General features: G+C 44.6%; 4 protein-coding genes, 1 long non-coding RNA gene and 5 other non-coding genes across 15 annotated transcripts in view; 3 read left to right on the top strand and 7 right to left on the bottom strand.

Annotated features, from left to right (window-relative positions):
* CATIP (ciliogenesis associated TTC17 interacting protein) overlaps window positions 1–13,198 on the top strand; it is a 52,552-nt gene extending 39,354 nt beyond the window's left edge. Inside the window, exons 9-10 of the mRNA XM_073634992.1 lie at window positions 8,152–8,240; window positions 12,876–13,198. Coding sequence (XP_073491093.1) covers window positions 8,152–8,240; window positions 12,876–13,106 — 320 coding nt within the window. The 3' untranslated portion in view covers window positions 13,107–13,198. The remainder of the gene's footprint in view (window positions 1–8,151; window positions 8,241–12,875) is intronic.
* A 10,058-nt stretch (window positions 13,199–23,256) lies between these two features.
* On the bottom strand, window positions 23,257–38,458 carry LOC141147220 (uncharacterized). 3 transcript variants are annotated; one of them, XR_012245039.1, is made up of 10 exons: window positions 38,251–38,458; window positions 36,628–36,738; window positions 35,175–35,306; window positions 34,893–35,034; window positions 33,648–33,790; window positions 29,640–29,692; window positions 28,791–28,934; window positions 25,805–25,857; window positions 24,894–24,961; window positions 23,257–23,429 (listed from the first exon to the last, which is right to left on the bottom strand). It is a non-coding gene; the product is annotated as an uncharacterized lncRNA (long non-coding RNA). The 3 variants fall into 3 exon arrangements; XR_012245037.1 differs by lacking the exon at window positions 34,893–35,034; XR_012245038.1 differs by lacking the exons at window positions 24,894–24,961; window positions 34,893–35,034.
* LOC141101942 (small nucleolar RNA SNORD89) lies at window positions 23,518–23,632 on the bottom strand. The gene has a single exon (XR_012235070.1). It is a non-coding gene; the product is annotated as a small nucleolar RNA SNORD89 (small nucleolar RNA).
* Window positions 25,169–25,283, bottom strand: LOC141101940 (small nucleolar RNA SNORD89). Its single transcript, XR_012235068.1, has one exon. It is a non-coding gene; the product is annotated as a small nucleolar RNA SNORD89 (small nucleolar RNA).
* Window positions 29,011–29,125, bottom strand: LOC141101941 (small nucleolar RNA SNORD89). Its single transcript, XR_012235069.1, has one exon. It is a non-coding gene; the product is annotated as a small nucleolar RNA SNORD89 (small nucleolar RNA).
* On the bottom strand, window positions 33,867–33,981 carry LOC141101943 (small nucleolar RNA SNORD89). The gene has a single exon (XR_012235071.1). It is a non-coding gene; the product is annotated as a small nucleolar RNA SNORD89 (small nucleolar RNA).
* On the bottom strand, window positions 35,387–35,499 carry LOC141101939 (small nucleolar RNA SNORD89). The gene has a single exon (XR_012235067.1). It is a non-coding gene; the product is annotated as a small nucleolar RNA SNORD89 (small nucleolar RNA).
* Window positions 38,459–60,057: 21,599 nt separating the features above from the next.
* On the bottom strand, window positions 60,058–84,177 carry LOC141147218 (histone H2B type 3-B-like). Of its 4 annotated transcripts, none has more exons than XM_073634382.1 (3): window positions 66,772–66,806; window positions 61,537–61,677; window positions 60,058–60,308 (listed from the first exon to the last, which is right to left on the bottom strand). In XM_073634382.1, exons 2-3 carry the CDS (start codon window positions 61,657–61,659, stop codon window positions 60,123–60,125), a joined length of 309 nt encoding a protein of 102 aa, XP_073490483.1. In that variant the 5' UTR covers window positions 61,660–61,677; window positions 66,772–66,806; the 3' UTR covers window positions 60,058–60,122. The 4 variants fall into 4 exon arrangements, with proteins under 4 accessions (XP_073490483.1, XP_073490482.1, XP_073490481.1 ...); XM_073634381.1 differs by lacking the exon at window positions 66,772–66,806 and adding an exon at window positions 83,019–84,177 and having other exon boundaries at window positions 60,064–60,308; XM_073634380.1 differs by lacking the exon at window positions 66,772–66,806 and adding an exon at window positions 73,166–73,485 and having other exon boundaries at window positions 60,064–60,308.
* Window positions 82,571–170,918, top strand: SLC11A1 (solute carrier family 11 member 1). Its single transcript, XM_073634378.1, has 15 exons — window positions 82,571–82,856; window positions 102,438–102,538; window positions 120,133–120,255; window positions 121,124–121,243; window positions 135,080–135,186; window positions 137,049–137,119; window positions 142,614–142,681; window positions 145,104–145,259; window positions 148,441–148,599; window positions 153,070–153,156; window positions 156,822–156,941; window positions 160,806–160,955; window positions 163,951–164,024; window positions 166,727–166,880; window positions 169,899–170,918. Exons 1-15 carry the CDS (start codon window positions 82,835–82,837, stop codon window positions 170,010–170,012), a joined length of 1,626 nt encoding a protein of 541 aa, XP_073490479.1. The 5' UTR covers window positions 82,571–82,834; the 3' UTR covers window positions 170,013–170,918.
* A 39,242-nt stretch (window positions 170,919–210,160) lies between these two features.
* On the top strand, window positions 210,161–287,731 carry CTDSP1 (CTD small phosphatase 1). The gene is made up of 7 exons (XM_073634377.1): window positions 210,161–210,482; window positions 255,186–255,334; window positions 269,512–269,610; window positions 271,550–271,606; window positions 272,579–272,671; window positions 277,655–277,840; window positions 281,710–287,731. Exons 1-7 carry the CDS (start codon window positions 210,284–210,286, stop codon window positions 281,836–281,838), a joined length of 912 nt encoding a protein of 303 aa, XP_073490478.1. The 5' UTR covers window positions 210,161–210,283; the 3' UTR covers window positions 281,839–287,731.
* The last annotated feature ends 627 nt before the right edge of the window (window positions 287,732–288,358 follow it).

The raw sequence follows: 288,358 nt of genomic DNA, 5'->3' as shown, positions 1-288,358 counted from the left end.
ACCCAGAAGGTAGATACCTGATACTCATGGGTTATATAATGGATACAGCAATCACGGTGATTTCCTACTACGCTCCTAACAAACAACCTACACCATTCCTCTCACATATATTACAAGTGATTAATACACACAAAATAGGAACAGTGATAATGTGTGGGGATTCGAACCAGGTCCTCCTCCCATTTCTAGATAAATCACCTTTTACACCATCCAAAATAACCTCTAGATTACCTTTTTCTCAACTTCTTTCCAAATACAATCTAGTAGATTCATGGAGAGAAAGTAACCCAATGAAAAAGAAATTCACTTATTTCTCGCACCCTCATCAAACCTTCACCAGAATAGATCATATTTTTCTAACAATAGGAATGATACCAGAAATTTTTGCATCAGATATAATTCCGATTCCGTGGTCTGACCATAATGCAGTATACACTACTATAGCCTCAGCCATACCAAAAGCGCATGACCCAACGTGGTACTTACCGGACATAATGCTCAAACACCCACTACATCAGATGGCCATTGAACAAGCTTTAAAGGAATACATATCAATTAATAATACAACAGACATCTCCCCAATAACACTGTGGGAAGCTCATAAGCCTGTCTTGCGTGGTACAATACAAAGACAAATGGCACTATTTAAACGGGAACGCAAAAATCTAGCAAAAAAACTAGAACTCAATTTTAATGCAGCCTACATATCATTTCAAGATAATCCATCTCAGAGTACAAAATCTCATCTGGAAAAATCTAGATTGGAATACGATCTATTTCTCACTGAGTCAGTTGATAAATCCATAAAACGCTCCAAACACAATTTCTACATGAATACAAACAAACCAGGTACATATTTGGCTCGGGCATTAAATTCAACTAACAAATCTTTCAAACCAATACGTTTGAAATTATCAAAAAATGTTTACACTTGTAATCCAGTTAAAATAGTCCATAAATTTCACTCACATCTCGCAACTTTATACAAGACAAACAATGAATTTAATCCTACAGAAGCTGAATCCTTCTTCTCAAAAATAACCTTACCTGAGTTATCTCAGAATCAAAAAAGCAGTTTGGATGAGCCTATAACTATAGATGAAGTTGCTAACGCCATAAAAGACCTAAAACTTAACAAAAGACCAGGCCCAGACGGCTACTCGGCTTTATACTATAAAACATTCTCAGAAATACTCTCTCCCATTCTCACTGAAACTTTTAACAAACTTCTAGATGGACATTCTTTTCGGCAAGAAACACTAATGGCAATTGTTTGTATGATCCCAAAACCCCTTTCTGATGATACTTCCTGTGTGAATTATCGGCCTATCTCTCTGTTAAACCTCGATATTAAATTATTAGCAAAAATAATAGCAAAACGCCTCAATAGCATTATAGGAAAATTAATACATAGAGATCAAGTAGGCTTCATGCCAAATAGACAGGCAGGCGATAATATACGCAGGGCAGTGTTATTGGCACATATTGCTAAAAAACGGAAAATCCCTTTATGTTTTCTATCTCTCGATATTAAGAGGGCATTTGACACAGTATCCTGGCAATATATGCAATATTCATTACAAAAATGGGGTTTTGGACCCCACTTTTTAACATGGATCAAAGCATTATATAATAAACCCAAAGCCTATATAAAATATGCTGGATACAAATCTGAAGCCTTTAATATCGAAAGAGGTACCCGACAGGGTTGCCCATTATCTCCCTTATTATTTGCCCTTATACTCGAACCCATGGCCCAATATATCAGAACAAACCAAACTATAACTGGCATTGAAGTGGGAGGTATTACACACAAATTATGTATATTTGCAGACGATATATTACTTTTTCTATCATCACCACAGGTCTCTGGTCCTAACTTAATACCAGCTCTTGATGGATTTGCAGCCCTATCCGGCCTTATGATTAATCCTAAGAAATGCCTAGTGCTTAATATTTCACTCACAAACATGGAATTGATCCCGGCTAGGACTGCACTCCCATTCACATGGGCAGAAAAATCAATCCCATATCTTGGAATTCATTTAACAGCATCTCATTCTGACTTATTCTCAACCAATTATCCTCCTGTATTAAGACAGATCACAAATCTAATAAAACAATGGTCGCAACTTCCTTTATCCTGGATAGGGAAGATTAATGCAATCAAAATGACTATTCTACCCAAATTGCTTTATCTATTCAGAGTCCTCCCTATTCCAATTCCTTCCTATTTTTTGAGAATAGTACAAAAAAGAGCAACTTCGTTTATATGGGGCTCTTCTAAACCACGTATACCTATACACACACTACATCTTCCCAAAAATAAAGGAGGCCTGGGATACCCTAATTTTACTAACTACTACAGAGCAGCACATTTGGCCAGTCTGTCCAAATACCATGCAAAACAGGAAATCCCATTATGGGTATTTATAGAGGCTTCAGAAAATGACCCTCTATTAATATCAAATTTATTATGGCTTGATCCTAAAGACCGCTTTAAAATTCATAATCCCATAACTAAACACTTCTTATCTCTCTGGGATAAACTAAAAACCAAATATCAGTTACAATCTCCACACAATCCTCTCCTTTCTTTTATCAGAAATCCGGCCTTTTATCCGGCATGGATCTACCCAAATTCTTTTAAAGCTTGGACAACATCAGGCATTCAGACACTAAATGACTTCATAGCATCTAAATCATTCCTTTCATTCCCATCGCTTAGAGAAAAATATGATCTACCAAACTCTGAGATATTTAGATATCTCCAAATCAAAAATTTCTATACACCATTCCTAAAGGGGGATACACCATTATCCCAATTATCCATTTTTGAATCAATCTGTACAAAAGATCCATTTGCTAAAGGTACAATTTCATCACTTTATAATCAATTATATGGAGTAGCAAATCTTAATAGACCCTCTTACGTTCAGAGGTGGGAGGAGGACCTGGGACGAACTTTAGAAGACACGGACTGGTCTAATATATGGCTAACATCTAAGTCATCTTCACCCAACATCTTGGCACTAGAGACAAATTATAAAGTCCTAACTCGCTGGTACCTTGTACCCGCTAGAGTGGCAAAATATTCACCTAATACCTCAACTCTTTGTTTTCGAGGATGCCCAGAAATAGGCACATATTTACACATATGGTGGACGTGCCCAGTAATCCAAACCTTCTGGAAGGAAGTCTTCGTGATTGCATCTAAAATATTTAAAAAAATAATACAACCAGATCCATATTTAACTTTACTTAATCTAAAACCGGAATGGTTAACACTCTCTCAATTCAAACTTATGATCCAACTAATAACGGCTGCAAAACAAACAGTGGCCAAGGCATGGAAATCTCCTACATTGGTACTAGCAGAAACAATTCACAGAATGAATAATACAATGTCCCATGCTAAGATGGTAGCCATCGATCAAAATCAAATTCCAAAATTTGAAAAACTTTGGCATCCTTGGATAAAACAACAGTTCCTGTCAAATTTCAATGACTCTGTCCTGTTGCCATGGTAACAGATTAAATGACTTACAGAGACACCCATTCTAAGGCTTCAAAGAGAACTAAAAAGAATAATAAACTGACGAGCGGGACAACCTTGTGGACCATACCTCTACCTTTCAACCCTTTTTCTTCTTTCTCTTTCCTTTTCTCCACCTTACGATTAAAGCTCATTATCAGAACTTATTTGACCTATATACACTCTACTTGTAAACAATATGTATAGTAGGTATAAATCATTTAAATACCTACAAAAGTAACTAAGGAAATGATATATATCTTTAATTTAGGTTTACGTGAACCCAATGTTTAATATTTGAAATTTCATGATATTTACCTATATAAACCCTACTGTAAAACAATGAGCTTACTTTATAGATCCTTGTAAACTTACTTTATGTATATTTATGTATCTTTATAACATTGTATACTCAATAAACTTCTTTTGACAAGGAATTATCCGAAATAACGAATGCCGCATCTAAACAAATGGAATGGAACAAATTAATAATAAATAATAATAATAAAAAGGTTTTATTATTATTTATTATTATTAGATCTTTATGTTCTATTCGTTTAGATGCGGCATTCGTTATTTCAGATAATTCGTAACTTCGGATAAATTCGTACTCGTTACGTTCACTAACAGCCAAATTTGAAAGTAAATTCCAATACCTATCATTTAATATTCATTATTAGTTAGTTATTATTTCAGATTTTCGGGTTTTCAAATTTTCAAATTTTCATTCTTTCATTTGTTCAGATTTTCATTCTTATTTTTAGATTGTCGAATTTCCTAATTTCAAATTTTCCAATTTCCGAAATTTCCAATTTGTCAAAATTCGTTAAACGAATTCGGAACTAAGAGTGCTTTCACACTCAAAGCGCTCAGGCATCGGCGGTAAAGCGGCGTTATTTTTAGCGCCGCTTTACCGTCGCTATTCGGCCGCTAGCGGGGCGGTTTTAACCCCCACTAGCGGCTGAAAAAGGATTAAATCCGCCCACAAAACGCCGCTGCATCGACAATTTGCCGGCCGTATGGCAGCGCTGCCCCATTGATTTCAATGGGCAGGAGCAGCGGAGGAGCGGTGTATACACCGCTCCTCCACCGCTGCAAAGAAGCTGCTGGCAGGAGTCTTTGTGACACCCTGCCAGAGCAGCGCCCCAGTGTGAAGGCACTCGGGCTTTCACACTGGGTTTGCAGCTGAGGCTTTTTTCAGACGCTATGCAGGGGCTATTTTTAGCGCTGTAGTGCCTGAAAAACGCCTCCAGTGTGAAAGGGGTCTAAACAAATTGCACATGTCTAACACTTACCCACACCTGCACACCTGTCAAATTACTAAATTACAAATTATTACCTGTAGCTGTGTTCATACAGCTGCTGCACCCACATAGAGTAACAGGCGGCTTCAGTCACACAAACAGCTCACTCACTGTGTTCATTCAGAACACTCTCCATCCTGTAGATCTCCCAGGTGGGGCCCGGACAGCAGGGGGATCGAATCCTAGATAGAGAGGGTAATGGGTGCACTTGGGGGGGGTCAATTATAATAACCAATCCTGTTGTGTGTTTCTCCCTGCAACAGCTGACAGTTGGCAGGAGGGAGAGGAGGAGAAGCCAGCTTTCAGCTGCTGCAGTGAGAACACACAATGGGATTGGAACTTATAATTGACCCCCCCACCACAATGATCACCCCCTCTCTTGCCCACATCCGATTCTTATACTGCTCGGGCTCCGTAGAGTCAGTGGGGCAGTTTGCTTTATCAAGGCAAAGCCTCCAGCATGAACCACAGAGGTAGCAGAGGCAACAGTGTCTGAGATCTCGCACTGCAGAGATACTAAAATGAGGCTATAGGTAGAGGAGTGGATAGGAACCCTTTACATTCCAGGAAGTGCACTGCTATTTCTCAAGAGGAATTTCAGATAAAAGCTACATTTTCAGGGGACTGCTTAGGCAGAATTATTATTTTTGAATGTTCCCCATAACATTGTACATTTTCACTTTACTTTTGAATACGTTGGTGCATGTTTGCAGGTGCACGTGTAGTGATGTCAGAGGGCCTCCTAAAGGTAGAAGGTTTATACTCCTCTTTCCAGCAGGTGGTATATACAGTGCCTTGAAAAAGTATTCACACCCCTTGACATTTTCCACATTTTGTCATGTTACAACCAAAAACGTAAATGTATTTTATTGGGATTTTATGTGATAGACCAACACAAAGTGGCACATAATTGTGAAGTGGATGGAAAATTATAAATGGTTTTCAATTTTTTTTACAAATAAATATGTGAAAAGTGTGGGGGGGGCATTTGTATTAAGCCCCCATTTACTCTGATACCCCTAACTGAAATCGAATGGAATCAATTGCCTTCAGAAGTTACATAATTAGTAGAGTCCATCTGTGTGTAAATTAATCTCCGTATAAATACAGCTGTTCTGTGAAGTCCTCAGAGGTTTGTAATGCTGCGTACACACGACCGGACTCTACGGCATACTTGGTCCGTCGGACAATTCAATTGTGTGTGGGCTCCAGCGGACTTTTTTTCCCCAAGAGTTCAACAGACCTAGAAATGAAACATGTTTCAAATCTTTCCGACGGACTCGAGTCCGGTCGAAAAGTCTGCTCGTCTGTATGCTAGTCCGACGGACAAAAACTGACGCTAGGGCAGCTATTGGCTACTGGCTATCAACTTCCTTGTTTTAGTCCGGTGTACGTCATCACGTACGAATCTGTCGGACTTTGGTTGATCGTGTGTAGGCAAGTCAGTTCATTCGGAAAGTCCGTCGTACAAAGTCTGCCGTAAAGTCTGCTCGTGTGTACGCGGCATTAGAGAACCTTAATGAACAAACAGCATCATGAAGGAACACACCAGACAGGGATAAAGTTGTGCAGAAGTTTAAAGCAGGGTTAGGTTATAAAAAATATCCCAAGCTTTGAACATCTCACGGAGCTCTGTTCAATCCATCATCCGAAAATGGAAAGAGTATGGACAACTGCAAACCTACCAAGACATGGCCGTCCACCTAAACTGACAGGCCGGGCAAGAAGAGTATTATTTAGAGAATCAGCCAAGAGGCCCATGGTAACTCTGGAGGAGCTGCAGATATCCACAGCTCAGGTGGGAGAATCTGTCCACAGGACAACTATTAGTCGTGATCTCCACAAATCTGACCTTTATGGAAGAGTGACAAGAAGAAAGACATTGTTGAAAGAAAGTCATAAGAAGTCCTGTTTGCAAGAAGACATGTGGGGGACACAGCAAACATGTGGAAGAAGGTGCTCTGGTCAGATGAGACCAAAATTGAATTTTTGGCCTAAAAGCAAAATGCTATGTGTGGTGGAAAACTAACACTGCACATCACCCTGAACACACCATCCCCACCGTGAAACATGGTGGTGGCAGCATCATGTAGTGGGGGTGCTTTTCTTCAGCAGGGACAGGGAAGCTGGTCAGAGTTGATGGGAAGATGGATGGAGCCAAATACAGGGCAATCTTAGAAGAAAACCTGTTAGAATCTGCAAAAGACTTGAGACTGGGGCGGAGGTTTACCTTCCAGCAGGACAACGACCCTAAACATACAGCCAGAGCTACAATGGAATGGTTTAGATCAAAGCATATTCATGTGTTAGAATGGCCCAGTCAAAGTCCAGACCTAAATCGTCAAAATGGTCCCCAAAGTATTACTGCCCACCTATACCTTGTTTACCACCACTGCGCCTCGGAGTCTATGCACAATAAATTATTATTATGTGGTATGTGTTAATACAAAAAACTACGCTCTAGCTGCCACTTTAAATAAAATTTAACTATATAGTGTTTTCTTCTATAACGTGTCAACCAGTGTTAAACCACACACTGAATAAAACAGTGGCGTTCAATTCACACAATGTGCTATACTTTTATCCTATTGAGAATCTGTGGCAAGACTTGAAAATTGCTGTTCACAGACGCTCTCCATCCAATCTGACAGAGCTTGAGATATTCTGCAAAGAAGAATAGGCAAAAATGTCCCTCTCTAGATGTGCAAAGCTGGTAGAGACATCCCCAAAAAGACTTGCAGCTGTAATTAGAGAGAAAGGTGGTTACAAAGTATTGACTCCGGGGGGCGCCATACAAATGTACCCCCCCACACTTTTCACATATTTATTTGTAAAAAAAAAAAAAAAAAAACATTTATCATTTTCCTTCCACTTCACAGTTATGTGCCACTTTGTGTTGGTCAATCACATAAAATACCAATAACCACGTTTTTTGGTTGTAACATGTCAAAATGTGCAAAATTTCAAGGGGTGTGAATACTTTTTCAAGGCACTGTGATATCTTTGCTCCCTTGAAGAGCTCTGGGTTCTGCTGCTATTTGACATAGAGGGTGGAGGTTGGAACCACAGATCATAGCAGGGGCTCCAGGTACCCAACACACCTGGAAGTGTCGGATTTAAGGATTCTTCGGGTGGCTTCGGTTTGCTCTAAATGAAGATTCCATGAACAGGCGCTGGGACAATATATACATCCTCCTCTTTTACAGGAGCTTTTTTCTTTTTCTTTTTTTACTGCAGCAAGACTCACTTTAGTTATAGTGGTGATATGAATATGCTTCTGAAGCTTTTATTATTTCACAAATCTATTCACAGAGGAACAAGATCCTAAACCTGTGTTTGAGAAGCAGCCATTGAATTGGCAGGACGATGTACAGCTCCATTCTGAGTTCCTGGACAGAAAGGTACGTGTTAGGTGACATATAGACTGACCTTCAGGTTGAGGTCAGACTGGCATATTTTGCATTGCGTCTAAAACCTCTTCAATACCGGACACTTTCACCCCCTTCCTGCCCAAGCCAATATTCAGCTTCCAGCGCTGTCACACTTTGAATGACAATTACTCAGTCATGCAACACTGTACCCATATGACATATTTATCATTTCTTTCACACAAATAGAACTTTCTTTTGGTGGTATTTAATCACCATTACATTTTTTATTTTTTGCTAAATAAATGGGAAAAAAAGACTGAAAATTAAAAAAAAAAAAAATTTCTTTGTTTCTGTTATAACATTTATTGATATATTTAGGCCAAACTGTATTCTGCTCCATTTCTTTGGTGAAAATAACCCAAATCAGTGTATATTATTTAGACTGTAGGAAAGTTATAGAGTCCACAAACTATGGTATATATATCTATATCTCTATCTCTATATCTCTATGTATCTGAAAATCGATCAATCCTGGTGTACTGACGATCTCATTTCTATCTCATTTCTTGAGGCCCAAAAAATGCCAAGACAGTACAAACATCCCCCAAATGACGCCTTTTTGGAAAGTAGACAGTCCAAGGTGTTTAGGAAGAGGCATGGCGGGTTTTTCGAAGTTGCTCCCCTTGCCCGGCCTGTTAGTTTAGGTGGACGGCCATGTCTTGGTAGGTTTGCAGTTGTGCCCTATGCCCCGTACACACGATCAGAAATTCGGCCAGCAAAAGACAGACGTGAGCTTTTGGTCGTAAAATGCGACCGTGTGTATGCTCCATCGGACTTTTGCTGGCGTAATTCCAGCCAGCAGAAGATTGAGAGCAGGTTCTCTATTTTTTGGTCGGAAAAAAGTTCCTATCTGAAAATGCGATCGTCTGTACAAATTCCTACGCGCAAAATTCCTACGCATGCTCGGAAGCGTTGAACTTCATTTTCTCGGCTCGTCGTAGTGTTGCACATCACCGCGTTCTCGACGGTCGAATGTTCAGAGAACTTTTGTGTGACCGTGTGTATGCAAGGCAAGCTTGAGCGGAATTCCGTCGGAAAAATTTTGGATGGAAAATCCGCTCGTGTGTATGCGGCAATACTCTTTCCATTTTCGGATGATGGATTGAACAGAGCTCCGTGAGATGTCCAAAGCTTGGGATATTTTTTTTTTATAACCTAACCCTGCTTTAAACTTCTCCACAACTCTATCCCTGCTGTCTGTTCACTAAGACCCCTTTTACACTGGCGTTTTTCAGGCGCTTTAGCACTAAAAAAAAAAGCACCTGTAAAGCACTTGGAAAATGCCTCATCTGCAGTCCCAGTGTGAAAGCCTGAGTGCTTTCACACTGGGGCGGTGCGCTGGCAGGGCGTTCAAAAAGGTCCTGCAAGCAGCGTCTTTGGGGCGTTGGAGGAGCGGTGTATACATTGCTCCTGCCCAATGAAATGAATGGGCACCATTGCCCAAGCGCCTGCAAAGCACTTCGGCACTACACGGGCGCTATTAACCCTTTCCTCGGCCGAAAACTGCTGCTAAAACGACGGGAAAGTGCCAACGCAGCTGCGGCTGCAATGTGAAAGGGGTCTAAGGGTCTCTAACAAACCTCTGAGGGCTTCATAGAACAACTGTATTTATACTGAGACACACAGGTGGACCCTATTTACTAATTAGGTGACTTCTGAAGGCAATTGGTTCCACTAGATTTTAGTTAGGGGGGGTATCAGAGTAAAGGGGGCTGAATACAAATGTACCCCACACTTTTCACATTTATTTGTAAAAAAAATTTGAAAATCACTTATAATTTTTTTTCCATTTCACAATTCCGTGCCACTTTGTGTTGGTCTATCACATAAAATCCCAATAAAATACATTTACGTTTTTGGTTGTAATATGACAAAATGTGGCAGTAATAAGGAACACTAACTGGGGGTATATTATATACACCCAACTTGTCCTCTCCGCTCTTCTCAAGACCTCCTACTCTCAAGCTCTCTTGTCTCCTCCTCCCATGCTCGTCTCCAGGATTTCTCCAGAGCCTCTCCCATCCTCTGGAACTCGCTACCTCCACCGGTCCGGCTATCCCCTTCTCTTGCTACCTTCAGGTGATCCCTGAAAACTCATCTCTTCAGAAAAGCCTATCACGTCTCCAACTAATCTCCTACCACTTCCACCAGCTCATTCCCCACAGTTTCAACCTTTTGTACCACCTGCCCCTCCCTATTAGATTGTAAGCTCTTCTGAGCAGGGCCCTCTTAATCCTCTTGTATTGTAACTGTATTGTCTCCTTTTATATTGTAAAGCGCTGCGTAAACTGTTGGCGCTATATAAATCCTGTATAATAATATAATAATAATAATATACCCCATTATTTATTTATTTTTTAATAAATAAAAAAAAAAATATTTTTTTATTCTACAATTATTTTTTTAACACTGTGACCAGAGCAATACAGTGTCACATTAGTAACACTGTACTACTCCGGGGAAGTGATCAGGATTTTTTTTTTTTTTTAATACATTATGATTGCTTATAGCAATTCATTTAGCTACCATTTTTACTGAATGAAATGGAATCGTTCACTGTATACGTTGTTTGTGGTTAGCTGTGCTTGGCCACATGGTACAGATGGGCCTGAATTATGGGTGTAACATGCTCCTGAAGGGTGAACCTGTCCTTTAATTCATCTAAACTAAACTTGATGTAAACATTTTAATACACAGCTGACATACATATAAAAGGAGCTGTTTTATCTGTCAAATGATTTATATTTATTCCCATTTATAGAGTTGTTGTTGTCCCTCTGCGGCCCCCGTGTGGAGTGTTGCGGCCCCCCCCGTGCGGAGTGTTGCGGCCCCCCCGTGCGGAGTGTTGCGGCCCCCCCGTGCGGAGTGTTGCGGCCCCCCCGTGCGGAGTGTTGCGGCCCCCCCCCGTGCGGAGTGTTGCGGCCCCCCCCCCCCGTGCGGAGTGTTGCGGCCCCCGCGTGCGGAGTGTTGCGGCCCCCCCGTGCGGAGTGTTGCGGCCCCCCCCGTGCGGAGTGTTGCGGCCCCCCCCGTGCGGAGTGTTGCGGCCCCCCCGTGCGGAGTGTTGCGGCCCCCCCCCCGTGCGAAGTGTTGCGGCCCCCCCCCCCCCGTGCGAAGTGTTGCGGCCCCCCCCCGTGCGAAGTGTTGCGGCCCCCCCCCGTGCGAAGTGTTGCGGCCCCCCCCGTGCGAAGTGTTGCGGCCCCCCCCGTGCGGAGTGTTGCGCCCCCCCCCCCCCGTGTGGAGTGTTGCGGCCCCCCCGTGTGGAGTGTTGCGGCCACCCCCCGTGCGGAGTGTTGCGGCCCCCCCCCGTGCGGAGTGTTGCGGCCCCCCCGTGCGGAGTGTTGCGGCCCCCCCGTGCGGAGTGTTGCGGCCCCCCCGTGGTTGCGGCCCCCCCGTGTGGAGTGTTGCGCCCCCCCCGTGTGGAGTGTTGCGGCCCCCCCCGTGTGGAGTGTTGCGCGCCCCCCCGTGCGGAGTGTTGCGGCCCCCTCTCTGACTTGATATACATACATGGTGTGGTGCTTTTATTGAATATCTGCTTGCCGACCGCCTCGCGTAGGAGTACGGCGGCAAAACGGCTCTCCTGTGCCAGCTCACGTCTTTAGTACATGATCCATCACTTCCAGGTGGGGTGCCGGCTGTGAAGCGATTAGTCACAGCACAAGCCGATCAGCTGGATGACTGCTGGGACCCACCAATCGACGAGGAGGAAGACAGCACAGGGCTCTGCCTATGTAAACAATGCAGAGCTTTGTCCTGTCAGCAGGGATGTGCTGGTTTTTGTTTCTTTGCAAAGCAGGGAATAAAAACCAGCACCTCACAGTAGACATAAACACTGGCTAGGCACACAGTTAACCCTTTGATCGCCCCTGGTGTTAACCCCTTCCCGGCCAGTTCCATTAGTACAGTGACAGTGCGTATTTTTAGCATTGATCACTGGTTCCCACAAAGTGTCAAAAATGTCAGATTTCCGACCGCTATAGCGCAGGCCCACTATAAGTCGCTGATCGCCACCATTGCTAGTATAAATACATTTTATAATTTAAATTATACTATAAATATCTTTATTTATTACAAATTATATTTATTATTATAAATTCCAGTATGCATCACATGGTTTGTAGGTGCTATAACTTTCGTGCAAACCAATCGTAAGCTTATTGGGATTTTTTTTTACCAAAGACATGTAGCAGAATACATATTGGCCTAAATTTATGAAGAAATTAGATTTTTTTTTTTTTTGATTTTGATTTTTTTTTAACAAGAAAGATTTAAAAAAAAAATGTATTGGATATTTTATAGCAGAAAGTTGTAGGACACAAAAAAATAAAAGACACAGAGGTGATCAAAAGAAAAGAAAGAAAGCTCTGTTTGTGGGATAATAAGGACACACCTTTTATTTGGGTACAGCGTCGCACAATCGCAAAAATTGGCCTGGTCATGGAGGGGTAAAACTTCTGGAGGGCAAGTGGTTAAAGAATGCAATTGGAAGAATGATTTTTGTTTGGGTGAATCTTATTTTCAAATGCTGTTCTCACATATTCTGCATCTGAGAAATTCTCTTTCCACCAACCTCTCAGATTGCCATTTTCTCCATCTGTCTCCATTCAGGAAGAGCTGATCTTGGATCATGAAACGTACCTCAGGCGGCACCCAGACATGAAAATTCTCCTCAGCGACTTCATGCAGTTCCTTCTCCTTAGAAAACCAGATGACGTCTTTACTTTCGCTGCCGAGTTTTTCGGCCCTTTTTCTTCAACTGCCGAGAGGTCCGACGCGTTCCGATCCTCCAAGGTGTCCAACCCTTTCCGTGATGTCACCGATAAGACCCAAGATTCTTAAATATAATCTGCATGCGCATTGTTGGTTCTGTACAGGACTTTAAAGTTATTAAACACAATTGATTTAAAATAAATATATATCTTGTAGCCACATTTACTGTTATTTATTTCATAGTCGCACCCATCCAGCAAAAGAAGCCTTTAAAAAAAGATTCATGTAAGTGTTTTTTAACCCAGAAATGTTTATTATTTTGCAGCTTACCATTTTCATAGAGATGTGATGGCTGCATTTGTTTTCTTTTTCTTATTTGCCCTGGTGATCAGGCCAGTAAGTCTGTTATTTTTCAAAAGAACAAGCTTTCCTGAAGATGTAACAGGGGTTAAGACAAACCATTTACCACTGACAGGGGAAGCTTACAATCATCAGCTTTTATTTATGGAAAACCTTTGCTGCAACTGCTTAAAATGTGCTGGAGTTTGGCTTAAATTTGTAAGTGTATCTAAATCTGCTAGTACTTCTAACATTACTATTCCCCTGACAGTGCTGCTGTACAAAGATGTCTCTGTTGCTCCTTCATCCAGATTGGGGGCACTCAAATACAGAAGGTGTGTTACTGGTAAAGTGTAAGCTGTTTAACCACTTGCCGACCGCCGCATGTACATTTACGTCGGCAGAATGGCAAGGCTGGGCAAACGGGCGTACAGGTACGTCCCTTTGAATTTGCCGCTGTGTGAGCTCCGCGAGTAGGATCGCGGGTCCCATGGACTCGATCGCCGCGGGGGTACCCGCGATCGTCTCACGGTGAGGAAGAACGGGGAGATGCTGATGTAAACAAGCATCTCCCCGTTCTGCCTAGTGACATTGTTACTGATCATAGCTCCCTGTGATTGGGAGCGGTGATCAGTGATGTGTCACACGTAGCCACGCCCCCTAACAGTTAGAATCACTCCCTAGGACACACTTAACCCCATCCTAGCCAGCTAGTGGTTAGCCCCTTCACTGCCAGTGTCATTTTTACAGTAATCAGTGCAATTTTATAGCACTGATCGCTGTAAAAAATGACAATGGTCCCAAAAATGTGTCAGAATTGTCCAATGTGTCCGCCATAATGTCGCAGTCACAATAAAAATCGCAGATCGCCGCCATTACTAGTAAAAAAAAAAAATTATTAATAAAAATGCCATAAAACTAACCCCTATTTTGTAGAAGCTATAAGTTTTGCGCAAACCAATCAATAAACGCTTATTGCGTTTTTTTTTTTGTTTACCAAAAATATGTAGAAGAATACGTATCGGCCTAAACTGAGGAAAAAAATTGGTTTTTTTTATATATTTTTTGGGGATATTTATCATAGCAAAAAGTAAAAAATAATGCGTTTTTTTCAAAATTGTCGCTCTATTTTTGTTTATAGCGCAAAAAATAAAAACCGCAGAGGTGATCAAATACCACCAAAAGAAAGCTCTATTTGTGGGGAAAAAAGGACGTCAATTTTGTTTGGGAGGCACGTCGCACGACTGCGCAATTGTCAGTTAAAGTGACGCATTGCCGAATCGCAAAATGTGCTCTGGTCTTTGGCCAGCCAAATGGTCCGGGGCTTAAGTGGTTAACATAAAATCTAAATAAAGTAATGTACACACTGGATATAGGATCAGCATGTCATCAGTGGCAATTAGGTCATCTACGGACCAGCTTTATAATGCAGAGATCAGCAGGCAAGCGGCTGGTGGAGGCAACATTTGGCATACAAGCGGCTGGTGGAGGCAACGTTTGGCATGCAAGCGGCTGGTGGAGGCAACGTTTGGCATGCAAGCGGCTGGTGGAGGCAACGTTTGGCAGGCAAGCGGCTGGTGGAGGCAACGTTTGGCAGGCAAGCGGCTGGTGGAGGCAACGTTTGGCAGGCAAGCGGCTGGTGGAGGCAACGTTTGGCAGGCAAGCGGCTGGTGGAGGCAACGTTTGGCAGGCAAGCGGCTGGTGGAGGCAACGTTTGGCAGGCAAGCGGCTGGTGGAAGCAACGTTTGGCAGGCAAGCGGCTGGTGGAGGCAACGTTTGGCAGGCAAGCGGCTGGTGGAGGCAACGTTTGGCAGGCAAGCGGCTGGTGGAGGCAACGTTTGGCAGGCAAGCGGCTGGTGGAGGCAACGTTTGGCAGGCAAGCGGCTGGTGGAAGCAACGTTTGGTAGGCAAGCGGCTGGTGGATGCAGAGATTGGCAGACAAGCGGCTGGTGGATGCAGAGATCGGCAGACAAGCGGCTGGTGGAGGCAACGTTTGGCAGGCAAGCGGCTGGTGGAGTCAACGGTTGGCAGGCAAGCGGCTGGTGGATGCAAAGTTTGTCAGACAAGCGGCTGGTGGATGCAGAGTTCGGCAAGCAAGCGGCTGCAGAGTTTGGCAGGCAAGCCGCTGGTGGATGCAGAGTTCGGCAAGCAAACAGCTGCTCCATAGATGACTTTATATACACTGATGACATGCTGATGGTGGCACCCTCTCTCGTGCATTAGGTTTACTCAGGACCTCATTCTAAGAAGCAGCAACCATTTCCAGCTGTGTTAATTCCCTACTTCTTTTATCCTTATCCTCCCATTTTGGGGACCCAGCACCATAGTTTTGAACATTTCTTGTCATTCACAAAGCAAATTTCAACTGATAAGCTAATACGGAATTCAATCATTGGGTGGCCCTGTGTTGGGAGACCATTGGGTCACCCAACATCCCTCAACTGGAAAATCAAAGGAGTCAAGCGGAAAATTATTGGCCAAACAGAAAACTGCCTCTCCAAGCAGCTGCAACCGCTGTTTGGGCATTGAGACAGCCAGCACTGTCACAATAGCTGCAGCCTGAGATTTATCCATCCATATCCTATAGTGTGGATGGAGGAATATGTGAAAGTAGAGCTCCAGCCTAAGCCTAACTAGTCTTAAAAGGAAAAGTTCAGCTTCGGGAACATGTTACATGCTCCACCCATCTTTAGGGTGGAACATGTAACATGTTCCCGCTCCTGCAGCCGCTTAGCGTTCCGCTGCCTCTAGTGACAGCAAAACGGGGAGAAGTTCCCTGTACCAACTGTCACTTTTTGAGCATAGACGTGCTTGGCTCCGCCCACATGGATGCATCATTCATTCACAGAATTCTTTGAAGGAATATACTACAAGTACCAGCATCCTTTGGGGCTGTCGGCTTGTAGTTCTCATTAAACGACCATGGTGCTGTGGAGCCCTCTGGTAGTTCGATTCCTGTCAGTGTGAAACTGCCTGGCCGTAGCTTGTAAGGGCAGACAGCTTACACTGACAGTGTGCAGGAGATATGCCGATCGCTGGTGCAATGAGTTCCATCTCCTTAACTGTTTCCATACCAGGCCAATTCCAGCATTCCTCTCCTACATGTAAACATCATTTTTTTTTTTTTTTGTGCTAAAATATTACTCAGTACCCCATATCTTTTTTTAGCAGAGACCCTAGGGAATAAAATGGCGGTCATTGCAATTTTTTTATGTCACATTTAAAACACAATTTTTTTTTAATTAATTTTTTTTTTTTTGAAAAATAAAACACTTTCATGAATTAAAAAAAAACCAGTAAAAAGTTACCCCAATTTTTTTTTTTATAACGTGAAAGATGATGTTATGCAGAGTAAATAAATACCTAACATATCACGCTTTAAAATTGCGCACACTCGTAGAATGGCGCCAAGCTTCAGTACTTAAAAACCTCCATAGGTGACGCTTGAAATTTTTTTACAGGTTACCTGTTCAGAGTTACAGAGGAGGTCTTGCGCTAGAAGAATTGCTCTCGCTGTAACGCAGCGATACCTGACATGTGTGGTTTAAATATTGTTTACATATGCAGACGCGACCTACATATACGTTCGCTTCTGCGTGGGAGCACGGGGGGGCGGCACTTTAATTTTTTTTTTTTTTTTTTGTTTATTTTATTTTTAAAAAAATATTTTTTACACTTTCCCTTTACTTTTTATTTTTTTGATCTCTTTTATTCCTAATACTGTCGCTATGATTGTTTAAAAAAAAAAAAAAGATTTGAATGATACCTGCAGCTGCACCCATCATTCAGATATCTCCACTTAGGCTCCATTCACACTAGCGCGTTTTTTGATGCATTTTGCATTTTGCAGAAATGCATGGGAATTTTTTAACATGGGTTCCTATGGAACATGTTCACATCAATGCCTTTTTGTATCTCTGCATTTTTGAAAAGGGTCAGGGACTTTTTTTCATGCAAAATGCAGCGTTTTGCATGTAATAGAATTCAATGGACAAGCATCAAAAACGCAAGTGCACCGTTTTTGCAGCGTTTTTGCCATTTTTTTTTTTGTTTTTTATTTTTTTTAGACTGTTAAAAAAAAAAAACGCAAAACGCGGCAAAAACGCCGCAAAAACGCTACAAAAACGCTGCTCAAAAACGTGGCAAGCATGAAAAAAAAAACTCCAAAAACGCTCAAAAGCAACATGCATAGGTGTGAATCGAGCCTAAAAGCCCAGGACGTCATATGACATTCAGTGGTATGGAAGTGGTTACAAAATAAAATAAAAATAGATAGGAAATGTATATTTTCTTTTTTTTTTTTTTTTTTTATTTACCTGCAAAAAATTTAATAAGGTGAACTTTATTAACTTATTCTTAAAAAATGTGTAAAAAAAAAAAAAAAAAAGACCCATACACTTACCTGTTTTCAGCCTACTCCGGTGATCCAGCTCCTCTGTATCAGACAGTGGCAGCTGCAGGGAAGAGAAGGAAGCACCAAACAAATGGCTGGGACATGGAAGCCTATGGGTGACATTAGCGCTCTTGGAATTTGCAGCAATTGTTGAGCGCTCTCTCCTGTCCCCTGCGGCTGCTGCTCACTGACACAGGAGATCACGTGACTTTTTATTATCACTTTACTATGGCTGGTTTAATATAAAGTTAATTTCTTCACACAAAGCATATTTGCAGGACGGGCAAATAACGCTAAAGAATGCCTCAAATTATGGCAACATTTGTTACAAGGCTCCAAAATAAATATCCTTCATAATATTATTACTACTACATACTGGATCACTCACACGCTATGCAATCATCACATGGTATAATAACTTCCCTATGGCATGTGACCTCTTCTCCCAATTCACCAAAACCTCTTCCTCTCACACAAACATTGAGCAGTAAATAATGTGACCATCTCTGTCTTTCTATTGCTAAATAGATTACAGCAAAAGTCCCACGTCATGAAATATTCCCAGCATCAAAACATGTCAATATATACACTATATTGCCAAAAGTATTGGGACGCCTGCCTTTACACGCACATGAACTTTAATGGCATCCCAGTCTTAGTCCATAGGGTTCAATATTGAGTTGGCCCACCCTTTGCAGCTATAACAGCTTCAACTCTTCTGGGAAGGCCGCCCACAAGGTTTAGGAGGGTGTCTATGGGAATGTTTGACCATTCTTCCAGAAGCGCATTTGTGAGGTCAGGCACTGATGTTGGATGAGAAGGCCTGGCTCACAGTCTCCACTCTAATTCATCCCAAAGGTGTTCTATCGGGTTGAGGTCAGGACCCTGTGCAGGCCAGTCAAGTTTCTCCACCCCAAACTCGCTCATCCATGTCTTTACGGACTTTGCTTTGTGCACTGATCTAAATTATTTGGTGGAGGGGGGATTATGGTGTGGGGTTGTTTTTCAGGGGTTGGGCTTGGTCGTTTGTCAGACTAAATTTTACTTCCGATTTTCGTATTGTGTGTACGAGCCTTTTAAAGTGCTTCTAAAATCTAAAGGTGTTTTTCTGAAAGTGGATGTAAACCCTCACATACAGCATCTTCCAAAAGTGAGTACACCCCTCACATTTTCTTCTATCTTTTCATGTGACAACACTGAAGAAATGACACTTGTCTACAATGTAAAGTAGTGAGTGTACAGCTTGTATAACAGTGTAAATTTGCTGTCCCCTCAAAATAACTCAACACACGGCCATTTAATGTCTAAACCGCTGGCAACAAAAGTGAGTACACCCCTAAGGGAAAATGTCCAAATTGGGCCCAAAGTGTCAATATTTTGTGTGGCCACCATTATTTTCCAGCACTGCCTTAACCCTCTTGGGCATGGAGGTCACCAGAGCTTCACAGGTTGCCACTGGAGTCCTCTTCCCCTCCTCCATGACGACATCACGGAGCTGGTGGATGTTAGAGAATGTTATCATGTTGGAATACTGCCCTGCGGCCCAGTCTCTGAAGGGAGGGGATCATGCTCTGCTTCAGTATATCACAGTACATGTTGGCATTCATGGTTCCCTCAATGAACTGTAGCTCTCCAGTGCCGGCAGCACTCATGCACCCCCAGACCATGACACTCCCACCACCATGCTTGACTGTAGACAAGACACACTTGTCTTTGTACTCCTCACCTGGTTGGTTAAAATACTGCAAGCAGAACTTTTCAAAAAAAAAAAGCACCGCATGTGCAGTGATGTGAAGAGTCCCATAGGATTTAAAAGGAAACATTTTTCAGCAAGATAAAAAAAATACAGCAAAAACAGTGTGAAAAAGCCCTGAATCTTGGAAATATCAGTCTCAAATAAAAATCTTCACCCTTTGTTATTGGCCTTTTTTAATGTTTTAAATGAAGCAGAGGCAAATTTTTTTGTCGAGTCAGCAAGGGTGTTAATATACCACATTTTTTGGAAACCAAATTTTTGCAATGGCTTTTTTTTTTTAATGCAATGCAACTCTCATCTGCTATATAACAGTACTTGGTATAGCCAAATTGCATTTCAAGCATCAGTCTTCAACTTTGATTCTCCAGGTGTACTTGATGCATTTTAATATTTACATATATTTTCCATGTGTGCAGCACAGCGAACAGGCACTGAAGGGTAAACACGCTCATTGTTTAACAAGACAACCTGGAAGCTTAAAAAGGATTTTTTTTAAAAGTCTCTTTAAGAGCTATGGGTGGAAGTGACGTTTTGACGTCGCTTCTGCCCTGCAATGGTACGGAGACGCATCACCATACCAAGCCAGGGAGAGGACCTGATCACCGCTACCAGCTCCAGTAAGCAGCGGAAGGCACCGGGGGGGGGGCCCTCTCCGGCCGCCGATAAAAGCGATCTCACAACGAATCCGCCCCAGAGACCACTTACTGAAGAGGATACCGGGGTTATGGTAACTAGCTGCTGCCAAAACAATATCCCCCTTCAAAGTGCTGATGTATATCAGCGTGAGCCGGTCTGGAAGTGATAAAAAAAAAAAGGGATGGATGATCATAAAAACAAAAACTCATTGCAGTTTGAATACCTACAATTTCTGAATGAAATATATTTACACAGTATTCGAGGGGGATATTCTTTCTGCCCGCCCCCATTTTTCTTGCCATTTGGATACTAGTGGTACGCTGTTTTTTTTTTTGCAGATATGCTATGTGTCTGCTCCTGAATTGGAATCTACCCATAAAATGCACTATTGGATGCGAGCAGGTCTTTAACATAAAGGCACCATTGACTTGCATGTTAACCCGTTGCAGTAACTGGTAATGTAATATACACTTCCATGTTGTATATACAGAAAAAATGACCAATATTTTGTGGTTATGTATTAACTGCAATGAGTTATCACAAAACATGTAAACTTTTTTTTTTTTTTTTTTTTTTTTTTTTTTTTACAAACTACAGGACCTATGCCTCATTTCAACTCCCAAAACACTTTTCTTTACATGGTGGTCCCTGACAAGTGGCACTGATGCTGTACCGGTTTGTATTTATAGGCGTATAACACGCACTTTTCCCCCCCCTTAAAATCAGGGGAAAATCATGGGTGCGCGATATACGGCGATCCTCACTGAGCCAAAAAAGAGCGAGCGCCGCCGAGAAAGACCAAGCTGAGTGCTCGGCTCCGCTCGCAGTAACGCCTCCCTGCTGTTTCAGAGGATGAGAGGAGCGAGCGCTGCCGAAAAGGACCGGCTTGCAGTCCCACCCAGCTCCTATGATGGACATAACACAGGTCTAATGGCGGGACTGCGAGCGGAGGAGCCGAGTACACAGTACACTCGGCCTTTTTCGGCAGCGCTCGCTCCTCTCATCCTCTCTGAAACAGCAGGGAGGCACGACAACCCGAGTACACAGGCTCGGCGGCAAAGTTAAACAATTAAATGCAAACAGCACACGACACTGGGCAAGGCTGCAAATGGACGCTGTTCATTCTGCAATGATGGACACGGCTGCAGATGAACACTGAGAAGGCTGCATTGATGGGCATTTAAATGTAAGTTTTTTTTTCCTTAAACTTCACTTCTAAACTTGGGGTGCGTGTTATACACTGATAACTACGGTATATTTAAATTTGTTAAATACTTTTTTTTATATTAAAATGCTTTGCATTTATAAGGCTGTAACCTATCATACCATGTGTTATGTATGGCTTGCTGGTTGCATAATGAGGGGGTGTGATTTATGTTGAAGTGGGCGAGTTTACATTTACTGGCCTAGTGTACCTCCCCCATTCCCTCCCATCCCAAGGATTCATGGGAAATGTAGTCTGATTACAGTTAGAGAGAAGAGAAAAGATGCTGCATTTTTTTTTAATCAGAGCTGACTTTGTTGTGTGCAGGGGGGGGGGACTAATGGGGGTATTTTTTTTTTTTTTTTTTTTTTTTTTTAAATCCCAGAGTTCTGCTTTAATCCCTGCAATGTACATAGATCATCCAGGAGGGGAGGGTAATTCTCCCCCCCCCCCCCCCCCACACCACACAAAAACTTGAAGTTGTGAACAAACCCATGTCAATACCATTGTCCGTACCGCAAATTAAGTTGTCAACCTCTTCAAAGAGATTTGTGAGATCGACTTGGCAGCTTGGAAAAGAACTTATGCCTGATGACAGCAAACACCATCCTTGCAGTTGCAAACCCAGCAGTTCTGCTTTTGACAAGCCCAAATCCCTGATCCAGATGGTCATCGCTGGCCATCCATTGCAGAATCTGTTTCATCTAAACGCCACTCCTCCAATACTGGCAGACTGAAGTCATGTGGCACTGGTCTCATGGCGATGGCAGACCGGGGTAGTCAAATGTTTTCTTATTTTAGCAGGTAAACTAGCGACCGCAAGACAGAAGTAACAATCCGTCATGTGACCAGTCTATTCTCGCCCCATCATCGAACAGCAAACAGCACTGATTGCCAGGTTACTTTGAGCCAAGCTCTAAGAGCCGGTTCACACGGGGGCGACTTGTCAGGCGACCTAGCCGCCTGACAAGTCGCCTCCCGTTCTGTACAATGGAACCGTTCTAATAGGAGCGACGCAAGTCAGAAAGGTTCCTGTACTACTTTAGGGGCGACTTGCATAGACTTCTATACAGAAGTCGTCTTGCAAGTCGCCGCGGCAGTCGTGTGCAGGTCGCCTCGGTTTTAATGTGAACCGGCGCTAAGACAAAACGGCACACGTTGAACAAAAGGTGAGGAGCCCAGGCCTTGTCCTAATCACCAATCTTGCAGCCATAGTACAGTTCATACACTTTATTTAGAAAGTCTAGTTATGATGCACCTGAGGGTTAAGCCCCGGTTCACACGGGGCGGCACGACTTGCAGGTCGCCTCACTGAGGCGACCTGCACACGACTTCCACGGCGACTTGCAAAACGACTTCTGTATAGAAGTCTATGCAAGTCGCCCCCAAAGTAGTACAGGAACCTTTTTCTAATTTGGAACGGTTCCATTGTACAGAACGGGAGGCCACTTGTCAGGCGGCTAGGTCACCTGACAAGTCGCCCCTGTGTGAACCGGCACTCAGCATGTATTCGCCACAAATGTGGCAGAAATCACAGCTGTTCCGACATTGGACATTTCGGCCGTCACCAATTGTCTTACAGCAAATCTAACTGGCTTACTTGTTTTGTAAATTCTATGTACATAGACACTATGCCTTTGCACCAAAATGCATGAGACACAAAAGTAGCATCTGCACGCAAGTTGTCTTAGCGTTTCTAGGCAGCATCCAGCCTAGGCACACCCAAACTGTACCAGTTCAATGGTTATGTAATATGCCTAGGTGCATGCATGATCTACACCAATCTCATAATGCAAAAAAAGAAATAACGCTAAGGCTAAATTGAGGGGGGGGAAAAAAATAAATAGATAAAAAATAGATATTTCAGAAAACCAGAAGCTTTGAAACAGTATGTAATGGTCAAGTTACAAGTTTTGTTATGATTAGCAGCCAAAGATGCACCCAAAAAGTGTTCCAGAAGCAAAATCTTTATTGTCCAGTGAAGGAGTCCATATACACAAAATATTGAAGACATTCTCTGGTTAACTTTCAGCCACTTTAGAGAAGGGAGGGGAACAGAATATGATAATCCTCAATAGCTTAGATGGTTCAATAGCAACAGTCCCAGATCTGGTACTCTTCTACCTGGAGGGAGGAAAAAAAAAAAAAAAAATATATATATAGCACTTTAACTGTCAGTGGTTTCCAGAAATGAGCACTTTTTAGTTACTATGCAGAGGTCAGTTACGTTTTCGCTTCAGGGGTTTTTGTCATCATGCCACCCAATGAGAGAGCCAACTGCTTAGGGCAGCACTGTAATTCGGCCTTTTATGTCATCATTCCTCTGCAGATGAGAAAACAGATCACTGCTTCCCCCACACTTTGGTTTTTGATCCCGGCTGTGCACATTTCAGATACTCAACCACCCAGCAGATCCAGCGTTGTCCTGCCGATTCTATTTGCAGCAGTCCCCCGCTCCACAATCTACTTGTGCAACATAGCGATGGCTGCCAGCTCCTCTGTGGTTCAGCAGGCGGTCTGACATGCCACCCCCTTCCTTTGTCAGTGAGAAGCTGAAAATGAGTCTTGGTATATGTGAAGAGCACATCACATCACAGGGGGTCTGGCAAGCATAGAGCACATTATTTGTCTAGGCCAAGTAGTAAAATACATATTGGCTTAAACAGATGAAGAAATTTGTTTAACTTTTTGCTATAGTATCTAAAAATGTCAGTTTATAGCGCAAAAAATAAAAAGAGGTGATCAAATACCAAGGTATGTTGTTGCACGACCGTGCAAATGTCAGTTAAAGCAACACAGTGCCGGATTGGTCATTAAGGGGCAAAATATTCTGGTCCTTAAGTGGTTAAAATGAAGTATATTTTGTAAAATACTGGACCAAGATTAGTTTTTTTTTTTTTTTTTTTTTTTTTTTTAAATGAAGGTTATTCAATAAGGGCTACATCACTCTGCACTGGTTGGGTTATCTTGGTGGGGGGGTAGTCGCAGCAGGCATCTTTAGTCAATCACCATTGGCGGGATCTAAAGTGATACTAATGTCTCGTTTGTTAAATATAAACAAGTCACTTCCATGCTCTGTGCAGTGGTTTTGCACAGAGCAGCCCCAATCCTCCTCTCTGGTTAACTTCTCTTGCCGAGTGCCCCCACAAGCAAGCAGCTTGCTATGGGGGCACCTGAGCCAAGCCGCAGCTCCCTGTGTACAGACACGGATCCACCCCCTCTCCTCACTGACTTTGACAGCAGCAGGAGCCAACGGCGCTTCGCTGAGGTCTCAGCCAATGCGGAGGGAGAGTCCCAGACAGCAGAGTCCCTTGTGCAACATCGCTGGAATGAGATCGGGCTCATGTAAGTATTAGAGGGCCTGCTGCACACAGGCGGCTTTAATCTTAATGCATAAAATGCATCAAGAAGAGAAAAAAAAAAAAAAAAAAAAAAAAAAAAAAAAAAGAGCTTCTGCCTTTACAACCACTAAGTAAACACAACCAATCCAAGAACGACACCAGTATTGACCGATTCCAAAACTCAGCATTTCAAACCCCTATGAACCCGATTTTTTATAAATGCTGAAGCAATCCCTTGTGCACCCACCTCGTCATCCAGACCACATGGCTCACTTCTGGTTACATCAGAAATGGTGTGACCACATCCTATGGAGCCTGTAGACAAGCAGAATGTGTGACAAGTTAGACACTGCCCATTACATTACCCCAAACAGAGGAGAATCCAGGAACCCAAAATCCGTAAACTTATAAAAACTGAACTATACACAGTGAGGATGTTCCATTCTTCCCTACACTAAAGCTGGAATCCATGGGGGGGGGGGGACCCATTTTTTTGGAAAACATTGGCAGTTTAGTTACTATGCAGAGGTCAGTTAAAGTTTCGCTTCAGGGGTTTTTGTCATCATGCCACCCACTGAGAGAGCCAACTGCTTAGGGCAGCACTGTAATTCGGCCTTTTATGTCATCATTCCTCTGCAGACAACTTAAAGTGGACCACCACTTCTTTTGATCTCCACTTACCCGATGGGCTGTGCACATTTTTAGATACTCAACCACCCTGCATTGCCCTGCTGAGATTCTCTTTGCAGCAGCCCCTCCCCCCCCCTCGACAATCTTGTGCGACAGATGGCTGCCAGCTCCTCTGGGTTCAGCTGGCAGGCTTTGACGACACACTGCTAGGCCTGCCCCCTCTGTCAATGAATGGCTGTGCATTTTGGGAGAAGTGCATATCCCAGGAGGCATGGTGCTCATGGATCACATCATTCGCCTAGCCAAGCGACTCAAGTGTTGTAATAAAAGTATAAATATAAAAATATATAAATAAAAATATAATAAATTGTGTAGCGGAAGGGAGAAACCTTCATTTCAGGGTGAAGATCAATCCACTTTAAAAACACAATTCAAGAACTATACAGTAGTAATGTCAAAGCTCAGCATTTCAAAATCACTAATGAATCTGATTTTTGTAAGTTCTGAAGCAATCCCTTGTGCACCCACCTCGTCATCCAGACCACATGGCTCAGAAATGGTGTGACCGCATCCTATGGAGTCTGTAGAGAAGCAGAATGTGTGATAAGTTAGGCATTTACAGATTCAATGTAATATAAAATGGGCAACTTATAAAAATTTCCTTTCCACTTTTTCATAGAAGACATTCCCCAACCAAAATTGTAACCTACTGAAATTACAAAGCACCCAAAAAAGCCATGCATCTCAAATGCAGATACAAAATCAATTAAAATCCAAAGAAGCCAACACAAATATGCTGTACAGTTCATTTGGGAAAGGCTGAGCTGACCTGGGTCAGATAGTAACAAAATTAGTTATAACTGGCCATCCATAAAAAAAAAAAAAAAAAAAAAAGTCAGCTAGTTACTGTAGATCATGGATATGCAATTAGCAGACCTCCAGCTGTTGCAAAACTACAAGTCCCATCATGTCTCTGGGTGTCATGCTTGTGGTCGTCAGTCTTGCAGAACTACAAGTCCCATGAGGCAAAGCAACAGCTGGAGGTCTGCTAAATGCATATCCCTGCTGTAGATGCTTACTTTAAAAAAAGGGATCTAAAGCAGTTTCTACCCAGAACGAGTCACCACCTGTATTTGGGTCCCTGGTGCCGTTTAGGTTTACAGAAGAAAGCTGGCTGTAACTCGTGGCTTCACAGCCAGCTCCCCAATGTGCATGTACAAGACACACAGAACTTCCATTCCAGTGAGGTTCTGCATTGAAGTAGAATTCCAGCCCAACACCAACTAGTGCTTAATATTCTGATTGTGTTATAAGGAGGCTCAACAGACACACCCTGTCCACAATCCTGACCACCATCCTCCACCCCCCCCACCCCCCTCCGTGGTGCATTGCAGAATCTGTTCTATCTAAAACTTCACCGCTCAGGTACTGGCAGATTAAAGTCATGTGGCACTGGTCTCATAGCCGACAGCAGTCCCGGGGATATTCAATTTCTTGATAAACAAGCGACAATTAGTCACAGAACAATCCATCATGTGGGCCATCTGTTCTCACCATATCAATGAACAGCAAACGACACTGATTGCCGGGTTCCTGAGCCAAGCTCCAAGACAGACAGCACACGTATAACAAAGGTGAGGAGCCCAGGCCTTGTCCTGATCACCAATCTTGCAGCCATAGTGCAGTTCATATGCTTTCTTTACAAGTCTAGTCATGGTGCTCCTTTGAGTCTTAAGGCCCCATTCACATCTGAGCGTTTTGTAGCTTGAAGCCTGAAGCTCCAAAACGCTGGAGGGGAAAAAAAATAAATAAAAAATTATTCTCTATGGATATGGTTCACATCTCCGCTCCAAAACGCCTGAAGCTCAAACAAGTTCTGGAACTTTACTTTTTTGGCAGATTTGAGAGTTTCTGCTTTTTACATTGGTGCCCTTTTGACCTGCACAAAATAAAAAAAAAAAAGGCCGTAAAAAGGTGGTAAAATCGTGCGACTTTCTGCCTGAAAACGCTACGCTCAGGTGTGAATGGGGCCTTAGTGTGTACTCGACAAAATGTAGCAGAACACATCACAGATGTTCCGATATTGGAAAGACATTTCTGCAGTCACCAACTGTCATACAGCAAATATAACTGGCTTATGTCATCTCAATGTACATCAACACTATGGGGGTTATTTACTAAAGGAAAATCCACTTTGCACTGCAAGTGCACTTGAAAGTAAAGTCGCTGTAGATCCGAGGGGGACATGCAAGGTAAATAAAAAAAAAAAAAAAAAAAAAAAAAAAAAAACACACACACCACAGTATTTTAGCTTGCACATGATTGGATGATAAAATCAGCAGAGCTTCCCCTCTTAAGATCTACCCCTTAGATTTAGAGGGACTGCACTTCCAAGTGCACTTTCAGTGCAAAGTGGATTTGCCTTTTGTAAATAACCCCCTATGTTTGTGTCAAAATGCATGGAACTCAGCAAAATGAGTAGCATCTGTGAATGCAAGCCGTTTAGTCTTTCCAGGCAAACCCACCCAGCCTAGGCATAACCAAACTACCACTTCCACAACGGTTATGCAATATGCCTAGATGCATGGCATGAGCAACACAAATCTGCAAGTGAAAAAACACACCTACACAAGATTAAAATGTTACTAAACCCACAACAGTAAAATCAGTCTGCATATACAGTAAAGCATGCTTGCTGCTCACTGTGGAACCTAAGGGATTGTGCATGTAATTGGGCATGGTGTAAAAAGGCTGTTTGATCCTGTCTTCTCTAATCCTCTCTTCCTCCACTTTCCCCCTAAACCATCTGCTGATAGAACAGAGCTTTGGATTAGCACAGGGCCAATCAGCACTGTTCTGGCAGAGGGCCGGGAGGGAAGGAAAAAAAAAAAAAAAAAAATTATTAAGTCAGCAGCTACAAATACTGCAGCTGCTGACTTGTAATAATCGGACACTTACCTGTCCCAGGGTCCAGTGATGCGGGGGGGGGGATTTAAGCCCCACTCGTCTCCCCCTCCGTTCGACAGCGCCAGCATTGCAACTGTGGGCGCTCGGCTGTGGCTTCACAGCCGGGCACCCACTGCACAAGCGGCGCCATGATTGGCCACGCAATCATATGGGACCGGTCACATGTCCCATATGATTGACAAGAGGGAGGGGGAAGAGCTGAGCCCTTCCTGCGCCGAGGGGAAGTGATGTCACCAGCCCAGGCACTGAAGGAGGCAGTCTACAAGGGACCCCCTAGCAACAGCCATTAAGAGGCAAGTAAAAAAAAAAAAAAAAAAAAAAGAAAAGGTTTTCCAAAAATTTTTTAGGCACATTTATGCATTTTTTTTTTTTTTTTTTTGGGTGGACCACTTTAAAATATACATATAGGAAAAATTGGATTATCATTATCTCCTTTAAAAGAGCATGTAATTAGGTTACAAGATTGTTATTAGCAGCCAAAGATGCACAAAAAAAATAAAAATGCGTTTAGGAAGCAAAATGTTGTCCAATGAAGGAGTCAATATACCTGGCTGTGCACAAAATGATGAAGACATTCTCTGGTTAATTGTCAGTCACTTTACAGGAGTAGGGGGGGGGGGGGGGGGGGGATAATCCTTGATAGCCCAGAAGGTCCAATATCTACAACAGTCCCCGTCTGCTTCTCTTGTACCTGGAAGATTGAAAAAACACAAAAAGCACTTACAGCACTCATCTTTGGAAACCATTGGCAGTCATTTAGTTACTATGCAGAGGTCAGTTAAGTTTTCGCTTCAGGGGTTTTTGTCATCATGCCACCCAATGAGAGAGCCAACTGCTTAGGGCAGCACTGTAATTCGGCCTTTTATGTCATCATTCCTCTGCGGACAACTTAAAGTGGACCACCACCTTTTGATCCCCACTTACCCGATGGGCTGTGCACATTTTTAGATACTCAACCACCCTGCATTGCCCTGCTGAGATTCTCTTTGCAGCAGCCCCTCCCCCCCCCCTCGACAATCTTGTGCGACAGATGGCTGCCAGCTCCTCTGGGTTCAGCTGGAAAGGCTTTGACGACACACTGCTAGGCCTGCCCCCTGTCAATGAATGGCTGTGCATTTTGGGAGAAGTGCATATCCCAGGAGGCATGGTGCTCATGGATCACATCATTCGCCTAGCCAAGTGACTCAAGTGTTATAATAAAATTACAAAAAAAAAAAAAAAAAAAAAAACACATTTTTGTGTAGTGGAAAGGAGAAACCTTCATTTCAGGGTGAAGATCAATCCACTTTAAAACACAATTCAAGAACTATACAGTAGTAATGTCAAAGCTCAGCATTTCAAAATCACGAATGAATCTGATTTTTGTAAGTTCTGAAGCAATCCCTTGTGCACCCACCTCGTCATCCAGACCACATGGCTCAGAAATGGTGTGACCGCATCCTATGGAGTCTGTAGAGAAGCAGAATGTGTGATAAGTTAGGCATCTACAGATTCAATGCAATATAAAAATGGGCAACTTATAAAAACTTCCTTTCCACTTTTTCACAGAAGACATTCCCCAAAGACAAAGTCCTGCCCAACCAAAATTGTAACCTACTGAAATTACAAAGCACCCAAAAAAGCCATGCATCTCAAATGCAGATACAAAAATCAATTAAAATATAAAGAAGCCAACACAAGTATGCCACACAGTTGGTTTGGGAAAGGCTGAGCTGACCTGGGTCAGATAGTAACAAAATTAGTTACAAACTGGCCATCCATAAAAAAAAAAAAAAAAAAAAAAAAAAAAAATAAAGTCAGCTAGTTACTGTAGATCAGGGATATGCAATTAGCAGACCTCCAGCTGTTGCAAAACTACAAGTCCCATCATGCCTCTGGATGTCATGCTTGTGGTCGTCAGTCTTGCTTTGCCTCATGGGACTTGTAGTTCTGCAACAGCTGGAGGTCTGCTAAATGCATATCCCTGCTGTAGATGCTTACTTTAAAAAAGGGATCCAAAGCAGTTTCTACCTGGGACGAGTCACCGCCTGTATTCAGGTCCCTGGTGCCGTTTAGGTTTACAGAAGGAAGCTGGCTGTAACTCTTGGGTTCGCAGCCAGCTCCCCAATGTGCATGTATAAGACACACACACAGAGCTTCCATTCCAGTGAGGTTGTGCTTTAAAGTAGAATTCCAGCCCAACACCAACTAGTGCTTAATATTCTGATTGTGTTATAAGGAGGCTCAACAGACACACCCTGTCCACAATCCTGACCACCATCCTCCACCCCCCCCCCCCCCCCCCCCCTCCGTGGTGCATTGCAGAATCTGTTCCATCTAAAACTTCACTGCTCAGGTACTGGCAGATTGAAGTCATGTGGCACTGGTCTCATGGCCGACAGCAGTCCCGGGGTATTCAATTTCTTTTGAATCAGAGAAACAAACGACCATGTCAATGAACAGCAAACGACACAGATTGCCGAGTTCCAAGACAGACGGCACACTTATAACCAAGGTGAGGAGCCCAGGCCTTGTCCATGTCCTCTCTTTACAAGTAGTCACGGTGCACCTTTGAGGCTTAAGGTCCCATTCACATCTGAGCGTTTTGTAGCTTGAAGCCTGAAGCTCCAAAACGCTGGAGGGGAAAAAAATAAATAAAATAAAAAATAAAATGAATAAAAAAAAAAAAAAAAAACTATTCTCTATGGATATGGTTCAAATCTCCGCTCCAAAACGCCTGAAGCTCAAACAAGTTCTGGAACTTTTGGCAGATTTGGGCGTTTCTGCTTTTTACATTGGTGCCCTTTTGACCTGCACAAAATCGCCGTAAAAAACGTGGTAAAGTCGTGCAACTTTCTGCCTGAAAATGCTACGCTCAGGTGTGAATGGGGCCTTAGTGTGTACTCGACACAAATGTAGCAGAACGCATCACAGATGTTCCGATATTGGAAAGACATTTCTGCAGTCACCAATTGTCATACAGCAAATATAACTGGCTTATGTCAGTTCAATGTACATCAACACTATGGGGGTTATTTACTAAAAGGAAAATCCACTTTGCACTACAAGTGCACTTGAAAGTAAAGTAAAGTCACTGTAGATCCGAGGGGGACATGCAAGGAAAAAAAAAAAAAAAAAAAAAACCACACACACAGCATTTTAGCTTGCACGTGATTGGATGATAAAATCAGCAGAGCTTCCCCTCATTTAACCACTTCAGTACTGGCCCATAGTCATATGACGTCCACAGATGGGATCTCCCATCCTGGGTGGGCGTCATATGACGTCCTGGGATTCCCGGCTGCCTAGGGGGTGCGCGCGCCCGCCGCGTTGCTTGGGACCCGGTGCGTGTGCCCAGCGGCCGCGATGTCCGCCGGGCACCCGCGATTGCCCGTTAACCGGGCCGGCATGTGGATCTGTGTGTGTAAACACACAGATCCACAGCCTGTCAGCTCTGAGGAGAGCGATCTGTGTTCCCAGAACGGAGGAACACTGATCGGTCTCCTCCCCTTGAGCGTCCCCTCCCCCTTCAGTTAGTAATCACTCCCTAAGAAACATACTTAACCCCTCCCCGCCCCCTAGTGGTTAACCCCTTCACTGCCTGTCACATTTACACAGTAATCAAAGCAATTTTATAGCACTGATCGCTGTATAAATGTGAATGGTCCCAAAAATGTGTCAAAAGTGTCCGATGTGTCCGCCATAATGTCGCAGTCACGAAAAAAAAAAAAAAAAAAAAAAAAAACAAAAAAAACGCGATCGCCGCTAAAAAAAATAATTTTTTTTTTTTTTTTTTTTTTTTAAATGCCATAAATCTATCCCCTATTTTGTAGACGCTATAACTTTTGCGCAAACCAAGCAATATACGCTTATTGCGATTTTTTTTTACCAAAAATATGAAGAATACGTATCGGCCGAAACTGAGGAAAAAAAATTTGTTTTAAAAAAAAAAAAAAAAAAAATTGGGATATTTATTATAGCAAAAAGTAAAAAAATAGTGTTTTTTTCAAAATTGTCGCTCTTTTGTTTATAGCGCAAAAAATAAAAACCGCAGAGGTGATCAAATACCACCAAAAGAAAGCTCTATTTGTGGGGAAAAAAAAAGGATGTCAATTTTGTTTGGGTACAATGTCGCACGACCGTGCAATTGACGTTTAAAGTGCGACAGCGCTGAAAACTAAAAATTGGCCGGGAAGGAAGGGGGTGAAATTGCCCGGTATTGAACCGGTTAAGATCTACCCCTTAGATTTAGAGGAACTGCAGTGCAAAGTGGATTTGCCTTTTGTAAATAACCTCCTATGTTTGTGTCAAAATGCATGGAACTCAGCAAAATGAGTAGCATCTGTGAATGCAAGCCGTTTAGTCTTTCCAGGCAAACCCACCCACCCAGCCTAGGCATAACCAAACTACCATTTCCACAACGGTTATGCAATATGCCTAGATGCATGGCATGAGCAACACAAATCCACAAGTGAAAAACACCCACACAAGATTAAAATATTACTAAACCCACAACAGTAAAATCAGTCTGCATATACAGTAAAGCATGCTTGCTACTCACTGTGGAACCTAAGGGATTGTGCATTGTGTAAAAAGGCAGTTTGATCCCGTCTTCTCTAATCCTCTCTTCTTCCACTTCCCCCCTAAACCATCTGCTGATAGAACAGAGCTTTGGATCAGCACAGGGCCAATCAGCACTGTTCTGGCAGAGGGCCGGGAGAATGAAAAAACTCCTACAAGCTTTAACCAGGCACTGATAGAAGTCACAAGACTGCTATATATACTGCTAAGAAAATTTAGCAGTTTATTTACAAATGTAATTGCATTTCTGTGCACTGTGAAAGATCAGATAGTGACTGCAGGCTCCTGGGTTAAAGAGGAGTTCCCACAAAAAAAATACATTTTTATTTTTTTAAGTCAGCAGCTACAAATACTGCAGCTGCTGACTTGTAATAAATCGGACACTTACCTGTCCCAGGGTCCAGTGATGCCGGGGATTTAAGCCCCACTCGTCTCCACCTCCGTTCGGCAGCGCCAGCATTGCAACTGTGGGCGCTCGGCTGTGGCTTCACAGCCGGGCACCCACTGCACAAGCGGCGCCATGATTGGCCACGCAATCATATGGGACCGGTCACATGTCCCATATGATTGACAAGAGAGAGGGGGCAGAGCTGAGCCCTTCCTGCGCCGAGGGGAAGTGATGTCACCAGCCCAGGCACTGAAGGAGGCAGACTACAAGGGACCCCCTAGCAACAGCCATTTAGAGGCTACATATAAGAAAAATTGGATTATCATTATCTCCTTAAAACAGCATGTAATCAAGTTAGGTTAGAAGATTGTTATTAGCAGCCAAAGATGCACAAAAAAATAAAAATAAATTTGCGTTTAGGAAGCAAAATGTTGTCCAATGAAGGAGTCAATATACCTGGCTGTGCACAAAATGATGAAGACATTCTCTGGTTAATTTTCAGTCACTTTACAGGAGTAGGGGGGGGGGGGGGGGGGGATAATCCTTGATAGCCCAGAAGGTCCAATATCTACAACAGTCCCCGTCTGCTTCTCTTGTACCTGGAAGATTGAAAAAACACAAAAAGCACTTACAGCACTCATCTTTGGAAACCATTGGTAGTCATTTAGTTACTATGCAGAGGTCAGTTAAGTTTTCGCTTCAGGGGTTTTTGTCATCATGCCACCCAATGAGAGAGCCAACTGCTTAGGGCAGCACTGTAATTCGGCCTTTTATGTCATCATTTCTCTGCAGATAAAGCGGATCGTCACTCTTTCTTTGGGCAAGTTACATCACCATTATCCTGTAGTTCTTCATAACAAAAGACAACTATGTTGGTGTCCCTTGTCAACTTTGTCGTATTTTTTAAAATGTAACTGCCGACTCGCAAACTGTCATTTGAAGAAAACGCATAGCCAAGTATTATTCTACACAATTTTTTTTTATTGTGCAAAAAAAAAAAAAAAAAAAAAAGCAAAATAAAATTATACATGATATCTGCCAATAGAACTTAACCAAAAAGTGCATTCTATGCATCCAAAAATATAGAAAATATAACAAATCATAAAAAAAAAAAAAAAAAAAATTATATGTCAATGCAATAACTCCAAGGCCAATAATAAATAAAAAAAGACGTTATCTCCTCTGATTCCGCAACATGGCTGGTTGATGAACGACACGAAATGAAAAGCGGAAACTATGTAGCGAGTATGCAGCTCATTATGCCTTTGTCCTGCAGGGTTTATTTTTATCTGAGGTTTACATCCTCTTCAAGTGTTTACTCTCCACAAATGTAGAACACATCACAGCTGTGCGGACATTGGCGAGACATTTCTGCCATCACCTATTGTCCTACAGCAAGTCTTTAACTGGCTTACTTGTTTAGTAAATTCTATGAGCATAAACACTTTTGCATCAAAATGCATAACATGTGTATGCAAGCCGTTTAGTCTTTCCAGGCAGAATCCATCCAAGGCACACCCAAACTGTACCAGTTCAACTGTTAAGCAATATGTCCAGGTACATGAGCTACACAAATCTTAAAAGGCAAGCACAACTTAAATTGCTACTAAACCCAGGAGCCTGCACTCACTATATCTGGTCTCCCACAGTACACAGAACATGGAAATGCAATTATTTTAGTAAATATAAACTGCCAAATACCTTTTCTCATCAGCAGTATATATCAGTCTTGTGACTTCTATCAGTGTTTGGTTAAAGCTTGAAGGAGTTCATTCTCCTCTGACTGTCCTATGAAGCTGCAGGGCCCCTGACCCTCTGTCTGGACAGTGCCGATTGGCCTGTGCTGAAGAACACAAAAAAAGAAAAACCACACACACACACACACACACACACACACACACACACACACACACACACGTTATGAGTAACAGCAAAAGACACCCAAAAAGTGTTTATTGGAACACATTGAAGTAGTCAATATACCTGGTCCAACAATATTGAAGATGTTCACTGGTTAAATTTCAGCCACTTTACATGGAGTAGGTGGGGAGGGGACATAAAATCATCCTTGATAGTCCAATATCTACAACAGTCCCAGGTCTGCTACTCTTCTACCTAGGAAGAAGAAGAAAAGAAAAAAAAGTTCTAGCACCCATTTTTTTTTGGGAAACCATTGGCAGTCATTTAGTTACTATGCAGAGGTCAGTTAAAGTTTCGCTTCAGGGGTTTTTGTCATCATGCCACCCAATGAGTGTTAACTGCTTAGGGCAGCACTGCAATTCGGCCTTTTAGGTCATCATTCCTCCGCAGACCAGGACCTGCTCCACATCCACCCCACATATAGCCAGCTTTGTTTTTAGATCTGATAAAGCTGGCCATACATTATACAATTCTCTTGTTCAGTTTCCTTTAGGATTTACCTTCGACTATGTAATGCAAGGGCCTGACTGATTGCATACAAACTAAAAAAAAAAGTGTTTGACCTCATGGTTTTTGTAGCTCTAAAAATGGGGGGGGGTTAACCCCTTCCTGACCAGAACACTTTTTGCGATTCGGCACTGCGTCGCTTTAACTGACAATTGCGCGGCGTGGCTCCCAAACAAAATTGACGTCTTTTTTTTCCCCACAAATAGAGCTTTCTTTTGGTGGTATTTGATCACCCCTGCGCTTTTTATTTTTTACGCTAAAGAGCAACAATTTTGAAAAAAAAAAAAAAAAGCATTATTTTTCACTTTTTGCTAGAATAAAAATATCCCCCAAAAATATATAAACAAAACTATTTTTTTCCTCAGTTTAGGCCAATATGTATTCTACATATTTTTGGGAAAAAAAAAAAAAAAAAAAAAAAAAAACGCAATAATTGATTGGTTTGCGCAAAAGTTATAGCGTTTAAAAAATAGGGGATAGTTATGGCATTTTTATTATTTTTTTCTTTCTAAATGGCGGCGATCAGCGATTTTTATTGTGACTGCGACATTATGGCGGACACATCGGACATTTTTGGGACCATTGCCATTTATACAGCAATCAGTACTATACAAATGCACCGATTCCTGTGTAAATGACACTGGCAGTGAAGGGGTTAACCACTAGGCGGCAGTGTAGGGGTTAAGTGTGTCCCAGGGGCGTGTGGCTGTGTGTGTGACATGTGACTGATCTCTGCTCCGATGACAGGGAGCAGAGATCAGTGACACTTGTCACTAGGCAGAACGGGGAGATGCTGTTTACATCAGCATCTCCCCTTTCTTCCTCCCCGTGAGGCGATCGCGGGTATCTCCTCGGCGAACGAGTCCGCGGGACCCCACTCACGGAGCTTACCGCGGGCGCGCGCCCGCTGCCTCTTGAAGAGGAACGTACAGTACGTGGTTTTGCCTGTACGAGATCCTTCTGCCGCAGTATATCTGCGCGAGGCGGTCGGCAAGCGGTTAAAGCTTACCCCTTTACTCCTTGCAGCTGGCAGTTTCCTCTTCCCTCTGACCCTGGGTTGTGGGTGAGCCCTCAGCATCCTGCATTTACACGATATCAGCGTGTGACCAACCTGCGGAGCCTGCAAGAGTAAGGGAAAGAAAAAATTTAAAAAAAAAAAAAAAAAAAAAAAAAATGTAAAGCTTTGTTTTAAAAAATGAGCTAAAATTTTGGGGGGGGGGGGAGAGAACCCACACGTAAAGTTAACCCAATTTTTTTTTCATAATGTGAAAGATGAAGTTACGCCAAGTAAATAGATACCCAACATGTCACGCTTCAAAATTGTGCCAGACTCCGGTACTTAAAAATCCCCATAGGCGTCACTTTAAAATTTTTAACAGGTTGCACGTTTGGAGTTACAGAGGAGGTCTAGGGCTAGAATTATTGCTCTCGCGCCAACGTTCGCGGCGATACCTCACATGTGCGGTTTGAACACCGTTTTCATATGTGGGCGGGACTTACGTATGCGTTCACTTCTGCATGCGAGCAGTCTAAATAGAGATAAATAGAGATAAATAGAGATATATCTATCTATCTTTTTTTTTTATTGTTAAGTTTACTTTTAAAGTTTGACACTTAGCCCTCATGCACACAGGCTGTTAAAAAAACTTTATGAAAACGCCAGTATCTTTGCAGTAATTTTTTTTTAACTTTTTTCAGCTTTTTTCAGCGTTTTTGCAATAGCGTTTTTTTTAGCGTTTTTTGAGCGTTTTTCCGCGTTTTTTTTTTTTTCAAATTTTTTATTTTTTTTTCAATGGATCAAAAATGCTAAAAAACATTGGTGAACGACGTTTTTGAGCGTTTCAGCGTTAGAGCGTTTTTACAGCTGAAAAACGTCTTTCAGAACCCACTGGTCCTGGGTTTTTTTTTACAGCTTAAAAACGCCTAGGTGGGCATGAAGCCATAGACTAACATAGACAGGCCTTTTTAAGCTGCAAAAAAGCAGCTGTAAAAACGTCCGTGTGCATGAGGACTTAAAAAAAAAAAAAAAATCTTGCTTCCCAGCCGAGGCGGCGGCGTTTGTTTGAATGCAGAGGCCGGGTGTGACGTCACAACATCGCGCCCGCCCTCCGAACGATCATAGAGACTCCGGCGACTATCTGGTCCACCAGAAATCTCTATGGTAAATATCCGGGGGCCGGTGAATCGGTAGAAGCACCGGAAGGGGGACGTCCACTCTCGCCGCCCGTAAGAAGGATCAAGTGGCAGAACAGCCGCTACGATCGTTTTTTATGGTGTAGGGAATAGCCAGCTGAAAAAGCCGATATCTGAATGACGCCTGTAGCCGCACCCATCATTCAGCTATCCCCGCACAAAGTCAAGAACGTCATGAGACGTACGGCGGGAGAAGTACCAAAGTTTATCAGTATTCCGCGAGCGCGCACAATGTTAAAGTGCGACATGTTAGGTATCTATTTACTCGGCGCAACATCTTTCCCATGATTTTTTTCATAAAAAAAAAAAAAAGTAGTAAGCGTTTGAAAGACCGCTGCATAAATACCGTGATAAAATACTGCAACAACCGCCATTTTTGCTAAAAAAAAACAAATATTAAAATTTAAACTTGTAAAGAAAAAAAAAAAATCTCTCCCACCTGGAGGGTCTCAGCACTCGCCTCCAAAAAAACAAGCCGCCGTCTCAAATCCAGACAAATGGACAGATCCCCCCTTTAGGGCCGCCACCCTGCTACACACAGTTCCCCTCCTCACTGCCCCGGGAACGCTCACCCACGCCGCCCTCCTGTACGCCGCCATCTTCCTCCAAAGTCGTCACGTGACTAGTCAGAGCCCGGGTTTTCCCTTATACCCAGCAGATTGGAGAGGCGCAGGGAGCACAAAATGTCACGTGACGTGTCCGCGGCTGTGTACCTCGGCGGCCATTTTGTCGGAGCCCTCTGGATACTTTGGACTTTCAATTGCCACCCTTCGATGAATAGGAGCGCCTCTGAGCACTAAAATGTTACTGGGACGCTCTCATCCAACTTACATTGCAGGCAAAGACACAACAATGTAAACACATTTTAAATGCATACATGCAGCCCCCATCCTTCCTCAGCCATCTCCTCATTCATGGTTTATTTTCTGGTAAATCACTTGAGAGTTGAGTTGCACCTTGATATAGCGCGGTCTTACCCCGTAGGGTCCCGACGCGCCTACAAACACATACACAGATACTAGGGCCAATTTATAGACAGGATCTACCACTTGCTTACAGGGCACTTAAACCCCCCTCCTGCCCCGACCAATTTTCACCTTTCAGCGCTGATGCACTTTGAATGACAATTGCGCGGTCATGCAACACTGTACCCAAATGAAATTTTTATCATTTTTCTTCCCACAAATAGAGATTTCTTTTGGTGGTATTTAATCACAGCTGGGATTTTTATTTTTTGCTAAACAAACAAAAAAAAATTTTGAAAAAAAAAATCATGTTTCATAGTTTGTTATAAAATTTTGCAAACAGGTAATTTTTCTCCTTCATTGATATGCGCTGATGAGGTGGCACTGGTGGGCACTGATAGGCTGCACTGATGGGCACAGATAGGCACAGTTAAGGTGGCACTGATGGGCACAGATAAGGCGGCACTGATGGGCACAGATAAGGCGGCACTGATGGGGCAGATAAGGTGGTACTGATGGGCACAGATAAGACGACACTGATGGGCACTGATAGGTGGCACTGATGGGCACTGATAGGTACCACCGATAGGTGGGCATTGATGGGCGGCACTGATGGGCACTTATGGGCACTGGTAGGTGACACTGATGGGCACTGATAGGTGGCACTGATGTGCAGCACTGTTGTTGAGGCACTGATAGGTGGCACTGTGGGCACTGATGGGTGGCAATGTGGGCACTGATGGGTGTCGCTGGTGGGCACTGGTAGGCGGCACTGCTGCCTATTGCTACTTGGCACTGGCAGGGGGCACAGGTGGGCACTGAGGATCTTTAGTAGTTTGCCGTGATCGGGACTGATGTCCCTCTCACGGCCGCCGGTGAACGGCCTTTTTTTTCCTCCTCACACTGTCAGCGCAAGGAGAAAAAATAGCCAATTACCGGCTCTATTGACATCACATGATCAGCTGTCATTGGCTGACAGCTGATCATGTGGTAAGGGGTCAGGATCGACCCCTTACTCCGATCTGTGATCAGGCGAGTCTCATAGACTCATAGTCTCATAGTCTCATAGACCGCGCACACCCTACACCCTCCCGGCAAAGCAGGTCCGCGCTGTAGCTGTCATTCGGCTATAGCGCGGATCTCAGGTGATTAACCTCACAGCATGTCTTTGAAGTGTGGGAGGAAACCGGAGTACCCAGAGGAAACCCACACAGGCACAGGGAGAGCATGCAAACTCCAGGCAGACAAACACTTGCAGTGCATACCTCCCAACCTTTTGAGATGGGAGTGAGGGGCACCTATTAGAAAATGTATGTAGGCATAAGACACACCCCCTGTCATGCCCCCTCAAAGGAGCATTATGCAAAAAAATTATTAGTTAAACCCACAAGTGCTTTATTTTTACCACTACTATTCCTTTATATTGGCTTTTGAAGTTTACAAATGCAGCAATTTAGTAATTGTATGAATGGTTTAGCACCGGTAAACACTTTTTGAAAGATAAAAAGTGCATTTCATATACATCTGTATAGATCAGACCAAAATGAGGGACTAATGAGGAGGAATGAGGGACAGAGGGACATTGCTCCAAATCAGGGACAGTCCCCTCGAAATCGGGGACAGTCCCTCCAAATCAGGGACAGTTGGGGGGTATGGCAGTGTGCAATGAACTTGCTAGGAAGATGGACTAGTAAATCCCGTAGCACTGTCCTCTCACTCACATCACATTCCTCTCTTCTGGGAGTGTCCATTACTCTGTGCTGGCCCAGCTCATCTGCCCCGAGTCCTACATAACCTGGGGGGGATGGGGAGTGAAGGAAAAGGGAGTTTTGTAGGGATATCTTGAATGACAGCTCCAAGTCCACAGGTGCAACAAACATCACACCCAAAATGGTGGTGCTCACCAGCACCCTTGGGCTCCGTTTACAGGTGCGACAAGAGCACTTTAAATGTTTAGGGCGGCCCATTCATTTCAATTGGCTGCTCTACGGGGAGATTTACTAAAACTGGAGAGTGCAAAATCTGGTGCAGCTCTGCGTGGTAGCCATTTAGCTTCTAACTTCAGCTTGTTCAAGCAGATCCTGTAGCTGTGATCATAATAAAGGATTTGATCCATGGCAGGGTGGTGCCTCCCATCGCAGAGGAAGGCTGACACTTCTTGGCACATATATTGAGGAAACCCACCCCCCCAGTTATATAGAGTAGAGAAGAGACATTATACAAGAAAGGGTCCACCTCACCAAGGCTCCCAAGTTATATATGGAAGGGACACCCCCACCAATCCCCTACCCCAGTTCTGTAGGCAAGGGACATAAGCATCCCCCAGTTATATAGAGAAGAAATGCAACACCCTCTATCCCATTTCTATAGAGAAGGGAAACTCCACCAGGCCCGCTCATTCTATAGGGAAACAACACCTCCACTATGCCCCCCAATTATATACGGATGGGACACTCCCGCCACCCCCCCCTCATAATATAAAGAAGGGGACACCCCATCCTGGCTACCCAATTATATAAGGAAGGGACAACACCATGAAGCAACCCCCCCCCCCCCCCCCAATTATATAAGGAAGGGACACCAGGCCACTCCCCATTATACAATTGTTTTCAAAATGTTTTACAAATAAATATGTGAAGAGTGTGGGGTACATTTGTATTGTAGTCAATACTTTGTAGAACCCCCTTTCGCTGCAATTACAGCTGCAAATCTTTTTGGGGATGTCTCTACCAGCTTTGCACATCTAGAGAGGGACATTTTTGCCCATTCTTCTTTGCAAAATATCTCAAGTTCTGTCAGATTGGATGGAGAGCGTCTGTGACCAGCAATTTTCAAGTCTTGCCACAGATTCTCAATTGGATTTAGGTCTGGACTTTGACTGGGCCATTCTAACACATGAATATGCTTTGATTTAAACCATTCCATTGTAGCTCTGGCTGTATGTTTAGGGTCGTTGTCCTGCTGGAAGGTGAACCTCCGCCCCAGTCTCAAGTCTTTTGCAGACTAACAGGTTTTCTTCTAAGATTGTCCTGTATTTGGCTTAATCCACCTTCCCATCAACTCTGACCAGCTTCCCTGTCCCTGCTGAAGAAAAGCATCCCCACAACATGATGCTGCCACCACCATGTTTCACGGTGGGGATGGAGTGTTCAGGGTGATGTGCAGTGATAAATTATAATATTTGAAGTCCTTGGCTCCTCCCACGCGTTGCGTCACGGTCACGTGACTTTTACAAGGATCCTTGAAAAAGTCACGTGACCGTGACGCAATGCGTGGGAGGAGCCAAGGACGCTCTGTGCAGACAGGTAGTGTTACACAGTGTACTGCAGCGATTCTGCTCCTGTCTGAGGCGGCTGACTGCTATAGTGAAACCTGCATATGCCTTATCATTATAAGGCGCACGTGAGTGGACTGAAGTTTGCCTGTGTACCTTGGTATCTTTACTATTGTACAGTGATCGGTTTTTTCTCTTATCTGCTGTGTCAATGAGATCTGTTTGTGAGTATCACATCTGATGTGAACAAAAGCAAGAGAAACATTGTTGCCAAAAGTTTCAATGAGCACCTTAATTAAGCAAGTTTTTTTTCTAAACAGCTTTGCTAGTGGGACCTGATCAAAGCTCTATGTCAAATCGGTTTTTACATTTTATACATTTTATAGTTTGAACCTTTTTGAATATATTCCTATTTATTTTTTATGTGGACTTTTTACACATGTGGTGTCACTTATTTATCATAATTTCACACAATTTTATTGCTGGACTTTCTTTTAGGATTTTTCACCCACTGCTGGATTTATTTGAGCATTTATTTATCTTTTTTATCACATTGTGAAGCGCTTCAAATATTATAATTTATTCCTTTTTAAGTGATTCTGAAAACACTCTTTTTTGATAGCAGCCTCACTTGGTTTTTTATGTGTAATTATCAGTTATTTAGCATCACAGCGCTTTGTGTTTTATATATATATATATATATATATATACCTTTTCACTTGATGTGCAGTGATAGTTTTCCACCACACATAGCGTTTTGCTTTTAGGCCAAAAAGTTCAAATTTGGTCTCATCTGACCAGAGCACCTTCTTCCACATGTTTGTTGTGTCCCCCACATGGCTTCTCACAAACTGCAAACTGGACTTCTTATGGCTTTCTTTAAACAATGTCTTTCTTCTTGTCACTCTTCCATAAAGGCCAGATTTGTGGAGAACACGACTAATAGTTGTCCTGTGGACAGATTCTCCCACCTGAGCTGTGGATCTCTGCAGCTCCTCCAGAGTTACCATGGACCTCTTGGCTGCTTCTCCGATTAATACTCTCCTTGCCCAGCCTGTCAGTTTAGGTGGACGGCCATGTCTTGGTAGGTTTGCAGTTGTGCCATACTCTTTCCATTTTCAGATGATGGATTGAACAGAGCTCCGTGAGATGTTCAAAGCTTGGGACATTTTTTTATAACCTAACCCTGCTTTACACTTTTCCACAACTTCATCCCTGACCTGTCTGGTGTGTTCCTTGGCCTTCAAGATGCTGTTTGTTCACTAAGGATCTCTTAGAAACCTCTGAGGGCTTCACAGAAGAGCTGTATTTATACTGAGATTAAATTAAACACAGGTGGACTCTATTTACTAATTAGGTGACTACTAAAGGCAATTGGTTCCTCTAGATTTTAATTAGGGGATCTTAGTAAAGGGGGCTGAATACAAATGCCCCCCACACTTTTCACATATTTATTTGTAAAAAATTTGGAAAACCATTTATCATTTTTCTTCCACTTCACAATTAGGTGCCACTTTGTGTTGGTCTATCACATAAAATCCCAATAAAATACATTTACATTTTTGGTCATAACATGACAAAATGTGGAAAATTTCCAGGAGTATGAATACTTTTTCAAGGCACTGTATATAAGGAAAGGACATCAATGTTAGACCCCACCAGTTATATAGGGATGGTAAACCCCCACCAGGCCCCCCCTAGTTATGCAGAACGCAATATATGAACCCCTTTTGGCTTTTCCAACGCTTTCCCCTTTTATACCGCCTTTTATAACAGATGTACTGTAATAATTGGGAGGTCGGATAAAAGATGCATTTCTAGAAGTTCTCTTACATTTATAGAGGTCTATTCAGAAGACCAAAAAGAGTGACTTGGTTGTAGAAGAGGGACAGTTGGGGGCCTTGCTGTCTGTGACCCCCATTTCCTTCTCCTGTCCAAACGGTTGGCCTTCAGGAGGTGGTGTGTAAAGTTTATTGCTAAAATGTATCAATTTACTTTCCAAGTGTCGGTATAGAGGGAAATAGACAGCAATAAAGTATGAGATACACATTACTTATCAAGGATTTATTGAGGAACAATACGAGGTCATAGCAATAATGGCAAACAGATCAGTTAGAATTCATGTAGTTGGAACATTTTGAAGTGAACTTCAGAATGCGTATGAAAGCTGAATTCTGGGAAACCTGAACATTCCCCCTTGCAGTGGAGCTGCGCCTGCATTGCACAGATTAAATGCTTATTTACCATACGTTCATACCTATGTGCTCTTTTGTTCATTTCAGAGATGCACTACAGTCCATTTAACATGATTTACTATGGAACACGTTCGCATCAATGCGTTTTTCAGTCGGTGCATTTTTGGAATAGGTCAGGGACATTTTTTCCTGCAGCAGATTGTGATTTGCGTGTAAACTGTAAAAATTGTAGCCTTCAATGGAGTCGCACCAGAAATGCAAGTGTTGCGTTTCTAATGCATTTTTTAATGCGTTTTATGGTTTTTTTTTTCCCTTCAAAAAACACTGTATATAGCTGGTCGCAGGCCGGGAAGCTGGCCGACACGTCCTTAAAGTGTTACTAAACCCACAATAGTAAAATCAGTCTGTATATGCAATAAAGCATGCTTGTTATACTCACTGTGGAACCTAAGGGGTTAATCCTTTGCATTGTGTATAAAGGCTGTTTGATCCCGTCCCTCTGATCCCCCCCCTTCATCCACTGTCTCCAAAAAATAACCTGATATATACAGCGCCAGGGGATAGGCTGCACATGCTCAGTTTGGTGTGTATTGCTAGAAAGTTTTTCTTTTTTTCTTGGGAGGGTGCATGTGATCAGCACAGGGCCAATCAGCACTGTCCAGACAGAGGGTCAGGGGAGAATGAAAACTCCTCCTACAAGCTTTACTAGGAACGAATACAGGTCACAAGACTGCTATATACTGCTGATGAGAAAAGGTATTTATCAGTGTATATTTACTAAAATAATTGCATTTTCCACGTTCTGTGTACTGTGGGAGACCAGATAGAGTGAATGCAGGTTCCTGGGTTTAGTAACACTTTAACAACCGATGAGTAATCAGTTGTCAGCGGGGTTCCCCGCTGACAGCTGAATGTGAAAAAAAGCATTGCCAGCAACAAAAATAAAAATCATGGATAAAAACTGTGTTGGGCCCCCCAATCCATACCAGGCCCTTCGGGTCTAGTATAGATTTTGAGGGGAACCCCACACCAAAATTAAGGGAAAAAATGGTGTGGGCCCCCCCCCAAAATCCATACCTGACCCTTATCCGAGCATGCAGCCTGTCAGGTCAGGAAAGGGAGGGGACGGGCCCCCCCAAACCATACAAGGCTACATGCCCTCAACATGGGGGGTGCTTTGGGGTCTGCTCGTCCACCCCAAAGCATCTAGTCCCTATGTTGATGGCCTGGTGGGCCGGATTCGGTCTGCGGGCCTTGTGTTTGACACGTCACATTTCGCCTCCAAGCACAAATCCCCCCCCCCATCCAAATCCTTCCCTCCCAAGCTGAAATTACCCTCCTAGAACTAGCACAAATCCTCTCCAAACAATTTCCTGTCCTAGCACAAATTTCTCACCCCATCCACCATATCACCTTTTTTTTTAGCACAAACCCCCCTAATCCCCCCTCCTCTTCCTCTACCCCCTCCTAACACAAATCCCCCCTCCTAGCACACCTCCCCCAACCCCCAATCTCCTTATTGTGCCCCCCCACCTCACATGATTCCACAGTGCCCAGCCTTCCCAGTTGCTCACCCCTTGTCCCGGCCCTGGCCTCAAAGGATACAAATCCACTTTGGGTGCACAAAATGCCTTTGCAAATCCAGATATTACCTTGTGCGAGTAGTGGTGAAATCACGGTGCTGTACAGAGCCTGTACAGAGAGCAGAGAAGTGGGAGGGACCCAGCAGGCTCCACCCACCACAGGCTGCCTGAAGAAAACTACAGGAATGGGCGGAGACAAGACCAGTCCCCCTGCACAAGGAGAGAGAGCAGCAGTGAGCGGTCTTTGAAGTGGGGGCTGTTGGTGAGGGGAAGGTGGGGGGGAGGGGGGTTGTTCCTGCATCTATTCTGACAAAAAAGCCCAGAGAATGCACATGACTTGTATTTGAACAACATTTGCTTGTCCCAGAGTTTAACTTTAAGTATTCACATATTTTGGCACAATGAAGACACAAGTGTGCCAAATATCATGATTCACAATAGAGATTTGACTAATCATAATTCTGAGGACGACGAGCCTTGATGAAATAAAAGTTCACTGTGTGTTCACTTTTCAAGCACCATAAGTGCCGCCTTATCTTTTGAAATATTATACAGCCGGTAAAATAAGTATTTAACACATCAGCATTTTTCTAGGTAAATATCTTTCTAGTGCTGATATTGACATGAAATTGTCACCACATGTCGGTAACAAACCAAGCAAACCATACATATAAAGACACCAAAACAAATGCGTTCAGAAATTAATTAATGTGTAATAAAATGGAATGACACAGGGTAAAATTATGGAACACATGAAGAAAGGCATGTGCAAAAAGGCATGGAAAGCCAAGGCACCAGCTGAAATCTATCAGTAATTAGAAAGCTATGCTGCCCCTTGTCAGTGCAAATTAATGTCAGCTGGTTCAGTCTCAACTGATGGCCTATAAAAAGGTTTCTCATTACCAAGGTGTCACACAAGAAACATCTCGTGATGGGTAAAAGCAAAGCGCTCTCTTAAGACCTTCACAACCTTATTGTTGCAAAACATACTGATGGCATGGGTTACAGAAAGATTTCTAAATTTCTGAATGTGCCAGTGAGCACTGTTGGGGCCGTAATCCGGTAGTGGAAAGAACATCAATTCACCATAAACCGGCCATTCACATACCTGGTCAGTGAGCCTGACGTGTAGAGGAGAGCTTTAATACCACACCGGCTTGTGAGTTACCGATAGTGAGACAGCAACCACAGAAGCAAAGTGACGTATGAGTGCCTGGGATCAGTCAAGTAGTCTGCGTGGCAGGTCGTCAACAGATAGAAGTGCAGCAGGCAGGCTGGAGGTGGGTAGGCACGCCAGAGCCGTGGCAGACTGGGGTAACAGCTGGAGCAAGAACCAGATGAGGTTTGCAGAGCTGAAGCTGTAGCGGACTGGATGAGCAGGTGCAGGGTCAGACAAGCCAGGTCGGTAACGTTCAGGCAGATAAAGCAGAGGCAGCAGGCAGAAGAGAAGTCCAAAACAAGCTGAGGTCAGAGCATCAAGCAAACAAGCGTTAGAAGAAGCCGGATCAGGATCAGAGGTCAGCACAGGAAACTTGAACAAACACACAGAAGCTGCAGACCAAACAGCAATGAGTCCATGGTGCATTCAGTTAGCCCACTTGGCGCCAGCGTTAGCGACAGTAGCGCGCACGCCGTGCAATTCTTACTGCATGGACATGCCTTTCCTGACACGGCCACAACCAGGTGATCCTCGCAAGATTTCTGACAGAGGAGTGAAAAGAATTATCAGAAGAGTTGTCCAACAACCAAGGGCCACTTGTGGAGAGCTTCAGAAAGACCTGGAATTAACAGGTGCAATTGTTTCAAAGAAAGTAATGCACTCCCCCGCCATGGCCTGTATGCACACTCACAACGCAAGACTCCATTGCTGAAGAAAAAGCATGATGAAGCTCGTTTAAAGTTTGCTGCACAACATTTAGACAGGCCTGTGAAATACGGGGAGAATATAGTCTGGTCAGAGGAGACCAAAATGTAACTCTTTGGATGCCATAATACACACCATGTTTGGAGGTCAAATGGCACATCACCCCAAAAACACCCCCCATACCAATAGTGAGGTTTGGAGGTGGGAACATCATGGTGTGGGCGGGGCTGTTTTTCAGCATACGGTACTGGCAAACTTCATATCAGGATGAATGGAAAAATGTACCAAGACATTCTTGATAAAAATCTGCTGCCATCTACCAGGGTGATGAAGATGAAATGAGGGAGGACATTTCAGCAAGACAATGATCCCAACATACAAAACCAAGGAAACTCTCAATAGGTTTCAAAGAAATAAAATAAAGCTGCTAGAATGGCCCAGCCAATCACCTGACTTGAACCCAATAGAAAATCTACAGAAAGAAGAATTAAAGATCAGAGTTTATAGAAGACGCCCACGGAACCTTCAAGATTTGAAAACTGTGTGGAAGAATCGGCCAAAATCACACCTGAGTAACGCATGCGACTCGTTTCTCATACAGGAGGCATCTTGAAGCTGTCATTACCAACAAAGGATTTTGTACCTTTTGTTGATACCGTGTTTCCCCGAAAATAAGCCCGGGTCTTATATTAATTTTGGGTACAAAAAATACACTAGGGCTTATTTTCAGGGGATGTCTTAAAAATTTCCATGTCTTCTCCCCCCTGTCAAGTCAGGAGTCATTTTTTTGGGGAATTAAAATGTAAAAATACTATCTTAGTTAAAAAACCTTATACAGTTCTGTGGTCTGTTTTATAGGGGGATTGAGCTGGTGTAGGGTGCTGTGTGTCTCCATTTGTGGCAGTTTCATGAAAAAAAAAATACCTTTTTTTTTTTTACAGCTCTGCCTGGGGCTCACATGATCTTCCTCAGCTCTTCTCCGCTCCGAGATCCCCGCTGACGTCAACCCGCTCTGAGAACTGCAGATGGAGGGGCTGCAGACGTCAGCCGGGAGGAGCAGAGAAGGAAGAGCCGCGATCCCCGCTGATGTCAGCCCGCTCCAAGCACTAAAGGGAGGGGAGGGAGGGGCCGTCAGCCGGGTGGAGAAGGAGAGGAGAAGATCTCTGGCGGTTATAAATGGGGTATTTTACATGGTGCTGTTGCAGTGGGAGACATACTGCACATGGGATCTCTTTCCAAAACGGATTACAGCTTTTTGCATTAACTTTACTGGGGCTTATTTTCGGGGTAGGGCTTATATTGCAGCCCTCCCTGATAAACAAGATAGGTCTTATTTTCGGGGTAGGGCTTATTTTCGGGGGAAACGCGGTAGTGTTAAATACTGTATTTATTGGCGTATAACACTCACTTTTTCACCATGAAAATCGGGTGCAAATAGTGCGTGTGTGTTATACGCCAATTCTTAAATTTTAGCTGCCTCGGAGGGGACGGGGGGGGGGGCAGGATGAGCGCCATCAGATTACATAAAGTGAGAATCTCCTGTTTACTTGGCAGCCTCTGTAATAGGAAGTCCCATCTCCTGGGCCGCCATGGGACCACTGTTCTGTCTATCATAGGAGATTCTCACTGTATGTAATCTGTTGGCGCACATCCCGCCCCCCCTCCCTGTCCCCTCTGGACTGCAAATGGGCATCGATCAGGCTGCACTGATGGCAATGGTGAGGCTGCTGCATTGATGGCAATGGTGAGGCTACATTGATGTGGACTGATGAGGCTGCATTGATAGCACTTGTGAGGCTGCAGATGGGCATTGATCAGGCTGCATTAATGGCAATGGTGAGGCCGCAGATGGGCACTGACCCTTATTTTGCTTCAAAGTTCCTTATTTAAAATTTAAGGTTTTTTTCCTGAAACTTCCCTCCTAAAATGAATGTGCGTGTTATACGCCTGTGCGTGTTTTACGCCAATAAATACAGTACATTTCAGTTTGCGTGTTCAATACTTTTTCCCTGTGTCATTCCATTTTTATTACACATCACTTCATTGCTGAACTTATTTGTTTTGGTGTCTTAGTATGTATGGATTGCATGGGTTGTTACCGACATGGGGGGGAAAATTTTATGTCAATATCACCTTTAGAAATAGATTTAGCTAGAAAAATGGTGGTGTGTTTAATACTTATTTTACCCGTTGTGTCTATATATATATATAATGCAACATCTCTTCTGTGTAGGTAAATGGGCTGTCATTTAAGTGAACCTGGTCAGTAGTTATATTATTTCTAAAGGTGGCAGAGTTCCTGTCGTAGAATAGTGTGGAGTGGTAATAATGCAGCTCAGCTGTGTGTGGTCTTCAATGACATCAGCTATTTAGTACAAGGATGCTGTTAGCATGAAACCGTTACTGTCTGAGGTTAGCAGAGCCACATCTGAGAACAATTCTTTACATTGTTACGGCTCTACAGAACAATCATGTCACATTGTTTGCTTTGCTGGGAAGGCTGCATAGTCCATGTTCTAGGAGTGGAGGAGATTGTAATACAAACACAGCACATTCCACACTCCCCACAGACTACATGACTAATCCGGGACTGGAAAGGCCGCTATTGCAAAACATTGTCACTTATTACTAAAGATCAGATGGCCAGCCCAGTACTCCGCAACCCACCAGCTGCTTCCTCCAGCCTGGTCCTCCACCACTATGAGGGTTAGAAAGAGAACGCTCATTGATTTATCATGTGTCCCCTCAATCAGCGGGGAATTACCAGTTATGTTTTTCTAGCTAATCCACCTTCACTTGTGTTTGAACATATAAAGGGTAACTCCATTTTTATGGCAAAAAAATATAGCAAATAAAAAAAAATAATAATAATTTTAGTACAGGGCTCAACAAACCACAGGCGGCAGGTCACCATGACGTCCTGGCGCCTGGGCTGCCGCCCAAATGCTCCTCACACCTTGCACACGCTCCCCCCCCCCCCCCCCCCCCCGCTATGTATCTCAGGTTCTGTTTGCCCATCTGTGGGCACGGGACTGGAAAAGTGGGTGCCGCCATGTAGAGAGGAGGGAGGAAAGGGGAAACACACATCCGCTCTCCTCCCCTTCTTGTTGCTTACCCCGGAGGTGACGTGTGTGGCGTCACTTCCGGGTCCCCATTGACAGTTTCCCCCCGGCCGTCAAGGCCAGGAAAGAATGTAATGCAGGGCGATGTACATTGCATTACATTGAGTGTAGCACAGGGGAGACATGCATTTCAGACCCCAGACATCTCATTAACCGCTTCAGCCCCGGAAGATTTTACCCCCTTCCTGACTAGAGCGTTTTTTGCGATTTGGCACTGCGTCGCTTTAACTGACAATTGCGCGGTCGTGCAAAATTGACGTCCTTTTTTTCCCACAAATAGAGCTTTCTTTTGGTGGTATTTGATCGCCTCTGCGATTTTTATTTTTTGCGCTAAAAACAAAATAAGAGCGACAATTTTGAAAAAAAAAACGCATTATTTTTTACATTTTGCTATAATAAATATCCCCCAAAAATATATTAAAAAAACATTTTTTTTCCTCAGGTTAGGTCGATCGTATTCTTCTACATATTTTTGGTAAAAAAAAAATCGCAATAAGCGTTTATTGATTGGTTTGCGCAAAAGTTATAGCGTTTACTAAATAGGGAATAGTTTTATGGCATTTTTATTAATAATTTTTTTTTACTAGTAATGGCGGCGATCAGCGATTTTTATTGTGACATTTTTGACACATTTTTGGAACCATTGTCATTTATACAGCGATCAGTGTGATTAAAAATGCACTGATTACTGTGTAAATGACACTGGCAGTGAAGGGGTTAACCACTAGGGGGCGGGGAGGGGTTAGGTATGTCTAGGGGAGTGATTACTAACTGTAGGGGGGGATGGGCTGTGTGTGTCATTACTCTGATCACAGCTCCTGATGACAGGGAGCTGTGATCAGTGACACTTGTCACTAGGCAGATGTTGTTTACATCAGCATCTCCCGTTCGTTCTCTCTGTGAGGCGATCGCGGGTATCCCCGCGGCGATCGAGTCCGCGGGACCTGCGACCCGACTCACTGTGGCGCGCACACAATGGCACGGTGGGGAATTAAAATGGACGTACAGGTACGCTCATTTGCCCAGCCGCGCCATTCTGCCGACGTACATCGGCGTGCGCCGGTCGGGAACCGGTTAAAGAGAACCTGTCACCAAAATAATCATCAGATAGGGCCTCTTCCCGACAACCCTGGCCATTAACAAGGGGGCCCCTAGATCCCACCCCCCCCCCCCATGTGAATGGGTAGTGGGTACATTGTACCGCTACCCATTCACCAAAAAGTAAAAACCACAATAGACAATTTTTGATAATTCTTTTATTAAAAAAGAAAGAAAAAATGTGTCCTGCGATGTACATCCATCGTCAATCATGCCGCCCGACTGACCCGAAAAACAGAAAAAAAAAAGCTCCGCCTCAATGGGAGGCCTCCCGCCGACTGCTGTCTTTTGGCTTTGACAGCTGTTATATAGGCAAGGGTGTGGCCACCCGCTGAAATAACTGGATGAGCCCCACCCCCGTCTGATGTCACATGACGCCAGAAGGGGTCAGGGTCACTCAGTTACGTCACCGGGCTCCACCCTTGCCTATATAACAGCTGTCACAGCCAAGAGTCAGCAGGAGGCCTCCCATGGAGGCGGAGCTTTTTAAAAAAAATTCTAGTTTTCGGGTCTGTTGGGCGGTGTGACGGGCCGCCGTACTCAAGATGAGTCTGTCCGCCGTATCGCTCCTCTGTCCGGTACCACACAATCCAAGACCCCTTAGCTTTCCCATTCACTAGTCGTAGCTCAGTGTAAGGTAAAACATCAGACCATTTATTAGAACAAGAATACAAGTCTTATATACAGTTAAAGAGGAGGTTCCTACCTCCTGCTCATATTACTCTAACAATACACCTATAAGCAGAAACATAAATTAACATGAGCTAATTAACTAATCAATTAAAGCAGCCGATGTGACTCTCTAACTACAATACACATTATCATACATCTCAACACAGAACTTCATCATACAATTGCAGGGTTAATTAGCACAAACAACAATGGGTGAAAGACTCTTAGAAGCTGTGACAAGTCATACTAGACTAATTTAAATTATAGCAGACAACAGACAGACAGGTGGCTGGAGTTGACATCGGCATCTCCTAACAGTATTTGTCCCAGCATTATGAATCAGCCACTATTTCTAATATGGCATATACAGGGTTCCCAGAGTCTGTGTGTGTCCTGGGGGGACATGGACCTGAATCCGAAGTAACACCACCTCAGGGGTCCCCAGGCATACAGCTCACAAAGAGCACCGTTCCCCCAAATGCCAGGGCCCATAATCGCAAGGCAAGAGGCTAGCATTCAGTCCCCTCCAAAAGTCTCTATCCCGGCTAGGTCTGTCACAGGCGACGTGATTGAAGATGGATGGACATCGTGGGACATTTTTTTAAATTTATTTTTTACTTTTTTAATAAAGGAGTTGTCAAAAACTGTCTGTTGTGGTTTTTACTTTTTGACATTTTATTTGATGAATGGGTAGGGGTACAATGTACCCGATACCCATTCACATAGGGGGGGGGGGGCGGGATCTGGGGGCCCCCTTGTTAAATGCATGTGTTAAAAAAAATGTAAAAATTGCCCTGGTAGGCAAGTGGCTAAGGAGATAGGGAAAGGCTATGTGGGCACCCAGTATTTGCTGGACTGTATTCCAGGATGGTTTTCAAGGCAAGGTACAGTCTGTGCTCAGTGGTATTTGTTCTATCATACAGGCAGCACTTCTATAACCGTTATCTGAAAGTGTTCTAAATAACTTGGCAGTCAACACAATTTAAGTATTTGTTCTCCTCTTGTGATTTATCCCTCTGATCCAGGATTATTAAGTGTTTATTCTGTAGTGTGGGACACAACAAGCTGTTCCGGGCGGCTTCCATCGGCAAACATATTGAACATCTCCCGCTGACGGCGTGAACAACTTCCTTATAAGGACACATTGAGGAGCCGCCGCTGCACTCGCTATATGTGGATTTCCACAAGGATTAAACTGGACATATAAATATGTGAATGAATGTGCTTGTCAAGCCCAAACTACAGCGCTCAGGAGTGGTCTGATAAACCAGGCTTAAAATGGGTAAAAAAAAAACTAAACTAAACTAAAAATCACCAAATGAAAAGTAAGGGATGAAAATCGTGGAAAAAGATTGGTAAACTTTTCAAACGGATTGGGCAGATTGTGACCAGTGGGGGTAGAAAATATCCAGCGCCCAGCATCAGTGAGAACAAATATAGCTGTAGGGTTGGTGGTCAGCAGGAGGAATAGTGTCCCATCATTGGTGTCAGTGGGAGGAATAGTGTCCCATCATTGGTGTCAGTGGGAGGAATAGTGCCCCATCATTGGTGTCAGTGGGAGGAATAGTGCCCCATCATTGGTGTCAGTGGGAGGAATGGTGTCCCATCATTGGTGTCAGTGGGAGGAATAGTGCCCCATCATTGGTGTCAGTGGGAGGAATGGTGTCCCATCATTGGTGTCAGTGGGAGGAATAGTGTCCCATCATTGGTGTCAGTGGGAGGAATAGTGCCCCATCATTGGTGTCAGTGGGAGGAATAATTCCCCATCATTGGTGTCAGTGGGAGGAATAGTGCCCCATCATTGGTGTCAGTGGGAGGAATGGTGTCCCATCATTGGTGTCAGTGGGAGGAATAGTGTCCCATCATTGGTGTCAGTGGGAGGAATAGTGTCCCATCATTGGTGTCAGTGGGAGGAATAGTGTCTCATCATTGGTGTCAGTGGGAGGAATAGTGTCACATCATTGGTGTCAGTGGGAGGAATAGTGCCCCATCTTTGGTGTCAGTGGGAGGAATAGTGCCCTATCATTGGTATTAGGGGGAGGAATAGGACCACATCATTTGTTTTAGTGGGAGGAATAATGCCCCATCATTTGTGTCAGTGGGAGGAATAGAGCCCTGTCATTGGTATTAGGGGGAGGAATAGTGTCTTATTGTTGGTATTAGGGAAGGTATAGTGCCCCATCATTGGTGTCAGTGGGAGGAATAGTGCCCCATCATTGGTATTAGGGGGAGAAATAATGCCCCATCATTGGTATTAGGGGGAGGAATAGTGTCCCATCATTGGTATTAGCGGAAGGAATACTTTCCCATTATTGGTATCAATTGGAGGAATAGTGCCCAATAATTAGTGTCAGTGGGTGGAATAGTGCCCCATCATTGGTGTCTGTGGAGGAATAGTGCCCCATCATTGGTATCAGTGGGTGGAATAGTGCCCCATCATTGGTATCAGTGGGTGGAATAGTGCCCCATCTGGCTGCCCCCCCCCAGACTTTCTTGGCCCCCAAGTGACCTTTATGCCATGCCCTACACATGCATACCTATGTGAGCGCATTTCTATTTTTCAATAAATTGTCACACTTTTTATTTTGAAGCTACACTATGGTGTTGCGCAGTTGTTTCTTTAGTTTTAAACTGGAAGTATGACTAAACTTGTCTGAAAACATGGGAAGTGTGAAGAACTGAGGGGACGAAGCAGAACTCCACTTCCCAAAGTGTGCGCATATTGGCAGCTTCTCACAAGCTGCCTCCTTTATTGTGGGACATACCCATTTGCAAGATGTTGTACATACACGCAATCTGTAAGAGTGTCTGCCAGAGACCCATGGAATGTCTGCGCATGCATGTCTGGAACATGCAAACACACGCCAGGGGCATTGTCTGTGGGATTCATGGCATGTCTACACATGCGCCACATGTAGGTAGGTTGCCTACAGGAGTATGCATACCTCCCAACTTTTTGAGATGGGATAGAGGGACATCTATTAGCAAAAGTATGCAGGCATAGGACACACTAGGGGGTCGACAGATTATCGGAGTGGCCAATTATCGGGGGCCGATATTCCCATTTTTCAAATTATCGGTATTGGTCAGAAACTTACCGATACTGGTCAGACCTCCTCCCCGTCCCCGCACGGCGCTCGCTGCAGTCTCTGCCAATCTCTGTCAGCGGAGCGGCGTGCCATCTTCTCTCACTGCCCGCCTCACATCAATGCTTTTCTGCCCCTACAGCAGGGACGCAAATTCTGCTCTTGACAGAGCTGCAGCTGCGGGCGAGCAGAGAGATAGTTATGTCATCTCTCACCGCTGGTATGTGGAAGTTTACCCACTCGGATGCCGATGGGGAGAGGCTGCCAGAAGTAGTGTAAGTAGTGACATGCTTTATCTGGGTGGCAGGTGACAGTGGCATGCTGCATCTGGGTGGCAGGTGACAGTGACATGCTGCATCTGGGTGTTAGGTGACAGTGGCATGCTGCATCTGGGTGGCAGGTGACAGTGGCATGCTGCATCTGGGTGGCAGGTGACAGTGGCATGCTGCATCTGGGTGGCAGGTGACAGTGATGTACAGAATATCGGCACCTGATATAGGCTATCGGCCTGAATGGCGACCTAAAAAAAAAAAAATGGGTATCAGTCCTGAAAAATGATATCGGTCGACCCCCTAGGACACACCCCCTGGCACGCTCCCCAAAAGAGAATTAAAAAAAAAAAAAAAAAATTAGGTAGACCCACAAATGTTTTTTTTTTTTTTTTCTCCTACCACTAGTATTCCTTTATATTGGCTTTTGAAATATATAAATGCAGCAATTTAGAAATCAGATGAAAGGTTTAGCACGGGGAAACACTTTTTTGAAAGATAAAAAGTGCATTTAATATACAACTATATAGATCAGACCAAAATGAGGGACAAATGAGGGGGAAAGAGGGACTTTGATCCAAATCAGGGACAGTTGGGAGCTATGGAGTATGGTTTTAGTTAGTTGCAGGCCCAGGCAAGGGGAAAGAGTTAATGTGCGTGCTGCTGTTCCTGGGCTTTTTGGATCCAGCCTACCTACCTGTGATATAAATATTTGGGGGGGGGGGGGGCTGGGTTCGTGGTTCTCTGGCAACATATGGAGCAAAACATGCTGTGATTCGTGTGGAAAACTGCTGCGCCTTGCAGTCCATCAGAGGCACCGGGGATCCGCAAATCAACCAGCTCTTGGGGAATCCCAACATGGAGCTACAACCTTGTAGAGGTATGCCTTGGCATCCAGCTAGGAATAGATTAGGTTCTTCTTATGTAATGTGCATTATGGACTGTAGTGCTAAAAGACTTTAAGTAAAATTGTACCAACTGATCTGAAGTTATTCAAAGGGGTGCATGTTGGTTCAAGAACCGGGTCAGTAAAGCACGAGGAGTAAGAAACTCAGCTACTACAAAAGGTCTACTCGACAAGTCAAGCAAGAGGGGTAATGTAGTTGCTATGGGTGATCAAGAGCAAGGTACATTATAGCCAATCGTGAAGCGAGGTACCTGAGTAGGTGACAGGTCCACCGGTACCATTGGGGGGGGGGGGGGGGTGGTGGTGTCGATGTTCTGGCTGTGTGCATGGTGGGACCCTATTCTGTTACTGGGATTGAGGTAACAGAGGTACACTTGACTGGTGGAGAGGGCACAGGCTTGGCAGCATCCCACCTAATCCAACTTACATCAAGTTAGTGTGTAGTGACAAGGGACCATGTGATGGCTCTCCTCTAAGTCAGGGAACTACCTTAAAAGATCAATAAAGGCAAAACTTTTTTTTTTCGGGGGGGGGATAGTGTTTTTATTGCTCTGTGTCCCTGTTAAGGAAATTCACCCTCTCTATATGTCCCGTTTACCATTATCATTGAAAGTGACATTTTTAATTTTAGGTTGTCAAAAAGTAGAATAGGAGAAATCTTCCAATTGGGGACCTGGGTGTCCCCAAGGAATTCCCTCAATTTGCAGGGATTTCCTCACTTCCTGTATGGCTATGGGACAGGAAAGTAAAAGGGAAATCTCCCCAATGGGACACAGATGGCGGAAAAAAAATACATCTGACAGAGGTTATAACCCTCCCTTGCTCCATCCAAAATGGAAAAGTTTTGCCTATAGTTCTACTTTAACGTTAGACTTTCACATGATCACAATCTGTCTAGTCCCGGGCATTGATGATGGCGCTCAGGTACCCTATGTGTAGGGCGAGTGGCCCTGCTCCCAAACAATCATCTGCAATGAAGATGGCAGCACAGGAGAAGAGGCGTGAAGGGAGAACTTTTGCTTTGAACAAATCCAGGATAGCTCCATAGTATAGAATATTTTTTTTGGTCAAGACACGTGTTGGGTCAGGCAGACTGAAGTGAAACCAAAAAACTGAGTAGACGAGAAATAAATAAAAACCACACTCAGTTTTTTGCTTCCCTTTTACTTGTTCTGAAGGAAATAAGAAATCTTTAAAAGCGAATGAGCTTTCCTTCTTAGAAGTGTCCCCATTGGGGGGATTTCCCTCACTTCTAATAGGGAGAACTGTAAAAAAAAAAAAAAGTAAAGTTTACCATTTAAACGGGATACCCATGTTAAAGTTAGGTGTTCCAGTATTAGTGTCTATCCTTTGTATTTCTTGTCACCCTAAGGAAGGCAGTCTCCCAGAGGCCTCAAACCAGCATAAAAATTTTTTTTTTTTTAATCACATGTTGAAGACCATGAGCAATGCAAATGAGTAATAATGCATGGATATTATAACCAAATGGTGAGGATCAAAGATCCCCCCAAACTATTTGGTTATGGAATCTATGCATCATTACTCATCCTTTTTGAGCTGCTCATGGTCAACAGCAATGTTATTTTTGCACTGTTGTCAGGGCCGGTGCTACCACTAGACAGCCGCCTAGGGCACCCGGCTGCTGGTGTTCCAACTCTCAGCAGGCACCCGCAGCTCCGTTCGCACATGGTGTCAGAGGTGCAGCAGTGGCAGAGGACTGTGTCCCGACTGGAAGCAAACATCCCCTGCTGCACCACTGCGTGCCTCTGATCCGTCATCAGTGACCTGTGATTGCTGTCTGATGTGACCAGAGCCAGCTCTGCCAATCTATGATTCCTAATCATGTGTCCCTTGGTCCCACCCCATCAGAGGCTGCTCTTCCTTCTGGCCTTTCCTGCACACTGGCAGTGTCACTCACGTGCTACAGCACCTGGCTGCGCTCTCAGGCTAGGCGACAGGTGGAGCCTGCCTGGAGTAGGCACCGAGGCAGGCAGTTTAAAATTGTTCCTCGGACAGGGTCATGTCAGCAGATGGATGCAGAGTCCCAAACCTGGCGAGTGAACTATTGTCTCTAAGATTGCAATATTGCAGATTCGCACATAAATGTATTTGGTGTGTAAAGACTGCTCTGTCCATGTACCAAGGGGTTGGGTTCTCTACCCCCACCTGGTAGGCTGCATTTGATGGGCGCTTCATTAAAGAGGTGGGGGGGTATACATGGGCAGGGCAAAGGGGTGGCCAAATAAGGTTTCGCTTAGGGTGTCAAATCCTTGCACCAGCCCTGACTGTTGGCATTCTGTATTCTGCTATTCAGCATTCATGGTTTTTTTTTAGCCTTTTATCAATTATGTCAAAATATGGCACACCCCACACCCAAGTTCTGTTTCTCTCTCTCCCCCCCCCCCCACAAATTCAGCTTGTTCCTTTTGGGTATACTATGATTATTTCATCAGTCTTTCAGACAATAGTGTGATATGCCTCCCAATTCTTAGATTTGGCAACAGCTCTACCAGAGTCCTCTTCATGTGTCACACCAATGGTCATGGAGTGCAAAAGGAAAGTCACTGGATTAACTCCATACTTTTGGATCCTACCAAAGCTTTTAGGCACCAATGAAGGGGCTATGTGCCCGAGCCCCTGAAAATACATTGCCCGTTTTGGGTCACTTTAGTACAAACTAGTTAGAAACATGGATGCCAGTCTTCCCTTTTTCCAGACTCCTCAGCTTTGTGGCAGCCTGTCTATTATGAGTCTCTCCCCCCCCCCCCCCCCCCCATGCATCTGGCCCCCCTAATCTACACGCAGGGCACTAGACACATCGATGCCAATGTTTGTTTTCTTAAGCACATGATTAGAGCCAGAGGAACTAATAGGCTTCACAAGAGGGTGGCCTCAGGGCACAAAAACTGCACCCTGAGCACACCCACTTGCGTGACAATAGCAAATTAATATTTGCTATTGTCTCACTCATTCTCCTCTTGGCCAATCAGGAAGCCTCCCATTGGCCAGGCCTGTCCAATAAGACACTTACTGTTCAGCGAGGAGAATGATCTATTCCCATCATGGTCCCAAAACATGGAAAAAAATAAATAAAATTCATGCAGTCAATTTCTGCCCAAAACCCAAGAAGCCAAATTTGAAGTCATCAAGAAATAATCCAAACTCCCTCCCAACATGCTGTAATGCACCAAAAAGCCACTCGAGGCCTGTATCGTTTAAAATGTTTTATTATACATGAAATTTAAAAAGCAAAATTAAGACAAACAAACATTCTCTTCATTGACTTGCAGGAGCATGGACAGTAGAATTAGGATGCCCTCCAGCCAAGAATTGCTTCATGGCGCCCTCAACCTCTCGCTTTGTGATGGTCCGTCTCTTGTTGTGCAGGCCAAGTCTAGCAGCTTCAGAAGCTATGGAATCCATCATGTCCTTTGAGATATGGATGCTCTGCTCCTGACCACTCTGAAAGACAAAAAATAACTGTTAAACTAAAGACCACATAAATCCTCCGCTCCTGACCATCCTGTGAAGAACTAACAGAAAACAAAGGTCACCCCAATCAATGTGCACAGGTAACCTCAAGGTTCTCAATCACATTTACATTAAAATGTCACTTAATGCTACTAGGGCTCCAAAAAAAGTTGACTATGGGGAAGACAGAACATCCCATCACCTGGAATTGCTACATTGGGTGCCTTTTGCAATGGAGTTCACCTTTGCACAGAACTTTGACCTTTACTGGTACATTGGATGTCTTATCTGTACTAGGAAGGTGGGTCATTTGCTTACAAGCTTGGCGTGCTACCTAGGTTACATCAAATTGTAGAAAATGGGCAAGGAGTGTACCAATACTTCAAAATAGTTTTAGTGGCCACCTGTTACCATTCGTTCAGATCTACAGATGCTGAAGGCAAGATCTCTGCACTAGAGCCCCTCCAAAAAAAAAAAAAAAAAAAACACTGGGATTTTTAGTATTAAAGTCAGCAAGAAAGCATCTTACCTGGTCAGATCTTACACAAATCCATTTACAGTTTAACATGCAAGATTGTAGTCAAAACTCAAGGTGGCTTGCAACAAGATGTATTTGCATTCTCTCTCTGAACTGACCACCTCAGATGTGAACTACGTTCTAGTCCAAATCTGAGGGGGTGCAATGAAAAGACAAGATGTCTTGTTACATGCTGGTATTTATGGTTATGTTGGGAGCCGCTAGATAAAAAAAAAAAAAAAAAACTGGCCATTGAAGAAATCTCAGTATGCTAGTACAATGTCAACTATGCCAGCCATCTTACAATAGGAGGAACTTGAGGTCAACAAGTCTGTCACCTCACCAAGATACAAGCCAAGCCATCACAGCCTGCCAGGGACTTCAGAGTCAACATATTTGTGAACCGTGAGAATGACTTCAAGAATGAGATCTGGGGATTAGAATCATTAATGCTGTTAACTAGTCACAGCAGATCAAGGCAAACCAAGCACACAAGTCATTTATCCCTTTCTGCATGAAAAGTTCACAGAAATGTAGGAAACCAAGTTAAGGGGAATATAAAAAACCCACAACATTAAGATGCCGAGTTATAATTAGGAAGTCTGCAGTCACCATGTCATAGCTAAACCATCCCATCTGAACACCAAATGGTCCACCTGGATCTTCAGTTTATGTCTGTTCAGCGTCAAGTGCAGCTCCTACCTGTTTTAACACCCTGTAGATATAGCTTGAGTATTTTGCCCTCACGTTTCTTCCCATGGTCCTTTGAAGTGTGTTCTTGCTCATAGCCTCCATCTTCTTCACATTAACAGGAGAGGACTTCATTATGGAATTTGTAAAAATCTGGTGAAGAGATTATGATAATGATGCCTAAGGCACTAATTGGATATTGGCAACAGGTACAGTATAACAAAACCCACACTTCTGCACTTGCTTCTTGGATCAGAAAGCCGACCATCCCACTGGCATTTGCCATCTGATCTCCAAATCAGAGTACAGTGGGTGAACATTTAACATCCTTTTAGGACTTTGTAGTGTCAACTGCACCCATCAGGTGATAAAGAGGGGAGCTTTGTGACAACCAGGATGGCTGTCCAGAGGACATTCAATTTAAAAAATGTGCCAGAGTTAGATCAGAGCCCAACTAAACTTCTAGTTTTAAGTCTGCAAAATATATATTTCAGGTACAGAGGCATCCTAAAATTATATTTAAGCAGCTAAAGCCCTGATAAAGCCGCCACCCAAGTAGAAGAGTCTGTACCCTGCCAGCATGCTGCAGGGAAGGACCTTTGCCCCCTGTGTAAAGTACGGTCTCTGCAGAGTAGGACCTAAAGCTCAGACATCAGCTTGTGCTTCCCAATGATTGAAGATATCTAGTTCATCTAGACTGGCCATGCAAAAAAATAAAAGGCACTCCATAAATTACATTTCTTCTGAAACCAACTAGTGCTTGTAAGTACAGGGTCACATGACCAATACTTGTAGATGAAAATCCCAGGCATAAAACAGGTGTTATGTAAACCTGATAAGGGAGCATCCTTGAATTGCATTGGTCTTCCTGTTTTCAGGTAACTGCCTGCCCATACAAGCAGACAGCTATGCAGAGTCTGTAGGAGCCCAAGATTGCACCCACACTCAGGTTGTAGGGTGCAATGATACATACACTTAGCTGCAAAAAAAAAAAAAAAAAGTGCAATTTTTAAAAAGTGAACCTTTTAGCCCACATTCACACTGAGGACTGGTTTGAAATCATGCAAGTTCAGCTGAACTTGCTGAATTTCAAACTGGCATTTCAGTCGACGTCAGGGGCGATTTGACAGATAACCATGCACAGATGTCTAGTCAAATCACCCCTGAAGTCACCAAAAGTAGTGCAGGAACTACTTTCGGGAAGCGGTGCGGCACCGCATCGATTCGGACGGCGCCATTTCTGGTAGTAGGATTCCACTTGGCATGTCAAATCGGCCCAATGTGAACATGGACTCAAGACTAGCTAAAACCTAAACATGCTCCTCCCATTTTGGCCGGAGTAGGGCAGCCTTTTAACAACCCCTTGAAATAGCTTCCCAGGTGTTGGGGAATCCCATTCATCAACTGCACATGGCACATTAGCAGTAAATCAATTAGTATGTTCTCCCTTCTGTTGCTCAGTGAAACAACCCCTAGATTGTTCAGTGGAGATAGGACCACCATACGTTTGCCCCCCACCCTATACATTTGGCAGTAATGGGAGAAGGAGCCCCTCAGTCTGGTGGTCAGTGGAGAATGCTCCTTGCATTGATGGTCAGTGGAAAAACTACTACTCTTCATACAGCAGACTAAAGCTTTTGGTCAGCAATTACACACCTGAGAAACAAATTGCTCAAGAACCCTCTAGAACAGTGGTCTCCAAACCATGGCCCTTTGCTTGCCTTTATCTGGCCCTTGGGGCATTATTCCACCAAACACCAATGAAGTAACATTTCTACTACGGATCCCATAATTGGGCCACTAATCCTCCTATTAAAACCAACGATGGGGTACTGATGTCAGGGCATTTTCTACTCCCACTGGCAAGTCTGGCACCCCCCCCCCTAAAGCCTGAAGGACAGTAAACTGGTCCCTTGCTTAGAAAGTTTGCAGACCTTTGCCCTAGAGCAGGGGTAGGCAACCTCAGCCCTCCAGCTGTGGAGGAACTACAAATCCCATCATGCTTCTGCCTCTAATGCCTCGTACACGGTCGGATTTTCTGACGGAAAATGTTTAATGGGAGCTTGTTGTTGGAAATTCCGACCCGTGTGTAGGCTCCATCCGACATTTTCCATCAGAATTTCCGTCACACAAAATTTGAGATCTGGATCTCAAAATTTTCCAACACCACAATACGTTGTGAATTCCGATGCACAAAGTTCCATGCATGCTCGGAATCAAGTAGAAGAGCCCACCGGCTATTGAACTTAATTATTCTCAGCTCTGCGTACGTCACCGCGTGCTTGATGTTTGGAATTGCAACAAGATGTGTGTATGCAAGACAAGTTTGAGCCAACTACTGTCGGAAAAAAAGATCCATGGATTTTGTTGTTGGAATGTCCGATCGTCTGTACGGGGCATAAGAGTCATGCCTGCGATTGTTAGGGTCTTGCAATGCCTCATGGGACTTTCAAAACAGCTGAAGGGCTGAGGTTGCCTATCCCTGCCCTAGAGGAACCTTGGTTAAGAAAGGTGTTCCCCCATCATAGCCTGTCACCATCTGTCCCATTTAAGAGATCTACCTTTACTTCCTGTCCTATAGACACAACAGGAAGTAGCTTTCCCCCAAACATGAGATAAACTGCTTAGAAAGTTACCACTGCAACAAATGTCCTCACTGAAAGACCCCCCCCAATATTTTGTTGTGGAAACTTAAATTTTACATTTTTCCTGCACTTACAATCAGATTGGTCACCTGGATAAAAGTAAGTGAATCTACCCAATGATGAGACTTCAAACACCTGATGGTGTTCTAACCCCTCACCACTAAAAAGTTTGGCCTTTAGATACTCTTTAAGGACTTTCACGCATAGGTTTCAGCTTGTATAAACATTGTTTATAGCAAGATTTAACAAAATGGTTTTCAAATCAGGCCAACTCCACCATTAGACCATGTTACAACATGTTTAGGGTTTAACATGCTGCAAAATGGACCCCCCCCCCCCCCCAATACACAGCCGCATTCATTCACAGTTCTGAGAACACAACTTGTAGGTTTCAATAAAACAAGTGCTGCACTTACAGAAGAGTCTACATGACCAAAGGTGTTGCAAATGTGAGCCACTGGGTTTTGTAAAAGTTGGACATTTAACAAAAAAAAAAAAATCTTAATAGGAATTCTGTCACTGTTAAGCAATTTGAAAGCTTTAGCACTAGAAACTTGCCAAAATCCTGCTAGCTTGTTTAGGGCCCATTCACACAAGCTTCGCTCTCTGAAGAGCAATCTACATTCAGAATGCTCTTCAGAGAGCATTTGACAAGCTGTGAGGAGACGCACCATTTCACTGCCCACTTTAGCCCCCCTTGAACTCTGTACCAGCATGCCATGATTGCAGAGCAGCCCATTCACTTGAATAGGTCACATTCATCAAGCAGGAGCACCCATCGAAAGCAGGTAGGGGGTTTAATTCCTGCTGACATGTGTATACATCTATATGGATCAGACCAAAAATGAGGGACAAATGGAGGAATGAGGGACAGAGGGACAGAGGGACATTGCTCCAAATCAGGGACAGTCCCTCGAAATCAGGGACACGTGTACACCCCCAGCAGCAAAATGAGGAACATTGCTCCAAATCAGGGACATGTTTACACCCCCAGCCACGGCAGCAAAAGCACAGCTCAAACGCGGGGTTCTACTATCCGCTACTGTAAAGGAGCCACAACAACCAGCTCACACTAGAACATGGTGCGGGAAACTGCACATTTCCCCCACACCACATTTAAAGTGCTCTGCCCTTGCCATCTGCAGTGGCCATCAGTGCCATGTTAACACCCCCCCCCCCCCCCAATGCGGCGAGTTGGCCTGCACCAGATCGCATGGAAAAAAAAAAAAAAAAATGCAATCTGGTTGCAGTGCAGCGAGATTTGAGCCCATTCAAAATGAACGGGTTCAAAGTGTACTGCACAAGATAACGTTGCACATTCTTGTGCAATTCCTTCTGTAAACCTAGGCTTAGGGTAACAGTCAGCACTTTCATTAAAAGCTGTGTTGAGTGGCGTTTTAACTACTAAAAAGCTGGCAGAAAGCATTCCACTTGCAGAAGAATCCCTCAGTTGGCAAGGAAAGGGCGCAGTGATAGGATAAGATTGTATTCCTTGTATCACCACAACCAATACAATCTTATTCTATCACTGCACCCTTTCCTTGCCAACTGAGGGATTCTCCTTCTGCAAGTGGGCAGCTTTTTGATCTCCTCGGACTAAGATATACTCTTTGGGACTTTGCCTCATGCGTTTTATTTATGTACATTTCACCTGTATTGAGCGCTGCACTGCTATATTTTGTGTATGTCTTTTTAGGTTTTGTATATTGGCCTACAGTGTTCAGCTGCTGAGTTTTAGTAATTAGGTTTTGCGCTGTCTGTGTCTTCTACTTAAGTGGCTAAAAGCATTGCAAAGGCCTTATGGACACACCCAGTGTCAGGACAAGGTCATCTAGAGCCCAGGGAAAACCATGCCAAGCTGCGCTGATCAAGACGTATGAGCATAAATCCTCTAGTACAAACCCACCCCCTTGCAGCACAAATCTTTGCCACCCCCAAAACACAAATGCCCCTCCAAGATTCACCCCTCCTAGCACATGTTTTCTACCCCTCAAAATTTCCCCCTGAGTACACATCCTCTCCTCCCCAATAGATACCCCTAAATCCCCACCCCTAGGAATTCTTAACCCCCCACACCCCTTAAAATTGCCCCTCCGAACACAAATCCCCTCCCCCTCAATTGCCCCACATGAAACTAGTGCCCAGGGCAGCCATCCCTCCTGTTCATCCCTTATATAAACCAAAGCCAGCCAGCCCCCCCCCCCAGATGTACCAGGCCTATAGAAAGAAAGGTTATTGGTTATCTACCTTTAAAAACCCTAGTTACCTGGCTGACCCGCTTGCTTCAATACTTTAAAGCACTAGCCAGCTGGCAACTGACCTGAACAGGGAGTATGCAAAAAAAAAAAAAAAAAAATAAAATGCATAATTTACCAGGCTACATATTATATAGTGCCAAAAGGATCAAAGCCAGCAGAACAGTCAAGCAACTGGTATTTTTAGGAAGCCAGCAGACATCTCATAGCTCCTATAAGTACAAGCCATATAAACATTCTATTATACAGATCTATAAACTAGTGCAGCTTTAAAAAACATAATACAAAAAAATAAATAAAAAATAGCACATTATGAGACAAGCAGCAAAAAGACTCCCCATCCCTACCAGAGACAGCAGCTCTGCAAAGACTAAGAGGTCAATGATCCTCTATGAAGCTGCTCAGGTGATATATATACCCAGCGAGGGGACTACTTCCCCATGTGGGATGTCTATAGCTTACACCTGATTCTGGTTTCCTATGCTAATGTTAAAGCTGCATAGTGGATTTGATTAGCACTACACTGGAGATTTTTTTAGCAGCTCAACCATTCTACTGAAATACCTTATAATGAAGAGGAGTAACTGATCACTAAACAGATAGAATAAATGGCTCCCAATGGAGTAAGCTAAACAATTAGCACTGCTGACCTGCTAAAGTTTTTATGTATAACCTTCCCCTAAACTCAGGAAATCTCTATGCTACTTATGAATTGCGAAAGCCTCTCAGACAAACGTGGTGCCTTCTGAAGAGCGATTCGTTTTGGATTGCTCCTCATAGGGCAATTGACAGGCAGCTAGGAGGTTTTTTTTTTTGTATCACCTCCTCGCCGCCTGTCCTAACCCCTTAAAAACTACACCAGCAAACCACAAGCATGTTCACTGCATGTGGTTGTGGGGCAACTGTAGGGCACCCACATTCCGTTCACTGGCCACTAGATGCGACAGCAGTGATATTTTTTCCATGGCATATGTATACCCCCGTCCACTGCCCTTGCAACTTAAGGGAAAATGTTTGGGGGTGGTTCAGCTGCATTTTTACTGCTCCCCCCCCCTCCCAATCGCAAGTGTAAACGACGCCTGCTAGTGCTGGGTTCACACATATGCGGCCGCAGTTTCAGTGCGGGAATCCGGTTCTCTTCACCAGTTTCGATTCAGATGCAAATTTTTACCTGAAATGGCACGTGAAACGGACCCAAAATCCCACAGGACCCTTTTTATAACTGCACAGTGGCCGCCCAGTGGAAATTCATTAACAGGAGACAAGGAGTTATGGCCCGTAAACGAGACCTCAAAATCAGACGGAAAATACAGTTTTCGAGGCAATCGTACGATAATCGGATCGTTAGTACAGACCTTTCGAGAGCTGATCACAACAAAAATTTTTCTCGTACGATACCATATTGTACTATTTTCTTTTAATCAGTACAGTTGTCGTCTGAAAATACAATACAAATACACTACAACACATGACATCACTTCCGATTTTTTATTCTGTCGTACAAGGATTTTCGTAACTCTAGTAAACTTTTCAGGTTCGATATACAACTAGCATGCAAAAAAAAAGGAAGATCTGTCGTCCGATTTTCGGATCGTGTGTGCGGGCCATAAGGCCCCTTTCACACGGGTTTTCCGATCAGGTCCGCCTGTCAGTTTTTCAGGCGGACCTGATTGGAGCCTCCATTCAACCCCTATGGAGCGGTGGATGTCAGCGGTGACATGTCCGCTGACACCCTTTGCTATCTGATCCAATCCTGCCTGTGAAATCCAGACCGATGGTGACCCTATGTTCCATCCATCTGGGCCGTCTTTAAGGCAGGGCAAAAGGGGCAGCTGCCCTGGGCCCTGTTATTTTTGTGGGGCCCAAAGCAGCTGCCTCATACTTGCCAACTATCCTGGTTTAAATTCCCTTGTCCCTTCAAGTTTTAGTCCCGTGCTGTGTCCCGATATCTCAGTGTGAAGTGCTGCTACTAATGCTGCCCAGCTCTGCCCTATTGTTGTGTACAGATGACTCACCTGCAGACCCTGTGTTTACATGTAAATAGCTGGTTTTGATATGTAAATAGCGGTGGCATTCATATGTAAATAGCCGCAGACCGGCGGCACTCATATGTAAATAGAGGCAGCATTCATATGTATATCATGCCCCCCTGAGGTCATATCCACCATCACCTATACTGAATACTGCCCACGGGGGAGATAAAGGGGAATGCTTGAATGTCCTGCCTACAACTGTGGTCATTAGGCCTAACAGCCTATTCTGCAAAGGTAAGCAAATTGGTGGTGTCGGGGGGTGAGGGGTGTGCTGAGGTAGGCAGAGAAGGAATTACAGTTTGGGGTGCACAGGTGAGGAAGGAGGGGATGTATGGAGGTAAGGAAGGTGGGTGCAAAGATGAGCAGAGGAGGCAGGTAGAGTTAAAGGGGTGAAGGGTTGGTTTGGAGAGGATGGGGGAGGTTTGGGGTGCAGAGGTTTTAGGATGCAAAGGTGTACTGGCAGGGTGGATAAAGATGTAGATCGCGTGTAGGGCAGCCCATTCATTTCAATGGGGCTGCTCTATGCCCTAGAAATGCAGAAGAAAGTCCCTAACGCTTTTTTCAAAATCACATGGTGCCACAGCACATGTCAGCAGATGCCTGAGGGTGTCATTAACAATTAATACTGTGTATTTGCTAAAGGGCAGCACGTTTTCTGTGGTGTCAGGAAAGTGATTTTGAATGCGTTCCCAACACACACAAATATGAATGCAGTCTAAATGTCTCAGTTACATTGGTGGTCAGTGTACATCCCTCCTTACATTGGTGGTCAGTGTAAATCCCTCCTTACATTGGTGTTCATTGTCAGGGCTGTCTTTAATATTGATTGGGCCCTGGGCAAACCTTTTCTAGGACCCCCCCCCATTCTGAGACATACAAAAAATAGCAGGTGGACTCAAACTCAGTTTACTGCAGCAGATCACGATTGCAATTGCAATTGCATCTGTTGCCAGAGGTTACAGCCTATCCTTACCGCTCACTGGCCGGTTGCTAGAGGTTACAACACATAATTTCTGCTTGCCGATTGGTTGCTAGAGGTTACCGCACATTATTAGAGCTCACTGATTGGTTGCTAGGGGTTACAGCCATAGGTGTGCGCAGCCTCTTGCATTAGGGTGTGCACCCCACGGCTCAAATACATATGCATGTGTATATGTACTGATGGTGTCAGTAGGGCAGTGGACAGTGTCATTAGTTTTATTTTATTTTTAAATAAATTATTTTATTTTGTAACATTTTTTGGGGGGATGAAATATCAGTGGTCTAAACAGGGGGGAATATGCACCACACAAGGCGATTAGGGTGTGCCCAGGCACACCTGGCACACCCTGTGCGCACGCCACTGGTTACAGCACATCAATACCATTCCCTGATTGGTTGCTAGAGATTACAGCAGATCACTACTGCTCACTGATTGGTTGCTACAGGTTAATGCACATTATTACCACTCATTCAGAAGTGTAGCAATCCCAAATAATTGAGCAAGTAAAGCGGCACATTAATACACATACTACAGGAGAGGGTCAGAGACTGCAAACAAATACTGCAGGAGAGCATCAGAGACTGCTAATATACTGCAGGAGACAATCAGAGACAGCGGACATGCTACAGGAGACAATCAGAGACTGCGGACATGCTACAGGTGATAATCAGAGACTGCGGACATACTGCAGGTGACAGTCAGAGACTGCGGACATACTGCAGGTGACAATCAGAGACTGCAGACATGCTACAGGTGATAATCAGAGACTACGGACATGCTACAGGTGACAATCAGAGACTGCGGACATGCTACAGGTGACAATCAGAGACTGCGGACATGCTACAGGTGACAATCAGAGACTGTAGACATCTTTACAGTTTAGTAACACAGCTCAGGGTTTCAGCAGTCGGGCATTTTATGGGTCTAAGGACATACCTGGCCAGCCGAGCTCACTGCATACATTCAAAGGTCCGGGGGTGGGGCTTCCACTTTCTGCTCTCAGTACAACTGCTCCACCCTGAGCATACAGGCATGGGGCGGGGTTAGAGCATCAGTGGAGCTCCCGACTCCACCCCCACCCCCGGACCTCTGTGTTCCCCAGCCAGTGTAGAGGGGGCGGGGCCTGGAGCTCCACTGACACTCCCACTCTGATCACTGCTCTCACTACAGCCGCTCTGCTCTGTTGCGAGTATATAGGCTGCATGGGGCGGGGTCAGAGCATCAGTGGAGCTCCCGGCCCCGCCCCTTCTCTGCTGGCTAGCTCGGGTATACAGCCTCCCATGTCCTCTGTGTGCTCTGCACAGCCATCATCGGGGCCCCAATTCGCGGGTAGCACGGGCTCAATGCTTTGGGCCCCCTATCAAAGATCAGGCCTAGGGCAGGTGCCCCATTTGCCCTCCGTTAAAGACGGCCCTGGTCATTGTAAATCTTCTCATTACATTGGGGCTTGGTGTACAATCTTTTTATTCACCCTAGTGGCCAGTGTGAAGGTCCCCCTCCTTACATTGGTGGTTACTGTGAATGCTTCTATTACATTAGTGGCCAGTGTTGAAACTCCTCTTTATATTGGTAATCGGTAAAAAAATCAGCATTGCCATTGATCACACCCTCCCCTTCCCCCACTGATCCTAGGTGTTCAAGGATCCCTAGGAGTTTTCTGTCTAATGATGGGTCCCCTCACCACCCCAGGCCATGGTGTGCAGGCAGGTGGAGAGCGAAATTGCATGGGGGGATAATGTTTGCCAAGGGTCCAATCAATAATAAAGACAGCCCTACTTACAGTATCTCACAAAAGTGAGTACACCCCTCACATTTTTGTAAATATTTTCTTCTACCTTTTAATGTGACAACACTGAAGAAATGACACTTTGCTACAATGTAAAGTAGTGAGTGTACAGCTTGTATAACAGTGTAAATTTGCTGTCCCCTCAAAATAACTCAACACACAGCCATTAATGTCTAAACCTCGGGCAACAAAAGTGAGTACACCCCTAAATGAAAATGTCAAAATTGGGCCCAATTAGCCATTTTCCCTCCCCGGTGTCATGTGACTCTTTAGTGTTACAAGGTCTCAGGTGTGAATGGGGAGCAGGTGTGTTAAATTTGGTGTTATCGCTCTCACTCTCTCATACTGGTCACTGGAAGTTCAACATGGCACCTCATGGCAAAGAACTCTCTGAGGATCTGAAAAAAAGAATTGTTGCTCTACCTAAAGATGGCCTAGGCTATAAGAAGATTTCCAAGACCCTGAAACTGAGCTTCAGCATGGTGGACATGACCATACAGCGGTTTAACAGGACGGGTTTCACCCAGAACAGGCCTCGCCATGGTCCACCAAAGAAATTGAGTACATGTGCTCAGCGTCATATCCAGAGGTTGTCTTTGGGAAATAGACGTATGAGTGCTGCCAGTATTGCTGCAGAGGTTGAATGGGTGGGAGGTCAGCCTGTCAGTGCTCAGACCATACGCCGCACACTGCATCAAATTGGACTGCATGGCTGTCATCCCAGAAGGAAGCCTCTTCTAAACATGATGTAGAAGAAAGCCTGCAAACAGTTTGCTGAAGACAAGCAGACTAAGGACATGGATTACTGGAACCATGTCCTGTGGTCTGATGAGACCAAGATAAACTTATTTGGTTCAGATGGTGTCAAGTGTGTGTGGCTGCAACCAGGTGAGGAGTACAAAGGAGTACAAAATTTGGATGTTTCCGAATTAACGAATTTGACGAAATTCATTTGAATTTCCAAATTTAGAAATCTACAAATTTCCGAATTTTTGAATTTCCGAATTTGAATTTGAATTTACAGAAAAATTTGTTAAACAGGTTTTCGTTAATTCGGATATTTCCGAATTAACGAATTTGACGAAATTCGTTAGAAAATTCATTTGGAACTAAACGAATTGCACATGTCTATTACATAGCAAGAGCCTATTCAAACTACTGCCCTTACCTTAAAATGGATCTACCTTGCATCTGAGCACCACAAACCAAAAACACTATTTAATTTATTTTTATTCAAAGCAAACTCCCTCCATCCATCTATCCATGTCTTCATGCTTTATTTTGAGAAATCACTTTGAAAGACACCCCCCTAGCATTTCTGGTGGTGGCCATCTTGAGTAAGGGCAGACGATTCATGTAGCTTTTACTTCTTGGAATCCATCTGCTCTTAGATCAGGCATGCAGGCAGGAGGGTGTGCTTAGCTGAGAAAGCCCCTCCTCTCTCCCCTCGCCTGGCGCGGAAATCTTTCACTCTTGGATAGTCAGATTCTTTTTGCATTAACAATTTTCATTACTATAAAAAATGCACTACATATGAAATGGAAACTTATTACAATAAATACAGTAAAGTATAAATGTGAAATAAGATGATTTCTCCTTTATAGGGTTTGGGTTGGATGGAGGTGGATCCATCAGAATTTCTGAATCATAACATAACGAATAAATCCGAAATCAATTTTGTTCCATTCGTTACTTCCAAATGCACGCGACTCTAGTCAATATTGTCCAATCAGCTCATTTGATTTCCCTTTGTGGGTTGGACTAGTAGGGATCACTCAGAGTGCATAAGTAATCTACCGAAATAACGAATGAACACCTAAAACAAACGTAGCCAATCTTCCGAAATAACGAAAACATAACAGAACTTCAGAAAATACAAATTGATTTGGAACAATGAATACATACTGTGCATCACACTCCCCTTCGGGGTTCACACTCACCAGAGGGATGGATATATCAGGCATGGATTAGTAAACCACAGCTCTCCTCAGCAACAAGGAAAGGTGTCACAACATATCCCAAGATCTCCACCGGTTCTCAGGGCAGAAAAAAAGCTCCAATAGTGTAATTACGTTTTCTCTCTTTAGTTTATTAAAAAAAAAGTTTTTCCATACAAATTCATCAGTCAAACCATTTAAAACTCTCTAGGCAAATAGACGGGCATTCCTCACAACACAGGGAAGGAGCGACTCACGTTGTATGGGAAGCAGCATCCACCGCTTGCTTCCTGGTTTGTCTCTTCCTGGTCGTGGAACACACTTGTCACGTCTGGTCGTCGTAAGGTCACGCACAAGGGCGTAACCTTGCGATGACCGGACGCGACAAGTGCGTTCCAAAATAACGAAAACAGAACTTCCAAAAATACAAATTGATTCAGAACAATGAATATATACTGTGCATAACACTCCCCTTCGGGGTTCACACTCACCAGAGGGATGGATATATCAGTCATGGATTAGTATTTAATAAACTAAAGAGAGAAAACGGAATTACACTATTGGAGCTTTTTTTCTGCCCTGAGAACCGGTGGAGATCTTAGGATATGCTGTGACACCTTTCTTGTTGCTGAGGAGAGCTGTGGTTTACTAATCCATGCCTGATATATCCATCCCTCTGGTGAGTGTGAACTCCGAAGGGGAGTGTGATGCACAGATTCAGGTGTGGGGTGTTTAATGTTGTAACAAGCAAGATCACCATCTGAGGTTTCTGGGACTTTTTTCCTTGTCAAAAGAAGTTTATTGAGTATACAATGTTATAAAGATACATAAAGTAAGTTTACAAGGATCTATAAAGTAAGCTCATTGTTTTACAGTAGGGTTTATATAGGTAAATATCATGAAATTTCAAATATTAAACATTGGGTTCACGTAAACCTAAATTAAAGATATATATCATTTCCTTAGTTACTTTTGTAGGTATTTAAATGATTTATACCTACTATACATATTGTTTACAAGTAGAGTGTATATAGGTCAAATAAATTCTGATAATGAGCTTTAATCGTAAGGTGGAGAAAAGGAAAGAGAAAGAAGAAAAAGGGTTGAAAGGTAGAGGTATGGTCCACAAGGTTGTCCCGCTCGTCAGTTTATTATTCTTTTTAGTTCTCTTTGAAACCTTAGAATGGGTGTCTCTGTAAGTCATTTAATCTGTTACCATGGCAACAGGACAGAGTCATTGAAGTTTGACAGGAACTGTTGTTTTATCCAAGGATGCCGAAGTTTTTCGAATTTTGGAATTTGGTTTTGATCGATGGCTACCATCTTAGCATGGGACATTGTATTATTCATTCTGTGAATTGTTTCTGCTAGTACCAATGTAGGAGATTTCCATGCCTTGGTCACTGTTTGTTTTGCAGCCGTTATTAGTTGGATCATAAGTTTGAATTGAGAGAGTGTTAACCATTCCGGTTTTAGATTAAGTAAAGTTAAATATGGATCTGGTTGTATTATTTTTTTAAATATTTTAGATGCAATCACGAAGACTTCCTTCCAGAAGGTTTGGATTACTGGGCACGTCCACCATATGTGTAAATATGTGCCCATTTCTGGGCATCCTCGAAAACAAAGAGCTGAGGTATTAGGTGAATATTTTGCCACTCTAGCGGGTACAAGGTACCAGCGAGTTAGGACTTTATAATTTGTCTCCAGTGCTAAGATGTTGGGTGAAGATGACTTAGATGTGAGCCATATGTTAGACCAGTCCGTGTCTTCTAAAGTTCGTCCCAGGTCCTCCTCCCACCTCTGAACGTAAGAGGGTCTATTAAGATTTGCTACTCCATATAATTGATTATAAAGTGATGAAATTGTACCTTTAGCAAATGGATCTGTTGTACAGATTGATTCAAAAATGGATAATTGGGATAATGGTGTATCCCCCTTTAGGAATGGTGTATAGAAATTTTTGATTTGGAGATATCTAAATATCTCAGAGTTTGGTAGATCATATTTTTCTCTAAGCGATGGGAATGAAAGGAATGATTTAGATGCTATGAAGTCATTTAGTGTCTGAATGCCTGATGTTGTCCAAGCTTTAAAAAAATTTGGGTAGATCCATGCCGGATAAAAGGCCGGATTTCTGATAAAAGAAAGGAGAGGATTGTGTGGAGATTGTAACTGATATTTGGTTTTTAGTTTATCCCAGAGAGATAAGAAGTGTTTAGTTATGGGATTATGAATTTTAAAGCGGTCTTTAGGATCAAGCCATAATAAATTTGATATTAATAGAGGGTCATTTTCTGAAGCCTCTATAAATACCCATAATGGGATTTCCTGTTTTGCATGGTATTTGGACAAACTGGCCAAATGTGCTGCTCTGTAGTAGTTAGTAAAATTAGGGTATCCCAGGCCTCCTTTATTTTTGGGAAGATGTAGTGTGTGTATAGGTATACGTGGTTTAGAAAAGCCCCATATAAACGAAGTTGCTCTTTTTTGTACTATTCTCAAAAAATAGGAAGGAATTGGAATAGGGAGGACTCTGAATAGATAAAGCAATTTGGGTAGAATAGTCATTTTGATTGCATTAATTTTCCCTATCCAGGATAAAGGAAGTTGCGACCATTGTTTTATTAGATTTGTGATCTGTCTTAATACAGGAGGATAATTGGTTGAGAATAAGTCAGAATGAGATGCTGTTAAATGAATTCCAAGATATGGGATTGATTTTTCTGCCCATGTGAATGGGAGTGCAGCCCTAGCCGGGATCAATTCCATGTTTGTGAGTGAAATATTAAGCACTAGGCATTTCTTAGGATTAATCATAAGGCCGGATAGGGCTGCAAATCCATCAAGAGCTGGTATTAAGTTAGGACCAGAGACCTGTGGTGATGATAGAAAAAGTAATATATCGTCTGCAAATATACATAATTTGTGTGTAATACCTCCTACTTCAATGCCAGTTATAGTTTGGTTTGTTCTGATGTATTGGGCTATGGGTTCGAGTATAAGGGCAAATAATAAGGGAGATAATGGGCAACCCTGTCGGGTACCTCTTTCGATATTAAAGGCTTCAGATTTGTATCCAGCATATTTTATATAGGCTTTGGGTTTATTATATAATGCTTTGATCCATGTTAAAAAGTGGGGTCCAAAACCCCATTTTTGTAATGAATATTGCATATATTGCCAGGATACTGTGTCAAATGCCCTCTTAATATCGAGAGATAGAAAACATAAAGGGATTTTCCGTTTTTTAGCAATATGTGCCAATAACACTGCCCTGCGTATATTATCGCCTGCCTGTCTATTTGGCATGAAGCCTACTTGATCTCTATGTATTAATTTTCCTATAATGCTATTGAGGCGTTTTGCTATTATTTTTGCTAATAATTTAATATCGAGGTTTAACAGAGAGATAGGTCTGGGACTTTTTTCACATCATCTGTCAACTACCTATTCCATGTGTGTACCATATACACATGAAAGCTGATCATAAACTTTATGATAGTAGTGCTGCAATAATAATCATAGGCACCTGAGTTGGATTTGTGCAATTTTTATTATTATCTCTTTGATGTTTATGCGTTTGCATTTTAAGCGGCAGCTGTTTTATTAATGTTACACAGTGATGACATCTATTGTTACAATTGTGGAAGCTCTATTTATTTTATGAAACCTTTGAGAAGGCATTGAGGCTTCCATAAATATTTGCAAATGTGTTCAACTAAACCCTCTGTTTTTTAACATGAATTGTTAGACAGGGTCAGTTTGTTTTTTTTGTAGGCTAGCTGGTAAGTGTGCTGGGATTTTTTTTTTGGTCTGTTTGCGATATGCGTTGCTATTTCATGTGCACCTATTTGAAAAGTCTAGTTATAATTTGGGGTGGTTGCCAACTTTTTGTTGCTTGTTTGCTGGATTTGGCATGGGGGGCACATTGCATGCTTGCAGCTGCCATTGTGCTCTTGCTGGGTGTTCAATTTGTCCCTGGGCCTTTAAGAAGGGGTGGGCTCCCTCCCGACAAACCTGCTGCACAGAGAAGGTTTTTTTATCCTCATGCATAGAAAGTATGAAGGTAAAAAAAACTTGAGCCTTAAGAACCACTTTAATTTATCCACTGCTAAATGTGGAGACTCTGCAGACCATTTCCTTAGGAAAATTTCCTGTGAGGTCAGATGGGTGGAGTTGACCTGCAGTAATCAGACATAAGGATAAGCCAGGAAAGGAAAATTATGGTAAGTATGGATAGCAATTTTCCATAAAATCCGAGGATCTTCTCTGAATGTATGACAAGACCAGGGCTTTGTCTTCCATACTGAAGATGGGAGACTATCAAAAATATAGAAATAGAACTGCAGTATACAGAGGATCATTGGTAAAGGCACTGCAGCTTCTGCATATATTTGCAAATATGTGCAAATAACCCTCTGTTTTTAACGTCAATAGTTAAATAGGAGCTATTACGTTTTTTTTTCACTGGCTAACTGGTAAGTGTGCTGGGAATTTGTGACATACCTCCTACTAATCACGTCCCCAGTAGTTTCTCTATACTGCAAACTGGGCCTGAAAATGCAACAACCCCCCTATATAAATAGAGAAGCTTTATGCACCATTATCCTGAACCTTTGTGAGTTTTGCACAATGAAGCTACAGTTCTGTAGATGGAGGTGGTTTGCAGGTGTCCTCAAAAACATAACAGCTGTGTGTCATTGTGGCCACCATGGCTTCCTGTTGCGTTTAATATTTAGAAGTAGAAAACTTGTTCCCGTGGACACTGCTTTACACCTTTTGTTGGTTGCTGTTCTACAATGAAAGAAGTGTTGTGTTGCTTGTATCTCATCTCACGACCATTGACAATATAAATCTCCTCTGTAAAATTTTCTGGACCATCATCGCAGTCTGATGGATGGTAACCTGGGTAAATACACAATATGAAGGGCAGAAAAACATTTTTGGGTTTGCATTCATATTCTATCCATGTACAACATGCTCCAGTTCACAAGGGGTTTTGTCCTGTATATGATGAGGACTCTATACACTGATGCAATTTTGGGACTGCTGGTCAGACGGCATTGGTGTCTTTATGGGAGTATTTCAGGTTAAGGCATTTTTCTCCTCACATCCGAAAGTGTTCCCATTCCTATTTTGTGCCAGTTTCCCTACAAGGCCCCAGACACATTTTTCATCTTTTCAACCACCAGTTACTATTAGTTTGTCTGTGACAACTGAAAACTGAATAAAAAGAGCAGCGGTCATGGTCAGAACCCAGTGTGTCTTTCTAATAGTAGCAACTGCCCAAAACTAATATTTAAAGTTATATTTTTGTCGAGCCTGGAAAATTAACCAGAAGACAAGTTCTCATGGGGACTCTATTGGCGAGATCCCAGGCCTGCACACCTGTTGTGCCCATTATAAGGGGTCCCCACCACCCCTGACCTGAGTTCCCGGGTCTACAAACCTGCTTTTCATATTATTAGTGGTTCCCAATATCCCTGAGCTAAGTCCTTGGGTCTGCATATTTGCTGTGCCCATTATGAGGGATTCCCACCACCCCTGACCTGAGTTCCCGGGTCTACAAACCTGCTTTGCCTGTTATTAGTGGTTCCCAACATTCCTGAGCTAAGTCCCTGGGTCTGCATATTTGCTGTGCCCATCATGAGGGATTCCCACCACCCCTGACCTGAGTTCCCGGGTCTACAAACCTGCTTTGCCTATTATTAGTGGTTCCCAACATCCCTGAGCTAAGTACTTGGGTCTGCATATTTGCTGTGCCCATTATGAGGGGTCCCCAACACCCCTGACCTGAGTTCCCGGGTCTACAAACCTGCTTTGCCTATTATTAGTGGTTCCCAACATCCCTGAGCTAAGTCCCTGGGTCTGCATATTTGCTGTGCCCATCATGAGGGATTCTCACCACCCCTGACCTGAGTTCCCGGGTCTACAAACCTGCTTTGCCTATTATTAGTGGTTCCCAACATCCCTGAGCTAAGTCCTTGGGTCTGCATATTTGCTGTGCCCATTATGAGGGGTCCCCAACACCCCTGACCTGAGTTCCCGGGTCTACAAACCTGCTTTGCCTATTATTAGTGGTTCCCAACATCCCTGAGCTAAGTCCCTGGGTCTGCATATTTGCTGTGCCCATCATGAGGGATTCTCACCACCCCTGACCTGAGTTCCCGGGTCTACAAACCTGCTTTGCCTGTTATTAGTGGTTCCCAACATTCCTGAGCTAAGTCCCTGGGTCTGCATATTTGCTGTGCCCATCATGAGGGATTCCCACCACCCCTGACCTGAGTTCCCGGGTCTACAAACCTGCTTTGCCTATTATTAGTGGTTCCCAACATCCCTGAGCTAAGTCCTTGGGTCTGCATATTTGCTGTGCCCATTATGAGGGGTCCCCAACACCCCTGACCTGAGTTCCCGGGTCTACAAACCTGCTTTGCCTATTATTAGTGGTTCCCAACATCCCTGAGCTAAGTCCCTGGGAATGCATATTTGCTGTGCCCATCATGAGGGATTCTCACCACCCCTGACCTGAGTTCCCGGGTCTACAAACCTGCTTTGCCTATTATTAGTGGTTCCCAACATCCATGAGTTAAGTCCCTGGGTCTGCATATTTGCTGTGATGGGATTCCCACCATCCCTGAGCTGAGTTCCTAGGTCTGTACACCAGCTTTGCCTGCTATGTCCATTATGAGTGGCCCCAGCCACCACTTTGTTAAGTTCCTGGGTCTGCACAGCTAATGTGCCCATTATGAGGGGTTTCCATCATCCCTGACCTGAGTCCGGTATCTGTACACCCGTTGTTCCTATTATGAGGGGTTCTTAGCCACATATCTACCAGTGCCAATATAACTGAAAGTTTATAACTGTCAAGATGATTGTTGGCTTTCTGGGGGAAGTGATCAAAAGCCACCTAAACGCTTCTACAACCCTCTGAAAGTACCCCCCCCCCCCCCCCCATCAGACTACCCCCCATTAATCCGCAGCTTCTTTGTCCTTCCTGATGGCTTGGGACTGGCATGATTAATTGGGGAGAGAACATTTTTTCACTGATCTCCCCTCTGGTGATTGAACCAAGAAGTGACGAGTATTTTGTCAAAGCTGTCATTAAAGCTGAAAAGCAAATTTTGTTCTTTTTTGTAGTGTAGCCTTTAGTCAGTGGAGCAGTATGTGATTGCTTTTGGCTGTTCTGGGCACTGCAGGCTGCAGGATTGATTGATTCACCTTGTCTTTTGGATCTAGAGAATTCCAGAATATAGTGGGTTGGTGAGAGAAAAACCAGCAGCTTGAATATTGATGTTGTCTCAGCCAAACCCTGGGGGGAGAGTGCCCAGAAGGTGTCTGGGAAGTGCATAAAGAGTATGGGGTCTGAGGCAGCCCTGTTCGTGTCCAGGAGGAGAAGTTCCCAGTCTGAAGGGTTGCTGTCCTTCTGGGCAGCCCAGCTTAAATTCTGCCTGTGCTGATCGAGGTCCAAGCTGTGACAGAGCTCGGGGGGGGGGCCTGTTTTGCTAAGGATCTCAGCTAAGCGAAGGGTTTCACTGAAGATCTGGCCTGGAGGATTCAACAGGGAAATACCTGTCTGATATTAGAAGGAGGCATCTAAGTATCCAGGGACATTGTGCTGAGTGAAGGATCCTAGTGACTGTTGCTTCTACCATCCCTTGCATATCAGTACGAATGCTTGCCTGGCCTGGGATATTTCTGATGGTGCCTCAGTGCTGTCCACTGCAGTCCAAGTCATTGCTGGAGAGACTGTCCTGGGAAGTAGTGATAAATTAAAGAGTGTCCTCGTGGAGCATCCCACAGCTCCCCAAGCCCTATCCTTGTTATTCAGCAATAAATTTAAAAAAAGGCAATCCCTTTTTTTTTTTATCCAGCCCTTGGGGCACTATTCCATCCACTGACACCAATGATGGGGCATAATTCCTCCCACTGACCCCACAAAGGGACAGAACAGTTCCTAATGACACCAACGATGGAGCACAATTCCTCTCACTCATACCAGTGATGGGGCACTATTTCTTCACTAACACCATTGATGGGGTACTATTCCTCCCAATGTCACCAACGAAGGGGCACAATTTATTCCTCTGACACCAATGATGGGGCACTATTCCTCTCAATGACACCAACGAAGGGGCACAGTTTCTCCCACTTACCCCGCAAAGAGGCACAATTGTTGCCAATGACACCAACGATGGGGCGCAATTCCTCCCACTGACACCAACAATGGGGCACAACTCCTCCCACTGACACCAACAATGGGGCACTATTCCTCCCACTGACCCCACAAAGGGGCAGAATAGTTCCTAATGAGCCAACGATGGAGCACAATTCCTCACACTCACACCAATGATGGGGCACTATTCCTCCCAATGACACCAATGAAGGGCCACAATTTCTCCCACTTATCCCGCAAAGATGCACAATTGTTCCTGATGACACCAACGATGGGACACAATTCCTCCCACTGATGCCAATGTTGGGGCACAATTCCTCCCACTGACACAGATGATGGGGCACTATTCCTCCCACTGACACCAACAATGGGGCACTATTCCTCCCACTGACACCAACAATGGGGCACTATTCCTCCCACTGACACCAACAATGGGGCTCTATTCCTCCCAATGTCACCAACAATGTAACACAATTTCTCCCACTGACACCAACAATGGGGCAATTTCTACTTCCACTGGCCACAGTCCGGCCCCCCCGAAGGACACTAAACTGGCCCTTTGTTTGGAGAGTTTGGAGGCCCCTGGGCTAGACTGTTCATTAAGCCACAAGAGTGACTGTTGCTGTGTGCCTGGCTGCTGTCTCACCAATCCGGAAAAGGAACCCGGGGAAAATCAGCGAGCCGGTGAGCGCTACATAGAGCAGTGTTTCCCAACTCCAGTCCTCAAGGCGCCCCAACTGGTCTTGTTTTCAGGCTTACCATTATTTTGCACCAGTGATTTGATCAGCTTCACTGCCTTAGTAAGTACCACAGCTGTTTCATCTGAGGGAAATCCTGAAAACATGACCTGTTGGGGCACCTTGAGGACTGGAGTAGAGAAACACTGACATAGAGGTTGGTTAAAAAAAGTCTTACCCTGTTTCCCCGAAAATAAGACCTAGCGTGATTGTCGGTGATGGCTGCAATATAAGCTCTACCCCCCAAAAAAGCCCTAGTTAAAGTCCTTGAAGGTCTTATTTTCAGGGTAGGGCTTATTTTCGGGGAAACAGGGTAGTACACATTTGGTAGTCAGCACATTTTTATGAAGGTCTATACGTCAGACCAAAAAAGAGGGACAACTGAGGAGGAAAGAGGGACAGAGGGACTCTAAAAAAAAAAAAAAAAAAAGACAGTTGGGCGGTATATAAAGAATGATTTGTAAACTGCTGGTGGAATTTTATTTCCTCCTCTTGCCTTTCTTACGACAAATCTCTACCATGTGGAATGACCTCTGTTGTAACTTTCAGTTTCATCCTCTCCGGCATTGAACGGGGCTGGGTGTCGGAATAGTTATTACACCGAAAGGGGAAGTACAGTGCAGAAAAATGTACTGAGCTCTCTGCAGCATTCACACAACAGGGAAATTCCTCCATGCCGAAAGGGACAAGACTTGGCAGACAGCAGCACAGATTACCATTCTACCGCCTGCTTGCTGACCTGTCCGGCTGACACCGAGGATGGCTCAGAATGATGATGCAGGTGGGGGCGCCATTCTTCTCACTGTCTGGGGATGCTGAGTGTGGGCTGACCCCTTTGTTGTATACAATGTCATTATAGGCAAAATCAAAAATGACATCTATTGTGCAGTCTGTCACTAGCATTCCTTTTTATTTTTCTAAAAAATTAATATAGTTTTATTACCTGTTGATCCTGCCAGTAAGTTTATTCGTTTCCAACTTCCACACCAAGCTGTCCAGAAAAAATGGCAGTTAGAGGATTGAGACAAACCATTTATACTGACAGGGGTGCTTATAATGGTCAGCATTTATTCATTTATGTCAAATTTTTTATCACCAAAAGGAAAAGTAAACCTGTTGCTGTAACTGATTTTAAAGTGTCAGCTGGGGGCTATATTATTTTTTTACATTATATATATATTATATACTTTTTGCCTTCCTCTGGATCAACTGTGGGTATAGAATATATGGAGGTTTTCTATTTGTGTGTATTTTTTTGTTTTTTTTCTTTCTTTTTTTTTTTTTTTGTTTTTTTTACGTTGGTTGAACTGGATGGTCTTTTTTTCAAAAAGATTAACCACTTCAGCTCCGGAAGATTTACCCCCCCTTTCATGACCAGGAAATGTGTTTGTGTTACGGCACTGCGTTACTTTAACTGACAATTGCGCGATTGTGCGATGCTGTGCCCAAATATAATTTGTGTCCTTTTTTTTTTTTTTTTCCCCCACAAATAGATTTGGTGATATTCATTTTTATTTTATTTTAATTTATTTTTTGCACTATAAACAAAAAAAGACTGACAATTTTGATAAAAAGCAACAATATTTTTTCCTTTCTGCTATAAAACATACCCAGAATACAATATATATTCTGCTACATGTTTTTGTTAAAAAAAAAAAAAAAATCCCAATAAGCGTATATTGATTGGGTTGCGCAAAAGTTATTGCGTCTACAAACTATGGGATATTTTCATGTAATTTTTATTTTTTTTAACTAGTAATGGCGACGATCAGCGACTTATAGCAGGATTGCGACATTGCGGCAGACAAACGAGACACTAAGGGGTTGATTTACCAAAGGCAAATCCACTCTGCACTGCAAGTGCACTTGGAAGTGCAGTCGTTGTAGATCTGAGGGGAAGATCTGAAATCAGGGGAAGCTCTGCTGATCTGATTTTATCATCCAATCATATGTAAGCAAAAATGCTGTTTTTTATCTTCCTTGCATATCCCTCTCGGATCTACAGCGACTGCACTTCCAGGTGCAATTCCAAGTGCATTTGCAGTGCACTTGTAGTGCAAAGTGGATTTGCCTTTAGTAAAGGAACCCCCCCCCCGTGACACTTTTTAGGGACCCGTCACACCAATACAGTGATCAGTGCTAAAAAAAATATGCACTGTCACTGTACTAGGGAAGGGATTAACATCAGGGGCAATCAAAGGGTTAAATGTGTGCCTAGGGAGTGCTTGTTAACTGTGTGGAGTATGCTTTTACTATGGGAAGACAGAGATCTGTGTTCCTGCTTAGCAGAAACACAGGATCTCTGTCTTCCCTTGTCACAGAATGGCAAATCTGACTTGTTTACATAGGCAGACTGCCGTTCTGCCTCTGCCAGGAATGATTGGTGGGTCCCGGACCCACTGATTGGTTCCCGCTGTGTCCAATCACAGCGGGAGCTGGCCGCAGTACAGGTACGTGATTTCACCTGTAGGAGCCGCTGACCCACAGTACATGTACGTGGGACGGTCGACAAGAGCAGTTAAAGTAGGGTTGCCACCTGTCCGGGATTCACCCGGACAGTTCGGGTTTGGAATCATGTGTCCGGGTTTCCGACTGCCTGAAACCCGGACACATTATTCAGACCGGACTATGGCTTCCCAGCGGGGTTGCTGGCTGCAGTTGCCTAAGCTGAGAGTGTCTGTAATGCCGCGTACACACGGTCGGAATGTCTGTCAGAAAAAGTCAGATGGGAGCTTTTCATTGTATATTCTGACCGTGTGTATGCCCCATCGGACTTTTTCCGTCTAAAATTCAGATGGACTTAGATAGAGAACATGTTCTATATTTCTAAAAATTCCTATCGGAAAAAACGCTCGTCTGTATGCTGTTCCGACGAGATTAGCAGAAGGAGCCCAAAGGGTGGCGCACTGGCTATTGAACTTCCTTTTTCTAGTCCCGTCATACGTGTTGTACGTCACCGCGTTCTTAACGGTCGGAATTTGGTGTGACCTTGTGCATGCAAGATAGCTTGAGCGGAATTCCGTCGGAGAAACCTTCAGAGTGTATTCCGACGGCAAAACCGGTCGCGTGTACAGGGCATAAAACTCTCTTTCACACTGCCCAAAGCCAGCACTAACAACCCCCCCCAAACACACACACACACAGATGGGAGAGGAGAGAGGGCTCGATCTGCACCTCTGCCCCCCACCCCTCTGTGTCTGCCCACACTCCAATCCCCGGAGCTGTGCCTCAGAAAAGGAACGTGGGGGCCGGAAATGTGAAGTCCAGCAGCCTCAGATACATCTGGATGAGAGGTGCCAAGGGGTGAGTGAGCTCACCATCCATCCCTGTCTGTGTTTTGAAATCTCCCCCCTTCTCTCTCCTGCCTCTGAGTGAGTACACTAAGGTAAATCAGAGTTCTCAGAGCACCCCTTACATCAGAGTTCCCCTTTACACCAGAGGCCACAGTGTTCCCCCTTACATCAGAGTTCTCAGTGTCCCCCCATAAATCCAGGTTCCCAGAGCATCCCTTATGTTGGAGTCCCCAGAGTTCTCCCTTACATCAGAGCCTGCAGAGTCCCCCCCCCCCCCCCCTTACAGTGAAAGGGAACTCTGTGAGTTCAGATGTAAAAGGGGAACTCTGTGGACTCTGATGTAAAGGGGAACTCTTGTTATTAAAGGGGTTGTAAAGGTGAAAAAACTTCCGACAATACCGCCCCCAGCCCCCCCGTTTTACTTACCTGACACCTCGAATCTCCGCTGCTCGTTCCCGTCATCTCTATTGCAGCTCAGCCTGGTCGCTGATTGGCTACAGTGGATGGATTGAAAGCAGCGCAGCCATTGGCTCGCGCTGCTGTCAATCACATCCGATGACGCGGCGCGCCGGGGGGGCGGGGCCGAGTGATACAGTGAGCGGCTATAGCCGCCGGCTGTATCACGGGAGCGCGCCCGCAATAACTAACCACCATGCGAGGGAGCTCGCATTAAGGTGGTTAGTTCTTGTGGGGAGGAGCTGAAACAGCCGCCGAGGGACCCCAGAAGAGCAGGTTCGGGGCCACTCTGTGCAGAACGAGCTGCACAGTGAAGGTAAGTATAACATGTTTGTTATTTTTAAAAAAAAAAAAAAATTACCTTTACAACCCCTTTAACTTTATATGATTAGAAATGTTATTTAATAGCAAAATATATGTATAGTTTATACTATAAAAAAAAATGCTGTGCGCCGCTAAAGTGTTCGGGTTTGGCGAACTTGGCAGACTTGAAGAAAAGGTGGCAACCCTAGGTTAAAGGCTAAGGTCACTTTTTCCAGAAAAAAAAACTCTTTTCAGTCAAATATTAAAAATGTGTGCAGCGTTGTAAAATAATCCTTCATTTTATTCTTTTACCTGTAGGCCATTTTGGGCCCCTCAGAAGCCTGGTTAAAAAAAACTCCTAGTTAGGAACCCTCACATCCTGATCCTTCCTTCTTGCTAGGACGCGAAAACGCTTGGATTTCAGTTCTTCAATGCTGGGAGAAAGCATCCAATGGTTTTTCTCCTCTAGTTGCAGCTGCCGCCAATCACAGCTCCTCCCTGCTCCGGTGATGGGTGGGGCTTCCAGAGACTGTCAGCGACCCTCGTCCGTTCCGGGAGGGAAGGGGGAAGATGACCGCACCGAGGGTTGTCCTGTGTGACTGCTCGGGATGTGCGGCTGCAATAACAGCGGAGACCATAGACCAGGCTAGCTATGGGCCTGTAGGGAGCGCAGTGATCTCTGGCAGTCTCATGTGATGCTGGACATACACTATACGAAAAATCCGCCGAAACCCATTTTCTAAAAACGAACATTCGGCCGTGAGAGCAAACGGTAGTGCCACCATGTAATGACCGATTTAATTGAAATTAGTTAGTTTGTTTACATATACCTAGTGAAAACAGTTCAGACGGGAAACACATTAACCTTTCAATTTATCGTTCGTCCGGCAGAAAATTTCCAAAACTTGTCCTTCGTTTTTTCGTCTCAAAAACATCCCAACTATGATAAGCGATTTTTTTTCCCATTAACTGGCCGAAAAACGAACGAACTGGCCAAATGACCGAATTTCCGACGATCTTTCGTATAGTGTATGGCGAGCATTACGTATCCCTAGTCTCTATTACAAGGGGTGTTTACATTCATTGTAATAGGAATAAAAGTGAACAAAATCAAAAAATGAAAGGGACAGTGTAAAAAAAAGAAAAAAGAGCTTCTAGTCCTCTGCTGCTGGTCACATGTTTAAAAAAAAAACAAAAGAAAAAAGAAAAAGTAAAATGAATAAAAAAAAAAAAAAAAAGATACGATACGATACGAGCTCGTGCGCAGAAGTGAACGCATACTTAAGTGACGCATGCATATGTAAACAGTGTTTTGCACCACACAGGTGAGGTATCCCTGTGAACATCAGAACGAGTGCAATAATTCTAGCACTAGACCTCCTCTGTAATTCTAAACTGGTAACCTGTAAAGGCGTTTCAAATGTCGCCTGTGGAGATTTATCAAGTACCGTAGTTTGTCGCCATTCCACGAGTGTGATACGTTAGGTATCTATTTACCTGGCATAACATCACCTTTCACATCTATAAAAATGTTTATATAATATACATAAAAAAAATAAATAAATATATATATATATATATATATATATATATATATATATATATATATATATATATATATATATATATATATATATATATATATATATATATATATATATATATATATATATATATATATATATGTATATATATATATATATTGCTTTTTTTTTTTTTTTTATTAATTAAAATGTATTCTTTTCCCAAAAAAATGTGTTTGAAAAACTGCTGCGCAAATACCGTGTGACATATAAAATTGCAATGATCGCCATTTTATTCCCTAGGGTCTCTGCTAAAAAAAAAATAAAATAAAGAGTGACATGTTAGGTATCTATTTTTTCAGCACAACATCATATACTTTACCAAAATTTGTATTGTGTTTTTTTTTTTTCGCACTAAAATGAATTAAAGTGTCTTCTTTCCTAAACAAATTGCATTTGAAAAACTGCTGCACAAATACCGTGTGACATAAAACGACCGCCATTTTATTCTCTAGGGTCTCTGCTAAAAAAAAAAAAAAAAAAAAAATTATATATATATATATATATATATATATATATATATATATATATATATATATATATATAATGTTTGGGGGTTCAAAGTAATTTTCTAGCAAAAAATTCTGATTTAAACTTGTAAACAAAAGGTGCCAGAAAAAGCCGGGTCTTCAAATGGTTCCTCTTGAAAAAAGGTAATCGCCCTCTCATTCCCTTTCCGAAAAGCTGAGGTTTTATTTGGACAAGCACTGCTCACCTAATTTATTTGCCATAACATGTATGGAATGTGAGGGTCACATGGGGCGCCTAGGCCACTGGATAGGACCAGTAATTAAAAAAACAACCTTTTTTTTTTTTTTTTTTTTTTTGGCCACAGGGATCCTCAAGTTGTCATCCAGCCATCAATATTATTAGACAGGATTTATATGGCGCAGACAGTTTGCGCAACGCTTTACAATATAAAGGGGGACAGTACATTTACAATAGAGTTCAATACAGAAGGAATAGGAGGGCCCTGGCTCATGGAGCTTACAATCTAAATCTTGCTATCCCTCCTCAGGACAGTCATGCTGCATGTTCCAAATCTGTAATTACATGAAATTATCCCAGACACGCCTGCAGATTATGGTCATTAGGAGAGTTTTCTAGTTATTTTTAGATTTTCAGGCTGTTTGCATGGTCTGTAGTTACTTGATGAGTCGATTACTATATGCTGACCCAGCTTCAGGCTTTGTAACAAGTCATCAGCAAATAATGAATACATTAAAGTATCTAAAAAAAAAAAAATAAATCCCTGGTGATCCTGCCATGAAGGAACCCTGATAGGGCACTTTGTGTTTATAGGTTGGCTGCGCTCTGTCCCCGTCACCAAGTTGTCCTCTTGCGTTGTCACCTGGTCTTCTTGATGGAGAATACAAATGGCTGTTTCAATATTACACAAATATTCTTACCACCGGGAAACCTGCCCTGAGATGCAGCCATGGCTCGAGTACATGTAGACAGGAAACCGCTGTAAAGAGGCTGCAGGAGATCAGCAGCACTGCCGGGCACCCACTGCGCATGCGCGATAGCCGGGCAATCATCTGGGAGGTGATCTCCCTCACGGTGCCGCGGTGCGCCGGGAGGAAGTGGGAGCTGGGACCCTCTAAAAAGAGGGTCCTGGCTCCCTGCCCCCCAAAAAAATGACATGCCAAATGTGGCATGTCAGGTGGTCACCTCCCTTAAAGCGGAAGTTCCAATTTTGGGTGGAACTCCGCTTTAATAACATACACAATGCTAAGGTAATTACATTTGTTTTTATTGCCTTTACTACTTGACATTTCTGATTGTACAGGATCTTTGAGATCCTCTTGAAAGTAATACTAAACAAACTCTGTTTAATTTACATTGTCCCTTTTTTATTTCTCTATGGGGATGATGGCACTGTAATTATTTAAGAAAAAAAAAAATCCTAATTGATATACAGCTGTCACATGACCCAGCTCTTTCTCAATCTGTCTGCAGGGAAACAGTGGCAGGAGGAGCTTCTAGTCCTCTGCTGCTGGTCACATGTTAAAAAACAAAACAAAAAAAAAACAGCCTTTTTAATGCAGAATAAAAATAAATAATTCATATTACTAAACTGTATATACAGTATTTTAAAGCAAATCTTTATTATTTTGTGGAAATAACACGGTGTGGGTGGATTTCTGCCAGTCACAGGCTGCATCACGCCCCCCCAGCCTGTGTTTTGGAATAGGAGGTGAAGCCTCCATCAATCTACATGTAATATCCCGCCCCCATTGTGCTTAGCTGGTTAGTGGGCATAGAATAGGAGGAGAAAGGGAGTGGGCTGTCATTTACCACTGTGTATACGCCCACATGTGGGACTCTATAGTCACATGGGCTGCTCAGATGTGATAGGGAGGAAATGCTCAGCATAGAAACTCACTGAAAACTGAGCATGTGCAGAGCTGCCAACACTGCTCTGCAAAATCCCCTAGCTAAATTGGGGGCATGGACAGAAGAGGGAGACAGAGAGCAGCAGGTTCAGCAAGGTTTTTTTTGCAGAATACAGAAAAGGAATCTCATAGTGACTGAGTATGAACAGCATGTAATACACCATTTATTGATCGTTTTTTATGATGTGGGTTTAGTGACACTTTAAACAAAAGCTTTACCCAATTGTAAAAGCTAAGTACACCTTTTTTCTAACCATTGCACCAATGTTTAGGGCCACATTCCGCAGCCCCCACCCTCAAACCACCCCCTTAAACCACCCCCCTATTACCTGAATCATAGGGTTCTTTCCCTAGCAGCCTCTTTTTTTGGGGGGTGTTGCTGTGCTTGACTCCTCCCACATTGCCGTATCATCCAATTCCAAGTATCTGTGAATGAAAGACTACAAGTCCTATCTTTCACCACGGAGGTAGTCCTCAATGGAGTGCAGTGGTGTCACCTCCCCCTATAGTCCATTGTTTACTTCCTCCAGTCCCAAAAGGACTGTACTTCTGTAAGGACCTGGACTGGAGGAATAGTCTGCAGGGGCCTGTGCACTGATTGCAGTTTCAATGCTTTGCAGGTCCCAATAAAAAAAAAAAGGATAAAAAAATTTTTCAATATAAGTGCATTTATTTATTTTTTACAAAAGACAGAGTATGCCTTTAAAGACAAACTATAGGCAAAACTTTATTTTTTTTCATTTTAGATAGAGTAAGGGAGGGTTATACTCCTTATCTTATTTTTTTTCTTTTTTTGCCCTTTGTGTCCTATTGGGGAGATTTCCCTTCACTTCCTGTCCCATAACCAAAACAGGAAGTGAGGAAATTTCTCCAAAGCGCAGGAATCACTGGTTGTCACCAGAACTAGTGTCCCCATTGGAAGATTTCCCCTCTCTTCCTATTGTGATAACTGAAGATTTGTGATTTCCTTTCACTTTCACTCTCAGTGATAATGGAAATAGAGGGGGGTGAATCTCCCTAACAGGGACGCACACAGCAATAAAAACCTGACAGGGTTCTATTCCCTCTCCGCTCTATGCAAAAGGTAAAAAAAAAAATTGTTTTTCCTTTTAGTTATACTTTAAATGTGATATAAGCTATAATTGCTGTTATAATTTGGTTTTACTTTAAAAATTCCCTTAGGCTCCTTTCACATTTGGTGTTTTGGGATCTCGGGCAGAATGGCTGCGTGATCTCACAAACGTATGTGCGGCTGCCATTCATTTTCAATGGCACCTAAAATGCGGTACAGTTTTGCAATAGTTATCACTTGGTAAATCGTGCGGCAATCGCGGCAAACCGCAACGCACAAAGCAGGGGCTCCGTTTGGGTGACATACTTTGTATGTTGCGGTTTGCCACGATTGCTGTGCCCGATTTATTGTGCAATAATAGCGGCGGAACCGCACTGCGTTTAGATGTTGTTGAAAATGAATGGCACCCAAATACGCGGGATCGCAAAACGCCAAATGTGAATGGAGCCTCACTGCAGTTGAACCTACAAATAAGATCACATTTCTTTCACTTGTACTGTATACTGATGACAGGACTTTCCAGATATTCCTCTTTCTCCAACCCCTCTACAGCTGCTTCTGCTAAAAAGGCCTCCACCAAACATTAGGTCATATTAAAGGCATTTCCTGCAAAAAGATATTTTTAGCCTTCCAGTAAAGAATACTGTTAATACTACAACCCACAACATTTTTTTTAGACAATTCTGCACTTCCAACCTTATGCTATCAATACAGGGAAGGCCCTTTTCTGTTCCAGCATGACTGTACCTCCTATGTACAAAGTCAGCTCCATAAAGATATGGTTTGATAAATCTGGCGTTGAGCAACTCAAGTGGCCTTCAGAGAGCCATGACCTCAACCCTACTGAACACCTTTGGGTTGAATTGAAACGAGCCAAGCCTTCTCAACCAGCATCTCCGTGAAGGCATGGTTTGAAGAGTTTAGTGTGGTGGAACCCAAGTGTCCTACACAGAGCCCTGACCTCAACCCTACTGAAAGTGATTGTAAGGGTTCTTTTTTTTCTTTTTAAATAACAAACATATCATACTTACCTCCACTGCACAGCTCGTTTTGCACAGAGTGGAACCGAACTTCGTCTTCTGGGGTCCCCCGGTGGCTCTCGCAGCTCCTCCCCACATCAGATAACCCCCTAGGAGAAGCACTCTCCCGGGGGGGGGGGGGGGTTACCTTGCGGGCACACTCCTGAGTCCAGCATTTGTGTCCATAGGGCATGATTGCCGAAATCAGCCCCGCCCCCGGCGCTCGCGTCATTGGATTTGCTTGACAGCAACAGGAGCCAATGGCTGCTCTGCTATCAATCCATCCAATCACGTGCCGGGACCCCGTGAAGAGAGGGAGCGCGCGTCTCCACCGACAGAAATACGGGGCTCAGGTAAGTAAAACAGGGGGGCTGGAGGGCCGGTCACTGCCAGGTGTTTTTTCACCTTTAATGCATAGGATGCATTAAGGTGAAAATACACAAAGGTTTACAACCCCTTGAACACGTTTGGGATGAATTGGAAGAACAAGCAATGTCTTCTAAACCAACATCTCCATAAAGACATGGTTTGAGTTTGGTTTGTAGGAACTTGAGTGTCCTGCACAAAGCACTGATCTCAACCCTACTAAACACCTTTGAAATGAAATGGAACCATAAAGACATGTTTGGATGAGTTAGGTATGAAGGAACGTAAGTGTCCTGCACAAAGCTCTGATTTCAACCCTACTGAACACCTTTGGGATTAATTGTAACAAGCCAGGTCTTCTCCACCAACATCTCTAAGACATGGTTTGATGATATTGGGTGGAGGAACTCAAGTGACCTTCAGAGCTCCGACCTCAACCCGACTGACCATATTTGGAATTAATTGGAACACTGATTGTGAGCTGGGTCTTCTCATCCAACATCTTCATAAAGACATGGTCTGATGTGGGGGAACTCAAGTGACCTTCAGGTCCTTGACCTCAACCCTACTGAAACCTTTAGGATGAATTGCAACAAGTGAGCTCTTCTCAACCAACATCTCCAAGACATGGTTTGATGATATTGGGTGGAGGAACTCAAGTGACTTTTAGAGCTCCGACCTCAACCCGACTGACCATATTTGGAATGAATTGGAACACTGATTGAGAGCTGGGTCTTCTCATCCATTATCTTCATAAAGACATGGTCTGATGAGTTTGATGTGTTGGAACTCAAGTGACCTTCAGATCCTTGATCTCTACCCTACTGAAACCTTCAGGATGAATTGCAACAAGCCAGTTTGTAATAGAGCATATGATCAACTGTCACTCCATTTTGTAATCTACCCTCTATTTTAAAAGCCTGTTTTTAAAGAATGTACGTGCCTTATCGTACACTTCTTTCTCGTTAGAGTTTTAGACCTTTTTGTTTTTGAGCCAAGTTTTAACTAAGAACTTTCACTGTATGACTCGTTTTTAGGCCGATTCTATGCAGAAGCTATCTTTGTAAATTCCTTTCAGCTGCCTAAAACTAATGATGAAATAAAATCTCTCTGTAGAAACCTGGTTAACCCTTAGAAACCTAGGATAGAGTTTACCCTTCCCCTCTTTTGCTGTAACTCACATATAAAAGATATAATTCTTAATAAAGTGTTCAGATTCACTTTGCACACGAAAGCTGCCTGTTGTGTGTGTGTCATTGGGGTCTCCAGAATTCTGACGGGGTCGTTGTGGATTACCAAGGGAGGGTAGTCAACTGTCCAGTAATCTATGCTATCACAGGTCTTCTGACCTAAAATCACCATGAACACATGGTTTTTTTGTTTTTTGATGTGGAGGAACTTGATTGGCCTGTACAGAGCCTTGACCTCAGCCCTACTAAAACCTATGGAATGAATTGGAACAAGCCAGGTCTTCTCAACCAAAATCAACCTTAAGACATACAACAAGTGAACACCGCTCTAGGCAGACATCTCATAATATATCCCACCTGCTGATGGAAACAGGTGCTGGCTCTGCATGTTCGATTTGTTCCAACCTAAAGACATGGTTTGATGAGTTTGGTGTGGAGGAACTAAAGTGATCTGCACAGAGTCCTGACCTCAAGCCTACTGGACATCTTTTGAATGAATTGAAATGCTGATTGTGAGCCAGGTCTTCTCATGTAACATTAGACCCTGACCTCAGAAATGCTCTTATGGCAGAATGGGTGTTCATTCCCACAGACATACTCCAAAATCTTGTGGGAAACCTTCCCAAAAGGGTGGAGGCTGCTAAAGCCACGAAGAAGGTGCTAATCCCATATTAATGGCCATGGTTTTGGAATGGAATGCCCACCAAGTCCATACAAGTCTAATGGTCGGGTATCTACAGACTATTGGCCAGATAGCGCATCTCTTTTGTAATAATAATTACGTAATAATAAAGAATAACTGATAACACAGATTCAGTTGCAGCAATCCTATGCCTGTGGTTTAGTATGACGCCACATGTTTGTATTAGTTGGCTGTTTTTCTGACTCGCCGATGTTGTAAGCGTCACCTGATGCAGAGTTTTGTATAGGAGAAATGTGACACATAGTTCCTTGTTTGATTATTTGCTAACAGTAAGGGAATCTGTTGTCCATCTTACATACATGTTCAGGCCATTCTTGGGTAATTCATATGGAGGCTAATGGTCGTACAGAACATGAAGGAAAACTTTTTTACGTGTGCATACTTTCAGGAATGCAGTCTGCTTAAAGTACATGACCTTTTCAGCACACATCAAGGTACAAAGATCCTGACAGAGTTTTCAGATTGCAAGTCTATGCCTGCTGCACAGTGATCGTGCCTTGCTGTTTCATTAGTTGGTCAAAGATTGTTTCAAATCTTTTATTTAGTCATAGGACATGGTCCAAGGACCCATAACATTGTATAAACATATTGCCATACAGTACAGCACAACACATTGTTGATGCAGGAACTGGAATACTAAAAAAAACAAAAGAAGACATTATGCCCACTAGATGTCCAAGACGTCATTTATATTCCTGGCAAGGTATAGGGAGGCTTAACCTCGTAACCGGACAGAGCTAGAGTAGATCCTAACCAAGGAATAAATTGCTCAGTAGGGTGAGTCCAAGAAACCAGCACCAACTAATTTTTCAAACTTTTATATAAAGGAGAGTACCATTGAGCCGTAGAGGGACACGGATAAAGGGAGACAGAAGATATTTAGAGAGTAAGAAGAAAGGAAGAGCAAAATGATAGAAAAGAGTGAAGGGTAAGAAGAGGTTAAAAGAAGGAGGGGGAAGGGGGGTGGAGAGATGTAAAATGTGAAATCGCGAACCACACAGGTGATATTCGGATTGCATGGCTGGTATACTAAATTTGCCCTGGTATGACTCTGGATACATTTGGTACTTCGGAGATAAGTACCAAATGTATCCAGAGACATACCAGGGCAAATTTAGTCTACAGAGTCGCATTCAAAAAGGGTTCGGCCTTCATCAGAGAAGACGAACATGTTCCATAGCGACCTAGTTTTTGAGTAGCGTTCTTGTTGATGATGTGCTGAGAGGATAAGGCCTTTCAATTTACTTATTTCATCTACTTTTTTGAGCCACATCCCGATGGTTGGAGCCTGTGGAGATTTCCATTTAAGAGGAATGCATGCCTTGGCAGCGTCAAGGAGATGGCGAATGATTGATTTTGTGTATACCTTCACAGGGGCATTGGAGGCATGAAGAAGGAAAAAAGCTGGGTCGTCCAGAATCGGACGTTCCGTAAATTTTTGGGCAATGCGTCTCATCTCTTTCCAGAATTGTTCTAGTTTGGGACAAGCCCAAAAAATATGTAGGAGTGTGCCCCGCTCCTCCTGGCATCTCCAGCAATGATCGGAAGTCGCGGGAAAATTTTCTTATACCATCTGGTTACGATTTTAAAACTAGTTTCTTGCACTCTCATGCAAATGGACGATTTATATGTAAACCGAAGGATATGTTGCCTTTATTGTGGACTGAAAGCGCAATTAATATCCCGTTCCCACTCACTAAGGCAGGGTGGGGAATAGGGCGGGGAATAGGTCTCTGGGGGTGTGTTCTACAGGTTGTAGATAGTCGAGAGTGTATGCGGCATCGCCCCCCCGTTTACAAGCAATACTCCTCCAGAGTTGTAAGAGGTTGGCAGAAGTTGCTCGGGGGTGGGAGAGATCTGAAAAAATGAGTAAGTTGGAGAGCTCTCCAAAACTCCAGGCGGAAGGAGCCCGAGGAATATGTGAGGTCAGAGATCGATGGCCAACACCTATTAATTAAGAAGTGAGAGGCCTGTGAACAGCCAGAGTTCATCAAATTTTTGAAGGGTGTATCATGGTAACCTGGGGTAAAAAGGGGATTCCCCAATTTTGGAAATAGTGGCGAAGTCAGGGAAGAGAGAGATGCTTGTGTAAACAGAAGTGAGCAGAGTCGTGTAGTCTGGCCAAGAAGCAGATGGTTTTTCACGTCTCTGGGCAATGAGTCCTAGCACCAGGGTTCTCTACAGAGAGATATGGCATTTTGATCCTGTTCTAACAGAACCCATAACTTAAAGTGTAAGTAAACCCTCCTATTGTTTTCAGCCAAGGAAGCTGCCATCTTTGCCTCTGTTTAATCCACAGCTGTCATGATGCTGCACATGTGATCAGTTATGACACCAGCCATTGGATGGTTTGACAGTTTGGTTGAGAGCACAACCAATGGGAGTGTTACATTTCCGGCATGTGCCGGAAATGAAACTCTTTTATGGATGGGTTTACTTCCGCTTTAATGTCTCAATGTCTATTCTAGTCAATGAAAAATAATTGAAAAGAGTGCTACTTGACACAGCAATTGCACTAACCTGCCCTACATCCCTAAATAACAACAGATTGAAAAAAAAAAAAAAAGAAATTTCCTCTAAGTGGGACTTTGGATAGGGCAGATGGCAAATGAAGTATGAAAAAAGTGTAAAAAATATATGATTTTATTGAGGGAAAATATTTAAAATAATTAGCACATAAACAGTACACATAACAATGTCAAAATGATATTCTGGAGATGAATGATCGTACAGTTACAGTTCAATTTGTACAGACAGTGACCGCAGAAGTCTGTTGAGTTGGGAGTGAGCGCAACAGAGGTACCCAACGCGTTTCGAAATTGCTATTTCTTCATCAGGGGTGTATGCGATTTATCGCAGAACGTACAAACGTCTGCAATTAAATAAATAAGCACAGATTCAATACATAATAATGATTGTACAAAAAATGCAGCTTAGAGAGTAAACACGCATATAATCACACCTTGATTTCAATATGAATGTTTAAAAACTAACCGTACCTGCTGTATGGCTCTTGGAAAAATCTCATATCCAGATTTTATTTTTAAAAAAACAAGATGTGTTGCAGCCGTTGGCCTGGAAGGCCCCCGACCCGGTAGGGTAGATCAATACATCACCACAAGATGGCAGGTCCAATGGCAACAGGGGGGGGGGGGGAGAACAAGGTCCCACACAAAGGACAACCCGGTATGGCCCTCCGAAGTAGACCCCTTACTGTAGATATATGGGGAGAGAAGGGAAGAAAAAGGATGGAGTTATTGAGCTGGTACATGGGGCTCGTACCGACCATTAACAACACCCAGCACAATATAGGAATAACTCTTGGGTCCTAGCTACCCAGCGATATTAAATATATATATGTATATATAACAATCATATATATATAGCTGGATGACAAGCAGAAAAAGGAAATGGTTCATTGAGATAAAAACCCACACTGAAAAAGGGGAGGAGGAGGGGATAGAGGGGGCCCTGGGCACTCTCCTCTGGTTAGCCACCATGCTTACTCAAATAACCCTATTGTACTGTCTATGGCATTTTATTGTAGATCAGTTCGTTAATTGACTTTGGGCCTTGTCAAGTCCCTTGGTATACCTGTCTGCACAGCTTTCAACCAGCAGGTCCTTGTTTTTTGGCCATCTCCTTCTCTCCACCCCTCTCCTTGGTGTTCTTTTGGCACTAATTTAATGTATCGTCCACTAATTCATCTGCTTAGATGCAGGGTTTGGTACTTTTTTGTTGGGGTATTTTTTCTTTTAATATAAGACCTAGGATGTCAATATGTCACTGACATTAGCTAAACATCCCCCTCTATCCCCTCCTCCTCCTCCTCCCCCTTTTCAGTGTGGGTTTTTATCTCAATGAACCATTTCCTTTTTCTGCTTGTCATCCAGCTATATATATGATTGTTATATATACATATATATATTTAATATCGCTGGGTAGATAGGACCCAAGAGTTATTCCTATATTGTGCTGGGTGTTGTTAATGGTCGGTACGAGCCCCATGTACCAGCTCAATAACTCCATCCTTTTTCTTCCCTTCTCTCCCCATATATCTACAGTAAGGGGTCTACTTCGAAGGGCCATACCGGGTTGTCCTTTGTGTGGGACCTTGTTCTCTTCCCCACCCTATTGCCATTGGACCTGTCATCTTGTGGTGATGTATTGATCTACCCTACCGGGTCGGGGGCCTTCCAGGTCAACAGCTGCAACACATCTTGTTTTTTAAAAAATAAAATCTGGATATGAGATCATTCCAAAAGCCATACAGCTTGTATGGTTAGTTTTTAAACATTCATATTGAAATCAAGGTGTGATTATATGCGTGTTTACTCTCTAAGCTGCATTTTTTGTACAATCATTATTATGTATTGAATCTGTGCTTATTTATTTAATTGCAGACGTTTGTACATTCTGCGATAAATCGCATACATCCCTGATGAAGAAATAGCAATTTCGAAATGCGTTGGTATCTCTGTTGCGTTCACTCCCAACTCAACAGACTTCTGCGGTCACTGTCTGTACAAATTGAACTGTAACTGTACGATCATTCATCTCCAGAATATCATTTTGACATTGTTATGTGTACTGTTTACATTCTAGTCAATGAGTCTACTCAGGTGAACTGCCTGATAATATTTACGTACGTCTGGTACCACTAGTCTCCCATATTGTTTGGGTAGTGTGAGCTGACCCCTCTTTAAACGTGGGTGTTTATGGGTCCATATCAATTCAAAAAATACCTTCTGAATCTGTTTGAACTAGTTAGATGGGATATAAATTGGTAGGGCTTGTAGAAGATATATGAATTTAGGAAGGATACTCATTTTGAGGATGTTGCAACAGCCAAACCACGAATGGAGACCTGTATTCCATTTGTCCTCAAACTTTCTTCAGTAGTGGAGGGAAGTTTAATTTGAATATCTTGGATATGTTGGAGGGGATGAGTAAGCCTAAGTATGTCAGCGCGGAGTTATTCCATTTTAGTTTAAAGTTCATCTGGAGTTGTGAGAGAGTTGGTTGTGGGAGATTAATTCCCATCGCCTCAGATTTAGTAAAGGTAATTTTGAGATTGGAGAGGGCTCCATATCTCTAAAATTTCTTAAGGAGGTTCGGGAGTGAAATCAAGGGGTTTGTGAGGGAGAATAACATGTAATCAGCGTAGGCCAAGACCTTATGTTGAGTGCCTCCAACATTTATGCCAGTAACATCTGGGTTCACGCGTTTGGTACATAAAAAAAAGGTTCCAATGACAGGCCGAAGATGAGGGTCGACAGTGGACAACCCTGTTGTGTTCCATTAGTGATTTTGAAAGGTTCCGACAGGACCCCATTGGCTCGAACCCGAGCTGTGGGGTGTGAGTGTATTATGGAAATCCACTGGAGCATGTTGGTGCCGAATCCTGCATAACGCACGACGGAAAGCATGAAATCCCAATTCACCCTGTCAAAGGCATTTTCAGCATCTGTGCCCAGAAATACACATTGGGTTAGGGATTTGTTGACTATGTGCAGTAAGTTAAGAACATTTGTGGTATTGTCTCTAGCTTGCCGGGTTGGAACGAATCCTACTTAGTCTAAGTGAATCAGATGTTGCTGAATTCTAGTCTCTAAGATCTTCGTGAATAACATAGCTCCCAACTGTCCCTGTTTGCGAAGGACTGTCCCTAATTTGAAGCAATGTCCCTCTGTCCCTCTTTCCCCATTATTTGTCCCTCATTTTGGTCTGATCCATATAGTTGTATATAAAATGCACTTTTTATCTTTCAAAAAGTGTTTCCCAGTGCTAAACCTTTCATCTGATTTCTAAATTGCTGCATCTGTACAGTTTAAAAGCCAATATAGGAATAGTAGTGGATTTAATTAACCTTTTTTTTCGGTTAATACTCCTTTAAGGGGGTGTGGCAGGGGGCGTGTCCTATGCCTACATACATTTGTTAGTAGGTGTCCCTCATTCCCATTTCAAAATGTTGGGAGATATGGAATAATAATGAGGTCGAGGTTGAGCAGTGAAATCGGCCTATAACTCCCACATGAAGTTGGATCTTTGCCCTCTTTCGGAATCACTGATATGTGAGCTTGCAGGGTGTCTACAGCGAAGGATGAGGTGGATCCCACCGTGTTGAACAGTTTAACCATAAATGGGCCGAGGGAGGGTAAAAGGGCTTTATAATATTGAATGGTGAAACCGCCAGGACCCGGTGTATTTTAGTTGCCCCTATGGCCCCTTGAAGTTCCTCTATCGTGATGGGATCTTCTAGGGCTTCACTAGCTGAAGTCGATAGTTGGGGCATGAGGGAGGAAGATAGGTAGGAGTTTATGCGTTCCTGCGGTGAGGACACAGTTTTCAGATTATATGGGACGTCATAGAATCTCTGAAATTCCCGAGCAATATCTTGGGCATTGTGACTTTGGGTCTCGTTGGTGGTAGTAGATATGGTATATAGGTCACTCATTTCTGTTCCCTAAGCGATCTAGCTAGCATTTTGCCACATTTATTCCCCGATTCATATGATATTTTCCGACAAATCTGTAGTGCTGCTTTGGCCTTAAATTGCAACAAGTTTGTAATTTGCATGCGTCCTGTGAGAAGCTTTTTCTCTAGGGAGGGTTGGTCAAAGATTGTAATACCAAAACTTATTATTATACAGGATTATACAGGTAAAGCGGATCTTCTCTGAATCTAAGCACAAAAAACTCTATTTAATTCATTTTTATTATTTAAAGCAAACTCCCCCATCCATCCATGTCTCAGTGCTTTATTTTGTTGAGAAATCACCTTAACCACTTGACTTCCACGCTATAGCCAAAAGACGGCTACAGCGCGGGCCTCAAATGCTGGGGGGGGCTTCCATGTACGTCCTCCCATTCTCACGCTGCCTGCTCGCCGCGCTCTGTGATTGCCGGGTTTTTCTGACTCGCAGGGTTAAGGGCCAATCACAGCAGGCCCTTTACCATGTGATCAGCTGTCATCCAATGATGAAGGATTTGTGCCGGGGGCATATGCGGCGAGAGAGGATTTGAGCTGGGGAGTGGAGGGAAAGGTTTGTGCTGGGAGGGGGGATTTCAGCAGGGGACAGATTTGTACTGGGAGGAGGGAAAATGTATGCTTAGGGGATGAGCATGCAGATTAGTGCTCGATTTTATTTATTTTTTTGTAAGGAGGGGAGAGTCTAGATGACTTTGTCCCGGTGTTCTGACATATACTGTCCTCCTATCGGATAGTGTCCGCTCCGTACTGCGCAGGCGCAGCGCTTGCGCAGTACGGAGCAGAAGGAGATGCCGAAAATGCCCGAAGTTGATCAGCTGACCATCAGCTGTACACGGCGCTCGGGCACTTGTTAGTGATGGCTGTGTAAGAGGGCCCCTCGCGGGCTCGCTTCGCTGGCCACGCTTCGGGCACGGCCTCGCTGCGCTCGGCAACTATTTATTCTCACTCTATGTCCACTTGGATAGTAGGGAATGAACCTGGACATAGGGTGAGAATAAAAGCGCAGGCGCCGTGTACAGCTGATGATCAGCTGTTAAACTTCGGAGACTTTCGGCGTCTCGTTTGTCCTCCGTACTGCGCCTGCGCAGTACAGGACGGACACTATATGATAGGGGACTGTATTTGACAAGACACCGGCACTGACCCTTGGTTCTGGGTGTGGCTGTGGGTGCGGGAATCTCAGCGATTCCCGCAACCACTTGCAGTGAAAACGCAGTGCTCTATGGAAACGTGCATTCTGAATAACACCCCCACGTGTGTAAAATCGCAGTGCCTAAAAGACCATGTGATTTACTTGCAGATGCTTTTTTTGAAAAGGTGCATGCACCTTTTTTTGCGGAAACGCAGGCACGACAGCCCAATCAAACGCGGCACGCACAAAACGCATAGGTGTGAACCCAGCGTCAGGTAAAAAAACGTCCTGGATTTAGAACAACTTAAAGGCCAATGTGAAAAAAATAAAAATAAATGTTTTTGTTCTTTTTAGACTCACCAAGGAATCGGGGATATGGAACTATTGAAAGGGCCAAAAATGACAGCGACAGAACCTACCTGGATGAAAAGATTCCTGTTCCCACCACACACACGGTAAGCACAATCATCGTATCTGTAATATTCTGAGCAACCAACGAACGTCCTGACATTAACCATGTAAATCCAAGATTTGGTTCATTTGTAAAACACAGTGAATGCACACAAATGTATTACTATCCTGGACAGGTGACAGATCTTGTTGGTGTTTTTAGAACTGGTGCATACATGTGTTACAGGGGGGCCGCCGGGCTGGTATAGGGAAAGCCCTGCAGTGCTGGGAGCAGAAAATGTGCATCGGGTCATACGGCTCTGCACACCCGAGTGCCTTCTGAGTCATTATGCTGTGTCCGGTGTAATAGTAAAAAGATGAAGCTGGAGAACTCCCCAGGGGCCCCAATCTCAGAGAGCATCTAGCTTTTTACACAATTTAATTCTGCTTGGGTACAGAAAAGCATGCTGTCCATTAGCAAAGCATTAGGTTTCAGCACCTGGAGCACCAAGCCCTCCCCATCCCCCTTTACACTAACCCCCCCAGTAACCCTACACACGGTCGGATTTTCCGACGGAAAATGTGTGATAGGACCTTGTTGTCGGAAATTCCGACCGTGTGTAGGCTCCATCACACATTTTCCATCGGATTTTCCGACACACAAAGTTTGAGAGCAGGATATAAAATTTTCCGACAACAAAATCCGTTGTCGGAAATTCCGATCGTGTGTACACAAATCCGACGCACAAAGTGCCACGCATGCTCAGAATAAATAAAGAGATGAAAGCTATTGGCCACTGCCCCGTTTATAGTCCCGACGTACGTGTTTTACGTCACCGCGTTTAGAACGATCGGATTTTCCGACAACTTTGTGTGACCGTGTGTATGCAAGACAAGTTTGAGCCAACATCCGTCTGAAAAAATCCATGGATTTTGTTGTCGGAATGTCCGAGCAAAGTCCGGGGCATAACACTAACTTCTCATGTAAGCCTAACACGAACCCTCACACTAACCCTCCTTGTCATCCTCAAACTTGCCTTCCCTGTGCCCCTAACATCACCCTTTACTTTAACCCTAACACAATCCCTCCCTGTAACCCCAACACTAACCTTTACTTTAACACTAAACCTTCCTGTAACCCTAACATTAACCTTTACTTGAACCCTAACAATAACCTTCCCTGTAACCCTAATGCCCTGTACACACGATCGGACATTGATTGGACATTCCGACAACAAAATCCATGGATTTTTTCCGACGGATGTTGGCTCAAACTTGTCTTGCATACACACGGTCGCACAAAGTTGTCGGAAAATCCAATCGTTCTAAATGCGGTGACGTAAAATGCGTACGTCGGGACTATAAACGGGGCAGTGGCCAATAGCTTTCATCTCTTTATTTATTCTGAGCATGCGTGGCACTTTGTGCGTCGGATTTGTGTACACACGATCGGAATTTCCGACAACGGATTTTGTTGTCGGCAAATTTTATATCCTGCTCTCAAACTTTGTGTGTCGGAAAATCCGATAGAAAATGTGTGATGGAGCCCACACACGGTTGGAATTTCCGACAACAAGGTCCTATCACACATTTTCCGTCGGAAAATCCGACCGTGTGTACGGGGCATAACACTAACCTTCCCTGTAATCCTCATGCCCCGTACACACGGTCGGATTTTCCGACGGAGAAAGTGCGATCGGATTGTGTTGTCGGAAATTCCGACCGTGTGTGGGCTCCATCGGACTTTTTCCATCGGAATTTCCGACACACAAAGTTTGAGAGCAGGCTATAAAATTCTCCGACAATAAAATCCGAGCCTTTAAATTCCGATCGTGTGTAGACAAATCCGACGTACAAAGTGCCACGCATGCTCAAAATAAATTAAGAGACGAAAACTATTGACTATTGCCCCGTTTATAGTCCCGATGTACGTGTTTTACGTCACCGCGTTCAGAACGATTAGATTTTCCGACAACTTTGTGCGACCGTGTGTATGCAAGACAAGTTTGAGCCAACATCCGTCGGAAAAAATCCATGGATTTTGTTGTTGGAATGTCCAAACAAAGTCCGACCGTGTGTACGGGGCATAACACTAACCCTCCCTGTAACCCTAACACCAACCTTTACTACAACACTATGATTGTATTGAGTGATTCTCTTTCCTGCAACCCCTGGTTGCAGGAAAGAAAATTGCATCATCGCTGGCGCGCTTTACACTAACCCCTCTTTGTAACACTAATACTCTGTAACCCAAACGTAAACTCTTGTTTGACAATTTGTCTCTTCTGCAATCAAGATCTTCTGCCCTGAAGACCAAGCTTTCTCTGTTGAAACAACTGCTGGTGCTGGGGTACTGGTGGTCATAAGATCTAAATTTTTTACTGTGTAAAGTTATCCAAAAAATATCATTACAGGCCCGGTATTTTAGGTGTCCAGTCCACAGTTCCTTGAAGGCAACAAAGAAATTGTGAACGTTTCCATTATTATCGCAAGCCCACTTTGCTGCTGAGAAAATCCAAGCTTGACATATAAAAGTTTTTTTTTTTTGCACAAATCACATAATTGAATCACTAAAAATTCAGAGAGCGCCAAAGAAATAGTAGGAGCCCTTTTTAATGGGGACAGTAGCTGTGGAGATCTGGGAACTCAGCACAGGGATGGCGGGAACCCCTCATAATGAAGTTTAGGGATCAGGCTTGGCTTGCCTTTCATGGAAAACTATATGTGAAGGGCAACTTGAAGTTTCTTTCCATGAGTGATCGGGGCTGCCCGAGAGTGGAGTGTGGAGGAGTGGTGGAGTCCATGGATCACTTTCTACTTCACTGACCTTTTAATATAGAGGTGTACAAGAGGGTTGGGAGGGCTCTGAGTATACCCTTCCTCCCCCATATGAGTTATGCAGAGTGGGTGTATGGGTCATTCCAGACTCATCGGGATTATGATTTGGAAACACTTTTTTTAGTTAGTCTAGTAGCCCATTATTTCACGTGGAGTGCACGGTGTCAGGTATCCTTACAGAGTAAAATCCTCCCTGTCGAAGTGGTGGTGCAGGACATTCTGGGTGAGGTTGGGAAGATTCAGGGTCTTGAGAAAGGCAGGTGGCGGCAGGAGGCCTGGATAAGGGCGTGGAGGAATATCAGGACTCTGTAGCTGCTGCCTGTTGATCTTGGGGTGTGCGGCTTTTCTTTGTATTCTTGATTCACTCCCCTAGATTTTCAAGATGAAATATATTTTTGATAAAAGGCTACATGCATGGTGACGGTGATGTTCCTTAGTCTGGCTCTCCCGTAGGGATTGTGTTGTGCGCAATTTGCTTTGCACCGTTTATTTTGTTCTTGTTTTCTATTATCATATTCAATTATTTTGTAAATATGTTTTATTTATTTATTATGGTTTTATTGTATATAAGTTGTTGTTTGTAAGATTTTTCAATAAACAAAATCAACCCCTCATAATGGGTACAGCAGCTGTACAGACCCGGGAACTCAGCACAGGGATGGTGGGAACTTCTCATAATGGGCACAGCAGGTGTACAGACCTGGGAACTCAGCACAGGGATGGTGGGAACCCCTCATAATGGGCTCATCAGGAGGGCAGGTGTACAAACTCAGGAACTCAGTACAGAGATGCAGGAAACTGTCAGATGTTTACCACTGTAGCATCCATCAGGGGCTGAAATATCAATTTTGTGTGAACTGCACCTTTGGTCAGATCTGGATAAAATTCTACCAATAATACCCACATAAAACACTGCTGATTCCATATCTGCAAAATAATACATAGAAATCAGAATTCTTGGAATGCTGATCTCAGATAACCCTGCATGTTACTCCTTCATAATTCAGAGCTTACAGTGTCATCTTGTGACTGTCTTGCCTCGGAAAACAAGGGTCCTTTATGATTCTTCAAAGACATCCTGGCCCCTTTGTGTCGCAAAAAATCAAGTATTCCTGGCTACTGATGCCAGACAAATATGTTATATGTGGACAACTTAAGCAATAATAATACAGTCTGTCCTATGGTTATAATTATGCTTCAGCTATATGCCTGTAGTGATATATTGTATAGTGGTTAATTAATTAATTAATTAGTGGTTATTATAATGATGATGTAAGTACTCTTCCGCAGCAACCCAATTCTTCCAGAGAGATGCACTTTATTGACTTCCAACACAGAACAAGGTCCAAAGTCCACAGATGACAAAAAATCCGATAGAGGAAATATACCGTATTTATCGGCGTATAACACACACCGGCGTATAACACACACCGGCGTTAAACACGCACCCCAATTTAGGAGGGAATTTTAAGGAAAAAAAAACTTTTAGGAGGGAAGTTGAAGGGAAAAAAACTTACATTTAAATGCCCATCATTGCAGCCTTCTCAGTGCAGCCTTGCCAGTGCAGCCATGTCAGTGCAGCCATGTCAGTGCAGCCTTGTCAGTGCAGCCTTGTCAGTGCAGCCTTCCCCAGTGTCCATTGCAGCCTTGCCCCAGTGCAGCCTTGCCCCAATGCAGTCTTGCCCCAGTCCAGCCTTGCTCCAGTGCAGCCTTGCAGCTCGCTGAGCTTCAAAATCGCAGACCGCGATTTGAAAATGGCGCCGCCGGCGCCAAAATACACAGAGCCGGTCCTCGGCTCTTCTCGGCTCTCGTTCACTTTCGGCTCCACTCGGGATGGGCGTGACTGTGAGTTGAGCTATCCGAACCTAGCCGAGTACACTCGGCTAGGTTCGGGCGGCGCTCGAGTGAAGCCGAAAGTGGCCGAGAAGAGCCGAGGGCCGGCACTGTGTATTTCGGCGCCGGCGGCGCCATTTTCAAGTCGCGGTCGGTGATTTTTTTTTTTTAGATCTGACACCTCAGGATCGCAGGGGATCGGCGTATAACACGCACCCATGATTTTCCCCTGATTTTAAGGGGAAAAAAGTGCGTGTTATACGCCGATAAATACGGTAATTTAGAGTCCCATTTTTCCTAGGTCTGCGCCTTCATAGTCATACACAGACCTACCTGAACACCCTTTGAAATGTTCAATTAGGTTAACAAGGCCATACCTCACACACCTAGGTAGACTTGCATAAGATTAACACATCAAAGGGTCTTCAGCCATCCCCTTGCTATGTTAAAATTCAGTTGGCTCGGACAAATCAACCATCGTCAATCATCGTCATCGTACTGTATGTGTACATACATATAATAATATGATGCCCCACATAAATCGGTGAACATATTACAACAATGCCTTCCAAAAAAAAAAAGATTTGGCAATTTTGATGGGTTCACCTGATACACAACCAGAGAAGGACCTGGAACCTGTGGCCCAGGGGCCAAACACAACCAGGTACCTCTTTCATCTCCAAAGAAAGTGTTCCGTGCAAATTGTGCCCGCACTGAGTGGTGTCACCATGTTATGTATTGACACATCTCCTTTAGACCTTGGACAATCTGGCCAGTATGGTCACCTGCTGAGTAAACGCCCTCCCCAGACAGCTTAACTCCCCAATAAAAAACAGCAGTTTAATCCAACATTTTCTTACTTGAAAAAATTCAGTACGAGGATGTTCACCGGTCAAATCAAAGTGTAAAGAGGCATTGTTGTGCCCATTTATAAAGGCTGCTAACGAACTACTTGAAGTATATGAGAGAGAGTGGGGAAGTGGCGCTGCCCTATGTGCCAAAACAATATAAATGTGTATAATGGTGAAGCATAAATATCATTAAAACAAACCCCAGTAGCAAATGACTAGGGTATGTTTATATTCCACCAGTGGGTGTGGGTTAAGATGCATAAAGTGAACAGGTGTTGTGGGTAGGATGGAAACTGGGCAGGACCCCAATCCAGCCAAGATCAAATCTCCAGCCCCTGTAACCCCACGTATCCACACCACTCCTCTTGCAAATCAAATACCAAACTCAAAAAACAAACTCAAACTGGCATAATAAGATAACATAATCTTAAGTGAGGATAACTTCTATAGTGCATGTAAACATTAATGATTTGTTAGTCAACCAGTAATTCGTGCAGCCAATGTCCACAGTGCTAAATTAATATATAAATGTTCAATCTGTAGTGCAAGTCCATAAGTTCTGTACTTCTTTATGAAAACAACATATATTGCATAAAAAGGTGGTTTTAAACAAAACGTGATAAAGTCATGGGTCCCGTGCTTCTTCCTTGATAGTGATCTCTCTCTAGAATTGATTCGGTACAAGAACACTGGAGGGGGGGCAATAGGGAAACTTTAATTTCCAAGAATGAAACCAGCTGGATATACCAGCTGGGATCCCTTGCCCCCAAGGGATTAAACTTAGACATTGACCTGAACTGCTTCATAGCAAACCCATAAAGGTTGGGAAGATGTTGAGACACTTAGTTATGTTTACTTACTAGGCTTAAAGGCAAGTTAATATTCTCTGGATACACCTATTATACCCCTATTATACTAATAGATATGATGATATCTGTCTATTCATAACAGTGGGAAGAATGGGAGGGCTGAGTAAATGTAGGAACAACTGCATAGGGAAGGTACTAGACTAGGCCCTTGTTAGTACTAGGCCATTACAATAATGATTATTGTGTACTATCATCCTATAGGAACACAACTTCTTGGGATATAGATTTTCCACTCCCTAATCTAATCTATCATAGGAGGAGGTTGTATCATTAACCATCCCTTACATGTATACACAACATGCTCTATAGCTAGTAATAGGCCTTTACCTGTTTTGTTTTTTACATTAATATTCATCAGTTTTGATTGTGTTCATATTCGGGCATGTGTTATCACCCTCATATACCACACCATATGGTAGTGTATTTTTTAGGTAACACACGAAACGATAATTTACCACTCTTAGTAAGGTTCCCTCTAGGGTGGCATGCACCTGAAGTGTGGAGAGAGCCCTTTATAGGGGGTTTGATAGTCCTTGTCCGGGTACTTATTTTGATCAGTTTTTCACTGATACATGTACCTTGGGGACAACTTTTATTTTTATTTTTACTGGGAATAACTCGTTTAAATCCTCTACCCCGTTTTATTACTTTTACTGTTTATCCACCTTGAGTCCTTTTTAACTTATCATATGCGCACCTTAATGTATACTACCTTCTAGGTATACACGAAGGGTTGTATATTATGTGCATCCATATAGTGTGGTATCATGAGGTAATATATACATTTGATTTTAAATATATGTGTGGATGAACTTATCTTGCCATGCTTAACACCGTTGTCTGTTTATACATATAGACAGTCGGCTACGTCCTTTCTCACGGAGATACCATCATATGGTTGGTCTAACTCTGGCTGCCTTTGATTGGTATTACCCAATGTAGGTGTGGGGGAGGTACTACGGAGTCCGCCTGCCTATATGATACGTGGAGCGTGGAGTGATGGCAACGCCTTTGAGAACGTCCTATGACAAAACGCGTAGGGCGGAGCCACGCTCTCACGTCACACCCGGAAGTTTCAGCCTGGAACGCAGGCTGGTGCGCACGCTACGGAGCAGCTCTCCATCCTTAGCACCGTATGCGCCCCTGCATATTTGCATTTTTCGCCGGACGGGCTTTTTATGTATGCTATTTTTATAATAAACCATTCTACTACACTATGGGAGTCCTTTGTGTTGCGGTGAAGAATCTCGAGGAACCCTGGTTCGGAGTACTGCTTGGAAATCCATGATTTAAAACAGCAGTGACGGCGGTGCAGACGACCATTATGGCTACCTAAGGGAAAGATCCTTATTAAAGCTACCCACTCTATGCCTACTACCCCTGCAGGGGTTATCATCTCTGGTGAGTGGGGACACATTGGGGGAGCACACAGAAGTCACTGGAAGTTATATCTGGAACTTTATCACGTTTTGTTTAAAACCACCTTTTTATGCAATATATGTTGTTTTCATAAAGAAGTACAGAACTTATGGACTTGCACTACAGACTGAACATTTATATATTAATTTAGCACTGTGGACATTGGCTGCACGAATTACTGGTTGACTAACAAATCATTAATGTTTACATGCACTATAGAAGTTTATCCTCACTTAAAATTATGTTATCTTATTATGTCAGTTTTTGAGTTTGGTTTTTGAGTTTGGTATTTGATTTGCAAGAGGAGTGGTGTGGATACGTGGGGTTACAGGGGCGTGAGATTTGATCTTGGCTGGATTGGGGTCCTGCCCAGTTTCCATCCTACCCACAACACCTGTTCACTTTATGCATCTTAACCCACACCCACTGGTGGAATATAAACATACCCTAGTCATTTGCTACTGGGGTTTGTTTTAATGATATTTATGCTTCACCATTATACACATTTATATTGTTTTGGCACATAGGGTAGCGCCACTTCCCCACTCTCTCTCATATACTTCCTTAGGTCCCGGAGGGAACTAATTAGGGTAGGCTGCAACCCTTGCTCTCCTAAGCGAAGATGATTACCATACTATTTAACGAACTACTTGAGGAGACATGAAGAAGAAGGGAAGGGTCTATCTAAGGACTAAACCAACTAGCCCCAACATACAGGTATATGCCTGGGCACACCCTAATCGCCTCGTGTGGTGCATATTCCCCCCTGTTTAGACCACTGATATTTCATCCCCCAAAAAAATGTTACAAAATAAAATAATTTATAAAAAAATAAAATAAAACTACTGACACTGTCCACTGCCCTACTGACACCATCAGTACATATACAAATGCATATGTATTTGAGCTTTGGGGTGCACACCCTAATGCAAGAGGCTGCGCACACCTATGCATACAGGTAAACTATAATATGCCATTTCAGAACTACAGTAATAACAAGTTGTAGTTTTATTGCAAAGGTGCACAATAAGTATTCCAGAACTCACAGTTAAAAGCGAGTGCTCCTAAAGGACACCATTTATTGTGGCACACCTCCACATCTTCCAGCGTTAGGTTTCTTTGAGGCTTTTGGTCACATGACTTGTCAGGGCCACAAAATGTATTGGCTCTGGAAGACCTCCCTCTGCCGGGTCTGAATGGGGAGCGCATAGCTCTGTAATATTCATCCTATGTCACTGACTGTAGGTCCGGCCTAGATCAATGTCTAAATGGTGAAGTATCTCCATGTAGGGCCACCGACTCATCATATCTTAAAGTGTTCTAAAGCTATAAGGTTTTTCACCTTAATGCATTCATGCATTAAGGTAAAAAACCTGTGCTGCAGAATCCCCCCAGCCACCCCTTATTCTTACCTGAGCCCTATCCGATCCAGCGATGTTCACGTGAGCAGCAGCTCTTGCCATTGTCTCCCTCCTCCCTGGGCAGATTGATAGCAGTGGGCGATTGATTGGTTTCCACATACATCCATACCTGGAATTCTTCTTTAGAGTGGTTGTAAAGCCTAAAGAGTTTTTTACCTTCATGCATTCTACGTATGAAAGTAAAAAACCTTCTGTGTGCTGCTTCCCCCTCCCAGCCCCCCCTAATACTCACCTGAGCCCCCTCTCATTCCAGTGATATACATGGGAACCTCAACTCTCCTGGGTCTCCCTCTCCTCATTGGCTGAGACACAGCATTGGCTCCCACTGATGTCAATCACAGCCAATGATGAGGGAGCGGGGGGCGTGGCCAAGCCAGAGCTCTATGTGTGTTATGGACACATAGAGCGGGGCCCAGAAGCGAGCACGCACCAGTGCCCCCCAAAGCAAACGGCTTATCGGGACGGGGGGCACTGGTCAAGAGGTAGGAGCCAGGAGCGCTGGTGGGGGACCCAAGAAGAGAAGGATCAGGGCTAATTTGCACAATGGTTTTGGTAAGTATGACATGTTTGTTATTAAAAAAAAAAAACTTTAATATCTTTTTAAAACTGAACTCTGGGGAAAGTAAAAATCCCCCGTGGAGTGCTGCTACCCCCACACACATTGCAAGAGTGTGCAAGTCCCCACAGCCTCTTCTCCCCTATGATGCTGAGGACAAATCGACATTGACATCAGGACACAGGCCCATTGGTCCTGCATTGGATGTGAGGACACCAAGGGACATTCCACTGCTGGACCACTGTCTGCCGGGAGGAGCAGAAGATCAGGCAAGTCCTCTTGACCAAACAGGCAGTTAACTCTTGCAGTGCTGGAGAAGCCCAGAGTTGGGCTTTAACTTCCCCTGGTAATTTGAACATTCCATTTTATTTGTGTCCATACAATCTATCACTTGCCTATATGGCCTTGTTCACATATGGGATGCTATACTGTACGCCCATGCAGGGCCATGTTCACCTGGGGATGCACAGGTGTTCCAGGCAGTGTGCAGGCAATCCTGTTCATGTCAATCGGGATGTAACAACTGCATATGGAGACAGTAAAAGAAAAAGAAAAGCACCCCAATTGCCTCATCCGTAATTAATTATGAAAGCGCAAATAGAAAAAGGGGTTAAAAAAAAAAAAAAGGGGTAACCCAAGGTCGGACTTTAAAGGCACAGCAAACAAAAGAGATGTAGAAAAATATCTTGACATTTATTAAAGCGTAAATATAAATATACATGCAATGCAAAAAAGGAAACATGAAAAAACATTAAAAATAATTTATACAAGATATACATGATGTGAGCCCTAATGCGTCTACGCGTTTCAAACTTCTTCAGGACACATTCGGGGGTTCATTGATTGCAAGAAAGAAAAAAAGGTCTCACTATCTTGCAGAGGAGTCAACACCAATCAACAAGTAGTCACACAATGGGGAAATATCCAGTATCGGAGGGGGTAACTCATAATAAGAGCAGGTCAGAACACAAGGACAGATAGGAGCCAACTGTGGACAGACCAGTCATAGGTGTCCTAGTGTGGCAATCTCGAACATGGGATACAATATAAGATAGAAAAACTGTATATAGCCATATAACTCTCATATAGACAAAAAGGTTCTTCCACCCACAAAGGCCAAAACGAGGGCTTGGCTATACCCCAAATATGGTTCACAAAACACAATCTGAATCGGATTGTTGTAATCCAAAACACATCTATAGGAGGAATAGTATGGCGATTATCCCCTGGGAGAGAGCGTTTTTGCTCTCTTTTTACGGCAGGGCGAAATGACGTTACGTAACGTCGCTTCGCCCTGTGGCCACTAGAGGAGCACGCGCTGCCGGGGGCGCGGGCCCGATGCTCGTCCCCAAAGCCGATGCAAGTACCCTGCGGTCACGATGACCGACGGGCTCCCATGATCACTCGGGGCACACCGAGAACCGGGATCTGTGTGTATAAACACACAGATCCCGGTTCTCTGAGGGGAGAAGGGACTGATCGTTTGTTCATACAAAGTATGAACAGTGATCTGTCATCAACCGTAGACAGTCCCCTCCCCCCTTCAGTTAGAACACAGAGAGGGAACAGAGTTAACCCCTTGATCGCCCCCTAGTGTTTAACCTCTTCCTTGCCAGTGACATTTTTACAGTAATCAGTGCATTTTTATAGCACTCATCGCTGTATAAATGGCAATGGTCCCAAAAATGTGTCAAAAGTGTCCGATGCGTCCGCCATAATGTCGCAGTCCCGATAAAAATCACAGATCGCCGCCATTACTAGTAAAAAATAAAATAATAATTAAAATGTTATAAATCTATGCCCTACTTTGTAGACGCTATAACTTTTGCGCAAACCAACCAGTATACGCTTATTGCGTTTTTTATTACCAAAAATATGTAGAAGAATACATATCGGCCTAAACTGAGAAAAATATAGCTTTTTTAAATAAAAATGGGGATATTTATTATAGCAAAAAGTACAAAATATTGTGTTTTTTTTCAAAATTGTCGCTCTTTTTTTGTTTATAGCGCAGAAAAAATAAAAACCGCAGAGGTGATCAAATACCACCAAAAGAAAGCTCTATTTGTGGGAAAAAAAAGGACATCAATTTTGTTTGGGTGCAGCGCCGTACGACCGCGCAATTGTCAGTTAAAGCGATCCAGTGCCGAATCGCAGAAAATGGCCCGGTCATTCAGCAGCGAAATCTTCCGGGGCTGAAGCGGTTAATTGCGTACAGGATATTATTTAGTAACACAGCTGGGAAATTAGAAGTTGGTTACCAACAGCAGATAAATAAGGAGAAACTGGAAACTGCTTCAAAGAACAGTGCCAGGGAAATTTATAACACTTGCTACTTTAGTTCACTTCCTCAATTCTTGACAAGTAGTAAAATACACAGATATGGGAACTTTCTTATCAGACAAAAGATTTTTAATTTGAGTATATATTTAAAGCCAAACTCCAGACACAATAACTTTTATTTAAATATTTTTCTTGATAAAGGTCATGGATAGAAATTTCACATTGTGTGCACTAAATGCCTTTGTAAACCCAGATATGACCTTGTAAAACTAGCAGTGACTTCATCACTGTGCTGTATATAGCCTGTGCAGAAAGCAGCGCTGTGGGAGGGGACCAGCAGGCTCCACCCACTACAAGCTGCCTGTAGAAAACTACAGGAGGGGGCGGAGACAAGACCAGTCACCCTGCACAAGGAGAGAGAGCAGCAGTGAGCGGTCTTTATTACAGGAAGTTTCACACTGGATTACTGCACAGATCTGGAAGAAATACACAAAGCACACTGATATTCCAGAAGATTACACATGATGAATAGATTTAGATACTATTTGTTCATCCCCTCCCCAGCACTTATATAATCATTTTTATATTATATATTTTATATTTTTTTTTTTTTTATTTCTTTTTATTGTTTTTTTTTTGTTTTGTTTTTTTATCAACATACAAACCATACAGCAATATACTGTCTATCTAACAACAGTATCTCACTATCTATTGTACATATAATAAAACCAGGGGCGTAACTACCACCATAGCGACCCATACAGGCGCTATGGGGCCCGCAGCCGAGTGGGGCCCAGTGAGGATAAGAGCACCGCCGGCACAGTCTCCCAGCCAGGGGAAGAGAAAAGAAAGGAAAAGGCGAGCTGTCCGTATCGGCAGAGAGCTGAATTGCCCAATGTAAGAGCTTTCATTAGAACTTCCAGTGTTCCCGGGGCATAGCTCCACCTTTTGGCCCGGTGCCTTTGATAGACAGAACGCCGATCCAATGCGGGACATGTGATGTCATCAAAGGCGTCGGGCCAAGAGGTGGGGCTATGTGACGATGAGCCCCGGGAAGACAGGAAATTCAAATGAAAGCTATTACAGCGGGCAATCCCGCTCTCTGCTGATCCGGGTGGCTTGCCTCTTCCTCTGCATAAGTGGGGCTGTATGGGGCACAGGCAGACCAGACTGTATTGGGCACAGGTTACGCTGTATGGGGCACAGGTCACGCTGTATTGGGCACAGGTCACGCTGCATTGGGCACAGGTCACGCTGTATGTGGCACAGGTCACGCTGCATTGACACTAGGGCAGCTGTGGGAGGGGGGGTTGTTTGCAGGGGGGCCCCATACAACATTTTGCTATGGGGCCCTGCTATTTCTAGTTACGCCCCTGAATAAAACCCTCCTCCCCCCCTCTCTCCTTTAACCCACCCCCTTTGCTCAGTTCTCTCTCCCTCGGCTCACCATGAAACAATCAGATTGTAGTTACCATGCCCCCCATAGTCCACTACCAGAATGTAGAGCTAGGCCCTGGATCTACACAGAGGGTTTCACATCATCCTACCCATATACAATGATTTCATCCAACCGTTAACTCAGAGTTGTACCAAGATTGCCAAACCCTGTCAAATTTCTTTCCGCAACCCCTGGATAGATACGTTGGCTTGTAATATGGCATCATAGTATTAACCAGTCTCTTCCAGAAGCTCAGATCAGGAGCCCCCGGTCTGCGCCACTGCAACAGAATTGCCTTTCTTCCATAAAACAACAGTATGGTGAGAAGTGTTCTACGAGCTTGTGAAGGAACCACCTCATCAACCAATCCTAAGAGACACACCTTTACCGTCATTGGGATCGGAGTCATCAAAACCTCCGATAAACAGGAGGTGACCCCAGACCAACACTGTTTGATCTGAGGGCAGCTCCAAAATATATGTTCAGTCGCTGCTGGAGCGAAGGAGCATCTGTAACATTCCGCTTGCACTGTTGGGTAGATAGAAGCCAGCCTAGCTGGTGTATAATAAATCCTATGCAGGAATTTAAAATGAATTAGTTTATCTCTAGCTGCTTTAAGATGTTGAAACGGGTGAGTCCACATGTCACCCCAATCCTCGCCTTGAATATCCGGAACCTCAGCTTCCCAATGTTCTCTACATTTAGACACCGCTTTTGGTGTTGTCTTATATAATTCTTTGTAAGAAACTGAAAGCGTCTTGGTAGGTCTTCTGTGGTTAGCAGGATTTCTAGTCCTGAGGGAAATGATTCTACTGTCATATTCTTAAATTGCGAGTAAAAAGCATGACGTAGTTGGATATATCTCAAATAGAAAGTGTTAGGTAAATCATGCCTAGCTTTTAATTGGTTAAACGTCAGTAATTTCCCTTCCATAGTAATGTCCTTAAGAGTTTTGATACCCCTAATTGCCCAACCCATGGGATCATGAAATGAATAGAAATGAGGCAGTTTAGGGTTCATCCATAGGGGGGTGGATGGAGATAGACCCTGATAACTAGGACAGGCCATTCCTACTGCTTCCCCCCAAGCCTTAATCATGGCCTTCATTGAGTCTGTCAGCGGAAGATCCATTTTGGTTCCTCTATGAATGGCCATCCGCAAAGACTCAAAGGACCCCAGATGAGCAGCTTCCAGGACATTTGCGGAGTCCCCATCCTCAGAGGTTAGCCATCTATGTTCCACCACCAGTTGTCCAGCTATGTAATATTTTCTCCAGTCCGGGAGGGCCATACCACCCTCACGCCATGGTTCTTGTAATACTTTCAGACCTATTCTTGGCTGTTTAGGTGCCCAAAGAAAGGAACTGGTGAGTCTATCCAATTTTTAAAAAAAGGATTTGGGAACCCAAATGGGCGCGTTTCGCAGAAAATACAATATGACAGGTAGAATTTTCATCTTCAACAGGTTTATCCGGCCTATAAGAGACAAAGGGAGTCTCTGCCAGGCTAGAGCTTTCAGCTTCAGAAATGTTAAAAGAGGTGTCAGATTAAGTGACATATAATCCGCCACATCTGCTGTAACTTTGACCCCTGAGTAAGTGAACTGAGATACCCATTTCAACGGCAAATCTGGGTCTGCCGCATCCCTCGCACCATTGCCAATAGGTAGAATAGACGATTTGGTCCAATTGACTTTTAACCCAGAATACTGAGAAAATTAATTCATAATGCGTAGTACAGCCACTAACGATTCCCCTGGGTCTCTTAGGAACAGCAACATATCATCCGCATACAGTGGCAGACATTCATTTATGTTGCTCACCCTAATTGCCTCAACTTCCCCCGCCGCTCCCTCAATGCTATTGCTGTAGGTTCCATCATGAGAGCAAACAAAAAGGGCGACAGGGGACATCCTTGCCTAGTGCCCCTACCAATTTGGAAGAATGGGGATGTGTGTGCTCCCATGCGAACTGCTGTTCTTGGGTTACTATAAAGCATCGAAACCCATCCTCTAAAAATCGGACCAAAACCCATCTTCTCCAGTACAGTTATCATATAGTGCCAGTCAATAGAGTCGAAAGCTTTTTCGATGTCAGTGGACACCACAACTCTAGTGGGTGTGTCGAAGCTATTTATCTGCAAGTGGGTAAATAGTCTCCTGAGATTGGTGTCTGTCGATTTACCTGGCATAAACCCCGTCTGGTCGATATCCACCAAAGTAGAAATGATTCCCGCTAGTCTCTTTGCTAACACTTTCGTTAGGATTTTCAAATCCATATTTAGTAGCGCGATCGGTCTATAAGATGAGCATTCTAGAGGGTCCTTACCAGGCTTGGGAAGTAGAATCATATATGCATCTAGCATAGACGCAGGTAATTGCTGACTTTGCTTACAGCGAGCTAATAGTGTAGTGAGTCTGGGTGCTAATTGATCAGCATATGTCTTGAAGAAGTCTGCTGGAAACCCGTCTGGGCCCGACGCTTTGTTAGGAGGAAACGTAAAGATTGCTGACATCACCTCTTTGTTAGAAATGTCCGCCTCTAATGTCTCCCTGTCTACGTCTGATAGTCTAGGAAGAGGGAGTCCCCCCAACAGGTCCTCCAGGGCTGAGTGATCATATTGTTGAATGGGAGCATATAGGTTCGAAAAATAGTCCCGAAATTCAGACAGTATGTCCTTTGGATCACTGACCAGTTTCCCGTCTTTATTTTTGACTACTGGGATGTTTGCTAGTTGTTGCGAGTCCGCCACCAGCCTGGCTAGAAGCTTCCCATTTTTATCCCCCTCCATAAACATTGATTCTGTCTTATGTTTTAACTCTGTATGTGCTAGATTATTGAAATGCAAGTTGAGCATCCTCTGAGCCTCTAGCAATGCTACATAGGAGGAATCCGAGGGACAGTTGGCATTGCTCTCTGCGCATTCCCTCTCTCTATCCTGTAACATTTGAACCTCAGCATTTTGCTCCAATCTTTCCTTTTTTATGGCAGAAATACTATCACCCCTGATTACCGCCTTAAATGCATCCCATACCATGGAAGGGTCCGCAGACCCCTCATTTGATTTCCAATAATTTGTAATTGAATCTCCAAGCAGGGTAGTAATCCGATCATTCTGTAGCCATCCTGGGGAAAGTCTCCACCCCACTGCTCCCCCACCCCCCCACCCCCGGAGGGAAGGGTCAGCGAGACAGAAAGTGGGTTATGATCAGACAAGCCCCCCCCCGCAAGGTACTCAACTTCGTTTACATATGACAACATATGCTACCAAATGCAAGGTCTATCCTTGCCGAAGAGCGATACATCTGTGATATATGTGAGAAACACCTGGCAGCAGGGGCGTTGCTAGGGGGTGGCTATTGGGGCTATAGCCCCGAGTCTCTTGGCACAGGGTCCCTGCTTAACCAGCGCTTCAATCACCCTGACACCATATAAACCATGGTGCCATGAGGATTGAAGCGTCAACACCAGCCATTGCCCGCAAAATATGGCTTACCACCAGCGTGCCCCCTCCCACGGGCCTGCACCTGCAAAAAGGTTGGTGATCACTGCTATGGGCTCTAGCCCCAGATCTTTTGCAGACCTAGCAACGCCCCTGCCTGGCAGTGGGGTTTTTGGCCCTCCATATCTCAGTAAGTCCTGCCATGTTGACCCAGGATGCAAGATCCACCGAACCAGACCTTCCCACATTCGAGGAGTCCAACACCCCCCAATGTGGCGTTGAAGTCCCCCCATAATTAACAACGGGAGATGCGCATGAGGCGCCAGTTTGACTAACATATCATATAAGAATTGTACATTGAAAGGAGGCGGCAAGTATACATTCACTAATAACACCTTACTGGAGCAAATATCTAATATTAAGGCCACATATCTTCCCCCCGGATCTGAGATCACTTGATGAACTGTGCATGGAACAGATTTACTTATAAGTATGGACACCCCCCTTGCGTACGTGGAGTATGTGGCGTGAAAAGCCCGCTGAATCCAATATATTTTATAATTTAATAATTAATACTATATTATGTATTTCTTTCATAATTTATTAATATATTTACATATTTATTTTATTTATATTCATTTTCTTTTTTCTTTTTTTCTTTTTTTTTTTTTTTTTTTGCATTTAATTCATTTATTTTTTTTTCCCACTTAGCCCGGCTTTAGCTTTCGCAAGCTCTGGGCCTTCACTGGGCCTGGGTTCTTGATGAGTATCGCCTATCTGGATCCTGGAAATATCGAATCGGACCTGCAGTGCGGGGCAGTCGCTGGATTCAAGGTATATAGAACAGATATACTCAACATTCTGCCTTCCTACAACACGTCCAGGTGGAAGTGGGAAGACTTTATGCAATTCTGATGTGAATGTACAATATATATGTAAGGCACTGAGTAAATTGACAGAGCTATATAAGTACCTGTAATAAATAAATAATCAAACCCAACTAACATGTTCTGTTAGGGGTCTATCTATAAAAAAAATTGCTGTATGCATGTGGAAAAAAAAAAAAAAATCATATTTTGTGTAAAATGATTATTTCATGTGATTGTAAATACCATCTAGTGGCCATAATGTGTTTTTCCTGAAATACCTCAATCAGGAAAATATCACGTTATGGCCACTAGATGGCGTTAATGATCTAATGATAATTAGATGATGATGTAAATACTCATATTACACAAAATTACATTTTTATTTTATTTTTATTTATTTTTTTGCAGTTTTGTTGAATGTTTGTCACATTTGTCACATGATTACAGACCTCAATTTTTTTTTAAATTAATAGACAAATTTATATAGCATTTTTTTTAAATAGACACCTTAGTGATACAATTTACAGCGCTGTAAGATTTGGAGAAAACCCTTTTAAAAACTAGCTGCGGATGAAGTTGTTTCTTGAGGTCAGTAAAGGTTCTTCTCCATAATTTTCACATCTTTCAGTAATTTTAGACAGCTAAGTTGCTCATTATTGTGTTGCATGGAGGGAACATCTTACACCTGGCTCAAGAGACAACTTGAATGCACGGAAACCAACTTTTGAGGTGGAATTGTTGAATTGCAGCCTGGAAATGCTGTTCATTCTGGTAACCCGAGAGGTTTTCTTCAGTTTGTACAGCGGAGTCATCTCTCTCTTCTGTGTTTGCAGCTCCTGTGGGTTCTGCTTGGTGCTACTTTGCTCGGATTGGTGTGTCAGAGGCTAGCGATTCGGTTGGGTGTGGTGACTGGCAAAGATCTGGGACAAATCTGCCACGATTATTATCCAAAGGTAAGTTCATGGCAGATCAATGAGGCCTAACATGGGAAAACAAAGCTTCATGTACAAAACGGTTTAAACCATATTTCAACCTACCGATCACTCCTGTGTTCATTTATCACTGAAGAATAGTAAACTGTGTTATGCTTCAGTTTGTGAATGAATAGGGACCTGTGTATCAGGGCCGGGACAAGGGGAGGGCGGGAGGGACGGCTGCCCTTGGCGCAATGGTTTACTGTAGGGTTGGGGGCGCTTTCCTTCTGTTACAAGGCTGACAGGAGTAGTGACTACGGCTTCACTACTCTTGAAGTCAAGCGCTGGGAGCGGCGAGGAGAGGAGGAGAGAGCTGGGACGTGGTGCAGGCTGTGTTCTCACTTCCCCCTCCTCCTTTCTGCTGACAGTGCAGCACTCTTGTATTAACAAGCAGGCGGCAGTTTTCACAGATACACAGGAGCTGCACTAGCAGTAAGGAGGAGGGGGAGAGAGAGTGTCCAGGAGAGAGCCGGGAGTGGAGGAGAGAGCTGGGAGAGGAGGAGAGAGCCAGGAGAGGAGGAGAGAGCCGGGAGTGGGGGAAAGAGCCGGGAGTGGGGGAGAGAGCCGAGAGGGGAGAGGAAGAGAGAGCTGGGAGGGGAGTGGAAGAGAGAGTCAGGAGTGGAATAGAGAGCTGGGAGTAGAGGAGAGAGCCAGGAGTGGATTGGAGGAGAGACCTGGGAGTGGAGTGGAGGAGAGAGCCGGGAGTGGAGTAAAGGAGAGAGCCAGGAGTGGAGGAGAGAGCCCGCAGTAGAGGAGAGAGCCGGGAGTGGAGTGAAGAGCCCTCTTTTTCCTTTTCTCCCCCCCCCCTCTTTTTGTTTTCCCCCTCCCCGTTGTCCTTCCCTTCCCTTTCGTTTCCCCCTCTCATTTCCTTCCCTTCTCCTTTCTTTCTTCTTTCTCCCCTCCCCATTCCTGGTTTGCCTTTACGGACTCGTTCTGCTAGTCATGTTTTATGTTTTTCCTTTGTGTATGGCTGTCAGTGAATAGCGCGGTAGCCTTGGTAACGAGATGCTGAAACCCACGTGATCCCGCCTCAACACTATATAAGTTGACGAGGCTTGCTACCGCGCATGCTCTGAAGAAATCCGGTCTACGGATGAAACGCGTCAGCATGACGCCACCACGCTGCCCTTAGCGTACCTGCTGACAAACAGACCCACCTACCAGCCTTGATCACGCCGATCACTTTGACCCGCGAGACCAGCGATTGCTTGAATTCTGCCACAGCGGCTAGCCGGAAGAGAGGAGGAGGGGTGGACCGCTGCCTCAACTGCTCGGACTTTATCTGCATTATTTACGTGAGTTTACTCACTCTTACTGCCTATCCGCTACTTACGATTGAGGCACCCTTTGGATGACCCCCCCACCCCCCATCGGACTGGACCATCTATGAAAAGGAATTCCTCATACAGGAGTTGGTGACAGCTGCAACGAAAACAACATCGGGTGAGATCTTCCTTTACTGTATCCCTGATTCGGGACTGTTACTTTAGATTCTCACCGCATGTGTTAATTGACTTTCGTTCCACAGTGTCAGCTCACCACAAATCCTACCTTTCCAACTCCAGCTGCCTGTTAGTCCTATCCATACCTCCTGGTCTGCAGCCTTGTGAGCCATCCCTGGCCTAGAGAGGCTCCGACCTGTCAGTCCACATATACTTACATCCAGTAGCGGCTTTGGTCTCATCCATCCATTCCCTCCCGGACCTTTCTACAAAGGCCCCTCGACATCATTGTCCCCCCTCCCAACGGCTTATCGTGTCTCTCACACCACTATTCAGTGCTGATCAAGTTCTGTTGTCACTACAACCCATACATCCACTCAACTATTTGTCATCCCTTCTTCCATGCTATTTGGACTTCCAGTAATGCTTTGCATATATGATTTATGCCTTGATATCATGGCTGTTTATTTATTTATTCATAGTGAATGACTCGTTTAATCTATCATGAGTGGTTGTCTGTGACCGGTGGTTGTCAGTGTCTGCACATGACTGTTAGGTCCTTTTAATGGTGATGGTACCTGAATTATCAGGATATTTTCTGGATTAGTATATATTGTGAGTCTTTTTTCATTAAACAGTATTTAAATTTACATTGACTCCTGCCTGTTCCCTACCCATGAATTCACTTTCCCTCTCCCCTTTTTTGGTATATGCTGTATTGAATTCTGGGGAACACACCTATTACTGATTGGTGCTAGCAGGTGTCTCAAATTATATGTAGACCTGTTTGGACCCATTCCTCAGTCTGCTATTAGCTATACTGAAATCACAGAGTGTTGTAGTTCTTTTATCTTACCCCCTTTTTTTGCTCAGTGTGATACTGTGGGATTATACTTCCCTTCTTGAACCCCACTCTGTGTTCACTCATGCTAATCCGTACCATTCACCAACTTTTTTAATTCAGAGCGAATCCGTAGGCATCTTTTCCCCCCTTTTTTCTATTTTTTGCCTTTTCTAGCGATATTAATATTTTTTCTCTATATCTCCCCTTTTTTTTTTTTTTTTTTTTTTTTTTTTTTAGTATGGCCTATCAAATTGATGATGAGATAGAAAAAGAAATTCAGTTGGCATTTTCTTGTGAACAACCAATATCTAAGGACGGTGAAGACTCACTTCAGTCTCTCTTTAGAAACCACAAAAAGCTAACTATTAAATTTCTCAATAGGAAGTGGGATATTTCCTCTTTAAAATCCCACATTGAGAACGGTATCATTCCACGTGGTCTGAGAGAACGTGTTACTCCAGCTGCACACCTCCATACTCCTCGGTTTATTGAGGTATGGAAGGCCAGCTGTGTTAAACGAGGCCTTGAGATTATGCAAATGATTGTTGACGAGGAATTAATCCAACTGAATGAGATTAAAACAGAGATAGAGGCGAGTACGGTGTTACTTGAACCTTTCAAAACAAACCCCCTATTTGACAAACATAATGAACTTCTTAAAAAAGAAGTAGAAAAAACACAAAAAAATTTAAAAAGTAGTAAACAAGAAAAGTTTAAACAAAACCTACAAGACCTGGAACAAGGGGATCTCTTTGATCCCACCATTCATATTGGTAGGAGTAGATCACGTAGGAGTAGAGGAAGGCATAGTAGTTCCAAATCAAATCGCAACCACATTTCGTCCTCTGATAGCGATAGTGAACATAAGGAACTCTCGGTGACTTTTTTAGACAAAGACCCACCCCCTCCAGACAATCCCACCACAACCACAGTGAAAGCGAAATCAATTTTAAAGGGACACAAAACTTTACATCAGTCCCCACCTCCTCAAGGAAGGGCTCGAGAAATACGAAAAAGCCAGCGACAATCAAGGAACAAAACACACAGAACGTAATGCACCCCTCTGACACACACGATCTATCGTTACCTCCTCCCAGTTCTCTAGTGGACATGAAAGTTGTTAATCTCACCCAATTCCCGCTTAACGAGCATCATCTATCACTGTTAAATAGAGGCCTCTCCTTCTCCCCTAAATCTGGGATGAATGAATTCGAAGTCTATAAGGACATCTCACTTTATTTAAGAAAGGTGATCTTTGGATATTGGCACTCATCAAAACAAGAGGGGTCCCATCCTATATCGGCAGATGAGGAAGAGCGAGAGGCCCTCGATATTTTGGTTTCATTACTTCAGGAGAACTGCCAGTCTGATTCTGACTCTGAGACTCCGGACTACCAGCATGCGTTGACTCGCTCTGCCAATCTGCCGATAGGGTCTACCAAGATGCCCCCTCTTTCTAAATACAAACACATTGAATTCTTTTTGACACAAGTCAAAAGAGATCTCTCCAAAATCAATTGGAACTACAGGGGACTTGACAATATCTCACGAGAGGAACGAAAAGCCCTTAGAGAGCTTGAAAATGCCCCTGGCATTGTCATCAAGGGCAGTGATAAGGGTGGCAATATAGTTCTTCTAACCGAAACCCAATATGAAACTGAAGTTAGGAGACTCCTAGCGGATGAATCTACTTACCGCAAACTTCATACTAATCCTTTTATTGCTATTGTCAATGCTCTCAACTATCTCCTTAGTCTCGGCTTGGAAGAGAAACTTATTACCTCCAAAGAGTACAACTACTTGAGGGTACAACAATTCAACACACCCACCTTCTATATCATCCCCAAGCTCCACAAATGCCTTCATAATCCACCCGGCAGACCCATAGTTTCTGCTGTTAACGGTCCTCTTGAAAAAGTGGGTAAATTCATTGATGCCCTTATCAAGGACTTGGTCCCAGAGTTACCTTCATTTGTACAAGACACTATGGATGTGCTAAGGCGACTAAATACTCTAATAATGCCATCTGGGTCCTTCTTAGTGGGGATAGATGTTGAATCGTTGTACACCTCAATACCACACTCCTGGGGTTTGCGTGCAGTCCAATTTTTTCTCGAACGTAGGTTTCCATCCCTTGGACAGCATAATGAATTCATAGGCGACATTCTTACTTTTCTACTCGAACATAATTGCTTCCAATTTCTGGGAAATTTTTACCAGCAGATAAGGGGAACCTCTATGGGAGCACCCTGGGCGCCCTCCTACGCATGCCTCCACCTTGGCCTGTGGGAGGAGGATCTGGTGTACCCTTCGTCATTGTACCTCAGCCACTGTGTTATGTGGCTGAGGTACATAGATGATGTTCTAATGATTTGGGGGGGCTCTGAACATGAGCTACACACCTTCATGAATGAGTTAAATTCTAATGATAGAAACATTAGACTTACCTACACTTTTCATCCCCACACCCTCTCATTTCTCGATCTAACCATTTACATTGATAACGGTTTGATTAAGACCAAAACCTTCAGAAAACCCACAGCAGCTAATACCCTACTTTTAGCATCTAGCGACCACCCAAAATCCCTGATTAAGGCCATTCCAGTAGGCCAATTTCTCAGGGCTCGAAGAAACTGCTCAGATCCAGCTGATTTTATCACTGAGTCTAAAGATCTTTACAATAGATTCAGAGAGAGAGGCTATTCCCATTCAAGTATTAGGGACGCCAGAAGAAGGGCCACTCAGACAGACCGGATAACTCTTCTTTCAAAAAAGAAAAAGGATCCCAAATCCCAGAAATCTCGGGGACCTCCCAGGATCATTACCAAATTTGGTGCCCACTGGGACCAAGTTAGGTCCATACTTAACCAACACTGGCACATTCTGTCTGAGTCGCCCCTTTTGGGCAAGATTGTGGGCACTAGACCCCTCTTAACGGCACGGCGTTCTAAAAATCTAAAAGACAGTTTAGTTCATTCCGAGTACCAAAGATCACCTACTCCCAACTGGTTGACACAACTCCCGCCTCTGAAGGGAATGTTCAAGTGCGGTCGCTGTTCAGTATGCAAGTACGTTGAACGCACTGGTACATTTTCTGATTCTGAAGGCAAAAAACTTTTTAAAATTAATAACTTTATCAATTGTAATACAACTAGGGTGATCTACATGCTCACCTGTCCCTGTGGGAAACACTATGTGGGGAAAACCAAGAGACCACTGAGGGTAAGAGTGAGTGAACATATTCAGTCCATTTTGGGTAAAGACGATGAACAACCTATTTCCCTACACTTTTTGCAGGCACACGGGGGTAACCCCAAGGGACTTACCGTTAAAGGTATCTATAGGCTTAACCTTCCGCTGAGAAGGGGCGACTTCGACAGGATCCTATACCAGAAGGAGAAGATGTGGATATATAACACCAACAGTATGCACCCCCATGGGTTAAATAATGAGTGCAACCTTGGTGTTTTTTTGACCCCCTAAATTCAATGATAATTGTCCGTCCACATCTCCCCTTTCTTTGGTTGGGATTTTTTCGCCTGTAGCCCCTATTGATAACCCTATGGCCTCGTCTTCCAATTTTTTATAATGAATCTTCTATATTCTATTCATCTCTTTACTATCAATTATATTTTCCCTTCACCTTGTTTATCCCTTTTCTCTCTCTTCTCTATTAGTCCTTCACGTTCTCTATGGTATCATTTCATCTCCCCCCCCTCCCTTCCCCCCTCTTTCCTCCCCCCCTCTCCTTTTCCCCCCCCCCCCTTCCCCTCTTTTTCCTTTTCTCCCCCCCCCCTCTTTTTGTTTTCCCCCTCCCCGTTGTCCTTCCCTTCCCTTTCGTTTCCCCCTCTCATTTCCTTCCCTTCTCCTTTCTTTCTTCTTTCTCCCCTCCCCATTCCTGGTTTGCCTTTACGGACTCGTTCTGCTAGTCATGTTTTATGTTTTTCCTTTGTGTATGGCTGTCAGTGAATAGCGCGGTAGCCTTGGTAACGAGATGCTGAAACCCACGTGATCCCGCCTCAACACTATATAAGTTGACGAGGCTTGCTACCGCGCATGCTCTGAAGAAATCCGGTCTACGGATGAAACGCGTCAGCATGACGCCACCACGCTGCCCTTAGCGTACCTGCTGACAAACAGACCCACCTACCAGCCTTGATCACGCCGATCACTTTGACCCGCGAGACCAGCGATTGCTTGAATTCTGCCACAGCGGCTAGCCGGAAGAGAGGAGGAGGGGTGGACCGCTGCCTCAACTGCTCGGACTTTATCTGCATTATTTACGTGAGTTTACTCACTCTTACTGCCTATCCGCTACTTACGATTGAGGCACCCTTTGGATGACCCCCCCACCCCCCATCGGACTGGACCATCTATGAAAAGGAATTCCTCATACAGGAGTTGGTGACAGCTGCAACGAAAACAACATCGGGTGAGATCTTCCTTTACTGTATCCCTGATTCGGGACTGTTACTTTAGATTCTCACCGCATGTGTTAATTGACTTTCGTTCCACAGTGTCAGCTCACCACAAATCCTACCTTTCCAACTCCAGCTGCCTGTTAGTCCTATCCATACCTCCTGGTCTGCAGCCTTGTGAGCCATCCCTGGCCTAGAGAGGCTCCGACCTGTCAGTCCACATATACTTACATCCAGTAGCGGCTTTGGTCTCATCCATCCATTCCCTCCCGGACCTTTCTACAAAGGCCCCTCGACATCATTGTCCCCCCTCCCAACGGCTTATCGTGTCTCTCACACCACTATTCAGTGCTGATCAAGTTCTGTTGTCACTACAACCCATACATCCACTCAACTATTTGTCATCCCTTCTTCCATGCTATTTGGACTTCCAGTAATGCTTTGCATATATGATTTATGCCTTGATATCATGGCTGTTTATTTATTTATTCATAGTGAATGACTCGTTTAATCTATCATGAGTGGTTGTCTGTGACCGGTGGTTGTCAGTGTCTGCACATGACTGTTAGGTCCTTTTAATGGTGATGGTACCTGAATTATCAGGATATTTTCTGGATTAGTATATATTGTGAGTCTTTTTTCATTAAACAGTATTTAAATTTACATTGACTCCTGCCTGTTCCCTACCCATGAATTCACTTTCCCTCTCCCCTTTTTTGGGAGTAGAGGAGAGAACTGGGAGTGGGGGAGAGGGCCAGGAGTGGGGGAGAGGGCCAGGGGTGGGGGAGAGAGCCTGGCGTGGGGGAGAGAGCCAGGCGTGGGGGAGAGAGCCAGGAGTGGGGGAGAGAGGCGGGAGTGGGGAAGAGAGGCGGGAGTGGGGGAGAGAGGCGGGAGTGGGGGAGAGAGGCGGGAGTGGGGGAGAGAGCCGGAAGTGGAGGAGAAAACTGGGAGGGGAGTGGAGTACAGAGCCGGGAGTGGAAGAGAGAGCTGGGAGTGGAGGAGAGAGCCGGGACGGGAGTGGAAGAGAGAGCCAGGAGTGGAGGAGAGAGCCGGGAGTGGAGTGGAGGAGAGAGCCGGGAGTGGAGTGGAGGAGAGAGCCGGGAGTGGAGTGGAGGAGAGAGCCGGCAGTGGAGTGGAGGAGAGAGTGGGAAGTGAGGGAGAGAGCTGGGAGTGGGGTGAAGAGTTGGGAGTGGAAGAGAGAGCCGGAAGTGGAGGAGAGAGCCGGGAGTAGAGGAGAGAGCCGGGAGTGGAGGAGAGAGCCGGGAGTGGAGTGGAGGAGAGAGACGGGAGTGGAGTGGAGGAGAGAGCCGGGCGTGGAGTAAAGGAGAGAGCCAGGAGTAAAGGAGAGATCCGGGAGTGGAGGAGAGAGCCGGGTGTGGGGGAAAGAGCCGGGAGGGGAGTGGAAGAGAGAGCCGGGAGTGGAGGAGAGAGCCGGGAGTAGAGGAGATAGCTAGGAGTGGAGGAGAGAGCCAGGAGTGGAGGAGAGAGCCGGGAGTGGAGTGGAGGAGAGAGCTGGGAGTGGAGTAAAGGAGAGAGCCAGTAGTGGGGGAGAGAGCCAGGAGTAGAGGAGAGAGCCAGGAGTAGAGGAGAAAGCCGGGAGTGGGGGAGAGAGTCGGGAGTGGAGTGGAGGAGAGAGCCGGGAGTGGAGTGGAGGAGAGAGCCGGGAGTGGGGGAGAGAGTCGGGAGTGGAGTGGAGGAGAGAGCCGGTAGTAGGCGAGAGAGCCAGGAGTAGAGGAGAGAGCCGGGAATGGGGGAGAGAGGCGGGAATGGGGGAGAGAGGCGGGAGTGGGGGAGAGAGCCGGGAGTGGAGGAGAGAGCCGGGAGTGGAGGAAAGAGCTGGGAGTGGAGGAGTGAGCCTAGATTAGAGGAGAGAGCCAGGAGTGGAGTGGAGGAGAGAGCCAGGAGTGGAGTAAAGGAGAGAGCCAGGAGTGGAGGAGAGAGCCGGGAGTAGAGGAGAGAGCCGGGAGTAGAGGAGAGAGCCGGGAGTAGAGGAGAGAGCCGGGAGTAGAGGAGAGAGCCGGGAGTGGAGGAGAGAGCCGGGAGTGGAGTGGAGGAGAGAGCCGGGAGTGGAGTGGAGGAGAGAGCCAGGAGTGGAGTGGAGGAGAGAGCCGGGAGTGGAGTAAAGGAGAGAGCCAGGAGTAAAGGAGAGATCCGGGAGTGGAGGAGAGAGCCGGGTGTGGGGGAAAGAGCCGGGAGGGGAGTGGAAGAGAGAGTCGGGAGTAGAGGAGAGAGCCGGGAGAAGAAGAGAGAGCCGGGAGTGGAGGAGAGAGAGCCGGGAGTGGAGGAGAGAGAGCCGGGAGTGGAGGAGAGAGCCAGGAGTGGAGGAGAGAGCCAGGAGTGGAGGAGAGAGCCGGGAGTGGAGTGGAGGAGAGAGCTGGGAGTGGAGTAAAGGAGAGAGCCAGGAGTAAAGGAGAGAGCCAGTAGTGGGGGAGAGAGCCAGGAGTAGAGGAGATAGCCGGGAGTAGAGGAGAAAGCCAGGAGTGGGGGAGAGAGTCGGGAGTGGAGTGGAGGAGAGAGCCAGGAGTGGGGGAGAGAGTTGGGAGTGGAGTGGAGGAGAGAGCCGGGAGTAGAGGAGAGAGCCGGGAGTAGAGGAGAGAGCCGGGAATGGGGGAGAGAGGCGGGAGTGGGGGAGAGAGCCGGGAGTGGGGGAGAGAGCCGGGAGTGGGGGAGAGAGCCGGGAGTGGAGGAGAGAGCCGGGAGTGGAGGAGAGAGAGCCGGGAGTGGAGGAAAGAGCTGGGAGTGGAGGAGCGAGCCTAGAGTAGAGGAGAGAGCCAGGAGTGGAGTGGAGGAGAGAGCCGGGAGTGGAGGAGAGAGCCGGGAGTGGAGTAAAGGAGAGAGCCAGGAGTGGAGTGGAGGAGAGAGCCGGGAGTAGAAGAGAGAGCCGGGAATGGGGGATAGAGGCGGGAGTGGGGGAGAGAGGCAGGAGTGGAGGAGAGAGCCGGGAGTGGAGGAGAGAGCTGGGAGTGGAGTAAAGGAGAGAGCCAGGAGTAAAGGAGAGAGCCAGTAGTGGGGGAGAGAGCCAGGAGTAGAGGAGAGAGCCGGGAGTAGAGGAGAAAGCCAGGAGTGGGGGAGAGAGTTGGGAGTGGAGTGGAGGAGAGAGCCGGTAGTAGGCGAGAGAGCCGGGAGTAGAGGAGAGAGCCGGGAATGGGGGAGAGAGGCGGGAGTGGGGGAGAGAGGCGGGAGTGGGGGAGAGAGGCGGGAGTGGGGGAGAGAGCCGGGAGTGGAGGAGAGAGCCGGGAGTGGAGGAGAGAGCCGGGAGTGGAGGAGAGAGCCGGGAGTGGAGGAGAGAGCCGGGAGTGGAGGAGAGAGCCGGGAGTGGAGTGGAGGAGAGAGCCAGGAGTGGAGTGGAGGAGAGAGCCGGGAGTGGAGTGGAGGAGAGAGGCGGGAGTGGAGGAGAGAGCCGGGAGAAGAAGAGAGAGCCGGGAGTGGAGGAGAGAGAGCCGGGAGTGGAGGAGAGAGCCAGGAGTGGAGGAGAGAGCCAGGAGTGGAGGAGAGAGCCGGGAGTGGAGTGGAGGAGAGAGCTGGGAGTGGAGTAAAGGAGAGAGCCAGGAGTAAAGGAGAGAGCCAGTAGTGGGGGAGAGAGCCAGGAGTAGAGGAGAGAGCCGGGAGTAGAGGAGAAAGCCAGGAGTGGGGGAGAGAGTCGGGAGTGGAGTGGAGGAGAGAGCCAGGAGTGGGGGAGAGAGTTGGGAGTGGAGTGGAGGAGAGAGCCGGGAGTAGAGGAGAGAGCCAGGAGTAGAGGAGAGAGCCGGGAATGGGGGAGAGAGCCGGGAGTGGGGGAGAGAGCCGGGAGTGGGGGAGAGAGCCGGGAGTGGGGGAGAGAGCCGGGAGTGGAGGAGAGAGCCGGGAGTGGAGGAGAGAGCCGGGAGTGGAGGAAAGAGCTGGGAGTGGAGGAGCGAGCCTAGAGTAGAGGAGAGAGCCAGGAGTGGAGTGGAGGAGAGAGCCGGGAGTGGAGGAGAGAGCCGGGAGTGGAGTAAAGGAGAGAGCCAGGAGTGGAGTGGAGGAGAGAGCCGGGAGTAGAAGAGAGAGCCGGGAATGGGGGATAGAGGCGGGAGTGGGGGAGAGAGGCAGGAGTGGAGGAGAGAGCCGGGAGTGGAGGAGAGAGCTGGGAGTGGAGTAAAGGAGAGAGCCAGTAGTGGGGGAGAGAGCCAGTAGTGGGGGAGAGAGCCAGGAGTAGAGGAGAGAGCCGGGAGTAGAGGAGAAAGCCAGGAGTGGGGGAGAGAGTTGGGAGTGGAGTGGAGGAGAGAGCCGGTAGTAGGCGAGAGAGCCGGGAGTAGAGGAGAGAGCCGGGAATGGGGGAGAGAGGCGGGAGTGGGGGAGAGAGGCGGGAGTGGGGGAGAGAGGCGGGAGTGGGGGAGAGAGCCGGGAGTGGAGGAGAGAGCCGGGAGTGGAGGAGAGAGCCGGGAGTGGAGGAGAGAGCCGGGAGTGGAGGAGAGAGCCGGGAGTGGAGGAAAGAGCTGGGAGTGGAGGAGCGAGCCTAGAGTAGAGGAGAGAGCCAGGAGTGGAGGAGAGAGCCGGGAGTGGAGGAGAGAGCCGGGAGTGGAGTAAAGGAGAGAGCCAGGAGTGGAGTGGAGGAGAGAGCCGGGAGTAGAAGAGAGAGCCGGGAATGGGGGATAGAGGCGGGAGTGGGGGAGAGAGGCAGGAGTGGAGGAGAGAGCCGGGAGTGGAGGAGAGAGCCGGGAGTGGGGGAAAGAGCCGGGAGTGGGGGAGAGAGCCGAGAGGGGAGAGGAAGAGAGAGCCAGGAGGGGAGTGGAAGAGAGAGTCAGGAGTGGAATAGAGAGCTGGGAGTAGAGGAGAGAGCCAGGAGTGGATTGGAGGAGAGACCTGGGAGTGGAGTGGAGGAGAGAGCCGGGAGTGGAGTAAAGGAGAGAGCCAGGAGTGGAGGAGAGAGCCCGCAGTAGAGGAGAGAGCCGGGAGTGGAGTGAAGAGCCGGGAGTAGAGGAGAGAACTGGGAGTGGGGGAGAGAGCCGAGAGTGGGGGAGAGGGCCAGGGGTGGGGGAGAGGGCCAGGGGTGGGGGAGAGAGGCGGGAGTGGGGGAGAGAGGCGGGAGTGGGGGAGAGAGCCGGAAGTGGAGGAGAAAACTGGGAGGGGAGTGGAGTACAGAGCCGGGAGTGGAAGAGAGAGCTGGGAGTGGAGGAGAGAGCCGGGACGGGAGTGGAAGAGAGAGCCAGGAGTGGAGGAGAGAGCCGGGAGTGGAGTGGAGGAGAGAGCCGGCAGTGGAGTGGAGGAGAGAGTGGGAAGTGAGGGAGAGAGCTGGGAGTGGGGGGAAGAGCCGGGAGTGGAGGAGAGAGCCGGGAGTGGAGGAGAGAGCCGGGAGTGGAGGAGAGAGCCGGGAGTGGAGGAGAGAGCCGGGAGTGGAGTGGAGGAGAGAGCCGGGAGTGGAGTGGAGTGGAGGAGAGAGACGGGAGTGGAGTGGAGGAGAGAGCCGGGAGTGGAGTAAAGGAGAGAGCCAGGAGTAAAGGAGAGATCCGGGAGTGGAGGAGAGAGCCGGGTGTGGGGGAAAGAGCCGGGAGAGGAGTGGAAGAGAGAGCCGGGAGTGGAGGAGAGAGCCGGGAGTAGAGGAGAGAGCCGGGAGTAGAGGAGAGAGCGAGGAGTGGAGGAGAGAGCCAGGAGTGGAGGAGAGAGCCGGGAGTGGAGTGGAGGAGAGAGCTGGGAGTGGAGTAAAGGAGAGAGCCAGTAGTGGGGGAGAGAGCCAGTAGTGGGGGAGAGAGCCAGGAGTAGAGGAGAGAGCCAGGAGTAGAGGAGAAAGCCGGGAGTGGGGGAGAGAGTCGGGAGTGGAGGAGAGAGCCGGGAGTGGAGGAGAGAGCCGGGAGTGGAGGAAAGAGCTGGGAGTGGAGGAGCGAGCCTAGAGTAGAGGAGAGAGCCAGGAGTGGAGTGGAGGAGCCAGGAGTGGAGGAGAGAGCCGGGAGTGGAGTAAAGGAGAGAGCCAGGAGTGGAGTGGAGGAGAGAGCCGGGAGTAGAAGAGAGAGCCGGGAGTAGAGGAGAGAGGCGGGAGTGGAGGAGAGAGCCGGGAGTGGAGTGGAGGAGAGAGCCGGGAGTGGAGTAAAGGAGAGAGCCAGGAGTAAAGGAGAGATCCGGGAGTGGAGGAGAGAGCCGGGTGTGGGGGAAAGAGCCGGGAGTGGAGTGGAAGAGAGAGCCGGGAGTGGAGGAGAGAGCCGGGAGTGGAGGAGAGAGCCGGGAGTGGAGGAGAGAGCCAGGAGTGGAGGAGAGAGCCGGGAGTGGAGGAGAGAGCTGGGAGTGGAGTAAAGGAGAGAGCCAGGAGTAAAGGAGAGAGCCAGTAGTGGGGGAGAGAGCCAGGAGTAGAGGAGAGAGCCGGGAGTAGAGGAGAAAGCCAGGAGTGGGGGAGAGAGTCGGGAGTGGAGTGGAGGAGAGAGCCAGGAGTGGGGGAGAGAGTTGGGAGTGGAGTGGAGGAGAGAGCCGGTAGTAGGCGAGAGAGGCGGGAGTAGAGGAGAGAGGCGGGAGTGGGGGAGAGAGGCGGGAGTGGGGGAGAGAGGCAGGAGTGGAGGAGAGAGTCGGGAGTGGAGGAGAGAGCCGGGAGTGGAGGAAAGAGCTGGGAGTGGAGGAGCGAGCTTAGAGTAGAGGAGAGAGCCAGGGGTGGAGTGGAGGAGAGAGCCGGGAGTGGAGGAGAGAGCCGGGAGTGGAGGAGAGAGCCGGGAGTGGAGGAGAGAGCCGGGAGTGGAGTAAAAGAGAGAGCCAGGAGTGGAGTGGAGGAGAGAGCCGGGAGTAGAAGAGAGAGCCGGGAATGGGGGATAGAGGCAGGAGTGGGGGAGAGAGGCAGGAGTGGAGGAGAGAGCCGGCAGTGGAGGAGAGAGCCAGAAGTGGAGTGGAGGTGAGAGCCGGGAGTGGAGGAGAGAGCCGGGAGTGGAGTAAAGGAGAGAGCCGGGAGTGGAGTAAAGGAGAGAGTCGGGAGTGGAGTGGAGGAGAGAGCCGGGAGTGGAGGAGAGAGCCGGGAGTGGAGTAGAGAGCCAGGAGTGGAGGAGAGAGCCGGGAGTGGAGTGCATCGAACATAAGGAGAACCTATAAAATAAACAGACAACTGGTGCTAACCACTGAGCCACCACACTTCCTCCGGTCTTCTTCAATAAATCTTGTGTTTCCTCTTTCTTTGCCTCAGGCCCCTCGTTTTATATTATGGATTTTAGTGGAAATCGCCATTATTGGTTCCGATATGCAGGAAGTCATTGGTACCGCCATTGCATTCAGCCTCTTGTCATCTGGCCGGTAAGAGACATGTTAATAATCAAAGAAAAATATTTTGTGTTTTTAAAAGGGAATGATTTAAGAGAAAATCAAAGACCCTCTGCAAATGACTAGATCAGCCTTTCTCAGCCTTTTTTAATATGGAGAAACTCTTGAAATAATTTTTAGGTATCGGAAACCCCTACTAAAATTGTTATGCCTGTAGCTCATGGTATATTAGCATGATCAGTAGTGGTAGAAATGTTTCAATAAAAATACAGAATGTGGTGTGCCTATCATATTTGACACCCAGAGCGGACCATTTTATGAACACCTCCTGATCTTTACGACAATGTTATTATCAGAAAAAATAATAAATGGCCAGAAGAGAATAGACATTAGTTAGTATTGAAATATCCCCCTACACTGGTGGTCAGTAGGGAATTGTCCCCTTATATTTGTGGTGCCTCCTTATATTCATAGCCAAAAAAGAAGACACAATGGTCTGCAGGGATGTCCACTTACACTGGTGGTCATAAAGTGGTCAGTAGGACAATGTCCCCTTACATTGATGATGTCCCCTTACAGAGATGGCCAACAGACAGTGGTTAAAAGAGAAATGCTCCCCTACATTGGTGGTCAAATACTGGTCTTTAGGGATATGTCCCCTTACATTGGTGGTGTCCCCTTACATTAATGGCCAAAATAGAACAGGGATTAGTCTGTAGGGAAATGTACCCATATGTGAGAGGGCCAGAAGATAACAGACAGTGGTTAGAAAAGAAATGCCCCCCTACTTTGATGGTTAGAGAGTGTCCAGTAGGGAAATTCCCCCTTATGTTGGTGGTGTCTCCTTACATTGATGGCCATAAGAGAGCAGACAGTAGTTGGAATAGAAATGTATCTTTACATTGGTGGTCAGAAAGTAGTCAGTAGGGAAATATCACCTTACATTGTTGGTCAGACAGTGGTTAGTAGGAAAACGTCCCTTTACATTGGTGGTGTCTCCTTATAATCATGGCCAAAAGATAACAGACAGTGGTCAGTAGAAAAATGTCCTCTTACATTGATGGTATCCTGTTATATTGATGGCCAGAAGAAAAGAGACAGTGGTCAGAACATAAATGTCCCCTTACATTGGTAGTCAGATATTGGTCATTGGGGAAATGCCCCCTTATATTGCTGGCGTCCCCTTACATTTATGGCTAAAAGTGGTTCGTGGAAAAATGTATCATTGGTTGTCTGACAGTGGTCAGTAGGAAAAATCCCCCATTACATTGGTCAATAAGGAAATGCCCCTCCTATATTAGTGGTGGTTTTCAGTAGTGAAATGTACCCTTATATTGGTGGTGTACTCTTACATTGATGGTCAGAAGAGAACAGAAAAGACAGTGGTTGGTAAGGAACTGTATCCTTATGTTGGTGGTCAGACTGTGGTCAGTAGGGAAATGTCCCCTTACATTGGTAGTGTCCCCTTACAGTAATAGCGAGAAGAGGAAAGACGGTTTTCAGTAGAGAAATGTTCCCTTACATTGGTGGTATTGCCTTACTATGATGGCCAGAAGAGAACAGACAGTGGTCAGTATGGAAATGTCCCCTTACATTGTTGGTGTTGCCTTACTATGGTGGCTAGTGGGGACGTGTCTCCTTACATTGGTGGACAGTATAGGCGGGAGATCAGGAGATCAATCAACCATTGCTCACTACTCAAGGAACCTCTAGTAACCTCTGGAGGAACCCTAGTGTGCCACAGAACCCTGGTTGAGAAATCCTGGAGTACATTCTATAGTTAAGAGATTTTGAATAACGTTTTTAGTTGAAATCTTTCTTCGATAGAGGGTTTCTACTGATGTAGTATGACCTCCAGTCATATTTTTATTGCCAATATATGTTCTTCTACGCAGGATTCCATTATGGGCCGGAGTCCTAATTACCATCGTTGATACGATATTCTTTTTGTTTCTTGATAAATACGGTAAGTTTCCTCAGACATCTACATGACCACATTTCTGACATATCTCAATATACGGCAACATTTTCGTTTTTAAAACGAAAATGTTTATCAATAAAGCCGTCCTTGAACTCCAGTCTTGTGACTGTGCCTAGGCAATTTGTCCTCTTTCCTGATTTACTGCATAGTAAATATTTCCTGGTTTATGAGATGTTTACATTGTAATCACTGCACTGCTTTCAAACCGCAAAAAATATGCAGAATTGTTGATATTATCTCCAATTCGATCAGATAAGTCCTGTCTTGGCATGAGGAAATAGGCAAGAAAAAGTTTCTCACAATGAAAAACAAATCAAAAGGCGCATGCGCGCGGCTGACCATGGCGGACGTGGCTTGAATCGGCTCTGCCTAATCCGTCTGCATCCTGCCGATCAAGACACCCAGGAACCCCGCAAGCAGCCTCCTATCCATCCTCAACTGCTGAGCCACCAGTCTATGGCCAAAAGAAAATGTAAGAAGCCCCCGAAGCAGCCAAAAGGAACTGCTGGCCTCCCGGTCAGCTCGGGCAAGATGGCGGCGCCGCTGACACACGCGGCCCCCCATCCAGATGGGCCGTCCGGACCTGGATCAGCTCTGCCTCACACTCAGAGGACTGCAGCGCTACCCCAGCAGCCCTCCACCCCCCCCAGGACAGATCTCTCAGGCAGTGAGTCCCCCTTCTCCACGGGTTCCTCCTTAGATCGGACCATGGGAGACATCCTCAACAGCCAAAATAGCCTTCAGGCCTCCCAGGAACTGATCAGCCCATAGTCCCACAGCCAGTTTACTTGGGCGACCCTGTCCTCCTGGCTAGATTCTCGGCCATGCTAGAACAGGGTCTGGAAAAAGCTGGGAGAAAAATCACAGAAGATCTGAAAGAAGAATTTCATGATCTGGGCTCTAGAATTAACACCATTGAGAACAAGCTGGATGTCACTGTGAACATAACTAATCAAAACACAGATCGCATCTGCGACTTGGAAGCACGCTTAGAAGAGGCTTTAGCAAAAATTGATGACCTTGAGAATAGGTCCCGCAGATATAATTTTCACATCAGGGGGTTGCCTGAATCATTTACAGACACCCAGGAAGCCACCATGACGCTGCTAAGATCATTGCTACCCAGTGCCCCAGCTCACAAGCTAGAACTGGACCGTGTCCACAGAGCTCTCACAGCGGTGCGCCCAGAGGGTCCCCCTAGGGACAATTTTTGTAAAGCCGCACCATTACTCAGTGAATGAAAGCATTATGCAAAAAGCCCGTGAACTGCCTTCAATCAAGTTATTTGACCATGAAGTGCAAATATTCGCAGACATCTCTCCAGCTACCGTGCAAAAACGCAGGTCCTTTAAGCCTTTATTAATGCCTCTACAACAAAAAGGAATAAGGTACCGCTGGGCATTCCCTTCTCGCCTCACCTTCCCCTTCCAAGGCAAATCTTACTCATTCTCCACATTCTCAGAAGGAGAAAGACTGCTGAAACGCCTGGGCTTCATTTCCACTTCACCACCATCATCGCCAGATCTCCGCACTGAATCATCGCCTGGCCGGGGCAGAGGTAACAGAGAGCGTCCAGTATCACCGTCCTATGGCACTCCCCAAGAACCACCAGAAGCCATTCTGATCGCCAAAATAGACCACCTTGACAGACGTGATAAGAGGATTGGAACATTTACTGGAGGAAAAACTTCCGAAAGCCTTACCCTGGGTCTCCCAATGATAGTTGGTGAACTTGTCCCACCCTCTAGTAGTTACACTGACTGTTTTTTCAAGCTCAGGTTATGCTTGGAGACTCCATGACCTTTTGTACCACAAATTTATCAAACTGCAGTTTGTATCTCTCTCCACAAGAGGGCAGTGACGCACAAGGTTTGCTGGGGCCTCTCTCTTGCACACCATCACACCTTAAAGTGGTATTCCCATTATAAAATAAAAATTAATAGTCAGCAGCTACAAATACTGCAGCTGCTGACTTTTAATAATCGGACACTTACCTGTCCCTGGGTCCAGCGACGCGGGGGATCGAAGCCTCGCTCGTCTCCCCCTCCGTTCGGCGGCGCCGGCATTGTCACTGTGGGTGCCCGGCTGTGGCTTCACAGCCGGGCACCCACTGTGCATGCGCGAGCGGCGCCGCGGTTGGCCGCGCAATCATCTGGGACCTGTCACGTGTCCCAGATGATTGACAAGAGGGAGGGAGCAGAGCTGAGCCCTTCCTGCGCTGAGGGGAAGTGATGTCACCAGCCCAGGCACTGAAGGAGGCAGACTACGAGGGACCCCCTAGCAACAGCCATTTAGAGGTGAGTAAAAAAAATAAAAATTTTCCAAATTTTTTTTTTTTTTTTTTTTTTAGGCACATTCATGAATTTTTTTTTTTTGGGGTGGAACACCACTTTAAGCACTTGTTCAAAAAACGGTCACTTCCAGAGCTAATAGGTCTTCCAAGGTGAGGAGTAACAGATGTCAGATAAAATGGTGGTGGTATATATGGTATCCAAAACTGGGTGGATGCTGCCTTCCTCAGATGGGGTAATGCGAAAGGAACAACAAGAAAAACAGAAATGGAAGGCGCGCACACAAAATGCAAATGACAAAAGGCCATAAAAACAGTGCATGGACGTGCACAGAACACGGGGTACAACTAACGCGTTTCGGGGGCGCACCCCCCTTCCTCAGAGCTAGGCTAATCTCGTACACCATGGGCAAGCGCTTTTATAGGGAATGGTGGAATTGAAAATTGCGTGTCAAAAAGATCCACGCCCTTAAAGGGCGGGCGCCTAGCAACCAGTTAGGGCAGTGAGCCAGCGGCTGCTGGATTCGGGTGGATGAAAACGGTTCTCAGCCAGCCCAAGAGTCCGCCAGGACAAGTGACAGCGGTGATGTAACGGCCTATTCTAGGGGGCATCAGATCGGCCCCAGGGGGCAATTCTGGGACATGTGGTCAACCTAATGCGTTCCCGCAGGATTTGAGCCCTGGTTTCAGGTCTGAATTCAGGCAAAAATTCAGGCCTGAAACGGAGAACAGGGAAGTGCTGGACCCCCCTGCTGTCAGCCGCATCCGTGTTAGGGGGGGGAACCCGGCCTTAATTATAACTAAAGGCAATTTTTTTTTCCATTTTGAATAGAGGAGAGATGATTTAGAACTCATGTCCGTTATCACTGCTGTCTGTGTCCCCGTTAGGGAGATTCATCCTCTTTATTTGTCCTCTTTATCATTGAAAGTGAAAGTAAAAGAAAGTCCTAAATTTTGAGTTGTCCCCAGAAAAGTAATAGAGGGGAAATCTTCCAATGAATTTCTGGTCGTGGCCATCTTGATTAAGGGCAGATGATGATGATTCATGAAGCATTTACTTCCATCTGCCCTTAGCTCAGTCATGCAGGCAGGAGGGTGTACTTATCTGAGAAAACCTCTCCTCCCCTCCTGAAGACTCCTGGGATGACATCATTTGCCTGGGTCAGAACCGTGGCGGTCAAGGACTTAACTCTCGTAGTTCCCAGTACAAACGTCCCCTAAGGGCCCGCTGTCCATAACACTGCGTGTGGTACCTAGATCTGAGTTGGGAGTATATTAGGGAAGGGTATTCTTTCATTTGAGGTGGATTTATCTTCCCTTATTATTTTTGTTAAACTATCAGATTACAATGCTGTTCATATACTTTTTACCCATATTGCCTCTTCTCCCGAGGAAGTGGAGCATACTCCAAGAAACGCGTCGAGCCTATAAGACGCAATTAATATTTTACAATCGTATACCTAATTTTACGTTTGAATTTTGCTAATCGTGTACCAACTGTATATCATTTTATTGAAATCAGCTCTTAGCCCATATTATTATGTTTTAATGGGTTATGATCCAACCGAATCATTGACGAACGTATTTCCCACACATGTATGTACTGCTGCAATCATGTATTTTTTTACAATCTGTCGATGAAGCTTCTTAATAAAATCCGCTCTCAGCAATAATAATTTTTTACACTGCATTGTGTTATGAGCCCACCTACTGTGTGTGTGTGTGTGTGTATATATATATATATATATCTATCTATCTCTCTCTCTCTCTCTCTCTCTCTCTCTCTCTCTCTCTCTCTCTTTCTATATATAGATAGATAGAGATAGAGATAGAGATAGAGATAGAGATAGAGATAGAGATAGAGATAGAGATAGAGATAGAGATATATATATATATATATATATATATATATATATATATATATATATATATATATATATATCTCTATCGATAGATAGATACTGTATATAAAATATTTATGTATTTACCAACTGTTAGGTACGCGCCTCATTAAGGCTGCATTCACACCTGAGGGTTTTCAGCTGATAAAACGCTTGTAAAACGCCAGAAAAAAACGCCTGAAAAAACGCACAACAAGCAAAATCCCATTCATTTCAATGACACCTGTTCACATCTGAGCGTTTTTGCCACCTGAAGCAAAACGCCTGAAAAAACAGCCCTAAGCTCAAAAAAAAAACATGAGCTTCTTTGGGGCAGATTACAGGTGTTTTCTTCTGCCTTTTACATTGGTGACCTGAACAAAAAACGCGGCAAAATCGCTGAAAAAAATATGGCAAAATCGCGCAACTTTGAAACCCTCAGGTGTGAATGCAGCCTTAACATCCCTAAGAACTCTTTTTGATATTTAATAATTATTAGGGGTGGTGGCACAGAGCCCTAGCGAGCCATTTTCCTTTATTTAAAACCCCCCCCCCAAAAAAAAACCTTCCTTTAAGAACTCTAAACTGATGACCTATAAAGGCTTTTAAAGTGTTTTTTTTACTCAGCTCTAAATGCCTGTTGCTAGGTGGTCCCTCGTAGTCTGCCTCTTCCAGTGCCTGGGCTGGTGACATCACTTCCCTCTCGGCACAGGAAAGGGCTCCGCTCTGCTCCCTCCCTCCTGTCAGTCATCTAGGACCCATTACAGGTCCCAGGTGATTGAGCGGCCAATCACGGCGCGTGGCGCCGCTCGCGCATGCGCAGTGGGTGCCAGGCTGTGAAGCCACAGCCCGGCGCCCACAGTTGAAATGCCGGCGCCGACGAGCGGAGGGGGGGGACGAGCGGGGCTTCGATCCCCCGCATCGCTGGACCCAGGGACAGGTAAGTGTCCAATTAAAAGTCAGCAGCTGCAGTATTTGTAGCTGCTGACTTTAAATTTTTTTTTTTTTTAATGGACCCCCTGGGTGGAACTCCTCTTTAAGTACCATTGTTTGTCGCCATTTCACGGGAGTGCGGAATTTTAAATCCTGACATGTTTGTATCTATTTGCTCGATGCAACATCATCTTTTATATGTTGACAAAAATTGGGTATTATGTTTTGTAATTTTTGTGTATTTTTTTTTTCCTGAAAATTTGCGTTTGATAAATGGGTGCGCAAATATCGCGTGGCATAAAGAATTGCAACAGCCACCATTTTATTCTCCACGGCCTCTGCATTCATAAAAGATGCATATTTTTCTAATTGACAGGTCTGCGGAAACTGGAAGCTTTCTTTGGCCTCCTGATCACTATAATGGCGGTCACTTTCGGCTACGAGGTGAGGCATAGATGTCGGGGGGGGAGAATCCAAATAATTATATATTTATAGCACTTTAGTTACACTAAACTATATTTTTAGTTTATATAATAAAGCTTACCTGTAGGTAAAATTAATATCTCTTTAAAAATGCACCTGCGCATGCACATTACGCTCTGATTTGAGGACACATTGAATGTGCCGTCATCCCAGAGCGTTGTGCCGCGACCGCGGCTCCTGTGCGCATGCACGGGGGGGACTTCATCGTAGCCCAGCCATTCAAACGGCCGGAGGCCACGAAAGGAGCAGCGGGTGGAGATGGAAGCCGTGACAGCGGTGACAGCGTGCCACTAGAGGGATCCGTTTTACAGGTAAGTCTTTCATAATGTGCTAGTAGCGGTGCCTACTAGCAGATTATACCATTAGCTTTTAGGGGGACTTGAATTCAGTTTTTTTTTTTTAATTCAGGACTTAAAGCGGAATCCCGCCCCCCTCCCCCCCTCCAAAAATTTAAAGTCAGCAGCTACACATACTGTACACATACTGTAGCTGCTGGCTTTTAATATTAGGACACTTACCCGTTCTGGAGTCCAGCGATGTTGCCACCTTAGCCGATGTTTGCATCGGCTGGTCGGGTGCTGCCGCCGCCATTGCTGGTAAGGGGACCAGGCAGTGAAGCCTTGCGGCTTCACAGCTGGGTCCCTACTGCGCATGCGCAAAGCGCGCTGCACTTTCTGAATAGCCCGGCGGCGGGAGGAGGAGGAGGAGGAGGAGGGGAGCCGACCTTGTGATGGACTGCAGCGTCTGTCAGAAGTGGGTAAGGGTACCTGTCGAAAACAGGTACCCGCCCCCCCCCCCCCCGAAAGGTGCCAAATATGACACCAGAAGGGGGGGGGGAGATCAGAGAGGTGTAAGTTCCACTTTTGGGTGGAACTCCACTTTAAAGTGTTACTAAACCCAGGACTCTGCAGTCACTATATCTGGTCTCCCACAGTACACAGAACATGGAAATGCAATTATTTTAGTAAATATAAACTCCTAAATACCTTTTCTCATCAGCAGTAGATGTATACCTCCCAACATTTTGAGTTGGGAATGAGGGACACCTACTAGCAAATGTATGTAGGCATAGGACACGCCCCCTGTCACACCCCCTTAAAGGAGAATTAACCAAAAAAAAGGTTCATTAAATCCACCAGGGACTTTTTTCTACCACTACTATTCCTTTATATTGACTTTTAAAATTTTTCAAATGCAGCAATTTATTATTTGGATGAAAGGTTTAGCACTGGGAAACACTTTTTGAAAGATAAAAAGTGCATTTTATATACAACTATATAGATCAGACCAAAATATGAGGGACAAATGAGGAGGAAAGAGGGACAGAGGGACATTGCTCCAAATCAGGGACAGTCCCTCCACATCAGGGACAGTTGGGAGCTATGGTATATAGCAGTCTTGTGACTTCTGTCAGTGTCTGGTTAAAGCTTGTAGGAGGAGTTTTCATCCTCCTCTGACTGTCCAACGAGGCTGCAGGACCCCCGACCCACAGCTCCCAATTGTCCCTGATTTCGAGGAAATGTCCCTGATTTTGGAGCAATGTCCCCTCTGCCCCCCTCATTTGTCCCTCATTTTGGTCTGATCTATATAGTTTTATATAAAATGCACTTTTTATCTTTCAAAAAGTGTTTCCCAGCGCTAAACCTTTCATCCTATTTCTAAATTGCTGCATTTGTACATTTTAAAAGCCAATATAAAAGAATAGTAGTGGTAAAAAAAGTCCTTGTGGATTTAATTAACCTTTTTTTTTTTTTCGGTTAATTCTCCTTTAAGGGGGTGTGTCAGGGGGCGTGTCCTATGCCTACATACATTTGTTAGTAGGTGTCCCTCATTCCCATCTCAAAATGTTGGGAGGTAATGCCTGACCCTCTGTCTGGACAGTGCTGATTGGCCCAGTGCTGATCACACGCACCCTCCAAAAAAAAAAAAAAAAAAAACTCTAGCAATACACACCAAACTGAGCATGTGCAGCTTGTCCCCCTAGCCACTGTTTTATCAGGAGATAAATAAAGGGAGGATCTGTGCATACAGGATCAAACAGCCTTTTTTACATGATGCAGAGGATTAATCCCTTAGGTTCCGCGGTGAGTATAACAAGCATGCTTTACTGCATATACAGACTGATTTTACTGCTGTGGGTTTAGTAACACTTTAACTACCACTTCAAAGGAAATGTAATGTGGTTTGCATCACTGTGATACATTGTAGCCTCGTCCAATCTGACGTACCCAACCCGACTGTCATCAAATATCTACAGACTCCTTTACAAAAACATTTATGGTTTAGTAAATGCAGCAGGATGCCGGTACTGAGCTAAGCTTAGATGTATTGTTCTATCATCATCGTGTCCCCGATTGATTTTCATATTGTTGTGTCCCCGCAGTATGTGGTGGTTCACCCCGACCAGAAAGAAGTGTTAAAGGGAATGTTCTACCCGTACTGCTCCGGCTGTGGATCTGCCGAATTACTCCAAGCCGTCGGAATTATTGGAGCAATCATCATGCCGCACAACATCTACCTGCATTCCTCGCTGGTCAAGGTAATGTGTGCAATCAGTGATATAGAGCAGTGATGGAGAACCTCGGCACCCCAGATGTTTTTGAACTACATTTCCCATGATGCTCATGCACTCTGCAGTTTAGTGGAGCATCATGGGAAATATAGTTCCAAAACATCCGGGGTGCCAAGGTTTTCTATCACTGATATAGAGTGATAGGGTTGAAATAATGACTTAGAGTTCCACTTTAATTGTTTCTGTTTTTTCTTACCTGTGTACGTATCAATTGTTCTATTTAAATTGTTTGTGCTCCTTTCTTACCTGTGTACGTATCAATTGTTCTATCAATCTGTATCTAGATGGAATTTGGAACTGCTGAATAATCATTACATGTTCGCTGATGAGAAACTCTTTGTACCTTAACCTCATTTGGTAATGCCGATAAGATTACTGCTTTTGGAACTGCCTATAAAAGAAGTAAAGGGAGCAGTCCTTTTTTGGGATGCTCAGAACTTTGATACAGACATACCTGACTCTGTGTCTTAATTCCTATATGAAGCAATAATTAGACAAAGCAAAATAAACTATAAGCAACTTATTTAAAAGTTGAACCTAACATTTTGGCGCCCGGACGAGGGACTCACCGATGATACTACAAGAGGTGGTTGAGCTACGCTGACGGAACAAAAAGACAGGCATTCTGGGAACCACAGATCAAAAAAAAAACCTGCGCAGGTAAGAAAAAGCTTTATTTTTCTTATATTCTGTGCTCCCCTGATTTGTGCCTATCCGTTCTGTCAGTTACGGTTCTCCTGGTTTTAAAACACCAGCCTCTGTAGTGGTGAGTCTAGAATTACTGGATATTTTAGTTTATATTGCTGGAATTATTTGTTTGTTTTGTCTGTCTTGTCTGTCTTGTCTGTCTTGTTGAGAAAGTGAATGAGCCTTGTCAAGGATGGTATGAGTTAGAAGGGGATTGCCGAACTAAGCAACGGAATGCGCCTTACCTCACACGATTGGGAACCTGAGGGCTTGTGAGCTTGGGGGTCTGACGCTTATGCTTAACCTCACATCTAACTCATAAACCATAGACGGGTTGAGAGTATAAGCCCTGTCTGCTCCATAAAGCAGGGATAAGAGTGTATGAGAGGGATTCCCAGATACGGGGAGGGAATAAGGTCTCAACAAAGTCCCGAGATCTAGTCGGATACCTGGCCACTTAAAGGAATGCTTGTATATGTTGTAGCCGCATTTTTGTATATGTTGTAGCCGCATTCTGGTTTGTTATTGGGCTAGCATATAAAATAATTATTTGTTAGTTGGGCTAGCATATAAAGTAATTCGGTTTCAGAAATCTCATTCCGGAGAGGTTTCTAGAATTCTAGCACCCTAGGAGGAAGGCAACGAGGAACTAGTGTAACTTAGCTGGTTTGCTATTGGGCTAGCATATAAAGTAATTATTCATTCTTGTATATGTTGTAGCCGCATTATATTGTACACTAAGTGTCCCACACGCTACCTAGGCAGGACTGTTAGAATGGGCCAGAGGAACACAAAACCCCGTCAGGGAATTGTGGCGCACTATACGGTGCCACAGATAATTAAGAACATTTATGGGAAAACCGAAGCACGGGACTTAAAGGATGTCCTTCGTAAATTTAAGGTGAAAGGAGCAGCGGGCTTAGACCCGGATGTATGGAGTGAAATAAAAAGGGACAGACAAGGAGAGGTGTTAGAGAAGCAATGGATGCGTCAGGTTCAATGCTTAATTAAGGTCTCAAATAGAGCGAAAGAAGAGGGGTGGAAGTATAATCCAGATTGTGATGGTTGGGATATGAAAGATAGAAGAACAAAAAATGTCGAGGCTCCCAGCTCAGCCATCCCACCCCCATACACTGACGTAGAACGCAAACCAATTATTGGAGCAATCATCATGCCGCACAACATCTACCTGCATTCCTCGCTGGTCAAGGTAATGTGTGCAATCAGTGATATAGAGCAGTGATGGAGAACCTCGGCACCCCAGATGTTTTTGAACTACATTTCCCATGATGCTCATGCACTCTGCAGTTTAGTGGAGCATCATGGGAAATATAGTTCCAAAACATCCGGGGTGCCAAGGTTTTCCATCACTGATATAGAGTTATATATATATATATATATATATATATAACTCTATATAGATATAGAGTTCCACCCTAAAAAAAAAAAAAGTCATGATTGTGCCTAAAAAAAATTAAAAAAAACATTTGGATATTTTTTTTTTTTTTACTTACCTCTAAATGTCTGTTGCTAGGGGGGTCCCTCGTAGTCTGCCTCTTCCAGTGCCTGGGCTGGTGACATCACTTCCCCCTCGGCACAGGAAGGGCTCCGCTCTGCTCCCTCCCTCCTGTCAGTAATCTGGGACCCATTACAGGTCCCAGGTGACTGAGCGGCCAATCACGGTGCTCGGCACCGCTCACGCATGCGCAGTGGTGCCAGGCTGTGAAGCCACAGCCCGGCGCCCACAGTTGCAATGCCGGCGCCACTGAGCGGAGGGGGGGACGAGCGGGGCTTCGATCCCCCGCATCTCTGGACCCAGGGACAGGTAAGTGTCCAAATAAAAGTCAGCAGCTGCAGTATTTGACTGGCCCTCCTCTTTAACCCTTTGATCGCCCCTGATGTTAACCCCTTCCCAGCCAGTGTCATTAGTACAGTGACAGTGCATATTTTTAGCACTGATCACTGTATTGGTGTCACTGGTCCCCAAAAAATGTCAGTTGGGTGTCTGATTTGTCCGCCACTATATCGCAGTCCTGCTACAAGTCACTAATTGCCGCCATTACTAGTAAAAAAAAAAAAAATTCCATAGTTTGTAGACACTTTGGGGTTTATTTAGTAAAGCTGGAGAGGGCAAAATGAGTCCCAATCCTGCAGAGAAACCAATCAGCTTCTAACCTGCGGCTTGTTCAATTAAGCTCTAGCAATAAAACCTGGAAGCTGATTGGCTTCTCTGGAGAATTGGGACTCGTTTTGCCCTCTCTAGTTTTAGTAAATAAACCCCCTAAAACTTATGCGCAAACCAATCAATGTACGCTTATTGGGATTTTTTTTTTTTTACCAAAGATTTTTTTAATACAAAGATATAAAAATAGAATGTAAACATTTTATAATTTCCGATGCTAAAAGTTTTGTGTTTTTTTTTATATCTGTCTGGAGCTCTAACATTCTGCGATGTGTTCAGTCTAGAGAAGTGGATCGGAAGAAGAAGGAGGAGGTGAGCGAAGCGAACAAATATTTCCTCATCGAGTCCACCATCGCTCTGCTCGTCTCCTTCCTCATCAACCTCTTCGTCATGGCCGTGTTCGCCGAGGCGTTTTATAACAAGACCAACATGGATGCGGTGAGTACCCCTTCCCTATACCCGTCACTTACATATCATGGGGGGGACACACGGTGATAGGTCACATTCTGAGCATCTATGTCTCTGGCAGAGGCGGATTATACTTGTCTTCTTCAACTCTAACCAGTGAAAAATAAATAACAAAATATTATTAAATATGTCTGTCTAACAGATTCCCAACACAACTCATCAACGGTTCAGTTCTTGGCTGTGTCCACAAATGTCTGACACAAATCAGCCTCTGCTTCAGCCTCTCATCCTGTGACATGAGAGTCTCCCGTCACATGAGAGTCCCCATCAGAGTCCCCCCCCCTTACATCACAGTCTCCATCAGAGTCCCCCCTTACATCAAAGTCTCCATCAGAGTCCCCCCTTACATCACAGTCTCCATCAGAGTCCCCCCTTACATCACAGTCTCCATCAGAGTCCCCCCTTACATCACAGTCTCCATCAGAGTCCCCCCTTTACATCACAGTCTCCATCAGAGTCCCCCCTTACATCACAGTCTCCATCAGAGTCCCCCCTTACATCACAGTCTCCATCAGAGTCCCCCCTTACATCACAGTCTCCATCAGAGTCCCCCCTTTACATCACAGTCTCCATCAGAGTCCCCCCTTACATCACAGTCTCCATCAGAGTCCCCCCTTACATCACAGTCTCCATCAGAGTCCCCCCTTACATCACAGTCTCCATCAGAGTCCCCCCTTACATCACAGTCTCCATCAGAGTCCCCCCTTACATCACAGTCTCCATCAGAGTCCCCCCTTACATCACAGTCTCCATCAGAGTCCCCCCTTACATCACAGTCTCCATCAGAGTCCCCCCCTTACATCACAGTCTCCATCAGAGTCCCCCCTTACATCACAGTCTCCATCAGAGTCCCCCCTTACATCACAGTCTCCATCAGAGTCCCCCCTTTACATCACACTCTCCATCAGAGTCCCCCCTTACATCACAGTCTCCATCAGAGTCCCCCCTTTACATCACAGTCCCCATCAGAGTCCCCCCTTACATCACAGTCTCTATCAGAGTCCCCCCTTACATAAGAATCCCCATCAGAGTCCCCCCTTTACATCACAGTCTCCATCAGAGTCCCCCCCTTACATCACAGTCTCCATCAGAGCCCCCCCTTTTACATCACAGTCTCCATCAGAGTCCCCCCTTTACATCACAGTCTCCATCAGAGTCCCCCCTTTACATCACAGTCTCCATCAGAGTCCCCCCTTACATCACAGTCTCTATCAGAGTCCCCCCTTACATCACAGTCTCTATCAGAGTCCCCCCTTACATCACAGTCTCTATCAGAGTCCCCCCTTTACATCACAGTCTCTATCAGAGTCCCCCCTTACATCACAGTCTCTATCAGAGTCCCCCCTTTTACATCACAGCCTCCATCAGAGTCCCCCCTTACATTAAACCTCTTACATGAGAGTCCTCTTATAAATGAGAGTTCCCATCAGAGTCCTCCCTTAAATAAGAGTCCCTGTCAGATCCCCCCTTACACGAGAGTCTCCATCAGAGTCCCCCCTTACATAAGAATCCCCATCAGAGTCCACCCTTACATCACAGTCTCCATCAGAGCCCCCCCTTACATCACAGTCTCCATCAGAGCCCCCCCTTACATCACAGTCTCCATCAGAGCCCCCCCTTACATCACAGTCTCCATCAGAGCCCCCCCTTACATCACAGTCTCCATCAGAGCCCCCCCCTTACATCACAGTCTCCATCAGAGTCCCCCCTTACATCACAGTCTCCATCAGAGTCCCCCCTTACATCACAGTCTTCATCAGAGTCCCCCCTTACATCACAGTCTTCATCAGAGTCCCCCCTTACATCACAGTCTTCATCAGAGTCCCCCCTTACATCACAGTCTTCATCAGAGTCCCCCCTTACATCACAGTCTTCATCAGAGTCCCCCCTTACATCACAGTCTTCATCAGAGTCCCCCCTTACATCACAGTCTTCATCAGAGTCCCCCCTTACATCACAGTCTCCATCAGAGTTCCCCTTTTACATCACAGTCTCCATCAGAGTCCCCCCCTTACATCACAGGCTCCATCAGAGTCCCCCCTTACATTAAACCTCTTACATGAGAGTCCTCCCTTAAATAAGAGTCCCTGTCAGATCCCCCTTACACGAGAGTCCCCATCAGAGTCCCCCTTAAATGAGAGTCCCCATCAGAGTCCCCCCTTACATAAGAATCCCCATCAGAGTCCCCCCTTACATCACAGCCTCCATCAGAGTCCCCCCCTTACATCACAGTCTCCATCAGAGCCCCCCCTTACATCACAGTCTCCATCAGAGCCCCCCTTACATCACAGTCTCCATCAGAGTCCCCCCTTACATCACAGTCTCCATCAGAGTCCCCCCTTACATCACAGTCTCCATCAGAGTCCCCCCTTACATCACAGTCTCCATCAGAGTCCCCCCTTACATCACAGTCTTCATCAGAGTCCCCCCTTACATCACAGTCTTCATCAGAGTTCCCCTTTTACATCACAGTCTCCATCAGAGTCCCCCCTTACATCACAGTCTTCATCAGAGTCCCCCCTTACATCACAGTCTTCATCAGAGTCCCCCCTTACATCACAGTCTCCATCAGAGTCCCCCTTTTACATCACAGTCTCCATCAGAGTCCCCCTTTTACATCACAGTCTCCATCAGAGCCCCCCTTTTACATCACAGTCTCCATCAGAGTCCCCCTTTTACATCACAGTCTCCATCAGAGTCCCCCTTTTACATCACAGGCTCCATCAGAGTCCCCCTTACATTAAACCTCTTACACGAAAGTCCTCTTATAAATGAGAGTTCCCATCAGAGCCCTCCCTTAAATAAGAGTCCCTGTCAGATCCCCCCTTACACGAGAGTCCCCTTTAGAGTCCCCCTTAAATGAGAGTCCCCATCAGAGTCCCCCCTTACATAAGAATCCCCATCAGAGTCCTCCCTTACTTGAGGGTGTCCATCAGATCCCCCCTTACATGAGAGTCCCCATCTGAGTCCTCCCCTTACATCAAACCTCTTATATGAGAGTCCCTATCAGAGTCCCCCCTTACATGAGAGTCCACATCAGAGTCCTCCCTTACATGAGAATCCCTATCAGAGTCCTCCCTTACATGAGAATCCCCATCAGAGTCCCCCCTTACATTAAACCTCTTACATGAGAGTGCTCTTATAAATGAGAGTTCCCATCAGAGTCCTCCCTTAAATAAGAGTCCCCATCAAATCCCCCTTACACAAGAGTCTCCGTCAGATCCCCCCTTACACGAGAGTCCTCATCAGAGTCCCCCTTAAATGAGAGTCCCCATCAGAGTCCCCCCTTACATGAGAATCCCCATCAGAGTCCTCCCTTAAATAAGAGTCCCCATCAGATTCCACCCTTAAATAAGAGTCCCCATCAGATTCCACCCTTACATGAGCACCCCCCCCCTTACATGAGAAGCCTCATTAGAGTCCCCCCTTAAATGAGAGTCCCTATTAGATTCCCCCTTAAATGAGAGTCCCCATCAGAGTCCTCCCATAAATAAGAGTCCCCCTTACACGAGAGTCCCCATCTGAGTCCTCCCCTTGCATCAAACATCTTATATGAGAGTCTCTATCAGAGTCCCCCCTTACATGAGAGTCCCCATCTGAGTCCTCCCCTTGCTTCAAACCTCTTATATGAGAGTCCCTATCAGAGCCCCCCCTTACATGAGAGTCAGTCCCCATCAGAGTCCCCCCTTACATCAAACCTCTTACATGAGAGTCCACATCAGAGTCCCCCCTTACATGAGAATCCCCATCAGAGTCCCCCCTTACATGAGAATCCCCATCAGAGTCCCCCCTTACATGATAGCCCCCACCAGAGTCCCCCCTTATATGGGACTCCCCATTAAAGTTCCCCCTTACATCAGTGTCCCTATCAGAGTCCCCCCTTACGTGAAATTCCCATCAGAGCTCTCCCTTACATGAGAGTCCTCATCTGAGTACCCCCTTGCATGAAATTTACATCAGATCTCTCCCTTACATGAGAGCCCCATTCAGAGTACTCCCTTATACAAGAGTACCCATCAGAGCCCCCCTTACATCAGAGTCCCCCCTTACATCAGAGACCTCTGACATATAACAGAGGTTACGTGCTTCCCGCATGTCGAGGACATCTGCTTATATTCACAGTCTGGCTGCATATTGGCTGCAATTACTTACAATTCTTCAGTGACAATATCTCTTCTGTTGTTGCTCTGAGAATTACTGGGAAATTCAATATATTAGAAATCATTCACTCAGAAAATCAGAAATCTGTCATGAAAACGTAGATTCCGCTGTCATTTCCTATGAAGATGATATGAAGACCTTCTCTTACACTGGCAGACGATGTGTGGGAATGTGATGTAAAGACATCCCTTACGGAGGTGTATTGTTCTTCATCTCGGATATGTTGTAGATTTCTCTGTATGCATTAATTGACTTATTCTGCTCCTGTCTGGGTTTCAGTTCAATGAATGTCAGAATAGCAGCAGTCCCCACAAAGACGTCTTCCGCAACGACACTGAGCCCTTGACGGTGGACATCTACAGCGGGGTAAGAGAGCCGCACTGGATTGTATTACTTTTTGTATGGTGACGTGTGCGTGGTGGAAGATGGGACTTGTAGTACGTTCATTCACAGATCCCTGTGATTGGGTGACGCGGTTGGCGGGCAGAGCCATGCACGGTCACGCTCAGTTAAAAAAAAAAATGAGGGTGGGGGGGGCTATGGGTAAAACACGGTCCAAAAGGTGGACTGTGCCTTTAGAGAGATCCTGTCACATCGCCCATTCAACTATTCTGCTCAGTCACTCCTGTGATCCTGACACCTGAGCCAACAACAAAGTTAGGTACCTAACCCCTAGTGCAGTCGAGGAGTGTAGTTTGGAAGGAACCACTTCCGGGTATTGGGATATGTGATGACATCACAAAGTGGGCTCCTCCCTACGTGTTTCATCACATCTGACGTCTTCTGGAGCTCCAGAAGACGTCGGATGTGACGAAACGCATAGGGTGTCCAAAAAGACATCTGGACGCCCTACACGCCCATTGGCCGCTGCTCTCACTCACAGCCAGTGAGGAGAGAATGTGGGATGGGGCTGAGCCCCGATCTATAGGCACACAGAGCAGGGCTAAGAAGCGAGCACACACGAGTGCTCCCATTGCAAGAGGTTCACTATGGGGACACTCAGCATGGGGGGGGGCCAGGAGCACCGGCGGGGGACCCAAGAAAATGAGGATCAGAGCATGGGAAAGATGGCTGACCTGACTGTTGTGCAGAAAACCATCATTGACACCCTCCATAAGGAGGGAAAGCCTCTAAAGGTAATTGCAAAAGAAGTTGGATGTTCCCTAAGTGCTGTATCAAAGCACATTAGTAGAAAGTTATGTGGAAGGGAAAAGTGTGGAAGAAAAAGGTGCACAAGCAGCAGGGATGACCGCAGCCTGGAGAGGATTTGTAAGGTAAACCGGACCTCCACCACCAAAAGGCCAGTGCAGATACCTGCTCATGCTCGCACACATTGCACCCGTGCTAATATTCATGAGCAAAGGACCAGCAGAATGCCCGCAATGCCAGTTCGTCGCGCACGGGTATGTGCGTGTGCGCACAGGTATGTGCGCGTGCGCACATTGGTGTGCGAACGAGTGTGCCTATTTAAACTGCTCTGTTACTGCAAGCAAGTGCTGGATGATCTTCACCTCCTTCCTGAACCACCAAGTCCTGATCCAGTGTTCCTGTTTGTTCGTGTATGACCCGGCTCGTCTTTGGACTTCCCTTCTGCTTGCTCCTTTACTTTGTTACCTGGTATCCTGACTTCGGCCTGTTTATTGGACTTGATCTGCCTGCTGACTTGGTAGTGCATTGCCTGGCTGTTACCCGACCTTGGCCTGCCCTCTGGACTTCCTTTTTGCATGCTGATTCGGTGCCCTGCTGCCCGGTTGTTGCTGACTACTGCTCTTCTCCTGGTTCTGCTCCTGTCCATGCTCTGGTGCCCAGCTGCTTCTGCTTCCTGCTCCAAGAATCGTGACTGCCAGCTCTACCCACCTTCGGAGGGAACATCACCAGCCAGCTACTCGGCACTCGTGCCACTCCTTGCCTTTACACTTTCTGTTCCCACCTTCAGGAGTGTAGGTGGGAGGAGCAAGGGAGGCCTCCATCACATTCCAGTCTCCACCAGGTACGTGATAGGATTGTCAGGAAAAGGCCATTCAAAAGTGTTGGGGACTTTCACAAGGAGTGGACTGAGGCTGGAGTCTGGGCATCAAGAGCCACCCAACACAGACTGATCCTGGACATGGGCTTCAAATGTCGTATTCCTCTTGTCAAGCCACTCCTGAACAACAAACAACGTCAGGGGCGTCTTACCTGGGCTAAAGAAAAACAGACCTGGTCTGTTGCTCAGTGGTCCATAGTCCTCTTTTCTGATGAGAGCAAATTTTGCATCTCATTTGGAAACCAAGGACCCAGAGTATGGAGGAAGAATGGAGAGGCACACACTGCAAGATGCTTGAAGTCCAGTGTGAAGTTTCCACAGTCTGTGTTGATTTGGGGAGCCGTGTCATCTGCTGGTGTTGGTCCACTGTGCTTCATTAAGTCCAGGGTCAATGCAGCCATCTACCAGGAGATTGTGGAGCACATCCTGCTTCCTTCCGCAGATGAGCGCTCTATGGGGATGCTGACTTCATTTTCCAGCAGGACTTGGCACCTGCCCACACTGCCAAAAGCACCAAAACCTGGTTCAATGACCGTGGGATTACTGTGCTTGATTGGCCAGCAAACTCACCTGACCTGAACCACATAGAGCAGGGGTAGGCAACCCTTGGCTCTCCAGCTGTTTTGAAACTACAAGTCCCAAGAGACATTGCAAGACCCTGACAATCACAGGCATGGCTCCTAGAGGAAGAGGCATGATGGGATTTGTAGTTTCATCACAGCTGGAGGGCCGAGGTTACCTACCCCTGCCATAGAGAATCTATGGGATATTGCCAAGAGAAAGATGAGAGACATGAAACCAAACAATGCAGAAGAGCTGAAGGCCACTTTTGAAGCATCCTGGTCTTCCATGACACCTCAGCAGTGCCACATGCTGATAGCTTCCATGCCACGCCGCATTGAGGCAATAATTGCTGCAAAAGGGGCCCAAACCAAGCACTGAGTACATATGCATGCTTCTACTTTTCAGAGGTCCGATATTGTTCTCTGTACAAGCCTTGTTTTATTGATTGCATGTACAGTATATACTCGAGTATAAGCCGAGTTTTTCAGCACATTTTTTTGTGCTGAAAGTGCCCCCCTCAGCTTACACTCGAGTCACTGCCGTCTGCCTACCTGATCTCCGTGTCATGCAGTCAGACGGTGGCCATTCCAGTGTACAAAAGCCGCGCCTCTTCCTCCTCGTCCGTGATAGGGGAACACTCAGTTTCCCAGCAGTGAGTCAGTGTTCAGTGTTCCGCCTATCACGGACGTCCTCTCGTTCTCATCCCATGGATGAGTGGATGTCCGTGATGGGTGGAACACTGAACAATGACTGCTGGGAAACTGAGTGTTCCACCTATCATGGACGAGGACAAGGAGGAGGCGTGGCTTTTGTACACTGGATTGGCCGCCGTCTGACTGCATGACACGGAGATCAGCTATGCAGATCAGCACAGGGAGGCTGCAGTGGACACAGGTAGGTGATGCAGATCGGCACAGGGAGGCTGCAGTGGACACAGGTAGGTGATGCAGATCGGCACAGGGAGGCTGCAGTGGACACAGGTAGGTGATGCAGATCGGCACAGGGAGGCTATGCCATGGACACTGAGGTATGCAGCTACAGATTGGCATTGTTGACCCTCTTTTCCACTTACAGTAGCTGCGCATTTCTCACCCTCGGCTTATACTCGAGTCAATAAGTTTTCCCAGTTTTTTTGTGGTAAATTAGGTGCCTCGGCTTATACTCGGGGCAGCTTTTACTCCAGTATATACAGTAATATTCTAGTTTTCTGAGATTGTGGATTTGGGGTTTTCATGAGCTCTAAGCCATAATCATCACAATTATGACAAATCACGGCTTGAACTATCTTGCTTTGCATGTAATGAGTCTATCTCATATATTAGTTTCACCTTTTAAGTTGCATTACTGAAAAAAATGAACTTTTGCACGATGTTCTAATTTTTCGAGTATCACCTGTATATAGTTCATGTACCAAAATTTTCATGCTTCTGCCTTCCATTAGGGTGTTATCCTGGGCTGCTTTTTTGGACCCGCTGCTCTCTACATTTGGGCTATTGGCATCCTGGCTGCTGGGCAGAGCTCCACCATGACAGGAACATATGCTGGGCAGTTTGTGATGGAGGTGAGTTTTTGGGTTTAATCCTTCATTATATATACAGCTTTTAATGTCACATACTATACATGGACAACATGATGGTTTGGGGGATCGGGCCAGTGGAGGCCCATCAATAGGGGGCACAGGGGCGCCGCCCCCACCCCCACCCCCTAAAGCTACACTTTATTAAAAAAAAAAGTGCCCCTTTTAAGTGTGTGCGGGGTACCGGACACACATCTTCTATGGGGAGCAAAACGTCATTGCAATCACATGATTGCAGGTAAGATGATCTATTGGCAGGCCTTTAGACTGCCCTCGGGGCGCAGAACATTGCGCCCTAAACACTCCCTCTCTAGCATTATGAGGTGCGGTACTAGGGCGTAGGGTGGTGCATTATTTGCATAGTGGCTACTGATTGGTACAGTACTAGGACGTAGGTCGGTGCATCCACTGGAAACCTAATGCACCCCCCCTACATCCTAGTACCGCCGCTGCGCCAATCAGTAGCCACTTTTGGGAATAAGGCCCCGCCCTACACCCTAGTGCTGCGCCAATCAGTAGCCACTGTCACAAAGTTTCATTGCAAATGTATTAGGTTTCCACCTTCAGATAGTGAGGAACCGCGGCGTCACTTCCGGTTTCTGGAGGGCGGATGGAGAGTCTGCCAGCCTGCAGGTGCAGCGAGAAAAAAAAACAAAAACCCTTGTCACTGTATTGCAGGGGAAATGGGGGGGGGGTGCTAATCATATGTATAAGAGAGTCCTTATGTTCGGGGAGGGGGTACTGATCATGTATGGGGGTCCTAATCTAGTATGGGGGTCCTTACCTTTTATGGGGGGGGATATCCTGTGTATGGGGGATTCCTTATGTATATAGGGGGTCCTGATCATGTATGGGGAAGTCCTTATCCTGTATGGGGGGGAAGAACTTATGGGGGGGGGTCCTTACCTTGTATGGGGGGATGATCATGTATGGGGGGTCCTTATGCTATATGTGGGGAGTCCTGATCATGTATGAGGGGTCCTGATCCTATGTATGGGGGTCCTTATCTTGTATTGGGGGGGAGCCTGATCGTATATGGGGGGCCCTACCATGTATGGGGGATCCTTATTCTGTATATGGGGTCCCTACCCTTTATGCGGGTTCCTGATCATGTATGGGGGTCCTTATCCTGTGTATGGTGGGTTCTGATCATGTATGAGGGTCCTTATCCTGTGTATGGGGGGGTCCTGATCATTTATGGGGGTTTTAATCCTGTGTATGCAGGATCCTGATGATGTGTGGTGGTCCCTACCCTGTATGGTGGGGGTTTTATCTTGTATGGTGGTCCTTATCCTGTATATGGGGGTCCCTACCCTTTATGCGGGTTCCTGATCATGTATGGGGGATCCTTATCCTGTGTATGGGGTTCCTGATCATATGAGGGGGCCTGATCGTATGTATGGGGGCTCCTTACTGAGGGGTGCCCTGATCATGTATGGGGCTCCCTACCCTTTACAGCAGGTGTACAGACCTAGGAACTCAGCACAGGGATGGTGGAAACCCCTCGTAATGGGCACAGCAGGTGTACAGACCCGGGAACTCAGCACAGGGATGGTGGAAACCCCTCATAATGGGCACAGCACTTGTACAGACCCGGGAACTCAGCACAGGGATGGTGGGAACCTCCAATAATGGGCACTTCCGGTTTCTGGAGGGCGGATGGAGAGTCTGCCAGCCTGCAGGTGCAGCGGGAAAAAAAAAACAAAAACCCTTGTCACTGTATTGGGGGGAAAGAGGGGGGGGGGGTGCTGATCATATGTATAGGAGAGTCCTTATCATGTTCGGGGAGGGGGTACTGATCATGTATGGGGGTCTTAATCTAGTATGGGAGTCCTTACCTTTTAAGGGGGGGGGGGACTAATCATATATGGATATCCTGTGTATGGGGGATTCCTTATGTATATAGGGCGTCCTGATCATGTATGGGGAAGTCCTTATCCTGTATGGGGGGGAAGAACTTATGGGGGTCCTTACCTTGTATGGGGGGGATGATCATGTATGGGGGGTCCTTATGCTGTATTTGGGGAGTCCTGATCATGTATGAGGGGTCCTGATCCTATGTATGGGGGTCCTTATCTTGTATTGGGGGGGAGCCTGATCGTATATGGGGGGCCCTACCATGTATGGGGGATCCTTATTCTGTATATGGGGTCCCTACCCTTTATGCGGGTTCCTGATCATGTATGGGGGTCCTTATCCTGTGTATGGTGGGTTCTGATCATGTATGAGGGTCCTTATCCTGTATATGGGGGGGTCCTGATCATGTATGGGGGTCTTAATCCTGTGTATGCAGGTTCCTGATGATGTATGGTGGGGGTTTTATCCTGTATGGTGGTCCTTATCCTGTATATGGGGGTCCCTATCCTTTATGCGGGTTCCTGATCATGTATGGGGGATCCTTATCCTGTGTATGGGGTTCCTGATCATATGAGGGGTCCTGATCGTATGTATGGGGGCTCCTTACGGAGGGGTGCCTTGATCATGTATGGGGCTCCCTACCGTTTACAGCAGGTGTACAGACCTAGGAACTCAGCACAGGGATGGTGGGAACCTCTAATAATGGGCACAGCACTTGTACAGACCCGGGAACTCAGCACAGGGATGGTGGGAACCTCTAATATTGGGCACAGCAGCCAGCAGGTGTGCACAGTGAGGCTGCAATTGATGTTTACTGATTTTAAAAAATTCATTGATTCATGGTACATTTATTCTATTCTTTACCAGTTGACTTTAACATTAACATTTTCAATATTTTATCTAGCTGTAATGATACATAATCACCTGATAAATGGCTATTGACAGTCCTGCATTACTAACTTACTTCTTCCCATTCACCACAAACATGAGGAGAACTCTTCCCAATGACCACCGGTGTAAGGAGACCTTCTCTCACCGATCACCAATGTAGGGGAGTCCTTCTCCCACTGACCACCAATATAAATGAAAAAAGACAAAAAAATTTGAAAAAAAAACAATATTTTTTATTGGACATATCTAAAAAAAATATATATATACATCTTTTTTTCCAAAGACATGTAGCAGAATACATTTTGGCCAAAATTGTATTTTTTTATTTGCTGTTTTATGGCAGAAAGTAGAAAATATAGTTTTTGTTTTTTTAAAATGTTCTTTCTTTTTTAATTTGTATAATAAAAAATATAAATGACACCAAGAAAAAGCTCTATTTTTGTGAAAAAAAATTATATAATTTGAATTTGGGTACAGTCAGTGTTGCATGACCGACCAATTGCCAGTTAAAGTAGCGCAGTGCTGAATAGCAAAAAAAGCGGTCTGGTCATGAAAGGGGTAAAACCTTCCGGAGGTCAAGTAGTTAAAACATAACTCGCAACATTTTGAGATGGGAATGAGGGACACCTACTAGCAAACGTATGCACGCATAGGACATGCCCCCTGCCACACCCCCTTAAAGGAGACTTAACTGAAAAAAAAGGTTAATTAAATCCACAAGGGCTTTTTTTTTTACCACTACTATTCCTTTATATTGACTTTTAAAATTTATAAATGCAACAATTTAGAATTTGGATGAAAGGTTTATCACTGGGAAACACTTTTTGAAAGATAAAACGTACATTTTATATACAACTATATAGATCAGACCAAAATGAGGGACATATGAGGAGGAAAGAGGGACAGAGGGACATTGCTCCAAATCAGGGACAGTCCCTCGAAATCAGGGACAGTTGGGAGCTATGGGTTAAGATGTGATGTGCAGATAAAAGCACAATATAATGCAGTTCTAAGCCAGATCCCACATTGTGCCCTATGCCCCCCCCCCTCCCCCACCTTCCTCAATCACTTAATGTCGCCCTTCTCTTTTATCTCCTGTAGGGTTTCCTGAACCTGAAATGGTCTCGGTTCTACCGGGTCCTCTTCACCAGATCATGCGCCATCATACCTACCGTGTTTGTGGCAGTGTTTCAAAACATCCAGAGCCTGTCGGTGATGAATGATCTACTCAACGTTCTTCAAAGTATTCTGGTAAGTACCAGTGGGGCAGTGAACCTCTTATTAAAATCTACACGCTACAGGAGCATTGTGGTCATTTCATGTCCTTAGAGTCTGCTGAAAGGGCAAATTAATTTACCTGGCCCTACACTTGGGTGGATAACGTCTTTTTTTTTACTTGCCAGTGACACCTGTCCCGGCGCTGACTACAGAGACATTTTGAGAGATACCACGTTGAGGGCAGATGCTCTCCACCAGCTTTTGCACAAAAGTTACTTGATGGTCTTCAGCCTGAAGGCACGGAGGGAAGCTTCTCTATACTTCATGAAGCCTCACACACGGTGGTCCAGGCATGTTCCCTGGGAGGGTTCTGTAGTGCAGCGGGCCCCAATGTAGGGACACTGCCACTTGGAAGGGCAAACCATACAGCCATCCCTCCTACGGAACCTCCATCTTCTGGCCACCACTCCCTCTTCTCCCGAGCTGGCTGCTCCTTTTTCTTTTTACTTTCCACTTTTCCACTGCCCAGAAGGTTAGCATGAAGGTTTTCACTCCGTGTCCCCCCCCCCGTCCCTTATAGGAGCACACTGTCACTCTCCTTGAACATCAATCAGACCCAACAATTCCCTTAACCAGTAACTTCTTTTCAACCGACCCGGTGCTTAGGTAGTGTAAAGCCTCATACACACGATCGGATTTTCCGACAGGAAATGTGTGATGTCAGGCTGTTGGCGGAAAGTCTGACCGTTTGTACGCTCCATCGGACAATTGTTGTCGGATTTTCCGCGGATGAATGTTGGATGGCAGGTTTTAAAATTTTCCACGGACAAATGTCTGTTGTCGGATTTTCCGAGCGTGTCTACACAAGTCCGTCGGACAAAAGTCCAATGTACAAACACGCATGCTCGGAAGCAGAAGCGGTCGGTCTTGTAAACGAGCGTTCGTAATGGAGAATTAACATTCGTGACGCGGCAGATTATAAAATCTCCAAATGCAGCGCACAATTCTCTTCTTCTTTAATGGGATAATAATGAAGCTGCTTTGCTGGTGATACTGATGGAGTTATTGCAAACTAATTTTTAAAGTTTTTTTTTCTAGTGATATCAAGAATAATATTATTATGTTTTGTTTTTTTTTGTTTTTTTGGGCAAGTTACCACAACACCATTATCTCATAGTTTTTAAGATCAAAGATACAACTATGTTGGTGTCCCTTGTTAATTTTACATTGTATTTTTTTAAATGTAACTGTCTACTCCCAAACTGTCATTGGAAGTTTAACACATAGCCAAGTATTATTCTCCACAATTTTTTTAATGTGCATTAAAAAAAGAAAACAAATAAAATTAGACATGCTATTTGCCAATAGAACTTAACCAAAAAGTGCATTCTATGCATCCAAAAATATAGAAAATATAACAAATCAAATCATTATTATTCAACCAAAAAATAAAATAAAAGCCTCATGCATGTGTCCTGCTTCTTAATATAGGGGGTCAACAATGGCAAGAGTTGGTGAAAGCAGGGGTCCGTCATCCAGAGATAATTCCGAAAATCATGCGGATTATTCTCCTGGAGCTCCCGCAGCAAAGGCATGTGACATAATTGGTCACGATTAATAAAGCAACCAATTTTTGTTCCAAGAAATCCTCCTCCTCCTGTTCCTGGACTGGACTTGGATCAAAGCAATATAACGCCAAGACCAATAATAACACGTTATCTCCTCTGAATCCGCAACATGTCTGGTTGACGAAGGGCCGTTCAGAAATGAACTGAAAAGCACGAATTGAAAAGCGCTAATTGAAAAGCGCAAAATGAAAAGCGCGAATCAACACTCAGCAAACTTCTACTAACACGAAATTAGCAGAATAAGCCCAAAGAGTGGCGCAAAAGAGTTGAAAAAACACGGAGTACGTCACTACATTCGTGATTGTTGGCCAACAATTGTGTGCCGTGTGTATGCAAGACAAGTTTGGGCCAATGCCCTTCGGACAAAAGTCCACGGTTTTGTTGGCCAACAATCCGATCGTGTGTATGAGGCTTAAGTCTATGTGGCCTTAGCCAACACCACTCCAGCCGCCCACTGACGTGTTTCGCCCCACCAGGGCTTAGTCACAGAACTTCGTCAGGGGGCGTGGCTGGAGTGGCGTTGGCGGAGGCCACATACACGTACACTACCTAAGCACTGGGTTGGTTGAGCAGCGACTTATCCTCTCTTTCATGTCGGACTCAAACTTCTGAATAGTACATAGCCCCTTGCCCCCTCAACTACATGACCGACGGGGGAATCATTTACCTTCAAGTTTGGAGCAGCACTACAAGTTTTGTGCATATCACAGTAACGTCTTTTACTGAAGAATTTGTGTCTGAATGGACACACAGAGCAGCTCCTCGGCTCAGGTGCCCCCCCATAGCAAGCGGCTTGCTCTGGGTGCACTTGGCAGGAGGGAGGGGCCAGGAGCGCCAGCAGGGGACCTCAGAAGAGGTGGATTGGGGCTGCTCTGTGCAAAACCACTACACAGAGCAGGTAAGTATAACATGTTTGTTGTTTTTAAACAAAAAATACTTTAATTTCACTTTAAAAAGGAGTTCCGCCGGGGGGGGGATTAAAAGTCTTAAATACTGCAGCTGCTGACTTTTGAAATATGGACACTTACCTGTCCAGTGAGCCCACAATGTTGGCACCCCAGCCGATTTTCGGATCGGCTTTCTTACTTGCCCGGCGGTGGAGGAAGGAGGAGGGATGGTGCAGCGGCGCTGTCTCCCGGAAGTGGGGAAGAGTACCTGTCAAAAACAGGTACCTGTTCCCTCCTCCCCCCTGAAAGGTGCCAAATGTGGCACTGGAGTGGGGTGAGGGGGGGGGGGAGGAAGCAGATCAGCGGAAACTCCACTTTTGGGTGGAACTCCGCTTTGAGTACAGATTACTGATGAAGCTGATTCTACAAAGTGACTCTTGTTTGTATATGTGTTTTTATAGTTGTATATTTTCTATAAAATAATAACATCCATTTAATTATCCATTTTTGCAGCTTCCCTTCGCCCTGCTCCCGGTTCTCACCTTTACCAGCATGCGACCTTTGATGCACGATTTCGCCAATGGCATGTATGTGTGTATATCTGTTAGACATGTGCACTAACAAAAAACTTGTTCATTTTCGTTTTCGTTACATTAGTTTTTTTGCTTTTTTCGGAAATCCAAAAATTTGCATTTTCTAATGTCCGAATTTCGGATTGACTAATTTTCAAATTTCCGAATTTAGAATTTTTAAATTTCAAGTTTCCGAATTTCGAATTTTAGAATTTCCAAATTTCGAATTTTAGAATTTCCGGAATTTCAAATTTTCGGATTTCCGGAATTCGGAAATTCAGAAATTCGCGAATCCAAAAATTCGAAAATCTGAAAAAAAGAAAGAAAATCAGTAAAATTCTAAATAATAACGAACTAATAATAACTAACTATTATAAATTATAGGTATTGGAATTTCCTTTCAAATTTGGCTGTTTGTGAACGTAGCAAATACAAATTTATCTGAAGTTACGAATTATCCGAAATAACGAATGCCGCATTTAAACAAATGGAATGGAACAAATTAATAAAAAATAATAATAGTAATAAAAAGGTTTTATTATTGTTGTTGTTTATTATTATTAGATCGTTACGTTCCATTCCTTTAGATATGGCGTTATTTCAGATAATTCGGAACTTCGGATAAATTCGTACTCGTTATGTTCACTAACAGACAAATTTGAAAGGAAATTCCAATACCTATAATTTAATATTTATTATTAGTTAGTTATTATTTCAGATTTGCGGTTTTCGAATTTTCAGATTTTCATTCTTTTGAATGTTCAGATTTTCATTCTTATTTTTGGATTTTCAAATTTCCAAATTTTCAAATTTTAAAATTTCCTAATTTCGAATTTTCGAATGTCCTAATTTCGAATTTTAGAATTTCCGAAATTTCAATTTCCGAAATTTGAAAATTTGGAAATTCAGTAATTCGAAATTTTGGAAATTGAAAAAATCGTGAATTTCAGAAATTGAAAAATTCGGAAATTTCGGAATTAAAGAATTTGTCAAAATTTGTTAATAAACTAATTCGGAACTTGGTCATGTAACAGGTGTTGTTCTCCTGCGTTTGATGTGCATTTAAAAAGGAAGTCACATTTCAGCAAAACCCATAGACTTTTTTTTTTTAAACAGATATTGGATTTATTCAAATGATGCACAAATGCAATGCAGGTTTTCAAAGATATACATATAACAGATAAAACACATATGGACAACCATTTAAAGCACAAACTGCACTTATCCCAATAGGACAGAGTTTCCTTCAGCCTGAAGGGGGGTGCCCATGCCCGCCTAGACCCTCCCACCCTCTAAGGGGGAGGGAGTAGGTGAGAGGAAATGAGGATCATAGACTTTACTTGAGTGGTACGCATGGCAACTCCAAGACGACGTTTGACCTGATTTGTATTGCATTTCAACATTTTATTCCCTAGGGTCTCTGCTAGGCTTTCTTCAGACTCAGCATGCTGACCGATGTATGTATGAAAACATCCTGTTGGCAAGTGGCTCCAGCCATGATGCCATGATCCTGGTATAACCACTTGCTAACAGGATGTTTTAATACATCGGTCAGCATGCTGAGTCTGAAGAAACCCTAGCAGAGACCCTAGGGAATAAAATGGCAATTGTTGCAATTCTTTATGTCACACAGTATTTTTGCACAGCAGTTTATCAAATGGAATTTCTTGGGGAAAAAATAAATTTCGATTAATTAAATAAAACAAAATAAAACACAATATAAACTCCAATTTTTTTCATAATATAAAGGATGATCTTACACCGAGTAAATAGATACTTAACATGTCATGCTTTAAAATTGCGCACGCTCGTGGAATGGTGACAAACTACTGTACTTACAAATCTCCATAGGCGACGCGTTAATCGCCTTTACAGGTTACCTGTTCAGTCTCTCACTCCCTCTGTGGCCAGCCGTTGGCGCCATCGGATCGTTTTCTTGGGTGAGCTGGCAGAAACAGTAGGCCCGAGAGACGCCGGCGGGGGAGGGTTCTTTACTGTAAGAGCGGCAAGGATGTGGAATTCCCTTCCACAGGCGGTGGTCTCAGCGGGGAGCATCGATAGTTTCAAAAAACGATTAGATAAGCACCTGAACGACCTACAACATACAGGGATATACAATGTAATACTGACATATAATCACACACATAGGTTGGACTTGATGGACTTGTGTCTTTTTTCAACCTAACCTACTATGTAACTATGTATGGGGTGGGGGATGTCCCCTCCCGCCACTTTGGAAAGGGATCCAGTGGCCAATGAGCCGCTCGGATTGCTTTCACGAGAAAGCCAGCCGCCGGCTGAAAAAAAAAGATACCGGAGTTATGCCTGATCGCCTCAGCGATGGCCCCGGTAGACTACTTGCAAACCGCAAAGTATATATCAGTTTTGGAGTCGGCAAGTGGTTAAAGTGTATTTTTTCCAAAACATTTGCATCGAAAAAAACTGCTTTGCAAACACCATGTGATGTATAAAATTGCAACACCCACTATTTTATTCTCTAGGGCCTCTGCTTAAAAATATATATAATGTTTGGGGGGTTCTAATTAATTTTCTAGCTAGAAAACTATTATTTTTACATTTAGGAGAGAAATGTCAGAATTGGTCTGGAAGTGGTTAATGTGGGCAGGGCTTGTTTGATCTGGGTGGGGCTTGACAGAGTCCTCTCCTGACCATGACTTCTTTTCCTCACTACTAATTGGTATTTTTCCTTCCTGCAGAATCGGTAAACTGGTCGCCTTCTTGCTCACTGTTTTAATCATCGCCATAAACTTGTATTTTGTGGCGATTTACATCCCAAGCGTGAAATACTATGCCCTGTATGTGCTGTGTGGATTTATTCTCACACTTTATGCTGCCTTCACGTTATACCTGGTAAGTACCAGCAGACCTACCTGGGTGTGTTACCTAAGAATAGCATCTGACCTGCATCTGTAACTTGCTTATGAACCCATCTGTATGCACAACGTGGCCTAAAACCAATAGAGTCCATACCCACCACCCTACTCAGAACCCAGGGTTGTCAAAAGAGAGCTGACTGATCCTAAGTAGTTGTCTTCCAAGATCTTCTAGATTGTCTTCTAGATTCTCAACCTTATTAACATGGAGGAATGCTTGAAATAACTTCCAGGTCTCAAGCACCCCTACTGATTATTATTGTATCTATAGCTCATGGCATATTGGCATGAACAGTAAGTCATAACACATGTGCTCCCTTATATTGGTAGACCATAGAACTTCCTTTACATCGATGGTCAGTAGAGACAGGCTCCCTTAAATTGGTAGGCTGTGAGAGAAGAACCTCTTTACATTGGTGGTAATTGGGAGAAGGGCCTCATTTCTGTCCTTACATTGGTAATCAGTGGGAAGAATGTTCCTTACATTGGTGGTCAGTGTGAAGAACGCTCCTTACATTGGTGGTCAGTGGGAAGAATGATCCATACATTATTGGTCAGTGGGAAGAATTTCCCTTACATTGGTGGCCAGTGGGAAGAATTTCCCTTACATTGGTGGCCAGTGGGAAGAATTTCCCTTACATTGGTGGCCAGTGGGAAGAATGCTCCTTACGTTGGAGGTCAATGGGAAGAATGCTCCTTACATTGGTGATCAGTGGGAAGAATGCTCCTTACGTTGGAGGTCAGTGGGAAGAATGCTCCTTACATTGGTGATCAGTGAGAAGAATGCTCCTTACATTGGTGATCAGTGGGTAGAATGTTCCTTACATTGGTGATCAGTGGGAAGAAAGTTCCTTACATTGGTGATCAGTGGGAAGAATGCTCCCCTTAGAGATAGCTAAAATAAACATTGCTGGTCAGTGGTTACTTACAGTGGGAACGGAAAGTATTCAGACCCCTTACATTTTTCACTCTTTGTTATATTGCAGCCATTTGCTAAAATCATTTAAGTTCATTTTTTTCCTCATTAATGTACACACAGCACCCCATATTGACAGAAAAACACAGAATTGTTGACATTTTTGCAGATTTATTCAAAAAGAAAAACTGAAATATCACATGGTCCTAAGTATTCAGACCCTTTGCTGTGACACTTATATATTTAACTCAGGTGCTGTCCATTTCTTCTGATCATCCTTGAGATGGTTCTACACCTTCATTTGAGTCCAGCTGTGTTTGATTATACTGATTGGACTTGATTAGGAAAGCCACACACCTGTCTATATAAGACCTTACAGCTCACAGTGCATGTCAGAGCAAATGAGAATCATGAGGTCAAAGGAACTGCCTGAAGAGCTCAGAGACAGAATTGTGGCAAGGCACAGATCTGGCCAAGGTCACAAAAAAAATTTCTGCTGCACTTAAGGTTCCTAAGAGCACAGTGGCCTCCATAATCCTTAAATGGAAGACGTTTGGGATGACCAGAACCCTTCCTAGAGCTGGCCGTCCGGCCAAACTGAGCTATCGGGGGAGAAGAGCCTTGGTGAGAGAGGTAAAGAAGAACCCAAAGATCACTGTGGCTGAGCTCCAGAGATGCAGTCGGGAGATGGGAGAAAGTTGCAGAAAGTCAACCATCACTGCAGTGCTCCACCAGTTGAGGCTTTATGACAGAGTGGCCCGATGGAAGCCTCTCCTCAGTGCAAGACACATGAAAGCCCGCATGGAGTTTGCTAAAAACACCTGAAGGACTCCAAGATGGTGAGAAATAAGATTCTCTGGTCTGATGAGACCAAGATAGAACTTTTTGGCCTTAATTCTAAGCGGTATGTGTGGAGAAAATCAGGCACTGCTCATCACCTGTCCAATACAGTCCCAACAGTGAAGCATGGTGGTGGCAGCATCATGCTGTGGGGGTGTTTTTCAGCTGCAGGGACAGGACGACTGGTTGCAATCGAGGAAAAGATGAATGTGGCCAAGTACAGGGATATCCTGGACGAAAACCTTCTCCAGAGTGCTCAGGACCTCAGACTGGGCCGAAGATTTACCTTCCAACAAGACAATGACCCTAAGCACTCAGCTAAAATAACGAAGGAGGGGCTTCACAACAACTCCGTGACTGTTCTTGAATGGCCCAGCCAGAGCCCTGACTTAAACCCAATTGAGCATCTCTGGAGAGACCTAAAAATGGCCGTCCACCAACGTTTACCATCCAACCTGACAGAACTGGAGAGGATCTGCAAGGAGGAATGGCAGAGGATCCCCAAATCCAGGTGTGAAAAACGTGTTGCATCTTTCCCAAAAAGACTCATGGCTGTATTAGATCAAAAGGGGCTTCTACTAAATACTGAGCAACGGGTCTGAATACTTAGGACCATGTGATATTTCAGTTTTTCTTTTTTTAATAAATCTGCAAAAATGTCAACAATTCTGTGTTTTTCTGTCAATATGGGGTGCTGTGTGTAAATTAATGAGGAAAAAAAATGAACTTAAATGATTTTAGCAAATGGCTGCAATATAACAAAGAGTGAAAAATTTAAGGGGGTCTGAATACTTTCCGTCCCCACTGTATCTAAGAGTCAGAAATGATTCAGCATGCTTAGTGTTAATAATTTTTGGAAGGGTTAGAACTCCTTTAGTTATTTTTATTTATTTATTTATTTTGCTGCCCATGACCCCTTGAGGATATAACTCTTAATTTCCTGTCCTAGAAAATCACAACAGGAAGTGAGGGAAATCACCTCTTAGACAGTTGTTTCTGAAACAGGTGTCCCCATGGGAAGATTTTTCCTTTATTCCAACAGTAACATTTTGGATTATGTGGCACATAGAGGTCCAACACAGCAAAAAAAAAAAAAAAAAAAGATTGTTTTTAAACCAGATGTATCTTTTATTCTTTCTGAGGTTGCTTTGGATTTGGTAATTATATCAGGAACCAGTACTGTTTAGCGGGGTTCTTCTTTAAAAGTCTTCTCTGTATAATTCTCCTCCTTTATTGCAGGTATGGACATGCTGCCTTGCCCACGGAGCTCACTTCCTGTCCCGTGGACTACACATGCAGTTCTCCTATGGACAGCCGGAAGGGTACAACAACCCAACGGGGTCACTGCAATGAGGCTCGCCTATGGTGGACCTTCATGCATCAAACACTATATATCATTGGGATTTTGCATATTGGAATGTGGATGTGACGGATACACGCAAAGCTTTAATCCTGAGATGCTCCGTGAACTGACGTTCCGATAGTTACATTACATTAGATGTTCCACTATTATTGAATGTGGCGTCGCAACGCTATATATGGCTGCGCCAATATATAAACCTAGTGCGCCCTCTTGTGTCAAGAGTCTGTTCTGCAGGTCAGAGGGAGCCCATGATACATTTATGAGGGCGGCAATGTCCAATGAGCATACCTGGGAACTTTCCAGAGTGGGTGAGCCTGGGATTGGGGCGGGGTGGGGTGGGGTTAAGGGGGGGGGCTAATAGCAGCTCACAAAAGTTGAACCATTGGTTTAATAGTGGCTCACGTGGTGTGCCCCAGCCAATCATGGTCAGGTGTTAGAATATGTGGGCAACAAACAGGCAATCCCCGACAATTCATGGGCAGCATATGGGCAGTCTTGAGGTCTTATTAAAGCAATTCAAAGACTTTTTATTGCAGAAGAGACATGCAATGTCTCTTCTTCTGCAATAAAATGCACCTACCTGCCCGCTCACAGCAATCCCTGGCATGTAAACTAGACACGTGCAATTCGTTTAGGTCCCAATAAGTTTTTTGCCGAATTTCAACAAATTAGTTATGTTGGAAATATTCGAATTAACGAAAGCCCGTTTAACCGCTTCAGCTCGGACCATTTGGCTGCCCAAAGACCAGAGCGTTTTTTGCGATTCGGCACTGCGTTGCCTTAACTGACAATTGCGCGGTTGTGCGACGCTGTACCCAAACAAAATTGACGTCCTTTTTTTCCCACAAATAGAGCTTTCTTTTGGTGATATTTGATCGCCTCTGCTGGTTTTATTTTTTGCGCTATAAACAAAAAAAGAGCGACAATTTTGAAAAAAAAAAAAAGAACAATGTTTTTTACTTTTTGCTATTATAAATATCCAAAAATATAAAAATTCTTCATCCGATTAGGCCAATATGTATTCTTTTACATATATTTAACACGTTATTTTTTTACTTTTTGCTATAATAAATATCCCCCAAACATATATAAAAAAAAACAATTTTTTTCTCAGTTTAGGCCGATACGTATTCTTCTACATATTTTTGGTAAAAAAAAAAAAAAAAATCGCAATAAGCGTTTATTGATTGGTTTGCACATAATAGGGGATAGTTTTATGGCATTTTTATTTTTATTTTTTTTTTATTAGTAAGCGATCTGCGATTTTTATCGGGACTACGACATTATGGTGGACACATTGGACATTTTTGACACATTTTTGGGACCATTGTCATTTATACAGCGATCAGTGTGATAAAAAATGCATAGATTACTGTGTAAATGACACTGGTAGTGAAGGGGTTAAACACTAGGGAGCGATCAAGGGGTTAAGTGTGTCCTAGGGAGTGATTCTAGCTGTGAGGGGGCTGGGCTTGAACACACAGGACAGTGATCACTGCTCTCAATCACAAAGAGTAGTAGATCAGTGTCCTGTCACTAGGCAGAACGGGGAATGTTTTGTTTACATAACCATCTCCCCGTTCTTCCTCTCCGTGACACGATCGCGGGTACCCGGCGTACATCAAGTCCGTGGGACCTGCGGTCACGATCATGGAGACCGCGGCAGGCGCACGCTTCTGGCAGCACACACGCTCGCGACACCAGGTCATTTTTTACGATACGGCACTGCATCACTTTAACTGACAATTGCGACGCTATACTCAAACAAAACTGATGTCCTTTTTTTCCCCACAAATAGAGCTTTCTTTTGGTGGTATTTCATCAACTCTGCGTTTTTTATTTTTTGCGCTATAAACAAAAAAAGGCCGACAATTTTGAAAAAAAAAAAACAATGTTTTTTACTTTTTGCTATTATAAATATCAAAAAAAAAAAAATTCTTCATCGGTTTAGGCCAATATGTATTCTTTTACATATTTTTGGTAAAAAAAAAAATCGCAATAAGCGTAGATTGATTGGTTTGTGCAAAAGTTATAGCGTCTACAAAATAGGGGATAGATTTATGGCATTTTTATTATTATATCTTTTAATAATGGCTGTGATCAGCGATTTTTAGCGGGACTGCGACATTGCGGCAGTCAGATCGGACACTTTTGACACTATTTTGGGACCATTGACATTTATACAGCGATCAGAGCTATAAAAATGCACCGATTACTGTATAAATGTCACTGGCAAGGAAGGGGTTAACACTAGGGGACGCTCAAGGGGTTAAATGAGGGGGTGCTTTTTAACTGTGGAGGGAGGGGACTGACTGGGAGTACAGAGAGATCGCTGTTCCTAATCACTAGGAACAGACGATCACTCTGTACTTCCCTGTCAGAACGGGGATCTGTTTGTTTTCATTGACAGATCCCCCGTTCTGGCTCTCTGTGGAGCGATCGCAGGTGGCCGGCGGACATCGCGGCTGCGGGCCACACGCATCAGCTCCCCGCCGTGCCAAAGCTGTTAAAGGGACCGAGGTACAGCTACGTCGATTCGCGGGAAGGAGCCGACCTGCCTAATGACAGCAGTCGCCAAGCGGTTGCCTCATTTTAAAAAATATAACAAACATGTCATACTTACCTGTTCTGTGTAATGGTTTTGCACAGAGCAGCAAGATCCTCTTCTCGGGTCCGCCCACCGGCTCTCCTGGCTCCTCCCCTCTGCCGAGTGCCCCCCATAGCAAGCCGTTTACTGTGGGGGCACTTGTGTGTGTGTGTGCTCTCTCTTGAGCCATGTCCATTGACACACAGAGCGGGGTTCAGCCCCACCCCCTTACTCTGCACTGTCCGTGATTGACAGCAGCATGAGCCAAAAAAACCTTCAGCCTTCACAGCCACTTTAAGGCTTGACATGTTGGGTATCTATTTACTCGGCACCTCCTCGTCTTTTTTATACTTTATATTGTCACTGCCTCCTCCAACTTTTGTGTTCGGGTGCAGCTCACCCAGGTATATAGACTTTCTGGGAGCACCCTACCATGATGCTGACTAGCTCCCCTCCCTCAGCATTGTGCATCACACAGAGGAACCCAAGGGAAGTTCTCAGAAGCTCTCCTCCCCTTAGCTTATTACCTTTGTTAGCTGGTAAATGTGACCAGAGGGAAGAGCTGGAGGAGAAGAGAACACACCAAGCGCCCCCTTCTGGTTCCCCCCTCCTCAGCACCAGCTTCCCTCTTGCACTTCTAGCTGACATCACAGTGAGTCACACTGATGTCACTACTCCTTTGGGCCTATAGCAGCAGAGCCCAAGGAAACTCCCAGTGGCTCGGAGAGCCGGCAGGCAAATGGAAAGGACGGAGTCTCCAGGCCATATCCAGAGAGTTCCCAGATGTGCTGATGTGTCAACATTCATTTCTGTAGGAAAGAATAAATTGTTTGTTTGCAAAGGGAAGGTAGAGATATAACTAACCCCATATAAGCCAAAAACTGGATGTACAAGAATGTTATATTTGTTTGGACACTCTGGGGTTGATTTACTAAAGGCAAATACTGTGCACTTTGCAAAGTGCAATCGCCCTTTGCAAGGTGCAATCGCCCTTTGCAAGTGCAGTTGCTCCAGAGCTTAGTAAATGAGGTAAGGCTTCACTTTGCAAGGAGTACCCAATCACATGCAAGAAAAAAAAAAAAAAGTCTTTTTGCATGCACATGATTGGATGATGGAAGTTAGCGGAGCTTCTGCTCATTTACTAAGCTCTGGAGCAACTGCACTTGCAGAATGCCAACTACACAGTCTTTTTGCCTTTAGTAAATCAACCCCTATAACTCTAAAATGTCTTTAAAAAAAAAAAATTAATAAAAATACTGGACCCCAAGATTTCTTTGTTTTTTTTTTATAATCAATAATATTATTATTCGATAAGGAAAAAAAGGGAAAGCAAACGCGCTGTCTCTATGAACGATGTACAGTAGCAGCCAGCACAACAAACGATCAATTTGAAGATAAATACGCTATATATGTGGTAACGTGCAGCGCTGAATTTAACAGTATTGAAAAGTGATTTCAACTAAACACAATGCATACAAAAATTACTTTAAAAATTGCATAAAAAAATGGAAAAATATAAAAAAAATATGATTGGTGAACAAAATATTTGGCATACACAAAAGAGTTAGTGCAAAATGTACAAATTAAAGTGCAATGCTACACAGTATAAAGTGCATGTGCATTCTAAAGTGCATATATAGTCCAAATAAATCAGTGATTTCAATGAATAAAAAGTGACTTCAAAGGCATTTGTGTAGACAAGTCTGTAGATAGTCCGCCACCAGTAAAAAGGAAGGCTTACTGGACGAGTTGAACCCAAATAGGCGTGCGCCTAATGAGTCACCTGAGCTTGCGGTGTTATACACCTAAGGGAAACGTATATCAGCATACACAACTTCCCGATGTAAACGTATGAACTGCAATGGTCCGTCACGATACAGTTTCCAATGGATTGCGACCAGCAGATTAGTGACCATAAACAGGATCAAAAGGACTTTCTCCAAATGGTACGTTTAAGAAAAGGAGAGAAAATAGGCCACATAGTGTAATTCCACTTTAAGCAGGGAGCATTTATTGAAAGTATAAAAAATGGACACTCACATTTGAGAAGGTTTAAAAAGCGCTTTTGATAAAATGTAATGATGCAGTGGCATCAGCAGAGCCCATCCAGACGCGTTTTGTCTAATAAGACATCTTCTGGGGTTAGGACTACATCACTGCAGTGGTTGGGTTATCTAGGGGGTCACAGCAGACCTCTTCAGCCCATGACTGTTGGCAGGACTTAAAGCGGAATTCCGCTGAGAAATAAAAAATTAAAAGTCAGCAGCTACAAAAAGTGTAGCTGCTGACTTTTAATAATTGGACACTCACCTGTCCCAGGGTCCAGCGATGCGGGCGTACGGAGCCTCTGCTGCGCTCCCCCTCCTCTCTGAGATGCTGGTATTCTTACTGTGGAAGCCCGACGGTGGCCTCACAGCCGGGCACGCGTGAGTTGCGCCGCGCGCTGTGAATATCTGGCAATCTTCTGTGACGTGTCCCAGAAGATTGCAGAGAGGGAGGGGGAGAGGCGATCTTTTTTCCGGTGCTGCAGAGCCCCGGGAGGAAGTGGGAGCTAGATGCCCCTAAAGAGAGGGTATTTTCTCCCCGCCCCCCCCCCCCCCCAAAAAAAAATGACATGCCAAATGTGGCATACTTACCTGCTCTGTGTAATGGTTTTGTCTGTGTCTGTGCCCTACCTCTGGGATCTCCATGGAACATGGAAATTACTGTAGCAAGCACCACTAATACAGTGATCTCCAATAGCTTGCCGAGCAGCTGGTCTCTTGCTACATTCAGAACACAGAAGATCAGCCACTCGGCACAAACGCCATTCAAAGAATGCTTCGCATGTTCTCAACAAATGCAAAACGTTCTCTGATTGGACATGGTGGGGCAGTGATGTTATGATCTTCACCTCCTCCATTCAGAGAACACTTTGCATTTACTGAGAATGCAAAGTGTTCTCTGCATGGCGCCTGTGCAGCCTAAGGCCTGGGGGCAAGTCCAGTCAAGCAGCCCATTGAACCACCGAATCAGCTTACTATCATCAGTGTCCATTAGCACAGCCTCACCAGTGCAGCCTGATCATTGCCCATCAATGCAGCATCACCAGTGCCAATTAGTGCAGCCTGATAGTGCCCATGAATGCAGCCTGATCAGTGCCCATCAATGCAGCATCACCAGTGCCCATCAGCTCAGCTTGATCACTGCCCATCAGCTTAGCCTGATCAGTGCCCATCAGCTCAGCCTCATCAGTGCCCATCAGTGCAGCCTCACCAGTGTCCATCAATTCAGCCTGATCAGTGCCCATCAATGCAGCCTCAGCAGTATCCATCAGCTCAGCATCATCGGTGCCCATCAATGCAGCCTCATTAGTGCCCAGCAATGCAGCCTCATCAGTGTCCATCAGCTCAGTCTCACCAGTGCCAATCAGTGCAGCCTCACCAGTGCCCATCAATGCAACCTCACCATTGCCCATCAATGCAGACTCACCAGTGTCTATCAATGCAGCCTAATCAGTGCCCATCAGCTCAGCCTCACCAGTGCCCATCAATGCAGCCAGTTTATGGGGATTAAAGAGAGGAGAGCCGCCGGATTACACAGAGCGGGAATCTCCCACTTACCCAGCCGCTGTCATACGAAATCCCGCCTCCTGGACCGGCTCCTATGATAGACGTCACCAGTGTGCTGTCTATCATAGGAGCCGTCCAGGAGGTGGGACTTCGTATGACAGCGACCGCCGGGTAAGCAGGAGATCCCCCCTCTGTGTAATTCGGCGGACAGGCCATGGCCAGCAGTGAGATGTGGTGAGATTTCTGAAATTGAGATCCCAGATCTTCACATCCAATGTAGCCATGAGAAGGGGAAAACTCTGAGTGATTCATTTTATTGGATATATATACATAAAAACCAGCGCTCGCAATTAGTGAATAATAAAATATTAATCGGACTAGCCTGTTGCAGCAGCAGAAACAAAATGTGCTAAACTTTTAGTGATATATATAACCAAAAAACTGCGCTGGCAATAGAAAATTGTATAATAAAAATAAAAAACGTGTCAAACCAAATGAGGACCCAAATGCATAAAAAATGAAAATAGAATCAGTAAAATATTATGTAAAGGAAAAGTAGGGTAGGATATATGCCTAGCACACCACACTATGCATATAATGAAACATGCACGAAAACATAACTCACAATAGCATATATAAAGTGTACATAGCATACATGTGCAACAGTGAAGTGAAAGGGTATGCCCATCACTGCCCCAAAACCAAAAATTTTTTAAATATGGGTGTAAGTGCTCTCCTATTTTAACAAACACCAATATACATGACACTGATGGGATCTTCTGAAAAGATGCTATGTGGATTAGTAAAAGAAGTCACCAATAACAAAGGTTGCAAACTGGAGATGTTAAGTTAGATGGAAAACTTCTATAGCAGAAACAGTAAGCTGACTCCCAGCCAACCACTCCGTATAGTATGCAGAGCAAGCGGTGAGCTGATGCTGGAAAAACCCGGTAGGAACCTTTGGAGGACCTCTGAAGCTCGCGTTCCGCACAGAAAGAAAGAAAAGAAAAGGTATATGGCGTAAAACCTTAGGGTACCAAGGGTCACCTGCGCATATTATGCGCTACTCACGGGACCGCGATGTAAAACAGGCAATCAGATGCTAGGTCGGTTCGCCGCTATCCAGCGTGCGTTCCACCCGCTCCAGGAAGTGATGTCACTGGTCACTGGTTCCTAGTTTAGCGTAGGCAGGATGTTGCGTCGACGCGTTTCGCCCCTCCCCCAGGGCGTTATCAAAGACTTAACATCCTGCCGATACAAAGCTTGTTTATATTATTACGCTCGGTGAGTGACAGCCATTTACGGCCAATGGGAGGATTAGCTCCCATTACTTCCTTTATCATCATATCCTGTTGCAATCAAAACTTTAATCAGTAGTTGGAAACACAAACATTTCAAATGACAAATGTGTAATTTTTTTTTGATTTTTGATTTTTTATTTTTATAAATATAAACAAGCTTTGTATCGGCAGGATGTTAAGTCTTTGATAACGCCCTGGGGGAGGGGCGAAACGCGTCGACGCAACATCCTGCCTACGCTAAACTAGGAACCAGTGACCAGTGACATCACTTCCTGGAGCGGGTGGAACGCACGCTGGATAGCGGCGAACCGACCTAGCATCTGATTGCCTGTTTTACATCGCGGTCCCGTGAGTAGCGCATAATATGCGCAGGTGACCCTTGGTACCCTAAGGTTTTACGCCATATACCTTTTCTTTTCTTTCTTTCTGTGCGGAACGCGAGCTTCAGAGGTCCTCCAAAGGTTCCTTCCGGGTTTTTCCAGCATCAGCTCACCGCTTGCTCTGCATACTATACGGAGTGGTTGGCTGGGAGTCAGCTTACTGTTTCTGCTATAGAAGTTTTCCATCTAACTTAACATCTCCAGTTTGCAACCTTTGTTATTGGTGACTTTTTTTACTAATCCACATAGCATCTTTTCAGAAGATCCCATCAGTGTCATGTATATTGGTGTTTGTTAAAATAGGAGAGCACTTACACCCATATTTAAAAAATTTTTGGTTTTGGGGCAGTGATGGGCATACCCTTTCACTTCACTGTTGCACATGTATGCTATGTACACTTTATATATGCTATTGTGAGTTATGTTTTCGTGCATGTTTCATTATATGCATAGTGTGGTGTGCTAGGCATATATCCTACCCTACTTTTCCTTTACATAATATTTTACTGATTCTATTTTCATTTTTTATGCATTTGGGTCCTCATTTGGTTTGACACGTTTTTTATTTTTATTATACAATTTTCTATTGCCAGCGCAGTTTTTTGGTTATATATATCATTTTATTGGATGGCCCACAGGCCATGGCCAGCTCCCAGCAGGACCCACAGGCCAGCGGCCAGCAGGACCCACAGGTCAGCGGGACCCACAGGTCAGCGGTCAGCAGGACCCACAGGTCAGCGGTCAGCGGGACCCACAGGTCAGTGGCCAGCAGGACCTACAGGTCAGTGGTCAGCAGGACCCACAGGTCAGAGGTCAGCGGGACCCACGGGTCAGCGGACAGCAGGACCCACAGGTCAGAGGTCAGCAGGATCCACAGGTCTAATGTTGAGTATAGCCTCACATATTATTCAATAATATACAATAAGGAAGTACCATCATGCAAATTGACATGAAAAATAAAGAGCGTGGAGATGTAAGAGCAGTTGCCGAGGCTGACCGATATACATAAACATCCAGAGGATTTAAATGGACTATCTCGGTACTGATACAATGACAAAATTAATTTGATAAAATGCAAATTTTTATTCTATAACAATATGCAAACAATATTAAAAAAGAGTATATATATGACAAAATATACACCACATATAACTAACTAATAACAGGTTCCCCAGTGAAGTTTCTGTTAAGGTGGGGTATAAAATTCCTCTACCGGTTTCGCGGTATGACCGCTTCTTCAGGAGGATAGGAGGTCTATGAAGAAAATAATGCATTAAAAAGAGAACAATGGATAAAAATGCATGCTATACAATAATTGCAAAGCGTACTATATGTTACAATCAACATTAATACAAGAAAGCCTGCTCACCTGGATGGACCAAAAAGCGGCTAGCGACAGGTTCCCACAAATTCCCCCCAGGCGGACAAGGGGGATTGTAAGTGACCATCTCTAATTAAAGTAACAATGATCAAGATCACCTTAGATTGTAAGCTCCTTGAGGGCGGGGACTGATGTGAATGTACAATGTATATGTAAAGCGCTGCGTAAATTGACGGCGCTATATAAGTAACTGAAATAAAATAATAATAATAAATAATTATAGATAGTAGACATATGGATACTAAAAAATAGTGAGGTATGGTGGTGGAGAAGAAACCAGAATGGTGTCCAAGTGTTGTAGGGAAAAGGATGGGGAAAGGAGGGAATGGGGGGGGGGGGGAGGGGGAAAGGGGAAGGGGAAGGAGGAAAGAAGGGGTACAGGGGAAGGGAAGGACAAGGGAAGAGAGGATGGGGAAAAAGGGGGAAAAAGGAGAGGAGGGGGAAGGGTGGTGAAGTAGAGAGGACTACAGGGGAGGGAGGAAGAGGAATGGGAAAAAGGTATGTGGGTGAAGGTGTGGGGAGAAGGGGGGAGGGGGGGAGAGGGGGGGGATAAGGGGGGGAGGGCAAGGAGGGGGTGCCAGAAGGGGGACGGGGGAGGGGGAACCAAGGAAAGCAATGGTGGGCCCGTGAAAATAGGTAGCAAGAACCAAACACAGTGACCTATGTTGAATGAAAAACCATACTAAGAATATACTTATAGAAGAGATTGCTGGGGTTGAATGTATTGAAGGGCGGAAAGGGCTTGAATGAATAGGTACACCGTTCTGAGTGGCTTTCCAATTTTGCAGGAGCCACTAAAATATTGCGGGCACAGGTGACTAGTCAGTCTACATGTCCCTTGAGGGAGGAAGCTAGCTGCAGGAGAGACAACAAAGGTGGCCGGGTGTAAGAACGGTCAGATGGCAGGGAGGGGGGAAGGGAAGAAGCAAGGAGGGGGAAGGAAAGGCATGGGGGGCCGGAGGGCACTCAGGAAGAGTGCAAACCCTGCCCGTTCACACCGCTATAAGAGCTCCCTAACCCGGTAGACATCGACGCACGCCTACAAGGGTGGCGTCTGACGTCACAGGGTCAGTTTACCCGCACTGCGCAGGTGCACGATTCCGTGCTACTGCGCAAGTGCGTCCTGACGAAGCCCATAGGCCGGAGGGCCCAGGCGAATCAGGGCAAGCTAGGGTGGCTGGATACGTCCACCTGCCAGGGTAAACACAAGTCCACCGAGGGAAAAAACTAAGAGGAATAATGTACCGCCGGTTCGGCCACCAGGGGGAGCAAGCTGTCTGTACAGCAATATTACAAAACCAAATACATACAAGTTAGCAAAATACAAAACATAAGTAAATAAAAAACAAATAAACAAAGGGAATAATGATAATAAAGCCCTGGAGTAATAAAGAGCCAGGACATCACCAAATTGTTTTACTACAATCAGGGAATATAGGTCGTCCAGATAAATCTGCCAACTGGGGACATTGTCGACAACATGGGACACAAAGCAGGTACATTGATAAATTAAATCTAAGTGGAATGTATTTCACAACATAGGGAGCAAAAGCAGGCATATTGGGGGAATATACCTGAGGGTTGGGGAAGGCGGGAGAAAAGAGAGAGGGGATGGGGCTGGGGGGGGGGGGGGGAAGAGGGCGAAGCATAAATCACAAAAAAGGTTTAGAGGTGATCATCCAATTTAGGCCTGGGCGGTGGGTGGCGTAGAGCAGTTCAATCCATAGTGTCTCTCTCTGTAGGATCGTTTGGTCCCAGTCGCCACCCCTGAGGCTTTGTTGAACCACTTCAAGGACCAGAAATTGAACCACAGAGACATCAAAACGGTGATAAAGTCCGATGCGTCTGCCTATGGTAGTAAGCTTACCACTATCGGAGTAGTAATGGTGGTCTCCTATCCCTTGCCTAAATTGTCGGATAGTCTTACCGACGTAGAAGGCGTTGCACCTACATATCTTCAGATAGCTAACCCCCCTTGTTCCGCAATCTGCAAACGTACGTGAGAATAAAGTTTCACCATTGGGTAGGATGAATTGCTTTTTCTCTAATACCCAAGGGCAACGGGGACAGTTACCACATCTAAAAGTGCCAAAGGGTCCTGATCTCAAGGGGTTTGAGAACACATAGTGGCTAGAGGTCAAACAGTCACGTAAAGAATGAGCCCTGCGGAACACCAGTTCAGGAACAGGTCGCGCATATCTGCCTAAGATGTGGTGCTCAGCAAGTAAGTGCCGATGGTTGGATAAAATCGTTTTCAATGTTTTATGGTGGGCTGAATATGTGGTTATAAATCTGATGGAGTCATTGGAAGATGATGGGTTAGGGCAGTTGAAGTCAAATCGGGGCCCCGTGAATACAGGTCAGAGTTCAGAGGTCAGCAGGGCCCACAGGTCAGAATCCAGCAGGACCCACAGGTCAGTGGCCAGCAGGAGCCAGAGCTCAGCGGCCAGCAGGAGCCACAGCTCAGCGGCCAGCAGGAGCCACAGGTTTGCCGCCAGCTCCCAGCAGGACCCACAGCCTGTGGGTCCTGCTGGGAGCTGGCGGCAGACCTGTGGCTCCTGATGGCCACTGACTTGTGGCTCCTGCTGGCCGCTGACCTGTGGCTCCTGCTGGACTCTGACCTGTGGGCCCTGCTGGTCGCTGGCATGTAGGTCCTGCTGGGAACTGGCCATGGCCTGTGGGCCATCCAATAAAATGAATCACTCAGAGTAATCCTCTTCTCATGGCTGCATTGGATGTGAAGATCTGGGATCTCAATTTCAGAAATCTCACCACAACATATGAGAATATAAAGGGTTGCCTCAAATCGAATTAATATAAAGATAGGGGCGGGTACCATCATCCTTATAGATAGGATATTGGAAAGAAATACCTAGGGCTGCCCCAAGCATGCCCCCGGCAAATTTAGAAATTTAGGACTATCTCGGTACCCAAGGATTAGGCTAAGGTTATAATAAGATAAAATAACAATTTATTGAGAAACGGACATGGTTAAAAATGATTTGTACATAAGCTGGTTAATCACAACCGTGCATGATTAATACAGGTAGTTCCAGAGGGACACGTGAACCCCATAAATAATGTGGGGAGCTGAGATGTCAGTCTTGACGTGGTCCTCTACATGTTTTGCGGGTACAGCAGCTTCCTCAGGAGGAGTCAATCATTATCATCAGTGGGGACCAATGGAGCACAGAGCAGCACGGCTGTAACCCGCGGGTACACAGCATCAGAGGCTATTCAGGGGGCCCCGATTTGACTGCGACTAATTCCTTTTGGAATTTTGAACACAGCCTTTATCTATCTTAAAACACTTAACTATAAGTCTGCTTTACACAGAAGTGTCGACACTGCCATCTGTCCTTTGCCTCTGACCCCTGGGCTTTTATACATAACACCATGATTGATTAGTATCCACGCCTTCAAGTGTTTCCCGTGTCCGCCATGCGGGGGGGGGGGTTACCTTCGGGTGCCTCAACAGGTGCTGCTCTGTGCTCCATTGGTTTCTACTGATGATAATGATTGACTCCTCCTGAGGAAGCGGCTGTAGCAGCGAAACATGTATAGGACCACATCAAGACTCACATCTCAGCGGTACGTGCCCAGAACCCAGAAGAAGGCTGCGGCGTAGAGGTTGGTTGTCCAATCACAGCCCAGAGCTCTTTGCTGACAATCAACACTGTGCTCTGTTGAGAATGAGGGAATGATCTCTCTGTTTGCAGGGATAAAAAACAAAGAGATCTTTAGTAAAAAAAAGCAGCACACATTACACATTGTTAGGCACACATTTAACCCTTTAATCACCCAAGATGTTAACCCCTTCCCAGCCAGTGTCATTAGTACAGTGACAATATATAGTATTAGCACTGATCATCGTATTAGTGTCACTGGTGATGTCAGTGGCAGTTAGTCAGCTCCCCACCAGCGTCAGATTTCCCACCGCACTCCATCGCAGTCCCGTTATAAGTCACTGATCACCTCCATTAGTAGTATAAAAAAATAAATGAATAAAAATTCCACCATATACAGTATATCCCATAGTTTGTAGACACTATAACTTTCACGCAAACCAATCAATATACGCTTATTGGGATTCGTTTACCACAAATATGTAATAGAATACATTTTTTGCCAAAATGTATGAATTTTTTAAAAATATTTTGTTATTGGATATGTTTTATAGTAGAAAGTAAAACATTTTTTTATTTTTTTCAAAATTTTTTGTCTTTCTTTTGTTTATATAAAAACAAAATAAAACCCCCAGAGGTGATCAAATACCACCCAAAAGAAAGCTCTATTTGTGTGAAAAAATATATAAATTTTATATGGATGCAGTTTTGCATGACCGCGCACTTGTCAGGTAAAGTAGCGCAGTGCAGAATAGTAAAAAAATGGTCTGGTCATGAAGGGGGGTAAAATCTTTCGGAGCTTAAAGTGGAGCGCCGGGCTCCCCCCAAAAAATAAGAGGGCAGTTACAAATACTGTAGCTGCAGATTTTTAATATTAGGGCACTTACCTGTCCAGGCATCCAGCGGTGTCCTCACCCGAGCTGCCGATTCTTCAACCGGTTTTTGGGTGCTGGCGCCACCATCTTGACTATGGGCCAGTTCACAACACATGCAGTCCAGTGCGTTTTCTGCATTAAAAAATGCATGTAAAGTAGGTTATATGGTTTCCAGTGGCATAGTTCACACCAGTGCAGTCAGTTCCAGGAAAGCGTCCATAGATGTCCTCCCATGATCACGCTTCTCGTGCGCCCCCTGTGGCGTGCACTGTGATTGTCGAGTCCTTGGGAAACGGCTGATCACGGATCGGGGCAAAGGGCCAATCACAGCGGCCCTTTACCACAGAAGTAAACAGAAGCGGGTTATCAGCTTAGAAGAAAGCCAGTAACTGGCTTCTGTTACAGGGACAGGGACATCGGTCCCAACATTTACCACCAGTGCTCCAAATCAGTGCCCACCAGTGCCACCTATCAGTGCCCATCAGTACTGCTAATCAGTGCCCACCAGTGCCACCTATCAGTGCCCATCAGTACTGCTAATCAGTGCCACCTATCAGTGCCCATCAGTAGTGCTAATCAGTGTCCATCAGTGCTGCTAATCAGTGCCCACCAGTGCTGCTAATCAGTGACACCGATCAGTGCCCATCAGTACTACTAATCAGTGCCTACCAGTGCTGCTAATCAGTGCCCACCAGTGCCACTTATCAGTGACCATCAGTATTGATAATCAGTGCCGACCAGCGCTACCTATCAGTGCCCATCAGTGCTGCCAATCAATGTCTCATTATCAGTGCAGCCTATCAGTGCCACCTATCAGTGCCCATCAGTGTCACCTATCAGTGCCCATCAGTACTGCTAATCAGTGCCCACCAGTGCCACATATCAGTGCCTATCAGTACTGCTAATCAGTGCCCACCAGTGCTGCTAATCAGTGCCATCTATCAGTGCCCATCAGTACTGCTAATCAGTGCCCACCAGTGCTGCTAATCAGTGCCCACCAGTGCCACCTATTAGTGCCCACAAGTGCTGCTAATCAGTGCCCACCAGTGCCACCTATTAGTGCCCATCAGTACTGCTAATCAGTGCCCACCAGTGCTGCTAATCAATGCCCACCAGTGCCACTTATCAGTGACTATCAGTATTGATAATCAGTGCCCACCAGTGCTACCTATCAGTGCCCATCAGTGCTGCCAATCAATGTCTCATTATCAGTGCAGCCTATCAGTGCCACCTATCAGTGCCCATCAGTGTCACCTATCAATGCCCATCAGTACTGCTAATCAGTGCCCACCAGTGCCACATATCAGTGCCTATCAGTACTGCTAATCAGTGCCCACCAGTGCTGCTAATCAGTGCCATCTATCAGTGCCCATCAGTACTGCTAATCAGTGCCCACCAGTGCTGCTAATCAGTGCCCACCAGTGCCACCTATTAGTGCCCACCAGTGCTGCTAATCAGTGCCCACCAGTGCCACCTATTAGTGCCCATCAGTACTGCTAATCAGTGCCCACCAGTGCTGCTAATCAATGCCCACCAGTGCCACTTATCAGTGACTATCAGTATTGATAATCAGTGCCCACCAGTGCTACCTATCAGTGCCCATCAGTGTTGCCAATCAAAGCCTCATCATCAGTGCTCCCTATCAGTGCCGCCTATCAGTGCTGCCTATCAGTGCTACCTCTCAGTGCCTTTCAGTGCCACCTATCAGTGCCCATCAGTGCCACCTATAAGTGCAGCCTCATCAGTGCCTCCTATCAGTGCCGCCTCATCTTTGCAGCCTTATCAGTGCCCATCAGTACCACCTATCAGTGCCGCCATATCAATACCACCTATCAGTGCCACCTTGTTAGTGCCTATCAGTGAAGGAAAAAAATTACCTGTTTGCAAAATTTTATAACAAACTATGAAAAATGTTTTTGCTTTTTTTCAAAATTTTCCTTCTTTTTTTGTTTCTTTAGCAAAAAAATAAAAAAACCCCAGTGTTGACTAAATGCCACCAAAAGAAATCTCTATTTGTGTGAAAAAAAAAATGATAAAAACGTCATTTGAGTACAGTGTTGCATGACCGCGCAATTGTCATTCAAAGTGCAACAGCGCTGAAAATTGACCTGGTCAGGAAGGGAGGGGGGAATGGGCGGTATTGAAGTGGTAAGGCCCGTCAACTCATTCGCAATATTATTGCACTGCAAGGGATAACTTTAACGTGAATTTATATATTTCATACACTTTATTGTATACATCAGACTAAAGAGTGGGACAAGAAAGGGGGGGGGGGGGGGGTGGTTGGGACTTTGGATGAAAAAGAGGGACTGTAAATCCAGCGAGGGACCGTTTGGAGTGTAGGACAACCTCAGACTCGTTAAAAAAAAATTCCCACGACCGAATGACTATATCCTCTTTGTACATAGGCCGCGTCGGTTAAATCGCAGCAGCAAGCGCCAGCAGCACAGCCTGCACTGCTCAGAATGCGGGGCGCGGCCCTATATATATATATATATATATATATATATATATATATATATATATAACCTGGCGGAGAGGCCTGACAGAGCAGAGCTTGGCAGACGCTCCCTAACTTGTGAGCTCTGCTCTCTGCCAGGCAGGCTGGCGCCAGGGGTGTGCTGTCAGAGGCCACAGGAGGGGCCCAGAGCTCGCATATTGTCACTTCTCCCGCCCTCCGCCTGGGACTCCGCGTGGCTCTTTGCAGACGCTCCCTGGGCGGTTTCCAGGCTCCCCACTGCAAACCTCTGCTCACTGAGCAAAGGAAAAGCCTTTTTTTTTTTTTTTTTCTTTTTTTTTTTCCCCTCTGGAGGATGCAAGGGCCCCTGGGGCCCCTCCTGCTTCCCTCAGACTTATCTATGACAGGGGAGGCCAGAGGGAGACAGGGGACCCCTGTGCAAGGAGGCCCAGAGGATTCCAGCAGCTCCTTCACTTACAACTTGTTTTTATGAAGAATGTCAGCGCTCTTAAAAGGGCGATGCACACCTAGGACGCCGCCGCCTGGCAGAATATCATCATTTCGTTACGCCGCGCATGTCCGCAAACCTGTCTGGCTTTAGTGTGAGAAGGCTGCGATGGAAGCTGCATTTTTCCCTAGACTCTGTTCACAACTATGCATTTTTTTATTGCTCTTTGCAGAAACCCACCGCAGTCCATTTATCACGGTCTCCTATGGGACACATCTATGCTTTTTTTCAGCTGCTGCGATTTTGGAAAGGTGTTAGGCTCGATTCACATCTATGCATGTTGCTTTTGAGCGTTTCTGCAGTGTTATTTGTGGTGCTTGCCGCGTTTTTGAGCAGCGCTTTCACAGCGTTTTTGCCGCGTTTCGCGTGGTTTTTCTTTTTTTTTTTTTACAGTTTTTTTTTAGACTGTATACAGTCTAAAAAAAAAAAAAAGCCAAAAACACAAAACGCGGCAAAAACGCAGCAAAAACGCTGTAAAAATGCTGTACTTGCGTTTTTGATGCTGGTCCATTGAATTCTATTACATGCAATACGCTGCATTTGGCATAAAAAAAGTCCCTGACCCTTTCCAAAAACGCAGAGGTACAAAAATGCATTGATGTGAACATGTTCCATAGGAACCCATGTTAAAATATTCCCATGCATTTCTGCAAAATGCAAAATGTATCAAAAAACGCGTTAGTGTGAATGGAGCCTTAGGGACTTTTTTAAGGCTCTGTTCACACCTTGGCATTTGCAATTGTGTTTTTTTTTTTATGCGTTTTGCATTTTTTACATAGCTCCCAACTGTCCCTGATTTTGAGGGACTGTCCCTGATTTGGAGCAATGTCCCTCTGTCCCTCATTCCTCCTCATTTGTCCCTCATTTTGGTCTGATCTATATAGTCGTATATAAAATGCACTTTTTATCTTTCAAAAAGTGTTTCCCGGCGCTAAACCTTTCATCCAATTTCTAAATTGCTGCATTTGTAAATTATAAAAGCCAATATAAAGGAATAGTAGTGGTAAAAAAAAGCCCTTGTGGATTTAATTAACCTTTTTTTGGGGTTAATTCTCCTTTAAGGGGGTGTGTCAGGGGGTGTGTCCTATGCCTACATACGTTTGTTAGTAGGTGTCCCTCATTCCCATCTCAAAATGTTGGGAGGTATGTTTTTTTATGCTTTTTTACAATTTTTGGCCAATTTGTTGTTGGGTGGATTTAGCCACTAATGCCGGTCATACACGGTTCGAATTTCGAAAGAATCTTCTTTTGAAAATCGTATCTAAGAATTTTCGTATGAATTTCTCACCATTAGTGGGGCTGCAGCAACGGCCGATTTTCGTGCGGCAATCAAATTTGAGGAATCGGACACGTTGGAAATTTTTTGAAAAACGAACGATTTTCTAATCAATGATGGAAGAATCGTGCGAGAAATGTAATAAGAAAAGAACATTTACGGAAAAAAAAGAAGATTCCCGGCCACGAAAATTCTTTTCTGTAGCAACAGGAGGTGAAATTGAAGGCTTGGTCGGCCGAATTTCGAAAATCAATGGTGGCGCCATCGGATCACAAAAAAACCCAAACTTTCTGATTTTGAAAAGAAAATTAGTTCAAAATTTGACCATATATGGCCTGCCTTAAAGCGGTGTTCCGCCCCCCCAAAAAAAATTAAAAGCCAGCAACTACACATACTGCAGCTGCTGGCTTTTAATAATCGGACACTGCCGCCACCATTGAGGGTAAGGAAACCCGGCAGTGTAGCCTTACGGCTTCACGCCGGGGACCGTACTGCGCATGCGCGAGGCTCTGCTTCTCTCTCCTACTGGCCCGGCAACAGGAAGGAGGAAGAGGGAGCCCCACGGTGACGTCACGGGCCGCACCACAGACTCCCGGAAGTGGGAACAGGATACCTGTCAGGTACAGGTATCCCCTCCACCCCCCCCAAAAGGTTCCAATTGTGGCACTGGAGGGGGAGAGGAGATAAATGAGTAGAAGTTCCACTTTTGGGTGGAACTCCGCTTTAAGGACCGGAAAGTATTTACCCCCCTTCCTTTCCAGGCCATTTTTTGCGATACGGCACTGCGTCGCTTTAACTGACATTTGCGCGGTCGTGCGACGCTGCACCCAAACGAAAACTACGCCCCTTTTTTTCCCCCCACAAATAGAGATTTCTTTTTATGGTATTTGATCACCTCTGCATTTTTTATTTTTTCTGCTATAAACATAAAAAAGACACAAAATTTTGGAAAAAAACCTATATTTTTTACTTTTTGCAATAATAAATATCCTAAAAAAAAAAAATAAAGAATGCAAAAAAAAGAATTTCTTCCTCAGTTTTTAGGCCAATATATATTCTTATACATAATTTTGGTTAAAAAAAATCCCAATAAGCGTATATTAATTGGTTTGCGTGAAAGTTATAGCGTCTACAAAATAGGGGATATGTTTTTGGATTTTGTATTTTTTTTTTTTCCTAGTAATGGCGGTGATCTGCGATTTTTTTTTTCACTAATGGCATTGATCTGCGACATTGCGGCGGACAGATAGGACACTTTTGACTCTTTTTTGGGACCATTGACATTTATACAGCTTTTTTATATTGAAATTTTTTTATATTGAAATATTGTAGTATAGTTTTACACTATATATGCACCTCCCAACTATTGGGATATATCTGTTTTTTCAGCGCAGGCACGTTTATTTATATTTTTTGGTTTATGCACGCAATGAAACGTGGTTAGTGTTTGCAGCTTATCTATATTTGTTTCACCTCACAGAGGCATCAGTCCATCTTTGGCTCACAAGACCCCCACATAATTAGACATTTATACAGCTATTAGTGCTATAAAAAGAGTACTGTATATATGACACTGGCAGGGAAGGGGTTAACACTAGGGGGCGATCAAGGGGTTAAATGTTCCCTGGGAGGTGTTTCTAACTGTGGGGGGGAGGGGACTGACTGGAGAGATCGCTGTTCCTGATCACTAGGAACAGATAATCTCACTCTACTCCCGTGTCAGAACAGGGATCTGCTTTGCTTACACTGGCAGATCCCCATTCTGCCTCTCTGTAGAGCGATCGTGGGTGGCCCGGCGGACATCGAGTGTTGATTGTGCGCCCACAGATTGCCGTTTACGTGCCCGTACAATGATGGCGATTCGTGCAGGAGAGCCAACTTGCCACAGTACACCTGCGGGGGCTGGTCAGGAACCGGTTAAAGCTCCGTTCACACCTGGGCGTTTGCAATGTGCTTTTTTTTTTTTTACATTTTTTGGCCAATTTGTTGTTGGGTGGATTAAAAAACGCAAATTGTGGTAAAAACGCACTACATGCTTTTCTGCAGCTTCTCCATTGAAGTCTATGGAACCAAAAATGCCCCTTTTTGTTTTATTATTTTATTTATTTTATTTCAGGTACTTATATAGCGCCGTCAATTTACGCAGTGCTTTACATATACACTGTACATTCACATCAGTCCCTACCCTCAAGGAGCTTACAATCTAAGGTCCCTAACTCACATTCATACATACTAGGAACAATTTAGACAGGATCCAATTAACCTACCTTTTAAGGCTCCATTCACACCTGGGAGTTTGCAATTGCGGGGGCAGAATTGCAGCGATCCTGACCGTGATCCCACAACTCTGTGCAAAAAAATGACAAATCGCACAAACCTTGTCCAGGTGCCATTTATTCTCAATGGCACCTAAACGTGTGTGCGATTTTGCTACGATTGTCGCAACAATAAATCGCGCTGCAGTTGCAGCAAACCGCAATGCACGAATCTGTCGCCCAAAAGAAGCTCCTTTTTTGAGCAACAAGCTTTTTGCGTTGCAATTTTGCTGCCATCGCAGTGCGATTTATCACACAACAATTGCGGCAGAATCGCGGCAAAATCGCCCATGCACTTAGGTGCCTTTGGAAATGAACAAGCGTTTTCTGATTTGTCATTTTTGCACAGCGTCTTGAGATTGCGGGCAGAATCGCTGCGATTCTGCCACAATGGCGACAAGCTTCGCGCGTTGCAATTTCGCCGCTATTGCACTGGGATTTATCTTACAACAATCGTGGCAAAATCGCACCCGTCTTTAGATGCCATTAAAAATGAATGGTACCTGAACAAGCATTGTCTTATTTGTCATTTTTGCACAGTGTTTTGGGATCGCGGCGATTCTGCCCGCAATCGCAAATGCCCAGGTGTGAATGGAGCCTTAAAGCAAAACGGTGCATTTTTGGTTCAATAGACTTCAATAGAGAAGCTGCAGAAAAGCAGGTAGCGCATTTTTGCCGTGATTTGCATTTTACGTTTTTTAATCCGCCCAACAACAAATTTGCCAAAATTTTAAAAAAAAGCATAAAAAAAATGCAAAACACATCAACAGAACACATGAAAAATGCATTAAAAAAATGCAGAAAGCACAGCAGAAACGGATCAAAAGCAAACTGCAAAGGTGTGAAGCGAGCCTTATACTATTCTCGGGGGGGGGGGGGGGGGGATGGGGGGGTGCAGAATTGTGAATACCTCTTAATGGGATTTTTCTGGCAATTTTAGAAAAATAGAGAATATAATTATATTGAAAAAGTAGAAATTTATTAATACAAAATATTATTTTACATGATTAAAAGATTCCCAAATGGGATACCCAGACAGAAAAACACATGTACATGTATCATGTTACAATTTGGTATTGCCCCACTACACATAAGTATACCATCCATACCATACATATTACAGATGATGATAGGTAGTGGGAGTATCCAACGCTTTTCGACATATGTATGAATTGTATTCTTCTTCAGGGACTGATACCACTTCTGAAAATACAGAGTAAAGTATAAATACATTTTTAGAATCCAAACAAATGGATACAATATGAAACATGAAAAACATTTTCAAAACATCAAACTTGTCCATTTGTTTGTATTCTAAAAATGTACCGGTACTTATACTTTACTTTGTATTTTTAGAAGTGGTATCAGTCCCTGAAGAAGAATATAATTCATATATATGTCGAAACGCGTTGGTTACTCCAACTACCTTTAATCATCTGTAATTTGTAATTTGTAATTTTTCCCCAAAGTTTTCTGGGGGTTTTTTTTTGTTGTAATGCGATTTTGATGCATTTTTGATGTGTTTTGCTCCGTTCCAGTACAGTTCTGTGCAGAAAAGATGCAGCACGTTCTACTTTTTTCTCTGCACTGGAAAGCACTGGAACTGACTGCACTGGTGTGAACTATTTCATTGGAGCCCATATAATCTACTGTCTTTGCATTTTTGATGCAGAAAAAAAAACGCACTGGACTGCATCTGGTGTGAACCGGCCCTGAAGGTAGCCTATTTATTTTTAATTTGCAGCCAACACATTATAGGGCAGTGATGGTGAACCTTGGCACCCCAGATGTTATGGAACTACATTTCCCATGATGCTCATGCACTCTGCAGTGTAGGGGAGCATCATGGGAAATGTAGTTCTAAAACATCCGGGGTGCCAAGGTTCACCATCACTGTTATAGGGGCTCTTACGCACAGGTTCCCAAAAACACCACTTTTTTTTTTTTTCTAAATCCTTAACCACGGACAAACCAATGAAATTAGCACCACATCCCTAAATTGAATAGATATAGGAATAGTTTTGGGATTTTTAAGGTGCATGTACTAATAAATTGATCCAAGGAAGTATATTAAAAAACATACATTTTATTTAAACAATGGTTAAAAAAATTGTCTAAAAACAATTCCACAACATATACATAAAGTACAATCCTTATGGATACAGCAGATTTGATGGAGTTCTCAACATGTTTCGCCCTCAAACTGGGCTTCCTCAGGGGAACGCATCAAAGAAGCTCAAATACCAAATTTTGGCACTGAACCAAGAGCGTTTTTTTTGGGGGGGGGGGGGGGTTTGCATTCAGAATTGGACCGAACACCTAAAAATGGCACCTTCTGACGTTTCTGTGTTGGACGTGGGATGAACATGTTTCGGGTCCAGCATCTAGACCCGTGTTTCTAAACCTTTTTCAGTTGAGGCACCCTTTAAAATTCTAGACAATCTCAAGGCACCCTTGGACAGTCTCAAGGCGCCCCATTCTAAAATGTAAAAAGCTATTCTAATAGCTTTACATAATGCAGCAACATCCACACATGTAGGACACCCAACATTAGAGGTGATTACTTCTTCCAAAGCAAATACACTTTTGCACACCAGTACTGACTAGTATTCCAATGTTTCTCTTCTCCCACAATTTTCTCCAGCAGTCAGCTAATGTCACCCCAGTGCTAAGGGAGAGGGGCGGGGGGAGGGTCAAACAAGGGTGCTGTGGAGGCAACAGAAATCCTCCTTATTAACTGATGACTAGATGTGTGCAGGACCAAAAACATTTGTTTTGTTTTGTTTCGATTCGTTATTTACATAAATTTGTTTAGTTAAATTCGTTTAATTCATTTTCGGAATTAATTTTGTTTATTCGTATTCCAATCTATTTGAATTTTCAGAATTCGAATTGATTCGAATAGTTTTGAAATCAATTTCAAATAGTATTCGAATTTGAATAGTTTTCAAATTAGAAAAGTTTCCAATTTCCAAAGAGAATAAAATAGAATAGAAAATAATGGATGAGAATACAAAAAATATATAATAGAGAAAAAAAAATAAAATAACAGAAAATAACATAATAGAATATAATAGCGTAAAACAGAAGAACAATAGAATAGAAACAAATAGAATAAACAAAGAATAGAATAAAATAGAATATAACCATCTTCTGAAATTCAAATACAATAGAATAGAAAAGAAATTCAAATTTGAATAGAATAGAAAATAATAGATCAGAAGATAGTTATATTCGTTCTATTCTATTCTATTCTGTTAGTTTTCTGTGCTATTCTGTTATTTTCTATTCTATTCTAATTTATTCTTTTCTATTCTATTCTATTGAACTTCAAATTGATTATATTTGGGAAATGATTATATTCTCTCTATTTTATTCTATTCTGTTGTTTTTCTAATTCTATTCTTTTCTATTCTATTATAGTCTATTCTAATCCATTCTTTTTTCTATTCTTTTATTTTCTATTTTGTTCTGTTTTAGTCTATTCTTTTAATTTCTGTTATATCCTTTTCTATTCTATTCTATTCTATTCTTGGAAATTGGAAAACTATTCTAATTCGAAAACTTTTTCGAATTTGAAAAGTATTCGAATTTGAAAACGTTTTGAATCGATTCGAATTCCGTCTGATTTTTTTTTTCCCGTTATTTCAGATTCGTTTAAATTCGGTACTATTGTAATTTGGAAATTTGATAATACTCGAATGTCTGAAAAAAGTGAAAATTCGTCCGAATTTCAAATCTGAACGAAACAAACTGCATGTGTCTACTGATGACGTAATTGGTTGTTAGGATGCCAATGTCTAAAAAGTCGTAATGGTGCATAATGACAACCTGTGGCTTTGTGTAATTTAAAAGGCAGGCTTCATCCACATGCTGTCTTGTATACAATTTTTAGGATTTTTTCCAAGGCACCCCTGAAGAAGCCTCAAGGCAACCCAGGATGCCTGGGCACCCTGCTTGAAAAGGGCTGATCTAGACATTTTCTTTTTCCTCTTATGGGATTTACCATTTGAATTAATTCTGACAGCTATTCAGCCATCCCTTGTGTTAAGACTTGGTGACCTGTGGTCCTCTGAGATGCTTCCCTCTGTACCGATGGAGATATTGGTCCACACAGATTATGCTATCGAGATGATGGTTTAGGCTCTATTCACACTTGTGCAACTTTTGGACACATAAAGTTGCATGACAAGTTGTTTTCAATGGCACCTGTTCAGATCAGTGCGACTTAAAGTTACAGCGCATTTGCAAAGGTGCCTGCTCTACTCTTGATGCGACTTTGTGACAGAGAGTGTAACCTTGGATCAAAGTCGCACTCAAAGTTGCATCAAAATCCCGCTCCAAAGTTGCACTGGAAATCGTGCGACTTTGGAGTCTCGCAAGTGTGAATGGAGTCTTACACAGATTGTTTTTAAGGATCACGGTCGATTATGCCGGTAGCATTTTCTGTTCACACGCGACCCCTGAAGAAGACAGTGAATGTACGAAACGCTTTAAGATTTCATGTGAATTGTTCCATTGGATAACAAGAATCGTGTATATTAGATATGTGTGCCCCTCGTTGTAATATACGGACATGGTCATTTATGTGTCTTTTTATCTTTTTGTACAATAAAACTTCAACTTTGGACTGTATGGATTTTGTGTTCCCCCAATTTTTGATGGATATGCCCTTTAAAGTTCTTTGCTACACACATTTTTTGGTTCTACAGTATTTATTAAATATAGGATGTGGACATTAACGCATAAAACTTTTTCCTTCCCTTTTTTTTAACACCTACAAATGTGGCGTCTTTGGCGCCCGTGTACAAGAGCCCTATGAATCTAAAAGAATCATACTGGAATTTTTACGCACATAGACGTGTACGCCATCGATGGAACAATTTTTGTCCAATATGATGAAAATTTGTTGAAGAATGTTAAAAATTGAGGGAGGGGCCACTGTTCATGATCTGAAAGTCAAATATTTTCCTGGAAATTGTTTATCCTTTTGATCGTTTATGGGATGTGTCGGATCAGATTCTACCACGCATATCATGGGATACTCCCCCCCCATGTGTCGTCCCCCCGCCCATGTGTCCCTCCAGCAGGACAGCTTCTTCTAGCTCCCTCCTGCTGGCTGCTGCAGGGTACAGGGGATTGCTTCAGGATGGGGAGGGGGTCAGGTAGGCTGTACGGGCCCCCCCCCGTGATTTCTAACAGCAGCCCTGCCTGGAACAATGAAGTTTTGGATTTTATGGTGTGCCGCCAGGCTGCTTTACTTTGGATTTATAGATAGTTCGGGGCAAGGGCGAACCCCCCCCCAATGTGGCATTTGCATCCCATCAGCCTCACTACAAAGAGCTTGGAAGCAGCAGAAAACTTTCATCAAAGCGGGACTAAACCCATGATTCCCAAAACAGTTACATTCAAGTCATTGCCATAAAAGATAACTGTCAGTTGCTTGTGCTCTCAACTCAACTGTCAAGCCATCCAATGGCTGGTGTCATAACTGATCACACGTACAGCACTATGGTAACTGCCATTCAAACGGAGGATAAGATGGCAGCTTCCTTGGCTTTAAAGGAGAGGAAGGTTTAGTTCCCCTTTAATTTGTTCTCATTGGTTCCTACCGCCAACCTCCATATCACTGCAGGGCAAAGTAGCGGCACAGGTAAAGCAGGTTATCACTTTCCCGGGGAATTTTAGTGTAGCAACTGAGTCCCTTTAAGCCAAATTCCTTTAGCTATATAGAAAGATGAAATACACATACCGGTATACGATGTAGATGATACGCTGTGGTTTATTTAAAATAGAAAAATACAGAAATAGACCAAAACAAGTGAGGAAAGCTAAACAAAAGTAGTCAAATACTACTACCTCCACTACTACTACACTACTACTAATATTAATAATATTAATGTCAAGTAAAAGCAATGTTAGTGACGAAAATGTGTCTCTTTATACAATGTTTGAGACTGGAAACTCAGGGGAAAAAAATTAAGGTAAAGCCAAATGGCATTTTAATTTCATAAACGGGTCCCCCAGATGTTGTGCAATACTCAGGTCAATCCAGAGCTGCCCTCTGCAGTACTTCTTCTTCACCACAAGATGTCCTCGATCTTCTGGGTTGAATGACTCCCAGCGTTACTCAGCCAGGAGGACTGAGCACATAAAGTGAGTGCAGGGTGTCGTGGATCTGGGGAGCGTTAACACGGGACCTCTCTGTGACATTATACTGGTGCAGAGAGTGGGGGGCTGGCAAAGCCCCTGAAACACATCTTTTTTTTACTCCCATGATAAATAAGAACATTAATTAGACTGTCAGCTGTTTTCTATGTCATTGGCCAGTACTGGCAGCAGCTTGTTGCAGAAGAAGAAGCAGGACCCAACCCCATTGCTAACTCCACTGAGAAATGGACAGTGCAGGTGACTGCAGGAGCGTACCTGTGGGCAGAGTGGCAGCAGAGGGTTCTGACTGTGGAGCGTAGCACCGTACCCCTCCATCGTGGGATGTACAGACAACTATGTGAAGTCACTGAGATTACAGGATGTTCTGGGGTGCACTGGAGTCAGGAGGTACACTGGGGTCACTATAAGCCACAGGATGCTCTGGGGTGCACAGGGGTCAGTACATGATACTGGATACTCTGGGGTGCACTGGAATCTCAGGGCACACAAGGATCAGTAGATGACACAGAATATTCCAGGGTGCACTGGAGTCTTGGGGGGCAATCAGATCAGTAGGTGACACCGGAAGCTCTGGGGTGTACTTGAGCCTTGGGGTGCACAGGGGTCAGTAGGTGATACTGGATACTTTGGGGTGCACTGGAGTCTTGGGATGCACAGGGGTCAGTAGATGATACATGATGCTCTGGGGTGTACTGCGCTCAGTAGATGATACATGATGATCTGGGGTGCACTTGAGTCTCATTATGCACTGGGGTCAGTAGAAAATACTGGATACCCCTGATTGCACTGGAGTCATGGGACACACTCAGGTCACTAGATAACATAGGATACTCTGGGGTGCACTGGTATCAGTAGATGACATAGGATACTCTGGGGTGCACTGGGGTCAGTAGATGACATTGGGTACTCTGGGGTGCACTGGGGTCAGTAAATGACATAGGATACTCTGGGGTGCACTGGTATCAGTAGATGACATTGGATACTCTGGGGTGCACTGGTGTCAGTAGATGACATAGGATACTGTGGTGTGCACTGGTGTCAGTAGATGACATTGGATACTCTGGGGTGCACTGGTGTCAGTAGATGACATTGGATACTCTGGGGTGCACTGGTATCAGTAGATGACATTGGATACTCTGGGGTGCAATTGAGTATCAGAACGCACTGGGATCAGTAAAAGACACTGAATGATCTGGGGTGCACTGGGGTCATGGGGCACATTTGGGTCACTACATGACACTGGATGCTCTGGGGTGCATTGGAGTTGTGAGGTGCATGGAGGTCAGTAGATAACACAGGATTCTGGGGCACTGGAGTCTTGGGGTGCACTGTGGTCAGTAGATGACACAATTTGCTACAATGTACTCTTGAGTATCAGGACACACTGGGGTCAGTAGGTGGCACTGGATGCTCTGCGGTGCTCTGGAGTCATTGGGAACAGTCAGGTCACTAGATGACACAGGGTGCTCAGGGGTGCACTGGAGTCTTGGGGTGCACTGGGATCAGTAGATAACAGCATTCCTCCCAACTTTTTGAGATGGGAATGAGGGACATCAATTAGCAAAAGTATGTAGGCATAGGACACACCCCCTGCCACGCCGCCTTAAAGGAGAATTGTACAAAAATAATTAATAGTTAAACCCACAAGTGCTTTTTTTAACACTTCTATTTTTTTATATTGGCTTTTGAAATGTACAAACACAACAATCTAGAAACTGGATGAAAGGTTTAGCACTGGGAAACACTTTTTGATAGATAGATAAATAGTGCATTTTATATACAGGTGTATGCATCAGACCAAAATGAGGGACAAATGAGGAGGAATGAGGGACAGAGGGACATTGTTCCAAATCAGGGACAGTTGGGAGCTATGTAGGAGATGCTCTGGGTTGCATTGGTGTCTTGGGGTGCACTGAGGTCAGTAGATGACATTGAATGCTCTGGGGTGCCGTTGAGTCTCTGGGTGCACTGGGGTCAGTAGAAAACACTGGGACCTCTGAATTGCACTGGAGACATGGGACACAATCTGGTCAGTAGATGACACATGATGCTCTGGGGTGCATTGTGGTCAGTAGATGATACATGATGCTTTGGGGTGCACTGAGGTCAGTAGATGACACGTGAGGCTTTGGGGTGCACTGGGGTCAGTAGATGATGCATGATGCTTTGGGGTGCGCTAAGGTCAGTAGATGACACATAATGTTCTGGGGTGCACTGGTGTCAGTAGATGATAAATGATGCTTTGGGGTGCACTGGGGTCAGAAGATGATACATAATGTTCTGGGGTGCACTGGGGTTAGTAGATGATACATGATGCTTTGGGGTGCACTGGTGTCAGTAGATGATACATGATGCTTTGGGGTGCACTGGGGTCAGTAGATGACACGTGAGGCTTTGGGGTGCGCTGGGGTCAGTAGATGACACATAATGTTCTGGGGTGCACTGGTGTCAGTAGATGATACATGATGCTTTGGGGTGCACTGGGGTCAGAAGATGATACATAATGTTCTGGGGTGCACTGGGGTTAGTAGATGATACATGATACTTTGGGGTGCACTGGGGTCAGTAGATGACACATGATGCTTTGGGGTGCACTTAATCCCATAGAAAATATGGGGAAGGAGCTGAGGTTTCGAGTTACCAAGCGTCAGCTTGAAACCTTAACCTTAGAAAAATCTGTAAGGGGAACTTACACAAGACCCCCCCCTCCCCCAGACCCGCTGACCTGGATCGCGGCGATCTCCTGATCTTAGCCCCCCGTATAGCTGTGTCAGGGGTCCGGGGCCTAGAAATCCCTGCAGCTGAATCTCCAAAATGTACCCTGTCAGGAGGGATGTTTCGGAGCACTCTAACATGTCGGCGCCGTCACATGGACGGCGCAGACCAATAAGGACCTGAGTAGCCCGTCCTGTCAGTGGGGAAGAAGACGCGTAAATGCCGAGGGGACCGGACCCCTGATGTGGCTATACCGGGGCTCAGAACGGGAGATCACCGCAATCCAAGTCAGCGGGACTGGGGTGAGGATGGGGGTCCTGTGTAAATTCACCTTACAGATTTTTCTGTAAAGGTGAAATTACCCTTTAATGACTCGGAGAGGATCTGCAATGAGGAGTGGGATAAAATCCTTCCTGAGATGTGTGCAAACCTTGTGGCCAACTACAAGAAACTTCTGACCCGAGTACCTGTCTCCAGGTAAGAGTATCTATTTGCAGACCACCAGAGTACTCGAGTACCTGTCTCCAGCTCAGAGTACCCGAGTACCTATATGCAGCCCATCAGAGTAGCCGAGTACCTATCTCCGGCCCATCAGAGTAGCCGAGTACCTATCTCCAGCCCATCAGAGTACTCGAGTACCTGTCTCCAGCCCATATTACCCAAGTACCTATCTCCAGCCCATCAGATTACCCGACTACCTATCTCCAGCCCATCAGAGTACCCGAGTACCTGTCTCCAGCCCATATTACCCGAGTACCTATCTCCAGCCCATCAGAGTACCCGAGTACTGTCTCCAGCCCATATTACCCGAGTACCTATCTCCAGCCCATCAGAGTACCCAACTACCTATCTCCAGCCCATCAGAGTACCCGAGTACCTATATGCAGCCCATCAGAGTAGCCGAGTACCTATCTCCGGCCCATCAGAGTAGCCGAGTACCTATCTCCAGCCCATCAGAGTACTCGAGTACCTGTCTCCAGCCCATATTACCCAAGTACCTATCTCCAGCCCATCAGAGTACCCGACTACCTATCTCCAGCCCATCAGAGTACCCGAGTACCTGTCTCCAGCCCATATTACCCGAGTACCTATCTCCAGCCCATCAGAGTACCCGAGTACTGTCTCCAGCCCATATTACCCGAGTACCTATCTCCAGCCCATCAGAGTACCCAACTACCTATCTCCAGCCCATCAGAGTACCCGAGTACCTGTCTCCAGCCCATATTACCCGAGTACCTATCTCCAGCCCACCAGAGTACACGAGTACCTATATGCTACCCATCAGAGTACCCAAGTACCTATCTCCAGCCCATCAGAGTACCCAACTACCTATCTCCAGCCAATCAGAGTACCCAAAAACCTATATGCAGTCCATCAGAGTATCCAAGTACCTGTCTCCAGCCCAGAGTACCCAAGTACCTATATCCAGCCCAAAGTACCCGAGTACTTATCTGCAGACCATTACAGTACCCAAGTACCTATCTGCAGCGCATCAGAGTAATTGAGTACCTGTCTCCAGCCCATTAGAGTACCCGAGTACCTATCTGCAGCCCATCAGAGTACCCAAGTACCTGTCTCCAGCTCATCAGAGTACTCGAGTACCTGTCTCCAGCTCATCAGAGTACCCAAGTACCTATCTCTAGCCCAGAGTACCCGAGTACCTGTCTCCAGCCCAAAGTTCCCAAGTACCTATATCCAGCCCAAAGTACCCAAGTACTTATCTGCAGACAATTAGAGTACCCAAGTACCTATCTCCAGCCTAGAGTACCCAAGTACCTATCTGCAGCGCATCAGAGTACTCGAGTACCTGTCTCCAGCCCATTAGAGTACCCGAGTACCTATCTGCAGCCCATCAGATACCCGAGTACTTATCTCCAGCCCAGAGTACCCAAGTACCTATATCCAGCCCAAAGTACCCAAGTACTTATCTGCAGACCATTAGAGTACCCAAGTACCTATCTGCAGCCCAGAGTACCCAAGTACCTGTCTCAAACTCATCAGAGTACCCGAGTACTTATCTCCAGCCCAGAGTACCCAAGTACCTATATCCAGGGCTTTTTTTCTCTGAGAATAGGTGCAGGAACTCCCCCCGTCTGAGTCACCCCTTGTCTCTGCCCCCTACCCACCTCTGACCACCGTCCCTTGATTCCACCCCCTACCCACCTACCAGTACTGCCCCTTTTAGAGAATACAGAACCAAGTATCATTTTGTGGTGCTAAATCATTTGTATGGAACATGGTAATGATAAAAAGAAAAGCAGTAAAATAAATCCCCTGCAGCCAGCAACAATAGAATCCCAGCAATAGATCCCCACACAACAATAGACTCCTCCAGCAACAATGGACTCCACCCCAACAATAGATTCCCTGCAGCAACAGTGAGCCACCCACAACAAAATATCACACCCAGTAACAAAATATCCACCCAAGCAAATACCTTGTAACATAAAAAGTTGCAACGACCACCATTTTATTCCCTAGGGTGCCTGCTAAAATATATATATATATATATATATATATATATATATATATATATATATATAAAATGTTTGGGGGTTCTGAGTAATTTTCTAGCAAAAAAATTATGATTTTTTTGAGAGAGGTGTCAGAATTGGCCTGGGTGGCAAGGGGTTAATTACCATAAGTAACATACAAATAATTATTATATATTGTTTTTAACCACTTCAGCCCCGGAAGATTTGGCTGCTCAATGACCAGGCCATTTTCTGCGATTCGGCACTGCGACGCTTTAACTGATAATTGCGCAGTTGTGTTAAGCTGTACCCAAACAAAATTGACGTCCTTTCTTTTCCACAAATAGAGATTTCTTTTGGTGGTATTTGATCATCTCTGCGGTTATTATTTTTTGCGCTATAAACAAAAAAATAGCGACAATTAAAAAACACAATATTTTGTACTTTTTGCTATAATAAATATCCCCATTTTTTTCAAAAAAGCAATTTTTTCCTCAGTTTAGGCCGATATGTATTCTTCTACATATTTTTGGTAATAAAAATCGCAATAAGGCCTGCTATTGATTGGTCTGCGCAAAAGTTATAGCGTCTACAAAATAGGGGATAGATTTATGGCATTTAATTTGTATTTTTTTTTTATTACTAGTAATTTTTATCGGGACCGCAACATTATGGCGGAAACATCGGACACTCTGACACATTTTTGAAACCATTGACAATTATACAGTGATCAGTGCTATAAAAATGCACTGATTACTGTATAAATGTCACTGGCAGGGAAGGGGTTAACACTAGGGGCGATCAAGGGGTTAACTGTGTTCCCTGACTGTGTGTTCTAACTGTGGGGGGAGGGGACTGACTATAGGAGATGACAGATCGTTGTTCCTAGCTATTAGGAACTCACAATCTGCCTCTCCTCACAGAACAGGGATCTGTGCGTTTACACACACACACGTCCCTGTTCTGCCTCTCATGCCCGCGATCGCGCGCAGCCGGCAGTCATCGTGACTGCTGGCCATGAGCACCGGCACCCCCGCAATGCTCGCCTGCTATCCCGCTTAAAGGAGCCGACGTACAGCCACGACGGTTCACGGGATCGGCCTCTGCCTCACCTGTCTCCCCTGACTGCAAGTCTTTGGTAATTTATCCTCCTAGAACACCTGATGGTGCTCCCTGCATGTTGGGCCTCTGTATATTTCCAGGCTGTGTAAAAGTCTCACATATGTGGTATCGCCATACTTGGGAGGAGTAGCAGAATATATTTTGGGGTGTAATTTTTGCTATGTACATGCTATGTGTTAGAAATATCTTATAAATGGACCACTTTGTGTGGGGGGAAAAAAAAAAAGTTTCTTTCCACATTTTTAAAAAACTTGTGGAAAAAAATGACATGTTCAAAAGACTCATAATGCCTCATAGAATATACATTGGGGTGTTTTCTTTCCAAAATGGGGTCATTTTGTGGGTAATTCTATTGTCCTGGTTCTCCATAGGAAATAGGTCGTTAGGAATTTTTTTGTGTAATTTATGCTCGAAGAACACCTGACGGTGTTCCTTGCATGTTGGGCCTCTGTATGTGGCCAGGCTGTGTAAAAGTCTCACACTTGTGGTATCGCCATACTCAGGAGGAGTAGCAGAATGTATTTTGGGGTGTAATTGGAAGTATGCATATGCTGTGTGTGAGAACTAGCTTGTTATTATAACAATTTTGTGTAAAAAAATTAAGAAATAATAATTTCTTCATTCTCCCAAGAATTGTGGGAAAAAATTACAACTTCAAAAAACTCGCCATGCCTCTTACTAAATACCTTGGACTACTTTTCAAAAAGGGGCCATTTGGGGGGGGGGGGGGGGTATTTGTACTGTCCTGACATTTCAGGGCCTCAAGAAATGAGATAGGCCGTCAGTGCATCAGGTGTTATCAATTTTCAGTGATTGGCACCATAGCTTGTAGACTCTATAACGTTCACACAGTCTAAATAATATCCAATAATTTGGGTTATTTTTACCAAAGATATGTAGCAGTATAAATTTTGGCCCAAATTTATGAACAAAAATTACTTAATTGCAAAATTTTATCATAGAAACTAAAAAAAGTGTTTTTCTCTTCTTTAACCTGTTCAGATCCGCGCTGAATGACGGCTACAGCGCGGATCCGCTTTGCTGGGAGGCCGTCTATTGACGCCCTCCCCTTACAAAGCTGGCCACGCCCCCCTGAAGTGGGCTCGCAGTGCGCGCTGTGATCACCCGAGTCAATGAGACTCGGGTGATCACAGATCCGAGTAAGGGGCCGGTCCCGGCCCCTTACCACGTGATCAGCTGTCAGTCAATGATGGCTGATCACGTCATGTAAACAGAGGATCGGTAATCGGTTGTTTTTTCTTCTCTCGCTGACAGCGTGAGAAGAAAAAAAGCCGATCGCCGGCTTCTGTTTGAAGGGACATCGGTTCCAAAGAGGAAGAGCCTCTGTGCCCACCAGTACTGCCTGCCAATGCCACCAATCAGTGCCCACAGTACAGTGCCACCTATCAGGGCCCGCAAGTGCCACCTATCAATGCCCACCAGTGGTGCCAATCAGTGCCACCCAGCAGTGCTGCCTATCAGTGTCACCTACCAGTGCCAATCAGTGCCCATCACTGCCACCCATCAGTGCCAGATATCAGTGCCACCTATTAGTGCCCTTCAGTGCCACCTATCAATGCCCTTCAGTGCCACCCATCAGTGCCCACAAATGCCACCTATTAGTGCCCACCAGTGCCACCTATCAATGCCCACCAGTGCCGCCTATTAGTGCCCATCAGTGCCGCCTCATCAGTGCCCATCAGTGCCGCCTTATCAGTGCCCATCAGTGCAGACTATCAGTGCCCATCAGTGTAGCCTCATCAGCATACATCAATGAAGGAGAAAAATTAGCTGTTTGCAAAATTTATTAACAAAATATAAAACGGTTTTGTGTTTTTTTTTTTTCAAATCCATGTTTTTTAATTTTTTTAACAAAAAATGAAAAACCCAGAGGTGATCAAATACCACCAAAAGAAAGCTCTATTTGTGTGGAAAAAAATGATAAAAACTCCATTTGGGTACAGTGTAGCATGACCGCGCAATTGTCGTTCAAAGAGTGACAGCGCTAAAAGCTGAAAATTGGTCTGGGCAGGAGGGGGGTTTAGGTGCCCGGTAAGCAAGTGGTTAAATTTCGCTATATTTTCACTTATGTCGCAAAAAATAAAAAACCCAGTGGTGATTAAATACAACCAAAAGAAAGCTCTGTTGGTGTGCAAAAAAAATTGATAAAAATGTTGTTTGGGTACAGTGTTGCAATTGTCTGTGAGAGCGCTGAAAATTGGTCTGGGCAGGAATTGGGTATAAGTGCCCTGTATTGAAGTGGTTAAATATACTACGTCGGTGCTGAGATGCCGTCTCCTTTGTCTTCTCTCCTTAGACATAAACATTTTCTCGTGGTCGATCTGATAGTCCATATTTATGGTCAGATCTTTAGGCATCTCCACAGGTAATTCTTGTTTTTCAAGTCCTGCAGCAGCTTACTTCCCACATTCATGATCTGGATTGTCAGCAAAGGTCACCCAAACCATGATCTAAGCCACGTCTCTCCAAGAGGTTCTGCAGCAGCTCACCTCCATCCCTGTTTTGTGGCATCAACCTTTCCAGAAGTTCTGAAGCAGCAACATCCCTTTTCTGCTTCCAAGAGGTTCTGCAGCACCTAAACAATTCTTCTAGTTAAAGCCAAACTTCAGCTAAAAATAAAAATATAAAAATGAATAGCCAATAAAAAAACAAAGAAAAAAAACGTTTTTGTGGCAAAGTTCAGCATCTATCCAGAGATTTTCCCCACAATACTTTTTTCTGCCAGTAGATGTCCCTAGTAGTCAACATACAACCCATTTCTTCTGAGCCCCGGTCACCCTGCACATGCTACCAGCAGCTTATGACTGAACAGTGAAAGGAGAAGTAGCACAGTAATGAGCTCATCCCCCTGCTGTCACTTTGCTCTCTCCTCCTATTAGTGTTCTCTTTTCGCAGCACATGAGCTGATTGACTCCTGGTGCTGCTTCTTCCTCTCACACCTCCAACCCTGCTGTACAGGGACTGCAATTGGATGATACCAGGTCACTTTCAGGTACTTACAATGCATTTAAAAAAAAAAAAAAAACATTTCATGATCTAATGCCCCGTATACATGGTCGGACTTTGTTCGGACATTCCGACAACAAAATCCTAGGATTTTTTTCCGACGGATGTTGGCTCAAACTTGTCTTGCATACACACGGTCACACAAAGTTGTCGAGAAAATCCGATCATTCTGATCGCGGTGACGTAAAACACGTACGTCGGGACTATAAACGGGGCAGTGGCCAATAGCTTTCATCTCTTTATTTATTCTGAGCATGCGTGGCACTTTGTCCGTCGGATTTGTGTACACACGATCGAATTTCCGACAACAGATTTTGTTGTCGGAAAATTTTATATCCTGCTCTCAAACTTTGTGTGTCGGAAAATCCGATGGAAATTGTGTGATGGAGCCCACACACGGTCGGAATTTCCGACAACAAGGTCCGATCACACATTTTCCGTCGGAAAATCCGACCGTGTGTACGGGGCATAATACTTATGAGATTTGTTGAACGTATCAGCGCATAGTGGTCATGCAGATACTAATACTTAAGACAAGATGTTCTGCAGCAGCCGAGCCTCTTCTCTGTCCAAGCTGCTCTGTTTCTCTTCTGTTATTGAGCCTTCTCCTCCTAAGAAGTTTTGCAGCAGCTGGAACTCTTATTTTATTCCAAACATTGTCAGTCCAAACTGCTGGGCAGCAGCCGAACCCTCTCTTTTCTTTCTTTCACTTGTTATACCAAGATGTTCTGCAGCAGCTGAGCCCTCTGCTATTCCAGCTCTGCTATAGAGCTCCTTCCTCCAATTTGTTCCTCCAGCAGCTGGAACCCTCTTCTACTCCTAAACACTAACAGACCAAGATGTTCTGCAGCAGCTGAGACCCCCTCCTTACTTACCATAACTTGTTCCTTTCAAAATGGGACCCAAGATACCAAGATGTTCTGCAGCAACTGAACCCCCTCCTTCCTTGTTCTTCCAAGATGTTCTGAAGCAGCTGAACCATCCTCTAACCCAACTTCTCTGTTTCTTTCCTGTTTTAGGAGCCCTTTTCTCCCATGAGGGCATGAGGGGGCTCAAGATGTTTTGCAGCAGCCCCCCCCCCATCCCTTTACTTACCATCACTTGTTCTTCCAAGATGTTTTGCAGCAGCTGAGCCCTCTGCTCCCTTGTCCTGTCAAGATGTTCTGCAGCAGCTGAACCCTCTCCTTCTTTGTTCTTCCAAGAGGTTGTGCAGCAGCTGAGCCCCCCCTTCCTTGTTCTGTTAAGATTTTCTGCAGTAGCTGAGCCCTCTCCTTCCTTGTTCTTCCAAGATGTTCTGCAGCAGCTGAGCCCTCGCCTTCCTTGTACTGTCAAGATGTTCTGCAGCAGCTGAACCCCCTCTTTCCTTGTTCTGTTAAGATGTTCTGCAGCAACTGAACCCCCTCCTTCCTTGTTCTTCCAAGATGTTCTGAAGCAGCTGAACCATCCTCTAACTCAACTTCTCTGCTTCTCTTCTGTTTTAGGGCCCTTTTCTCCCATGAGGGGGCTCAAGATGTTTTGCAGCAACCCCCCCTATCCATTTACTTACCATCATTTGTTCTATCTAAGATGTTCCGCAGCAGTTGAGCCCCTTCCCCATCCGAGCTTTTTCTGTTCTAGAGAATTCTCCTTCCAGCAGCTGGAACCTTTTTTTTATTCCAAGCATTATCAACCCATTTATTAATTGATTAGTGATAATAATAATAATTATTGCAAGCATTGTTTGCCCAACATGTTCTGCAGCAGCTGAACCCTTTTGTTTCTTAGCGTCACTTGTTATACTAAGATGTTCTGCAGCAGCTGACCCCCACCTATACCCTCACTTCTCTGTTTCACTTTTGTAATGGAGCCTTTTCTGAATTCCAACCATTGTCAGCCCAAGATGTTCTGCAGCAGCTGAGCCCCTCTCCTTCCTTGTTCTTCCAAGATGTTCTGCAGCAGCTGAACCCTCTCCTTCCTTGATCTTCCAAGATGTTCTGCAGCAGCTGAACCCCCTCCTTCCTTGTTCTTCCAAGATGTTCTGCAGCAGCTGAACCCCCTCCTTCCTTGTTCTTCCAAAATGTTCTGCAGCAGCTGAGCCCCCCTCCTTCCTTGTTCTTCCAAGGTGTTCTGCAGCAGCTGAGCCCCCCTCCTTCCTTGTTCTTCCAAGGTGTTCTGCAGCAGCTGAGCCCCCCTCCTTCCTTGTTCTTCCAAGAGGTTCTGCAGCAGCTGAGCCCTCTACTTCCTTGTTCTTCGAAGATGTTTTGCAGCAGCTGAGCCCTCTTCTTCCTTGTTCTTCCAAGATGTCCTGCAGCAGCTGAACCCCCTCCTTCCTTGTTCTTCCAAGATGTCCTGCAGCAGCTGAGCCCTCTCCTTCCTTGTTCTTTCAAGATGCTCTGCAGCAGCTGAACCCCTTCCTTCCTTGTTCTTCCAAGATGTTCTGCAGCAGCTGAGCCCCCTCCTTCCTTGTTCTTCCAAGAGGTTCTGCAGCAGCTGAGCCCTCTACTTCCTTGTTCTTCGAAGATGTCCTGCAGCAGCTGAGCCCTCTTCTTCTTTGTTCTTCCAAGATGTTCTGCAGCAGCTGAACCCCCATCCTTCCTTGTTCTTCCAAGATGTTCTGCAGCAGCTGAGCCCCAATCTTTCCTTGTTCTTCCAAGATGTTCTGAAGCAGCTGAGCCCCCTCCTTCCTTGTTCTTCCAAGATGTTCTGCAGCAGCTGAACCCCCATCCTTCCTTGTTCTTCCAAGATGTTCTGCAGCAGCTGAGCCCCCTCCTTCCTTGTTCTTCCAAGATGTTCTGCAGCAGCTGAGCCCCAATCTTTCCTTGTTCTTCCAAGATGTTCTGCAGCAACTGAGCACTCTCCTTCCTTGTTCTTTCAAGATGTTCTGCAGCAGCTGAACCCCTATCCTTCCTTGTCCTGTCAAGATGTTCTGCAGCAGCTGAGCTCTCTCCTACCTTGTTCTTCCAAGAGGTTTAGCAGCAGCTGAGCCCCCTCCTTCCTTGTCCTTTCAAGATGTTCTGCAGCAGCTGAACCCCCTCCTTCCTTGTTCTTCCAAGAGGTTCTGCAGCAGCTGCGCCCCCTCCTTCCTTGTCCTTTCAAGATGTTCTGCAGCAGCTGAACCCCCTCCTTCCTTGTTCTTCCAAGAGGTTCTGCAGCAGCTGAGCCCCATCCTTTCTTATTCTTCCAAGATGTTCTGCAGCAGCAGCTGAACCTCCTCCTTCCTTGTTCTTCCAAGAGGTTCTGCAGCAGCTGAGCCCCCTCCTTTCTTATTCTTCCAAGATGTTCTGCAGCAGGTTAGCCCCCTCCTTCCTTGTTCTTCCAAGATGTTCTGCAGCAGCTGAGCCCTCTCCGTCCTTGTCCTGTCAAGATGTTCTGCAGCAGCTGAGCCCCCTCCTTCCTTGTTCTTCCAAGAGGTTCTGCAGCAGCTGAGCCCCCTCCTTTCTTATTCTTCCAAGATGTTCTGCAGCAGCTGCGCCCCCTCCTTCCTTGTCCTTTCAAGATGTTCTGCAGTAGCTGAACCCCCTCCTTCCTTGTTCTTCCAAGAGGTTCTGCAGCAGCTGAGCCCCCTCCTTTCTTATTCTTTCAAGATGTTCTGCAGCAGCTGAGCCCCCCTCCTTCCTTGTTCTTCCAAGATGTTCTGCAGCAGCTGAGCCCCCTCCTTTCTTATTCTTTCAAGATGTTCTGCAGCAGCTGAGCCCCCCTCCTTTCTTATTCTTCCAAGAGGTTCTGCAGCAGCTGGCCCCCCTCCTTCCTTGTTCTTCCAAGATGTTCTGCAGCAGCCTGAACCCCCTCCTTTCCTTGATCTTCCAAGAGGTTCTGCAGCAGCTGAGCCTCTTCGGTAGCTGGATCCCTCTTCTATTTTTAAGTATTGTCATCCAAAGATGTTCTGCAGCAGCTGAACCCCTTCCTCTGCCCCAATCTTGAGTCTTTTCCTCCCAAATATTTATCCAGCTGGAAAACCCCCACCCCCCCCCTTTTCTTTATTTCAAAACAGTGTCACCCCAAAAGGTTCTGCAGCAGCTGAACCCTCTTGTTCCTTAACATGACTTGTTCCCCCAAGATGTTCTGCAGCAGCTGAGCCCCTTCTTACCATGCTCTGTTCTGTTATAGAGCCTTTTCCTTCCAAGAGGTTCTCAGCAGCTGGAACCCTTACTTTTTTTTCCCAAGGATAATATCAACCCGATTATTAATGACTTCGTGTTAATAATAATAATTGCAAGCATTGTTGGCCCAAGATGTTCTGCAGCAGCTGCGCCCAGTCTGCACAGCGCCCCCTAGGGGGCCCGTACTCGGCTCTGCTTCGCCCATCCAGCAGCGCGGCGCAGCGGCCCCCAGCGGGAGCGGGAGGTATCGCCGCTTTAATGGGGGTCCCTTGAAACCGCCTCCGGGTTCCATGTTTGTATCGGATCAGTGTGCGGAGAACTCCATGTTGTAACAAAGTTTCCAGCAATCTCCCCTTTTTGTTTTTTTTTTTTTGTTTTTTCCTTTTATTTATTTTTTATCTCCCTTTCCCCCTCCATGCCCCCCGCCCTGCCCCCCTTCCCGGTCTGGATTCCCCATCGTCGCCCCGTCCACCCCGAGAGGCAGCGGGAGGAAGAAGTGATCGGAGCCCGGCGGGAGGAGGAGAAGCCTGGCCCGGGCCGGTGTGATGGACGCGCCGTCCTCCTCTTCACCCAGGTCCAGAGAGAGGATGTCAGCTCCCCCCTGCAGGAGAAAGGTGAGCCCGTCCTGGGGGGTGTTCACCTACCCCCCCGCACCCCACATTCATGGATCCGTCCAGAGAATTCTGGCATCACATTCTGCTTTATATATATATATATATATAATATATATATATATATATATATATAGCATTATATGTGTATATATATATATATATATTCTTTTTTTGGGGGGGGGGGGCACCAAAAAATCCCCCCTGTACCCCCATATTTATATTGAATATTGGGGTGTGCATGCATGCCTTACTGTCACTGGCAGACCCGCCCCCCCCTCCTCCATATACAGTGTTGTAGGGGTTAATAAATGGAGGTGAAAGAGGGGTTTGACAGCTAGGGGGGCGGGGCACTCAGCGCTGTCACGTTGCCTGCACCCCCCCCCCCCCCCTTCTGTGTCAGCCTTCTCCTGATTGTGACTATTATTATGCTTTTTTACTATTATAATTAATAAACATCTTTACAGTGCCAACAGTGTGCCCAGCGCTTTACAGTCTATTCTACATGATGCATGTTCCTCTCACATTGCCTGGACCCCCCCCCCCCCTGTCAGGTTTTTTCCTGCTTGGCCCTGTGACTATTATTTATTTATATTATTATGATTACTATTTTTATTATGATTATTATTGTTTATTTTTTATTATTCCCCTTCCCTTTTGATTGTAAGCTCCACGAGCCGGGCCCTCCTATTCCTGCTGTACTGAACTGTATTGTAATTGTACTGTCCCCTCCTTCTACATTGTAAAGCGCTGTGCAAACTTTTAACGCTATATAAATCCTGTATAATAAATAACAATTTTAATACTATTTATTCATTCATCATTAATATTATTATTCAGAATTTTTATAGTGCCAATAGTGTGCGCAGCGCCCTACCATATATTCTACATAATGCATGTTCCTCTAGCAAGGGGTCACATTACCTGGACCCTCCGGTGTCAGGATTCTCCTAATTATTTTTTTATTATCTTTCATTATGATTTATTATTCTTATTATTATTCAGGATGTTTACAGTACTATACAGTATATGCTACATGGTGCATGTTCCTTAATAAACAAAGGGTCACATTGGCTTCTCCTGACTGGCAAAGTGACTGTTATTATTATTATTATTATTAATAATATATATTTAATTCCTATTATTTATTATTATTCATTAATTATTATTATTCAGAATTTTTATAGTGCCAACATTGTGCGCAGTGCTATACAGTATATTCTACATGATGCATGTGCCTTTAACAAAGGGCCACATTGCCTGCCCCCCCCCCCCCCACCCCGTGTCGGACTTCTCCTGACTGGCCCTGTGACTGTTGTTATTTTTCTTTTTTTACTATGACTTTTTTTAAATTCCTATTATTTATTATTATTATTATTCATTAATTATTTTATTAATTATTATTATTCAGAATTTTTACAGTGCCAACAGTGTGCGCAGCGCTTTACCATATATTCTACTTGATGCATGTTCCTAACAAAGGGTCACATTGCCTGGACCCCCCCCTCCCCATGTCAGACTTCTCCTGATTGGCCCTGTGACTATTATTTTTTTTTTAATTATTATTATGCTTACTATTATTATTTTTTTTTTTTTAATTGTTACTTTTATTTATTATTATTATTATTATTATTATTATTATTAATAATTACTTTTATCCAGGACTATTTACAGTGCCAACAGTGTGCGCAGTGCTATACAGTATACTCTACATGATGCATGTGCCTTTAACAAAGGGCCACATTGCCTGGACTCCCCCCCCCCCCCCCCCCCCCATGTCAGGCTTCTCCTGACTGGCCCTACTATTATTATTGTTGTTATTATTATTTTTACTTTGATTTTTTTTTTTTTTTTAATTCCTATTATTATTCAGAATTTTTATAGTGCCAATAGTGTGCACAGCGCTTTAAAATATATTCTAAATGATGCATATTCCTAACAACCCCCCCCCCCCCCCCCGTGTCAGACTTCTCCTAATTGGCCCTGTGACTATTATTATTTTTTTATTATTATGCTTACTATTATTATTTTTTTAATTGTTACTTTTATTATTATTATTATTAATAATAATTATTTTTATCCAGGACTTTTACAGTGTCAGCAGTGTGCGCAGTGCTATACAGTATATTCTACATGATGCACGTTCCCTTAACAAAGGGTCACATTGTCCGGACACCCCCCGCCCCCCCCCCCCCCCCCCGTGTCAGGCTTCTCCTGATTGGCCCTGTGACTATTATTATTATTATTTTATTTACTATTGTTTAGTTATTTTCATTCTTTAGGATTTTTGTGGTGCCAAGTCACCTTTGGACACCTTTGTCTTTTTTTAGGGAGGGAGTAGTGTGCGGCCTTTTTCACACGGGCTGCTGGGGGGGGGGGGGGGGGGTCGGTAAAAACAAATGGTTGTACCGCTGAGCCGGTATAGGTCAGGACAGACTTGGTGACACCTGCTTCAGCGCGAGTAAAAGCCACAGATCAGTGCGATTTGGACCTCCGATTTCATTGCTGCTTGCGACTTAATTTAACAGAAGTCAATGCAAGTTGCAATGAAATCGCAAAAAAAAAAGTAGTGCAGGAACCGACTTGAATTGCAACGATTTGAACGGTTCCATTGACAGCAATGAAAAGCAGCAAGAAAAGTATATTACAGATTTACAGACAAAGGAAGTGACAAGTTGTGACCCCCCCCCCCCCAGCCGGATTAGGTCAGGACAGATTTAGTGACACCGGCCTTTTAAACCTGTTCCCACCCACGCATGTTGCCCCAAGCTGGCCAAGGACACCCAGTGACCAGCCCTGACCTTTTTTTCCCCTTGCTGTGCACAGAGGTAAAAGAACAAATTCCAAAGTCTGCAAAAAAAAAAAAGTGATCTATAGGCGGGGCCACCTTTTGGAAAGGTTGACCCTTGACCTCTGATCACCCAGGGTGTGTAGACCTCATTAACCTGATGGCTGTGCATGCCTTGAGTGCCTGATCTGTGTACAGGGGGGGGGGGAGGTGTGCGGCCCAACAAGAGGCTTCCTGTGCTTCACACAAACTTGTTTTAACACCACAAATAAAGTCGCAGAGGAATCTCCGGCATGTGGGCCTGGGGACAGCCGCATCCGAAACTGCAAGTGGAATGGAAGACTAAAGATATAAAAAAGAAAAAAAGCGGCAAAGAGAACTTTCTGCTGTTTCGTTTTTGATTTCTTGGGTGCAGAATACAAGAAAACAGCGACATGTGCCGAAGATCACATTGATGTTTATTTTCTGAATGTGTAGAACTGATGTTGTCACGGGTTGTCACCAGTTGTCACATGTTGTCTTTCCCCAAACAAACATCTTTGTGCCTTCTATTGGCTTTTGCTTTTGCTTTCCTTAAAGTATCTTTTAACTGGTGCATGTCCCTTTAAAAAAAAAAAAAGTCTTTAATTTTGTTATTGATTTGTAAGGTTAAAGTGGAACTCCGGCCCTCCCTTCAGTCTTGCACAATTGTGCAGGTTCCTCTCCTGGACTGGAATGGCTTCCTCTGGTTTTACTGCACACTGTGAGCTTCTCACCCTGTGCATTAGATGTTGCAGTAAGTCAGTATTCGTGTCTTCAGTCTCTGACCATCTCTTGTAACATGTCCTCAACAGGGGGGGGTCTTTGCAGTGAAGTCAACAGGGGGCGTTTTTGCATTGAAGTCAACAGGGGGGGGGTTTGCATTGAAGTCAACAGGGGGGGAGTTTGCATTGAAGTCAACGGGGGGGGGGGGTTTGCATTGAAGTCAACGGGGGGGGGGGGTTTGCATTGAAGTCAACGGGGGGGGGGGTTTGCATTGAAGTCAACGGGGGGGGGTTTGCATTGAAGTCAACGGGGGGGGGGGGTTTGCTTCGAAGTCAACAGGACGGTTTCCATTGAAGTCAAGAGGGGGGTTTGAATTGAAGTAAACAGGGGGCATTTTTGCATTGAAGTCAACAGGGGGCGTTTTTCTGCATTGAAGTCAACAGGGGGCGTTTTTCTGCATTGAAGTCAACAGGGGGCGTTTTTCTGCATTGAAGTCAACAGGGGGCGTTTTTTTGCATTGAATTCAACAGGGGGCGTTTTTTTGCATTGAATTCAACAGGGGGCGTTTTTTTGCATTGAATTCAACAGGGGGCGTTTTTTTGCATTGAAGTCAACAGGGTGGGGGGTTTTTGCATTGAAGTCATCAGGGGGCATTTTTTTCATTGAAGTCAACAGGGGACATTTTTGCATTGAAGTCAACAGGGGGCGTTTTTCTGCATTGAAGTCAACAGGGGGCGTTTTTCTGCATTGAAGTCAACAGGGGGCGTTTTTCTGCATTGAAGTCAACAGGGGGCGTTTTTCTGCATTGAAGTCAACAGGGGGCGTTTTTCTGCATTGAAGTCAACAGGGGGCGTTTTTCTGCATTGAAGTCAACAGGGGGCGTTTTTCTGCATTGAAGTCAACAGGGGGCGTTTTTCTGCATTGAAGTCAACAGGGGGCGTTTTTCTGCATTGAAGTCAACAGGGGGCGTTTTTCTGCATTGAAGTCCACAGGGGGTGTTTTTTTGCATTGAAGTCCACAGGGGGTGTTTTTTTGCATTGAAGTCCACAGGGGGTGTTTTTTTGCATTGAAGTCCACAGGGGGTGTTTTTTTGCATTGAAGTCAACAGGGGGCGGTTTTTTTCATTGAAGTCAACAGGGGGCGGTTTTTCTCATTGCAGTCAACAGGGGACGCTATTTCTCATTGCAGTCAACAGGGGACGCTATTTCTCATTGCAGTCAACAGGGGACGCTATTTCTCATTGCAGTCAACAGGGGACGCTATTTTTCATTGAAGTCAACAGGGGACGCTATTTTTCATTGAAGTCAACAGGGGACGCTATTTTTCATTGAAGTCAACAGGGGACGCTATTTTTCATTGAAGTCAACAGGGGAGGCTTGCGATTTTTGCATTGAAATCAATGGGAAGCAATTTTTGCATTGAACTCAATGGGAAGCGATTTTTGCATTGAAGTCAATGGGAAGCATTTTTTGCATTGAAGTCAATGGGAAGCGATTTTTGCATTGAAGTCAATAGGGGGCGATTATGCATTGACGTCTATAGGGGGCGTTTTTTTATTGAAGTCAATGGGATGCGACTTTGCATTGAAGTCAATGGGGGGGGGGGGCATTTTTACATTGAAGTCAATAGGACACAGCATGCTATTATCTGCACCTTTTTTTTTCTTTCAGCAAAACACCAATAACCCTATTTTTGGCCGATGCATCGGTGCATCCCTAGTAAATTACTCATTTCAAAATTGAAAGGCAAAAGCAAACTAAATTTTGCAGTTCTTTCACGCAACAGTCATTAAATGTATAAAGAATTGTACAAATGTTGGTTCGACACTCTGCTAGTGTATGGCCAGCATTATTTGTAGCCTGCGTCATGGTGCCTGTTGATTGTAAGCTACCGGTTAGCTCTAGCAGACCCCTATGTACTAACGTTGTGCTCCCTATCAGTTGCAGCTTATGGTTTCCATAGGAAGAGATAATGGATTTCTGCATAATAATTGTCGCTTATCCATTCGCTATGCCTTTGTGGCTTACTAGCAGTTATAACTGTTCTCTATGAGCTCATGCTATGTGGTCTATGACTTTTATCCTTTTACCATTCTAATAACTAAACAAATGAGCTTAGCTCTACCCCCGGGCTGTGACCTTCATGCAGCGGGCTTCAGCCTCCCAGTAGGGCTCCGTCAGCCCCATTCACTTGGTACTTGGAAAAGTAAACGCTGGAGTCCATACATAATCCGCAGAGTTCATTTATTAAAGCGGTATTAAACCCTAAACCAAAAATGTAATATATTGCAGCTTACCAATCATTAGATGTGGGGGCTGCATCAGTTTTCTTTTCTTTTTTTTTTTTTTCTTTTTTTTTAGTCCATCATAGACTGAGGATATGCTTCAGGAGACCATCATGGACTAGGGACATGCTTCAGGAGACCATCATGGACTAGGGACATGCTTCAGGAGACCATCATAAACTAGGGACATGCTTCAGGAGACTATCCTGGACTAGGGACATGCTTCAGGAGACCATCATAGACTGGGGACATGATTCAGGAGACCATCATAGGCTAGAGAGATGATTCTGGAGACCATCATAGACTGGAACATGCTTCAGGAGAACACCGTAGACTGGAGACATGCTTCAGGAGACCATCATAAACTACGGACGTTTCAGGAGGTCATCATAGACTGGGGACATGCTTCAGGAGACCACCATAGACTGGAGATATGCTTTAGGAGACCATCGTTGACTGAAGACATGATTCAGAAGACCATCATAGACTGAAGACATGCTTCATGAGACCATCATAGACTGGGGACATGCTTCAGGAGACCATAGACTGGGGACATGCTTCAGGAGACCATAGACTGGAGACATGCTTCAGGAGACCATAGACTGGAGACATGCTTCAGGAGACCATAGACTGGAGACATGCTTCAGGAGACCATAGACTGGAGACATGCTTCAGGAGACCATAGACTGGAGACATGCTTCAGGAGACCATAGACTGGAGACATGCTTCAGGAGACCATAGACTGGAGACATGCTTCAGGAGACCATAGACTGGAGACATGCTTCAGGAGACCATCATAGACTGGAGACATGCTTCAGGAGACCATCATAGACTGGGGACATGATTCAAGAGACCATCATAGACTGGGGACATGATTCAAGAGACCATCATAGACTGGGCACATAATTCAAGAGACCATCATAGACTGGGCACATAATTCAAGAGACCATCATAGACTGGGGACATGATTCAGGAGACCATCATAGACTGGGGACATGATTCAGGAGACCATCATAGACTGGGGACATGATTCAAGAGTCCATCATAGACTGGGGACATGATTCAGGAGACCATCATAGACTGGGGACATGATTCAGGAGACCATCATAGACTGGGGACATGATTCAGGAGACCATCATAGACTGGGGACACATTACATGAGACTGTTAGAGATTGCTGCCATTACAGCCTCTTTAAAAATCAGTGCTTCCCTTCCACATTTGTGCTCCATACATATTTCACTGCTAAAGAATATTTTTCCTTTTCTGGTATGAGTAAGCACCAAAATACAAACTCTTCAGGGGCCCCAAGACCGAGCCGCACAATAAATGCCAAAGGGCCGCAGGTTGGAGCTAGATGCATGCTGTCTCTGGATTGTAGTCTTGGAATTGGTGACACGCTGCATGCTTACTTTCTGTTACCTATTATTATTTTATGTGCTATCATTCTTACATATTCATTCTCTAGCAGAGGTTAAATATGGCCACCTCATGGTTGTTGACGGCAGGTTCACTTTAAAGAAGATCTCATCCATAGCCCTGCCCCCCACATTCCTGTAACATGTCTGAGATTCCCTTCGGATTTTCCCAGGTTGTTGAATGTTCCGCTCCTGGAGCCTGTCTGAGCCGCATTTTCTCTTTGCAAGTCGCTAGAAGTGTTGCATGAAAAATGTTGTCACCTGCAGCCATGCAAAGTCTTTGGCGATGTAACAGTTTGGAGTGCGGTGTGACATTGTAGCGGCTGTCTGCCTTCTGCTTTGTCACTGCTCGCCATTCTTCTAGATAATAATAATAATAATACCTCCAGGTGATAGTTATCCTGATTAATGGCTGGGCTGCTACAATACCTTGAGTGTGTCCTGCTAATGCTTCCTGCGGGCCTCCAAGGGAACTATAGGTCCCAGCATGCCCAGCTAAACCAGGCGGATGATTTGGAAGCTGACAGAAGACCTATTAGCTGGCTAATTAAAAAGCCAAAATATATTTTATTCCTTTTAACCACTACCGGGCACTCCCCCCACCCCTTCCTTCCTTCAGCTTTCAGCGCTGTCACACTTCGAATGACAATTGCGCGGTCATGTTACAATGTACCCATATGATATTTTTAGCACTTTTTTTAGCGCCTTATTTTACTTTAGCGCTTTATTTCGGCGGAATCTAATCACCACCGTTTTTTTTTTTTTTGCAAAATGAATAAAAAAAGACTGAAATATTTGAATAAACCCCACACGTTTTTCTTTGTTTCTGTTATAAAATTTTGCAAATAAATAATCTTTCTTTACTGATTTAGGCCAAACTGTCTTCTGCTTCATTTCTTTGGTGAGAATTAACCCAAATCAGTGTCCACAAACTATGGGAGATATATATATGAAAATGGATCAATCCTGATGTACTGACAGCTGATCTAATTTCTTGAGGCACAAAAATGTCAGGACCAGTACTAACCCCCCCCCCCCAAATGACCCCTTTTTAGAAAGTAGACAGTCCAAGGTATTTAATAAGAGGCATGGCGAGTTTTTTTGACGTTGTCATTTTTTTGTGACAATTTTTTGGGGAAAATTAAATAAATTTTATTTATTTATTTTTATTTATTTACATAGTGTCACCAGTGCAGTACAGCATCGTCATATAACTGGTGTGGCAGTGACCAGGGACACTGACTGGTTACAGTATATAAAAAATGTCTAAACCGTTGGCAAGAAAAGTGAGTACACCCCTAAGTGAAAATGTCCAAATTGGGCCCAAAGTGTCAATATTTTGTGTGGCCACCATTATTTTCCAGCACTGCCTTAACCCTCTTGGGCATGGAGATCACCAGAGCTTCACAGGTTGCCACTGGAGTCCTCTTCCCCTCCTCCATGATGACATCACGGAGCCGGTGGATGTTAGAGACCTTGCGCTCCTCCACCTTCTGTTTGAAGATGCCCCACAGATGGTCAATAGGGTTTAGGTCTGGAGACATGCTTGGCCAGTCCATCACCTTTACCCTCAGCTTCTTTAGCAAGGCAGTGGTTGTCTTGGAGGTGTGTTTGGGGTCGTTATGTTGGAATACTGCCCTGTGGCTCAGTCTCTGAAGGGAGGAGATCATGTTCTTCACAGTACATGTTGGCATTCATGGTTCCCTCAATGAACTGTATCTCCCCAGTGCCGGCAGCACTCATTTAGCCCCAGACCATGACACTCCCAGTGATTTTACAAATCTGATACTGGCCATACATGGTCGAATTTTGAAAGAAATTTCTGTTGAAAATCAGAAATTTTGTGCGTTTTGTGATCCGATGGCGCCACCATTAATTTCGAAATTCGACCAACCAAGCCTTCGATTTCTCCTCCTGTTGCTACAGAAAAGAATTTTCGTGGTTGGGAATCTTCTTTTCTTTCCAGGAATTTTCTTTTCTTGCACATGCGCATTTCGTTTTCGATTACATTTCTCGCACCATTCTCCCATCATTGATTCGAAAATCATTTGTTTTTCAAAAAATTTCCGTCATGCCCGATTTCTCAAATTCGAAGGTCACACGAACGATGCGAAATTCGAACGAAAATTTTTAGATAAGAGAATGCTTTCGAAATGTGACCCCCATGTATGGCCTGCCTAAGTGACACTTTTTGGGAACCAGTGACACCAATAATACAGTGATCAGTGCTAAAAAAAAAAAAAAAAATGCACTGTCACTGTACAAATGACACTGGCTGTGAAGGGGTGATCAAAGGGTTGAGTGTGCTCCTAGGGAGTGCTTTTTAACTGCGGGGGAGGTGCTTTAACCAGGGGAAAAAAGAGATCAATTTTTCTGTTTAACAGAAACACAAGATCTCCATTTTCCCCTCTGACAGAAATGAATGGGCTGAAAATCGCACTGCAGGGCAATGCACAGGAATCGCACAGAAATGCTGGGATTATGGTGTGCACTGGCCCTGGGGCCCCATTAACACTAGGTGCATCAGAAATGCACATTCCCGCATTTCTTTCTTTCTTTCTTTCTTTCTTTCTTTCTTTCTTTCTTTCTTTTCTCACACTTTTGAGCTGCTCATTTGTTTGAAAAGTCCAAACATGCCAAAGAAGCCTCTGAACATTTCTTCGGACGTGAACTTGACGTATTTGTAGTGCGACAATACCTGTATCTCCTAGCCACAATAATTGTTAATGGCACCACTAGCGCATTTTGTAGCACATTTTTTTTTTTTTTTTATGCGTTTCCAAAATACGCATAAAAACGGGCATTTCTGCACGTCTTCCAGGAACGCGCAATTGAGAATGAGGCCTCACACACTATCACTTTATAGACATCGCTACTCCAGTGATCTCCACCAGCTTCTGGATCCAGTGCTGAGCGGCTGCCCTGCTGCATTCTGAACACAGGAGGTCAGCTGCTCCACACCAGAGCCAATCAGAGATCGCTTTACATTTAATGAATTAATACAAAGTGGTCTCTGATTGGACAAGGTGGGGTGGTGATGTCGTACACTTTTCACCTCATCCAATTGGAGAACGTCCAACTCGTCCAACCAAAGAGTATCTCAGGGGCTTTAAGGGCTGCATATCGAGTGCTGCAGAGCCAGATGCAGCCTCCGGGCCACAAATTGGACACGGGGGCATTAAAGTGTCACTAAACCCACATCATAAAAAACGATCAATAAATGGTGTATTACATGCTGTTCATACTCACTCAGTCACTATGAGATTCATTTTCTGTATTCTGCAAAAAAACCTTTCTGATCCCGCTGCTCTCTGTCTCCCCCTTCTGTTCATGTCCCCAATACAGCTAGGGGATTTTGCAGAGCAGTGTTGACAGCTCTGCACATGCTCAGTTTTCAGTGAGTTTCTATGCTGAGCATTTCCTCCCCATCACATCTGAGCATCCCATGTGACTATAGAGTCCTACATGTGGGCGTATACACAGTGGTAAATGACAGCCCACTCCCTCCCTCTTTATGCCCACTAACAAGCTAGACACGTAGATTAATGGAGGCTTCACCTCCCTCTTATTCTAAGACACAGGCTGGGGGGGGGCGTGACATAACCTGTGATAATAAATAATAAAGATTTGATATATAATTTGACAATTTAAAACAGTTTATTAATATTATTTATTTTTTACTCTGTATCTTTTTTTTTTTTTTGAACATGTGACCAGCATCAGAGGACTAGAAGCTCCTCCTGCTTATGTTTCCCTGCAGACAGGCTGGGAGAAAGCTGGGTCATGTGACAGCTGGATACCTATTAGAAAAAAGGTACTTAGATTTTTTTTATGTTTTTTTTTTTTTTTTTTTATTAAAATAATTACAGTGTTATCATCCGTACATAGAAGGGAAAGTGTAAATCGCTTAAGGACCACCCCATATGCATATACTGCGGCGACCCTTAAGCGCAAAATCACGTACCTGTACGTGATTTCTTTCTTTGGGTTCTGGGGTGCGCGCCGCCGCTGGCGACCTGCTCCTGTGATTGGACACAGTAGGAGGTAACCGGCTGGTCCGACGGACTCCTATGTCCGCCGGCACCTTGTGATCGTTCCCGAGGCTGACACGGCAGATCGTCGTTCTGTGAGAGGGGAAGATGGAGATCTTGTGTTTCTGCTAAGCAGGAACACAGATCTCTGTCTTCCCCCCCAGTCAAAGCACCTCCCCCCACAGTCAGCAAGCACTACCAGAGAACACATTTAACCCTTCGATAGCTCCTGATGTTAACCCCTTACCTGCCAGTGTCATTAGTACAGTGACAGTTTTTGTTTTTTTTATTTATTTTTTTTTTTAGCACTGATCACTGTATTGGTGTCACTGGACCCCAAAAAGTGTCACTTGGTGTCACATTTGCCTGCCGCAATGTCGCAGTCCCGCTAAAAATTGCTGATTGCTGCCATTACTGGGTAAAAAAAAAAAAAATTAAATCCTTAATCTATCCCATAGTCCATAAACTATCCCATAGTTTGTAGACGCTATAACTTTTGCGCAAACCAATCAATATACGCTTATTGGGATTTTTTTTTACCAAAAACTGTAGTAGAATACATATTGGCCTACATTGATAAATTCAATTTTTTCACATTTTTTTTTATTGGATATGTTTTAAAACAGAAAGTAAAAATATATATATATATATATATATATTTGTTTAATTGTCACTCTTTTTTTGTTTATAGCGCAAAAAATAAAAACAGCAGAGGTGATTAAATACCACCAAAAGAAAGCTCTATTTGTGTGTGGGGGCGAACATCAATTTTGTTTGGGTACAGCGTCGCAATTGTCAGTTAAAGCGACGCAGTGTCGTATCGCAAAAAATGGCTTGGTCTGGAAAGGGGGTAAATCTTCTGGGGCTGAAGTAAGTTAAACAGCGTGTGTTTAATATCACTTTAAAGTACATGTATGGGTGGATTTACTAAAGGCAAATAGACTGTGCACTTTTGCAAGTGAAGTTGCTCCAGAGCTTAGTTAATAAGGGGGAGCTCTGCTGATTTCCATCATCCAATCATGTGCAAGCACATTTTTTTTGCTTGCACGTGATTGGGTATTCATTGTAAAATGAAGCTGCCCCCTCATTTACTAAGCTCTTGAGCAACTGTACTTGCAAAGTGCACAGTCGCTTTTGTCTTTAACAGATCAGCCCCATAGTGTCTCTTGCCTTTTTTGGGGCACAGCGGCATCAGGACAGCCCCGGGGAATTTGATAAGCTGCAATTTCCACTTGCCGCCTTTGACAGATCTGCCGCCATTTTGGGTAATTACACGGTTTACACCAAGGCTGGTCAGAACCTCCGGCGCTGGCTGTATTCTGGTGACTGTCACATTTTTTTTTTTTTATCTCTCTGTAGATAAATCTGTGCGGTTTGTAACTGTCAGCAAGTGTGCAAGAGCGATCTCTTCCAGAGAGGGAGATGGCGATCAGAGAGCGGCTTAAAGGGCAGCCGTGATCTAGAGAGAAGGTGGAGGGTGCGCGGGCGGTGCAGCCTTCTTGCGTCATGCGATGTTCCAGTTTATTTATGTATTTCTTTCGTTTAAAGTACAAGTACCGATTACTTTTTTTTTTTTTTTTAGTACTCGCTGATACCAATTACCGATACCTACCGCAACTGTTTTGTTTTCACTTGCTGTCAGCAATGGTATAAAGCAGGGGTCTTCAAACTACGGCCCTCCAGTTGTTCAGGAACTACAATTCCCATCATGCCTAGTCATGTCTGTGAATGTCAGAGTTTTGCAATGCCTCATGGGACGTGTAGTTCTGCAACAGCTGGAGGGCCGTAGTTTGAGGATCCCTGGTATAAAGCATTGAAAAGTTATTTACAAACAAAATAGATTTTTTTTTTTTTTAATTTTGCACTTTTTCAATGTGAAATGTGTAAATATATGATAATATATATGTGCAGAAATATTCACTAACCAAGCAAACAAAAAAAAAAAGTTTTCATTGTTTATCGTTTATAAAAGCAAGAAAATAATAAATAAATGGAGGAGAATAGGGAGTTAATTAAGGCTGATTAGAGTAAATGAAGGGTTATCAAGGAGTTAAACAGAGGAACGTTTGTTCATCCCTTTGATCTGCAGATGAAGAAACGTAAAGATACAAAAAGAAACGATGTTTCTTTTAATTTTAGAGCCGGTTCACACAGGGGTAGCACGATTTCCAGTGCGACTGCCTTAGGCGACCTGCACACGACTTCAGCGGCGGTTTGCAAAATGGCTTCTGTATAGAAGTCAATGCAAGTCACCTGAAGTCGCCCCAAAAGTAATACAGGGACCTTTTTCTAAGTCGGAGCGACTTGAGTCGTTCCTATTAGAACGGTTCCATAGTACAGAGCGGAACGCGACTTGTCAGGCGGCTAAGTCGTCCCTGTGTGAACCGACCCTTACTGCCGGTTCACACAGGGGCGACTTGTCAGGCGACCTAGCCGCCTGACAAGTCGCCTCCCGTTCTGTACAATAGGAACGACGCAAGTCGCTCTGAGTTAGAAAAAGGTTCCTGTACTACTTTGGGGGCGACTTGAGGCGACTTGCATAGACTTCTATACAGAAGTCGTTTTGCAAGTCTCCGTGGAAGTCGTGTGCAGGTCGCCTCGGTGAGGCGACCTGCAAGTCGTGCCGCCCCTGTGTGAACCGGGGCTTAGTGTTTCAGCGGCTGAGCAATGTTGTTAATAAACATTACCGGCTGCTTTTTTTTTTTTTTTTTTGACAGCTCCAATTACCGGACTTCTTTTAACACTTCAGCTGTCAACAGGGGAGACCCACTGACAGCTCAAAGAGCCGAGCCTGAAAGTATCGGTTTCAGGTATCGTTGCATTTGCACGAGTACCGATACTTGTGCAAATACTCCGGATCGGCACCGATACTAGTATCGGTGCAACCCTAATTTGAACGCGCTCAGTCCATACTTTGTATATAACATAGGCTGATGGAAGTGTGAACAGTACCAGCCCAGGGCGAGGATGCAGAACTGCGCCCCCCAGCCACTAACACATGACATGGAATTACCGCACTGCCCTGTGCCAGCTCTTTGTCCCCCTTGATGCAGCTGCCCATTGTTTTCATGAAGTATTCACTGCGCGTGCGTGGTCAGTTGTTTGCTTTCTAAATACTGGGAGGCGGTTGCGCATGCGCAGTGTGCTTTACCTGTTGGCTGGGGGCGTGGCACAAAAGTACCATGCAATCCAGTTGCAGTGTGTTTCCAAAAGTAGTCGTTGTACTAATTTTGGTGGGAATGCAGTGTGATTCGAGCCCCCCGACACATCTTGCTTATGCGCATGTCAATACGCATAGTAACAAATAGGGATGCACCAATACCAATTTTTTTACGGGTACCGATACATTTTTTTTTTTTTTTTTTTTTTTTTTTTTAGTACTCGCCGATACCAATTACCGATACCTACCGCAACTGTTTTGTTTTCACTTCAGCTGTCAGCAATGGTACAAAGCATTGAAAAGTTATTTACAAATGAAATGAAATAAATAGATTTTTTTTTTTGCGCTTTTTCAATGTGAAATGTGTAAATATATATTCATATATATGTGCAAAAATATTCACTAACAAAGCAAACAAAAAAAAGTTTTAATTGTTTACTATTTATAAAATAGACGTGAACAAAAAAAAAAGCAGGAAAATAAATAAATGGAGGAGAATAGGGAGTTAATTGAGGCTGATTACAGTCAATTAAGGGTTAATAAGGGGTTAAACAGAGGAACATTTGTTCATCCATTTGATCTGCAGATGAAGAAACAGATTAAAAAAGAAACAATGTTTCTTTTTTTTTTTTAGCGTTTCAGCGGCTGAGCAATCTTGTTAATAAACATTGCCGGCTGCTTTTTTTTTTTTTATAATTTCTTTATTTCACTAGAAAGTGCGTTTTAACAATTACCACATATAGCAGAGATACATAATAAGAATCAGACAGAAAGATCGACGTGATCATGAGATGAGGTAAACATATCAGATACCCCGGCTTTACACAGTAAATAGAGCATATGAAAAAAACGCAGTATAGAGATAAAATCGGTATGCGAAGCCGGGGAGGCATCCTAACAAATACTTGCGCAACCTAGAACTGATAATAACGTATGCAAAGCTATACAATACAATAACAGATTTTTTAAAAAGTTTGAACAGTTGGTTGGGAGGCAAGGCAACCCAAAGGCCAGGGGTGGACCCAAACATGGGACACGTGAAATAAGTAATGCACATCAGGATATTCACAGTACCTGATAAAAACAGCCCATGATTGGGTAAGAGTTATGGGGAGATGGGTGTGTACCGGGGGGGAAAGGGAGAGGTAGAGGGTCTAACCCCAGATGATGTCCTAGAGGACGAAACGCGTCAGGACGGACTACTGACACCACTGGCACTGCCGTTATTTTACTTACAAATCGCTTTTTTATCCTCGGAAATGTGAGTGTTTTTACCCTCAATAAACATGTTATGAGTTTTTTTATACAGTATTACGCTATGTGCTCTTATATTTCCTTCACATATACCTTTGATGTTTGATTGGACCTATCTTTAAAAACGCATCAATACGAGCACCCAGGCCACCTGGAATTGTGTCCTCTGCGGTAACTGTCACCAAGGATCCCCACTATACAAGCTTGATTGACCCAGTGGGTGTATGCCCATCTAAGTCCAATCTCTCCTGTAAGCCTTTACTAGGAGCGGTGGTGGATCCTCTATCAACACTTTCACATTTTTTGTGTCACCTTTTATATGGACTAAGCTTATATAGTCAAGACCAATATTTATTTTTATTTCACTACATGTATCACGTTTTCATAGATTTATTTCACTGGTTGTAATATCACTAGCTAGTCCTATAGACTATTTAAATATTCTCTAGCGCTGCCCTTCCCCACACTCAGAGGTAGAGGGTCTGACAACCCTAGGAGTGGGGAAGGGACAAGGACCAAGGGAAGAAGGGAGTGAGGCGAGAGGCGTGGAGAGGAGAGGTGGAAGCATAGTGGAGTATAGGACAGATAGCAGAAAGTAGGAGAAGAGAAGAGTAGAGTAAAGAAGGGTAGTGCCCCCCCCGACTAGGGAGCGGGACAGGCCCAATGGGGGTCAGTCAGACTGTGCAGCCTCACGGAGATAAGCGGCCGTGTATATAAAGTGTTGCCAAGGTCTCCCAGAAGGTCTCCTCCCTGTAGTTCAAGGTTGGCGGTGAGATCCTCCATGTCTCTTAGTTCGTTCACTTTAGAAAACCACAGGGACTTCGCCGGCGGGTTCTCTGATCTCCAGCAGAGGGGGACGCATGCCTCGGCAGCATTCAGTAGCTGGATGGTGAGAGAGGCCTTGTATTTGTTGATGGGTCCTTCTGAAAGGTGAAGCAGGCAGGCCGCGGGGTTCCCCTCCAGAGGGATCCCAGTCAGGAGTCTGATCGTGGGAGTCGCCTCAAGCCAGAAAGGGGAGAGTTTGGGACAGGCCCAAAAAAGCGTGCAGCATCGTTCCCTCTGCAGTGCCACAATGCCAACAAAGGCCTGCAGGAAGAAATGGTGCAGAGTGGTGGGTACCCTATACCACCGGGTCATCATTTTGTAGCAGGTCTCCTGGACTCTGGTGGCTATAGAGGATTTCTGAGCAAAGTGGAGAATCTTCTCTCTCTCTCTAGGGGGTCAGTGAATTGAATTGCTGGGTTCCGCTTCCCACTGAGAGAGGAACGAGGGAATGAACCCTTCCGCTGGTCGAAGGGGGAGTAGATAAGCGAGAGACTGTGCCGCACTGGCTCCCCGCGATGGCAGATGTGTTCTACTTCAGTAAGTTGACGGGAGATGCCCGAGGTCCGCAGGCGACCTGCGCAGAAAGTTACACAGCTGTGGACCGCTCCGGAGGCCCAGAGGGGGATCTGTAGCGGACACCCCAACCTCAAAGGAGAGTTGACCGTTGGGCCCCAAAAAAGTCACACAAACGGAGCCGACCACCTGCTGCCAGTCGCTTAAAGTGAGGGTTCTGAAGGCCGGGTGTGAATTCTGGATTACCCAAAACCGGCACCGACTGCTTTTTTTTTTTTTTTGACAGCTCCAATTACCGGACTTCTTTTAAAGGATCTCTAAAGCTAGTTATACTTACCTCCACTGTGCATCTCGTTTTGCACAGAGTGGCCCCGAACCTGCTCTTCTGGGGTCCCTCGGTGGCTTCCTCGGCCCCCCCCCTGCAAGGACTCAACACCTTCATGTGAGCTCCCTTGCATGGTGTTGAATGCTTGCGGGCGCTCTCCCGTGATACAGCCGGTGGCCATAGCCGCTCACTGTATCACTCGGCCCCGCCCCCCCCGGCCCGCCGCGTCATTGGATGTGATTGACAGCAGAGCGAGCCAATGGTTGCACTGCTTTCAATCCATCCACTCTAGCCAATCAACGGCCAGGCTGAGCGGCGAAGAGGATGTCAGGAGCGAGCGCGGGACTTTCGAGGGGTCAGGTAAGTAAAACGAGGGGGCGCTGGGGGAGGGGGGGATGTATTGTCAGACGTTTTTTCACCTTAATGCATTCTAAAAAACTTTTACTTATACAACCCCTTTAACACTTCTGCTGTCAACAGGGGGGACCCACTGACAGCGCAAAGAACTGAGCCTGAAAGTATCGGTTTCAGATATCGGTGCATTTGCACGAGTACCGATACTTATCAACAATACAATCGTTCCATAAGGCTGCATTCACACCTGAGCAGAGCGCTTTTCAGGTGTGTTTTTTTAAATTTTTTTATTTATTTTGCATTTTTGCACATGTATACGAGCAGTCAAAAGTGCATTTTATGCTTAAAGCGTAACTCCACTTTTGTTCTGAATAAAACATTCCCCTCTGGGTGATCTATGTACATTGCAAGGATTATATCAACCTTTTTTGCAGATTCCTACTTTTTGGTATTCCGAAGAAATCCCCGTATGTTTCCTCTGTGCTCAGTGGGTCTAATGGGAGTGATTTCAAAATGATCAGTCAGCTGTGGCACCTGCAGGGCACTAATGAGGAAAGCTGCAGGGCCAGCATCACTTATGGGCCCATTTCACGCTGCTGCGACTTAAAAGTCACGTGATTTTACCGGGACCTTGATTGCCGCAATTTTGACGCAATTTCATGGAATGCCTGTGTAAACTTGAGGTCTATGAACCTCAACTCGCGTGAAAGTCGGACCAAAGTAGTACAGGGATTACTTTGAAGTTGGCACGACTTGAAGTCGCACATATATGAATGGTTATCATAGGGGAACGACTTGTCATGCAACTTTGCAGTCCCAAGTCGCAGGACAAGTTGCACAAGTGTGAAAGGGGCCTTAGGGAGTATCTTGCCCAAAAATGACATTTTTGTTGCAGGGGATGCCTTAAACCTGATCCGTGTCTTTAGGCAGACTTCTGGGAAAATTGGTGAGCCAATCACACAAGCAGGAAATGATGTCTCTGCGGGGTGATCAGTACACATTCTTTGTACAGAACAACTGCAGGCGGCCATATTGCATTTTTAGAAAATGACAGCGGCTTCAGATTGAAAAGGAAAGGCAATTTCTAATAACATTCAACTACAATATGACTTGTGTCACAATTGTAAACGCTTTGTTATTTTTTCTTTATTTGTTTTTTTTCCCCACAAAAGTGGAGTTACCCTTTAAGTCTTACCTGTGTGTTCATGCTTTGGGTGTTTTTGTTGGAAACCACTAAGGGCCAGTCCCCACCATAGAAACACAGTCCGGGGGCGTTCCAGGTGCTTTTCTGCATGCGCGTTTTTGATGCGCTCCAGTGAGTTTTTGGTGCATTTTTGATGCAGTCCAGTGCTCCCCCCCCGCCCCTCTTTTTTCTTAACCTTAAATAAGGACAAGTGTGTTGCAGTGCATTTTTGGTGTGTTCCAGTGCATTTTTGATGCGTTTTAGAGCGTTCAAGTACAGTTCAGTGCAGAAAAAATGCAGCATGTTCTACTTTTTTTTTTTTTTCTGGAACTGGAACGCACTGGAACTGCAAGCACTGGTGTGAATTTATGCCATTGAAAACCATATAACCTACTTTCCGTGCGTTTTTGATGCAGAAAAAAAAACGCACTGGACTGCATGTGGTGTGAACTGGCCCTAAGGGTTCCTATAGGTGAGAACGTTTTTCGAAAATGCTCACTTTACACGTTTTTAGGCATTTCCCTTAGGGCCAGTTCAAATCTGTGCACACGAAAACCTCGTACGCGTGAAAATATGATCGTGTGTACGAGGCTTCAGACCATCATTTGGATGCAAGAACTGGATTTGTTACAATTCTTCTGCACAAATGGGAGATTTCATCGATAAAAGATATAGGCAAGTATAATGTAGCGTATGCTCTTCTATCCAAAAACATGAAACATGTACCTTTTTTTTTTTTTTTTTTTCCTGACCTGCTAAATAATCCTTAAACAACACGGCAATAAAGAGTATCAGTAAAGTGATCAGAAAGTACACAATCTAACAGTCTGTACATAATAATAGTTCTTTACATTGTTCTATTTAATCCTCCTGTGTGATTGATGAGGACTGAATGGCACAATTTAAAGGACTTATCAAAGTGTCAATAAAGTGATCAAAAAGTATACAATTTTACAAAGGTCTCTGTGTAATAAAAGTCCTTTCCAATCACTTTATTAAACATTTGTATTGTTGTGTTGTTTGAGAATTATTTAGCATTTACAGAAATAAGAGTACATTACCTATTAGTTACCTATACATATATGTTTAGGATATGTTATATATATTTTTTTTTTTTTTTATCATAACGTACTAAGTGAAAATATAAAACAATAAGACCCCTTTCACACTGGGGGCGGTTTGCAGGCGTTATTGCGCTAAAAATACTGCCTGCAAACCACCCCTAAACAGCCTCCGCTGTTTGTTCAGTGTGAAAGCCCGAGGGCTTTCACACTGAAGCGGTGCGCAGGCAGGACGGTGAAAAAAGTCCTGCAAACCGCTTTTTTGGAGCGGTGAAGGAGCGGTGTATTCACCGCTCCTTCACCGCTCCTGCCCATTGAAATCCATGGGACAGCGCGGCTATACCGCGGCAATACCGCGGCTATAGCCGCGCTGTACGAGGGATTTTAACCCTTTTTCGGCCGCCAGCGGGGGTTAAAACCGCACCGCTAACGGCCGAATACCGCTGCAAGAACGACGGTACAGCAGCGCTAAAAATAGCGCTGTTGTACTGCCGACGCCCCCACCGCCCCAGTGTGAAAGGGGCCTAAATGAGTGCAGCCAAACATCTAGGTGTAAACAATACAGGGAAATAAAAAATATGTATGAGTATAATGTAACACAGCCTCTTACATCCAAAATCATGTACCTATTAAGTAGAAAAAAAGAAAGAAAAAAAAAAAATATATATATATATATATATATGTGTATATATATATATATATATCTATCTTTTTTAACTTAATAAGATATATATATATATATATATATATATATATATATATATATATATATATATATATATATATGTATGTATGTATGTATGTATGTGTATATATATATATATATATATGTGTATATATATATATATATATATATATATATATATATATCTATCTTATTAAGTTAAAAAAAAAAAGAAGACAGATAGATATATATTATTATTATATATATATATCTATCTGTCTTCTTTTTAAGATATTATATATATATATATATATATATATATATATATATATATATATATATATATATATATATATATATAAATATATCTTATTAAGTAAAAAAGAAGAAGATAGAGATAGATATAATACATATATTATTATATCTATCTCTATCTTCTTCTTTTTTTTAACATAAGATATATATATATATATATATATATATATATATATATATCTTATTAAGTTAAAAAAAAGAAGTTAAAGATAGATATATATATATATAGATATGTATATATCTATATATAGATATAGATATATATCTATATCTATTCTTTTTTTTCTACTTAATAGGTACATGATTTTGGATATAAGAGGCTGTGTTACATTATACTCATACATATTTTTTATTTCCCTGTATTGTTTACACCTCGATGTTTGTTTGGTTGCATTCATTTTTTGTTTTATATTTTCACTTATTACGTTCAGGGTGGGTAGCACGCATTGCTTTTTGGTTTAATCCAGGGGTCTTGGAATGATCGCTCTCAGGCTACTATGCAATATTAGATCAGCCCGCAGCTGATGTGCAAAGTCTCTGCTCTGATGAGGGTCCCTGATGTAAGGTGGGAGTCTGATGTAGATTCTGATAAAAGGGGGGCCCTGATGTAACAAGGGAGTCTGTGACATAAGAACTCTGAATTAAGGGGTATTCTGATGGGAACCCTGATGTAAGCAGCGACTCTGATATAAGGGGGACTCTGCTGTAAGGGGTATTCTGATGGGGACCCTAATGTAAACAGTGACTCTGGTGGAGACTCTGATGTAAGGAGGACTTTGGTGGTAATCCTGATGTAAGGGGTATTCTGATGGGGCCCCTAATGTAAACAGGTACTCTGATGTAAGTGGGGACTCTGATGAGGACTTTGATGTAAAAGGGACTCTGATATAAGGGGGACTCTTATATAAGGGGTATTTTGATGGGGATTCTGATGTATGGGGGGACTCCAATGTAAGCAGGGACTCTGATGTAAGGGGTATTCTGATGGGGATCCTGATGTAAACAGGGACCCTGATGTAAGGGGGGGGAATGCTGATGGGGATCCTGACGTAACGGGGACTCTGCTATGATGTAAGAGGGACTCTGATATAAGCAGGGACTCTGATGTGGACCTTGATGTAAGCAGGAACTCCAATGGGGACTCTAAAGTAAAGGGTTTTCTGATGGGGACCCTGATGTAAGGAGGACTGTGATGGTGATACTGATGGATACCCTGATGTAAGGGGGGACTCTGATGAGCACTTGGATGTAAAGGGGACTCCTATGTAAGCATGGACTCTGATGGGGACCCTGATGTAAGCAGAGACTCAGGTGGGAACTCTGATATAAAATGGGACTCTGCTGGAGACTCTGTCCGGGGTGTTCTGACTGGGACCCTGATGTAAGGGGTGACTCTGATGTAAGCATGGACTCTGATGGGGACCTTGATGTAAACAGGGACTCTGATGTACAGTAAGGGGGGACTCTGATGAGGACTTTGATGTGAAGGGGACTCCTATGCAAGCAGGGACTCTGATGGGAACTCTGATATATGGTGACTCTCCTGGGGACTCTGATGGGGACTCTGATATATGGTGACTCTCCTGGGGACTCTGATATATGGTGACTCTCCTGGGGACTCTGATGGGGACTCTGATATATGGTGACTCTCCTGGGGACTCTGATGGGGACTCTGATATATGGTGACTCTCCTGAGGACTCTGATGGGGACTCTGATGGGGACCCTGATGTAAGGGAGCACTCTGATATAAGGGGGACTCTGATAGGGGCCCTTATGTAAGGGGGACTCTGATTTAAAGTGGACTCTGATGGGAAAGGGGCAGACTGAATGTATTGATTCCTTGACTTTATTTGTAGTTTCTTTGTTTTGTTTTACAGAAGTTTTTTTTTCTCCATTTAGTAAAACGTTTTCATTAATTTTATTCATTTATAACAGATTTTTTTGGCCCTGGAATGTTTGTATCCTGTACAGTGTGGCCCCTGTGCTGTACAGATTGAGGACTCCGGGTTTAATCAATAAATAAAAATTTTAATAAAAAAGGACTGATCAGTCCTGACAGAAGATCCACGTGTCGCAGGACCGACTTTTCTTTATTACAATTGATGATTTGTAGCGATTGGAAGGTGTATGGACAGATTGGACGGTTTATTATTTCGCACAGATCAGAATACGGAAGGCATTGATCTGAGTCCACCCCCCCCCCCCCCTCCCCTGGAGTTAGTAAAGTTTTCTAATCTCTTCCATATTTCATCGTCTGATCTTTGAACGCAGAGCTCGGGATAAACTGTACTGTTGCCTGTAGCAAGCAAACGTTGTTTTCAGGCGCCTCGCCTGCAGGAGGATGGTGTGGAAGGTGGCGTTGTCCTGGTGGTGGATGGGTGGGGATGGATCTGGTTTGTAGTTCTCTGCCGCCCACGCAGGGAGGTGTAACCTGTACAGCAGAGGCTCCGTTTCCCCTTCTCCTTCCTCTCTCCGATCGAGCAAAAAATAAAAAAACACTTCCCAGACTGAGAACTGATCACCAAAACCACCCCGAAAAAAACGCCAAATCCACCTCCAGCACCAAATTCCTTCTCCGCAATCGGCGTCATTAGTTGGTAGTTTGGAATTAAAATTAATATGGAATTTACAACATTTTTAACTCTTTCCCGTCAGCCTTTTGCATACACACTATATTGCCAAAAGTATTGGGACGCTGGCCTTTACACGCAACTTAAACTTTAATGGCATCCCAGTCTTAGCCCATAGGGTTCAATATTGAGTTGGCCCACTCTTTGCATCTATAACAGCTTCAACTCTTCCGTCCACAAGGTTTAGGAGGGTGTCTATGGGAATGTTTGACTATTCTTCCAGAAGAGCATTTGTGAGGTCAGGTACTGATGTTGGATGAGAAGGCCTGGCTCACAGTCTCCACTCTAATTTATCCCAAAGGTGTTCTATCGGGTTGAAGTCAGGACTCTGTGCAGGCCAGTCAAGTTCCTCCACCCCAAACTCGCTCATCCATATGGACCTTGCTTTGTGCACTGGTCCAAATCATTTGGTGGAGGGGGGATTATGGTGTGGGGGTTGTTTTTCAGGGGTTGGACTTGGCCCCTTAGTTCCAGAGAAGGGTACTCTTAAAGGGTTTGTAAACCATCAAAGGTTTTTGACCTTAACACATTCTATGCATTAAAGTGACACTAAAGGTTCATTTTTTATTTTTTTTTTAAATAACAAACATGTTATACTTACCTCCACTGTGCAGTTCGTTTTGCACAGAGTGGCCCCGATCCTCCTCTTCTGGGGTCCCCCGGAGGCGCGCGCGGCTCCTCCCCACATCAGATAACCCCCTTGGAGAAGTGCTCTCCTGGGGGTTTACCTTGCAGGCGCACTCCCGAGTCCGGCATTCGACGTCCATAGATCTTTGAACGCAGAGCTCGGGATAAACTGTACTGTTGCCTGTAGCAAGCAAACGTTGTTTTCAGGCGCCTCGCCTGCAGGAGGATGGTGTGGAAGGTGGCGTTGTCCTGGTGGTGGATGGGTGGGGATGGATCTCCCGGGGGTTTACCTTGCAGGCGCACTCCCGAATCCGGCATTCGACGTCCATAGACGCCGAATGTAGGACTCGGCCCCGCCCTCCTGGTGCCTGCGTCATTGGATTTGATTGACAGCAGTGGGAGCCAATGGCTGCACTGCTATCAATCTATCCAATCAAGAGCCAAGAACCCCGGGCAGAGAGACAGCGCGTCCCCAGCGGGTCAAGTTCCAGGGCTCAGGTAAGTAAAGTGGGGGGGCTGGGGTCACTGCCAGGTGTTTTTTTCACCTTATTGCATAAGATGCATTAAGGTGAAAAAACACGAGGGTTTACAACCCCTTTTAAGGTGAAAAACCTCCTGTGATGCAGCAGCCCCCCCCCCCCCCAGAGCCCCCCTATTACTTACCTGGACCCGGTCTTTTCAGTGATGGGGACGAGCACACCAGCTCCAGCCAGTGTCTCGGGTCCTGATTTGGATAGATTGATAGCATTGATAGCGTAGCCATTGGCTCACGCTGCCGTCAATCAACTCTAATAATGCGGGGGGGGCGGGGCCGAGTCCTGCTGTCTGTTTTAATAGATGCAGCAGCAGGACACAGGAGCGTGCCGAGGGAGAGCGGCTCTCCAATGGGACACTTGAGAAGAGGAGGATCAGGAGCGCCGCTGAGGGACCCCAGAAGAGGAGGATCGGGGGCCACTCTGTGCAAAACCAACAGCTCAGAGAAGATAAGTATGGTATGTTTGTTTTTAAAAAAAAAACAAACTAATATTTAATGGATCAAGAAAATTGATACTATAGGAGAACGCATCCCTGTTGTAACTATTACGTGATGATTAATGAAACATAAACATCTGTATGTTGACTTAAATCTGTAATAAAAACCATTGAAAAAAAAAAAACTTAATATAAAAAGGAACCTTTAGTTACTCTTTAAGGCATCAGCCAGGGCCAGGACAAGGGGTGGGCAGAAGGAGCAGCTGCCCTGGGCGCAGCTTGTATTGTAGGAATGGGGGGCGCCACAAGTTCCTCCTACTTTAAGGCTGACCGGAGTAGTGACAGCGTCATCACAGCTTCATGTGAGCCCAGCAATGCAAGCAGCAAGGAGAGGAGGAGAAAACTGGGAGGAGGTGCAGGCTGTGCTCTTTCTCCTCTTTTCTCATAAGCTTGCATATAATAAAAGGGGGGGGTGCAATTTGCCATCATTGCACTGGGCAGTGGATGATCTTGTCCCATCACTAGCATCAGCATACCAAGACATTTTGGACAATTTCATGCTCCCAACTTTGTGGGAACCGTTTGGGGGTGGACCCTCCCTGTTCCAACATGACTGCGCACCAGTGTAGAAAGCAAGGTCCATAAAGACATCGATGAGCGAGTTTGGGGTGAAAGAACATGACTGGAGTGCACAGAGTCCTGACCTCCACCCGATTGGACACCTTTGGGATGAATTAGAACTGAGACTGCAAGCCAGGCCTTCTCGTCCAACATCAGTAGCTGACCTCACAAATGCCCTTCTGGAAGAATGGTCAAACATTCCCATAGACACACTCCTAAACCTTGTGGACGGCCTTCCCAGAAGAGTTGAAGCTGTTATAGCTGCAAAGGTTGGGCCAACTCAATATTGAACCCTACGGACTAAGACGCCATTGAAGTTCATGTGTGTGTAAAGGCAGGCGTCCCAATACTTTTGACAACATAATGTATGTGGCTGTATAGGGTTAATTAACCAAAAACCAGCCGGCCCGTTTTATTATTGAATGCACAGACTGGTCAGAGTAGATCCCTCTATTGGTAAATTCTTGTATAATTCAGGAAAAAACAATGTTACACAAAACAGAGAGCGCCGTGAAATTTGCTACAATCTTTACTGCTAATAAAAAGACTATTATGCAAATGTAACCAGTAGAAGAGCAATAAAACAAATCCCGTGAACAATACAGCCAGTTCTCCGGCCCGGCATTTGGTTTGTGATTATTGTTGCTTTTTGCAGTGCAGCTAATCCTTGAATTATGGATGTGAAAATAAAAGTGAAATTGCTGCACTAAACCACAATAGTGTCAAAAAGAGAATAAACAGCAGCTAACACTCAAACAAAGTCCAAAACAAACTAAAAATATATACAGTGTAGCGCTACAAGAAAAAAAAAAAAAACAATGAACAGTGATGTCCTATAGAGTAGTAGTGAATGAACACATGAAAAGTCCAATGTTCACCGAAGGGGACTTTAAGGAATTAATAAAAATTCAAAGATATGCCCATCCCATGCTTGATAGCAAATCTTCAATTGGACACGGACAACACAAACAAAGTGCAAATAACTGTGCAGTTGTGAAGAAATCCTTAGTAACGCCTCGTACACACGATCGGACTTTAAACAAACAAACAAACAAACAATTCACTTTTCCGTGGATTTCTATCCAAAGGGCGTTGGCCGTGAACTTGGCATGCATACACACGGCAGGACTTTTCAGGCAACAAACACGAACGTAGTGACGTTTCAACGTACTGACGACACTTCAAAAGACGACGTTCAATTCTCCGGCGCCACCCTTTGGTCAACTTCTGTATTGTTGTCTGATCTTTTTTGCATTGGTTCTGAGCATGCGTGTTTGTACTTTTGTACTAAAGTCCGTTGGGTTTGTGTACACATGATCGGACTTGCCGACGTAGGACTTTTGTTGCCACCAAGTTTGTCTGTTCGCACAGCCAACATTTATCCGATGAAAACTGAAAAAGTTTGTCCGATGGAGCGTACACACGGTCGGATGTTGCCTTAAAACAGCCAATTTGCATTTTTGTTGTAAAAAAAGACCGATCGTGTGTATGGGCCTTAAGAGGAATAAGGTGGGTACCAGATATGGTGGACCTGCTTACCATTTGGTAGGGGGTCAGTCAGGCTTAGGTGGACCAAGTGCCACGGGGTTACGGTTGGCTGGAGCAGTGTTTCTCAACTCCAATCCTCAAGGCACCTCAACAGGTCATGTTTTCAGGATTTCCCTCAGATGAAATGGCTGTGGTATTTACTAAGGCAGTGAAACTGATCACAAATCACCCGTGCAAAATAATAGAGAGCCTGAAAACATGACCTGTTGGGGCGCCTTGAGGACTGGAGTTGAGAAACACTGGGCTGGAGAACGGTCACTCTCTAGGGCAGGGGTCTCAAACTGGCGGCCCTCCAGCTGTTGCGAAACCACAAGTCCCATGAGGCATTGCAAGGCTGACAGTTACAAGCATGACTCCCACAGGCAGAGGCATGATGGGACTTGTAGTTTCCCAACAGCTGGAAGGCCGCCAGTTTGAGACCCCTGTTCTAGGGGATAGTTCCACTCCTCGTCCGTAATGGTCCGGCCGGCGACTCTTGTTTCCTTATGGTTCACCAACATAGTAGAGGACTTCCACCACACGGAGGAGCCTTCTGGTGGTTGTTGTACACAAAAGGCCTCAATCGGACCGGGATAGAAGCAAAAGAAAATGGAAGGACTCCATATGGTGTAGGTAAAAATAAACCCGGAAGGCATTTATTTAAAAAAAAAAAGGCAGTACATCAAATCAATGAGTACAGATAAGAGTGATCTCAAAAATGGGTAAAAATAAAAAGCAATGTGGGGAGCAAGCGTAGTGAGTCCGACGCGTTTCATCCTCAAAGACTTCTACTGGGGGCATGCCCCAGTCAGGTGTTTTATTTTTATTCTTTTTTGTTTTTTGTGTTTTTTTTTTTTTTTTTGCTGTCTGTGCCTTTCAGGAAGATTCGCCCTCCCTAATGCCGCGTACACACGGTCGGACTTTTCGGCTACAAAAGTCCGACAGCCTGTCCGACAGACTTTCAACGGACTTTTGGCGGACTTTTGGCGGACTTGCGGCAGACTTTCTTACGAACGGACTTGCCTACACACGACCACACAAAAGTCCGACGGATTCGTACGTGATGACGTACACCGGACTAAAATAAGGAAGTTGATAGCCAGTAGCCAATAGCTGCCCTAGCGTGGGTTTTTGCCCGTCGGACTAGCACACAGACGAGCGGATTTCTGGGTCCGGTGTAGTTACGACGTAAAGATTTGAAGCATGTTTCAAATCTAAAGTCCGTCAGATTTGAGGCTGGAAAAGTCCGCTGAAGGTCCGGGGAAACCCACACACAATCGGATTGTCAGCCAGCTTTAGTCCGTCGGCGTCCGTCGGACTTTTGTAGACGAAAAGTCCGACCGTGTGTACGTGGCATAATTGTTTGGGTTACCATTATCTATAAAAGAAAATCCAGAATTTGTAGGCTGTCCCCAGAATACGAATAGTGGGAAAAACCTTCCAATGGGGACGCTAGTTCTGGTGACAACCAGGGATTCCCCTCCCTTTGGAGGGAGTTCCTCTGCCTTCCTCCTGTTTTGGGACAGGAAGTAGAAAGAAATCTCCCCAATGGGGAGATGGTTAAAAAAAAAAAAAATCTGACAAAAAGTTTTGTCTACGGTTAAACTTTAATTTATCTTTATTTAAAGAGGTTTGTTTTTGGATGCTTTATTTTATTTTTATTTTATCTATTTATTTTTTATTTTTTTAATGTTTCAAAGAAACTTATTTTTGGATGTTTTTGTGGATTTTAATTTTATTTAATCTTTTTTATAAAAAAAAAGTTTTGTTTTATTATTTGTATTATTATTATTTTTTATTTTTATTTTTATTGTTCAAAGAAACTTCTTTTTGGGTATTTATTCTTTTTTATACTCTATATCCAATCTACGATGTGTTATATCTGAGCAGAAAGAGCTTTCTGCTTTTCTCCCACAACTCCCATGGGGAGGCCAGCGAGCTGCGTCTGTGCGCAGCATTCCCCGCGGCGCGGTCGCTGTGTATTCTGGCAGAGCTGCGAAGGCCGGATGTGGACGCTGAATGAGGCCGGGATTTGCAATTCTCTCCTTTTATTCCTGTGCCGGCAGCGGGGCATCCTGGGAGCAAAGGTTGATCTATAACTGGAGAAAGGAAAAGGGATGGAGAGGATAAACAGGGGGGACGTCATGGAAACGGCACACAGGAGGGCCCGGCGGACACACTACGGGGTCTGTTGTAGGAGGGAGGATGCAGGAAGTCTGTGAATACCGTCGTTACCGCGGATCATTCCTCTGCAAAACCCCCCCCTTTTTTTTTTTTTTTTTTTTTAATTTGGAAGATTAAAAAAACAATTAAATCTGATTTTTGGATATCAACCACGGAATCACAATGTGCCTCTTTCTACTTTTTTTTAAAGGGGGATCCCGCTGAACATGCCCTTGATCTAGAGGGGATGTTAGGGACTCTGATGTAAGGGGGGGGGACCCCAATGTAAGGAGCACTCTGATGGGAAACCTAGTATAAGGGGTGCTCTAATGGGGACCCTGATCTAATGGGGGATGCTGATGGGCAACCCGATGTAAGGGAGGATTCTGATGAGGACACTGATGTAAGGGAGGACTTTCGTGGGGAACCTGATGTAAAGGGGAGGGAGGGGGCTCTGATAGGGATCCTGATGCAAGGGGGGGCTCTGATAGGGACCCTGATGTAAGTGTGGGGGGCTCTGATAAGGACCCTGATGTAAATGGGGGACTCTGATAGGAACCCTGATGTAAGTGGGGGGGCTCTGATAAGGACCCTGATGTAAGGGGGGAGCTCTAATAGTAACCCTGATGTAAGCGGGGGGAGGGGGCTCTGATAGGAACCCTGATGTAAGGGAGGGGGCTCTGATAGTAACTCTGATGTAAGGGGGGGGGGGAGGCTCTGATAGGGACCCTGATGTAAGCGGGGGGGCTTTGATAGGGATCCTGATGTAAGCGGGGGGGGATGGGCTCTGATAGAGGTCCTGATGTAAGGGAGGGGGCTCTGATAGGGATCCTGATGTAAGCAGGGGGGGATGGCCTCTGATAGAGATCCTGATGTAAGGGGGTGGGCTCTGATAGGGATCCTGATGTAAGGGGGTGGGCTCTGATAGGGATCCTGATGTAAGCGGAGGGGGGGATGGGCTCTGATAGAGATCCTGATGTAAGGGGGGGGTGAGAGATCCTAATGTAAGGGGGGGGCTCTGATAGGAACCCCCGATACCCTGATGTAAGTGGAGGGGCTCTGATAGGGACCCTGATGTAAGGGGGGCTCTGATAGGAAACCTGATGTAAGTGGGGGGGGCTCTGATAGGAACCCTGATGTAAGTGGGGGGGGGGCTCTGATAGGGATATAGTGTGAGGGGCTCTGATAAAGACCCTGATGTGTAGGGGGTGCTCTGATAGGAGCCCTGATGTAAGCGGGGGGGGTGATAGGGACCCTGATGTAAGCGGGGGGGGCTCTGATAGGGATCCTGATGTAAGCGGGGGGGGGGCTCTGATAGAGATCCTAATGTAAGGGGGGCTCTGATAGGAAACCTGATGTAAGTGGGGGGGAGGCTCTGATAGGGACCCTGATGTAAGGGGGGCTCTGATAGGAACCCTGATGTAAGCAGTGGGGGGGGGCTCTGATAGAGACCCTGATGTAAAGGGGGCTCTGATAGGAACCCTGATGTAAGCAGTGGGGGGGGGGGGCTCTGATAGGGACCCTGATGTAAGCAGTGGGGGGGAATCCTGATGTAAGGGAGGGGGCTCTGATAGGGACCCTGATGTAAGGGGGTGCTCTGATAGGGACCCTGATGTAAGCGGGGGGGGGGGGGCTCTGATAGGGATCCTGATGTAAGCGGGGGGGGGGGTGGCCTCTGATAAAGATCCTGATGTAAGGGGGGGGCTCTGATAGGAACCCTGATACCCTGATGTAAGTGGGGGGGCTCTGATAGGAACCCTAATACCCTGATGTAAGGGGGGGCTCTGATAGAGATCCTAATGTAAGGGGGAGCTCTGATAGGAACCCTAATACCCTGATGTAAGTGGGGGGGGCTCTGATAGGAACCCTGATCTAAGTGTGGCGGCACAGTGGTGTAGTGGGTAGCACTCTTGCCTAGCAGTAAGAAGGGTCGCTGGTTCGAATCCCGACCACGACACTACCTGCCTGGAGTTTGCATGTTCTCCCTGTGCCTGCATGGGTTTCCTCCGGGTACTCCGGTTTCCTCCCACACTCCAAAGACATGCTGGTAGGTTAATTGGATCCTGTCTAAATTGACCCTAGTATGTATGAATGTGAGTTAGGGATCTTAGATTGTAAGCTCCTTGAGGGTGTAAGGACTGATGTGAATGTATAATGTACCGTATTTATCGGCATATAACACGCACTTTTTTCCCCTGAAAATCAGGGGGAAATCGTGGGTGCGTGTTATAGGCCGATCCCCCCCCCAATTGTGTGTGATCGGAGCAATCGCGGCAATTGCCGTGATCGGAGCGATCGCGGCAATTGCCGCAATCGCCGCCGACATACACAGCCGTGTGGAAATTCAAATACGGCGCCGAGACTGCAGGGACTCGGCGGAGCGGAGCTACACATAGCCGAGAGTCCTCGGGTTTTCTCGGCGCTGCTTACAGTCCCGCCCATAGGGCGGAACTGGGCGGGACTGTAAGCGGCGCCGAGAAAACCCGAGGACTCTCGGCTATGTGTATCAGCGCTCCGCCGAGTCCCTGCAGTCTCGGCGCCATTTTTAAATTTACACAGGGCTGTGTATGACGGCAGGGATCGCGGCGATCCCACAAAGCTGCACGGGGGGGCAAGGCTGCACGGGGGGGCAAGGCTGCACGAGGGGGCAAGGCTGCACGAGGGGGCAAGGCTGCACGAGGGGGCAAGGCTGCACTGGGGCAAGGCTGCACTGGGGCAAGGCTGCACTGGGGCAAGGCTGCATGGGGGCAAAGCTGCACTGGGGCAAGGCTGCACTGGAGAAAAGCTGCACTGACATGGCTGCACTGACATGGCTGCACTGACATGGCTGCACTGACATGGCTGCACTGACATGGCTGCACTGACATGGCTGCACTGACATGGCTGCACTGACATGGCTGCACTGACAAGGCTGCACTGGGGCAAAGCTGCACTGACAAGGCTGCAATGGACACTGGGGCAAGGCTGCACTGACAATTCTGCACTGGGGCAAAGCTGCACTGACAAGGCTGCAATGGACACTGGGGCAAGGCTGCACTGAGACTGACAAGGCTGCAGATGGACACTGATAACGCTGCATTGATGGGCATTTTAATGTAAGTTTTTCTTCCTTAAACTTTACTCCTAAAAGTTTTTTTCCTTAAAATTCCCTCCTTAACTTGGATGCGTGTTATACGCCGACGCGTGTTATACGCCGATAAATACGGTATATGTAAAGCGCTGCGTAAATTGACGGCGCTATATAAGTACCTGAAATAAATAAAATAAATAAAATAAGTGTGAGGGGCTCTGATAAATACCCTGATTTGTAGGGGGTGCTCTGATAGGAGCCCTGATGTAAGCTGGGGGGGCTCTGATAGAGATCCTAATGTAAGGGGGGGATCTGATAGGAACCCTGATGGGGGGGGCTCTGATAGGGACCCTGATGTAAGTGGGGGGGCTCTGATAGGGACCCTGATGTAAGTGGGGGGGGCTCTGATAGGGACCCTGATGTAAGTGGGGGGGGGGCTCTGATAGGGACCCTGATGTAAGGGGTTATTATCCCCCATCCTGAGTTACCCTGTATCCTGAATTCTAACGCCTGCGTATCTGACCGCCTTTGCAGCCTTATTGCCGCCTTAAGCGCCCACAGAAGAGGAAGAAAACAACATGAATTGTTTGTCGCTGATAAATAGAAACTTTAACCTTTTACCAAAACCCGGCCCGATGGGCTCACGTAATGATTAATGGTTAGCTGTGTAACCGTTTACCTGCCGCAGAAAAAACGCGTTCTGAACAGAAACTTTTGAAAAGTGTTTTCTGAGATTAAAAAAAAAAAAATGCAACACATTTCAGGAATTTCCCCCTCCACTAGCATTCTCCTCCATCTTGTCCTGGCCCCGGGCCCCGGGGGTTGTACTGAGCTCCGGAATGCCGGTCCTCTGCACAGCTGTCAGCTGCAGCCGCGTGCGCAAAAGACGGGAAACGCAACACAAACATTACAACAAAACAATACGTGGAACGTAGAGGAGAACAGAATAAATACACAATGTAATAGAGCACATGAAATAAATATGTGTGATTCCGCGCAAAAGGGAAAATGTACCAGCAGAAAAAAAATATATATAGTAGAAAATGGGGTACGGAAAGAAAAAGGGAATCAGGAGAACTGCTGCCCCCACTGATTACTGCCACAAATGAAGTAGATGTGGCGCTGTTGATTTGACTCAAAAATGCTAACCTAACTGAAAATGAAATAGTGATATATTTACAGTGATTCAATTGAGTGATTAAAAAAATAACAAAGAAAAATAAAATCTGAAATCAGATGTGTTCTCATATAACTATGATACAATATAAACAACTGATATAGTGAAAAATATAAAACTTGAACTATTCCAAACAAACTTGATATATAATCATGTGCAAGTAGATGTATAACACAAAAATATAAAAAAATGGTGAACATAAGTCCCAATTGAAGATATGAATAAAAAAATAATAATATAAAAATCTCGCTAATTAAAAATCTGGAATAGTTTTCTATTTTTCACTATATCAGCTGTTTATATTGTATCATAGTTATATGAGAACACACCTGATTTCAGATATTGTTTTTCTTTATTATTTTTTTAATCGCTCAATTGAATCACCGTCAATATATCACTATGTAATTTTGAGTTAGGCTAGCGTTTTTGAATCAAATCAACAGCGCCACATCTACTTCATTCTTTTTCACGTAATAGAGCACAGGCCTGATTTATTTTCAGGAGGACTGTCTGGCCTGTCCAACAGCAGCCAATGACATCCCAGCCTGCTCAGACAAATGTCACCTGCAGAATAAAAGCCTGAATTTGATTGGATGCCAAGTGGACATAGAGACAGGTTTTGTTAAAGGCTTTTTTTTTTTTTTTTTTACTTAAAACTAAGTAACATATCCAACCTCTTCCCTGATCCATCTTTGTTCATTATTCTGTCCTGTCCAGCCCTTGTACAGTCTTTGGCTCGGCTTCATATTGCACATGCCCAAAGGGCCCCCTTTTGTTCCCATGGGATGGCCATACTCATGGTTGCCCCCCCCCCCCCCCCCCAGTGGTCCTACAGAGTACTGCTGTCCCATATGAATGAATAGAGGCCACGGCAGGATTGCACTGTATGAAAAGTAGGGGCGCGCTAGAACCCCTGTCAGGTCATTTAATTACTGTTTGTGGCCCCACTGGGGAGATTTCACCCACTGTATTTGTACTGGTGACCACCGATCTTCCTGGACAGGAAGTGTAGGTAAATTTCCTGTAAAACAGAAGTCTTCAGCTAGGTCGGGGTCTTCTCAGTGTGCACAGATTTAGGATTCAGGTCAGCAGAGGTTGCCTCTGTCTTCACTGCTATCCCCAACACCCCACCCCTTCCCCACAGCCTCATACTGCATTGTCATCATCCTTTTTTCATTGGTTGCTAGGACCACCAGCATCCTAGCAACCAATGACATGCTTGCCCTAGCATTCATAGTAGGACAGAACTCCCTCTGTTCAGACCTTCTCCACCATGTAGTTTGCAGCCATGTTGTAAGCCTTACAACCCAGATGTAAGGAGGATTCTGATAGGGAAGTAATGTAAACGAAGGGGGGCACTGATGGAGACCCTGATGTAAGGGGGGCTCTCATGGGGAACTTGATGTAAAAGGGCTCTGATGGGAACTCTGTTGTAAGCAGGACTCTGATTGAGACCCTGATACTCTGATGTAAGTGGGGGCTCAGATAGGGACCCTGATGTAAGGGGAGGGGCTCTGATGGAGGCCCTGACACTCTGATGTAAGGGGGACACTGATGGGAACCCAGATGTAAGGGGGGCTCTGATGTAAGGGTGTCTCTCATAGTGAACCTGATGTAAGGGGGCTCTGATGGGGACCCAGATGTAATGGGGGGCTCTAATGCAGACCCAGATGTAATGGAGGGCTCTGATGGTGAACCTGATGTAAGGGGGGACTCTGATGGGGACCCCAATGTAAGCAGGGATGTAAGGGGGAGCTCTGATGGGGACCCAGATGTAAGGGGGATTCTGATGTAAGAGGGGTCTGGTATGGTGAACCTGATGTAAGGGGGTTGCTCTGATGGGGACCCAAATGTAATGGGGGGCTCTGATGGTGAACATGATGTAAGGAGGGACTTTGGTGGAGACCTTGATGCAAGAGGGAGTCTAATGTAAGGGGGAATTCTGATGGGGACCCTGATGAAAGGGGAAACCTAAAAGAGATTTTTTTTATATCTGTGTTCTGATCTGTGAATCGCTCCAACGTGGATATTCAGTTGGAGATGCACTCGGAGGTTCATGCAGACGACCACCTATCATTGATTTGAACATGCTGTCTGCACAGAACACATGTGCATCCCATGTAGGTGAAGACAGATCAGTACTCCTGTGTGAATGATCCATTTGTCAGACTGTTCATGAGGAATGGGATGCATTTCCATTGGGCCACATGCCTTGACTGGACCCAGTTGGACCCAACTTGTCTAAAACAAGTGTTTGTTAGTACAATAGTTCCTCAAGCTCGGATAATCTTTTTTTTTTTTTTTTGCCCGCTGTTTCCTGGGTGGGAAAGGGTTAAAAGCTCTTGTTAGGCATTAACCAGTGTTGCAATGACATTCCTGGGAGGGGGTGAGAGTGTTTTTGCTGTTTTCTGTGTGTTCACACACTGCCTGAACTCTGTGACCTCAGAAGCAGCATATTTGTCCTGCTTTTCCCTTTTATTTCCTTTTTTGGCCCAATGTTAGATTCCTTTCGCTGTCAGAAGACGGTGGACAGGCGAGAGTGTTGTGTAATAGTTGGACTGGGCACATTCTTGTTGCTGCAAACAGCAAGGCATGCAACTGTTGGTGCGATAACACGTACAGCAAAAAAAACACAGCAGGGAGCGTGCAATAACCTCTAGGATTGGTGTCATTTACCACAATAATAACCCCCCAGCATTGGTGTCAGTGAATGCAGTAATAACCCTCAGTTTTGGTGTTGACGTCTGAAATAATAACCCCCAGCATTGATGTCAGTGAGTGCAGAATAACCCCCAGCATTGGTGGCAGTTACCGCAGTAATAACCCCCAGCATTGGTGTCATTTACTGCAATAATAACCCCAGCATAGGTGTTGCTTTCTGTAATAATAGCCCACAGCATTGGTGTTGGTGTCTGCAATAATAACCCCCAGCATTGATGTCAGTGAGTGCAGTAATAACCCACAGCATTTGGGTCAGTTACTGCAATAATAACCCCCAGCTTTGGTGTCAGTGAGTGCAATAATAACCCCCAGGTTGGTGTCAGTGAGTGCGATAACCCCCAGTTTTGGTGTCAGTGAGTGCAGTAATAACCCCCAGCATTTGGGTCAGTTACTGCAATAATAACCCCCAGCTTTGGTGTCAGTGAGTGCAATAATAACCCCCAGCTTTGGTGTCAGTGAGTGCAATAATAACCCGCAGCATTGATGTCAGTGAGTGCAACAATAACCCCCAGCATTGGTGTCAGTTACTGCAGTAATAACCCCCAGCTTTGGTGTCGGTCTCTGCAATAATAACCCCCAACATTGGTCTTGGTCTCTGCAGTAATAATCCTCAGCACTAGTGTCAGTTACTGCAATAATAACCAATAACAATAACAGCATTGGTATCAGTGACTACATTAATAACTCCCAGTATTGATGTTGGTAACGGCGATAACAATGCTCAGCATTGGTGTTGGTGGTCATAGAAATAGTGCTCAGCATTGATACTGGCTAAAGCAATAATAACCCCCATCATTGGTGCCAGTGACTGCAATAGTAACCCTCAACATTGGTGTTGGTGACCACATCAATAATGCTTTCAGTGGTGCCGGTTCAGGCAATAATAAAAGCCAGTATTTTTCTCAGTGACTGCAGCAATAACCCCAAACATTGGTTGTCTTCATTGGTGGTTAGTGCCCATGCTTTTAACCCCCCCCCCCCTTTAACCCTCTCCCTGCCTTATTGGTCAGTGCTGGTAAACCCTTCCAACTGCATTGATGGCCAGGTGTTTTTGGTAGAAAATAAAGCCATGTGAAATTACTCCACTTACCCCCATCAGTAATGAACTATGCAATGTGTGATAGCACCAGGCCCTGCCACTGTGCCAGTAGTGGCAAAAGACACTCAGGACTCTCAAGGATACCACTTGAGGGGCTCCAGGGTATTGTGGCTGAGCAGAGACGACTAGGGGTTTATTTCTTTCCAGATTTTGCAATCCCAGATCGGGGTCTGGAGTCCAAAGGCTTCAAAAAGTCTTGTGTGGGATGAAGCCTTCAATCCTGTGTCCAGATCTTTCTGGAGACCTGCATGCTGGAAATCTCTACTGTTGCAAGGAGACCTGCATGCAAGGAGATTTCTACTGTTCAGATACCCTCCACGCTTTACATCTCATGCCCTCAGGTACAATCATTACTTCCCTCTTTCAACCCCATCACTATAGACGAGGTTGCTAAACTACTTGCTATTGTCCATCTTACCACCTGCCCTCTGGATCCCGTTCCCTCGCAAATGCTAAGTTCACCCTTTGACTCTGTTCTATACTCTCTAATCCACATCTTCAATCTCTCCCTCTCTTCTGGCATCTTCCCCAACTCTATAAAACATGCACTTGTCAGCCCCATACTTAAAAAGCCCTCACTGGACCCATCCATTCTTCACAACCTACGCCCCATCTCCTTGCTCCCATTTGTAGCCAAACTCCTTGCACGTCTGGTCTACAACCGACTGACCACCTTGCTGATAATAGCCTTCTTAATCCCCTTTAGTCTGGATTTCGTCCCCAAGACTCCACAGAAACTGCTCTCCTAAAACTAACAAACAATCTACTAACGGCCAAAACCAATGGACACTACTCTGTACTCCTACTCTTGGACCTCTCTGCTGCCTTTGATACGGTTGACCACCCCTCCTCCTCAAAAAACTCCATGCCTTTGGTCTCCGTGACTGTACTCTTTGCTGGTTCTCCTCCTACTTATCCAACCACACCTTTAGCTTTACTTACAATTCTACTTCCTCCTCTCCTTTTCCCTTCTCTGTTGGGGTCCCCCAAAATTCTGTTCTTGGACCTCTCCTATTTTCAATCTACACCTCCTCACTGGGTCAGCTAATAGCCTCCCATGGTTTCCAATACCATCTCTACGCTGATGATACCCAAATCTATTTCTCTACCCCTCAGCTCACTCCCTCCGTCACCTCACGTATCACTCATCTACTATCAGATGTATCAGTTTGGATGTCACACCACTTCCTCAAACTCAATCTATCCAAAACCAAACTTATCTTTTTCCCTCCCCCATGTGCCCCTTCCCCTTCCCCTGATCTCTCTGTCAAAATTGATGGCACAACTATAAGCCCATCCACACATGCCAAGGTTCTAGGTGTAGTCCTTGACTCTGAACTCTCCTTTAAGCCCCATGTCCAATCACTGTCCAAATCTTGCCTCCGCAACATCTCCAAAATACGCCACTTTCTAACCAATGGCACAACAAAGCTCTTAATTTACTCCCTGGTCATCTCTCGCCTTGACTACTGTAACTCCCTTCTCATTGGCTTACCTCTACATAGGTTATCCCCCCCCCTTCAGTCCATCATGAATGCTGCTGCCAGACTCATCCACCTTACCAATCGCTCTGTGTCTGCTACTCCTCTGTCAATCCCTCCACTGTCTTCCGCTCACCCAATGAATTAAATTCAAAATACTAACAACTTCTTACAAAGCCATCCACAACTTAGCCCCCAGCTACATCACCAGCCTAGTCTCTAAATACCAACCTACTCGTTCTCTTCGTTCCTCTCAAGACCTCCTGCTCTCTAGCTCCCTCGTCAACTCCTCCCATGCTCGCCCCCAGGACTTCTCCAGAGCCTCTCCAATCCTATGGAACGCCAATCTGTCCAGTTATCTCCTACTCTATTAGCTTTTAGATGATCCCTGAAAACACTTCTCTTCACTGAAGCATATCCTACACACACCTGACAACTGTATTTTCATTTTCTCCATCACCTCATCCCCCACAGTTAATACCTTTTTGTTCCACTTGACCCTCCCTTCTAGATTGTAAGCTCTAACGAGCAGGACCCTCTTATCCCTCCTGTATTGATTTTTATTGTAACTTTACTGTCTGTCCTCATGTTGTAAAGTGCTGCGTAAACTGTTGGCGTTATATAAATCCTGAATAATAATAATAAAATGCTGTGTGTGTGTGCACACTCGTTGTTATAATCAAGGACCTGACCATAGCTCCGGGCTCCTGTCAGGAGACAGGTGTGTGCTCCATCCAGGAGACGGGAGTACTCCCGTTGGGAGTGGTGCTCTACTCAAGAGACAGCACACCATGTTGGAGACATTGCCCATAGGACTGAGAGAGTCAGGACAGCTAAGTGAGTCTGGAGGACTGGCAGAGCTAAGGCAACTAGACAAATCCAAGAGACTGAGGAAATCTGTAGGTCTCAGAGGTGTGAGAGAGCCTGGGGTGTCAGCAAAAACCTACTGAGAGGCCAGGAGTGGGCCTGTGCAGAAGGGTGCTGCACCTACAATGCTGATTTTGCCAGGAGGGCTAAGTAAGACGGTCTGAGAGACCAGTGACAAGAGCAGCTGTGTTGCTAAAGAAGGAGCCAAATGTCTTGGCATTTTCTGTTATTCATTTGATGGTGGATACAGTTTACACAGTTTAGTTTTTCGGTCAGGGTCTGGAGTCTGAAGGTTTCAGAGTGTCTTAGAATGGATGAAGCCTTCAATCCTGTGTCCAGGTCTTTTCTGGAGACCTGCAGGCTGTGTGAGTGTGCACACTCGTTATAAGCAAGGACCAAGCACCTGACTATAGCTCAGGGCTCCCGTCAGGAGACAGATGTGTGCTCCATCCAGGAGATGGGCATAATCCCATTAGGAGCTGTGCTCTACTCAAGATACAGCACTCCATGTTGGAGACGTTACCCACAGCACTGAGAGAGTCGGGAAAGCTAAGCGAGTCTGGAGGACTGAGAGGGCTAAGGCAACTAGACTAATTCAAGAGACTGAGGAAATTTTTATGTCTCAGAGCCGTGAGAGAGCCCGGGGTGTCAGAAGAACCTCTATTGAGAGGCCAAGAGTGGGCCCGAGCAGCAGGGTACTGCAACTACAATGCTGAGTGAGCCAGGAGAGCTGAGTAGGATGGTCCGACAGACCAGTGACAAGAGCAGCTGTGCTGCTGAAGAGGGAGCCAAGTGGATTGCCATTTTTTGTTATTCATTTGATGGTGGGTGCTGTTTACCTGAGTTTTTCAGATCGGGGTCTGGAGTCTGAAGGCTTCAGAGTCTTGGGTGGGATGAAGCCTTCAATCCTGTCTGAAGGCTTCAGAGTCTTGGGTGGGATGAAGCCTTCAATCCTGTGTCCAGGTCTTTCTGAAGACCTGCATGCTGTGTAAGTTTGCACACTCGTTGTAAGCAAGCACCTAACCATAGCTCAGGTCACCCATCAGGAGACGGGCATAATCCCATTAGAAGCGGTGCTCTACTCAAGAGACATCACTCCATGTTGGAGAAATTCCTCACCCACACAGAACTCAGAGTCGGGACAGCTAAGCAAGCCTGGAGGCTTGTGGGAGCTGAGGCAACTAGGCCAGTCAAGGGGACTGAGAGAAGCTGTAAGTCTCGAAGGAATGAGAGAGCCCAGGGTGTCAGGAGAACTCCTATGGAGAGGCCTGGAGAGCTGAGTAAGACAGTCTGAGAGACCAGTGACAAGACCAGCTGTGCTGCTGAAGAGGGAGCCAAGTGGCTTGGCATTTTCTGTTATTTATTTGACAATGAATGCTGTGTATTGGAGTTTTTCGAATCGGGGGTCTGGAGTCTGAAGACTTCAAAGAGTCTTAGGTGGGATAAAGCCTTCAATCCTGTGTCCAGGTCTATCTGGAGACCTGCATGCTGTGTGATTGTGCACACTCGTTATAAGCAAGGACCTGACCATAGCTCAGGGCTCTCGTCAGGAGACAGGTGTGTGTGCTCCATCCAGGAGACAGGCATAAAAATAATATTAATTGGCGCTCTGCTCCAGCGTTGATCACGGAATTGTGCGACATCTGCCTGTCGGCTTAAATCACATCCATCTCCCTCCAAGATAACGAGATCTTGTTAACTGCAGAAGGATTAAGGTGCGATGATCCCTACTGATCTCTCAAGAATACGCTAATCTCTGGCTGGTCACGGTATTTTCACATACATAGGTGCAGCTTCTCATTGCATTGTGCTGTGGAGCTGGTATATTAACAGAGACGGTCATCTACCCATAAAATCAGTTTGGAGTCAAAACCTAAAGGTGGCCTAACACTATACAATCTGATTGTACAACCTTCTTTAGATCTCCCTTCAGCTATGTAGTGCAGGGACCTGCCTGAATGGATTGTTCAGTTGTGTCCTCCTTTTACCTCGTTTTGGTAATTCTGCAGAGACTGGATGGTGTATGGACAGCTTTAGTGTTGCCTACAGCAACCAATCAGATCTCTGCTGCCTGTACTTGAATGCATGTTAGTAAAATAAAAGCAGACATGTGATTGGACTGCAACCAGCGGATTAAGTTTAACTCATATGTTGCAAATTGTGATATAGGGTGGAAGAAATCCAAGGAGCCTACACTTCATGGGATGAATATTGTATGTATGGCACTTTCCTACCTGCCAACCTTATGGCCTCAAACCCTTTTAACCCTGCCCACTTTTCATCTACCCAGAAGGTGGGCAGATGAAATGCCCAAGTCAAGGCCACATTATAGGTTGGTACCTGCCTCTACATTTGTGGGGGCCACCCATCATGTCCACTTTACAGATTGGTTCTGCGCAGACCCCAGCCTCTAGAACATGTGGAGACCACTAGGGGTGCAACGGATCAAAAAACTCACGGTTCGGATCGTTCCTCGGATCCGGAGTCACGGTTCGGATCATTTTCGGATCAACAAAAAAAAAAATCTCCCCCACTGTAATATCCACAATCTCCCTATTGGCAGAGTATTGGCAGAGTATTGGCAGAGTATTGGCAGAGTATTGGCAGAGTATTGGCAGGGTATATTGGCAGGGTATATTGGCAGGGTATATTGGCAGGGTATTGGCAGACTATTAGGGTATTGGCAGACTATTGGCAGGGTATGACAGAGTATTGGCAGGGCATTGCAGAGTATTGGCAGGGTATGACAGAGTATTGGCAGGGCATTGCAGAGTATTGTCAGGGCATTGCAGCAGGGTATTGCAGAGTATTGGCAGGGTATTGCAGCAGGGCATTGCAGAGTATTGTCAGGGCATTGCAGAGTATTGTCAGGGCATTGCAGAGTATTGGCAGGGTATTGCAGCAGGGCATTGCAGAGTATTGGCAGGGCATTGCAGAGTATTGGCAGGGCATTGCAGCGTATTGGCACTGCTGCCATCCGATCTCTCCCCTCCGCTGTACAGATCAGTACACAGAGGAGAGAGAGGAACTAGCGTCATGACACGACGCGGGTTTGTTACAAGTGATCGCTCCGTCATTTGACGGAGCAATCACGTGCTAAACGGCCGCCGGGTGTACCAAGATGGCCGCCGCTCCGGAGCTAGGCCGAAGCTGCGGCCTTTCCTATGGCCGAGGCCACAGAGCGCTCCGCGGATCGCGGGTGTCCCGTACGGATCAACCTCCGCGGATCGGATCACGGATCGATGACGATCCGTTGCACCGCTGGAGACCACCCACTTGAAGCACCAATCCCTGTAATCAATGCTGTTTTGAGTTAAGGTGCATGTGCAGTAACTCAAATGAGGTTGGTGCTGTGATCCCGGGACATGGCCCAGGACACAGCACTGGTGGGACAGAAAGTCAAGATACAGGACTGTCCCAACAAATCTAGGACAGTTGGCATGTATGAAATGTATGATTCGTCCCCGGTGGAGACAGTAGATTATTATTGACAGTAATTTGGTTTGATTGGCTTCTCCATAACAGACATAAGGTGTAACCACTTGGTATGTTTAGACATGTGCAATTCGTTTAGTTCTAAATTAGTTTTTTAACGATATATATATCGTAAATTTGAATATATTCGTAAATTTGAATATTTGAACATTTGGAAATTCAAAATCCAAAAATCTGAAATTTCAAAAATTCGAAAATCCGAAAAAAAGAAGGAAAATTCAAAAGAACGAAAATCCGAAAATTCTAAAATCTGAAATATTAACTAACTTATAATTTAATATTACTAACTATTAAATTATAGGTATTGGAATTTGCTTTCAAATTTGGCTATTGGAGAATGTAACGAATTTGAATTTATCCGAAGTTATGAGATATCCAAAATAACGAATGCCGTATCTAAACGAGTGGAACGTAAAGAATTATTAATAATAATAAACAATAATAATTATAATAAAAATGTTTTATTTATTATTACTATTTTTATTATTTAATCCGTTCCATTTGTTTAGATGCGAAATTCGTAACTTCAGATAAATTCATATTTGTTACGTTGACTAACAGCCAAATTTGACAGGAAATTCAAATACCTATCATTTAATAGTTCGTCACTTATTATTAGTTAGTATTTATAATTTTCGGTTTTTGGTTCTTTCGAACTTTCTAATTTTCTTTCTTATTTTCAGATTTTCGAATTTTTGAATTTACGGATTTTTCGGATTTTCTAATTTACTAACTTTCTAATTTACGAGTTTCGACCCGAAAAACAAAAAAAAAAACCTTACAAATTTTTCAGCAGTGCACATGTCTAGTTATGTCCACTTTACAGATTGGACCCGCCAGACTCCACCTCTAAATATGCAGAGACCACCCACTCACAGCACTAATCCCTGTAGTTAATGTCCTTTTGAGTTACTGTGCATGTGCAGTAGCCCAAATAAGGTTGATGCTGTGATCCCGGGACATGGCCCAGGACACAGCATTGGTGGGAATGATGGTCAAGATGCGGGACTGTCCCGGCAAATCCAGGACAGTTGGCACTTATGAAGTTTATTACTCTATGATGTCAGTCCTGCATTATTATTACCAGTAATACGGTTTGAATGGCTCCTTTATAACAGACTTGGGGAATTCAGCAGTTCTGGGTAACCACCTGGCTGTCATGGAAGAAGAAATAGGACTGTAAGTCCCAGGGTGCCTGTGATTTTGTAGTGCCGTCATAGCTAAGGAAGTCTAGGCTGCCTGATGTGATGTATGATTTAAAAAGTTTAAGTTTACATGGAAATAAAATGAGATTACGTTGTGTACTGTTAGATTAATACCTCGTCTTTGCCTTCCAGCTGCTCACAACTCCACCTCTTCTAAGAAGCCTCGAAGCAGAAGCATCTTCCACTCCCTATTCTGCTGCCTGTGTCAGGACGATGCAGATCCCCTTCCTGTGAATAACAATGCTCCCCTCCTGGTGGAGGAAAATGGATCGGTCCCCAAGGTAAGCCAAGATCTAGCAAAACAATCCTTGAATGCCTGAAGGCAGGGACAAGTTACCATGACATGACCATGCTTTTGAATATCTGTGAATAGGGCTGCTGATAAGGGGGTAGCACCCAAGCCCCATAAGTTCAACTGGGGTGGGGGGGCCAGAGCAGCAGGAGTGGGCGCAATTACTGGAACCAATTCCCCTGTGGCCCTCCCTGTGTTTACAATGCTTCAGTCTGTGAATGAACAGGGAGCCTCTGTACAGAGTACTTCCTGTTCATTCACTCTGCAGCTGAGGCTGCAAAGAAAGGATTGAGGAATCTGTGTCCTCAATCTCTTTATCAAAAGTGAGACGTTGGGTGTCTGTTTAGATATCTCACCAACCCCCACAAGGCTGTTAAAATAAATGTGTAAAAAAACCCAAAACGTAATATACACATAATCCAACTTGCTCAATAATGCTAGGGGCCCCAGTAATAAGGGTTTAAAGTAATTGTGTATATTTGAAGTTTTGTTGTGAGGAGTAAAGTGCCAACCTCTTTCCGACCGGGCCATAGACAAATGACGTCTTCGTCGGCAAGTGGAATACCAGGGTTATGGCTGCAGCAATATGCCATAGCCCCAGTATTGTTTTTTTCAGCCGACAAGCCACCAGCTCTGCTGATCCCCCACTCAGTAGCCACCTTCAGCTTTGCTGATCCCCCACTCAGTAGCAACCTCCAGCTCTGCTGAACCCCCACTCAGTAGTAACCTCTAGCTATGTTGATCCCTTGCTCAGTAGTAACCCCCAGCTCTGCTGATCCCCTGCTCAGTAGTAACCCCCAGCTCTGCTGATCCCCTGCTCAGTAGTAACCTCTAGCTATGTTGATCCCTTGCTCAGTAGTAACCTCCAGCTCTGCTGATCCCCTGCTCAGTAGTAACCTCCATCTCTGCTGATCCCCCACTCAGTAGTAACCTCCATCTCTGCTGATCCCCCACTCAGTAGTAACCTCCAGCTCTGCTGACCCCCCACTCAGTAGTAACCTCCAGCTCTGCAGATCCCCCACTCAGTAGTAACCTCCAGCTCTGCAGATCCCCCACTCAGTAGTAACCTCCATCTCTGCTGACCCCCCACTCAGTAATAACCTCCAGCTCTGCTGATCCCCCACCCAGTAGCAGGCTCCAGCTCTGGTAGTATATCTCATACCTCCAAAACAAAGCAAAGCTAATTCTGAATAAAAGCCCCTCAAATCCTGCAGATGCTGTTAGGGAGCATTATGATAGACTTCTATATATACATTTTATTTAGTGACAGGACCTTTGATTGTCATTCAGAGTGCTTTAAAAAAGTGTGTCCAGTGCCACATTTTGAAACAAGTGTAAATGAGCCCTTAAAGTGGGGTTCCACCCAAAAAACAAAAATACCTGGAAAAAATCTAAAAAAAAAACAAAAAAAAACATTTGGATATTTTTTTTTTTCACTTACCTCTAAATGCCTGTTGCTAGGTGGTCCCTCGTAGTCTGCCTGTTCCTTTGCCTGGGCTGATGACATCACTTCCCCCTCGGCACAGGAAGGGCTCCGCTCTGCTCCCTCCCTGCTGTCAATCATCTGGGACCCATTACAGGTCCCAGGTGATTGAGCGGCCAATCACGGCGCGCGGCGCCGCTCGTGCATGCGCAGTGGGTGCCAGGCTGTGAAGCCACAGCCCGGCGCCGACGAGCGGAGGGGAGGGACGAGCGGGGCTTCGATCCCCCGCATCGCTGGACCCAGGGACAGGTAAGTGTCCAATTAAAAGTCAGCAGCTGCAGTATTTGTAGCTGCTGACTTTAAATTTTTTTTTTTTTTTTGACGGCCCCCCTGGGTGGAACTCCTCTTTAAAGTCCTCCAAGCAAATATGTATATATGAGACCCTAAGATGGCTCTAAACAGATGGGCCGATTTCAGTTAGGAAAATTAACTTTCAGGATTGAATGAACCAAAAAAAAAAATACAATGTACTGTAATCTGCAATTTGAAGATGGAAGATAATCCACATCTTCACTTGGATTTGCTATTGTCAAATTGTATGATCAGTGGCAGAATTCTGACTGCTGGGATTGATTTCAAAATCCACAATGGATCATGCAAACCAATATATACAGATGCAAAACTTGGCGTCTGCAGGATATCAGATTCCTGAACTTCTCCATATGTCCAATTATCAGATCAGATGACTAATCTCTAATTACAGTTTCACTCCATTATCTGTGTCTTCAGTCCCATGGCTGCCCACACCTGCCCATGGTGTACTCCGTGTTTAGAACCATGCCCAGAGGAAAGTTCGTAAAGAAGGTTCTTTCCTGTTACAAAAATGTAACACATTACAGTTACACTATCCTTATTCCCCAAAAATAATCCATACACATCAATTACTTAATGGCCCTGTCATCTATTTTCCATGAAATTTTTTCTTACTGTGTTTTTCTGCCTCCATGTAACATCCTCCGTCCTCCAATCTTCTCCTTTTTTGTCCCTTACTTCCATTTGTTTTGAACAAGCACACTACAAATCCCATAGTCCATCTCGGGAGTGAGCAAGAGAGAGTGACTACATTCCTACATACAATGAGACGAAGGCAGGGTGACTACATTCCTACATACAATGAGACGAAGGCAGGGTGACTACATTCCTACATACAATGAGACAAAGGCAGGGTGACTACATTCCTACATACAATGAGACGAAGGCAGGGTGACTACATTCCTACATACAATGAGACGAAGGCAGGGTGACTACATTCCTACATACAATGAGACGAAGGCAGGGTGCCTACGTTCCTACATACAGTGGGCAGTTTGACTACGTTCCTACATACAGTGGGCAGGGTGACTTCGTTCCTACATACAGTGGGCAGTTTGACTACGTTCCTACATACAGTGGGCAGGGTGACTTCGTTCCTACATACAGTGGGCAGGGTGACTACGTTCCTACATACAGTGGGCAGGGTAACTACGTTCCTACATACAGTGGGCAGGGTGACTTTGTTCCTACATACAGTGGGCAGGGTGACTTTGTTCCTACATACACTGGGCAGGGTGACTACGTTCCTACATACAGTGGGCAGGGTGACTATGTTCCTACATACAGTGGGCAGGGTGACTACGTTCCTTCATACAGTGGGCAGGGTGACTACGTTCCTTCATACAGTGGGCAGGGTGACTATGTTCCTACATACAGTGGGCAGGGTGACTATGTTCCTACATACAGTGGGCAGGGTGACTATGTTCCTTCATACAGTGGGCAGGGTGACTACGTTCCTACATACAGTGGGCAGGGTGACTATGTTCCTACATACAGTGGGCAGGGTGACTACGTTCCTTCATACAGTGGGCAGGGTGACTACGTTCCTACATACAGTGGGCAGTGTGACTACGTTCCTACATACAGTGGGCAGGGTGACTACGTTCCTACATACAGTGGGCAGTGTGACTACGTTCCTACATACAGTGGGCAGGGTGACTACGTTCCTACATACAGTGGGCAGGGTGACTTCGTTCCTACATACAGTGGGCAGGGTGACTATGTTCCTTCATACAGTGGGCAGGGTGACTACGTTCCTTCATACAGTGGGCAGGGTGACTACGTTCCTACATACAGTGGGCAGGGTGACTACGTTCCTACATACAGTGGGCAGGGTGACTACGTTCCTACATACAGTGGGCAGGGTGACTACGTTCCTACATACAGTGGGCAGGGTAACTACGTTCCTACATACAGTGGGCAGGGTGACTTTGTTCCTACATACAGTGGGCAGGGTGACTTTGTTCCTACATACAGTGGGCAGGGTGACTTTGTTCCTACATACACTGGGCAGGGTGACTACGTTCCTACATACAGTGGGCAGGGTGACTACGTTCCTTCATACAGTGGGCAGGGTGACTACGTTCCTTCATACAGTGGGCAGGGTGACTATGTTCCTACATACAGTGGGCAGGGTGACTATGTTCCTACATACAGTGGGCAGGGTGACTATGTTCCTTCATACAGTGGGCAGGGTGACTACGTTCCTACATACAGTGGGCAGGGTGACTATGTTCCTACATACAGTGGGCAGTGTGACTACGTTCCTACATACAGTGGGCAGGGTGACTACGTTCCTACATACAGTGGGCAGGGTGACTTCGTTCCTACATACAGTGGGCAGGGTGACTATGTTCCTTCATACAGTGGGCAGGGTGACTACGTTCCTTCATACAGTGGGCAGGGTAACTACGTTCCTACATACAGTGGGCAGGGTGACTACGTTCCTACATACAGTGGGCAGGGTGACTACGTTCCTACATACAGTGGGCAGGGTGACTACGTTCCTTCATACAGTGGGCAGGGTGACTACGTTCCTACATACAGTGGGCAGGGTGACTACGTTCCTACATACAGTGGGCAGGGTGACTACGTTCCTCCATACAGTGGGCAGGGTGACTACGTTCCTACATACACTTGGCAGGGTGACTTCGTTCCTACATACAGTGGGCAGGGTGACTATGTTCCTACATACAGTAGGCAGGGTGACTACGTTCCTACATACAGTGGGCAGGGTGACTTCGTTCCTACATACAGTGGGCAGGGTGACTACGTTCCTACATACAGTGGGCAGGGTGACTTTGTTCCTACATACACTGGGCAGGGTGACTTCGTTCCTACATACAGTGGGCAGGGTGACTACATTCCTACATACAGTGGGCAGGGTGACTATGTTCCTACATACAGTGGGCAGGGTGACTACGTTCCTTCATACAGTGGGCAGGGTGACTACGTTCCTTCATACAGTGGGCAGGGTGACTATGTTCCTACATACAGTGGGCAGGGCGACTATGTTCCTACATACAGTGGGCAGGGTGACTACGTTCCTTCATACAGTGGGCAGGGTGACTACGTTCCTACATACAGTGGGCAGTGTGACTACGTTCCTACATACAGTGGGCAGGGTGACTACGTTCCTACATACAGTGGGCAGGGTGACTTCGTTCCTACATACAGTGGGCAGGGTGACTATGTTCCTTCATACAGTGGGCAGGGTGACTACGTTCCTTCATACAGTGGGCAGGGTGACTACGTTCCTACATACAGTGGGCAGGGTGACTACGTTCCTACATACAGTGGGCAGGGTGACTACGTTCCTTCATACAGTGGGACTAAGGCAGGGTGACCATGTTCCTACATACAGTGCATCTGGAAAGTATTCACTTCACTTTTTCCACATTTTGTTATGTTACAACCTTATTCCAAAATGGATTAAATTCTATATTTTCCACAAAATTCTACAAACAATGCCCCATAATGACAACATGAAAGAAGTTTGTTTAAAATCTTTGCAAATTTATTAAAAAATAAAAATCCCATGTACATAAGTATCACAGCCTTTGCTCAATACTTTGGTGAAGCACCTTTGACACCAATTACAGCCTCAAGTCTTTTTGAGTATGATGCTACAAGCTTGGCACACCTATTTTTGGGCAGTTTATCTCTCTCTTCTTTGCAGGACCTCTCAGGCTTCATCGGGTTGGATGGGGTACGTCGGTGCACAGCCATTTTCAGATCTCTGTTCAATCGGGTTCAAGTCTGGGCTCTGGCTGGGCCACTCAAGTACATTTACAGAGTTGCCCCGTAGCCACTCCTTTGTTATCTTGGCTGTGTGCTTAGGCTAATTGTCCTGTTGGAAGATAAACTTTCGCCCCAGTCTGAGGTCCAGAGCGCTGTGGAGCAGGTTTTTCATCAAGGATGTCTCTGTACATTGCTACATTCATCTTTCCCTCGATCCTGACTAGTCTCCTTGATCCTGCCGCTGAAAAACATCCCCACAGCATGATGCTGCCACCACCCTGCTTCACTGTAGGGATGGTATTGGCCAGGTGATGAGCGGTGCCTGCTTTCCTCCAGACATAATGCTTGCCATTCAGTTCAATCTTTGTTTCTTCAGACCAGAGAATTTTGTTTCTCATGGTCAGAGTCCTTCAGGTGCCTTTTGGCCAACTCCAGGTGGGCTGTTATGTGCCTTTTACTGAGGAGTGGCTTCCGTCTGGCCACTCTACCATACAGGCCTGATTGGTGAAGTGCTGGAGAGAAGGTTGTTCTTCTGGAAGGTTCTCCTCTCTCCACAGAGAAATGCTGGAGCTCTGTCAGAGTGACCATCTGACACTTGGTCACCTCCCTCACTAAGGCTCTTCTCCGCCGATCGCTCAGTTTGGCCGGGCGGCCCGCTCTAGGAAGAGTCCTGGTGGTTCCAAACTTCTTCCATTTACGGATGATGGAGGCCACTGTGCTAATTGGGACCTTCAATGCTGCAGATGTTTTTCCGTACCCTTCCCCAGATCTGGACCTGCATACAATCTTGTCTTGGAGGTCTACAGACAATTCCTTGGACTTAATGGCTTGGTTTGTGCTCTGACATGCACTGCTACCTGTGGGACCTTATATAGACAGGTGTGTGCCTTTCCAAATCATGTCCAGTCAACGGAATTTACCACAGATGGACTCCAATCAAGTTGAAGAAACATCTCAAGGATGGTCATTGGAAACAGGAGGTACCTGAGCTCAATTTTGAGTGTCATGGCAAAGGCTGTGATACTTATGTACATGGGATTTTTTTGTTTTTTATTTTTAACAAATTTGCAAAGATTTCAAACAAACTTCTTTCATGTTGTCATTATGGGGTATTGTTTGTAGAATTTTGAGGAAAATAATGAATTAATTCATGTTGAAAAAAGGCTGTAACATAACAAAATGTGGAAGAAGTAAAGCACTGTGAATACTTTCTGGATGCACTGTACAGTGGGGCTAAGGCGTGGTGGCTATGTTTCTACATACAGTGAGAATGAATGTAGCCGCCTTCTAACAGGAAGTCAGAACACAGCAGCAAAAAAAAAAGAATTTGGAGAAGGCTGAGAGCAAAAAAAGGGACTTTTCTGAGTTAAGAATACATACAGTACTTAAATAGAATTTATTTTAAAAACAGAGTTTGGTGTTACTTTAAATATAGTGGCTGCATTAGTTTTCTTTTTTCCTTTATTTTCCCTGGCGATCCTGCCAGTAACACACTTCCTGTCTTAGGGTGTCTCCATTCTGGATGGAGGAGCAGTGGTGTCACCCTTGGACAGCAGCATTCACAATTTGGGGGAGGATAGAGTCAGATGAGCAGATAGGTGGACGTGACTAACAAATTTAAAAGTAAACTCCAGCTCACACTTTATAAGCAGTTACAGCGACAGTTATAATAAATGCTTTACAGAAATGGATAAAAGTTGACTGTTGTAAGCACCCCTGTCAGTCTGAAATGGTTTGTCTCAACCTTCTAACTGATACATTGTCTGGACAGCTTGGTCTGTTAAAGGAAGTTGAACAATAACAGACTTAACTGGCAAGATCACCAGGTGCAGCCATCACATCTAAGGATAGGTAAACTGCAACATATTCCATTTTTGTTTTTGAGTTTAATGCCGCTTTAGAAAGCTGCAGAGTTTTTACAGAGCGATGGAAGATTTCCTCAACTGATTCTAGAGATCTTCATCTCAATGATGGAGCTCCTCCCACAGTTCCCAGTTATACAGTATATCACAAAAGTAAGTACACCCCTCACATTTTTGTAAATATTTTCTTCTATCTTTTCATGTGATGACACTTTGCTACAATGTAAAGTAGTGAGTGTACAGCTTGTATAACAGTGTAAATTTGCTGTCCCCTCAAAATAACTCAACACACAGCCATTAATGTCTAAACCGCTGGCAACAAAAGTGAGTACACCTCTAGGTGAAAATGTCCAAATTGGACCCAAAGTGTCAATATTTTGTGTGGCCACCATTATTTTCCAGCACTGCCTTAACCCTCTTGGGCATGGAGATCACCAGAGCTTCACAGGTTGCCACTGGAGTCCTCTTCCACTCCTCCATGATGACATCACAGAGCTGGTGGATGTTAGAGACCTTGCGCTCCTCCACCTTCCCTTTGAAGATGTCCCACAGATGATCAATATGGTTTAGGTCTGGAGTCATGCTTGGCCAGTCCATCACCTTTACCCTCAGCTTCTTTAGCAAGGCAGTGGTCATCTTGGAGGTGTGTTTGGGGTCGTTATGTTGGAATACTGCCCTGCAGCCCAGTCTCTGAAGGGAGGGGATCATGTTCTGCTTCAGTATGTCACAGTACATGTTGGCATTCATGGTTCCCTCAATGAACTGTAGCTCCCCAGTGCCGGCAGCACTCATGCAGCCCCAGACCACGACACTCCCACCACCATGCTTGACTGTAGACAAGACACACTTGTCTTTGTACTCCTCACCTGGTTGCCCCCACACACGCTTGTCACCGTCTGAACCAAATAAGTTTATCTTGGTCTCATCAGACCACAGGACATGGTTCCAGTAATCCATGTCCTTAGTCTGCTTGTCTTCAGCAAACTGTTTGCAGGCTTACTTGTGCATCATCTTTAGAAGAGGCTTCCTTCTGGGATGACAGCCATGCAGACCAATTTGATGCAGTGTGCGGCATATGGTCTGAGCACTGACAGGCTGACCCCCCACCCCTTCAATCTCTGCAGCAATGCTGGCAGCACTCATACGTCTATTTCCCCAAGACAACCTCTGGATATGACGCTGAGCATGTGACCTCAACTTCTTTAGTCGACCATGGCGAGGCCTGTTCTGAGTGGAACCTGTCCTGGTAAATCTCTGTATGGTCTTGGCCACCGTGCTGCAGCTCAGTTTCAGGGTCTTGGCAATCTTCTTATAGCCTAGGCCTTCTTTATGTAGAGCAACAATTCTTTTTTTTCAGATCCTCAGAGAGTTCTTTGCCATGAGGTTCCATGTTGAACTGCCAGTGACCAGTATAAGAGACTGAGAGCGATAACACCAAATTTAACACACCTACTCCCCATTCACACCAGAGACCTTGTAACACTAACAAGTCACATGACACCGGGGAGGGAAAATGGCTAATTGGGCCCAATGTGGACATTTTCACTTAGGGGTGTACTCACTTTTGTTGCCAGCGGTTTAGACATTAATGGCTGTGTGTTGAGTTATTTTGAGGGGACAGCAAATTTACACTGTTATACAAGCTGTACACTCACTACTTTACATTGTAGCAAAGTGTCATTTCTTCAGTGTTGTCACATGAAAAGAGAGAATAAAAATAAAATATTTACAGAAATGTGAGGGGTGTACTCACTTTTGTGAGATACTGTAACTGGCAAGGCTCACATTGGCTGCAGTGCTCACAGTCCCTCAAATCTTTCTACCAAACTTCCACATTCCAGGGATTGGGATTTTTCTCCCAGATTGCCACTCCTGTCCATAACTCCGTCACCAGTCCTGGCTGAGAAGTTCTTAATTGGAGGTATGTGTGGAGGAGGGGGGGGGGGGGGGGTGATAGTTTGACCTAAAGGCACCAAGTTAAATGACATTTGGTTGGAGTATCCTCTTGAAAGCAAGAAATGAGGGAAGCGGTAATGAAATCCATGTTGCAGCAGTAATTAATTTCTAGGGCTGCAAAGGTATTTTGCAACAGTGTAATTAAGTGTATGTGCTCACATGCTACTAGCACCATCTAGTGGACAATATAGAGTACTGCTCTAGTGTTCTTGTTTTTTTGCTAGGGTAACTTCGCTTTGATAGGGGAATGTTGTAATGTTCTAATGTTGTAAAGCGCTGCGTAAACTGTCGGCGATATATCAATCCTGTACAATAATAAAAAATAATAATAATATACAATTGTGACACATGTCATATTTAAATTGAAAGCCGCTATAATGCTGCTAAAAATGATCTTTCCTTTTAAATCTGCAGCTCTGTCATTTTCTGTAAAATGCAACATGGCGACCTGGAGGCATTCTGTACACAGATGGTATACAGAACACCCCCCCCCCCCCCCCCCGCCACAGAAGATATGTCATTTCCTGCTTGTGTGATTGGCTCACTCATTTTCCCAGAAGTCTGCATGCACTAAGATACGATTCAGATTTTAGGCGTCCCCTGCATTTTTTGTTAAAGCGGAACCTTCAGTCATTTTTTCAACTTTCCATCTATTAAATCTTCTGCCCTTGTTGTTGTTTTACCTTTGAATAGTAAAACATTTTTTTTTTCTGCCAGTAAATACCTTATACAGCCCACTTCCTGTTTCTTGTCTGGTCATTAGCCTAGGCTTATGACATCATGTACAGCTCTCTCTCTCTCACTCTTTTGAGAGTTTGTCAGGAAGGGAGGGGGGATGAGTCATAAGAGGGCCAATGAGAGCTGCAGAGCTGGAGGTGTGCCTCTGTGTGTCGGTGTAAATCCAGGAAGTGAACAGGCAACAGCTTCAGCTGCCCACAGTTAAAATGGCTGCAGCCAGACTCAGTGGAGGGAGAAGCAAGTACAGAATCACAGTATATATAAAATAATATGCAAAGTGGTTGGAGGGAAGCTTCAGAATGGCAAAGATGTTTTAATTACAAATTATGTGAGCTGACTGCGGTTCCTCTTTAATTTTTTAGGGCTGTAAAGGTATTTTTGCAACAGTGTAGTTAAAGCGGAGATCCGCCCACCGCTGAAAAAAATTAAAAGCCAGCAGCTACACATACTGCAGCTGCTGACTTTTAATAATCGGACACTTGCTTGTCCTGGAGTCCAGCGATGTCGGCACCGCAGCTGATGTTTCCATCGGCTGGTCGGGTGCATGCCGCCTCCTTTGCGAGTAAGGGAACCAGGCAGTGTAGCCTTATTGCTTCACACCGGGAACCCTATTGCGCATACGCGAGGCTCCGCTTCTCTCTCCTACTGGCCCGGCGGCCGGGGAAAGGAGGAGGGAGGAGGAGGGAGCCCGGGCGGTGACGTCAATATCTGCGGCTGAGGCTTCCGGAAGTGGGAAGAGGATACCTGGAAAAAACAGGTATCCTAACCCCCCCCACCCGAAAGGTGCCAAATGTGGCACCGGAGAAGGGGAGGAGTACAATAAGCAGAAGTGTCTGTGCTCACATGCTACTAGCACCATCTAGTGGACAATATAAAGTACTGCCCTAGTATTCTTTTTTTTTTTTTTCTTTTGCTAGAATTCTTACAGGGTAACTTCACATTTATAGGGAAAAAATAGCAAAAAAAATAAAATAAAATTACACAGTATAAATGATGCGTACACAAGTCATATCGTAATTGAAAGCTGCTATAATGCTGCTAATAATAAACTTTCCAGCTCTGTAATTTTTTGTAAAATGCAACATGGCAACCTGGAGGCGTTCTGTGCACAGATAGTATACAGAACACCCGCAGAAATGTCTTTTCTTGCTTGTGTGATTGGCTCGCTGATTTTCCCATAAGTCTGCACTAAGATACAAGTCGGATTTTGGGCATCCCCTGCATTTTTCGTTAAAGTGGTTGTATACCCCGCTTGGTCATTTTTACCTACAGGTAAACCTATAATAAGGCCTATAATGAGGCTTACCTGTAGGTAAAATGAATATCTCCTAAACCTGTATGGTTTAGGAGATATGCACCTTGCATGCAGCTACTGACGTCAGCGGTGCAAGCCCTCTGAAGGTCCGGCGGATGGTGCCTGACCTTGCCGGAACGGAGGACTCCCCCGCGCAGGAGCGACGTCATCGCGGCTCCGGACACTCACAGCGTCATAGCCGCGAACCCGGAAGAAACGCCGAGGGAACATGCCAGCTCCCTCAGCGGTGACCGGGAGGCGGTGCGGGCGCTTCGTTCTAAGGTAAGTATTTCATAATGAGCTAGTATGCGGTGCAAAGTTTGTTAAAATATCTGCAATGTACATTTATCACCCCGAGGGGGGTGTTTTTTTCTCAACAAAAGTAGATTTACTTATTTGTAATAATTTTATTAATTTATATAGGATAGATCAGTATTTCTCAACCGTTTTTTTTTATTAGGCAAGACACCTGCTTTAGTCCCAGAAAAATTTACCCCCTTCCTGACCAAAGCGTTTTTTGCGATTCGGCACTGCGTCGATTTAACTGACAATTGCACGGTCGTGCGACGCTGTACCCAAACAAAATTGACGTCCTTTTTTTCCCCCAAGTAGAGCTTTCTTTTGGTGGTATTTTATCGCCTCTGCAGTTTTTATCTTTTGCGCTATAAACAAAAAAAGAGCGACAATTTTGAAAAAAACACAATATTTTGTACTTTTTGCTATAATATCCCCATTTTTTTTTTTTTTTTTTTTTTTTTAAAAAGCGAATTTTTTCGAAGGTTAGGCCGATATGTATTCTTCTACAAATTTTTGGTAAAATAAACGTACATTGATTGGTTTGCGCAAAAGTTATAGCATCTACAAAATAGGGGATAGACAGCGATCAGTGCGATTAAAAATGCACTGATTACTGTAAAAATGTCACTGGCAGTGAAGGGGTTAACACTAGGGGGCGATCAAGGGGTTAAATGTGTTCCCTGGAAGATGATTCTAACTGAAGGGGGAGGGGACTAACTACAGGAAGTGACAGATCGTGGTTCCTAGCCAATAGGAACACACGATCTGTCACTCCTGTCAGAACAGAACAGGGAAGTGTGTGTTTACACACAGTCGTCCCTGTTCTGTGTCTCCTGGTTCACGATTGCTCGTGGCCGGCGGTCATCGCGACCGTCGGCCACGAGCATCGGCGCCCCCGCTGTGCAGCGGGCGCGCACGCGCCTGCTATCCGGACCCCGGGAGCCAACGTACAGCTACGTGGTTTCGCGTAGTATAACTGCGGCGGCTGGTCCGGGAGCGGTTAAATTTATGGACAGTCTCGAGGCGCCCCATTCTAAAATGTAAAAATGGTTCTAATAGATTTACATAATGCAGCAACATCCGCACACGTAGGACACTCAACATTAGAAGTGAAGTATTCTTCCAATGCAAATACATTTTGCAAACTGGCATTGACTTGTATTCCAATGCTTCTTTTCTCCCTCGGTTTTATTAAATCACTAACCCCAGTGCAGATGGACGGGGCAGGGGAAGGTCAAACGAGGATGCTATCTGCACGCCAACTTGTATAAAATTTTTTCAGGACTCTGTGCAGGCCAGTCAAGTTCCTCCACCCCAAACTCGCTCATCCATGTCTCTATGGACCTTGTTTTGAGCACTGGTGTTGGAACAGGAAGGGGCCATCCCCAAACTGTTCCCACAAAGTTGGGAGCATGAAATTGTCCAAAATGTCTTGGTATGCTGAAACCTTAAGTGTTCCCTTCACAGGAACTAAAGGGGCCAAGCCCAACCCCCTGAAAAACAACCCCACATCATAATCCCCCCTCCACCACAGGATTTGGACCAGTGCACAAAGCAAGGTCCATAAAGACATGGATGAGCGAGTTTGGGGTGGAGGAACTTTACTGTCCTGCACAGAGTCCTGACCTCAACCCGATAGAACACCTTTGGGATAAATTTGAGCAATCAGGTTGAGGTCAGGACTCTGTGCAGGCCAGTCAACTTCCTCCACCCCAAACTCACTCATCCATGTCTTTATGGACCTTGCTTTGTGCACTGGTCCAAATCATTTGGTGGAGGGTGGGATTGTTTTTCAGGGGTTGGGTTTGGACCCTTAGTTCCAGTGAAGGGAACTCTTAAGGCGTCAGCGTACCCAGACATTTTGGACAATTTCATGCTCCCAACATTGTGGGAACAGTTTGGGGATGGCCCCTTCCTGTTCCAACATGACTGCGCACCAGTGCACAAAGCAAGGTCCATAAAGACATGGATGAGCGAGTTTGGGGTGGAGGAACTTGACTGGCCTGCACAGAGTCCTGACCTCAACCCGATAGGACACCTTTGGGATGAATTAGAGCGCAGACTGCGAGCCAGGCCTTCTTGTCCAACAGCGATGTGCACGAGCACAGCGGCTCTAACCGCTGTCGCTCTCCTCCTTGGCTTCCGCTGCTCTCAATGGGAAGCTGTGACACGGGAGCGGGGCTTAGTCCTGCCGTCTGTGTCGATGGATGTAACAGTGGCACTTGGGAACGGGCACGCATGGGTGCCCCCATGGAAAGTGGCTTTCTGTGGGGGGGCACCTGATAAGGAGGAGGGGACTGGAGCGCTGGTGGGGGGACCCCAGAAGAAGAGGATCGGGGCTGCTCTGTGCAAAACAATTACACAGAGCAGGTAAGTATAACATGTTTGTTATGTAAAAAAAAAAAAAATTGAACATTCACAACCACTTTAAGGAGCAAACTGAGCTCAGCGAACTTATTCCTTGTTTTTAAATTATTTTTTAGGCGACTAAATTCCTTCTGCCAGAAGTGAAGCCGCCGGACACGGGCAAAATCTGTGTGGTCATTGACCTGGATGAAACATTGGTGCACAGCTCCTTCAAGGTAGGTTGGACAGCCCTGAGCACCGATAACCTTTCAAATTGACATTTGCATTTCACTTTGCATATCGGGTTGAATATTGTTAAAAACTGAAGTTTAGCTGAAAAAAAAATTCCCTACAGCTTTAGTCACATCGGTGACCTGTATTGAAGGATGTCCCATGTTGTCCAGCAGACGAATCCTGGAGAAGTCTTCTGGAAAGGATGCCCCGTCCTCTTCCTTATTCTCAACTTCCAGAACTTCATATTTACATCAGTCCCTATCAGGGGCAGCCCATCCATCAAGGCCCCCCCCCCCCCCCCCCCATACGTCCGGCCCCTTTCAAGGACGCCAGATGCATGAATTCCAGTGTGGGGGTGTACTTTTTTTTGAAGCACCACCGATTAGAGCCAGAGGCTCTAATAGGCTTCAAAATAGGGTGGACTCGTGGCGCAGAGAATGCGCTCAGAGCCCACCCAGGTGTGTGAGAATAGCAAATGAATTTTCACTGTTCTCACGCTGAATCTCCTCTCCGCCAATCAGGAAGCAGGTCTGAGACCCGTTTCCCGATTGACAAAAAGGAGAAGCGTTCTGATTGGCCGCCAAAGAGGAGGGAGGAGATGGAAGCCTCCGAGCAGGGGAAGGAGTAGCTGCTCATGATGCTCGTAGGGGAGAGCAGGGGAAGCCGCAGGTGATTTCTTTCCGTGGATGGGGTAAGTGCGCCGGCCAAACGACCAACTCGACAGGTGGGGGGGGTAATTTTTTTTGGGGGGGGGGGCACATACAGCCAGCCCCCCTCCCCCAAAAAAAAAATTCCACCAGCCACCACTGGTTCCTGCCCTCAAGGAGCTTACAATCTAAGGTCCCTAACCCATATTCATACATACACATACTAGGGACAATTAACCTACCAAGATGTCTTTGGAGTATTAGAGGGAATCGAATTACTTATTTATTATATTCTTTTATTTTTATATTTATACATATTTTATATTTATTATTTTTTTATGTTATTATTTATTTGTATTCACATAAAAATGAAAATAGCGTGTTATATGTTAAATAAAGATATTTCTGGAATATGTTGTGTATCTATATTTGTTACATTAGAAACTTCCCTCCAAAGTTTATATCAACATTCCACATCATGAGACGTCTTCAGTTGTATCTCATAATGTTATCTTTTTACATCCAAATGTGCCACATATGAATACATTTGTTTGGAATATTCCCCCCCCCCCCCTTTTGGGTTAAAGGTTTTACATAAATAAAAGCTGATCATTCTACGCACCCCTGTCAGTGGTAAATGGTTTGTTTCAACCCTCTAACTGCCATTTTGCTGGAAAGCTTGTTCTGTTAGAGGAAGTTGACAGATAACAGACTTACTGGCAGGATCACCAGGTGAAAATAAAGGGGGGAAACTATTTAAAAAAAAAACTATTACAATCATCACATCTAAGAATTGGTAAGCTGCAATTTAATACATTTTTGTTTTTAGGTTTAACGTATAACTAAAGACAAAAGTTATTTTTATAGTTTTGGACAGGGTGAAGATGGATTATAGAACACCTGTTTGCCACTGCCCCCATTAAGGAGATTCACCCGTCTCTATTTGCCTGTTTTACCGTTATCATCAAAAATAAAAGTAAAGGAGAATCCCACTTCCTGTTTTGGCTGCGGGACAGGAAGTGAAGGTAAATATCTCCAATGGGACACAGATGGCAAAAAAAAAAGCTGATAGGGGGTCATAATCCTCCCTTACTCTGTCCAAAATGGAAAAGAAGAAAAAAGTTTTGCCTATAGTTCTACTTTAGTACCACTTTAATGAGAAGGATTGCAAAGTATAAACTTTAGTTTATGGATTCTGCCTGTAAAATGAACACCTCTGCCCCTTACAGGACAATGTAAAGCATCTCCTCCACTTGTTTTACCCTCCCATAACATCTCTGCATTCATTTTGCAGCCAGTCAACAATGCTGATTTTATCATTCCTGTAGAGATTGATGGAACAGTTCATCAGGTAAATACATTTGTTTTCTTTCTTATCGATTTGATTGCAAATTTCTCCATTTTTTTTTTTTCTTCTCTCCGGCTAGGTTTGTTGCTTTTAATCCAGCACTGTTCAGTGGTTCCAGGATCCTCGGCCTGAGCACTGTCTTCCCCTACAGGCCGGTGCTGGATTCAAGTAATCCAGGATAGGCTGTGACTTCCCCTTTCAGCCTATTCTTGATTACTTGCGGCCAGCGCCGTCCTTGGACATCAGGATTCGCTGTGAAGTCGGAGTGCAGTTTGGAGACATAGCAGCATGTATTGCCACTGAGTTCTTCAACTTTATAAAGATTGTGTTGTTTGTTTTTGTTCTCTTGGCATAGTCATTTGGGCCCGTTTCATTGTTAGTTTTAGAATAGGCTGCACACACTTCCTCCCTCTTGTCAAGACAGGTAAGGACACAAAGCCACATGATCTACCAAGTAACTAAGCAAGTACCTCCAGATAGGGCCAAGGACTTGCGGTGGTGTGGCTCTCATTCTGTGACCAGCTGGAGTAAAAATCCTTTACAATCACAAAGCTCATTTCACTCTTTGACCTTTGTGTGTAAAAGTCCATCACAGTGTCGAACAAAATAGCCCCCAACCTTCCCCTTGCTGTCTGCTGTTTGAGGACCTGTCAGAACATTGCACTGAACAGAGTAATCACCGGAGGATAAAAGACTGAGGTGATGCCTGCAGCAAACAGGTGCCATGCTTCTTCCAAGATCCTACTTTATGGTTTACCTTGACAGACTGTGCTTAGGTACAGTTGCCTGACTGGAGCTCATAAACTGCGTTTTATTGATAAATGATACAGTTTTATTGATTATACTGTTGATGTATATTGTAACATGGCAATAGTTTATACATACAGATATGTAAAGTGACTAATCAATACTTTAGCTTACCAATACTTTATACTTACCATGGCCTTCATAACGGCCTCCCTTCTCCCCCACCAGGTGTATGTGTTGAAGAGGCCCCATGTGGACGAGTTTTTGAGAAGAATGGGTGACATGTTTGAGTGCGTCCTCTTTACTGCCAGCCTGGCCAAGGTGAGCTGAACCCATTGGGTGCCCAATGGGTTGTCCAACCTGATCAACCTGGACTGTGCATATGTTGGTTCTGGGGTGATGGCAACACTGCTAGAAGCATTATCTCAAATGCAAAGATTTTCCAACATTTGGGAGCTTTCTGTGTGGGTAATCATTATTCTACATGGGAAACCTTATTCCCCATGTAGTCCTGTTTCATTGAAACCAGGCATATTGCTCTCATTCTGTCAATGGTGGATGCTGTTGGTTGGCTTGACTGATTTCTTGCTCATACCCCATTGTTCCAGTTCAACGTGGGAATTGAGACCACCACCATACAATACACTCACCAGATGCATAGACTTGAGAGTTACGAAGAGGTCAAAAGCACGTCTACAGTCAATAGCTTCAGATAAACTTTCCCAATGAGAAACAAGACTAGTGGTGTCCTCTTTCATCTGGGGGCTTCTCAAGCCCAACTCCTCACAGAAGGATCTAAGTGAGAAAACAAAGTAAAACAACACAATGATAATCTGCGAAGGTTCTCCTTTATGCAGGTCATAGTAAACTGTAGCTAGTCGTAGTTTGTCTAGTAGTAGTTGGTCGCATTCAGCTCGACTTGTTCCGTAATGTTAAAGACGGTTCAAAGCTTCCTCCAAAACACTTCCTCAATTCTTCAAGTTCAAAAACTTCAGTTTCTCGACATTTATTAGAATAAAAGAAGTGAATTGGAGAAGCTACAAAAGATCTTCAACATTACACAATGTTATGACCTCCACTGTGCCACATCCATAGTGACAAAAACAGAAATTATAGGAAAAAAATCCTATAACAATGTTGGACTTTAATGGCACTGGCATGAGACAAAATTCTTATATGTAAAAAACAGAATCTTTATTTGCAATATATATTAAAAACATATTGTGCATATACACAATTTAAAAGTCAGGTCACCAGTGCTTCAAATAAGGAACCTTGTACAACATGTACCCCAGATGGACCAAGACACAGGCATTCATGTAGAATAACTTATAAAAGGTAGACAGAAGTGTGTCGGCCCCAATCCATAGGTCAACGTGTTTTGCCTACTACGTGGCTTCCTCAGGACCATAACATGCAGGGGTAACAAAATCCAAGAAGAATCCTAGGAACGGCAGGTTCATCCACATTATGCTCCCAGAAGACATTTTACCTCTGTGGAGGGACATAGTTACATAGATAGACATCTCTATCTTTACTCTTGCATTTTTCCAGAGAGGGACGATCCGATAGAAATATCACATAGCGGTTGTAATCCAGTATTTGCTTTTAAAGCCTGCTGGGGTCCACCAATTGGTGTCCCTTTTGCACTGACTGCCCATTACTCTATATCTGTTTGATATGGAGCCTTTCCCATCAGTAAAGGTAAGACCCACTCATATATATTTGGGAATACCTTGTATCACCTTGCCACCTGGGGGACCGGTGTGTGTGCTATTGGGACACCCTCAATACTCCTATGTCCAAGAAACTGGTTATGCATATTGACTTCCCACCTTGAGGAAGCCACACAGTAGGCAAAACGAGTTGACTTATGGATTTGGGATCGACACGCTTCTATCTACTTTTTACAAGTTATTCTACATGAATGCATGTGTCTTGGTTAGAGCTGCACCATTCTGGCTAAAATGAGAATCACAATTTTTTTGCTTAGAAGATAGATCACGATTCTCTCACAAAAAAAAACTTTATTGTTTCGTTTTTTTTTTTATTCATTGAAGTGTATTTTTTTACCAAAAAATTGAGTTTGAATGACCGTATTGCAAATACAGTGTGACATAAAATATTGCAGCAATTGACATTTTATTCCCTAGGGTCTCTGCTAAAATATATATAATGTTTGGGGGTTCCAAGTAATTTTCTAGCAAAAAATATTGATTTTAACTTAAGAAACAAGTGTCAGAAAAAGATTTAGACTTTTTAAGTGGTTAAACTTCCTGCATTTACACTTGTTTAAAAACTTGGCAGACTGCCTGGATTTTTTTCTTTACACACAGAAGTTTCCCTTTGATCTAAGAAGGAAGAGTTATACAATGTTTCTTTTTAAAACTTGGCAGACTGCCCAATGTTTTCTTTTGACAGCTGAGTGAGCAGATAAAAAGTCTCTCCACTTGTTATATGAAAGAATCGGCAAACTCTGCAACAGAGATGTCAGTGGGGTTGAATCGAGATCACGATTTTTTAACGATTAATTATGCAGCTCTAGTCTTGGTCCATTTGGGGTATGTTATACCAGCTCCCTTATTTAGAGCACTGGTGGCCCGACTTTTAAACTATGTGTATATGCACAATCATAGGTGTGCACAGCCTATTGCATTAGGGTGTGCACCCCAAAGCTCCAACACATATGCGTTTGACATATTTACCGGCCTCTTCCCCGCTCTCCATCCTGAAACAATGGGAGGAAGGGGGAGCAAGGGAGCACATGGGAGACCCGGGCAACAGAAGGAAGAGGAACAGGGAAATGAGGGGTGGCGGGGGGTGGCATATATTAGTACCAATCCCCTATATTTTCCTCCTGTGGCAGCTGAATGTTGACAAAAGTGAGAGGAGAAGCCTACTTTCAGCTGCTGCAGGAGGAAAATACAGATCGGTTCCACTAAATTCCACCCACGCCACCTCTCCTTTCCAGGTTCTGAGGGTCGGCAAGGAAGGGTTGTGGTTTACCTGTCACCTGCCCACCATTGACAGGTTGCCAACCCAAGGATTAGGGTGTGCCCTGGCACACCCCTTGCGCACGCCTATGTGCACAATATGTTTTTAATAATATATATTTTAATATCTTTAATATATATAGTAAATACAGATTCCATTTTTACATATAAGGGTTTTGTCTCATGCCAGTGCCATTAAAGTACAATGTTGTTATGGGATTTTTTTCCTATAATTTCTCTAATCTTCAACATTACAAAACAAGTCCAATTGAATGTGACCAACTCCTACTAGACAAATAGATAACTGCACTGTTCGTTTTTGCGTTGTTTTATCATGTGGATCCTTAAATTTGAGGTTGAGCTTTAGAAGCCCCCAGATGATAGAGTACACCACCAGGTTTATTTCTCATCAGTGTTGAAGCTCTTCTAACGTCTTGGTAACTCTGAGGTCTATGTATCCAGTGGACATATTGTATTACCTTTGGAGGTGTCTCGTTTTTTTTTTTTTTTATTGTGCATTGAGTTAGTCAAGGTACATACACTTATAAAGGTCGTAGTGTAATAAAAGTATTATGTACAAAGTGATACATTGAAGTAAAGTAAAACCAGTAGCACAACAAGTGTAATATCATGCATAGTAACTGATGTTTAAACAAAGGAACAAACATTAACTCAGATATCTGAGAACAGACATCCCCTGAGATGTGTACCATCCTTAAATGTGTCTCGTTCTTTACCTTTAACTGGTACAATGGGTTATAAGCAAGCGCCACAGCTCTAGATCTAGAGCTCTAGTGGTTGCAAACCTGAGACCTGAAATATGAACAAAGCTCATCCCTCTATAGTGTGTACTCTGAATTAAGATTACTAATTGTCACTTGTGCCTGCTGCTTCATTCCTCTGCTATCTGCTTGAATCCCTTCTGACAAGTTTTCATGTCGCCAAGAGAAAAATAGTGACAGGGGAGGAACCTCCAGCTGATTGACATCCTCAGCTCTGTTCCCGTGTGAGGGGGTGGTGTCCCTTCCCTCCAATCAGCTCTCAGAGCTCTCCTCACTGAGCTCTGCAGCGTGTAACTTCAGCCCACCGCCCCCTTTTTTCTGAACTCTCAGACAAGCTTTCAAAATCAGCACTTTGGACAGATGTAGAGGACAAATTGCTGCATATAAACAGATACAACGTATATAGGAGGATTTGTTTCATCTCTGTGCATCACCTGAGGCCTGTCGCTTCACTGGGTATATGTACAGTGGATATAAAAAGTCCACACACCGCTGTAAAAATGTCAGGTTTCTGTGATGTAAAAAAAATGAGAGAAAGATAAATAATTTCAGAACGTTTTCCACCTTTTAATGTGACCTATAAACTGTACAACAAGTAAAAATAAAAAACTAAAATAATATGGTTGCATAAGTGTGCACACCATTAAACTAATACTTTGTTGAAGCGCCTTTTGATTTTATTGCAGCGCTCAGTCTTTTTGGGTATGAGTCTATCAGCATGGCACATCTTGACTTGGCAATATTTGCCCGCTCTTCTTTGCAAAAACACTTCAAATCTATCAGATTGTGAGGGCATCTCCTGTGCACATCCCTCTTCAGATCACCCCACAGATTTTCAATGAGATTCAGGTCTGGGCTCTGGCTGGGCCATTCCAAAACTTTAATCTTCTGCTAGTGAAGCCATTCCCTTGTTGATTTGGACGTATGCTTCAGGTCGTTATCATGCTGAAAGATGAAGTTCCTCTTCATGTTCAGCTTTCTAGCAGGAGCCTGAAGGTTTTGTGCTGATATTGACTGGTATTTTGAACTATTCATAATTTCCTCTACCTTGACTAAGGCCCCTGAAGAAAAACAGCCCCAAAGCATGATGCTGCCACCACTATGCTTCACAGTGGGTATGGTGTTCTTTTGGTGATGTGCAGTGTTGTTTTTGCACCAAACATATCTTTTGGAATTTTGGCCAAAAAGTTCAACCTTGCTTTCATCAGACCATAACATATTTTCCCACATGCTTTTGTGAGACTTCAGATGTGTTTTTGCAAAATTTAGCTGGGCTTGGATGTTTGAAGTACTGAAGGGTCAGTTTTTAATATTTGCTCAGAGTAGTGCTTTAGAGTGCATGTCAATGCAAAAAAAAATGCAGTCCATGCACATTTCCCAGTGTTTTATCCCTTTAAAGACCTTGCAAATGCTTCCAATGGTATATAGAGTATAACAGACCATAAGGGAGCAAATAAAAAGATTGATTGGGGATTGATTGTTGGGGTTTACATAAACCTTAATCTCTTCTCAATATTTCTTTTTCACAGTACGCTGACCCCGTGGCGGATCTGCTTGACAAATGGGGAGCGTTCCGAGCCCGCCTTTTCCGGGAATCTTGTGCCTTCCACCGAGGGAATTACGTCAAGGATCTGAGCCGACTGGGGCGGGACCTGAATAAGCTGATAATTATTGACAATTCTCCGGCCTCCTATATATTCCATCCGGACAATGCGGTATGAGAGACCTGTAGTGTTCTATTCCCAGGACCATATAGTTATAGTCCAGAACCATAAAGTTATACTCCTAGAACCATAAAGTTATATTCCCAGAAACATACAGTTATACTCATAGACCCATACAGTTATACTCCTAGACCCATACAGTTATATTCCCAGAACCATACAGTTATACTCCTAGACCCATACAGTTATATTCCTAGAACCATACAGTTATATTCCTAGAACCATACAGTTATAGTCCCAGAACATTCCCAGAATCATACAGTTATACTCCCAGAACCATACAGTTATACTCCTAGAACCATACAGTTATACTCCTAGAACCATACAGTTATACTCCTAGACCCATACAGTTATATTCCCAGAACCATACAGTTATATTTATAGAACCATACAGTTATATTCCTAGAACCATACAGTTATAGTCCCAGAACATTCCCAGAATCATACAGTTATACTCCCAGAACCATACAGTTATACTCCTAGAACCATACAGTTATACTCCTAGAACCATACAGTTATACTCCTAGAACCATACAGTTATAGTCCCAGAACTATACAGTTATACTCCTAGAACCATACAGTTATACTCCCAGAACTATACAGTTATACTCCTAGAACCATACAGTTATACTCCTAGAACCATACAGTTATACTTCTAGAACCATACAGTTAGATTCCTAGAAACATTATTATTTTTATTATTATTATTAAATAGGATTTATATAGCGCCAACAGTTTGCGCAGCGCTTTACAATAAGAGGGCAGACAGTACACTTACAATACAAATCAATACAGGAGGAATCAGAGGGCCCTGCTCGTTAGATCTAGAGGCATACAGTTATACTCCTAGAACCATACAGTTATACTCCAAGAACCATACAGTTATATTCCCAGAACCATACAGTTATACTCCCAGAACCATACAGTTATATTCCTAGAACGATACAGTTGTACTCCCAGAACATTCCCAGAATCATACAGTTCTACTCCTAGAACCATACAGTTTTACTCCTAGAACCATACAGTTATACTCCCGGAACGATACAGTTATTCTCCTAGAACCATACAGTTATACTCCCAGAACATTCCCAGAAGCATACAGTTATACTCACAGAAGCATACAATTATACTCCCAGAATCATACAGTTATACTCCTAGAACCATACAGTTATACTCCCAGAAGATTCCCAGAACCATACATTTTTACTCCTAGAACCATACAGTTATGCTCCCAGAAGCATACAGTTATACTCCCAGAACATTCCCAGAACCATACAGTTATACTCCTAGAACCATACAGTTATACTCCCAGAAACATTCCAAGAATCATACAGTTATACTCCTAGAACCATACAGTTATACTCCCAGAAACATTCCAAGAATCATACAGTTATACTCCTAGAACCATACAGTTATACTCCCAGAAACATTCCAAGAATCATACAGTTATACTCCTAGAACCATACGGTTATACTCCCAGAACATTCCCAGAAGCATAGAGTTATACTCCCAGAACATTCCCAGAATCACAGTTTATACTCCCAGAACCATACAGTTATACTCCTAGAACCATACAGTTATACTCCCAGAACATTCCCAGAACCATACAGTTATATTCCCAGAACCATACACGTTATACTCCCAGAACCATACAGTTATACTCCCAGAACCATACAGTTATACTCCCAGAACCATACACGTTATACTCCTAGAACATTCCCAGAATCATACAGTAATATTCATGGAAACCATACAGTCATACTCCTAGAACCATACAGTTATACTCCTAGAATCATACAGTTATACTCTTAGAACCATACAGTTACTGTATATTCCCAGGACCATACAGTTACACTCCCAGAACATTCCAAGAACCATACAATTATATTCCCAGAACCATACAGTTATACTTCCAGAACATTCCCAGAATTATACAGTTATACTCCCAGAACCGTACAGTTATACTCCCAGAACCATACATTTATACTCCCGAAACCATATACACTATATTGCAGTGTTTCTCAACTCCAGTCCTCAAGGTGCCCCAACAGGTCATGTTTTCAGGATTTCCCTTAGATGAAACAGCTGTGGTAATTACCAAGGCAGTGAAACTGATGAAATCATCTGTGCAAAATAATGGAAAGCCTGAAAACATGACCTGTTGGGGCGCCTTGAGGACTGGAGGTGAGAAACACTGCTATATTGTCAAAAGTATGAACTTCAATGCCATCCCAGTCTTAGTCTGTAGGGTTCAATATTGAGTTGGCCCACCCTTTGCAGCTATAACAGCTTCAACTCTTCTGGGAAGGCCGTCCACAAGGTTTAGGAGTGTGTCTATGGGAATGTTTGACCATTCTTCCAGAAGCACAAAGCAAGGTCCATAAAGATATGGATGAGTGAGTTTTGCTATGGAGGAACTTGACTGGCCTGTACAGAGTCTTGACCTCCACCCTGATAGAACACGGTTGGGATCAATTAGAGCAGAGATTGGGGGTAGTGGGTAGTGGGGTTCCCCAGGGTTCTGTGCTGGGACCAATCCTATTTAATTTGTTCATAAACGACCTGGAGGATGGGATAAACAGTTCAATCTCTGTATTTGCAGACGATACTAAGCTAAGCAGGGCAATAACTTCTCCGCAGGATGTGGAAATCTTGCAAAAAGACCTGAACAAATTAATGGGGTGGGCGACTACATGGCAAATGAGGTTCAATGTAGAAAAATGTAAAATAATGCATTTGGGTGGCAAAAATATGAATGCAATCTATACACTGGGGGGAGAACCTCTGGGGGAATCTAGGATGGAAAAAGACCTGGGGGTCCTAGTGGATGATAGGCTCAGCAATGGCATGCAATGCCAAGCTGCTGCTAATAAAGCAAACAGAATATTGGCATGCATTAAAAGGGGGATCAACTGCAGAGATAAAACGATAATTCTCCCGCTCTACAAGACTCTGGTCCGCCCGCACCTGGAGTATGCTGTCCAGTTCTGGGCACCAGTCCTCAGGAGGGACGTACTGGAAATGGAGCGAGTACAAAGAAGGGCAACAAAGCTAATAAAGGGTCTGGAGGATATTAGTTATGAGGAAAGGTTGTGAGCACTGAACTTATTCTCTCTGGAGAAGAGACGCTCGAGAGGGGATATGATTTCAATTTACAAATACTGTACTGGTGACCCCACAATAGGGATAAAACTTTTTCGCAGAAGAGAGTTTAATAAGACAAGTGGCCACTCATTACAATTAGAAGAAAAGAGGTTTAACCTTAAACTACGTAGAGGGTTCTTTACTGTAAGAGCGGCAAGGATGTGGAATTCCCTTCCACAGGCGGTGGTCTCAGCGGGGAGCATTGATAGCTTCAAGAAACTATTAGATAATCACCTGAATGACCGCAATATACAGGGATATGTAATGTAATACTGACACATAATCACACACATAGGTTGGACTTGATGGACTTGTGTCTTTTTTCAACCTCACCTACTATGTAACTATGATTTCGAGCCAGGCCTTCTCGTCCAACATCAGTGCCCGACCTCACAAATGCGCTTTTGGAAGAATGGTCAAAAATTCCCATAGACACACTCCTAAACCTTGTGGACGGCCTTCCCAGAAGAGTTGAAGCTGTTATAGCTGCAAAGGGTGGGGCCAACTCAATATTGAACCCTACGGACTAAGATTGGGATGTCATTAAAGTTCATGTGCGTGTAAAGGCAAGCGTCCCAATACTTTTGGTAATATGGTGTATGTGTATATTACACATTATATGTGGATTTTAATAGCTTTGTTTTTTTTTGCTTATTTTTCATTCTATTCTTTTTTTTTCTTAAGAGTTCACCCTACGCTTTCTATTTGCATTGCAGGTTCCGGTGATATCTTGGTTTGACGACATGTCCGACACTGAGCTCCTAGACCTTATTCCCTTCTTTGAGAGATTAAGCAAGGTGGATGATGTATACAGCGTCCTAAAACAGCGCAGAACTGCCAGCTAATGACTTGGAATGGGGAAGGGTTTCTGTAAGAATGGTGGGCACTCTGGCCAACAATGCTGCTGGTCTGCAGAAAGCACAGGAGAGTCACCTTGGCCTCTACACCTAGTGACCTGAACACGCGGGCCCCGCTTCTCTCTCGTCTGGCCCTCCTGTTCCCCACAACTGCCTTTTTTTTTTTTTTTTTTTTTTTAAAGCTGCATAAACCACAGCGCCCGGTATGGTTTGTGGGTTTCTAATTGGCCGTTTCCATACCAAAATCACAAGTATTTTGAACTAATTTTTTTTTTTTTATTTTGTGTGAACATTTCAGTCTATATTAGCCTCGGTTAGAGAGCGAAAGCCCTTAACGCTATGAAGTACACACCAAACCCACAAGCTAACGAGGAATGGTTATTTGAACTCACAGAAGACGAGGAACTGAAACTTTTCACGAAAAAAATGCTTTTAATATCACTCGCCTTTGATTCTTTTTTTTTTTTTTTCTCCAGAAGACTTTTCTTAGTGATGAAAGAACTTTGCAATAGAAGAATACCTTAAACTTGAAGCTGCTCTTGTATTTCTTGGCCAATTAAAGCGACGGAAGTGGATGAAGCTATTTCGCCTTCCAAAAAAACACTTGCGGTTTTGTCAAAAACCTTACAATTTTTTTTTTTTTTTAGTTGATATAATTTGGGTTAGAAAAATGAGACTTAATCTTTTTATTTTTTTTATGCTTGGGCCAAAATGCCCCAGGAAGTAGGTGCCACAGTCACCCAGTCTGGCGATTATTGGTGTTTTTTTTTTTGCTGTTTTGGTATTGTCTGCAATTTTATAGCGGAGTGTTCGGAGGCCGGTACGTGCGTTTTTAGGTGACGGAGTAAGTGCAGGAGACCAAACACTGGTAGGGCGCCCCTTAGGTGCTGGTCACAATTTGGGACCGGATTGGCAGCTGCCGGAAGGCTTAGACGCTAGTGTTGGTGAAAAATTATGGAGGCTTGCAGGTGGACATTTTCTTGGGGAAGTCCTGGTTTGTGTTATGTTTCATTTCCATTACGCCTATACACTATGAATCATTTAGGTTTTATTTTGTTGCAGAAAACTTTGAATTTTACTTATGCAAAAAAAAAAAAAACGCTCTACATATTTGTGCAGATTTCACATATTGTTTTTTCAATACGTTTTTGCTGTAAAAATAAAAATCAGACAGTATAGGGGACCATTAGAAGTGACGGAAGCGCGTTTTTTTAGGTTCAGTTCCTGTAAAGACTTGAAAGCATTGAAAATTGTTAGGAAGCCACCAAAATCTAGGGCATGGATGCTTAACTTCTTGCCCCTCCAGCTCTTGCAGAACTACAAGTCCCATCATGCCTCTGCCTTTGGGAGTCAGGCTTGTAACGGTCAGCCTTGCAATGCCTCATGGGGGTTGTAGTTCAGCAACAGCTGGAGGGCCACAGGTTGAGCTCCCAAGATCTAGGGTGTAACAAGGGTGTGAATGTATAGACATAGGACTGGGATTAGGACGCGGTGCGCGCGTGTTTGGTACGTCAGTTTGGCTTTAAAATCTGATGTATTGCGCTAGGCTGCGACTCAGGTTACGAAACGCAATAGCGGTGGAAATTTCTTTGGGTTTAGAGAGATGTTAAGTGCCTTTTTAATCTGATTTCCACCTATTGTACACACAGGAAGGGTGCTGAATGATCACCATAGGCTATTTAGCTTGTACGTGCCCCCTACCGGTCATAGTCAGCCATGTTAAAGTGAACCTGTATCCAGGCTGTCGACCTTAAATGAGCTTTTATAAGTAGATCCCCAGCCCCTAGCCACTCTGGCCTCCCACCCCCCTCCTTAGGCTTCCCTCACTCCTGCTTTTTTTAAAAAGCATACATACCTTAATTCCATCTATTCTCCAGCCTGCTGACATCATGGGTTCTTCTTCTTCTTCTTGCCTGGCTGGGGCTGCCCCAGTACTATGAGCCCAGGCCAGCATGATCATGTACCCCAGAGTAAGGCTAGTGTCATTCAGATCAGTGACAAGCGGCAGTGGAGGGGGACAGTGCTGTAGTTTGGAGGGGGTGAATACTGCAGGAAATGGGGGGGGGGGTAATGTTCAGCTTTGAAACAAGCTCTCATTGACCTCTGCAGCTGCATGCATTGTGGAGTAATTCATCCTCAGAAATTGGAATAGAGCAAAGTTCCTAAACGTTTAAACCCTGGACGGGGACCCTTGAAAAAAATCTCAGAGCATGAAGTGTGATTGTTGAGTTGTGACTATAACAACAAATAAAAAAATGTAGATGCACTGTGGAGTAATTTATCTTCGGAAATAATAACAGAGCAGAGTTCCCAAACATTTTATCTTGGAAAACACCCTTAAAACAATTTTCAGATCTCTGAGAAGCCCTGAAATCGTTTTTTTGATCTACAGTTTATAGAACATTAGCGTGATTATTGAGGTGTAGATATAACAACAATTAAAAGATGTAGATGCACTATGGAGTAATTCATCCTCGGAAACTACAATAGAGTAGTGTTACAAAGCTTTTTACCCTGGAAAGGGACCCTTGAAAAAATTCTCGGAGAATCCCCGATATCGTTTTTTGATCTACAGCTCATGGAACATTGGTGCAATTATTAGGTTGTAGATAGAAAAACTGATAAAAGAATATATATTAAATCTTACTACTTTTCCCTTGTGCTCAGTGCAAATCCCAGGAGTTAGCTGTCATTGCTGGGCCAATGAGCTGCGGCCGGGTGATTCCCCACCCCACGACTGATGTACACAGAGGGGCAGGGTTGCCTGTGACATCATTGACCTTATATAGGCACATGACCATTTTAGGTCAGTGGTTTTACCTAATATGGCCATGTTGGGTCAATGATGTCACAGGCATCCCCGTCCGTGTGTATACATGGAGATGGGGAGTCTCCAGCCCTGTAGTTCATTGGCTCGGTAGTGACAACTAACTTCCGGGTTCAGGTCAAACCCAAGCTCATCCTTACTAGTCTCAGTTGATGCCTCCAATAGTCACCCCTTACTCGGTTCCACATACGGGTCATCGAGTTATACCTCTTCCGAGGGTAACCTTAATTGCTCAAACCCCGTTCCTCCAGTGTTCTCATTAGCACATAGAGCTCCAGTTGCTCCTTTTGCTCAGAAGACTCCTTTCTTCCCACGCTGTTGGCTCGCACTGCTATTTTCTGGTGAGGTCATGAGCCAGAACTCCAAGAGTACTGTTGGGTTGATATCAATCTGATGGTCAGAGCCAATATAAATCCAGTGCAATGGTGGAATGGAGACGCAACCACTGCGTACTTCTCGTGGAACCCTGGTTGCAGTGGCGGCCCGTCCATTAGGGTCGCAGGGGCACCGCCTCCCCTATCCATGCATCCAGCCCCTAATCTACATGCGGGGCGCCGGACGCATTGATTACAATGTGTTTTTTTTTTTTTTTGAAGCACGCGATTAAAACCAGAAGCTCTAATAGGCTTCAAAAAAGGGTGAATATTCGCTATTGTCACACTGATTCTCCTCCCAGCCAATAAAGAAGCGGGTCCTGAGACCCGTGTCCTGATTGGTTGAAAGGAAGAGTGAGCCCATTGGCCTAGGAGGAGGGTGGGGACGGTATGGTGGCAGGCTCTGGAGCTGTACAGATGAGGAGCTGCTGATCAAAGCCATGCAGAGTATGGGCAGAGATGTGACAGTCCCCGGTGTGAGTACTGCACTGAGACTGACCTGACAGCTGTGTGACCGACCGATCAACTTGGGGGGTGGTCACCACTGCCCAGTTGGTAAACCCAGCAAGCGAGACTCAGACTTGAGGTTGCAGCCTGTTCTTGAACCTTTTAGAGCACCTGCTGATGGTCTACATCAAAAGGCTATCAGGCTGCCTATGTCCCTGATGACATAGGAAGCAACAGTAAAGAAAAATTACATTTCAGTGTCTTTGTTGTGAATTTTGAGGATTCATTTTTCCACAGTGCCTGCAGCTACAGAGGTCAGTGAGGGTTTATTTTAAAGCTTCTTTACAGGTTTTTTTAGGAATACATTGAATATTTTATTTCAAATATGTTCATAGCCTGGCTACAGATTCACTTTAAAACGGTCTTCACGAGAGCGCCGCCTCTTGATTCAAAAGTGATGTCCGGTGCTGTCACTGTTGAATCGGTAAGCTGTATTCTTGGACCATTCGCTTGGTCTGCGTTTTACGTGGACGACTGGTTCTCTTAAGGCTTAAAAAAAAAAAAAAAAAAAAAAAATATGTGCCTTCTTCCCACTGTTACAAGGTATATCGTTGATCATAATCTGACCATTTTGCCTTTTTAAAGCTCTAGAACAGTGCCTTTTTCTATATCTATAAATTCTATCTAAAGGGACTATATTTCAGAACTCACATTGAGAAGAATTTCACATTTTTTTTATACGAGGTAATTGGCAAACGAGTATTGAGCGTCGCTCCCTGTCCATTCTCTCTAGCGTAGCTCCACAAGAAAGTTGCTGCACTTTGGTGATGGGGGAATCGCTCGCCTCCACCCCTGTCAGGACTACAGGGGACCCCGTTCTGTGCACAGAATGTAACCACATCCGTGGTCCAGGCTACAGGACTTCTATATAAAGTGTTCATTTTTACTAGTTATTTCTTGTAAGTGGCAACTTTTATATCAAGTGTTGCGCGGCGATTTGCTTTGTTGCAGTGTGTGGAGTCTCCACTGGGGGGCAGCGAAGTGATAGAAAAAAAAATAAAGTTTTAATGATTGTTTTAGCTATTCTTTATCATTCTATAAATATGTATATCTGTATATATGATTTTAGAGTGTTAGTAACATGAATAGAAATACTGGCATGCCTCTAGATCCTGCGTTTTAGACGCACAAAGTGTACCTGTCACCCATGCCCCAGCTCAGCCACGCCGTTTTCTAGCACTAGGTGTTATTCTGTGAAATATTGCTCAAGCATACACACATGGGGTAAGTTGTCCCCGTCATGCTGCTTGGCTCAGCCTCTGGGCACCTTGGATCATTGTGTCGGGTTCCACTTTTAATGACTGGGGACCCCCCACGATCCTCAAAGGAATATAAGAGGCCATTTGAAGGTTTAACTCTGGCATCTGCCTGAAATGTTCATATTTTAGGTGGAATGATCCTTTTAAATTTTTTTCTTTTTAAGATTTTTTTTTTTTTCTGCATTGGAATAGATTTGGCGATTCAGTTCAAATTTTTGGAACTCCGCTCTCCAGGTCCAACAACCCTAAAGCTAAATTTGAGCTAATTTAAGATTTTTTTAATAGATTTTTAAAAAAGGACCACTAATATATTTTTCTCATTTTAAAACTAAAGCAATATCCTACTCACTTTTTTTATTGGGTGCTGCTTTCCCAAGTGTCCTTTTTTTTTTTTTTTCTTTCAATTTTTTCTTTGATTATTTTTATTAAGAGCTCAGAATTCAAACAAAAGTTAATGAGCTGCATAATTATTGTGCTATAGTTTTCTTTAATTAGGGTTAGTTTTTTAAACGTATGATCAATGGATCAGTAAGCTGCATCAGACATGTAAAATTATTTAAAGAAACTCCAAAAAATACATATATCTACCATATGTCCTTACATAGCTGTGCCTTGTCAACATGCATAAACAAAGAATTAAAAAATAAAAATAAAAAACTTTTAAAGAATTGACAAAAAAAAAAAATCTTGAACCCAGTATGCAATAGGAATTTTTCCTGTGCGGCCAATCAGCATGGTGTATTGGAGGAGGCGGGCACAGTCCTAGAGTGTGAGCGGGTGTCAGGTGCTACGTTGCTCATTAGCTCCTCCCCTATTGTAAAAAAAAAAAAGCACACAAAGGTATTAACGGGCTGTCAATTGTCAGTTTCATTTTTTTCTTTAAAAAAAACGTATCTGGAGGTATTCAATAATGTCACACGATTAGATAGTTTGGCTGAAAAAAAGAGACAAGTTCATCCAGTACAACCAATAGGAAAAAACTGAATTAAAAAAAATTGAATAATCGTAATTTTAGGTTTGTATGTTTTGGTTTCTATGCACATCTTCCAGTTGTGGTCATCCATGAATGCTGTTTTACCATCACAAAAGGTGTGGTGCTCTGCAGGGCAACCAATCAGATTGCTCCATTCTTGCCCTCTGAAGGGGAGCTTGCATTGAGGAAATAATCCTCCGAAACCGTCTACACAGAAACCGCACATCTTGGAGAACGGCTGCCAGTATTTCTAAAGTTATTTTTTTATGATATTATATATTTTTATTGTAAATCTGTCTTCTGAGAGAACGGGAGCTAATCCATTTAACTTCTTTGAGGGGAGGGGGGAGCAAACAACAGTTTTTAAGTGCCTTTTTTTGTGTGTGATTAAAAAAAATACTGTAATCTTTAAATCGACAAGAAAAAAAAAAAACGAAAGAAGAAAAAAATTCATCTGAGTCACGTTTTTTTTTTGCGTGTTTTGTGATGTGTATGGGTTGCATTTTGGTGTCGTCTTTGCGTGTATGTACGCGTGTGCGTGTTTGCTCATATGTGATACTATAATGAT

The sequence above is a fragment of the Aquarana catesbeiana genome, linkage group LG06, assembly GCF_042186555.1.
Source record: "Aquarana catesbeiana isolate 2022-GZ linkage group LG06, ASM4218655v1, whole genome shotgun sequence".
NCBI lineage: Eukaryota > Metazoa > Chordata > Amphibia > Anura > Ranidae > Aquarana > Aquarana catesbeiana.
The sequence above is the reverse complement of the archived record's forward strand: the minus strand, read 5'-3'. Positions and strand labels throughout refer to the sequence as shown.

Coding starts and splice junctions, on each gene's coding strand:
- LOC141147218 (XM_073634379.1), bottom strand. CDS start 70,402: ATGTATGCAGTGAGCTCGGCTGGCCAG. Junction 61,678..70,375: donor CAGTGAGCTCGGCTGGCCAG/GTATGTCCTTAG, acceptor TCTCTTCACCAG/ATTTTTACAAATTCCATAAT. Junction 60,309..61,536: donor TCTACAGGGTGTTAAAACAG/GTAGGAGCTGCA, acceptor TTTGTCTTTCAG/AGTGGTCAGGAGCAGAGCAT.
- SLC11A1 (XM_073634378.1), top strand. CDS start 82,835: ATGGCTCAGAATGATGATGCAG. Junction 102,539..120,132: donor CTGTTCCCACCACACACACG/GTAAGCACAATC, acceptor TTTCCCACTTAG/CCCGGCTTTAGCTTTCGCAA. Junction 153,157..156,821: donor CGGTGGACATCTACAGCGGG/GTAAGAGAGCCG, acceptor GCCTTCCATTAG/GGTGTTATCCTGGGCTGCTT.
- CTDSP1 (XM_073634377.1), top strand. CDS start 210,284: ATGCCCCCCGCCCTGCCCCCCTTCCCGGTCTGGATTCCCCATCGTCGC. Junction 210,483..255,185: donor CTCCCCCCTGCAGGAGAAAG/GTGAGCCCGTCC, acceptor TTTGCCTTCCAG/CTGCTCACAACTCCACCTCT. Junction 255,335..269,511: donor AAAATGGATCGGTCCCCAAG/GTAAGCCAAGAT, acceptor ATTATTTTTTAG/GCGACTAAATTCCTTCTGCC.